Source organism: Anomalospiza imberbis, chromosome 2 (assembly GCF_031753505.1).
Source record: "Anomalospiza imberbis isolate Cuckoo-Finch-1a 21T00152 chromosome 2, ASM3175350v1, whole genome shotgun sequence".
NCBI lineage: Eukaryota > Metazoa > Chordata > Aves > Passeriformes > Viduidae > Anomalospiza > Anomalospiza imberbis.
In genome coordinates this window covers 115,336,283-115,613,625 of record NC_089682.1, presented here as the reverse complement: position 1 = coordinate 115,613,625, position 277,343 = coordinate 115,336,283, and the positions used below count along the sequence as shown (strand labels likewise).

At 40.5% G+C, this 277,343-nt stretch overlaps 1 protein-coding gene and 1 long non-coding RNA gene across 2 annotated transcripts; one reads left to right on the top strand and one right to left on the bottom strand.

The window, feature by feature from the left end:
* Positions 1–41,198: 41,198 nt before the first annotated feature.
* ATP10A (ATPase phospholipid transporting 10A (putative)) lies at positions 41,199–152,456 on the bottom strand. Its single transcript, XM_068182680.1, has 21 exons — positions 151,746–152,456; positions 108,715–108,919; positions 91,155–91,240; positions 84,623–84,729; positions 84,390–84,521; positions 81,989–82,122; positions 80,131–80,383; positions 69,805–70,022; positions 68,127–68,321; positions 66,138–66,699; positions 60,779–60,882; positions 60,481–60,607; positions 58,237–58,421; positions 56,543–56,864; positions 54,121–54,197; positions 50,644–50,769; positions 46,222–46,422; positions 43,991–44,071; positions 43,795–43,899; positions 43,255–43,442; positions 41,199–42,503 (listed from the first exon to the last, which is right to left on the bottom strand). The coding sequence occupies exons 1-21, from the start codon at positions 152,186–152,188 to the stop codon at positions 41,798–41,800; spliced, it is 4,557 nt and encodes a 1,518-aa protein (XP_068038781.1). The 5' UTR covers positions 152,189–152,456; the 3' UTR covers positions 41,199–41,797.
* LOC137469696 (uncharacterized) lies at positions 151,944–194,266 on the top strand. Its single transcript, XR_010996651.1, has 2 exons — positions 151,944–152,055; positions 193,988–194,266. It is a non-coding gene; the product is annotated as an uncharacterized lncRNA (long non-coding RNA).
* Positions 194,267–277,343: the final 83,077 nt, after the last annotated feature.

The following is a 277,343-nucleotide window of genomic DNA, read 5'->3' as shown; positions in this document are numbered from 1 at the left end:
TGGATGCTTTATAATCCTGCTCATACACCTCAGTATTATCTTCACATAATAGTTCTCACTTGTGTTCAGCCTACAATGGATGCATCACAACCCCTACGTCCTTTCCTGCATAACTCTCATTGACTTTTTCCCAACCCAGTAGGTCCCTAGTTTAATATTTTTTTATACCCGAACTTGCACTTATCTTACTGAGTTTTTTGGATTTTCTTCAGCCTACATCTCCTGCTTGTTGAGATAATTTTGAATTCCAACCCTGTCTTTTGATGTACTTTCACATCAAAGTCCCCTCAAAGCTTGGTATTTACAGATTAAATAACCAGGAGGTTATTAAACACTTCCTGATCTCTCCCTCTGTTTCACCTACTTCTTACAAGTGAGCCACAGAGGAAACATGAAAGACCAAAGGAAGATATTATTTTGCTATTAGATACTACTTTTGAGCTACATTTTCACTGAGAAAAATAAAATCCTCTGTTACTGCCACACCTAAATAAAGGGAGTGTCATACCCCAGAGCATGAAACAGTAGAAATCCTACCAGGATGAAGGGTCATATCCTGATCCAAGCCAGCTAACACACTTGAGGCACACATTCTCCTCCTGAAGGGCAAGGTGCAGAAGGAGCAGTGGGGGAATAAGCCTGGCCCTTGCAGCACAGTGCTGAGAATTGTGCATTAGCATCTTCTGTCAAGCTGCTGCCTTCCTTCAGAGAGCTGTGCTGGCACCTCCTCCCACTGCAGGGTGTCTCAGCAGTCTCTGTGTCTCAGGCCCATGGCTTGTTGGCCGAATGCTTTTATTTCACCCACGCAGAAGAGCATCTGCACAGCTGTTTCATATTAACCAACGTGTGGTTCACAGTTGTAGGAGCCATCTGTGCTGCGTACCATTTTGACTGCTGTCCTGATGCTTCTAAGGGTAGCCTTGCTCTCCATCTTTCTCAAATGTTATAGAGCCCCCAAGACTACACAGCACATTTATTAAGAGAACAGAATTTGTTCTCTTAATATTTGTTGATAGCACTCTCTGGGAACATAGCTCTGAAGCTAACTGCTTTTGCCATGCACAGATGTCAAGCCCCATAAGGCTACCAGGAGCCAGACATGGAAATGTCAGCAGTCTGTTAAACGGGAGGTGGAGGGAAGCTTTTATGATTATCTCCAATTAGCTGGAAATGTGAGAAAAAATTCTTGCTAAAGAACTTCCAGACTTTTAATCACTGGCTGATTGATGGCTACAGCTCTTCCTATCTAAACATAACGAGGGCACAAAGTCCTGAAAGCAGATCTGTCACCTTGGCTTTGCAAGGACCCAAAGGCTGGACTGTCTCTGCACAAAGCACTTCTTTGGAGTATGCAAATAAATCTGCCACAGACTTGCATCAAATCGGTGCTGTAGACAGCTTTTTCTGTCCATGCAGTCAGCTCATCACCATCAGGAATGATGGGCCAGAAGGGTAGCAGTGTACTGGCCCTCAGCTGTTTCTCTCAGTGCTGGTCAGGGGGTTCTGCACCAAGCTCCCAGGTTTAGGGTACATCCTTATTGTTGCAGGACCATGTAAGTTCATGAAATTATCTTTGGACAGGTGCAGCATAAAAATAAGAATATATTGCCAGACACGAGAGTGACTGTTGAGGGCAGCAGAATGGGTATTCCTTGGTGTTGTTACCCTGTAAGTGAGATAAGCTGCCTGGGATAACGGAAATCTAGCTGTGCAAATAATGTTTTGTAGTTAAACGATAAAATTTGAGAGAAAATTTTACAATATTTCGGTGCCTATTCTCCTGCCATTTCTTCCTGCAGGCTATGGAAGCAGTTTCTCCCCAAAACACCCTACCTGCAGAGGTCAGAAAGGGCAGCTCACATCAGAGGAGGTCCTGGTATAGATACAGCCACATCTTTTTCTCTGCAGTGATGGCCCTACTGCTTGCCCCATTGTCTTGCCTTCCCTCTGATACTCTGCTAGGTTCTAGCTTTTCCAGCTCCTCTCTTCCACTAAGCACATTCCACTAGAGAATACCAATTGGATCATTCCGGTTCGCACAAACTCTGTTGTATTACTAGTAATAGGCCAAATTTCAAATATCTATGTAACAGAACTAGCACTCCTACTTCTGCATTAGCTCAGTTCAGTGCAGAAATCCAGTTTGTGTATCCAAGTTCAGACTTAGATGTTCAAATAGGAGACCCCACAAAGCCTTAAGTAGAAACCGTGATCCATGAGCCTACATGACTAATGTCAGGTGCATTTTTTACTCAATAATCACGTTTCCTCTCAGAGATGAAAGCTCTTCCAATAATTGCTAAGGTAGGTTTAAGACTCAGCATTTAAATGCTGTCTATCACAACCTGTGTCCATGCCTGTACCCTTACTGAGAACCATTTTGGGGAGATTCAGTTCATCTAACATATTCATAATTGTAGGTGTCTTCATCTGAACTAATCACTCTGGACTCCCTTTTATAATCAATAGAGAGAAATAGGCAATTTTATGCTGTGACTCATCTGACATATCTTAACATCTGTTTTAGGATACAGTGAATCATGCTCTAGAGCTGTTCCTTTTCTTTCTTATTTTTTTTCCTCAAGGCAGCTAGGTTTACTAAATTGAGCAGCAATATGTACACACCTCTCTCCCCTTCTGCCCTAGAATCCATCCAGATCACAACATCTCCTCTTAGGCTCTGAATATATTATTTTTGCTTCTTTTTTCACATATGCAGTTTGTGTTCTGGTCAGTGCTTTGCCATGGCTGACAGTATGTTCACTGGTGAAGTCCTTTGGGAGATATCCCTCAACGCTTTCTTCCTACATCTCCCCTTCATTCTGCAGCTGTTTCCTCACGTACTGCCAGGGCACGAGCAGGCCATCATAACATCTCTGTGCCTTGGGAGTGTCTGCAGCCTGAGTAAAACATTTGTGTTTTCCTAGGGCTGGCTGACTTATACTCCTACTTTGCTTCTGTCTCTATGTTTTCATTGTGTCCAGCTGAAACCCTGTTAGGTGGTAGTTGAACACCCTCCTGTCCTGAAGTTAAAGAGGAAGAATACAACAAATGTAGTTCAGTGAGAAGGAGCCATATTTCAAGGTTACATTCTGCATGAAACCAGTCTCAAGTGAGCTCTGCAGAGTGCAATAGGAGTATTCTTGTGGAGAGCTCTACTGGCACTTGCAAGAGAACATGAGATTGGTCTGCATGTGCCATTAGTGTTCTCAGCACAAGCCGAGAATCCCATTTTCTTGAACCTTGCTAGAATTTCAAATATACCTGCAATGCTGATTACCTGTAGATGCATTAGTTCCATAGTACCGTTGCCAAATTCTCCTAGCATGGCCTCAGATTGGATCTTGCATCACTACACCATTTACCTAGGTACCAGAGGCAAGCTGTGTTCCAGACAGCAGTAATCTTTTGGTTTTTCATTGATACAGTATTGGGATGAGAGCTGCCTGGGGCAAGCTCATGATAGAGATCCATAGGAATTCATTCCCCCCTGCAGAAATTCCAGAGCCAGACCACGACTCCGTTGTGGTGTGTGAGTTTAATTGCTGCTGAAGAGCTGCTTTGCAGGTGGGGTAAAAAGGCAATCACAAGATGCATTACTCTGTGCAAAGATGTGATCATCTCTGCTCCTGGAGATCCCTGAAGATCCCTGCAAGTCCCAAAATGTTTTCCCTTCAGCCGCAACTGGGAAGCTTGGTTGTTTCACCCTGGTATGAGAAGTCTGAGTGGTGCAGAAGGCTGTCAAACCATTATGCTAATGTGAGGCAACCCTTTCCATCTTTCAGAGGTGAAGAGAGGAGAAGGCAGAATCCATTGCTGCTGTGCCAGCTGAGCAAAGAGATCATTGCTCGTGCCTAGAAAGGCTCTGCTTAAATATCCACTGCAGTAGCTCGTTGGGCTGCACAGAGATCCCACAAACTGAGCAACAAATTAACTCACTCTGGGTGGAAAAGGGACAGTCATATAGGCTGATCCAGAGACATCCTGTGCTGACACCCTCTCTTCCCCAGTTGTCAAAATTAGAAGACACAGGAGAGCATGGGGTGGGATGCACCTTCCAAGGGCACTTAAAATCACAAGGCTCATTTACCTTACAGGGCTTTTTTCACTGTAATATCATGTATGAGCTTTTGATATGTGATCTACTTTTCTAATCCTCCAGTCACTTCCCATGTTTCTTAGTGCTTGTTGTTGTTTCTCTCATATCGGGTTCTCTCTCTCTCTTTTTTCTTTTTAATAGAAATTATAGAAGCCACTGTGGTCTAAAAAACTTTTGAACAAAAGGGAAAAAATACAAGCAGAGGGATAGATTGCAACCCATTTCTAGCTTCAGAAAAAAACTGAGCAATTCTATTACTGAAAAGGAATCTGTAGTGCAATATTAAAACATAAATTTCTTTAAGAATGAAATTACTCTAAGAAAGATGAAAATTCTATTGCACATGTAAGGTTGGTGTTCATCCAGGAGAAAAAAAAGGACCTTTTAGAAGGTCATATGAAACATTTGCAGCAGTAGAAAATGTTACTCATTTACATTCCACAGTTTTTTTTTTCTTTTAAATATTTTCTAGCAAAGAAAATGGTTTCAAGCTAAGAGAACCCATTCACTAGATTTACTTTTCTCTTTGGTTAGCCCACTGTGTATAGGCAAAAGTGTAGTTTTGCTATCTGCTAAATCTGAGCAGTATTTAACGACAAGAGCAGCTCAGCTGAAACAAAGAGTCTCCTTTGTGGAGGAAGAGATAATTCAGTGAAAAAGTGGCAGAACTCCAACAAAAGGCTCAGTCCTGAGGGATACTTAGTAGTCTGGCACTGATCCATCATGGCCCCCAGTTTGAAAACTGTAAATCTAACTGTGTCTGTATTGTCGAGCATTTCCTTAGGCACGATGCAAGAGCACAACACCCCAAATCCTGCAGGACAACAGACCCAAACAAGAAGAAGAAATAACCTGAGCACATCTTTTGGGTGTAACAGGGGTCTGTGAAATGCCAGGACAGCTGATGAGGTTATAAAGGTTGACCTGAAGAAGCACCTGATTCATGTACAACTGTTGTGTGAGCCAGATTTTTAATAGATAAGGACTGGTGAGGTAGCTCTATTACGACCAGCTGGTATCCTCTTCTTCAGCTTTGGATATAGGCTGGAAGCAATTAACGTTAATCCTATTATACATGCTACATGGAAGATTTGAAAGCCAAAGAGATTTCTTGGCACCTGCTCTAATGTTTGGGTTTCTTTTTTTTTGGGGGGGGGGGAAGGGCAGGGAGGGCATGTGGAGTGAGTTGGTATATTCCTTTACTTCTTTTAAACATTAGCAGCTCAAAGTTTTCATATTCTTGCAGAATCTTTTTTTTTTGTTTGTTTGTTTTTGTTCTAACTTGGTGCATTAGACACTATATCCCAAATTCCCTGTCAGATTTGAAAATTATGGTGCTGAAAAACAATAGTTTATTTTTTCAAGGATACTTTAAAATTCTATTTCTAGAGCTTTAAAGTTCATTGATTTTAAAAAATGTTTTCTTATCTCAATAAGACTGGAATGATAAATGCAAAAAAAATTGTAAGCCCATTCCATATTCACAGAAGTCTATCTGAATTTTTTAATTCTATTGTCCATTTAAGTAATCCATTTTAGTGACCACTGGCCACTTATTGCTTTATAAACATTAAAAAATGAGTATTTTGTGTCAGACCTTCATGGACTGCAATTATTCCCCGACAGTGGTTAATCCTGGATGACTTGCAAGGAGGACCAGGATATATTGGATATTTTATCTGATCTTTAGGCTTTCATAACTGTGAGGTTTCCTACAGGGATGCTTCCTAGCATTGCTTCTTGATCACCAGCTCTCTGAGGAGAACTGCCCTAGGCTGAACAATCCTCTAAAAAACTCGTACCTGAAGTTTTCTGGAGGACTCTTCCATCTGATTTATCTTTGAAAGGTAGCATCCTTTCCAAAATGAATCCAAGAATCATTGCATGACGTGGATCAGAACAGATGCATCCCTCTTGATTTCTCTGGTGCAGTTGCACTGGAGAAAAATCGAGAGGATCAAACTGGGGGTTTGTTTCTTGCTACACATCTGCCTGTTAGCCACTGAGTCATGAGCTAGTCAAAAGCTGATGGGATGTGGTGGCTGGAGCTGCTTTTGAGATGCTCTTTTCCCATGCTCAGGATTGACAAAAGCAGCAAATGACTGTCCCTGTGCTGAGCCATGTACAGGGTGTCCTGCACCCCTTTCCCCAGGAATCCCCAGGATTCCTGGCGCTGCGTGGGCAAGGGGATGTGTTGGCTGCTGAGGCATTGCTTTCCTCCTGAACATTGTCAGGCTCCTGGGGCAAGGCTGGGGCCACATGGAAATATCCCATGTCTGTGGGCTGCCAGCTGGACCACTATGAATAGAGGCTGATATTGCCCCACGAGCAGAGACAGAAAGAGGCCATCCTTCCTTCTGTGGAAAACAGCAGAATGATAATTCTCTTGTTTCCTAATAAGGAGATTTCACAGAGAATTTTAGTTTAGCCAATTTTTGTCGCACATTGCTGGTTAATTGTTTTTGTCTCTTAATTAAGTTCATCTGCCAGGATTTACCCAGAGAACTGTAGCTAAGAGCTCTTTTGCTGACTGCAAATGTCTGTGGAACATTTTTTTCCTAAATTATTTGGTTTGCTGTGTTTGAATTTGTTGATCAGAGTTTTCAAAGGTTTAGGACAGGACTTTTGGTTCATTTAAGGAAGGCTTCAAAATTTGTAATTGGCAAAGTTTACATTTTGATAATGATGTTAGAAGTTCCCACATATCCTTCCACCTCCAAAACCTGAAGAGCACAACAACAACAGATCAGAGGTGGATAAAGATTTGCTGAGCTTCATAATAGCTACCTTAGAGAACCTGAACCCAAATCACGTAACTTGAGATGATTCATCGTCTCACAACAGAGTCATCCAAAACTTGGCGTTGTGTGGCTGCAAAGGAATATTCCACAGCTTTGACATATCTCTGATTTTGTTGTGCTTGCACAGTTAATTTTTAAAAGGCAAAACAGATGCCACTTTGAGAAATCTAGTAAAGAAATTAAAGGGGGAAAAAAAGAGATGATTGCTGGCTGAACTAGAACAAAAGAAACAGATTTTTTTTTAACTTTATACACTGCAAATATGCAATTGCTAACATTGTGCTTATCAGAGGAAATATAGAAATAAAATTATTCCTTATACCAGTATTTTTTTTCCCTTTTCAGAATAATTTTGAGGTACCACATTGGTAAATTTGATTTCAAATGATTGTTCTTTCTTAGATTTTGGAAAGGTGAAGAAAACCCCCAAGTTTGGCTCCAAATTGTAGTTAGTGTTTAAATATGTACTGTTGAGAGATACAGCACACGTCCTCCTGCCCTTGTATTTAAGTATTCATACTGATGACCTCTCATTTTCTTTTTCCTGGGTCAAGAAGAATTATCTGCACTTGTCTGGCTTCGGAGGAACTGCTGTCATTGTTTATAAAATGTCTGCATCTTCCTTATATTTACCACTACAAATTATAGGTAATGGAAACCAAATGTGATGAACAAGGCAACTGCTACAATGCAATTTCTCAGCCTGTGTCTATTAGGACCTCCCTACTCCTGGAACACTGAGTCCACATTTCCATTTAATGCTTCCAACAAACACATAAATGGTTCCAGACATATGGGGTAGTGAAATATCTCTAATCCTGAACAACTGGGAGACAACTTCCCAGCAATCCTGAATAAATCTTCCCCAAATCATATGAAACAGTCCATCTCCCACTGCAGTCAGGACTTGAAGAACCTAACCAGGAGACTGAAGCTGAAGCTCTCCAAAGTTCACTTTGGCTGTGGAGCAAGAGGATAAGGGAGCAAGGCCAGGAAGATGCATCACTGCATGCATTTTCAGACCATGTTGTGCTGGAGAAGCTTTTTCACCCCCCTGTGCATCTTCTTAGCCTTATAAATCCCATGGAAATAGTGCACATCAGGACTTTCTATCTATTTGTAGAGTGCTTGGTGAAATGGGAAGTAACTTTTGATGTTAAATGCAGTGGGCAACAAAGTCAAGAGAGAATAAAAATAAAAAAAAAAAGCTACCAGTAGGTGATGGCTAAGGATGAGTTTCATTCCTGTCTGGACATTTCCAGCTAACCCATATTAAATGAAATGTTTTTTTAACGTGTACATAAATTCCTAGTCAATCGGTCAAGACGTGGTATCATAAAGACAAAGCGTGAAGTATAATCCTGCAGTAAGCAGGCATGTTGGCACCAGGGGAAAAAAAAAAAGGAGATAAATATAATTATGCAGACTGAATTTGCTCTACAGAATAAAAGGGATTTCTATTCTGTGGCAAATGACACTGTTCTTGTACCTTAAGCAACCAGAGTCACAATAAGTCTCTGAAGAGAACTGCAGAAAATAAAAAAAGTAAGTGTCAGACATGGTCTTTTAAGAAGATTATTTTTTCCAATCAATCTTTAATGTAGAGGGAAACTGATTTTGTCCCATCTCAATCTTAGAGTTTGTTACAAGATTTGCCATTTTTCTAGTCTTCAGTGAACAAAATAATAGTTTGCTTTTTTCCTTCACCTTGGAGCAAAACACTGAAACCTAGAATTATTGCCACAAAACAGATGGGGATATTTCTCATGAAGATGAAAAAGAAAAGACCTAATAAATGAAGAACAGTTGAGAAAAGAAGGTTAAAGCAGGCTCTGCTGCACTGTGTTTGGCATTACTATTTTAGCAATGTAGAGGGTTTTACAAACCAATGCATTTTTATGTTTGAACTGCTGCAATGCGTCTGAAGGGAAGGGTGGATTGTGTTCACTGTTCACTGCAAAGGTGGGTGCAGGCTGGTCACAAATCTGGCCACACTTCAGCATTTCAGATCTCTCATAGCTCGGTTCTGGCCAAAGGGGTGCAGTACTGCCAGGTTTTCTCCGTGGCTTCGGCATCCCCCTTCCTTGGGGCTTTTTCCTGCTAGGGAACCAAGCATTCTGACAACGTGAGACAGGACACAGCCAGGGCAGGGATCTGTTTTCCAGCTTGGCTTTCCCCCTTCTCTCTGTATGCTCAGAGGTGCTGGTGGATAATATCACCCGTGACCTCGTGGTTTTGGTCAAGGGCTGCAGCTGACACAAATGTGTGAAAATGAGGATAAGAGTTAGAGAGCTGAGGTCCCAAGACGGGCTGTGCAGTGTAGCTGCACCCAGATACTCTGGATAATGCCCCATGTGCCTGCCTAGCTCTCCCTACCCAGCTTCCTTGTTTGAGGTATCTTCTCTTCCAGAAAGGAATAGTCTGACTCTCAGTGGTAGTACAGTCTCTGCTACACAAATTAACCATTTTTTGTTCCTCATCTCTTTGACTGAACAGTGGTCTCAAGAGGGGAAACTGAATTGCTGTTTTGTGTGTGTGGTGTTAGATTTTTTTTTTTTAAATTATTCCTTCTATTTCTAGTCAGCTGAAAGTTTTCTTTCAAAATTAATATATGGACAATGTTATCCCCTGAGACTAAACATGAAGAATTTGAGGCCCATCAGGGAGTTTATCATAAAGTTAGCAGCCTGTGAAAACTAATGGTCCTAAAAGAAATTTATAGATTTTAAATCCAGAAAGGACATTGGGAACGCATCATATGACCTCTTGTATAACATAATTCATAGACTTTTACTTCAAAATTTTCACCCACCTTAACTAAACTGAATAATCTTGAAAAGATAAATGGCCTCATTTCAACAATTCGATATTAAAAAACATATCCTGGGATTTTGTTGTTTGCTTTGTTTTGTTTTGTTTTGTTTTGAGTGGGTAATTATACTGTCACAATATTTTGCCCACTTCTGTTGTGAGTTTATCATAATTGTAATACACATCTGTCTGCTCTGGAAAGAGTCTTGTCACATGCAAATTCTTCTTACAACTGATCAGCTCATATGCAGAAACAAATAGTTTCCTCCCCATATCCTGCCAGCTAATCAGAAAGAACTCCTTCATGTTTGGTGAAAGAGCTAAATTTTACATTCTTCTTGTTGTGTAGTGGGTTTTTTTCTTGGGAGGAGTTGGTTTTTTTTAGTTTTTTTTTTAGTATTTAGCCGATGTATCAGGATCTTCTTCACTTACAGAGCAAGTGTTCTTTCTTTTTAGTTCAAATGGTGGAAAAGCAAGTAGAGCATATTTTGTGGGCCAATCCATCCTTGAGATTACTGATGTTGGATAGCAGATCTGCTTCTTTACACCAAGGCCTTTTCTATATTTGCCTGTATAGAAGTAAGTCCTTCAATCAGTGAAAATTTGGGGTGGGTAAATAATAAAGCAAAGATGTGCAGGGCCTCATGCAAGAAAGGGGCCTTTCCTTTATGGTCACTAGTGCTGTCAATAACCCCTATGAGTTACATGGATTTGCAGCACAGTATTGAAAACTTTACGGAAATCCAGAAAGATGACATCAGCTGGCTTCCCTTGATCAGCTAGATGGGTTACCTTGTCATAAAAAGTAATTAGGTTTGACATGAACTCATGCTGGCTGTGACTGATGACTGAAGTGTCCTTCAGGTGTTTTTCAGTAACTCCCAGAATAATCTTCTCCATAATTTTCCCTGGCACTGAAATGAGACTGAGAGGCCCATAGTTTCCAGGGTCATTTGTTTTGCCCTTCTTGAAAACTGGGACAATGTTAGCCAGCTTCCAGTCAACTGGGACCTCTCCAGATTCCCAGGATCCCAATTCCCAAGATTGAAAAGATCACTGAGAGAGGCCTCATGATGATACCAGCCTCCTACTTGCTCCTGGCAAAACAGTATTTAGAATGAATGAGGGCCCTTTGATCTCCAGCATCTCACCCTTGGTAAAACAGTAATGTCACCAAAGATAGCAGGATGAGGGTTTGAACTTTTTTTTGGAGTGTTAAGCAGGCCATTGTTTCGCATTTCCTACTTGGATCCTTAAAAAATTCCATTTGATCTAACTCCACTGCTAGTAGTCCAGAAATAAAGCAATTCCTTGGGGCATGAATGCTATTCAGACAAAATAATACCAAATTTTGTCTGCTTTCCCTTGCTGATATCCAGCATCTTTGCCAGCTCATTTTTCCTTAAAGAGGAAATAACCCACTTCTGGAATTTAGATTTTCCTGACTTCTTGGAAAAAGGGAGTATCAAGTGTTCTGAATAATGTTCCCCTTTGAAACCTTCTCAAAATAGCCTTGAAAATATCTACCGCTTTGAAAGTTTTAAGTTCCCTGGGGGTGTAATTCTGCTGACATTGATGGCATCCGCCAGCAGAAACTCTGTTTCTGCAGTTTCTTCTGTGAGCTGCATTCCCTTTTGCTTGATAAGGAAAGCTGCATGAAGTAGGTCCAAACCCAGCCATGAGTATTTTTGCTGCGCTTTTCTCAGGCTGTGCTCAGCACTCAGGCAGATCTGATGTGGGTCTGACAGGGGCTGAACTGCTCTGGTTAGTGGGGCCACCACTCACAGCTGATGCAGAGGGCACTTCTCCCTTGAAAATATTTGGTGTGGAAATACACAAGTATTTGATCATTTTCCTAGGGAACAAATCCTCCCAAGAAAATGAATATAAGTCAGAAAGCAAAGATCTCTCACATTACCAGAACAGAAGAGTTTCATAATTCTTACTGAATAAATCACATGCAAGTGAGTCATTCATAATTGCTTTATAAAAATAGTGAATAAATGCTGTCTTATTCTATAGTTGATTAAGCACCTGTATAACTTTAATCAAAAGAACCTGTCTTGTGAGCATAAAGTTGCAGGAATAAGGCTCAGTAAGAACAGCACCTTGTGGAAAATATGAATCCCACAGCCAAAAATGTCTTTGGGAGATGCAGTTCACTTTTAAAGCATTTTCTGCTTCAGGAAGACTCGCTTCTGTGCACAGAAAGAGATTGTGCTTGTCTCTCTTTAGGTAAGTGAAACTGTCTCTCAAGTTAGCATGGTAGAAGCAAGAATTTCATCTATCTAAAAATAAATTCCTTCATAAATTTATTGTATATCTACCTAGATAATGGTCAGGAATGATAGTTCAATTGTGTTTCCTCTTTGCTTAGTTACATCTTTGTTCATGGTACTTTTTTTTTCTTCCTGGAGCGAAGATATAGGCTGTACTCTGGATACAAAATAAAACCAAGCCAAACCCTTGGATTCAATACATCAGAAGGAGAAAAGCTGTGCCATGTTGAAGTTAGGCAATCTCCTTCTTTTAATTGAAAGGCTATCAGTTTTCTGCCTGGGCACTTCATCATCTCTAAAGCCAAATTCAGTCATGTAAAAGTCAACATGAATGTTTGATTTTGGCTTGAAAAATAGTTTCTTTGACAGGTATTGCCTGACAGTGCCAAGCAGTCTTCAGTCCACCCACCTACAGCTCTCCTACTGACAGGTGAGCTAAATCAGCGCTCCCCCAATCAATGTTTTGGGAGGTTGCATGTGAAAAGAAAGCCTCAGAAAGCTCTTGCAGAGTGAAGCACAGGGTCTTAACATGGAGGTTTAACAAGTCCACAGGCACTATCCAGATGGAGGCTGCCTTTCAGACCTGCCTAGGAAAAGCTGAGCAGTTCTGTATCGTTTGTGTATCATCCACTTGATGGGTTTGCTCCCGGGACCCTGCAGTTGAAATGTCTGATGAATTTATACACTCCATCCGCATTGGCTGTTGGGGAAAGGTATTGAAGAGTATTGGTCCTAAAATGGAGAATTCTGTGAGAGACAGTATTGAAAGTTTTACTAAGATCCAAAAAGTTTATATCAGCTGGCTTCCCTTGATCAATTAGGTAACCTTGTCAAAAAAGGAAATTGAGTTTGTTAATCAGGACTTTTCCCTTATGAACCTGTGCTGGCTGTTCATGTGGGGAAAGTCCTGATTAACAAACTTAATTTTTGGTGATAGAGTTCTCCTCAAGGCAGTCTGAGGACTGTCCAGCACACCCTAAAAGAGATGCCTCCATCTGGTCAGCGGACCTGCTCTTCAAACCTATATGAAAACCCCTAAATTTAGGTGTCTTTATCTGTGAGGTAAGCAGCTGTGGTGGAAATGGTATGGGGCAAGTTGCTGCCATCACTCCTACTCACAGTTCACCTGGGACACCAGGACTGTTCCTTCACACAAGAACTGGGGCAGGTCCCTTTTTCCCCTGAAGGAAGAAAATTTTTGAGCAGTCCATCCTCTGTGCTGCTGGTGTCTCCCACCTCAAAATGCCTCTGAGTACTTTTCCAGCATAATTATGGCAATACTGAAAGACATTTCAAGCAGAATGATGCACCTGCCTTTGTCATTGCTATTAGGATGTGCAACAAAAGATAAGCAAATGCAATATTCAAAATACTAAGTGTTCATACATTTAAGGGTATTAAATGCATATTCCTGTCAATCCTTTGCTTAAAAACTTCAGACCCAGAGCTATTTCACCAGGACCTTGGTAATATCCTGAATGAGTGAGCATAGTAGGCCAGATCTGGTAAAACAAACTGCTCTTCCAGGCCTGGTAAGTGTTTTTAGGGCCATGACAGTTCTGGTCAGATAGGCTATCAAGTTCCTGGCCAGCGCTGTCTTAACATGGTCTCCCTGGTATTCTGTGTGTCCCTTGGCCTTGTCCTAAAATGATTTGGGCAGTCCCTGTCTGCTCCAAAGCTCAAAGACAAATACAGCTGCTCTGACAGCTCCTTTTGGAGTGGAAGACTTGTGGGGGCTAACTGGAGGAGGAATCAATGGTGTTTGCTGCCAAGGGAAGCACGCATAGCAGCCCCTGAAGAGCTGGGCTGTGCTCGTAGACTGGGATGGCACCCCTCACCTGATTTGCTTCTGCTGACAGCATGAAGCTGAGATCTGGCCCTTCTCCTGACGATGGGTACAATGGCAACTCTGATTAATGCTCTTGCCACATCATGCACTGATCCTTCCAGCTCACCTCCTCCATTTCACCTGCTTAGCCTGCTTCACGAATCAGCTGCTCTGCAATCAAGCCTCCTTCTCTCCCATATGGAAAACGAGACCATGCCCAGCCATGGTTTGCCCCACAGAATGATCTGTGGTAGCTGGAGTCTCATGAAGTGTTTTGCCACATTTTTCACCCCACAACTCATAGGGTCTGGCTTAGTGCTCTGCTGGGCACCACGGGGTGCCAGTGCTCACCTCCAGAAATGCTGCTGACTGCTTTCTGATGATGGTTATTTGCTTAATTACTATGGTCTGAATAGTAGAGCCTCCATGCCCTTTGAGCACAGGGTATAAGAGGGTACACTGCCTTCCCAGTGCAGGGCTGTGCTGCTCTGAGAAGCGGCACAAGAGAGGTGCAGGGTGTGAAAAGGCTGAGAAGTGGGGACTGACCTCCACCCCCTGCCAGTGCCAGAAGCAGGGAAGGTCCCGCTCTGCCTTTTGTCATGGAGGTTACTAAATGGGGATGCAATGGTGTTTTAACTGTTGGAAAACTGCAATATGGATTTGCATGTTGTTAAATCAGTCCAAGACTGATTCCCGACACCGCCTGCTGTTGTGGCAAGGCTGTGAGTGTGGTCAGACAGATAATGGCCTAAGGCAGAGGTGATGCAGGCCCAGCACGTGTCCCCCTTCTTCCCTGTCTGAGGAGAAAACATTTCCATACCTGATATCCTCTCTGTGCTGGGGCCTGTGGCACACATGGTGACAGGACTATGACAGCCCAGGACTGCTCACACAAGGGTTGTAAAGACATGGTACAGAAGCATCCTAAGCTGTGTAACAAGAGAGAACAAAGCCAAGTTATCGACGAGGGTCTGCTTACATTCCCACCAGTTTTACCAGTGTATGTGTACGGCCCTGTAAAATTGTTATCTCAATTGTTTTGTTCTTCCAGGAACGAAAGAAAAAGTTTTTACAGTAGCCCAAACATGTTCATTTTATTAAAGATAGAATATGTTTTTAGTAGAAACTGTGACCTTAAAAGAGCAATTTTTCACCACTGGATGGCAGAATCTTCCTCTGGTCTAACAATCTAATAGCAGAACAATTTGCTAAAATTAAAGAGAAATTGGATCTGTCATAATCAATCCAAAGTGGAAGGATCTACTGGAAATGTAATTCCAGAGGCAGAAGTTATATATTTTAGAAACTCCTTTCTGACTATAACACCTGACCTTTCAATATCTGTCCTGTTCACATGAATTACTGGGCATTTGCTCTTCTGAAGATTTGTCAGTGTCCCACAACATTAGTCACCTTGTCAACATGGTGTTTATATCTACACTGAATATTTTTTCTCTTCAACTCCATTTTGTGTCACAATTAAATGTCTGAATTAGGGAAATCACTACATTCTTGGGAGATGTGTTTAGGAAGATGCTGCAGTTGTTAATATTATATCCTCTTAAAAACACAAACATTAAGGACTGGTGCTGAAGTTCAATTAATATAGTGATTGGACTGTCAGTGGAAATGTTATAAAAGAAAAAAAAAAAAAATGTACATTATCCTTGGGGAGGATGTGGTATTTTTAAGTCTTGAAATTTTTCAGGAGTTACTTTTAAATAGGGAAGAAGAAATGTATTTATTCACCACTGCTTCTTTTACTTATAGTATACACTGAGCAGCTTCATTAGACCATGCCTGAGAAAAAGGATAATATTGAAATGAGTTAAGACTTCACCCTTGCCAAGTGGGAAGACAAACTTCATCCTTAACCTCAGAGGGCTTGGAATTAGTTTCTATTAAGCAGAGACTATTAGTTTCTATTAGCAGAGGCCATTAAGCAATCTTGAGTATTGTTAAGAATCTAAAATTTTGATTCTTTTCTGAGTTCCACTTCCATAGGCATATCCATGTGAAGGTTTTCATAGAGATTTGAATAACCTTCAAAACAAATATCACAACACTTGGCAATCCTTCTTTTGAGAGAACTTTTTAAAATGTTCAAATTAAAAGATTTCCCCAAATGGTTAGCCTTTATAAAGAAAACAAAAAGTATGTGGATTGATAAGAAAGGAGAAAAACCAAGGTGTGTCATAGACTAAGTTGTTTCAGTGCATGAAGCATACACTTTGTATATTTAACTTCTGCAGCATTCTGTAGCAATGAGTTCAACAGCATAATTACATACTTTGTACAGAGTGTATCTTTAGAAGTCTTTGTCCATGGCATTTTTGCCCTTTTCTTTGCAGGTCATTTATGAATTCTAAGCTTTTTGTTGAAGGGATTTTCGCTTAAAAGAGACAAATTAGCATTTAGACTGATAGAAACTGAAATATGCATTTGAGCCACTTTCTCAGCAACAAAATACGTGTGATAACATAGAAAAAGTAAAGGAGAAAGTAAGCAGGGCAGTATGAGTGCAAATAAAACAGAAGTGACATGGACATCTCTGGAGGGGTTGGGGATGCCACTGGCATTGCCGTGAACCATTAATCTCCCTGTGTATTGGCAGGTGCCATGCTGGAGCAGCATTTCAGGAGGCAGCAGTAGCTCATATGGCAAACCCCAGTGAGGGGCTGAGTATTGCTCATTCTCCCCCTGCCTTTGGCGCAGGATCACAGTTTACTTGGTAAAAGTGACCCCCAGGATGACCTAAGATCCATCCCACCCTTCCTCTGTGCGGAGCAGCTCTCCTAGTGTGCTCTCCAAAAAGCTTCTTAACCCTGAAAACTGCAGAACTGCATTTCCTCTGTGAAGCACCTGTCAGGTTGTGCTGGAGGGTAACAGGGCCTTGAGAACATCTGGATTATAATTAAACAGGAATTTCCAGTAACTAGACCTAAGTGGCTTCAACAACAAATTTACTGCTGATAAAGTGAGATGAATTTACCAGTGTAATCCTCTGTGTTTTCTTCTGTCCTGAATAAAATGTAACTTTGTAATTTATAGAGAGGGAACACTGGAAAAGGTTCTTTTTCACTTGAGGGCTAATTGCACGCCAAATAAAAGATTTTATCAATGGCAATACCCAGCAGCATTACAGTTCACTCAAGTGCTAGGCTCATCAGAGAAATGTAGAATTTGAGCTGCTGATTAAGAAGTGCAAAACAAGATTCAGGGCAAACAAGCCATCACACATGATGTTTTTAAGATATCCTATTCAAACTACAAGGAAAGTTTAGAAAGAGTTTGCAGCATGGCCTGTAGTTTGTTTTTCTAAAGACGTCCTCATTCAGCAGAGGCGTGTCAGGATAAATTCCTGATAGACTCAACACAGCAAGTCACTGATATGCATAATGTGATATTCGTAACAGGGCAAAACACTGATGTTACACCTGAATTAAACACACCTAGGGCTGCTTTCTGGCATTGCCCAGCAGGTCTAATCCAGCCTCAACATGTTCTTCAGTCTCTTCCTTTTGGAAGAGGGGACGAGAGGTGCAGCCAGACTGTGCACTCAGAGTGGCTGCTGGAGGTGGCTTTCCCTGACCAGGTGGACATATAAGGGTCTCTGCTACTCTCCCTGTGAGACCCTGCAAAGGGCAGGCCATGCCTCTTCTGTTGCCTGTTTTCTTACAAAAACCACTGTCTACTTAGTCCTTGGCCTTTTATTTTTCTCTCAGCTACCACAGGCATGGTACAGAACATCATCTGCACAGGTGGAAATTCCTTGAGGTCTCCTCCTGCGATTCACATCTATAGTAATATTAATGCTAGCACCTTACCCTTGCCAAATCTCTGCTGTGCTACAGTTAAATGTCATTTTTGATGAACAGCGGGTACGTCTTTTCTCCCTTAATGCACGGGGAACTGCTAAAGAGGGGGTTCCCAATACACTGGTAAGAGAATAGGAGGCTCTGAGTGGCTGATTTTTAGTACAGCTCTTGTCTGACATCACACAGCCCTTAGCTGCTGTGTCCTCATCCCCTGCGTCGCAGATTCTCTTTGGAAGGGGCCAATGGACTAACTCGGCACGTCAAAGCTAATGTTGCAAAATCCTTGGGTATATCAACGTTTCCAAGCACAGTCATAAATGTCAGCAACTTCAGCGACAGAATGAATTACAGCGAAATTATGGTTTAACCTGTCACGGAGGGTAGGCTCTGAAATATTGGTAATCTTGCCTGTGTTTTGCAATGTATGTCTTCGGCTGAGGTCACATTGAGAAGTCACTGATGAATGTTTAACAGAGTAAATGGTACACAGCCTGGTGCTTCAAAACTCTTCCTTAATTTTTGCTTGTGCTTTGAACATTTATTTATTTTTCCCATTTCTTTTTGCAAGGCTATCTCTGCTGTATGAATGTCCCTATAAAATGCTGCTGTCTTTCAGCATTAATGTCACGGGTACAGGGCTTTGTCTCACTGTGACTGATCCTGTATGTAAAACAACCCAGCTAACCTTGGAAGACCACAAAAAAGCTGTTGGTCCTCCCTATATCAGTGTCACCCAATCCATTAATGAGATGCTAATTGAAAGGTCTTCACTTATGGTCTAACTCTGCTCAGTAAGGTCAGGATTAAATGTAAATGCTTCCTTAACTGAACTCCTCAGGGTTCATTCCTTTCCTCTGGCAAAAGGAGTTGTGAGATGGGATTCAAGCTTGATGTCTTAGATGTGAGGAAGAAGTCCCAGCACTTATTTCTGACAGCTTTTTCTTCCAACAACCCGAGTCCTTCTTAAGGCCCTTCCAAAGACTTAAGGGGCCCCTTTGTTCTTGTGCCAGCTCTGTGTGGATGCAAACCATCACCCCAGGACACTAAATTGTTTGGTTTGCCAAGGTGAAAATCTGTTTCTGCTTCAGAAAATGGGGTCTGATTTGTGAGGGCATTTGGGAAAGAATGGGAGGTGCTATCTTTGTGACTCACTCTCACAGGCAAAATGCAAAGTAGGGTAAAGACTGTATAGCAGCAACAGGGAATAAATAGGTTTCTGTTTTGCATAGCTGTTATCCAGGGATACAGGGCTAGAGCAAACATATTCAGTGATAAGGCTCCTTTTTTAGTCTCATCACTGGGTGTAAAAATCACTGCTCTAGGAGTGAGCAGGAAGAATTTGATGTGAAGTGGCCAGAATAAATGAAGATACATGAACATGGACCAGGGTGGCTTTGTGCTGAGAGGAGCACCTGTAGTTCTTGTGAAGAGAACTACAGGGAAGTCTCTGCAAATCAAGGTACTTTATTTTTTATTGCAAGAAAATAGAAAACCTGCATCGCAATGAAATGAAACTCCCCATGTCTCCCTAGAAATGGTGGTTCACACTCATCCAGAGGTTCTTATTCCCTCGATGGTCTTTGAAGGGTAATGAGGTGATCAGTGGAGGACTTCTTCAGCTATTAGTCTTCTCTGGGCTGATTGATACTGCAGAGAATTAAAGCTCCCAGAAGACAACAGCCATTCCCACGATCTTAATACATTTTATTTCTGTAAGTGGAAGAAAGGCTACAACAGAATTATTCACCCTTCCCCCACTCCCCATAACTTCCCTTATTGCTGCTGTATAAATTAAAGCTTGCAAGGGTTTTTCTTCTGAGCAGACTCTTAGGGCAGGTGCAAAACTCATTAAATGAAAACAAAATGTTCAACCCTTCCCTGTTATTTCCCTCTCCATCTGGCCCGTTAAAAAAAAAATCCTAAAACTGAAATAGAAAAAGGTAGGAGTTTCCTGTTTTGCTCCCTAAAGGGAAAGGCCAAGCTGAGCCCTGGTGCAAACAGTGAGACCATCCACTCAGCCTTCAACCAGGACTGACCAAGAAAGGAGAAGCAGTCTCAGAAGTGGGTGCAGGGATGCTGAGCCCTGTGCTGGTGCGCAATAGGAACGAGGTATGTGTCTCCTCTCCACAGCTCAGCCCCAGGCCACTGCTGTGTGCAGACCTATGTGCAGGCAGTGTGTCCACCAGCAGCTTAAGTTGGCCATTTAGTGACAGCAGATGCATTCAGACTGGCACCAGCCATGGTGTGATGGAGTGAAATGCCACAGAGATACATCGGCTTCATGGAAACACACAGTAAGTTTGCCTCTGCAGTGATTAAATGGAATTGTAAACAATGGAACTGCAGAAAGGCTTTGAAGTAGTAAAATGCCTAACAGAGCCCTTTACCATTTCAAGTTATGAAAACCCAGTACCAATGAAAAATACAGCGCAAACCACAGTTTCCTAGAAACTTTAGGTGGACTGTACTGGGGTCCATGGGTGTTGAAAACAGCCATATTTCTGAATGGTAACTTGCCAGCAGTGTTGGTAGGGGTTTGGTAATAACACCAGAGCCCACATGGCAGTTTTACTTTGCCCTGGTGTGAGCTAATGTCTTCATAACTCTCTGTCAGTGAATTGTATTAGCTGCAGTTCAGAGCAATCAGTCTCTTGGGAAGTTACCATTTGACTTTCGCACTTGCCCTTACTAAGTAAGACTATAAATCTCTGAATCGTCTGGCTGCCTTTGATCTAGCTGCAAGTGTCTTGAATACTTGGTGACTGGAGTGGAGGAAGGAGGGAGAAAAATGCCTCATTGCTGTGCCAAAGTCATTCAGAGTGCTGAAAAAAGAGAGATGGATATGGCTTATCTTCCTAATGAAATTATTTTAGTTTGTAAAGTTGCAATTTGTGTTATCACACTTCAGAGCTGGGGAGGAATAATTATTTCTCTAAGTGTATATTTTCTGGGGAAAAAAAAAGTTTAGTTGTATCTTAAAATAGCTTCAAAATAAGATCTTGTCAATAGCAGAACTCACAGGTTGTTTGTAAATAGCACTTTGATACGGAATTGTACAAAATATTTAAACAAGGCAGATTTGAGGAGAGATATGCTGCTTGCAGGTGGAGCACCCATGGTAGAATGTGGGGAACTAGATGATAGTGGAGGGTACACTGAACTTGCAGCATAAAACCCCCGAGTCATGAGCCCAAGTGTTTGCAATACAGAAAAAGCACTGGATTTCCCAAGGGTGGGATTTAATAAGTTCAGATCTTGCACAGTCATCTAGAGTCCCTTTAGCAGATAACAAACAGGCTCAGCTCATTGCATGTCTGCTGGAATGTGGAGCTGACCTTGCTTTTTTTTCCCTAGTTATCCAGATGCTGCTGTTTGCACTGCCCCTTCACACAGGCAAAGGGGCACTTTCTCATCCTCTGAACATTTGTTACCTAGGTTTTTGTGACATTGTGAAGTGGGAGAACAGACCTAAATCCTGTAACTGGCTTAGCATGGGCTGTATCAGCATTTGTAACAGATATCATCTGGTGGGCAGCTCTCTTGGAGTGGATCAGTCATTACCAAGGAGAAGCACAGCAAGGTGTGCTGTTGGAGGTGCTTTACTGAGAGACAACGTGGTCTGTTGAAGCTACACTGGCCTGATTACACCGTGTCAATGTCACAGAGACCACATTGCCATGAAACCTGTTCAGTAAAATGAGAGTGATAGCTGTGCCAAGCAGTATATTAAAAAAAAAAAAAAAAGAAAAAGGAAAAGAAGGGCATTGTACTCAATATTTGCAAGGCCATCAGCCACATCCATCAGCAATCACATCTATTAACATGATTACTATTGATAACATACCCTTCACTTCTGAGCTTCCTTAATTTGAGCATTCATGGAACTCAGGTACCAGCTGAAACATTTCTGCTTTTTTTTCCCCCTGAATATTACTAGATGAGATTATTAGCAGTGATTAATAATCGTTGGAAAATGCCTTCCTCTGAGAATTTAATTTTGGCATCCTTTTTTTGGTAATATTTAATACTCTCTGACTGTCTGCAAACAAGAGCAGAAATGGGAGAGAAATGCATCCTTGAGCACACGTTCAGTGCTCAAATTTAGCTGCAGCACCAGATTTGAATGAGACAGCAAAGCAGGACTATCACCTTTTACTCCTGAATGCTCTTGAGGTCAAAAAGCAGAAAATGCACCATTCAGCTATAGAGATTTCCAGTTTCTGAGGCAATCGCTTCTTTTTTGCTGTTATCAGCTACTTGTGTTACTGTCTGTTATAAAAAAAATTACTCCCACACCCTTTATATCCTTGTATTGTGCTTGTTTATGCAGTTCTGCTGAGGCACTTATGAAACAGAGGAAGCTGGAAACTAATCTTCCTATAACATTACACATAGACAACATGTGTATATATTTTTTTTCTGGAGGCTGGAATAGTCAGGCATCCCTGGATGCATTCATCTATCTCCTAAGAGGAAAAGTGTATCTTACTCTAAAAAAAAGTTTATTTATATCTATACCTGTACCTGTACCTCTGGCATGGAATCATAGAATGACCTTAGAGATCATCTTGTTTCAACCCTTGTTCCATGGGCAGGGACACCTTCCACTAGACCAGAAGCTCCATCCAACCTGGCTTTGAACACTTCCAGGGATGGGGCATCCACAGCTTCTCTGGGCAACCCGTTCCGGTGCCTCACCACTCTTATAGTAAAGAATTTCTTCATAATATCTGATCTAATCCTCCTCCACTTGTTTGAAGCCTGGTACCGTCACTCTTGTAAAAAGCTCCTCTCTCTGTCTTTCTTGTAGGTTCCCTTCTTGTAGGTGCTGGAAGACCTCAATCTTCTCTTTTCCAGGCTGAACAATTCCAAATCTCGCAGCCTTTCTCTGTTGGAGAGGTGCTCCATCGACTTGAGAGGGATGTTCCAATCAACATGGTAGCCCTTCTGTGGACTCACTCTAACAGGCTGATGTCCTTTCTGTGCTGGGTCATATCTCAGATATTCCCAGAGCTGGATGGTATCTATCTATTTCCACAAACACTGAAAAAATATAGAGAAATAAATGTGTGAAATGGACACCCCCCCACACACCATTTATTCTGGGGTTTGAAATTAAATTATATATTAAAGGCTCTGACTTGGCCATGCAAAGCAGCAGCAGGATCCTTGCCTCAGGCAGTCTTACATGGGCTCAAGCCTTCTGCAGCTGAGAAAGGCTCAGAGAGAAATTACAAATCCATTCTATCTCTGCTGTCACAGACATGTCCACAAATGTGAGTTATGCAGTGTGGTTACCGGCTCCTAAAATGTATGTTGTGCATAGGTCTATGAATACCACAGAAGAAAAAGGGAGGTATGCCTTGTGACTAGCTTTCCAGTCCTTATGGGAAATACTATTTTCTGCTTACAATATACCAGGGTTTTGTGCTTTGAATTTCTTATGAAAGAGGAAGGCTTTTGATTTTCAGAAAGGAGGGTTGACTGGAAAACAGGTTTGACTTGAACTTTTTGAGGAAAAATATTGACATTTTATTACACGCCAGGACAAAACTATCCCCTTCCCATTTTTTGTGAGCAGTAGGGAAAGCATATTTTGTGAAACACACTTTAACTGTATTTATGCTTTGGGGCAGGTGAGACCCAGCACACTGAAAAAATGTGCTCGGTGAAAACAACAGGCAGGAAATCCAGGTGCCAGACTAGTGAGAATCAGGCAATGAAAGCCCTTTTCTCTCCTGTAACAGAATCAGAGATGTAAGTTACAAAAACCGCACTGCCTGCTTTCCTCCAGTAAGTGGGACTCACCTCTGGGACTGCTCATCTGGATGCAGCATGGGACATTTGGAGAGGGGAATGGTTGCCTTTCTTTGGGAAGGCAGAGAGCAGGTTTTGCAGTGCACTTTCTATCTGTGTGCTTTGGTTAGTTCCCTCTGCCATTAGGAAGTGGTCCCCACTTCCCACATTTGCAGCAGAGCACTCCCACAATGTAAAACAAGCCAGGGGATGCAACCTTCAGGCCAGCTAGCAGGATCAGCTCACCAGCCCAGTGCCAGTGTCTGAAGATAAAATGACAGGAGGAGGTTGCATGAGAAATACTAATTCCCACTAATGGTTGGAAGCAGAGGCACATGCAACAGTTCCATTTGATGCATTTTCTTTAGTAGCAAAGCAGGTCATCTTGGATCTGCTTCAGACAGCTTATTCTTGTCTTGTAATAGAGTAAATAAATACCACTCCTTGCTTGTAAGGCCAGGTCCAAGCAGGTGGCTTTCCCCCGGGGAAGCTCCGTCAACCCCTCTTCAGCTCTGCCAAGTTCCTTTGATTAGGCTGAGTGCATTATATAGTAATAACCCTCTTCAGTACTTTGGAAAACCTGTATTAGAACTAGGAAATGGGGTGCCTGGCAGTCTGGATGGATGGATGGATAGCCTAGGTCTGATCACAGCAGCAACATCAAAAAGAGCAGCAGGATACCATGCCTTGGCAAATGCAGTGGCAGGACAAAAGTGAGTGTGTTCAAGGAAGCTTAAACATGTCCCTGCAGGTTGTCGCAGCTCAAGCCTCCACATCTGTAGGCACAGACCACATAACTGAGCAGTGGGAGCCATCAATCCCTAAGAGAGAGGCCACCCACCTGCCTGCCTGGTGGGTGCTCCCCTGCACCTGCCCTGGAGCTGCCTCTGCCTCAAAGCACCCTTCCAGGGTATGGCAGCCACTACACTGGGGCACATGCAGCTATCTCAAAGGACCAGGCATTTCTGAGTGTCCTTTTCCCAAGCTTACGCAGAAGTTCAGACACCCCAGGATGGACATGCTGACCCCTGCAGTTCCCATGCACAACCAGATTGCTCTGGGCTGCTGGCCCTCACATCACTAACTTTTTAAATAAAGAGAAAAATCCTCAGAAATACTGTTTTTCCTTTAAGGGTCACTTCATCATTCTACAGGGACAGCAGAGATTTCCTCTACAACAGAGGAATAGAGAAGCAGGTACCTCTTTCCAGTGCCTACACTGCCTGACAACAGCAAACCACAGCTCTGCTGGAAATAGCTGCATGGAGCAATTTGCACATCCAAGAGTAGGTGGGAGCCAAGCCGCTGCTATGGTGGTCTCCTGGGGGTGCCCATTGTCCTTGAAACCCCTTCAAGCACTCTTGATACCCCTCTGAGGCAGATCCTGAAAGCACTTCACAACCAGCCCAAGGGATGTTCTCCAGTCTTGGCACAAAGCCTGTGACGATCTTGTTTCTCTAACAAGGAAGCCCTCGCCAGCAAAGCCTCTGATCTGACAGTGGGGAGTAATACTCACCATTTAGATCCTTTTAAAAAGGGTGAAGAGCTTTGGGACTGGGGTGGGTGCACTTGAAATGAGAAACCTTGGTCCTATTGAGTGCTTACCTTGGGTGTGTTCTTGGTTGCTCAGCTGGGAGGTCCGGCCAGCAGTGTCTTGGAGGCAGGACATTCGCAGCCCTTCAGGGAACTTAGGGCTGAGAACCACTGTGCTGACCAACAGTGCTCATCCCCTCGACAGAGGGCTGCCTTCTCCACCTTAAAGATAGTGAAATGAATTAAAATCTACCTAACTGAGCTTGGTCTGCAAACAAGGCAGGTTGGGGAAGTCTGGATGGTCCCCAGAGAACCAGATGATACGCAGGTCCAGTTTTAATTATTTTTAGAGAAGTATCTTCAGTTTAACCATGTAAAAATCCTCTGAGTTGTGTCCACAAACCAAATAGGTACCAAAAGGAATTCCTGCTATACTTTTACATGAAAGCTTTCTGCTGCTCATGGCTAAAGGCAATCATCTTTACATCTTTGCAGGACTTGTAGCCTCAAAGATCAAGAATCAAATCTCTTAGTCATATTTTTGTCCCTGAAATCCAGTACTCTGCTTTTTACCCTTTACCAGTGAAAGTCTGTAGTTTTAGAATGCAGCTGGCAGCTCCTGTTCCTCTCTAGGCTCAGCTCCTTTCTTCTCCTTACTTTTGTGTGTTTCTTCCAGTTTACCAGCTCCACCAAGCCACTAGATGGTTGCTATGATTATGCTCCATGCTGAGTTAAATGTAGAGAAAAGTATTAAAGGATTGCTATAGAATAAAATGCCCCTCTGGGTAAAAATACAGTAGTTAAATGTGGAAAACCTGTGTCTCTCCATGAAGTCAAAATACAATTTATAGCAGTGAGGTTTCAAAAGTGCTTTAGTTGGGCAAACATAGTGCATACTTTTGTTATCAAAATATACTTGGATCACTATTGCTCTTTGAAATCACACAGGGTCTCTGCTGGAAGATGACTGAAATGAAAATTACTCTGTTTAGGATTGGGCTTTATTTGCTCTCAAACTGAGGGAGAAGTTAGAGAAATGCTGATGCTAAGGGTACTGGGCTACCTCTGAAAGTCCTTCAGCTTTTCTTTGGTGTTTTCTGGCCAAGGGATAGAAGGCAAAGGAAGACAGGCATAGTATTTGCTTCACGTCCTGCTAAGTTGCAAGACACGGGGTTATAAAGATGTTATTGAGCCCTAAATTCAGGTTGTTTTTTGAAAATAGCATTCATTAATTATGATTTTCTTCTCTCCTTGGGATACTTGTACTTGGATTTCTGTTACCATAAACTTTTCAAATTAAAAAATTGAAGTGTTTAATGCTTTAACACTGTAAACTTTTAAGGCCCTAAATTTTTTTTGGGGTTGGGGGGAAAAGTGTTCTTCTGAAAGATGTGCACGGTTTGCAAAAATCTAGTTGGAACATGTGGATCTTGGAAAATCCCCATGTCATTTCCAACTGTTAATGTCCCATCTGCCTCCGTAAGACTCCAGACCCTCTGCAGTTTCTTATCTCATCTCAGTCTTGATGCAGCTTTTTATATTATTGCCCCTGCAGGGATGAAAACAAGCCCCACTGACAAATAACTACATGCACCGCAGACATGCAGCTTCTGGACCAACCTCCCCATCTGTACCTTGGGCTGAGGGCCAGGTGCTGAGAGCAGGGACAAAAAAAAAAAAAAAAAAAAAAAAAGATAAAACTCTGATTTATTTCTTTTCTGTACACCTGCACGCAAGAGGGTGCAGAATATCCTTGCCATGGTGATGCAAGTGCACAGGTTGCCAAATAATTTGAAGGCTGGATAATAACTGCCTAACTGCATTTTTTAAGGAAAGTGCATATGTTTCTCAATGCCTGCTAACAAGCTGTAGAGGAGTAGCATGGAAATCGGCATCCCCCTGCCCCCGCTGAGCCTAGAAAATGCTATTTAGAGCAGTTTGTTTTAATTTTAGTGGAGAGATTTGCTTTAAAAGCTTGTGCTCTCTATAGTATTATGCAACATATGCCCTGAAAGGCATGTTATTTAATCTGTTTTCTTGTTTGTGTTCTATTGAATGCTAAAAGGAAAAAAGGGAATACAGAGGTTTTCTACTGTCCTCCCCTTAGCAGCTTTTTGAGCAGGGTTGAGGAGCAAAAGCAAGTTCTGCTCCAGGTAATATGGCACAGGATGGATGCATTATGGACAAGCAGGAAAGAAACCTGAAGGTATGGAGCCAATCTGTGCCTAGCCCTGCATGCAGGAGTGGAGATTGTGCTGTTTTTAGTGTCAGCAACACAGGGGCTGTGTGGTTTGGCTGCACAGACACCCCAGCCATTTCAGGGCATGGCAGCCACCTGAGGGCAGCTGCTGTGTGGCACCACTGATAGCGGCAGTACAGGTTCAGCTCTGTCTCCTCACATCTGAGTGATGGGCTCAGTCCAAAACTTCAACCAGAAACTGGTGAAACCTGGAAAAAAATCTGCTTTTTTAGCACAAATTGAAGTGCAGGATTGCTTCTGTTGATAACCTCAAGAATAAATGGCTCTATCTGTAGGCCTGTCTGTACTATTTCATGAAGAGAAACTCAGGACAATTCCTGCCATGAATTCCTGTTCATTTTGGGGCAGTGAGGTGCTGCTCCACAGAAAGCAGAGTTTTGTTTCTTGGTTAAGCTGCAGGATTTCTGCCTGGTGTTTGGCTTCTGGCCTCATCCTGCACTTCTCTCATGGACTGAACTGAAATAGTGACATTCTCAGAGGGCTCTGGGGAGCACCCTCAGCCCTGTGTTCAGACACAGCTGCTCAACATCCCCAGGGCGGTGTTTTGGGGTTTAAAAAGCTCTCACTCTCAGTAAGAGCAGCTCTGTTTTCCCACCTTTTGCCAGCAAGAAGAAAGTGATTCCCAGGAAAGAAAATACATTAAAGCCCTATTGGAGATATTTTCCCAAGAAAAGATTGGGAGGGCAGGGGGCTTAGAGAAGGTGAAAAGGGAAAATACTGTATTCAGTTTCTGGGCAAGTATTACACAGAAAAAATTCTTATGCCACTGTTGGTCTCCTCAGCAGCTGACTCTTTGCCAAGACACAGCCCAAATCTTCAGGGCAGGAGCAACCTGGGTGAAGCCCAGAGATCCAGCAAGTTTCTCACCACTGGCCATAACTTCCTCCAAGACAAGTAGTTCTTGCTGGTCACTGCAGGACTTGTCCTTGCAGGTCAGTTCTTGCAGGACTTCCCCTCGGGTGTGGAGCAGACACCCTCCCAGGTTTCTTCATGCAGGTCATGCTTTTGCATGCCACAGCCTGGTGCATCCCCTGCCCTTTCAGCAGCCCTGATACTCAGATTGTGTAAATATATATATATATATTTTTTTTTTTTTTTTGAGGCACTTCATGTTCATGAGAAGGGGAGGAAAGGAAAGAGACTTTTCAGTCTGGATGTGGGAGTCTTGGCATCCTGTAATCTGCATCTGCCCAGGGTGGGCTCAGACGCTGATCATTCCCTTCTAATGCTGTGAAGCTCCTCTGATGTTATGGCCCATGGTGGCTTTGCAGCCTCACTCCCACAGCCCTGACCTAAGCACATCTCACCCTCCTAGCAAGCAGAATTCTTGGCTGTACAGTCACAGCCATTCCTTAAAAAAAAAAAAAAAAAAAAGAAAAAAAAAAAAAAAAAAAAAAGCAGCAAAAAAGCAAAATACAGTGTTTCCCACAGACTTCCCCAGCTGCATGATGTAGTTGTGATCTAAATACCCCAGGCAGCATTTTCAGAGCTTCAAGTAAGCACAGCACCTAATAAAGGGATTTTTATCGGCACAAAGGATCCTTTTCAGTCAGCAGCTGAAGGAAATAGAGAAACGTGGACATAAGGAGGGACAGTGCTTCAGCTCAAGCCCCCTAAATCCTGTATCTTTTCTCAGATGATCCGACTGCCACAAGTGACCACACGTTGAAAAACCCATCTTGTCAAAATTTCTGATAGCAAAATCCCTCTTTAATCTACTCTGAAACAGGCCCTGCTGGGCTTTTTTATGCTGCCATGGTATCCCCAGCAGTGACATTGCCTAGGAGGATAACAGGTTCATAAGAGTAATGGCAGCTCTGGTGAGGGAATACAAAAATGGTCCTAGATTTTGTTATATGCAGAGTGCTGCCCAGAAGGATGGGAATTTTCTCATGGAGCAAGGCTCAGACTATAGTTTCCTACAGTGGGAGGAGGGAATAAAACAGAGCCCTCATTTTTTAAGAGCATGAGGAAGGATCCGCTCCTCAGGCAGAAGTTTTCCTTCAATAATCGAGTATGAATACACGCACCCCAAAAAATAAAAAGTGGAAAGCCAAGGGAGTGGCCAGGCTTCAAAGCAGTATTTGGGGTGGCATGCTTTGTAGTCATGCAGTGCCATGTTCTGGGTTCTGGATCTACCTCATGGGGTTTGTTGTGGCCAGTAACTCTAGAGTTACCTCAGTTAGAAAATAATAATTTAAAAAATGCACATAATTCAGCTGGCACCTTACTAAATCAAAGGAAGCTTACAGCAATCAAAGTAAATAAAAAGTACTTATTTTCTTTTGGATATTTTTTAGGAAAACAAGCACTTGAAAAACCTGATGGTATTTCACTGAGTAGATGAATAAATATGTGGTGGGCTGATCCTGACTGGATACCAGGTACCCACCAAAGCTGCTCTATCACTCTCCTCCTCAGCTGGACACTGGGGAGAAAAACATAAAAAAATAGTTTGTGGGTCAGGATAAGGGCAGGGAGAAGTCACGCACCAGTTACCATCACAAGCAAAGCAGTCTCAGCTTGAGGAAATTAGTTAAATTGATTATAATTTATTAGCAGCCAAATAAGAGTAGGGTAATGAGGAACAAACCCAAATTTTAAAACACCCTCCCCTCACCTCTTTCTTCTTCCCAGGCTCAACCTCAGTCTTTCATGAACTTGTCCAGCACAAGTCCTTCGCACATCAGCTGCTCCAGTGTGGGTCCCTTCCATGGCGTGCAGTCCTTCAGGAACAGGTTACCCCAGGGCAGCTGGACTCAGTTTACTGGCAGGACCTGTGACCCAGTGGGGGACCCACATCACAGGTCCTGCCAGGGGCCTGCTCCAGTGTGGGCTTCCCACAGGATCACAACCTCCTTTGGGCGTCCTGCTCCGGCATGAGGTCCTCCATGGCTGCAGAGGCACGGCCACCCCACCATGGGCTTTGCCACAGGCTGCAGGGGCAGGTCTGCTCCAGCGCCCGGAACACCTCCTCCCCATCCCGCTTCACTGACCTCAGTTTCTGCAGGGCTGTTGTTCTCACATATTCTCAGCGCTGTGTTTCAGCTGCTGTTGAGCAGGGTTTTTTTGTCCATTCTCCAATCTGTTGTCCCACTGTCACAAATGGACTCGGTCTTGGACAGCAGCAGGTCTTTATTGGAGCTGGATGGCGCTGACTTCATTGGACACAGGGGAAGTCCCCAGCACCTTCTCACAGAAGCCACTCCTGTAGTCCCCCATTGACAAAACTTCACCATGCAAAACCCAATATAAAATAAAAAAAAACCCTGACATTCCTAGACAAGCCCAAATTAATCAATTAACTTGAGAGAAAGCAAATTAAAGAGCTGGTAGTTTAATAATTTAAAAAATCTTACAAATTTTTATGAATTGTGGAAAAAAATTCTAGAGTGTTCCCAAGTTAAGGTAGGTTGTGGAGTAACAGGAAAAAAAAGATCAAGCTTTCCCCAGCTAACTATAACTTCATTGTTTAATGAATGTTCCTTCTCAGCTTGGCGGAAAGAGATGGACGATTGTGAACAGGGGTGTAAAAAGGGTGTGTGTGTGTGTGTGTGTCTCCACAGAGGCAGAGGCTGGATGTGGAGCATAAAAACTTCACTTTTAGGGTAGTCTCAGTCTATGTGTCTAGTTCAGCCTTTTTTGTTTTCTTTAGTTGTGCCACATCCCAAGGTGGCAATCAATGGAAGCTTTGATATCAAGCTTGTTACCTTCTTGGAGCAAGCACACGTGGAACAAACAAGAAGGGGTAGCTGTTGTTGCTGTTGGGTGCTTCCCAAAGGAGAATTTCTGTCTGGAGAGGTGGTTGGGACTTTTTGGCCGTGAGGTGGGAGGTGGCATCAGAGTCAGGACAGCTGCTTTGTGCCTGCTGGGTTTCATTTCATGGTTTGAGTGGGAGTCATCAGTCAGTGGCTGAAACAAGCAGGGAGCCTCCATCCTGGTGGTCTGATGGATGATCAGTTCAGTCTATAATTCTTATGTGGGCTTTGAGGAAATTTGCTCTGGCCTGCAAATAAATACAAGATGCAGCCTTGCTGGGTGCCAAAATGAGATGTCAAGTTGCACTGCCCTTTCCAGCGAGATGAGAAATAGGCCTGGGACATGAACGCATTCGTCTCGGCCTGCCTGCAAACCCCTCAGGTTTTTGTACTAGGGAGTGAACCTGGCATCTGTGCACTGAGCTGGCTCAAACAGGTCTGCGTGCCCAGCTCCTCTGCACCTGCACTGGGCTTTTATCCACACATCAGGAATTTACACAGGGATGATGGCAGCTGCCTCCGCAGGGGTGACATTCTGTCCCTGCCAGTAGCCTGGAGAGCCCAGGGCAGCATCTGTGGCACAAGCACATCTTGTACTCCACCAGGTTCTGCTGCATCCCGTGGCACTCCACAGCATCCTGTAGCATCCTGCTGAATCCTGTCATGTCCGTCTACAGCCTGCTGCCCGGTCACTGGAGCAGAATCATTTCCTCTTTCTGGCTGTGCTGGTGCAGGGGAAAGGTGCTGCCTTCCCAACCAGCCCTCCCTGGCTCATCTAGAGATGGCAGCCAAATGTGAGTGGAGTGGTTTATTCCTTTGTGGCCTTCGACTGAATCTATGTACTGGGGTAATTCAGTGCAGGGAGACGGCTCACTCCTCGGCCACTGTATGAATGTGTCTCCTCTTTGGTTACAAAGGACTGCCGACAGGAATGCTGAGTGCCAAGATTTATGGAGCAACGTGTTTATCAAGGAGATGAAAAGACAGAAAACACCTTATTGAAACTCAGCAGCATTGTGGCATCTTTTTTCTTTTTTAACGATAGGAAAAAATAAAAATCTCCCCACTATTACTCTTTTTCTCCTGGCTTTCGGGTTATTTCTTTATTGGGTCTAAAGCCTGTCTGCTTGTCCTGCACTGCCAAGGATAAGCTCCAGAACAGAGCAGCCCTGCATAGGAAACTCTTAGTGACCGGCGTAGGGCAGCCGGTAGACAAGCCTGCCTTTGTGTGGTGGTTTGTTTTGGAGGTTTGTCACAGCCTGGCACAGACAGGCACTCGCTGTGCCCAGGCACCACCCAGCCCCTGGGTGTGCCCCGTGCGGAGCCCAGGGACCCTCGGGGCCTTTTGGGCTGGGGACAGCTCTCCCAGAAAAAACACCCTTAAAAAATGGGGGCGAGGGCGTGGTACAAAAGTAGTCCTGAGGTATAGGGTGAGTTAGCAGTGTGTGTGTGCTATTTTGGGAAGCTCAATTTTCAACGTAGTATGGTCTTTTTCCAGATTAACAGTGGTGTAAAAATATCCAGACCTTTTAAATAGTCTTCACAAACCGGTCTCAAACAAGTCTCTTAATGATAAATCTCCCTTAAATCTGAAGCAAATACAACTGAAAATATTACAGATTTTAGTTAACACTTTCTTTTTTTTTTTTTTTTTACTTTGTAAGCAGCAAAATATGGCTTTCCTGCTTGGAGACCCTTGAAGCTGAGCTTTTGTCTCAAGACACCTAGTTACAAGTTTAAAATCTCCACATTGCTTTCAAATAAATATACAGGGTTTTTTTGTGAACTTTTTTTCCTCCCTCTATGCAGAAGCACTTTCTCTTTGAAGATAACAAGTAGATGGAAATGAAAGGCAGGAGTGGGAATAGAAGGATACAAGAGCTTTTTGGGCTTCAAGCAGGTGATTAAAAAAAAAGGCCATGGTGTGGTAATACAGTCACTTATATTTCTTGGGTTTTTTTTTTCTGCTCCAAACAAACACCAAACAAAGAAAATGTAAATTGGTTCTCTCTTCAGACAACACTGAATTACCTCTAAGTAGTGTTCAAACGTCTATTATTTAAATATGACGAAGTCTGCATAATTCCTTCTGCTTTTTTTTTTGAAAAATGAAAGTGTTCTTCTCTTCAAAACACAGCGGTGGCTGTGACAGCTCCTGAGCACCGTTACCCCTGGCCTGGCCCAGCCAGAGACTGTGAGCTCCAGGCCGTGCTGGAGGTGCCAGCTGTGGACCCGTCCTTGAGGATGGACAAGGATGATGACCTGAATAGCTGTCCCTGGTACAGGGCTGCCAGGCAGGAGAAATTCCACACTCAGAGCAGCGCTGGAGAAGAGAAGGAGATGGGATGAATCCTATTAATTTTTAAAGCAGGTTTTCTCTGCACATTCAACAGAATGGAAAATAGTGGTGGAGCACTTGTACCTGTAAAATCGTTCACATGGTAAAGCACCTCCTGGTGCACACAGATTTAAGACTTGTGTCCCAGAGCTGTCCCTTGTCAGTCGCCCTTCCCAAAAATAGGGTATTTTGTATTTTATTTTTCTAAAGGGCTCGCAGGACAAAGAGCAAACCCTGGCAGCAGTACATGGGATGAAATTGTGGTAATGCTATGTGGAGAAGCAAAATTGGCTGAAGCAAGATCCCAGTGAATGTTTATATCAGACTAGAATGAGAAGAGGGAGCTGCAGGGAGGAGAATGGTCCATGGGTGCTTGTTTGGAAAGGCATTTGGACATGACTTTCCTCTGCTTGTGCTGCTGCCTCTGGAGGAGAATGTGTGGGGCGCTCCATGCAGTGAAGAAGGTGCAGATTTGCCAGGGTGTGGGACAGGGCTGTGACACTCCCCCACTCCCACTGTGACCTCTTCCTGAGGACAGGTAGGGGCAGAGGTATCCACTGAGACCTCTCAGCATTTGGTGTGTCCCCAAAACCTCATGACAGGAGTCACGGCTCGACTTTAGTCCCAGATGAGCAGGAGCCATCTGGCAAGAGGGCGTTTGCTGGTGGGCTACAACGGCAGCCAGCTGAACGCAATGAAACCACATGGGGTATTTTTGGAAAAGCTGACATCTTTCTTTCTCTCTTTAGCACTGAATAATCCAAGAGCCTGGCTTCCTTGCACTGTGGGCCTTGCTGAAAGCAGCACTCAATGGACAGGAAATGCTGCCACCTGTTTTTGATGGTTGCAGAGACCACCAGTACATTTGGACCTAATGAAATAATTCACTCTTAATCTTCAAAACTCAGAAAACTTCTGATGAACTGCAGATCTTGGTGCCTAACACTGACAGGTAATTTCCATGGGCCCCCAGGGGAGAGGAGCCTTTGCCTGCAGTGCCTCCCATGATGTCATCATTTGCCCTCAGTTTCCAGATGATGCCAACTCAAACTTTGTATTTCCATCATCTTACAAGGAGCTTTTAGCTATAATGGTTTTATTGAGCTCTTGAGTATTAAGCAAAACAATCCAGCTATGAAGTTAATTGTGTCTGCAAAATGACAGGGATCTTACAAACTGCAAACACCCAGCCCACTCGGGATAAAAATGGTTCATGCAGCTCTAACAGTACACACGGTTGATTGAGAGTTTGTTGGTAATTTGGGCTCTTTGTAAATATAACCTCCACATTTTCATCAGCAATTTGATTAAAAAAAAAAAAAGTAAGAACTCTGCATTTTCAGGTTTTTAAAGTGAAAAGCTCATTATCCCCCTGCTTGCTCTCAAGCTTTCAAGCATTTGCACATAAAGAATAGGATAAGAAGCAGTGTCAGGCCCTTCAGTGGGCAGCTGTGGGGTGTGTGAAGGATGTGTCAGCCAAAATGCTACTTAAACAGAGGCATCTCTGCTGTTTTCATGAGCACATTTCTGCTTTGTTTCTAGGTGTGCTAATGGTGAGCAATATCTCTGTCGTGGTTTGGGCTTCTGAAAGTCCAAGTAGATTTTTGTGGGCATTGTGTTTTGGGAAGGAAAGTGAGGAAGGGTGAAAAGGTAGGAATTGTATTCAAGCAAGTCTGGTTGCAGGGACAATTCAGTGCCTTCATGCACGTAAAATGGGTGGTCCAGGAATAAACTGGAGACCTAAAAATGTGCAGCTTTTGGGAAATGTGATGAACAAGCACCAGCAATATACCACGGGGAATTTTGGGCCAGGAAATGCTAACTTTAGCTACAGTAGTGCTATGTGAGAGGCCCCTTGGTCCAGCTCTGAATCAACACTGCCTCTGGAAACCTGCACCCTGTCCTGGCTAGGGGAACTGCCCAGATAATGAAGAGGAATTTAAGTTCCAGCATGTCTCCCTTCGGAGGGAATGGGCACTCCACCCGGTTTGAGCAGCTTTTATTCACCTTGGCCAGCTCTTCACTGATGCTTTTCCAAGTCTCTCAGAAGGCTCTTTCAAGCATTTTGTGTTCACTAAGGGACTATTTCCATGCATTGTGTGTTTCCATGCTGCAAAAGCCATGGGCAAGCTAAATGCTGATGCCTTTAACCTGCTTTTAAGAAGGTTCTTGTTTAGTCACACCTTGCACAGGGCCACATCACAGACAGGCGCTATGCAAGATGAGCTGATGAAACAGGACTTTAGAGCTGACCCAACTAAAGTCCTTCCAGCAGCAGAGCTGGCTGCAGGACCCGGCTGTCTGTGCCTGCCCTGGCAGGGATATGCTAAATCTCATCTTGGAAGGATTTATGTAGCACTGCACTTCATGTATCAAGGGAGACATCACTGCACAGAGCAAATATCTGTACTTAAAGTCACATGGAAGCTGCTGCTCAAAATAGACATAATTTCTTATGCAGCTATATAGAAAAACCTTCCTTAAAAGTTAGTATTTTCTTTCAAATGCTCTTCTTCCATGTAAATAAAGCAATAGTCCTCGTGGCAGTGTTGTAATTTTCAACAGTGGCTTCTAATTCTAGATTTTGAGATTTAGGGGTGGCCAGGCCCCCAGGAAACCACAGGAAATTTTAAAGCACCATGATCCCTTTGAGTGTGTGATACACTTCAGGGTTTCACAGCCCAGGACAGCTGGAAAACCCTTGTCTGGATATGGGCGTCCAGACCCAGAGACATTTGTAAATCTTTACCTGTTGAACATCTTAAGCCAGGGTAGAACATTTTGCTGTTGCGTTTTTCAGCTGAAGATACGTGGGCTGTGACCACACAGAGTCTCCTTCCACAGAAAGGACCCTCAGTGAGAGGCACATGGGATGAGCAATGGAGCTGTTGCTACTGGCAAAGGCGCCTCTCACCCCTGGGGCAGTGGCCGCAGTGCAGGTGCTCCAGGGGCCCCTTCAGGAGGCAGCAGAGGACTCCCCATAGCATCTTCCACTGCAGAAAGTGCAACCATCCCAGGGGCTTTCCCATGGCCAGGATCCATATTGGACAGCATGGGAGAGAAACATGGAGGCTTTTATGCAATGGCACAGGAGATTCCTCATGGAGCAGGAAGTTTCTCTGCCATGTTATCTGTTCCTTCCCTTCCTGGTGACTACCAGGGCACTGCAGACAAATCTGTGGTCTCAGCCTAATGAGCAGTGGAGGGCTGCTTGCCCTGGAAGGGCACCGGGATCCCTTTGCTATGGCTCCTGCCCCAGTTTCCAACACAGGGAGGAATTGTGGTACCAGTAGTGGGACCTGCCCTGGTCCCTGGCTTGGGAGAGCTCCTGACCAGGGCACAGCCTGCACGTTCCTAAGCTGGCTAAGCAAGTGCTGACCTACCTGCATCTGAGTCAGCATTAGTTCAGTCCCAACCCCTTATCCATTCTCAGCTGCAAGTAACAAACCAAATTTGCTTGTGGTACAGCTCCAGTAAAATTTAAGCTTAATGGAGTCAAGTCCACCAGCAGGCAGAGAGGGCAATGTGCAGAATCTTTGCAAAGGCAGAAAAAGGCAGTTGGGAAACTCTGAAGATTCCCTTATCTCCACCAGCTGTGCGACTTTTGAATAGCACCCAGCAGTGCCTTTCCTTCCCCACTTTGGTACACCTGCATGACCCTGCTTTTTGTGGTTTCTGCAGTGCCTTTGACACATACCTGTTACTGTGCCATCACAGTGCATGGCTTTATCAGCATCACTTACAAAATGCCATGTGTGCTCCCTTACAAAAGCACATGGCTGCATTTAATGCTGGACTGAAAAATGCCCAAGGCATAGACCAGTCTGGATCAAGAACCAGCTGCTGCAAGAACATGAGACTTTAAAAATGTATTTATTTAGTTCAATTTTTGATGCAGATTTATGTTTATGTTTTATAAATTGTCACTCCCAGATGATTCAAGCACACAGAGTTCTGACAGTTTATTTTAAGCTGAACATCTCCATTTACTGAAACCAGTATTCGTGCAGAACCCTTTTATATGGAAACTTGAACGAGCAAACCTTCTCAAATCCTCCAGATCTTGTATGTGTGTGGATTGGGCAGTCAGTAATGTTTAGGATGTATAAGCCTGGAGTGGAGCAAAAAGTGAGCATGATACTAGAAATGTGGCCCAAGGCACAACAAAGCAGTGCTTGTTGATTAAGTGGGTAGGGCCTTCAGGAGATGTACTGGGAGCAAGCACAGACTGCTGCCCTGAGCAGTGAAATCGGTGTGAATAAATGATAAATCAAAGTTCAATGCAAGGTCATTGAGGAAGTCATGTAATAGAAGCAAGAGCAGTCTCTGAGTAATCTGAAAAGGTCTGAGGAAATTTTATTCAGGGTGTATGGCTGTGATTTCGCAGCCAGAACAGGAGGGTGGTAAGCAGACTCATGACTGGGCACACAGAACAGTGATGTGTAGATTGAGAAGCCTGGAAAAAACCACTGGAATGTTGTTTTTGACAGTTATATACCCAGTTCTAGTGCCCTGGTATATGTCTGAGTTATAATTTCTGAGATTAGAGAGCCATCCTGATAGAACACTTCTGGCTGTTTCTAAAAGATATTTATACATCCAGAAGTAATTTTGGAAATGGATAAATCACTGAGAAGTTGGTTCACATAAATAAGACTAAGAAGTATGGAACTCTGTGATGCTTAATTCACAACTCTCTTCTTCTCGGTCATTAATTTCATCTGGACTACTTCAGCCAGCAACATCAAGCAGACACAGAAGTGCTTGCAGAATTCAGTGCAAATATTTCAAACAGTGTACTAGGGGCTGCTGTTGGTAAAAGACCAAACATGGGTACTGTTTTAATAGCCTTGTGGAATCTTTTCATAAATAGTTGCATGCTTTTTGTCGATTAGCCTCACACATTTAAAGCTTTGTTTTGCCTGATACAACTGCTCAACTGCACCAACAGGAATAACTGTACAAGTTTATTCTATTTTATTAAAATCCAAGTATACAGCTTCAAAAAGCAATTAGTCTTTATTTGGCTAAAATGTTTCAAATATTAATAGCAGCTTCAAAATGTTGACAAGTCCTAAAACCCAGCAAGTAACATGCTTTGATGTGTTTGTCTTCTGGCAGCTGAGGGGAGAATTTATTTAAAATGTAAATAATTAGTTTGCCTAATATTTTCTTTCCAAATGTGAAATCTGTTTGGGCTTTTTTTGCCCTCCAAACTGTGGTTTAAATTACATTTTATTGATTCTATTTATTGATATTATTTTACAGTGTATCTCCCAAAAGAAAATGGAGACAACTTGCTTGCTTGCTGACATCCAGCTGACCTGGTTCTTGCCTTCAGGGAACTCGCTGTGCAGTTTGGCACATGCTGGCCTCAGTGTGGCATATCTTCCTACCTATCTGCAGGCACACCAGCAACCCTGCTGAGGCCACTGCTCCATTCAGGTCAGCAGGATTATTTGGTTCATTTAAGATTAAATTAATAAATTTTTGAAGGATTGCTGCCACAATAAGGATATTTCATCTTTTAGTACAAAGGGATTCATTTACACCTTAGGTATTTCAAAATAAATCTCTATGGATTTTTTAAAAGATTTTATGCTGCAACAAAATAAAGCAGTTATGGAGGCCTGATTCCCATCTGGGGTAAGTCAGCTTGCAGATATTGGAGATGCTATGATGTTACAGCAGCTGAGGATTGAGATCTACAGTTTCCCTAAATATATGATGCAGATGTACAACTCACACCCACAGTGGCAACTGAACACATCTATCCGGCAGTGCATGAGCACCTCTCAGTCCCAAAGGAATCCTTCCATGCCTTACCTACAAAAATAATCTTTGAAACACCGAAAGCACAACAACTAAACCAAATCTTGTACTGCAAAGGCATGGCCAGAGAGGAATTTAGGTTCTTTCTGAAAAGGGTATAATGAAATACAGCTCTGAGCCAAAGCCCAGTGATGCTGCAGCCCTTTCTGCTGCCAGCAAATCCCACAAAGGCCTGTGGGACACCAATCCTGCTGTGAAAAGGAGGTGACTCCTGATGCAGAAGAGTCAATAAGATCAGGAGATACTCACCTGGCTGCTAGGGCTGCTACAGTAGCTGAAAGAGGGCACTCACCTGCAACATCCCTGGCATGCTCCTGCTATGACCCCGTGACACTTTTGACTGAACTTTACATCCTGCAAAACTATGAACTCTGCCCACCTGGTATCTGACACCGTGTCCTTCTGTGAGGTCCTGTTTAACAAGGAGATGAAGGTTTCTAACCAGATGGCAACATTTACACATTTCAAAGTGTCATTTGACTTCTCCTCTGACATTAAAAGACACTGCATCTCCACACAGATGAGTTATTTACAATGGCAATCTCTGCAGGATGTGTAAAATACAGCCAGCTAACCTTGCAAAAAATTAACTGCAAAGGTAGAGCAAGCAGAGATGCCTGAACAGGAGGCTGGCTCTCTCAGCTAGAGACCTTAGCAGAGGAGGTTTCTACAGCTGAGCCGAGTCCTGCAGGCTCCCTCACTGGTGAGTGGAGAGTGCTCTGAGGGCACAGCATCTGCTCTGTTTCAGAGGGGTGTGTCAAGACCCACACTCCTCGTGTTGTCACTGACAGGGCAGATGCCCACCTGCCTTTGTGGAAACTGAGTGGCCACTCAAACTGCCCCATTTCTATCACAATTTATGTAGCAGAGGAGTGCCAGCACATTTTCAGCCAGTAATAAATGAGCCAATAGGTGTGCTTTCCTCCACTAAACCCATACATATAAACCAACATTCCTTTTTATCTCAAGGGTAAAAGGAAGAAGTTCAGCTTCATTTTTTTTCAAATCAATCATATGCTAAAAGCTGTCCACAGGAGACTGCAATAGTGAGTCCCTTAGTGCCTTCTCCCTGTCCCTAGTCAATTCTAATCCCAAAATGCAGTTTAGTTACATGTGGATGTGTCATGTTTCATGAGGGTAACATATTTACAGGCTGACTGCTCTTATTTACATTGCTTTCATCCCTTCCTTTCATTGGTACTTTACAGTATCATATTATCAATTCAGCCTTTGGGAAAGAGGCCAGTGTATATAAATCTTTGAAAAAAAAAAAAGATCCTGAGTGAATTAGCAAGTGACAGATGGTAGGTACTGAGTCTTACCACGCTGAGGCAATCCACATGGCAGGCATCTTGCCAGGCACAGAGCATGGCACGAACAAGTTGTGGCCTTAGAAAAACTGATGGCAAGCAATCCAAAAGCCATGAAAACCTGCAATGAGGAAAAGAACTGGAGCAGATAGTTCACATGTGGTCATAGTGACCAGGTGTGAAAGAACCAAGCAACATTCCAGGCTAAAGCCCCTGAGATCCATCGGGCTGGCACAGGGCAGCTGCACACCCGTGTACCACGGGCAGTCTGGGGTTTACAACCATGTGAGGTCTGCTCAGAGAGAACCTCAGAATGCAGTGCAGCTTCCTGCTTTTGGGACTGGACGTAGCCTGCTTTACACCAGGCTCCAATACCTCTGCTTAGCACGTACCCTCACAGCTGGTCATTCAGCTTCACCATCCCCAAGGACTCGATTTAAGCTGGCTGAAACAACAGCAAAGGTGTCTCACAAAATTCCACCCTGCCAGTCCTTCACCCCACCAGCAAGTAGACCTCTTCAGTAACAGCGGCTGTGGTAGCCCTGCAGCACCCAAGATCACAGGCTTCCCAGCTCAAACTCTACAGCAGACACGAGGCACCAGGTCTTTGCCACCAAATCCTTCCTTACAAACAAGCAGCAAGCTTTTTGTACAGCATGATGTGAGGCCATGCCCAGCCAAACACCAGCCACTCCAAGGGAAGGGCTGAGTTACAATTAATGCCAGACTGGGAAGTCACTTTGCAATATGGATGGTCATTTATTTATTTATTGTTTTATCATGACACATCAAATGCTATGGCTGCAATATCAGAACATGATGTCATTTATAAAATATCAGTATTATTAATGCGGTGGTAAGATATTGTTAACATTTACAGAGAGGTGTATAATAATTCCATAGCTTTGCCTCAGTGACAAAATACACTGGCAAGCAGATGATGGATGGAATATAGTGACTCTTTATTATCATGGTTTTTCCTCCTTGATTACTGAATGGCCTATAATGATATCAATAATTGTTGCTGAATCTAATCCTTTCAAATATGGTAGATATATCCTTTGCTTTTACAGTATGTGTCAGAATAAAAGAGAAGCATCTGAAAAATAAAGAAAAGGCATTTCCTTACAAAATGAGATGAAAAAATAAAACAATATAAATGGAACTTTCAAGTGTTTCTTTTTATATTTAAAGCTCTTAATAAACTGTATTTAAACATTCTTAAATAATCATTCTGTACCTTTGATTTTCTGTTTCACCTTTGGAAACAAATAGAGTAATCTCACTATAAATGTGTGCAAATAGAAAATATATAAATATATTTATGGCCCACGTCATAAAAAGGTGGTCTCAGAATTCTCATTTTTACAATGATCGGTCGGATTTCTTTTCATTTTGTCCTGCAAGTTATTTGAGCTCTCGTCTTTTAAGCCTTTGAAGTCCACATGCAAAGAAGAGCCAAGCACACACATACTGTCCTGTGTTTCATTTTGTAAACTGCTTGATGACACCTGTAAAACAGTCCCAATGTGACTGAACAGTGGAGTTGACGTGATCCACTTCAACAAACTGAAGTCTGCTTGGTCGACTGCTGAGCTCCATGGGAATGTTGTTCCCAGAGGCAACGACTCCACCTCTGAAGTGCCACATTGAACTTCATGAAACCCCATGGACCTTTCCAGACCACTTGCTGATGAGGGGAGCTTGTTTTCCTCATACAACACAGCACCCTGGGGAGAGGCAGCCGCAGTCTGATCTGTTTTATGGTCTGCCTTTGCGTCCTCTCGGAGAAGTGAATCCCTTGTTTGAGGAGAGGCTGGCAAAGGAGTGCTTTGGTTATCAGCCTTATAACAATCACTAGCATTTGAGCCAAGGCTCAGGGAGAAGCTGTCTGCAAAGAGTCGTGTCTGACACATTGTCTCCTTTACATTCAACTTGCTGAGAAGCTGGGCACGAGTCTCTGGGGACAGTTTACTCAGCTGGCGTCCAAGCTGAAGCTGGGTTGGGAATAGTGTTCCCTGAAGGGTTCTGTACAGGAATCTGCAAGATGAGAACGGGCACGTGAGAAGAAATGAAAGGAGGAAATACCCAAAACGTTATTAAGAGAAAATATCCAAGACAAAAGTGCAACACAGAAAAATAAGACATTTCTATGTGCCGTTCCTATGCTCTACACAAGAAAGCTGCAGATGGACAGCTCTGGGTGCTGTGCTAATATTTTGATTAATAACTTAATTAGGCAGTGTAATAAATCTGTATCTCTAGCCAGTGGTCAGTGGATCCCCATTGCCTTTCCTCATCAGGAAAAATGAAAAACTCTATGTAATCACAAGGTGCTGTGATTACACACAGTCTTTCATCTTTCCTGACGAGGAAAGGCAATGGGGATAAGTCTGCAGAGCAAGCTTCCTACATCTACAAATAAGCAAGTATGTTCACAACATACTGTCAGAATTTGGGTACTGTGCATTTTATGTAAGGATGGACTGAATCCGGAAGCATGACAGAAAACCTCACAGGGTAGCAAACCTCTGCATGGCCAGGAGGTTTGACCAACAGTCTACAATTATCCCATTCCTGTGGTCCTTGGCCAGGAGCTGTGGTCTGTTCCTGCAGTCAGGAGCACAGAATAGGTTAGACAACCTGAGTTCAAATAATCAGCTGCTGAAAGAAACTGACTTCACTGTTAGGTAAAACAAAAGACGGGGAGTGGAAAATGTTCTTGCTCTCCCAATCATATGCATGAATTGCCTTTACATACAAAGAAAAGGTGTGAGAGAAGATACAATACCTGGGCAGCAATGCAGCAACTGGTGATATAATACAAGTGAAATAGAACATAGGGTCTCCCATCAGCCTTTCCATTGTCCAGTAGGGATTGGATGGAGGATGGCAGACTGGGCAAGAAGCATTGTAAACCAGAGCCACAAAGAAAAATAAAATGATACTGAAGATGCAAGATGACCAGTGGAGGAAAGTCTAGAACAAAGACCAAAAAAATCAGCAATGTAAGTATAATGGATCTTTATACTCTGATAAGTTTGCTGTGACTTAATTAAATTAAAACTTCTTAATTTCTGGAGTCAAATCCATGCACAGCAGAGTTTAGAGCCTTGTATATTTTAAAATTCTTATTATAAATACAACACTAAAAAGCTGTTTGCAGATCATATTTTAAAACCGTTCCAATGTATTTTAGAATTCCTGCTAAAAACAGAATGTGCTGAGAGAAAGAAGCAACCATCTTATGTTTTTGAAAGGTGGCACTAAGAGAAGAATTATGTCTATGCCAGTGGCTGGTATACATTTATGTAGGCTGTGGGTACCTTACCCAAGTTTTGGTTTCAATAGCCAAATGCAGGATGATGGTGAAAAGAGCTATTGTGGTGATGGGAGTTCCCCAGGAGAAGATATCCACCTCTGAATCATAGTAAGTCTGTAAGAAAAAAAACCAGAATTTAGCCCAAGCTGTGTTGCCAGTTCTTCTCCAAATGCTTGAAATAGAATGGCTTAAACCAGACACTTACAAAATAGGGGATGAAGAAGCAAACCAGGCTTTGATACATAGCATCAATCATGTTCATCCAAAACATGTGTGGTTGGTACTCCTGTGTTATTAAAAAAAAAATTAAGAAAATCAGATCATAATGAAGATCCTATCTGCCAGGATAGGTATTTTGAGGGGGATATTTCAAGGGCAGTCTTAAGGGCTTGGGAAAATAGCTTCATAATGTTGCCAGTCTTTTAGCTACCCTGGGGGATGAAGCATGAACAGTCTACCTCCAAGTCACTCTGTTCTGGGATGAAAGTATTTTGCCTTGCTCAGGCCAGGAAACATTTATGAAGGTGCCCTTTTTTATGCACTACAGTCAGACCACTAATGAACATGAATAAATGGGTTCTACATCACATAAGCATAACCACAAGCACAGGGTATTTATTGTCAGAAGAGAAAACAGAAAATGCACATGTACTTAGAGAACATCCACAAAGAAGGTCTTTAGTGGCAATTCATGCAGCAATATATGCTACAAATATTTATATAAAACACACACACACACACATATATATATATACACATATCTCTTAAGTATGTGCATAAAACTGCTTGCTAAAACCAATACTAAATTAACGTTTTATTTACAGAGATATACAATTGCAGGGATATGGATGGTCATATAAGGGACCTAGATATAAGGAAAAATAGTTTATAAATGTAAAAAATTTTATATAATTTTGGTATATATTCTACATCTCCAACAACTGGGTTGATCAGATCTTCTTCCTTTTGCTGAAAATATCATTGCAGACTAAAAATGGGAATGGAAAGATGCACAGAAAGAATTATGGTGTTACTTGGCCGGCTGAACTAACGTGGTTAATTACTGCATCAGATTGCTCAGAGGATTGTGGAATCTCCAGTGTTGGAGACATTCAGAACTGGATTATTTAAAGACCTGAGAATCCTCATCCCAGTTTGAAGCTGTTTTGACCAGAGGTCTGGATCAGATGGCCTCCAGAGCCATCTAAACTATTCTATTATTCTATATGCCCTTTTGAAAGAGATCCCACCTGAAACAAAATCTTTAAGTTTTTAAAATCCCTTTTTAGGTAACTATAAAGAGAATACAGTCAATAGATAAAAAAAAAAACCAAAAAAAAAAAAAAAAGAAAACAACAACAACAAAAAAAGCCCTTAGAATGATTTCTGGGCTTCTCTATGAGAAATGACTGTTCTGTGAACCTGGGAAACTTCTCAGTTTGCCAGCTGAAGACAGGCAGACATAACCTCCCAACAAGCCTTAAGGCATTACAAGATTTCTATCATCCTAAAAATGTGCAAGAGAGGAAGGTATTAATAGTACAGATCTTTCAAGTGTAATGCACTGAAACAGAAGAAATGTAGAAATCACACAACAACAGATGAAAAGGACAGAGTTTGGACTAATGGACTAAAATAAGTTACACTCAAATTCTCCTTTCATCTTTCCAGGAGAGTATCTAGCAATGCCATTACATGTGTGGGGTACAAAATACAGGTGTACACTTGGAGGGAAAAACCACTTACTGTGTCCTCTCAGAGGACAGCTTTGTAAGACACTTTTAAGAAGGCTTTTGCCTTCAAAACAATGTCCCCATATAGATAGTTTTGCCAAACTGCAAGATTTTCCCACGATACACTGTACCTGTAATTACCAGGAATGGTTTGGCTCAAATTTCTTCTGCAATTCCTTTTGTTTTCATGGTGTTTCCAACATATATTTCAGCTGAATCTGTCATCTGTGGCTACCTCCCTCAGAGACTAAGTTTATCATGCTTACTACCAAGGCCATCTTTCTCTCCTTTTTGTAAAGGGCTGGGAACTGAAGTTTTGAGCAAGTACTGTGAGGTTATTCTGTAAAAGCCTGCACTAGCTACAAGGTGCACTCTGTTTTATTTTTGTGGTTATTTGTGAGCCTGGACCATGAAGGAGGTGTTGAGTTTAGGTTGAATTAAATCATCCAGCCTTTTCTCCTGACACATATTGAAAATATGGCCGGTTGGGGCTTTGGTTTTTTTTTTTTTTTGTTGTTAGTTTGTGTGTTTTTTGTTTAGGTGTACTTTTGGCATTTTGACTCAGATAAGAAATATCACAAAGTAATAACACTGACTTCTCAGACTATATTTACCACTCATCTACCCTTTAGGAGCAGAGCTGATTTTCAGTTGAAACTAAAGATGTTCAGGAAAGAAATTGCAGTAAGCAAGAAGTTTTTACCTCCATATTCTGTCCGCTTTTATAAAGCTGAGGTACAGCAATTAACACTTCAGCTGGCACATCCTTATCCAGCACACCAGTAATAAGTTGTGGAAGAGAAGAGAAGAATAAATTAAAGAAGATCAGATACCACTGATCAATCATTGATGAGCCAGAGAACCCGCAGTAGAACTGGTACCAGAAGAGAAGGGCCACAAACATCTGAAACAGAACAAACAATGCTGGTAAATATAACAAGATAAAGAGGATCACCATCCCACTGTGTTCTGAAAACATTCTGATTCCAGCTCTGCAAGGACTTATCTATGAATGCTGAACACGTGAGCAGTCCTTGTGAGGATGCCTACTCTTTAACTCACTTCCTGATGCATGGACTACTTGGCTAAGCTGCAAACATCTGGCACACCTGCAAGTCTTTGTGCTGCTGCAACCTTAGATCTTGGGCATCACACAAAATTAACGTTGAGCTCAAGAGAAACACAGAGGTGCAATTTAACTAACTGTAAAAAGCTCTCCCAACCACCACCAACCTCCAGGTAAATGAGTACCGATGTCACAGCACTTACACGACTACTGTAAGAACTAGAATTTCCACAATAATATCCTCTGCTGGCTGGAGATGTTTTGGGAGACTTTTGCCATTTACAACAGATAAATGCAGAGCTTTTTTGCAAGACCAGCATGAGACTAGTATCAGTAAGAAAGGTGAAACTGTAAGGTCCAGAAAAGTTGTCTTAACTACTCAGTCTTTTTGCTTCGACATTCAGCAAATTAGCAGTGCTGTAATGATTCCTCAATCTCCCTTCTTCTTCAGCTCGAGGAAGAAATCAGATGCATACACAGATGCAGAGGGTTTGTTCATCTACTTGGGTTAGCATCACCCAAAATGAAACAAATCACACAACTCATTTTTTCTACAATGTCTTCAGCATGGAGAATCCAGAGGGCTCAATAAAGTTGCTGATTTCAGATGATGATGAAGGATTTGAGGCCTAGAAAAAGACAGGCAGCTTCCTAGAGAAGGAAATAAATTCCCAAGCTTGGTTCTCCTAAAACTAGAATTTTTATTATTCTTTGTAAAATGATTAAAACCAGAAAACTTTTGGAAAATGTTGAGGGTTTTGATCCTTTTTAACAATGAAGATGGGAAATGACATGACCTCTTCTTCCACTTCCTCTTCTTTCAGTCAGATGGAGAATGTTAACCCTTTGTGAATTTTAGATATACAGAGAAAATACAGATCTGTTCTATCTGTATGCCCAAATGTGGCTGAAAATTAAACACAGGAGGAAAAAAAGGCTATGTGTGCTTAGTCAGTGAAAGCTGCTTTAAGGGGAGTAAACCTGTCTTGTAAAGGGGAATTGCCATAGAATAAGAGGAGAGTCCTGCAGTACACAAATGTACATACATGTACGTGTGTGTGTGTGCATATACATACACACACACACACACATATACACATAAAGTAGATAAATGCCCAGGGAAAGTTTACATACTACATTGAAGTGGCTTGTATATGAGCAGCAAATACACCTCACTGTTAGTGAGCCCATTCTATAAATTACCCTAGGGAAAGGTAAATGGTAGTATTTTTGTAAGCACAACCTCTAGAAAAGTTTCTGTAAATGTATTTCAAGAAAAATACCTTCCTATGGCCCAAACAAAACTGAGTTACCAAAGCTTACCCTCTTCAGTACAGTTGTCTGGGACATGGCAGTTTCATTCCAAAATGTAACATATTTTGGAAATTATTTCTTCTCCAACCCAAAACAAAACAAAAAAAAAATTCTTGAGTAATTTCTCAAAAAGGAATTACAATAAATATGTGATTTTATGTACTTTTTTCTCACTGTTTTGAAACAAAATGCAACTAATCCTGGACATAGTAAATTTTCTCGCTAGAGCCTTGCTAACTTGTCTTGGAAACAATTTGGCTTTGGCAAAAATAGGCATTTTGATGAAAACACAGTCAGTTGAAAATTTTCCTACCACCTCTACTATGGGTCTTAATAGTGCTGTTGAAGAAAGCTATTCAAATAAATGAGGCTTAAATCAGATTTTGTTTTTCTCCTGAAATTTTATTTTGTATTAAACAAGTTTTTTATTTTACTTCAAATGTTCTCTCTTGCCTCTGCGTATTACCTCTCTGAAAAACACAAAACAAATTTACATAAAGATTTTAAGTAAAAAAGGTTTCCCTTCATCCCCTGCCAGATGAGACTGTTTTATGAATGTGGTCCCAGAGGAATTTCTCAGTGAATGAAGTATATGTCAAAAAATTTTCAGTGCTGCCTTGCAGAGACAATGTATAAACAGGAAGAAGATGTGCATACCTGTGCAGGTAAAAATTTGTTTATATGAAATCCCTTTTCATCAAGCTCAGATATTGCCAGTCATGCTACGTTTTAGTTTCTATTTTACTTGTATTTTTATCATCTCCATGAAGCTAACCATCTTCTTGGATAAGTCGTCTAAGTTTTGAAATGGCTTTTGCAGCAATGTGAAGTTTAAATTTTAAATTAGATAGGTTCTAGTGGAGAACAGAAAATTTCGTAATATGAACAAATGGGGAAAAAAACCCACTCGAGCAAACAGAAAACTTGCAGAACATCTGCAGTGTAGCTATCTTGACTCTCTTTGGAGAATCATCCAGAATAGCCTCCTTGCAGAAGGTTTGGGCACGCCTATTTTTCTATTTTTAACAATCTTTCCTTAAGGGCAGGCACTGTGTCAGACATATTCTTGTCTATATCCTGGATATCTAACTACAGTTTAGAGTAAGAAGCAACAAGTATTTCTCAGAAAGCTTTGAAGGCTGCCAAAATACAGCCAACACAAAGAGATCTCATCAGTTATTTTCTAGCCTTGAGGCAGTAGCTTCTGAAAATGTCTTATTAAAAATGGCACGAGAAATAGTCATCAAGGGCAGTTGTACCATAGAAAATGGAAGATTTTACCCAAGCTGAACAAAAGCATTGATGTACAAGCAGCATCTCGGGCTGCTGATTGCTGGAGTGTCTTATGTGCATTACTTCTGGGTTGTTTTTCTTTTTTTTTTTTTTTTTTTTTTTAATTTTTAATATAAGATGGCTATGCATACACCTCTTGGAAGTTCAGATTTCATACAAACATCCAGCACTGGGGATGGGAGTACAGTTGTTCAGCATCATTCAGGATCAAGCCTTAAAAGTGATGCATCTGAACAGCACCACATGTTTTCACTGCTGGACTTCAACAGGTGGCTCTCCCAGGGCAGCATGACTTAAATCCGCTTGCTATTTCTAACTCAAGCAGCAGCTCAGATCACAAAGTCCCTTCATTATTCTGAAAGGGCACTTGCATGCCGTCCCTGCTCTGACCCCAGAATGTATTTTAACACCCTTGTTTTAGCAAAAAGATACTTCGTTAATCCTTTAATACCCTTAGGTATTCTGGTGATGTTCAAAATTTTGAGCAAATGATGGTTTTATTCTGATAAAAATTGAGGATTAGATTAAAACTGAAAAGCAACTTTTACAAAACTGAAAGACACTTTTTTCCTTATACTGAGGACAAAATCCAGACTCCTGCACACGATTCATACATTGCCCTCTTAAGCAAACAGAGGTATGAGAGCTCTATCTCTCCTCTTTTTCTTGGATCTTCATATGCCTTGCTCCCAAGGTGATTTGTAGCTGTTACAAGTGAGCAAATATATGTGCCTGCCAGTGACTCCCACCCAGCTGGTGGTATTCTTGGTTTCCTTGTTAGGCTGTTTTCAATCAATCATCTTTGTACTCCAAGATCAATGCAACGGGTCTTTGTTGAAGCCAAGGAGTTGAGCTGCTTCTGGCTTGATGCCCAGTACTGGATTGAGCCTTGTTTCATACACCAGGGAGGAAACACGATCCGTCGTCTGTTCTTTACCACCGTGTGCTTCCTTTCTAATGAACTTTTTTGATTAGTTGGAAATAAGATAAATCAAGAAAAAAAAACCTTGCCAGTCTCTGCATCTGAGACACAGAGAGGACACAAATTATCTCAAGTCACTAAGAAATATGTACAGTGATTCATAAACAATGATGAGATACAGTCAGGAAGAGAAAACACACTCAACTGCTACTTGGGACCAATGCTGGATGACTTTGGCATTGAAGACTCCTGTATCCAGCCAGCAAAATTCTGCAAAACTGCTCTGCAAAGAAACTTTTCTTCAGCAGTGCTTGTTATTTGTGTTACCTAATTTGCACATTCAGCAGCACACTGTAGCTGTTATGGAGTGGGTCCCGTATTTCTGCAAATGGCAGCCAGCTGTCTTTCAGCTCTGCAAATTTCTTTGCAGCTTATTTATAAACCATTTGAAGGCTGACCTAATGCTCACTTAGCACAAAATAAACCCTGGAAACATGTGGTGCCATAAAGCTGCCAAGTCAAACACTTACTGCATTTTTGTAGAAGAAATACAGCACCATGTTGGCGAGTCGGGAATAACACCAGTGGCCATGAACAAGCAAAAGCTTCTCCAAATGCCTGAACCTCGGGATTGCAAAGTCGCTTGCCATCACCGCCTTTAATGAAAAGAAGGTTGGAATCATTATTGCAAAGCACCACCTTCAACACTAACAATGAATCTAGTCATCTTCTCGACTCCTACAGGCAGTGGAAGTTGTACTCATGAAGAATGAAATTCATGACAGTGCTTATGAAGTGCAGCTATCGCTGCACGGATTTGAAATACCCATGAGCAAATGTGTCAGCTTGGCAGGACATGCAAGGCAACCTGGTCCTCGCCCAGAGGAGATTACAGCCTACATTTCAGATGGTGACAAGCAACAACAAAAAGCAAGAGGTGGGAGAATAGCTGGCAATTGCAGTTGCATGAGCATGAAGGTCCAGGGTTCATGTGTGAAGACCTTGGTGGATGTATCTTTCTCTGTAAGAATTACAGCGTACTTACAGGGCAAAACGAATTTCCAGGGAATAAGATAAGAACAGCACAATTAAGTGGTTGCATCATAGTGATTTGACTTTAAAAGACAAAACAATAAAAATATTAGTTTTAATTTAATTTTCAGACCTGGTTTATACAGTTTACTTGGCTGTCCTGAGATATCAGTATTTTGAGAGTTTTTTAAAATCACACATTTTCTGTAACTGTGTATGAGAAAAAATCACACTAAATGAGAGTCCTCTGGGACTGTGTAGACTGTCAGATGACATTGACAAAATTAATCACAGTTTCTCTCTAATTCTGACTAAATTTCAGGGTACTGTACATCTAGATGAGACTTACTTGTGATATCATGGCTGTTTCATGATTTTCCTTATCCTTAAGACCACACTAAGATTTAATTTAGTATTATTTTACATGTCATTTTCTTTTTTGGTATCACCTTTCTTCTCATAATTCAGTTCAGCAAAAAAAGGAGGAAAGGTGAAAACCTCCATAGGAGCAGTATCTTCCTTACACTCTGCTGGGTATATTTTGGCTGTATTTTTAAATGAGAGACATATTTAAGTTTTCCTAATTCTCTTTCTTGGTAAAACATCCAAAGGGCTCTGTTTTCCCAAGCAGGTGCTTATAGAAGCTATTAAAATAAACTCTAAACCAGTATGCAAGAGAAGGTGTAAAAATGCATTGCAATTTAAGCAGTAGATGTATATAAGGACTGAGACACTTTTTAATAAGTTGACACATCCTAGGATTTCTCAGGTACTCAGACACACTTGTTATAACCTCCCGGCACAGAAGTCTGATTTGTCTTGCAGACATACAGCTATCTTACAGTTTGAGAAGACAGCTATGCTATGTCTGCTTCCTTGTCCTCCACCACATCTCAGCCTATTCCAATGTCAAAACAAAACCGTTAGTTTCATTTGTGCTTCTAACATAGTGCTTCTCAGCAGACTGCGAGAAGTGTCACGATTTTTTTCTTTTTTTATTCTATTTTTATTATGGTGAGGAACACAGAGAGAAAGATATGTTATCCAATTACATTTGCATGTTTACATAGGCTCAAAATACCCACTTGATTATCACATTTTATTTTTTTTTCTTCCAGCTCCACATGCTTCCACAGAATGTGGAAAGAAAATAAATCAGACAGTATTGCTGTCTTAGGCATCTAAATGCTCAACGCCTTCTGAGTACCTGCATGTGTACAATTCTCACAGTTGTTTATAGTAAAGAGGTCTGTGTGCCTCCTTAGGACTTGCAGTAAGGGAAGGGATCTAGAAACATTTTCCACTCTGCTGAACTTTCATTTAGAAATAAAACCAGGTAGTTTAATGAGTTAATGAGAAAACAGCTTTCAGACCTGGATCTATTGCAAAAGCCAGAGGGATTTGAGGACTGGTTATTTTAAGTGTATGAGCTCAGCTGAAAGTGGCATAAAGGGGCAAAGAGTCAAAAAAAATGCTGTGAACAGTTTATGCCTGCATTAGGAAAAGAAGTATCTGAATTAATACACAGATGATGAAGCTTGGTAAGTTCATAAGAGGTGGTAAGACCCAAGAAATATGTTTGCAGCATATTTTTTTGAATTTATAGGTTTGGAAGGGAGCCCACAAAACCAGCCTTCTCTGAGCTCTCTGGAACTTGGACTGCCTGCAGAGTGATACTGCAGAAGTTATGCAGGATTTGAAGAGGCATATACATTGAAAAGAGTATGATAAATAAGAAAATATCTACTGACTTTTCTCCAGTGACCTATCCTAGCTTCTGCTGATCTGGAGTCAGAAAATGCCTAAAGTTGATACCCAAGTTCATGGCTCACTTAAATTTTTGTTTTATAAGTTTGTGTGTTGACCCAAATGAATTGCAGCATTCATGAAATCCCATGAAGTAAAATTCTATAGCCAACTTGTGCACTGTGTGAGGGAGGCCTCTCTTCCCTTTTGAGCAAAACATCCAGCAATGTTGCAAAAAATGCAATTTGGGTCAGAGAACCACCCACTGGTAACTATGTTAAGGAGCATGCTCATCTGCTCAGGTCGTCAGGATGGAAACACTTCCCACTTTCCTGGTAGAGCTATTTGACATAGACTCAGCTACTCTTCTCTTGCAATCAGCCTGCCCAAATACAAGACAGGTTGTGGAAATAAGGTATCCTCCTCGTTCTCTGTGTCTTACTGCCACGTCTGGTCCTAACACTGCAACTGATGTGCACTAGCAGTAGAGGAGGCTGAGATAAAACATACATCCTACACATATACATCCTCTCTTCTGGGGATGTGAGAAGTGCCTCTTACACAGTAGTAAATGCAGTAATCACAGGTGGAACACATGCAGAAGACTACAAGGCAAGCACCCTCATCCTGCTATTCCCTGTGACTGGAAATGTGGCCAAACCAAGACTTGCTAAAAGGTGTAAGGAGCAGTGGTACTGCAAAGGGCCACAATTTCTACTTTCTTTACTGTTTTGCTGTCTGAATCAGCTGAGTGAGTGAGATGTGTGGGTGGCTGGGCTAAGGGTCACTACCACACCATGCAAATAGCTACATCAGTTGTACTGACTTATGCAACCACTCCATAAAAGAAGTATACCCAAGCAATACAGGAGAGAAGGGAATAAGATGAACCTTTATTTCCTAAACAATGCATAGCTGAGCATTTTTTCTCCTTTAAACAATTATTTAGCTAATTATTTCTTTAATCATATTGCTCAGAGAGATCTGATAAGTTCAATTTTCTGAGAAGGCAGAGTGTGTGTAAACTCATCACAGATCTCAGAGCAAGTGTAAGCTCAAACTCAAGCTGAAAGAGCCCTTATAAGACAAAACTGGCACTCCTCAGCACAACTTGCTGCTTTTCCTTTATTTGTGCTGACTATCCAGAGGCAGTCTGAACAATCTGATCTATAGGAAATGGCTGTTTCATGCCCTCATGGGAGTGCTTTCCACTGGATGAGCAACATTACCTGCATGCCTTCTTGACCAGAGATCCCCACACCAACATCTGCCACTTGGATCATGCTGACATCATTAGCACCATCACCTAAAGATGACAAAATGCAGTTTTGCTATCACTAACAGACCAACAACAGCTGGCAACAACAAAACAAAGTTACAGTTACAGTTACACAATAACAATTGTTATTGAGTGTTGGTTGAGTATAGTAAGAGAGACGTTTACTAAGTGTTGGTTGGGTGTAGTAAGGGAGATGTGCAGTAGGAGAGGATACACCTTTAGAATATAAGGTTCAAAGCTTGCAAAGTTTCCAAGACATTCTGATCTTTTTAGACCTTTTTATCACAGGAAAGTAGCAACAAAACAAATTCATCTCTTTTTAATAATACCTAAAATTCAGGTATGAGGCTTGAACTGAACCAATAGTAAACAGTAGAAAGATGAGAAGCATCCCCAACACTTCTGCTTCCTGGTTAAGAGTCTGACTGTGATCAGGTATGAGTAAGAATTAAATGTGCAAGAAGGCCTAAAGCCAATGAAAATGCCTACCCTGTAAAAATACTAAAAAAAGTTAAAAAGTAGATGAATGAAAGAAAAAGTCAAGAGAGTAGGGTTGACCAGTCTGAGATCTTCAATACACCCAGGACTGGTAGATTTGATTGGAATGGTTGCAGAGCCACCACCCCCTACTCTGCTTCCAGTCACGATCCCACAAGTGATATGGGCCGTAGAAAGGATACCAGAATGAGATATGTATCTAGTTCCTATCCTCTTAAATTTACAGCCAGTGTACTAATGGAAAATGATACTGTTAGCTTATGACAAGACACTTGGTTTTAAACTTCAGTGGCTGAGGTGCACACCACATGTCACCAGTTTCCCTGCTGTTGGCACGTGTAAGGGTGGTATCCACTCACCAGACAAAGCTGACGTCTTTGTGACTGTGTGATACAGAATCACAGAATTCACAGAATCACAAGGGTGGAAGAGACCTTCACAATTATCAAGTCCAACCCGTGCCCTAACACCTCAACTAAACCATGGCACCATGCCATATCCAATCTTTTTTTAAACATATCCAGGGATGGTGACTTTACCACCTCACCAGGCAGACAATTCCAGTACTTTATCACTCTTCCCATAAAAAACTTTTTCCTAATACCCAACCTGTATTTCACTTGGTGCAGCTTAAGACTGTGTCCTCTGATTCTGTCAGTTGCTGCTTGGAGAAAGACCCCCACCTGACTACAAGGAAATAATCCTTCCTTTCAGGAAGCTGTAGAGAGTGATAAGGTCACCCCTGAGTCTCCTTTTCTCCAGGCTACAACCCAAGTTATCTTATGTTGGTTAAAAGGGGGGATGCATACAGCTAGGCTTTAAGCCAGAGCAGGAGCTTAAGCTCAACTCATAGGCTCAAGATGCTCAGAAAGAATGAACATACAAGCTGCCCAGTCTCCACTAGTGTTTTTAAGCATACTGGATAATTCAAGTTAACGAGCCAGATGTTTTTTACAACATATGCAAATTATTATGTTCACAGTCAGTTAGCCAAAGATATAAATTCAGTAGGAGGCAGGCATATTTGAGCAAGATATAGTATATTAAGCATGAAGATTGTGATAATCAGCACATACTTGGTGATGCTGATGTCACACAAGTCTGGCAATTATTATATATACTTAGGGTTTCTCATGGGCAGATCCCACCCATATGTGTTCCAGCTATAATTAACCAATACAGAATACGCTGAAATAATATCTTCTAATGAAACATTAACCTAAACGTGAGATAAGGAAAGAAGAGCTGGTTGACTTGTGTTAAAATCATAGAAACATGGAAGATCCCGTCAAACTTAAGAGAGATGGACTGCCAAAGTCTCCCCTTTGCCAACTGAGTGATCAGGTGGGAAGAAGTGTTAGTGTTATTATGATACCAGTTGTAAATCCACTCTCCATAATGACAAGGCCAAGTCATAGCCTGTGCTGTATGGCTAACTTGTGATGATAAACACAGAACCTTGAATTTAAGCATGATCGGATGAAACAGCACTGAGCACAATTTTTTTGGGGTGTAATACAGTGATTGCAAAATGGTGTTTTGCACAGTATAAGATAACCCAGTTCTTCACATCTGTGTTTAGACATGTCAAAACCTCTTAGCACAACTGGGTCCTGATTACCTAACTTCTGTAGGAAGAAATCCCAAATACTACTGCAGAGTTCTAGTCTGGTTTTGAGTAAGTATGTTAGAATAAATATGTTAGAATTGTCCATCATGTTTTCAGACAAAACTGGAAGGCTGCTTCATTTGTGAGGCAGCTGGGAGGGTCCTGTTGCACGTCAAAAAAATAAAAATTTTCAAGACACAGTATACATCAAGGCAGACTATTATAAACTAGTATTTTAGTATTAACTAAAATAGGAGGTATTTACCTATTGCCAAGGTCATTGCTTTGAGTTTGTCTCTGACTAGTTTCACTACCATGCTCTTTTGGAGTGGGGTAGAGCGACAACACAGGACTGAACGGCATCGCTTGGCTAGTGCAAGAAATTTATCTTCTAATGCGGGTTCCAGGGCATAAGCTAGAGTCCTTCCATCAATGACTAGGCCCAAGCTGGAAAGCACAGAGGAAGAGGGTGGATAGAGAGGGGTGAACCCAACAGTCATGTTTCCAGTAGCTCCGTCTATTGTGTTGTTTGAAAATTTAGACTCTACGCATTGCAGACACTGTTCCAGCAAGACAGCACATGTCTCCTGAAAAGAAATTCAAAATAAAAATGCTTGAGAGAAAAGAACATGTATTCAAAGGCTTGTGTTTTCTGTTTGTTTAGGCATAACTAATATGGGGAATGTATTATTTGCTGTGCTGTTAAAGTTTTAATTTCTAATAATCTTCTACTTGTTCTGAACACAATTCTTGCAGAAGGTATGACAACAGTAAAGAGTAGAAAGGCTTAAAATCTAACTCTTCTTTAACATGCACTTTTGTATGCTAAATTTCTTTTAGCTCCTTCTCAGAATAACAGTGCTGAGAAATGATATATAATTGGTACCAAGTTAAGCATGGTGATGAACACCATTATGGTGATGAAAACCATGTATACGCCCACAACTCACATCAAAGAGTTATGCATTGTTAAAGGCCAATTAAAGGTTATTTAAGCTGAAATCTCTCTCCTAGCCACACTCAACTAGAAGATGTTATTGAGAATATACGAACATTTAAAAGAAATGCTATTGGTCTTACAGAAAAGCATGACTAAAAAGAAAAACCATGGAAAATTAATTTACCAGTTCAGTTGATACACCCAAGAATGGAAAATGCTGTTATCTTTTCTTCCTCTTTGAAAGAAATTGGAGCTCAATACTGATGGCCTACCTCTCCTCTGCTGATCTGAAGTCCAATTTTATCACCCCATAAAAGGACTACAGCACTATCAGTCTGGTTCCTTGTATGTTAGACCGTATCAGTAAACTCTTTGTGACTGCTTGCAAACAAGATGAGCACAGGAAAGATCAGTAATTCAGAAGGATTAGAAAAGGTCTGTTAGGAAGCAAGGCATTACTGTGGATGTGGTTTTCTGCCTCTCACTGTTAGCATCAAAATTTAAATATTGCTTCTATTTCCAGAGAAAAAGCCACCTGAGAAAACATGAATGACTGAGTTATCTAAATACTACATTTCAGTGGCATAAAATAAAGCACAAATTATCAACAGGTTATCAGTTGCTTTCTTTCTCAACATGCACTTAACAGGTTGTTTTTAGACCCATAATAACAGGTTGCTTTTTAGACCCATTAGTGCCAATACACAGAAATAGGGACGTTTTGAGAATGCATACCGAAGAAAGTGATTTATGCTGCTATGGCATATTTTCATTCATGGTGGAGTTCACTACACACATGTTTTCAGTGAGGTTATGATACATGGTGCTATGGTTTAGAAGCACAATTCACTGAAAAGTATTCAAAGAAATGTCCTACCTGAAAATTATAGATGAAGCAGGAAAAGAAGAAAAAAAAAAAAAAACAGGAAAAGGAAAAAAGCCATCAAACTTTTAATTGTACAAGTTGTAAATAAAACAAAACTCTTTAATTAGTCAACTTGTATATTGGATCTGCTTACTGATGATTCAGCATTCAAAGTGATGATTTCTTCATCGTGATCTAGTAGCTTGCAGGCATATGCAATATTAACAGCTGTTTCTTGCTTGTCTCCAGTAAGAACCCAAATCTGCAACCCAGCTTTGCGCAAGCTTGCAATGGTTTCTGGAACACCATCCTGCAAACGGTCCTCTATGCCAGTTGCACCTAAACACATAAAAACCCCCAAATATTCCATATTAAATGAACGTCTAGGGTTGCCCTTCAATTTTAATCTTATATTACAAAACAAAACCCAAAACAACCAGACCAGCAGCCACTTTTACCGGGAGACAGCTAAACTACCAATGGTTGCAAGATCTGGGCAGCATTTTTGGGGTATAGAGGAGGAAGAAAGGAAAGTAGCTGTGGTAAACAGTTGCATGAAGAATAAACAACAAATCCAGAATTCAAAATGTCAAAAGCAACCAGATGCCACTCCCCAGAGGTTCATGAGGCTTGTTGTCTCTATGCTCTATATCTACGTCATTTCTGCTGAATGTTGCTAGAGGAGCTATTGGTTCTTGGAGATCATTTCAGTTCCTAAAGGTCTTAACTGCCTTTTCTCAGCAAGAAGAGAGATGTACTAGAAATTCCTCTTTTGAAGGGGACTAACAGCAGGACTGCAGCTTGGCAACAGCAGATTAGACTGCAAACATAAACCTTTTAGTGCCTTGTTGCTGCTCTTTGCTCTTGCAGAAAGATGCTGGTGATCAAATGAGACACAGCAGGGAATAAATCACAAATCTTTTGACCATGATGTGAGAGTAAAATGTGTATTTTCATGCTTTCAGTGCATCTTTCTACCTGTTATAAGTGACTGGGTATCTGTTTTACACTTACATAAATCAGTTGACAAGATTTTCATATATATGAAAAGTGGCAAAAAGCCACTCAGGACCAAGCTCAGTGTCACCACAGGTACATCAGTGCTCCACTGAGTGTCAGAGAGACTTCAACGTGAGGAAATGCAAGCCCTGCCACTAGCAAATGAGGAAGTGACAGACATGCAAGTTACCTGAAAAATGAAACAAACTTTTCTCAGCTAATTATTTCTTCTATGGTTCTTCCTTGAAAAAAAACATTAACAACAGAAGTCCCCTTAAATCTGAGCACCAGTCATTTACACGAAAACACATTCTTAGGGCAATGTTGGGAAAGGTATCCAAATAAAGGAAAATATATTCCAGACTGAATTTTTATTCTTACAACCTAATGATGATTGATCATTCCAAGCTACAAACTACAGTATGAGGTTCTTGGGGAATGACTGAACTGATAGTTTACTACTGGCCAGAGCTTGTTTGTCGGGCAGCTCAGTTTCACCTTTTCTTCCTTTTCACTTTTTTTTTCAGCTCAGACTGCAGCCAGAGCCAACAGGTACACACATGGTGGGAAATTTATTACGCTGGTCTGAATTAGACAACTCATGCCCCCCTTTAAGTCAGGGAAGAGAACCAGACACTTCAAGGGCATGATTCATCTAATCCTAAATCAGATATCTAAGTCAGACCAAATGAACTACACTTTTTTTGTCTCCCCATTGGTTATATGTCGAGCCTTAGAGATCTGTAGTAGACACATTAAAAGTTGGGTGAGGTGGATCTGTCTCCCAGCGACATGCATGCGGGTAATTAGTGAAGGTCTTTCAACATCTCAACTCAAAAGAGTATGATTTAGCTCTTGCAATACTTTTTACATACACTCATTTTAACTGCAACCCCTTGCCACAGAATACACAGGCCCCAAGTGCATGAGCTGAACCTGATGTATATGAAAGTTGATGCCTCTCACAGATGCAGTTTGTGAGCTTTGCTGTGTGTGTCTCTGGTGCCCCTGGAGTCAGGGAAGTCTCTGACACGTTGAAGCAGCACTGAACTAATGAAATTCTGTAGACACTGAACTAATGAAATTCTGTAGCTTGGGCCAAGTCCTCCTCTTCTTTAGAGCAGCACTTCACATTTAGGATATTGCGTAAAATTCATCCCTGGTATTACTCCACTTATTTCACTAGTGATAAAATGTTGGCAGAAGCAAGGAAAACAGGGTATGTTTTTTATGTTAATTATATCCTATTCCTTTGTGGTGCTGCACATGACAGCCATGATAAAGTCCCACAAAAGCCAATTTCTATACTGTCAGAAACAATTTAAGGGAAAGATTTCATAGCCAAGCTTTCAGATTTGTTATCACATTTTAATTTCATGTCCAGCTCTCACTTCATTACCTAGCAGATGCAGATTCTTCTCTATCCTCAGTGCTGACTGAAACAGAAGTTCTTCGCGATTTTCAATAGAGGATTCTGCTTCTAAATGAGTTTTTAACCAACAGCCATACTCTTCCTTGCTGAGAACCTATTACAAAGAGTATGTGAGGGCACAGTCAATATGATGCAAAGGCATTCATACTTTACTGAATAAAATGAAAAAGAAGTTATGAATCAAGAACAATAAAATAATAAATACCTTCAGTAATCTTTGTAAAGACTCTCCTTAAAAGCAAACTAAAAGCCTGCATTTACTTACTCTTTTTGCAATACAGAGGGTCCGCAGCCCATCTACAGCATAAAGATTAAGGTAATTCTGGGTTTTGCTTCGGATTTTTTTTTGATGTTTGCCCCGAGGGTCATCTAGACAAGAATAAAACCATAAATTACTTGTTGAAAAATAACAGCAGCTGAATTGCCTCAGGGAATAAAAACTTGTATACAGTGTTCACTGTACCAGTACTTTAATACTTTTAAAGAGGTGTTGATATTTCCTGGGAAACTCAAGTAAAACATTCAGTTAAAAAAAAAAAAAAAGTATTTTCGTTCTTTTTTCTGTCTTCCTTCTTCAAAAAAGTCACTGTGAATGTATGTGAGAAAGACTTTTTTTTTTACTTAAGAATTTATTTCACCTGAGTATTTTAAGATACCATGATATTATTCACAGCAAACAATACTGTCAGAAAGTATAATTTCAAATACACTACCAGCAAATGTTTTCTGCTTCTCCACAGCTCCTCATGTGCAGAAAAACAACACTTAAAAATAGCACTCAGTCTTCCACCAAGGCTACTATCTCGAAAGAAGTGGAAACAGTGCTCTGTTTTGTATATGTAAGGGCATGAAGGTCCTTTTGTCTGTTATTGCTGTACTGATACGTCCTATCAGCCTGAATCAAGGCAAGAAGTTCTGGGTGTGACTGTGCTTTCATTCAGAGGAGAATTTGCACTTGCAGACCTCACAGCTAGCTTCTACCTCGGATGCCTCAGCAAAATTTCCACTTAGCTTTAAGTGGAACCTTCACTTAAAGCCATGTGTAACTCCTCAAAATGAGGACTGAGCATCTGTTTCTTTTCTCTCTTTAGCTGGGACTGGTGCAGTGTGCTCACTCTGTGATCAGCACAGAGTACTAAATATGATGGCGGCACATTTTGTTCCATCTTATAACGTGAAATGATGTCTCCAAAAATTAAAAACAAGTGATAATTCATCTTTCTTATCATCTAGGATCGTGACAAGTTCATGAAAAAGGTACTGTAGTAGCAATCTTTAATAATATGAACTTCAAGGTTAGCACTTAAGGAAACATACAAGAGGGTAAATTTTTAGATCGAACCATTGAGTGAGAATGACTGGTACCTTCTGGCAGGTTTTCCTACTCCCTGATGTGATACACTTTTTTTTACTAAAGTCTGAATATTTTTGGGGGATGCAGAATGATAGAATTCTGTGACTGGAGCTGTTCGTAAGTTCAGTATTTGAGTTACTGGTACTTGCACAGTAGCCAGTCACTGAGTCGGGTGACCCGAAGTCCTCACCCAAAGCCTGGGCACCTCGAGAGACCTACTATATACAGCACTGAATGAATGAATGTGCTCACCTCATACTGAGAGCCTACGGGCACTATGCCATTATATTAAGCACTTAATACAGGTATATAAATTAGATGGCATAAGTATCTTACTGTTTATACTTTTCAGTGCCCATGTAGCCAGTGTGCACTCATACTGAGTTTGATCTTGCTCTATACTGACTGCATACATATATCAGTCTGTCTATAAAGTTACATAGCATTCAGCACTTTCATATTTATACTGTAGCAGAGTGCATAACTGGGCCTTCAGATGCTCCAGCAGAAACACATACATGTACTGATTTTGTAGAAATAAGGGAACTGTGAGTTTGGAATCCAAATATTCTGGGTTTTGTTCCATTTATCTCAACCATATATCAGAACATTTAACTCACTGTACAGATATTTTCTCACCTTTTTCTGTCCTCTCTAGGTCTGCAAAGCTGGGAGTATATGTACACAGTTGTTCCTAAGGGACTCTGTGAAGATTGTGGTATTTCCTGCATATGTTCATTTCAGCTCCATCTGATTAAGGTCATGTGGTGAATACTGACTGGTAGGAATATTCTCATGGGCCTGTCCATCTACCTATTAATACTACCTATGCTATCACTGTTGATTGTCCCAAAGGGACAATACAGATATATTATTCCAGAAGGACATCCCTACAAGTATTATTTGCAATTGGAAAGCCCTTTCTTACACTATATATGGAATTATGCATATAAGGAATCAGCAGCCTAACACAGTTTCATTTTGCTACTTTTCCATTAGTGCATTATAACCTTTTTGGCACATGTGACTTTGCTGTATAATATAAGAATTTTTTTTTCTGGGAGAAGTACTGCAGCAAACCTTCTTCTAGGCTTCTTGTATTAGTGAGTTTTTTTTTTAACTTTAGAACAATAAAGCAGGCAAGAATTCTTCCCAATTTATTGTGATACATTAACACTCTAGAGAAAAATGCCATATTTTTTGCATATCCCACATGAAATCATCTTATGGGAGTGGCTATTTCAGTGGCTCACTGACTTCAAATGATGCAAACTTCAATAGGTGCTTAAACAGATCAAAAGCTGTTTCTATCCCTTTAAGGTTAAGTGGTGTTAATCACTTCAGAGCTGTCTGAATACCACAGATGCTAATGCAGTGATCATAATGTTAAATGCTCATACCTCCTTCAATGAACAAGACAGCAACTCTCTACAAGTAGAGATGTGTATACTATTTTCTGTGCAAGTTCTCATTTCCAGCATACCAATGACAGCTAAAGTCCCTTACAGCTGTTCATGTGCCTCATCAGTCCTACTCTCAGATTTCTGTGCTCAGAAGTTAGAAGGAGGGAAGGAATCTCTTGCAGACAAAACCCAGTTGTGGAGATTTTTTGTTTTTTAGCTGGGATGCAGTGTCTGCTCTGAGCAGTGTGACCACATGTGAGTGAAAAACAGCAAGGATGTCTCCTCCAGAAGAATGATAGAGAGCTAGTGGCCTTCTGCTTCTTCATTTCCTTCCATAATCTCAAGCTGCAGAAAGCCAATGCAGTCATTGTTTTCTCAATGATTTATGTTCACAGCTCCTGTACGAGTTGGGTATTGACTCAAACAGTAGCTTTCTTATTTATGAACATGGTGACTGTTGAGATAAAGTAAAAACAATACACTCTTGGGAATAATTTCAAGGCTTTTGGAAATATCTGTTTGCTGTCAGAATACACTAGGTTCCACAGTCTTAACTAGATATACAGGCAGAGCAAATAGAATCAATTCATAATATTTTAAAATTTTGAGGCTCATGACAATTTATACTTTCCTATAAGACACAAGGAAGCTAAAACATAATACTTCTGCTTCTAATTTCAGGTTGTTCTTCTCATCATATTCTAAAATACTTCTTTCCAAACAGGAATCTTTGTTTCATGGCATGTAGTGTTTGAGCTGGGAGTTTACAGACATGGTGCTGCCTTGGTCCTTCAGTCTAAGGGCACAAGTCTAAAGACACACACTTGACCAGTGCACAGTTCACATGTCCCTGAAGCACCAAAACAACATAGACCAAATTGTGGGATTAGCTGTTGTGTCCATTCACTTTTTAGTAATTTCCTTAAATTATAAGTGACTGAATTCTTGTAGCATTACATCTCCTCTCACACACATGTTCCACCATCACCAGTGAACTGGATAAAAGCAAAAACAGATCCCACAGTATAGATAACAGCCACAGCATAAATCTTTTGAGGTTCCCTTTACATCCATTGACATGAGGATACTTCGAGCAGAGACAGCTAATCCAGTTCCAGGCGTGAAAGATACTCAAAAGAAATGTCAAATGCTTTTCAGACAGATCTGCTGAAACATACAAATTACTGAAGCCAGCAGGGGCTTAAGAGGACTAGAAAAACCAAGGGGAACTGCTTATGGTGTTCTAGTGGCTGCACTTCACATTGCTTGCAAAAGCAAAGCACACCAGAACTCATAGTTCAATATGGGCTAAAGAAACCCCAAACAAACAAAAAACCCAAATCAAAACAAAAAACTTCCCGCACAATTTCAGAACCACTTTCAATTTGCTTGCCTGTAATGATGGTGGATTTGCTCAGCTACAGACACTGCTCATTCCCACAGTGGCCTTCAGGAACTCTGCTTCTTCGTCTCTGACATATATCACCTTTGATAATGTCGCCATTATTTAATTTTCTAACTGGCCTTACTGTTTTTACCTAGGTGGGCCCTAGACCTGCCTGAAATTTCCCTGAAAATTCCTTAATCCATTGAGTCTATGGACATTGCAGCTTTGAACACAGTCTGTTACATGGTGGTAAAAAATTTAAGACCAGGCATAAAATATTTTTTTCTTTTCTAAATGCTCAGTTCTCATTCTGAGAACTCATTTCCAATCATTATTTTTCTTGGCATTAGAAATTTTCAGTGCTAAAAATTCTCTATTAGTAGGTTGGAAGGAAAGAAGTTTCCATAGATGCTCTACGTGCCTTCTGTGAGATCAGAACTTTGCTAGAAAATTATTCGTGAATACTTTGTTGTTAGTTAAGGACAAGTTGTTCTTAATTTTTTTGGCTCAGCTTTGATTTATATGGCTGAAACCAGAAAACTAATGCCAACATTTTTTCTGTGTTTCGTTAAACTAAAATTACACAGTATAATCCTTTCACATTTGTTTACTCCAACTAATGTCAAAGTAACCACAAAGTCAATGCTTTAGTGAAACATGGGAAGTACCTCTAGCACTTTGGGGTTCTGTCCATTCATATTGGGGTAATCTTTAAACACTTAAATTAGATGCAAACTGATTAATGCAAACTAAAACCCATGAGTCTCCTCTAACTTCTGAAAACTTACAGGATTCTTCTTGAAATCAACTGATTACAATTAGTTATTTAAAGTTGTCCCTGCTCCCTAGGACATTTGGGTACTGGATAATTCTCCATGCTTTATGGAAATTCCAAGTTCACAGCTACATGTCTACTGCTTGCTAGTCAATGATGGATTTGAAGCCAAGATTTCTTGTCGGAACAGCATCTCTCCGCCTTGCCACAACCCTTCTGTTTGGATGGCTGATTGATTCACATTGCCCTTTAGCATCATAGTTAAACACAAAAAAAATGTGCTGCTTCATGCAACATATTTCAGCAAAAGGATGTAAGGACTTACAAATGAAACAGAGGGAAGCAGCAATAAAAAGTACTTCAGTTTCATATAAAATACTCAACTGTCCAAGCACTGCCAGGCAGGTTTTTATAAAGAAATGTAAATTGCGTTGGCTGAGTTGTAAGAAATTCCTTTAAAATAAACCTGGCTGGTAGAAGATCTTCTACGGAAATGATCTTCACTCATCCTTGTGAGGTAAGGAACCAGTAATTCGTTACAGAAAATTAACAATAATTACAAAGTATTATAAAAGAAGGGTAATGGTCGCCATTCTACAAAATGAGAAGCAGGCAAGTCTACCTGCTAGACAAGGCAGTAAGATATGATGAGATCTTCAGCAACTAACTCCTTCCCAACCCCCCAAAGGTAAGGAAGAGCTGTACCTGAAGAGCAGGGGAGAAGAAGATCCATAACAACTGAATCTGCTCCTTTAGTGTAAACATTAATTTCATCTGTGAGAGGATGCCTGACCACTACTGACATCCTCTTCCTGACGGAATCAAAGCCCAATGTATGTAGTACTTCAAAGCTTAAGGTTCCCAGGTGAGGTAGCTCCACTGATACCTGGTCAGACAGCCTTCCAACCAGAGAACAGTTATATGCCCTTGCTGCATAGACGAGAGCAGCTTCATCTGGACTCTCTGCTTCATAACGGAGTTCTCCTTCCTCAGGTGCACCCCCCACAGCCGTCCTGCCTTGCTGGGAGCTGTAGCCATTGTTATTCATCTGTGCAGAGTATGCCAGCTTCTCTTCCAGTTTTAATAAAGTGCTATCCGTAGATGTAGACGAAAGCGTGCTTAGACCAAATCTGTGCATTGATTTGCTTGTAGCTAGACTAGAGGAACTGCTGCTGTTAGATCCAGAGGTCAAGCGACTTGGAGTGAATCTTCGTATGAAGTCTTCAATGGTTTTTACTGGAGATTTTAGTTCAAATCGGTCTCTAACCTTGAGATGAAGAAAACCCACCAATAAACAAATGTCAAAGAAAAGCCATACAAGAATTCTGACACTGATAGTCATTCTAAGCATCTGCAACTAAAGAGTAAAATTTCTTTGAGGGCAAAAAGTAATGGTATTTGTATTTTGAGAAAGGAATGTAAATGGACAACACTGACTCCAGAACAACAAAATAATTCACTAGAATTTCAGAATTATACCTGTGTATGAAAGCACATATATTTGTATTAAAACAGTTTTTTCTTCTTTCACCGCCTCAGATATAACTAATGGATAGTCTATCAGTGTTGCACCACCACCATCAGCCGTGCATACTAAAGGCTACCATTAGTATGAACTTGTCATGCCTTGTGCATAATCAGCGAAGGTAGTGAAAAAAAAGTTAATGCAGTATTTTTCTATTGAGAAGGGTGGTATCTCATAGAAATGAAGTTTAATGAGAATATGCCAGTGTTGAAAATATTCTCAAAAGACATGTTGCAATAAGTAATTTCCCCCGTTGCTTTCAGCATTCAAGCATTTTGCTTCAGAATTATCATTCATCTCAGTTCACACAAATCTGTTCTAAAGATACAGTAGCAATACTAGTAATAGCATATTCATAGTAATATATATTATATTATTGTGTAAGTGTAGCATTCCTGAAACAGCAGAACTGAACATTCTCCAAATGTTTCTTTGGCACAAAACCACATAATTTTGCAGACTAGTTCACTTTTTATTCCAATCTGGAACAGAAGCAAATTGCAGAATTTTCTCCAGAATGGAAATTCCAGCTGTTGGCAACCTTTAATATTACATTCCATTATAGTTTTGTCTTACAGATCATCTTGGGAATGCGTTCTTGAAATTCTCATTCATCAATGACACTAGTTAAAGGCCAATTTAAGCACTAACGATCATTATTTCTCATAATGAGCTTAAGATGCATCTTTTACATAATTTGAAAGTTTTAAATGATTTTTTTCAAATGCATTTCTCTTTTTAAACTTTAAAAAATATATCTCACCCTTTTTTAAATTTAATCCACATATATGAAATATTTATTCACTGACAGCTTATATCCCTTTCTGGTAAGTTTTGCACATTTACACATTAGTTTCCACAAATACTTACATATTTATGCTTATTAAATGAATAAATTACAGTGCAAGAAATCAGGAGAGTTTCAGAAGTATCTTGAAATTGTCAATGAAAGCATATCTTGCCATGGAGGCAAGTGAAATAGCTGACGTGCTACATTCAGCTAATGCATTATTAAACTCACTCAGTCACATAGTGGTTCTACAAGTCATCACAACTTGCTCTAGCTGTTTTTCACTAGAACAGGAGGTTTTCATTTCCCTAGCTTTCCAGACAATTTAGTATCAAGGCAAAAGAAGCCTGAACCCTCTTCTCCTTTTTCTTTAACTTACCTTCTGTCGGGGCTGATTAGGTGCAGTAACCACGACTGTGTTACATATAGTCAAAGCTATGAAGAAGTCGAAAACGTCGCATAGCTCTGGACTCAGATGGGATAACGGCTGTTCGTGGCTCCTCATGACCTCCAGATGCTTTGCACATTCATTCACCTTTTCTAACAACCTTGGGTCAGGTGTGATGTCCTTCTCCTAGTAACAAATACCAGTGATTAATATCTGTGCTTCTACATTTCCAAAACAGCAACATGCAATTAAACCATCCAAAGCAGTGTCAATATCAAGAGTTTTGGGGTGGCCTTACACCACAGAGTAGATGTGGAGAGAACTGCAACACACCCATTCTATACAATAAACAGTTAACAATGAGCCTACTGGTAGAAATGATGTGAAATATTTATAGCAGCAATATTTATCTACTTTGGAGGTAGTGGAAAGGAGAAGAGTTAGATCCTAATTTTCCTCCCTCTTTCCTGTTTATTTCAAGACATTTATTATCTAATACTAAAGTATGGTACACTGCAGAGACCAGAGGTGTGGAAAAAAGTAGACAGCAATGACATTTAAAATTTGGCTTTACATCAGCACAAGAAAATGAAACCATCTTCAATTGTTTCTTACAGAACAACAACCATCCACACATTTGAAGTTAATTCATGAGGCTTTTTTACACTGAAACATTGAGCCCTTTCAACTCTATTTCATCAGTATTTTCCACTTATTTAATATAATTCTTGTCAGAGTAAACTCCAGTATTTTGTAACACAGAGGGAGGTAAGGATACAAAAGATTAAAAATAAACTGATCTAAGCCTCTTTTCTCAGAAGAATTTTATCTCTTGATGCTCAGCAGCTGATGAATACAAGCAACCAAAGAACTCTATGTATAAAAACTGCAGCTTGGAATTTTATCAAAAGAGCTTACTCTTCTTGACTGAAATCAAGGAATTCCACCAGTGCAAACAGCATCTTTCTTTGTCTATATTTGTAATTTGCTTTAAGGGTGAATTTGTGTCAACAGTGGAACAACGCAAAGCCCCTGAATAGACACAACTTGGCTCTTCTCTCCTCTTATTACCATTTAGCTGATGTAAAACTTACACAGAGTTACAACAGTATAAAATAAACCAAATGAAGTTGTAAAGTCACCAACATTTTGAAATGTAAAGATGTTTAGTTTTTAAAATACAACACATGCAGGCAACTGATAACCACTGAAACACACTAAAAACTATGCTATGGTGTATGGTAACAGTGTCTAAGAATTGTAATACATGGTGTCCACACCAGCACTTAATAGTTTTAAAATCCTCTGACAAAAGAGAAAAGAATTTGCATATGCAGAACTATTTGAATCCTTGACCTCAATGTTATTCTCAGCTTCTGTACATAAAAGGAACACATATATTTTTTTTACAAAATGAAACTATAACTAAAACCAACGTTTCAGATTGTCTTTACCTTCAGCTTGTTGGCACAGACAAGGCATTTAGATAAGCTCTATGTCAACACTTCATTGTTTTTGTACAAAAAGCTGTGACTACAGAAGTAAAAACACCAAAATGAAATCTATAAAGAGTCACTCAATGTGCTACAGATTTCTTTACCTTTTCCTTTCCAGGACATGGTTCTATTACAAGGTACAGGACACTGTGCTTTTAGTTCTCATGACTTACCATTGGGCTACTGAATGCAGTGTGCTTCGAGAGTATGCTTGCTCTTTTTGCTTCAGCTCTGCTACCCGTGCGCCGGTGGGTTTTGGTGCTCTGGCTCCGGTGTATCACTTTGATGCTCTGATGGCTGCAGATACTGTCACGCTGGGACAGAGTTCCTCCTTTTGGGGCTGCCTCTTCTTCTTCTGAGTCAGGTTCTTGGTACATTGCTAAGCGTTTGGCTATTGAGTAAAAACAAAGAGGGACAAATGTTGCGTATGTTAAAAGTGGCTTAGAAAGAGGGAGAGGGACATGGTGACTTTTTATCAGGTGATCTGATTTTAATATTATGCTGTGCTTTCTCAGTAATAATGAATGATTCCATTACCAGGAGATATAGTGTAGTCTTAACTGAATGGTAGTATCTAATGGAGGATGCAGATAACATAATTAGAAATGTAACACAATGCACTGCCTCCCTTATCAGCACATTCTCTCTGAAAGGCAGTTAAACTCTGCAGTAATTCAGTGCAACCCTGAAGACTATTCTCCAGCTCTGCCTGATGAAATCAACCAAACAATTTGGTCTTCACTTGAAATCTGAGGAGGAAATAAACAATCCAGATATTTTTCCTGTCATTTCCAACACAAATTTCAAATAAAATATTTTCCAGCAAAAATGTCACATCTACTGAGTACCAGTTACTGACACCAGAAATGTACCCAGAACAGCATGACTACAGAGCACTACTGCCTTTGTTTTACACACAGAGATGAGGTATAGATGGCATTAAAGCCTTGCTTAAGGTCAGGGCCATTTGCTGCAGAGTGGAGACATGAACCCAGATCCTTGACTCTTAGCCTAGTGTGAAAACCACTGTGGAGCTTGTCCCTTCTGTGCATGACAGACAGGACAATGCAGCATGCAGTATGAAAAGCAGGGGACCCTCACCTACTGCAACACTTGTTCCTATCACCATCTGCTGCAGTGACCAATTCCTGGTTTACACAGAATGAAAGAGTTTTTCCAAATGATATATTTTAGATGAATACTTCCTCAGTGAAGAATCCAACCAAGCCAATTAATGCTAGAAAACAATCCTGGCAGTTGGATATACAGAAATCAAAAAGGAAACAGAAAGCAGAAGTGTGAAACCGCTGTGGAATCCTGCCCCTCTAATGACAGGCTGTTTAGCTCTAACTCATGTACAACATATTTTTTCATTCCTAAAGACCATGGACATTTAGTAATCTGGGTGATTCATTAGACAGGCAAATGCCACTCTAACAGGTATCTATTTATTCCTTCATTATGTATTCATTGAAAAGCTTTTCATTATGCTTTCCAAATAATCCACATTATACAGTAGAAGTTACATACTTGTGGCTCAGTTTGCCTCGATTCTCCAGAGTAACAAATTAGATTTTCCTAATAGTAAATGATAAATCACTAGCATGTAAGTTAATTATTCAGGCCTTTAACAAATAAACAAATTTTTTCAAAATACTTCCTGAGAAAAATATTGCATTATATAGGGTGAGTTTGGCACACGATCGCTTTCAATGTAGCAAGCTTTACAAACAGAGAAAAAACAAACAAACAGAAAAGAAAAAACAAAGAAAAAACAAAAGAGGAAGGGAAGGGAGGGGGGAACGGGGGAGGGAGGGAGGGAAGTTCGGAAGGAAGTTCAGAAGGAAGTTTGGAAATTCGGAAGTTCGGAAGTTCAGGAGGAAGGAAGTTTGTAAGGAAGAAAGGAAGGAAGTTTGGAAGGAAGTTTGGAAATTTGGAAGCTAGGAAGGAAGGAAGTTTGGAAGGAAGGAAGTTTGGAAGGAAGAAAGTTTGGAAGGAAGGAAGTTTGGAAGGAAGTTTGGAAGGAAGTTTGGAAATTTGGAAACTAGGAAGGAAGGAAGGAAGGAAGGAAGGAAGGAAGGAAGTTTGGAAGAAAGGAAGGAAGTTTGGAAGGAAGGAGGTTTGGAAGGAAGGAAGTTTGGAAGTTTGAAAGTTTGGAAGGAAGGAAGTTTGGAAGGAAGTTTGGAAGGAAGTTTGGAAGGAAGTTTGGAAGGAAGTTTGGAAATTTGGAAGCTAGGAAGGAAGGAAGTTTGGAAGGAAGTTTGGAAGGAAGTTTGGAAGGAAGTTTGGAAGGAAGTAAGTTTGGAAGGAAGGAAGGAAGGAAGTTTGGAAGGAAGTTTGGAAGGAAGTTTGGAAGTTAAGGAGGAAGGAAGGAAGTTTGGAAGGAAGGAAGTTTGGAAGGAAGGAAGGAAGGAAGTTTGGAAGGAAGTAAGTTTGGAAGGAAGTTTGGAAGGAAGTTTGGAAGGAAGGAAGTTTGGAAGGAAGGAAGGAAGGAAGTTTGGAAGGAAGTTTGGAAGGAAGTTTGGAAGTTAAGGAGGAAGGAAGGAAGTTTGGAAGGAAGGAAGTTTGGAAGGAAGGAAGTTTGGAAGGAAGTTTGGAAGGAAGGAAGTTTGGAAGGAAGTTTGGAAGGAAGTAAGTTTGGAAGGAAGGAAGGAAGGAAGTTTGGAAGGAAGTTTGGAAGGAAGTAAGTTTGGAAGTTTGGAAGTTTGGAAGTTTGGAAGTTTGGAAGTTTGGAAGTTTGGAAGGAAGGAAGGAAGGAAGGAAGGAAGGAAGGAAGGAAGGAAGGAAGGAGCCATGTGGATATCACAGTATGTTAATTTAAGATGATGCCTCCAGAAGCAGAATGGACAGCACACTGAAGGGGTTTTGTCCTTCTCTCCACTGGGGAGGTACGATGGAGTGCACACCCTGGGATGAGACCTGTGTGAGGGCAGTGCCGTCAGACAGTGCAACCTCTGCCTTCATGATCTTCTGCAGGCTCCTTGCTACACGCTGCTAACCCCAGGCTGAAAAAACATTGCTCAAGATGACACAGCAGTAAGGTTTTCCACACTTTACCAACATTTAAGATTTAAATCAATTGTAAGAAAAACATTTTTGTGGCCCATTTTCTCTAGGGCCCTCAGCAGCAAAACCAGTCTCAAGCAGAGCTGGTGCTGCATATGGACATGGCCACTCTCAGGAAAAGCATAAGAAAAGTTTGGATTTGCCATAGGGATGATATTTTCACCATAGATGCTGGCCATTTGAATGCTAGGCTGACAGAAATCTGTGCTTCTTCTTCTCATAACAGGTAACATCCCTTGACAGGGAAAGGGATGTTAAAATTATGTCAGCCTCGCAAAATGTGCCACTCAGTTGGTCCAACTCTCTTCCAAGCAGAGGTTTTTTTAAAAGGCTATATTTTCTTTAATAATCACACATACTTTAGGTTTCTGCTCTGAAAATATGTCTTGAGATATAAGACCTCAAAGATCCCTAACTGAATATCATTTTATTCCCTGTATAAAAACTCTATGGTTAAGCAGAGAATGCATTTCATGTACAATACGCAGTTATGCCTGCATACCATATCTCTGGATTCCTCATTACTTTCTTCTTTCTTGCATTACATCTAAACATATTTTGTTTATTCAACATAACAAAAGCTGTTTCCTAATGCAGCACTCAGTTTATTTATTAGCATTACACTGATAGCGTGGTTCTTTTTAGTCTATATAATAATAGCCATCTCTTGCTCCCTATACAGGTTTTATTGTAACACATCCATTTAATTGTCCTTGCCCCTGAGAAAAAGGAGGAAAAGGGAAAGTAAGAACAAGACTAGAATTTAATTTAACCAAATCAAATGCTATTTTTTTGATACAAATGGTGTTGTTTCAGTTTATACCAAGGGAAACCTGACAGCAACAACAAAAAACAAGCCTGAGCACATTTCAGTGTTTTCTCAAGTGCAGTCTTACACATTATGCAGCAAGAATTAAGGAGTTTAAAGAAATTCTGAAACCCTGTTCAATCGTTATGCTATGGCTATGGTTCACATTGCTTCAGCTGTGCAGTGCGTGCTTCTCTGGGAACATGCTGTTCTCTCCACCCACTCAGCTCCCTCCAATTGAGAATCGTTTCCTGTGAACATTATAACCTGAGAGACATTGTTGTGGGATACTTTTCAATTTCAGCACTGAAAATTGATGGCCTTGATCTTTTTTTCTATCCAGTTTCTTATTAAGGGCATAGACACAAACAACTTTGGTAACACAGCAATGCAATTTACGAAAGTCAAATTTCACTATCCTGCACTTCACTTTATATTTATGGCACAAATAAGAAACAACAGTTAGTACTTATTCCATTAACCCTTTTTATCTTTCATAAGACAGCAGGAAGCTATAAATAAAACTCCTGTAATAGCTGCCAAGTATTGAGAAGATAAATTCTTTATTTTCTTGGAGAGAAATTATTTTATTTTAAAAATCCTTTAATTTAATTTTTATTTTGGTTTTTTTTTTCTGTTTTTCCTTGCATGCCATATATGCTCTATGACAAGAAGTCCATTCTGCAGGCTGACAGAGACACTGTTGCCACACAGCCAGATGTTCCACTAACTTGAAATGTGAGATTGGGAACCTGTAAAGAATTTCTCTTCAAGCAGCATAAAACTGCAGGCCCCTTAGCCAGAATACTTAAGCTGTCATTGTGTGGGCACTATTTCAACATGGGAAATTCAATTTTGCCTCAAACCAGTCAATAAGGCTGCTACTGAACTGTCACTAAGTAAATCTGTATGTGCAGCACTTACACCATCACACCACCTTGTTTCCTTATTTTTTTATAAGTGCAAGTTTATTTCACTTTGAAGTGCACTCTAGTGTCTACATAAAGACCGAGACAAGCAGCTAGAATGCTATAAATTTGCACAAGTTGGCTAAAATAACCTTAATTTACTTTGCAAGAGCTTGCCCATAAGAGCAAACCTTGAGATAACAAATCACCAAGATTTCCCTTCCTCTAACCTTTTGACATCCCCAGGGGCTTAATAACCTTACGTTCTTTATTAAGAACCCTTTACTCAGAAACTGAGGTAAATCCTTTTTTCTTGAGATTTTTCAAAGAAGTTGTCAGTGTAGGTATATGGTTAGAGAGGAGCAGTACTTGTCTGAAGGGATGAGTTATTCTGTCTTTTATAGGATTTAAAATGGGACACTCTCTATGTACTGAGTTCTGCATCTGCTCATACTGGCTCTCTCCTTAGTTCCAATTAGAAATTTTCAAAAAGCAGTAAGAAAGGTAAAGAGAAATTACAAAAAAGCTACACAGAATGCCTGAAGCACCCAGTTCTGCTAAAGATTTGCAGCTTTCCAGGAAAGGCTAGATGGACTATCCTGATTTCTGAAGCCCATCAAATTTTAAAAGTGGCAGATGAGAAATCCCTTTGGAAGCAACCACTGCATTAATGGAAAAGGTTTTTCAATTTCTATGCCTTAAAAAAAAATTCTCTAATATGACTGGACTATGCAGGCTATGTTCTCATGACGGCACGCAAAAAGAGCAAGAGAATTCCACTACAAAACAGCCCCCTGAAGTAGGAAAGATTTTTTTTAATATAATGTATTTTCCTGTAAAAACTAGTTGCTAGCCAACCTTCATCAAGAAAAACTGGACAGCAGAAAGAAACATTCTCTCTCATTAATTTAGTGATTAAGAAACTTTGTTAAAAAAGAGAAAATCACTGAGGTTTTTATCATCTATCTTCACTTCCATAAACTTCTCTTATTCTTATGTTGTCTATAGTTTTTTTCAGTCATTGGAAGGAAGAGGGAGCAATTCAAAGAATGAAAAATTCAGATTTTTGCAGACTTGTGTGGTTGTATTCATGGAGATTTGTGTTTTGTCAACAGCTTCATACAATGGGTAGCTAAAACTAGAAAAACAGAGATTGTATCACATAGGCAAGAGGGTGATTAATGCAGCATTTGGAAAACAACTACGACAAATGTCAGGCCAAGACCATCTGGTTGTATCTAAATCATGTAAGGACTTTCAGAAGCACCGTGGGCTTTGGGGCACCTACTGTCTCTGGGATTAGCTGGCAGACTTGGGGCATGGCCAGTTCTCAGAATTATTAGGAGCTGTCTCCTAGCCTGAATGAAGAGTGCTGGTATGGCCATGCAGTTTGACATATAGGGAAACAACACATTTTCTCTTTTTTTTTTTTTTTTTTGTGCTAAAATTCTTTTGGGCTAGAAGGTAGTACTGATTGGAAGAGTAATTCTGGGATTTAAACAGAGTATAGTGCCACTGGGTATTCTGTAAATACCCAGGACACTTATGGATGGGACAATCATTTTTTTACATGGAGTGGTCCGTGACATACCCTGCTCCTGAATTAACACTCTGCCAAGTCAAAAAGGACCTTGGGAGAAGATATTAGTCATACAGACGTGAGGTGGGAATTCTCTTTGTCTGTACAGAGAATTCTACACCACAGAGAAATAGGCACGTATTCAGAGAACCATCATAGATGTCTAAAAAAATCTGATAAATTACATCCCACAAATGTTTAATTTTCTCCAGTAACTGTAAACTTATCAGATTACTATCCTCCATGCAAATATCAGCAATTAGGTAACTAGTCAATATAGTCAATCCTCGTCAATATAGTCTCCACAGGAACTAAATGTGCAGTGCAAATTCCCATAGTTTGATCCAAAAATCAGTGCATAACCCACCACCAAAATACTGTAAGTGACTTCAACAGTGATGAGTATTTCATAGCACTTCCATCATGGAACTATGATTACGTATGCTACATTCCTGGATTCCTCTTCAGCCCAAAGCTCTTGCATAGCAGAACCTATGAGCAATACTTTGTACTACCTCCAGCTAATTCTGTCCCACACTAGTGCAATTTATTGCCCTCTATTATTTATGTTTTTGTCACCTCTTGTCTAGACTAAAACAATGCAATACTCCTGGGCGCAGCACCATCCACCAGTCATAAGAAACTTAGAGCTTATAAAGAATTCTGGAGGAAAATGTTTTCTCCAGAACATTCATGAAAACTTGCTTCCCATACCTAAAAATGTATTAAGTCTCACACAGGGCTTCTGTTTTTATGTTAAAGCACATAATAATTGCTTCAACCCTGCATAAGGTCTGCATAAAACTCTGTGATGAAAATCATAATTAACATGTCCATGTCTGATGCAAAACAGAACTCTCCCTCATAATCATAAATCTCACCTTTCACATGTGGAATTTATACAACTTTGTGGTATGAATTTCCAAGCAAAAAAAGGATATTCCCATCACTCAAGAAAAAGACATGCCACCTCAAATACACCAAACTGAGCACAGCCTAGCATGCACGTTTAAAGTAGCCCCCAACACTCCAGAATTGAGTACTGCATGTATAGGGAGAGGAAGAAGGGGAGAGATAAATCTACATGTCAGGGAACTCGTGTGCATTGTTTAATGCACTCCCTGAGTGCAAGGAACTGAGATATGACAATGTCAAATGCAGTGCAGTAATAAGTAGAACAGAAAAGAATGGGATCATTTCTCATAACTGTGAATAAATTTTAGGGAGAAGAGCTTATAAAGCAGCATAGAGAAAATTTATGATGGCTATTCACAATCTGTTGTTTGAGTAATTAACAGATATGCAGTAGTCCTAGATTATGCAGCAAAAATGCTTTAAAAGAGACTAAAAGTTCAAAAGTTCAGGAATTTCAGACCTCAATTTTCCAGTGTAGACACAACTCTCCTGCTCTGTGTGTGTGCCTGGCTTAGCCCAAGAATAGAGGGCCTCCAACTGACTTCAGTGGAAAACTTGCCAGAAAATCTTGCCATGGGATGAAAAGTCTGCTGCATCTTAGCCTTGTTCTTGGATATGGCTGAATGGTGCTGTTATAACTAAAATTTTCTCTCCTAAAATTTATGCCTGAGGCAAACATCTGGCATGAAAAATTTGAAAGACTAGTTAAAAGTTTTGTACAGCTATCCAAAACTGAAAAAAGGATCTTATCATGAGCAGGGTCAAGCAACTGGAATGACAGGAACTGCTACCCCACTGTAGCAGAATAACAAACTTAAACCAAAGCACTCAGAGGAAGGTTATTTCCATCCTTAGACATCTACTTTTACAGTGAAAAATGACCTTTTATTGGCAGCTTTTGCATCCTGACCCTTGTACAATAATTTTAAATTAATTTCTTCACATAAATTGTTACTCAAAGTTTGATTCCAAGAAATAAACCACTGTTCATGAAAAAAAAATACTTGGATATGTGAAGATGTAGTGTCATCTTTGAAACGGATCAAAAAAGGCAAATGCATTTTACTTGATTTTGTAGCATATATGCCAGACTCAGATCACTGCCTAAGTGAAAGATTTTAGAATTTTCTATTCCATTAAAACTTCAGCAAAACCTGAGGTGCAGAGCAGGGTGGCATCAGTTATAACATATGCAGGAAATTCAGATACTCTGGTATAAGACACAGAAAAGTGGCTGACAAATCATTTACAAGTAAGCACACAGCAATGAAATGTTGTTGATGCACACCCTAAAACCAGAAAGAGCTGTGATAGACATTTTATCATATCTAAACAAGAAGGCTTCAGCAGCAGAAAAGATAACAGATGGTTACAAAATCAAACTGTAGAATAGAGCTAACAAAATACTTGAAAGAAGAATAGTATTTATTATGGTATTTATACTGATTATAGAGAACAAAATAAATAGAAAGTATCACAATTTATATAAAGAATTATAGAGAAAGACCTATTTTCCTTAGAGGGGAAAAAACCAAAAGAATAAAATGCTGTGTAAATATTCTGTGTCAATTTAAAAGTTGTATTTGTCAGAAATTTTATACTGACTAGAGTTACAGTGAAGCCCAAACAAAGCCATAGTTGAAAAGAATGAATGAAAAAATCAATCAGTTTCTGTATCTGACACTTTTGTTTGTAGTGACATTCACTCTGTTTTCATTAACTTTTATACTGTAATATGAAATCATAAGAGGAAAGCGTGCACAAACATAGATTTCTGTTAAATTCACTGCATCTGAAGAAAAAAGATCTGAATATTCAACACTCAAACTTAAGGGCCTGAGTTAGGCGACATACCATCAGGTGATACAAAGCTCATAAAAATACCTTTTATGTACTGTTTTAATTGGCAACAACATCATTCCTGAGAGGAACAGAATACACTCTGAAATCAGTATAAACAAGCAAACAATCAATGGCAGAGAAGAAGCAAAAAAGAATGAATAATCAGAGTGTCACAAGCAGATTTAGGAATCCAGTGACATACTGTAATTCTTTTCTCTTTCTTACCTACTGTACAGAGATAGAAAGTCACAGCTTCTCCCTAAGTCCTTTCTGTAACACTTGTAACACTACCCAAAGGTCTAGTTTCTTGAAAAAAAGTGCCTTAAATTTAAAGTCTCAGTACTACTTTAAAGTAGGAGAAAAAAAAGAACAATCCACTACTTCAAAATATCTTTTTCCAGTTTAAGATCTTGTCATCTTTCTAAAGCATGTTTTAGAGTTCCCAGTCTATTTTGATTCTCTATCTTATTCTTTATCTTATTTGTAAGCTGAAATTCTGTAGTGTTCTTTGAGAAAACTTCCTAATCAGAGATCTTGATGTGCTGTGTACAATAAGAAATTTTTTGCAAACATCAATATTGTAGCTATCAATATTTTCCTGCATACAGAATATGATTTGAAGAGTTAAGATCTGTTCTTTCAAAAATTATAATGATAGCATATTAAAGAAAAATAACACCAACTACAAACATCATAAAATAGGAAATTATAATTTTAAAAGGATGAAGAAATAATACAGGGATGACAACACTCACATTGCCTTGTGAAAAACAGTAATCTTACTGTTTTAAGAGGCTGATACTTGAATGTGGATATTCTCTCAACTGCAATGCTCACAGAGCAAACATACCTGACACAGACACTTTTCACACAGGAGCACTGAAAAGAATCTGACGAAAGTAACATAAAAGATGCAATTCTATCAGATTATGTTTCTTGTTAATATGAAAACTGGCATCTTTGTCTGCATTTATTTCTCAGTACAAAAGGATAATCTCATTGCAAATATTCAATCAGACTCTAACCTGGCTGTATGCTTAAAAGGGTTATTTTACACTGTATACTTCAAACACACCAAAGAAGTGGGACACCAGCAGCACCACTCAATTTTCTTACATCAGCCATGTGCTCAAGTGCTTTATTACATCAGGAGCTAAAGCCAAAAGCTTTCAATGTCTCGACAACATACTGCAGATATTACAGAACACTCTGGTAAGATTGTCATTGCTAGCGGAATACAGCCATTGAATTACACTGATCTGACAACAGCTGTTACATTTCTTTTGTTTTTCTTTTTGATTTAAGATTACAGCAACTTTTATGACTACTTCAGTTTGCCCAAAGTACAGCTGCTAGATAGAAAACGTGACCATGAGCTCACCGTTATCATCATGGGAATACTCTATTCCAGAAACAGTGCATCTTCGGAAAACCATCTTGTTTTCAGTAAGTGTCCCAGTCTTGTCTGAAAAGATAAACTGCACCTGACCCAAGTCTTCTGTGATATTTAAAGCTCGGCACTGCAGTTGAGAGTCTGTTTCTTCATCATATAAATCTTTATCTTGATGAATAAAGTATACTTGGCAGATTTTAACTATTTCAATAGATACATACAAAGAGATTGGAATCAGAACCTAGAGTACACAAAAGGAAGGAGAATTAGGGAAAAAAGAAGCAAAGACACAATCAGTTATTATAAAGGTAGTTAAATTGGTACTAGACTGGAACATAAAGAAGCTATGTACTTTAAACATCTACTCTAAAGTTATTATCATGTTTAAAGAGTTTATTTGCTGTGTTAAATGAGGAAAACCTATGGTGAATGGAATGCATTATTATGTCTAGAAAACTGATTATCAAAACATGGACAGAAGCAAATATTTCTGAGGCTAATAAGCTGAGCTTTAAACTAGTTGGGGAAGGAAAAGAAAAAAAAAATCCCAACCCAAATCAGACCATACAATCAGAATACTGTAGATGTGAAAGGATTGAATAAATTTATTCTACATAAATAATATACTGTTTACTAATTCACTTTGCAGGAACACAAGAAAAAAAAAAAGAGAAATGTTAATCACTCCCCAGGAACAATATATTTGGCCTTGACTTTTGTACTGCAAATTATATGAATAAAGATCACATTTTATAAGTGCTGAAGAAGGAGAGATGAAAAGATTTTCAACTGTTTCTTGAGGATTGTCAAAACTACATAAAATACCTAATTTGTACCAGAGTTTTTCACTGCAAATTTTTTTTCAGGATAGACATTCGTGACTGCACACTTTGTTTAGTTTTCTCAATTAGATACGAGGGAGAAATTATAGCATGGCTATAAGTGGAGAATGTGGTCATTTAAACAAAAACTACAGTGAAATGTAGGTGTTTAAAGAATTCAGCGGTGAATTTTCTTAACCAATATCTTAACCCAATCCCTCAGGGTAAAAATTATTTTTACAGTCTTTTTCATTCCCTTTTATAAACAAGTTGCTGCCTCTAGTAAAGCAACCTCCTCCGGTGTCCCACTAGGCAAACTTCCATATAGCTCAGTGACATGAGGTTCTTTTATTTCTCTGAACTCAACCACCTTCACCATTCAAGATACTTCTCTTCAGGACCAAGAAAGTTTTAACATAGTTTGCTACCTGGCTGACAGATGGTTTTGCTAAGAGAAGTATATCTGAAAAGCCGTTAAAAAGTACAAAATTATTAAGTAAAAAGTACAAAATTTATTTTCATACCAGAACACAGTACCCTAAGTGGCATCCTCAGTCTTTGAGGTGTTGTTCTACAGTGGGTAGATAGGAAGAGTGAAGCTTGTTTTCTGGCTCATGGGGTTGTTCCTCCCCAAGTGCAGGACCCTGCAACTTGCCTTTGTTGAATTTCAGGCAGTCCTCCTCTGAGCATCTCTCCAACCTTCCAAGGTTCTTCTGAAGGGCTGCACAGCCCTCTGGGGTATGGGCCACTCCTCCCAGCTTGGTGTCAGTGAACTTGCTGAGGAGGTATCTGCCCTTCATACACGTTATTGGTGAGTAAGTTAAACAACACTGGGCCCCGTACTGAACCTTGGGGGACATCACTAGTGACACTGTGCTACTGATTACAACCCTCTGGGATCTTTTTAGTGCTTGATTAGCTTCTTATATGCCCTAGTGGTAAAATGAGTACTACACATATTGCACATATATAATTTTATTGCAGCCAGCTAGGAACAGAGGTGACAGCATGTACAACTTGATTACCTGGAACACTATGATCATCGTCAGAAATAAATATACTGAAGCTAAAACAGGTGACAAATATTTGCCATCGGGCCCTGGAACATCAAAAATTGGTTTCTTCTTCTCACCATATTGCCATACCCATAGACCATGACCTGCAAAAAAATTGGAAGAGAGAAAAAAGCAAATTAACTCCAAGTAAAAATGCTTATGGTATGACCTTGTTCTGAAGAGTTATGTGGGAAATTGTTATTTGTTTTCAAATATTCTGCATGACTTCTGAAAAATGCCCCAAACCCATGTTTTTTTCTGCCTTGGGATTTGGAGTTTGAGAAAGGGCTTTGGCTGTCCTTAAGCCATGCAAGACTCATTTCACATAACTTTACCTAAAAAAAGTGAGCTGCCTAGTCTAAGTCAGTAGTTTGGACTGTTTCTGTAATCACCAAAGAAAATTACACTTCTTCAGAAAATGATTAATTCCTATGACATATATCATCAGTCAGCTATTAGAAGAAACTTTAATTTTACTGTGTGAATTATATCCACCACAGGCACAAAACTAATGAAATAACAGGATCAATGGAGTCAACAGCATGGAAGCTGAGGTATGAAGAGCAAAGAAAAAATTCTAGGTCTTGCTCAAAATGTTTTTTTTTTTAAATTGATTGTGCTGATAACTAAATAAAGGTAAGATTTTTATTGTTTTGGGAAAATTACATTCTTACAAAAGAGACAGAATATTGTCTTTTTAAGTACAGCAATAAGATTTTAAATCCTAAAATCCCTAAAATGGTATGCCTGATGTTTTTAAGGCATAAAAAACAAGGAAGAATTCTTCTGCAACAAAAAGCATTCAAGCTATGACTCTATAGTGAAAATTTTTCTGATTCTGAAAATCAGAAATAAAGGAGAAAGGTTTACTTTAAAAGTAATCTTCTGTAAATCATCCTTTGACAAGATCCTTTATATCTTGATACATAAACCCAGGGCTGAATTCTTGAAAAGTAAAAACACGTAAGTTAGCGCATTATTTTGTCCCTATACTCCCAATATGAGATCACACGCATGATGTGTTTATTGAGGTAAAAATAGAAAGCTCCACACTGAGAATGACCTACATCGGTTTGTTTTATAAATACCCCTAGATTGTCAGAATAATTTTATCTCCAGTTATACTTTATTGATGGAAGGTGCGAAAATGGCCTGGCTTCTACGGAGCGCCAGGCAACTCAAAGGGCTCCAGCAAATTTCTTTCCAGCTGTTTGCGGCTGTCAGCTCCTCGAGCGCTTGGCTCCAGCCCTCTGCTGGCGGCTTCCAGCCTTGTAGCAGACGGGACAGAGGGAAGGCCACCTGTCACCCACTGAGGGCTCCTTGGGGAGCCCCAGCTAGGCTGGAGCCACTCGCAGGGCGCACCCGCTGCTGCTGCTCTGGGGACACCACGGGGCCAGCGGCAGAGGGGACAGCTGCAGGCAGTAGCTCCCTGCTCTGAAGCCTCACCGCGACACTTCAGTCCTGAGGACTGGGCTCCCCAACACTGAAACACTACAAAAGCATGTCATGAACTCAGTGGAAGCAAATAAGCTGGCTGGTTCACAACTGGAAATGCTCGTATTTAAGCATTTAACAATACCTGGAAAAAGACACAGAGAGATGTATTAAAGTGGCATAAGATTGTTGTTAAACTACACCATGGTTGTTAAGAAACATTCTGGTGTTTATGCCATATGACTCACATGCAAACATTACAGAACACACAAATATTAAGGAAATGGAATTCACATGCCATATATAAAAAATATTTTTTTGTGCCAAATGTAAAACAATTCTTTCTCACAAATGAACAGAAAAAAGGCCTGAGGAGACATAACCTGAACGGCAGCACTTCCTTAAACACTCCAGTAGTTTAGAGAGTATTCTGCTTGGATTTATGCAGACTTTTGCTTATTTCTTCTATGTTATGGCTGCAGCCTTAGGGACAGTGAGTCTGTGTTGTGCACTGTGCCCTCAATTTAATAAGTAGTACTGGGGAACACCAGTGTGCTGATTATGTTTACTCTCTGCTCATAAATTACTCTACTGCCTAATTAATGACAAGTTACATTCTACCACCTGTAATTTTGGGGGGACTACATATAAACTGGGGGCTTTTCTGGGCTTGACATTGTTGGATGCTATCAAGGATAGTATAATCTAAGCCTTCGGATCTATGGTACTAATTGCATATATTTCACTGAGATTAAGAAGGTATTTAGATCAGCTTGTGTATCAAGACATTTTGATTTTTGACAAAAATAAGTATGGAGACAGCTTTATGGATTTTTTGTTTTGGCTGACACGTATGTTTTTGATAAAGCCAAGCGCATGAATCCCAAGACAGTGTAATACTTAAATAGTGGTGTTTCTACTAATAAAGAGCACTTACCGATGGCAGAAAACAGACACATGATTAGAAGTATGAGGACACACCAAAGGACATCAGCATTCATCTGTCTTTCAAGCTTACTGCGCTTGTAACGTGGTCCATTGTTATTTAACAAAGCTTTGGTCTCATGCCCTGCAGAAAGAATTGCACCAAACATGTCATGTGGAACTTGGCTGCTATTTTATAGCTATAAAAAGGTGGTATGCCCTGTAAGACAGAAAAGCAGCTCTCACCTGCATAGATTACTATTCCTGCAACTTCTTCTGTGTTTCTAATGGTACATCCACGTAACAAAAGATTCTCTTTGAATAGTCCATCCTTTTTTCCACTTTTATGAATACTACAAAAAATTTAAAAACAACAAAACACAGCATGTCAAAACATTAAGCTTGTTACATCATACTTGTAATATAACAAGCCCAGGAAACATCTTCAGCGTTTAAGAAGTTTTTTTTTTTCAATTTGATGGCAAAATATTTCATTGGATCTTCCTCCTGGGAAGGTTCTCTGTTGGACTTTGAAAACTGAGATTACTTACCCTAACATGCAGCAGCCCAGCTGGAGCAGTACCAGTTGCTGTTGGATATACAAATGTTCTGGACAAATGCTCACTGGTGATACGTGGGCCAAATCGACAGCATGTGTGCAGCCTAGCTAATGCTTGGAAAATGCACTGGACTTCGTGTGCATGTGTAAAGTGACTGAGCAATCACAGTTAATACAGTCCACCTAAAAGCAGCTGTGTACTGGATATAATTAACCCACTATCCACATGAGCTTACTAAAGAAATCCTAGAAAGAGATGGGGGAAATGGGGAAATGACTGTGCTTCAGAAGCAGTGATACTAAGGAAGATGTGCAAGGGATAAGACACATCAGTTCAGTGAAAAAAAAAAAAAGGAAAAATATTTCAAGTTTTTATTCCATGTATCTGTGAGAACAAAAGAAATTATTTTCAGAACTGTCTCAGCAACCATCTAAGGATGGCCTGCATGCTGAGGATTCTTGTTGACTAACACCAAAACACAGGAGAAAGATGGAATGAAGTCACATTTCTAATACAACTTACTATCTGCTGGGCATGGGCTGACTGAAATTTCAGCTGACAGAGAAATACAGAAAATAGCCTTATGAGAATTAACAGGGAAATGCTAAACAATAATAGCAATTTAAAAATGGTATTAGAATTTTTACTAGTAAAAAAGACAAACCAAATAATAGTTTAAAACTACTTTCAAATGAAAAAAAAAATTCATTTTATCAACTGAAGTACCCCAATGCCTCAGAGAAGACTAAAGCAAGTCTGGATTGTTTAAATGTTGTCCTCACTTTCAGACCATCAAAACCATCATGCTTTTAATATGCTACACTAAAATTAACATTGTGCTGCTGCAACACCAAATCTTATTGTCTACCTGGATTTAAGCACTTAAAATCCTTTGTCCCCTGATATCTGCAAACTGGCTTAAAACTGTCCTTTTTAGGTAAAGGTGGAGTTCTTTTTATTTGCTTCCTATTTTCTAAGCCTTCACATCTGGGTTATATATACATGCTTTTCCCTGTTAGATTCTTCTCTTTTTCTAGATGAGGACCAAAATTGTAATTTAACTATATACTTCTAGGATCTCAGACCTAGGAACTATATCAAATACCTTGAGATTTGTAAGAAGAAAAGGTTCACATTGGTGAGTTCTTTGTACTTGTCCCAGTCTAGTAGGACTACTTGCAGAATATTCTGTAATGCTGGTTATGCTCCATAACCTCAACAGTCAATGCTTTTGGTGAGCAGAATATACCTGTGTGTATATATACACACATATATACAGCCTTTTTTAGTTCAGCACAATATATTATAACCCCCTCTCCTCAAAATATATACATATATATTAAAAGTATTGGTGCTTCAACAAGTATGCTTAGCTTTTCTCTGCAGGGATGGAGAAAAAGCATTGGGTTTGTCTGCTGAGATAGCAGCAGCACTGATAATATCTCACTATCAGCCAGAAACAGAGAAAGAAAGAAGTGGATAACACCAAATTTGCAATTCTGACTCGAAAGTCAAAGGTGATTTTTTAGTCAGGAGACAACTTCCCCTGCTCAGCTCATCCTCCCTGCCAGTCTCAGACAGAAGAACAGAGCTTTTACTTCTGTTCTTTTGAGCAAACCTCCTTAACCCACTGTCTCACCTTTTGCCAAAGCAGCATCAGTTGGGGGGCTGCCCAATATCCCTCTGGCAGAATGTTAGTAGGTGTCAATTTGTCTGTGCTTAAACTATGGGAAATAATTTCTTAATGATCCCATACTGTCAAAATTAAACTGCTACCAAGATTCTGTCATTCCTCTGATTTTTAAGGCTAAATTCTGCATTAGGCTTTCTTATAAATCATGAAAATGTTTGAATTTCTAATAAAATCTCCAAATGATAGTTATGATTCTTGTTAATAAATGGGACTTTTTAGAGATAAACCTACTTACGTGGTACTTGCTCTGGCTTATGGTTTTATAACCTTCGTTCATTTTTTACACTTCACAGTAACAGTGGACAGTGCCAGGTATTTTGCACATGGCAAACTTCATATACAATTATATATTTGTTCTTACTATCTTAGCTTACAAAACAACTCCAAAACAATTGTGCAACATCTGAAGTTAACCTGTAGGTGTTTAAACCCCAATCTACTGCCCTCACCCACAGGCTGAGTCTTCTTAGCACATCTCATCCTTACATGCATTTGGTACTGCTTTTTACTTTTCCATATCCAGATGAAGTCAGGGAACTCAACTGTTGCTCACCAGATTTTTAGAAAACATGGATGAAATCAAAATCTGGAAGAGAGAAGCCAGCAGAGGCTGGAGGAAACTCATCATATGCCTCTTGTCTAAAGTCACTCCCAGTGACTCAGTAACTCAACATACACATAAAACAGTTGGGCACTGATGATAAAAGGAAGAAAAAATTGCAGACAGAAAGGTCTGAATTAAAAAACGATGAAAACTAGAGTTAGATAAAACTGCTCACTTTGATAACAAACCTGCCAATTGAAAACTTTGAGTCTGGGTTGAGAGACAGCCTAGTTCCCATTTCTAGCCCTGCAAACTTAAGCTTGTTACAAAGGCTGAAGAGGGGCTGTCTTTCCCCTTTCTGGATTCTGGCCAGTGTAAGTTACAGGCAAAGAAGGAAAATTTTCTCTGTCATTCTTTAGAACAGTGTCTGGCTGAAGCCACTCAGATGTCTGGAATGCAAAGGCTAAGCCGTGAGGAAACGCAATGTGTGGGTGCAATGCTCTTTTTCTCTGCAATTTCTCACATGGATGACACTGCAAAAATGTGGTATCTTCACATCTAAAGTACAAATGTACCACAAATTAGGAGAAGTGGGCAGATCATTTGCAATTGACTTCTACTATGCTACAGCACTCTGAAAGTCTTTATACAGAAGTAAGCCTCTGGTTTAATACAGCAAAGCAAAAATTACCCTGATGGTAGCTCACTTCAGCTTTCTATTATGTTTTAACTTGTTATGTGTTTACCAGCATTAAATAACAAGGTAACCAATGATAACTGTATTCAAAAGAGAGTATTTTCTTTCACTTTTTCGTTTATTAAGTGTCTTTCAAAGTGGTTTATCAAGTCTCTTACAAAGGAAATGGTAGAGCTGGCATATCTTTCCAAGGCTTGACACTCCCAAAGAAAATATTCAACAATCTTAAACATGATATCAGTGAACATTACCAGTCAGAAATTTCCTGACTCTCAACTGATGAAAATTAGTCTAGGTTGTTTTGGTCTTTTATTCCAGGAGTGGAGCTGTTACTATAGCACATTAAAGAGACATCACTATAGATTTATATCTGTTTTTTTCTTTAAAAAAATGGTAACATGTTTTTATATTAATTTGGGTTTGCTACCTTATGGTACCTTACCTTCTTATATTAATTTGGGTTTCTTACCTGTATTTCAAAGGTTGCTTTGAAATATAAATACACACATGTATTCATCTCCTTCTTCTTCTTACAATGCCAAGCTATACTTATTTTGGTATGATCAGATAAAATTTTATGTTCTTGTCTAAGAATAAAATTATTCTTTTCAAAAAAGCTGAAAAGTCAAAATCTCAATTACAACTTCTCTTTTTCCCCTGCCCGTATACACACAAAAAGGTATAAACAAGATTTTAAAGCAAATATTGCTATTTTTGGAACCTGGAATTGGATTTTTGAATGTTTGCCATGCATACTGTACATAATCTGGCTAGATACATAGGGGTAGGGGGCATGTTAGGTTTTGTTCTATTCTTACACAGAATATGTTTATAGGGGAAATAAAAGGAGGGAATATGCTTGGGTTATTTGGGGGTGCAGAAACTGCAAAAGAGAATTAAAGCAAGCACCTGAATAGAACTGGTAGTCTGCCAGTGCATCTGCACACCCCAAGTGTGTTCAAGGCAGATTGTGGCAACACGACTGAAGAATTCAAATGCAGTAATGTGCATTTACACTTTTTTAGATATAGGATAGGGCTAGGCACATCTCAATGCATTTTGCAGTATTTTTTTTTTTTTTTTTTTAAATATCATGTCTCCTTTTACCCTGGCCTGCCTGTGCTACAATGCCTACCTGTAGTGATTTTGTTTCAGGAAAACTGTGGGGAACAGAATTTTTTACACGTTTACAACATATACACACGAATATTTCTATTTCCTGAAAGACTTGTCAGCACAGACATTAAAACCAAAGACCACATTTCATACAGGAAAAAAAAAAATCTGAATCAAAACTGGAAACCCACTAAGTGGTCAAAATGTCTAGGACACTTTGGTAGTAATGTTTCAGCACAGCTTTTACATATGGATCCGTTGAAAGTCTATTATTTCATGGGATTCCTATTTAAATATTTTGGTATAATTTCTTTTCAGTCGAGCTATTTTTGGCTGGTAGCTATCTGATCCATTATTTCAAGCAGCCACTACTGGTAAAATTTTGAAAGAATTAAGAATTAAGATCTGAGTTTGACATGACAATGACATGTTTCAATTTAGATGTGTTAATTGCTATTCATCTTGTTAATATATGATTTGAAATAGACTCCTGATTCCATTATACTAATGAAGGAACTCAAAAAAGTGGGGGAAAAAAGATTTCTTCTGTGATAAATTAGGGGATTGAGAATTTATTTGTTGAGGGGGTGCTCCCCACTCTCTAATTCTAATGGCCCATGGTCCTTTAGCTGTAAATATTTTGGAACATAGCTAATGAGAGCTGGAAATCACCTGATGCTTTCTGCCAGATTCAAAATTTGTGTCAAAACATATTCACATCATTTGTGAAACTATAACTATAAAGAAGATTAAATATAATCAATATTAAACAACAGTCATCAAAAAGATAATGCCATGTTTTCTGCTATGTAATTCAAACGGTTCTGTAACTTACATGCCACAGGCCTTTTCCACATGGAGTAATTAAGTAAATATATAATGGAAGAAAAATTTATGCATATTTTCTACAGTATTCTGCTCAATATTTTGGGGACTAAGATTCACACATAAAGTGTACTAGAAAAGCTGCCAAACTTTCCATTTCCATATCTGGAAATGGCATGTCTACAGTAGAGCAGGCTCTCTATTACACACCCTCATGCTGTAATGTCTAATACTAAACTTTTTTCTTCACATGAACTGTAGAGCTTTGTGCTGCTAAATAAAGGAACACATTTTCCCACACTACAACTTGATGTAGTTTAAAGAAACTGTCCTGATTTACACCAGTTGACAGTACATCCTACACAACCTGTGACATCTGAGAGTAGTAACTATGGTGGTAAATGGCATCACTATAAAAAAACTCCCCGAGCTCCAGCAATTCACCTTGTGACATTTACACAATTTAATACTGCTTATCACTCCTAATCAACATGGGTGGTAAATCATTGTATTTGAAATGGAATTACTGTCAGTTTAGCTCTCGTCATTAAAATTTGGGCAGTAATTATGTGTCCTGGGCTCTCACTCTCCATGTGGTTAACAGAATGTAGAAAAATAAATCATGCAAGAGTGCATCTCCTAAGCCACCACAATCAACATACCTTTACAGTACAGACCAGGCTATGTAAGAAAGAAAGTGCTTTGCATATCCTAAAACATTGTTCCTGAGCAGGACTGATTGGCCAGAGATGAGCACCCTGTTAGTGTAGTTCTGTTTGTTTAGAATTAGCTCAAGTGAGCATAGGTGATGTGGTAATGCACAAGCATACCAATCGTGTGAGCCAATATTTTCATTTTATCTGAATGAGAAGAAAGGAACAGTGCCATAGCTGGAGAAATATCAGTTTTGCCTTCTGATTTTCCTCAGTGACACATATATTAAAAGAAACATCCAATAGATCCATCTTCACGAAAGTGTACAACAGATTGTGCTCGTTTGTTGCCGTTCTTGGACTTGTTTTCTATTTCTTCCCATTTCCAGATGTGCTTTTTTGATCGATGGAGGAAAAGAAGAATGCCCACAAATGCAGTGCTTCATACATTCATTTATGTAGTGTAAGCTGATTGAAGGTAGCAAATAAATCCATCCTAAGAAATGAAAACATGAGGTTCCCATCTCACCTTGAAGTGGGGAATCTCTAAAAGAGCCTTAAATATGCAGCCCTATTTAGATGTGATGATGATGCAACTTACAGAAGACAGCCCAAAGCAAACAAGCATCTATTTTATTCCATATTAGAGAAAAGGAGTGTATACTGAAAGATACTATATGAAATACTCACATGTAACCTCGAAACCTACTTAAGTCATTGTTTGGCTTCTCACATTCAATCACACTGGTGAACTTCAAGGGGTCAAATTCTGAGTCCTAGAATAAAAAGAATGTTCATTATTTAGAGCAAAGACTTGAAAATTATATCCAAAATCACTTTAATTTCTAGTTTTTGTAATATAATAAAATCAATTTTTTTTTTTCCAAAGGCAATGAAAGCAAGGTGCAGACCACTGGAACTGAAAATCAAAGGGACTGGGGAAAAAAAAATCCTAAGATGCCTCCTGAAATCTCCCTAACAAGGATCACTTCTGTTCTGCAACTGGAAGATGCCAAATGATTTTGGTCTGCAGTGGAAAAATCAAATTTACCTGAAAAATCTCAAAGTCTTAAATACTATCATCATCCTTCATTTTCAATGAAGCCAGTGAAAATTTAGGACAATGTAAGTCAACACACTGCCAATTATTAAAAAGCTAACATGAGCTTTCGAAATATTGGCAGGCCTTCTTAATTGCTTTATGCCAACAGAGATGAATTAGTCTACTATAGTAAATTACACATATAGCAGAATAACTTTTTCTTAATTATCACTTAAAAACCTTCTTGATTGTCTAGCTCATTACTCCGAAGCTGGTATTGTTGCTGACTATTTAAGTTTACCTGTAATTAGCACCTTGTTGTGTTTGAGGAAAAACATAGTGCCACAGCAGAATTACTTTGTTAAATGAAAATCAAGGTTCTCCTTTTTTTGCTAGCTCAAACTACACATTGAAAGCAGACATATCTGATCCTGGTGCTGCAGAGAAGGCTGTTTATCTCCATCAATGAGGACAACTTTTAAAAAACTGCTTTGCATAGCATTTGAAGCAAAGAACTAATTGTAAATTATCATATTATTAAGCTTTCAATAGTGACAGCACTTTATATGTTATGTTTTATAATTGTTTTGCTGAGCTGCTGGAGACCCCAACCACTAATTTTTAGAGTAAACTTGTGAGAATAGTTGACTGAGAACCAGTAATCACAGGACAAAAACAGTCTTACTGCCAGTTTCTCTGAAACACACAGGTGTCTCTGGGATTTTTTGATGTTGACTCTACTCAGGTGAAAGAAACCAGACTTTGAGTAAGAGATAAAAGAAACTAGAGGATATGTCAGGATCAAAACCAACACTCTCCATTTTTCTGCTGGTTACACCTGGAAGAAAGACAGACTTACAGTATATATGTGACAATTCAAACCACCCACACCTGAGACTTTTGAAAACCTTTTCTGTATTTTCAAGAAACACGGGATGATAAAGAGAACTGTGAAAATGGGCTGTCACTTAGACACAGCTACAGCCCACTGGAGGAATGAAAAATTTTGACGTGCAGAATTCAGCTTGTAAACAAGGGCAAAAAAAAAAAAAAATAGAAACAAAGGACAGCTCTGAGTTGAGACTGCTTTGCTGACAATCAGACTCCCCAAATTACATCAAGGTTGGCAGTCAAGAACCTGAGCCTTAGCAAGAAATAACACCTGCCTGTTGTCCCAGATGATTTTTTCTTTCCTTGCCCCAGTATGTTCCTTGTCAGAAGAAAAAAAATAAAAGGTATAGGAAAAATAATCTACAAATATCCACTACTGTAGCTTAAACTGCATTTATAAATTGGATGGAATGGGAAACATTTCTTTTCTCCTTATTATAACATAATAGATATATATATAATACATTTAATTTAGCACAAATTTTCATTCAATGGTCTTCAAAATGAAAAGAAATAAATCCTAACATCTTTGATGAATGTCTGTGAGGGAATCCTAGAAACACCTAATAATAAAGCCCAGTGTAATCAAATACAGGTTTTGCATGGCTGCTGAACTCGGCAGACACAGTGTGGTTGGACACATTACCTTCTAGAACAGCTGGACAGCTGAATTCCCTTTCTGCTAAGAAAGCCTGCCACTAAGGTTTATATTCCACAAATAAAGATTAAAAAAAGGTACTTAAATCTAGAGCCTCCTAAAGTCTTCCCAAGAAAAGACAGATCTTGTCAAGATCAGAGAGAACTAAATGTACTCAACCTCCCTATCAGTACCATGCAATATTGTCTCTCTCCCTCCTTTGTTTGTTGATTTCATTTATGACTCAGTTTTGGAACTAAAAGTCCTTTATCATTAAATCTGTCTGTATATTTGTGTTCTGTTACAATTAACTTGAAATATGTGATTATGGTCTTTACCCAGATAATATCTGGGAGTGAAAATCCAATTAGAATGGTAGTTTACATAAGGAAAAAAAGCTGATGAATTCTGATTTATGGCAAAAGCTCTTTGGTTTATTAATAAATCAAACTGCTCCATCTCTTCCCTATGAAATGGAAGGGCAAATATACACTGTATATTACTGCTGATGACACTGTTTTGATGTGAAAATACCTTTTGGTAAATGAAAGAACAAATATGTTAAACACAGCCTGTGTGTGACTGCTTTCAGTGGTTACAAAGAAGCACAAATTTAATGTAGGATTTCAAAATGATCAAAGTTTTGCTCTTTTTAATGCTGATACTCACACTTCGGCAGAAATTGAAACACAAACTGTGATGATATTCTCATGTATTAGCAGCTAAGACAATCTGCAGTTTGACAGAAGTTAAAGCCAGAAGCGTTGCTTTTATAGTGCACAGATTTGCTGTTTTTTCTTGGTAAAAGTCCATGAAAAAAAATTCTCCACCACTACCTTTATTTTTCTCTTACACTGAACTTCTGCATCACTATTAAGACACAAGAAACAAGCTCAAAATATGGTCAAACATCTAACTGGCCCAGACCTTTGTGTCGTAGTCACCCGATGTGCCTGACTTTGTGTATCTTACTTCCCGCTTGGAGAACTGCTGGGCATTAAAGCTGTCCCAGTACCAAGAGGGATGAAAAGCTCCATGCCTAGACAGACTGCAATCTCAGATGAGGCTTTCCAGTGCCTAATCTCCCTGAAATCTTGACTTCTGCGGTGTTCTCATCATCCCCCTGTGCACATCAGCAAGGCTGGGTCATACACAAAAAGCAGCTGGGGGCATTTTTTTAATTTTCTGAAGGCATGGATCATTTTTTATCTGGTACCTCAGCAGCTGTCCCAAACTTTTGCCTTGTGCACCACTGGCCTGCACAACTGACTCTGGCTGATAAAAACTGGGGAGAGATTCACTGATTGCACAGAAGTTCCCCAGAGTATTTTACAAAACTGTAGGGCAGCAAAGGCCAGGGCTAAAGTCCGTTAATGTCAGTCATATTATTTCTGTTGAACAACCAGTTCTACATTAGCTACAATGTACATTTTACTTGCTATGACTATTTCTAAGGATAAGCCCCATAAAATAAAGTAAAGCAAAACTTACTGCTTTCACTCAAGGCAGATGTTTTGCCACTAGGCAGTGCTTAACCTGGAGCCCAGACCCATGCTCTAATAATTTACTATGCTTCAGAAGAGTATTAAATTAAATTATGCTTGAGATATATTGGAGGAGTAAAATCCACTTCTTGCTCAACTCTTCTGCCATATTATGTCATATCAAAATGAAAAAAAAACAGGAAAAGAAAAGAAAAAAAAAAAAAAAGAAGGACTTTGATTCAATAAAAAACTGACTTCCATCAAACCCCTGACTTCACTTTTTGATTTTGCCAAGATAGCTTTAGTCCACTGCTTTTCTTGGAAAAAAAAAATGCTGACTTCTTAGGAAGTCAGAATACCTTCATAGGTATTTCTGAAAGTTTGAAATTTGTCAAGAGGACACATGGTGATACTTACATTGGGTATTTTATATACGCAGGGATTCCATGGAATGTATTTCATTTCTTCAGGACTCCTATTGCTAGAAAAATGTTTAACATCCTATACATATATCCCATTTCTTCCACCTTCTTAAAGCCTCAGGAAATTCATTCTTAGTCTAAATGCAGCAATGGAAAAGCTCGTTTTCCTTACATAAGCAGACCTAATCAAACTGCAAAAACCTGCTAAATATTGATTCCTTCGAAGTTGAATTTCAAATTAAAGTTAAATTGCAGATGCAAAGGGTTTTGTGACTAGCCTTTTAACAATGCACTAGCTATTAAATCTGACAAAAGGTTCCACTTAAAACAGTATCTTAGGTCTCCAATGATTGGGCTGTGTCTTAAACCCTAAAAAGACAAAGTGTTGAGGGGAAGAAAATGTTACAATGTCTTTATAGAGTGGGAAACCAACAGGTAGACAGATGAAGACAGTATAAAGATTTGTCACAAAAAAGCAGACTGTATTTAGCTGTCTCCAATATGACTTTGTAGCTTCAGCTGTAAGATGATTCTGAATCTCCACAGTGAAATGCCAACCTTTTCTGTTCTGCTGGCAACCTCACGAAACTGTCATAGCTCAAGAAGCAAAGCATGCCAGATGAGTCAGTTTGACAATTACACAATGTTCAAACAACATATTTCCCTTCATTAAATGCCTGTTGTATGGGTGATTTAATAGCCTGCTAGTGATATTAATAATGCATAGTTATTAAAATGTTTTCCTTTTTTCATCTGCCCTACTTTACTGCTGCAGAAACCTGACTTTGATGGTCAGTCCTTCCCTGCAATAGGACAGCAGTGGGTACCCAGGATGCCCTTGGGTGACAGCGACAGCGACCCGCTTATCACATTGTGTTTACTGGCTATGCTGGGGATCTTTTCCAGACTTCTCCCTGCAGTGCAGGTCTGATGAGGGCTCTGGGATTTGTTTTGGCGTGTATGTCTGGAGGAAACAGAAAAAGGAGAAATGGAGTCATGGGGACAACTCAAAGAAAATATTGAATAGACAATAATCTGCCTCAGCCAGAAAAATAGCTTTTCCAGTTTAAAAGCTTTTAAGTGCACTAAGAACTCGTCCTGTTAATGCATTGGTCCACCCTGTTACTGCTTTATATAGAAAAGCAGTCTGTCTTTACCATATAAAACCTGTCTTTTACCCTGTCTTTACCATATAAAATTAATCTGACCTTTTATTAGTGTGCAACTGGAATTACATACTGATGGTATCTATCCAAAGCATATGAATTGTTTATATACTGAAAGAGTGAAATGTTTTCATATCTAAACTGCATAAGTCTCTATGGTACAATTTATCTGTGCCACTAATTCACAAGAAAAGGAAGAAACAGTTGGATCTACGCTGTTTAGGAACTAAGAAGATTCAGCTGCACAACATAATTTAACTATTCTGTTTTTCACACTTAATACTACTACTATAATTTGATTTTTTTTCAGTATTGTTTGTTTAAAAGTAACACATGTTCATTATCCAGAAACACTGGAACAACTGAGCAAGTCAAATACATTTTAGGGAGCTGATCTTCCTCTGGCTGACCAGAGTTTTCCTCTTTGTAGAAAATAATATGAGGGAACAGGGCAATATCCTGGCTGCAGGAAAGAAAATGTATTGCTTGCAAGGCCTAGGAAGATCCCAATAATTCTGTAACAGCCAGGTGAAGAAACTGCTGTTAGTCAATCACAGAACAAAAATACCAAAAAAATATGTCAACAACACTGAAAATACACACATGCAAGCTTTAATGTCCCTCAGGATGATGGCGACCCTTAGCAATGCACTGAAAATTATGGTGGTGTGAATAAATTAATTTATGGACCATAGTAGTGCTGGAGAGTGGTAAGGGAACAGTGTATGTCAAGGCTGAAATACAGACCTTAATCTAGACAATTAAGAAAGTGGTATCTGCCTGTTCCAAAAGCCAGTCACTGAAATAAATGAATGGGTGCATAGTCTTTAAGAGCCAACCTCAGTATTAGCTCAGTGCTTCAACTAAACCACAAACCAAGCCTCTCAAGGATTCCCAAAACTCTGTGTACAACCCACACTGCTACTGCAGAGGCTTCTCGCTTCATGCTCATAGACAGATGTAACTCTCCCCACTCTCCAGAGCTTTCTCCTTTCTGGAAAGATTTCTAGCAGTCTTTCTGCTCCATTTCTACATGCTGGAAGAAAACTTCAGTTGATTAGTGGCAATAACATTGCATAGTCATTTTAAAGTAGTAGCACAACAGTTTAGATCAGCTTCTGAATATACCTCTCCTGCTCCTGCTCTAGTCCAGACTGCTGGACAGTCTGACTTCTCGTGGGATGAAGTTCTGCCAGAAGAAGTGGCTATGGAAGGACTAAGATCCTTCACCCAGAAGACAGAAATGCCAAGCACTGCTTTTACATCATTCCACAAATAAAACCCAAAACATCGGAGTCCTGACAGGAAAGAGAGTGGTTAGTAATGCAAGGGTTTTCTTGTGAACAGTAAAACCCAATAATAGCAGCTGCAGTGTCAGGATGCAGTTAAACACACCGAAGTTTGATGAGCCTTCCTCAGCCTGAAGACAGGGAATCTGGATAAAAGCAGCTTTACCTTATGAAGTATCATGTTTAAGAAATGTCTCTAGGATGTGAGGGAAACCTGTAACATACACCAATTGCCTAAGGAACTGAGAAACTGAGCACCCGGCAACTGCAGGGGAGCACAGAGGGAAAGAAGCAGTACTAATGAAAAGACACCTTTTATTCCAAATACTACAGGGCTGCATGTATATCAGCACTATCACAGTTTTGTTAGCCTTTCCACAAGCATCTCCAGCACGAGAAGGCGTTACTATTGATCAAGTAAAAGGTGTTTTAAACAAGGCGGTGTTACTTTTAATCAACTAAAAACTCCCCAGGCTGGACAGGGGCATGCTGTCTTCTCTTGGGTTCTTATTTTTATCAACATTTATCATCACATGCCTGTCCTACTGCAAACATGGCATTCAGAGTGAACTTTCTCCGCTTAATCCCAGCTGTTTCTGTTCTTGTCTCTTAGCTCTGTGGACAGGGTGGAGGTGCAGCTGTGAACATTAACAGTCACTCTGAGGCCAGCAGGCTGTGGTTGGCATACACAGAACAGGGGGGAAGTTGGGATGGCTGCAGAACACTTTGGTTAGCAGCTTCCCCTGTGGTCTATTTTCATTTGCTATTTGTTCTACCGAACAAGCTCCTTTGCAATCAACATGTTAAAGTTACCTCTAGCAAAATGAAGAACACCTTCTCAAGGAATTAAAGGGTGCTTAATTTTTCAGACACCAGCTGATTGCATGAATCTTATGAAAGGAAACTCACAATGGCCTTGTCAGTTCCAAAATTAGCAAATTATCTGGGGGGAACGAAAATGTATTGTTATGGCAGAGACTGAGGTTTGCTTCCCTTTTTAGCTCTCTAGATAGCCTCATACTTCAGGCAAGCACAATGACTACAAAGTTCCTGCATAGTCTTGGCTTCAACAGTCTGTATGCTTTGTTCAGATAAGTGTGGAAATCAAACATACATGAATATGTATATGAATATGACCTGCTGAATTGGATCACAGCAGCATAGCAGAGCCTATTACTCCTGTGCAGGCTTTCCTCACCACCTCTGCACAGAAGTGAACTACTTGGGACTTCTGCTTTGATACAGTCTTCTGCCTTGATTTGGCCTGTTAGACGGGTAAGGAATTGGCTGGATGGCCACGTCCAAAGAGTTGTAGTCAGTGGTTTGGTATCCAGATGGAAACCAGCAAATGGTGATCCTCAAGGGTTTGTATTGGGGACCAGTACTATTCATCAGTGACACAGAAAGTGGGATGGAATGCACTCTCAGAAGTTTGCAGATGACACCAAGCTGTGTGGTGTGTTTGGCATGTAGGAGGGAAGGGTCTATACAAACCTCATGAATAAGGCCATGTGCATATGGGCTGGGGCAAATACCATGATCAGGTACAGACTGGGGGATGAACAGATTGACAGCAGCCCTGGGGAGTAGCACTGGAGATACCAATGCATGAAAAATTGGACATGAGCTGGAATTGTGTGCTGGCAACCCAGAAAGCCAGCTGGCATCAAAAAAGCATGGCCAGCAAGTTGAGAAAGGTGATTGTTCCCTTCTACACCACTCTCATGAGACCCCCACCTGGAGTGCTGTGTCCAGCTCTGGTGTAAGTAAGACATGTAACAGATAAGACTGGTTTCAGAGGAGAGACACAAAAAGGATCCGAGGGTTGGAACACTTCTCCTCTGAAGAAAGGTTGAGAGAGTTGTGGTTGAGCCTGGAGAAGGCTCCAGAGAGACCTCATTGAGACCTTTCAATATATAAAAGCAGCTTTTAAGAAAGACCAAGAGAGACTTTTACCAAGGCTTGCAGTGACAGGACAAGGGGAAACATTTTTGAACTGAGAGTAGATTTAGATTAGACAAAAATATACATTTTTTACTAAAAGGATGGTAAATTACTGAAACAGTTTGCCTAGAGAAGCTGTGGATATCCCATCTCTGAGGTTTCAGATTCAAGTTAAACAGGGCTTTGAGAACACTGATCTAATGAAAGATGTCCCTGTCTTTGGCAGGAGCGTTGGATTAAATGGTCTTTAAAGGTTCCCTTAGAACCCAAATTACTCCATGATTATATGATTCTTATGCATATATTCATTATTATAAGCATTCAAAAAATGTGAGATGTTGAAGGGCAACCAATGAGAACAAATGTCATACAAAAAACCAACAGGGATAACATCAATTGATGAAACAGCTAGTTTCATTTTTCTTCCATGTCATTATCAGTTATCTAACCTAAAGATCACAAACTTCCTGCGAAGTACCAGGAGACAGATTTTTGTTTCTTAGTAGCTGACATGACCCACCTCCATGCAGCTACTAGCAGGGCAGTCATTTTTAGCCCTTCCTATTATACTGCAGCAGCCTGTAAGTCAGATCCCCATGATCTCAGCCATACAGGCCACATTGCTGTACAGGTAGATGAGGCCATTTGGGGTGTACTTTTCAATCTGTTTTTAAATCAAGTCATACCAAAAATATAATATGCAGAGAAGCTTGGAAAAGTTAATGAGAGGAAGGGAAAATGCTTAAGACAACTAATATGCATTTTTAATCAAATTCTCTTTCTCTTGGAAGCCAAAAGGTTGTGTTCCCTGCTTTGATGTACCATTAAGAAAGCTGAATTAGGGTATTAGCACTGCTGTCTATAAATCTCCATGCACAACTGATATTTTTAATTCAACACCAAACAGAAGTGTAAGCACTATAGTGCTGTGTGGAGAACAGTATCTTGTCCAGTCACGTACCTGCAGGACAACCACAGCTCTCTCTCTCCCATGAGCACACACTCGTAATGGGAAGTATCTGACCATCACAAAGTCATAGCAGAGCTTGAAAGTATGAACCCAAGTATAATCAAGGAACAGAAATGTTTATGGTTTCATTGAAATATCAGTTTTGAGACATACAGCCAGCCACTTCCCATGTTAAGTAATATTTCTATGCAAATTTCTAATGACCACCATGGCTTATCACTACTAAACTGTGTAAAAGACTTGGAGGGTAGCAGCAGGTGGAGAAAAGAGAAGTGGGATGAGAGTTCACATCCTTGATGCTGAAATAAATACAGGAGTTCCTTACACTGTTCCTCTGCCACTTCTGGCAGAAAAGCAGACCCCTTCTCCACCTCAGTACTCTCAAAGGACAGTGAGACCCCACCAATGTAATTGGGGTTATATATGGTTCGATACTGTGAACCCTTCTGCTCTGGAAAAGGTCTTTCCATCCTCTCCTAACCACCGATACTGCCATCTGGGGTTCTGGTTTCAGAGACCAGTGTAACATGATGTGTTTCCAGCTCGAAAATCCTGGCCCTAAAATCATGAGTTCTCAGTGCTACATTACAAAAACTCATTTCCAAGAACATATATTCCAGGTATTTCCTGTTTTCAGGCCAATGAATGGCTAAGGAGTAAACAGTTCTAGAAATAAACATTTATTCAGTAAAATTGAATTAGGCTATATCAGAAAAGTCAAGAGAGGAAAAAAAAAGGAAAATCTCTTCTTAACTTGCTTTAAATGTAAATGTTTACTTTTCTATAACAGGAAAGCAGTACAGCAATTTATTTTCTCCATGGACCTGAAATGCTCTTTTGTTTTCTAATACTTTTTCAGAGAAAAAGCAAAATGGAGAAATCCTGGGTTATTGATACAGAGAATGAAATTTCCTGCCTCTACAGAGCTTTGATGCAGCACAAGCACTGGCATAATACATTTCCTTACATGGATTTGCCAGTGTTCCACCAGTGCTGGAAGGATTACCCTAGGGATGAGAGGTCCTTCACAGCCATGACAGTCAAACTTAGATTCATCAATTTAGCCCTTTTAACCTACATTTAAACACAAAACCAAACAACTAATGCTAATGGCAAAAGTCAAATACTCAGCACTCTTCAAACTCTCAGGACTCTCTTCTACTCACCCCCTCCCTGCTATTGCTTAGATTACTATAGCCAAAATTTTCTCTTACAGTTATTCAAATTCTTTGTCTCTCTAATGAAGCTCTCTCAAAATGCAAACTTGTGGCCTGGACACCTGTGCAATGGAAACTAGAAGGAGATGATAACGGTGCCCAAAGCTGACCAAAGAGGAAGTGAACCATCATTCTTGAGTTTTTTTATTTCCCCATGCCTCCCAGTGTGGGACTGCTGACTAAGTGCCATGGTTATGTGTGGAGTGAAACATTATTCTCAGCCTTCCTTTAGCACGTTTAGCTCAGACAGAGTTTGCCAGAGCACCGATTTGGGTCATTCTCTGCACCAGGCTGTTCTGCACGCATCTGTTAAATGTTTGTTTCTCTGTTAGAGAGACAGCAGTTGCTTCCTCTTCAACTAGACTTGCCCACAGTTTCCACACAAGTCATCTCTGAACAAGACACTATCCAAAAAAAGATACAACAATATAGGTGTAGAGATTTTCATAACAATTCACCCCTATCAAATGAATAGTTCATTTGAACTGAATGTTCAAGGCATTACCTCAGACAAAAGTCTTTCTCAGGGTGTGACATGCTTGAATCTTGCACTGATAGAAACAAGTCTTTTTACAGGACTTTTTCTCTAAAATCTTCAGCTAAACTCTAAAACTAAAAAAAAAATAGGTTTTCATTTAATATTATGGTAGTGCATAGCAAAAACTACTGTTTACTTTTCCTTGTTTGGTTCATTTTTTTAAACTTTCTTTTCCCTTGGGAAAATTAATTTTGGCAACACCTGCGGGATGGAGCACTAATCTGATGTTTTAACACGTGCATGTCTGGAATTTTCAAGCCAGTTTTCATCACCTTCTGAACCTTCTCAAAATACTGCAAAAAAAGAACTGCACAAGGGATAACTCCCAAAAGATGCTAGAGAGGCAGCTGCTGTTTTTGTGGCCTGATTCTATCTTATTAAAATACTCACAGTCAAAACAACACTGAGTCAAAGAGTATGCTGATTAATTCCCATCTACTAGATTATAATAGTGTACTATTCCCACTAATTGCAGGTGGATGGTCACCTGAGGGTAATAGTCAGACAAGAAGTAACAGGGAGAATATAGCTATACCTCTCTTGTTTGCTTATAGAAGACTCATCCAGACGCTTTGAGATAAGAAGCTAATATCAACAGGTAAGTTGAAAACTAGTCTGCCTAGAAGTTTAGCTGGTCTAACTTCAACTGTTCCCTCAAACTGGGCTAGTTTAGACAATACAGATTGCTGCACAATGAGTCTTAGCTCAGTTTAGGCTAAACTAACATTTGAAAATTGCTTTATTTTCTCTTTTTTTAAAAATTTTTCATTGCGTGTGTAAAAAACTGAATGCAAAAGCAACATCTACACTGAGATGCCAAGGCTGCCCTGTGAGCTGTTTACACACAACCAGGATGAGTTGCCCTTGCCAAAGTACCTCACACACACAGCAGCCTGGAGCAACCAAGTCAGGCTTACAGTGCAGCCCTTCTAGAAACCAATCTTCTCTTCTGGGCCAGCTTCTGCCTGGGACTCACAGGGAAAAAAAGAAATTGTATAAATGGCTTACTGCTTGGAACAGGGAGCTGTGGGACTGTTTCTCTAAGTCCAGCTGTAGCCAATGTATTTCCAGCACAGTGCAGGACCAGGAAGGGCTGGAATGAAAGCTGGATCTGTCAATTTAGCCCAACTTCCAGGCTAGGACTGATGAAAAAATATGACTGCAGTAAGCATAGGCTCTGCATTTATACATATTCCAGAAGAGTTCACAAACTGACTTGTGAGGAAATCAGATTCATCAGTTATTTTGGTGCTAGTCTGCATGCAAATGAACCTCCCAAACAGGCAGACACCAAATTCAGATGTGCTTTTCAGACAAAGTAAATAAGCAGTCACAAAGTAATTTGCAAGGCTTATCTAAAACCTGTTTAATCATGATAGTAATAAGTTTGTTTTGAATGAAGTTCTACTTTTAGGAGAAAATGAGAAGGAAAAAATGCATCTCCTACCCCCACCAGCCCCCACAGGGATACATGCACCTTCTCACAGGGGATGGCAGCTGCTACATTTAGCTTAGCTTTCAGCTGAACTGAAGCTTTCCACATAAACATCCAGGACAGGGGCAGTGGTTAATAAACCATAAGCTGCTCCAGAATCCACAGTGAGTCTTTGTGGATTTTGTTAAAAGGCATACTGAGTAAAAACACTGGAGCACGGAAATGTAAATGTTTTTCATGAGTCTAGATTCATACTATCAAAATATCCTAAATCAAGTTTATGAAATCTGAAAGGGAGTTTTGAGCTCTCACAGCCTGAGCTGTATCTGCTTATCCACTCTCTGAAGAGCGGCTGACATGACGTCTCAGATGGATGGAAAACATTCCATAAGCAACTGCAGAGGGTGTGGTGGCACGGCAGCTTGCAGAGTAGCACAGAAAACGCATTGATTCCTCCTGCCTACTGTCTCCTGTTGGATCCAGTGCACCAGAAATGGCTGCTGTGACTTGGCAGCAGCGAGGGTGGGTTTGAAATCAGAAGGAAATGGGCAGAATACCTACAAAGAGTTGATTTGTTTTGATTTTTTTTTTTTTCCCCAAGAGATGTTTACTGGTCATGGCTAACACTGTTAGATCACAAACAGTGGGGTTTAGCACAGTGCTTTCTCCTAGCTGCACTTGCCAGTGAGTCATGCAGCACACATGAACCTGATCTGTATTTCAGGGTGAAGACAGTCCACTATCCTGTTTGTTTTAAAGACATAGCATGCAGAAGTATGTTTACGGCTATTTTAAACATTTCTAACACATCCTGTTGCTGTAGTAGCAGAATAACAAGAACACAGTATTTAAAGTCTTGGAGGAAAAAAATGTCAAGGCCTTTGTAAAATCTCCTGTTTTTGTTTTTCTTTTTTTAATCTACCCACTGAGTGATTTTCTTTTCTCTTGTCTATTTTGAGTCTACAACAACAAGGTATAATTCAAGCTGGTGTCTTCAGACATGGAAGCCAGAGGAGTGTATCAGTGACTCTTCTCACAGCTTGTGCATCGATAAGGTGTAGAATCACATACACAAAGTACAGGTTTATGTCTGACAGACTGCATTCATTAACAAACATGCAAAAGCTAACAAGCAGTATGTTCCCAGTCTACTATAAATTACTCAGACAACTCAAAGCAGCACTAAAATAAGCAGTATTTATGGTCACTTGCACTATAAAGGAAAATAGTTTCCTGGAATTCACAAGTGGGGAGATGCAATCCAAGCCCACAAATGCTGATCCTGGACCTTCTGAGCATATGTTCAGCATAAAATAATGCCTACAAAGCACTGGAGACAAGGATAAAGAAAAGCTTCTATAATTTCTTATTGCTTCTGTAAGAATCAGGCTAAAAAGGTATCAGAATGCTACCTTTCTGAACAAGGGTTTGGAAGAGGGAAACTGTAAGGCCTTTTCTTCTCTCAGATTATGGACCTTATATGCTGTTCCTGCTTTGAAGAAACACACCAAGACCCTTCAGAGGATGCTGGAGGAACAGTGGCCTTTCCAGAGGGCAGTTGTACCCAACATGACAGTGCTGGCCTTGCTGGCCTTTGGAGAAAACGTAGTGGCTGCAGGAGAACTGCTCAGTGCACACGCAACTTCAGTGACCCCAAATTGGCAACCAGGCTGCCTGAGAGCTCAGCACAGACCTGCGGGGCTGTAAACTGTGTGGGTGCACACAAGGCAGGAACAGAATCAAGAAAGCACAGCATTAGCTTAAAACAACAGTTCCTGCTGCCACCCCCACTCCATTCCCATGCCCAGCTGAGTGACAGGTATAGAAATAGCTATCCTTCATTGACCTGCTTCACAGGCATGTGCTCCAAAGTTATCAGTTAGCTCATATATGAAGCACAGACAAGCCAACCTTTGTAAAAGTTTCTTTTAAAAACTTGAGATACTGATACAGAGACATTATTCAAAGACAGCTATTAACAGCTGATACTTTGAAAAGAAAATTCCAAAAAATCTGGGTTTTGTCCTGTCATAAGCCACATGACAAGGCACGTCATTCTGTAAGGGAGGTGGGGAAAGTGTTTAGCAGTGTGGGAAAGAGAGGGTCAGGACTACATAATTTATTTGTTTTCCTGCTTGAACAACAGGGCTGCAGAATGACACAGAACCAAACATCTATAAAGAAAACTGAGAGTTGTTCTCCTGAGTAGAGTGTTAATACAAAAATGCAAAAGCATTCTCAGCCAATGCATGAACTGGTTGGGATGCAGGTCTTGTAAGAGACTTGGGAATAAGCTTCTCTGAGGCTTGGCAAAAGAAGGGTTAGCATTAGGTGCAAGAAAATTTTGATCATCCGAAGTATTTTAGGAGATCTAGCACTAAGTTCTCTCCAGCTGTGACAACTTAAGACATATCCAGATAGGAAGTGAACTTCAGCCCGACAGACAGGCACCACCTTCTTATTCCATGCTACTTGGCTGTCCTCCTACTATTCATCCAACATTTTCCAAGCACCTCCCTCCATCCCATTGCTGAGTGCAAGGCAATACCTTCAAGAATCAGTAAGAGCCTATCCTGACTAGTATGGAGTGTGAAAGCTAATGCTGCTGCATGAATTAAATTAACAGTATGCTTAGAGAGGTTTTGGCCAGGATTTTTATGAGAATGGCAAGTATTCTGCTGGATAATGTATGGGGTGCTGTTACAGAGAGGTTTTGTGATGCTGCAGCTGCTGAAGACTTCTTACTTGCAAGTGTGCACTTTACCTACAACTTAGTTGACGTAGGAACCCAGGCTTGGATTATTTCCTGCTTTCTCAGCTATTTTAAGAGAGGGGAGGTAATCACATGTGGTTTTCTTACAAGTTCTCTTTCAATACTTGCCTCCTTGAGGACCAATCCTGTTTTCATTGGAATGAATGAAGTTTTTGTCACTGACCTCAGTTTAACCCTGACAATTTACTATGGACCTCACAGCTACTGTAGCTTGGCACCTTGTGATCTGAAATTTATTTTTTAAAAATATTTATCCACATTTTTATGAGCCCACTTCTGAGATAGAAAAGTTCCATAATCATCCTATGATACAGAGAACTAAGATATGGAAGGAGGATGGGCTGGAAATCCAAAGTGTGCTAGGTGTCTACAAGGCTGAGTGCAAGTATCTACATGACAACTGATTTCCTCAGTAAAGCAGGGTATGCTGAGCTAGCCATGCCCCATTTACTGTGATGTGCTTGGCACATAGAGCTAGCTATGCTTCCCTAGGCAGGAACTATTTCCTCAGCTTTCTTCCTCAATGAGGCCCAATTCAGTCTTTAATTATATTTAACCTGTTTGAGGAGGAAATGGTCACTCACTTCCACACAGCAGCCTAAAGTCTGCAGGTCTTGCCAAACTGTACAAACTCCAGAGCTGAAGTCTTTAGCAGCCTGGTTTGGATCAGCAATTTAAACCTCATTGAGTATGCCAAACATAATGTGGCTGGGGTACTCCCTCCTGGTTTTCCTGCTGTGTTAATGCATGCATGGGATTGCTGGTTGAAGACACAGAAGTGACTCCACAACTGATAGGCTCAGGCACACATCTGGGTGCTACAGCTCACAGGAGCAGGGCAGTTTGTAGGGTTGGCAGGTGTCCTCTCAGCCCGACAGCTTCCAGGAATACTGAATCAATACTCTGCAGCCATGGAGCTGGGGATCCCAAGGTAGTATAAGGGACTCCTTTGGGCAGCAAGGGTCTTCAAAGCCAGTTTTCTCATTATTTGTAGTTGGACATATTGATTCCTTTCACCATGTTTACCAACACCTAATGGTGTGTGTCCGGTGGTCTCAGATCACAGAAATCCAACCAGCTGCTGTAGATGAGTGGAGGACCTGGTGCCTTCCCTTTGAGACAGAGCTGGAATATGCTCTTAGCTTATAACTGTACCCACAAATGCAAAAACACACCTGTGTTCAGTTACCTAAATGAAATCTACAGTTTTTGTCCTACATAGTGTATCTGAAGGCATATAAGAAGTCTGCGCTAGCAGAAAACTGTGATACATCATCTGAGCACCTCCCTGAAGCTCTATCCAATAGGAGAGATTTCCCCTCAGCAGGAACAGGATGGGAGGTTTGAGCAGCAATTCAATTAACTTTGAAACAATAGGAGTTTTTGAAACACTTGGCCTGTAGCTGATTGAGCTTGTTGCCACAGTGGTAGGTGCCATGTCATGGCTAAATTCTGTGTGGAAATCACTGATCATTAAACAGATCCTTATCTCACATTTTTACAAGCTATTTAGAGGAAAGCTCTACCTACCATAAACAATTATTTGGAAGGCACATTGACTTTTATCCTGTTGGTTGGATAATAACTTCATTAATGCTGATCTTTCTCAGTACAACCACAGCCTTCTGTGGTTACTTTTGATGACAGTGGTATGGGTAACAGCTCCCATTGTTTGCAAAATCCCTCAAATTAGAAGTGCTCCTAGGAGAACCAATGTAGCTGAGTTCTAAAAAAAAATAATTTTTTCCTGACAAATACAGGAAGCTGGAGTTAGCTGGCAAGAGGGATGGGAGAGGAGGGCACACAAATAAATACTATTTCAATAAGATCATTAAAGCAAGTAAAACTTCAGGTAATTTCCTCTAATTCTGCTGACAGAACTGATCTGGATTATGTTTTGTTTCAAAATAGTGCTGTTGGGGAGAGATAAGCACAGTGAGAGAGCAGTACAACAGTTTTTGAGCACAGATACCTCCAGAACAAATGCTAGCTGTCCCTTTAAATCTCACAAGCATTCATGCTCCAAGTGCTGGAGGGATATTCTCCAATACAGAGTTTGAGGCAGATTCCTAATTAAAACTGATCTGGTTTGCAGGCAAGAAAAGTACATGTTTATATTTAAGTATCTTCTTGGGCATTTAAAATGTCTTTTCAAGAATCAAGCTACAATAGAAGCCATTAAAATCCTCCAGCATTTTCCAACCACACACAATTGCCCCGAATAATTCCTATTCAGATTCAGGGAAAAAATGATGGTAAAACTTCTGATACTATCATGAGGTCAGTTGTTGGCAAGTGCTAGCATTTTTAATGACAACCATAACAGTAGTTCATCAGCACTATTAGATCAAGCAGATTTAGCTGGTGTGGAGAGTATTGGTAACCAGCTACTTTCTTAAAATAAATTCTTATCTTAAATGTGAGTTAAGAATGGAGACTTACCAGCTCTAAGAACCTCCTCACCACCTGTCTTTGTTTTAAGTTAGTTTCACCATCCAGGTTGGCTGTTTCTATGTGGCACAGCCCATCGGGATCACTTGAGGAGAGCAGCAATATGTCAGCAGGTATAATTTCATTACAGCGAAGCTGCACAAAGTCTCCGACTTTCACTTCTTTCCAGTATCTGCTTATATATTTCTTCTCAGTTCTGAAAAAAAAACCAAAAAAACCATACAAGCCTTTTAAAGCAAAAAATTGCACAGATTGAGATGCTTCTGATAAATCTGTTTTGTTTGTACTGTTACAAATTGTAATTGTTGCTCCTGCTACAGGAGTGCCTTTGGAAGGTCCTCAGGAACTCTCAAGTTACTCTGGGGAAAGTCAATGCAGAGTGCCAAGAGACCATTTTCCAGTGACTCAGCAACAGGTCTGAGTTACCAAGACCTGCTTTTAAGATCCAGAGTAAAACATGATGATTTCAGACTTGACTAAGCAGAGTAAACAGGAGCTTCACACATTCTCCTTTCTCTCCATGTATGCTCTGAGTCACCCATATGACCCCAAGAAGGACAGGCGTGCCCATACTATGTGAAAAGGAGTCATGTTTAGGGCAAGGGAGAAAATGAGAACAGGTGTGGGCCCAGGACATCTGCTTGGAATGGCTCCTGAATGTTCTCCCTTCACGTGCCACCCTCTGATGCATCCTCACATAGCTTCCCCTGGTTCCCTTTTTCCACCAGGGACAAACTGTATACTGCTGTACATCATAGCCGGACAAAGATCCCTAACTGAGAGGAATTTCATCACTAAATCTAGAACTACAAGGACGTGTTGTGTGTTAAAGTGTAATCCTAACTACTCTACTGGGAAAGGACACTCTAATTTCTTTTAAGTATTTCTACACTATTCCCATTCTAGCCAGAGTGCTGTCTGTTACATGGCTGAGTCCTGCTTTATCTTGTTTAAAGTATATTATTTTAAAAGACATCACTTTCAGCAGTAATGTGAATAGATTTGTAACAAAGTGGAAACAGGGAAGTCCTGACAATGTTGTTACTTTGGAGTTACGGACAGTTATGCCTTCAGTGGTGTTAGAGGCATTAGTAACTAAATTGGCATTTATTAACGTACTTAGGCAAAATCCTGAACAATAAAGGGTCAGGTATCAAATGAGGTTTTATCCCCCAGAATTTCTTCACTGTCCTTTCATTAACATCCAGTTTATAAAGGGAAGAATTAAAATTATGGCTGTGATTTCTATTTTGATAAAATCTGAAAAGTGGTATTAGAAGCATTAGTAACTAAATTGGCATTTATTAACGTACTTAGGCAAAATCCTGAACAATAAAGGGTCAGGTATCAAATGAAGTTTTATCCCCTAGAATTTCTTCACTGTCTTTTCATTAACATCCAGTTTATAAAGGGAAGAATTAAAATTATGGCTGTGATTTCTATGTTGATAAAATCTGAAAAGGATTGGTATGAACCAAGTGTAAAACATGATAATGTAACAAAGGCAAGTAATACACTTACTAGGTGCTGAAATTACACATTTTCTTCATAATCAGGCTGAAACAAACATTTAACTTAACTCTGCTAATGAGTATAAATTGCTTTGAAACCCAGTGTGCCATAATACAGTACAAATTAGTGCACTGCAGATCTGAAGGGTTTGTTAGCTTTGCAATCTGTAATTCCAAATCCCTTTAAATATGTCTGTTGTTTTTCATCCTTTTTAATTTAACTGTGAAACTGGGTGATGTACAAATGCATGTACAAGGAGCAGCAGCGTAAAAGCACGATCAGGATAAAAATAGCTAGTCCCATAGTATGCTATAAGCACTACAATTTTTTTATTTAATTCCTATTGTTTGAAATAGCATTGCTATTTTAGCATTTCCTCATCCCTCATATGCTTAGCAACTGTCACAACTATATACACGGTGGCAGGAAGGGTGGATATTAAGCAACACAAGGCCAAATGGCTCTGCTGGAATAAATGAAGTTGTTCAGCCTGGAAAAGAAGGCTGCAGGGAGACCTTATTGTGGTCTATCAATATAGAAAGAGGACTTGTAAAAAAGACAATTATTACCAGCGCTGATAGCCACAGGACAAGAAGTAATGGTTTTAACCTGAAAACGGATAGGTTTAGATGGAACATAAGGGAGAAATTTCTTATGGTGAGGCTGCTGGGACACTGGAACAGGCTGCCCAGTGAAGATGCGGATGGCCCGTCCCTGGAAGTGTTCAAAACGGGGCTTTGAGCAACCTGATGTATTGAAGAGTTCCCTGCTCCTGGCAGGAGTATTGGACTAAGAGATCTTTAAAGGTCCTTACCAAGCCAAACTATTCTATGATTCAATAAATCTGTGAATGTAAGACCTCTTGGATATGCACCAGGGCCCAATGGCACAGCCCCCTTCATTAGGCACACGGGAACAATTTGGCCCCATATTCCACTTGATCAGCTCTTTGCTAATAAGGGTCAATAGTGGATGGAAAATTACTGTCTTCATGGAAAATTACTTCCTAATCCTCTTTAGACTGAGTTGCTCTGTGTCCTCTAGCAGAGCTCTGAACTGAGACTTGTCTCACTGCAGCCAGTGAGTGGTCACTGCAAGCCTTCTCTGCAGAGTATGGCATGATACTGTCTTCACACGGGATGGTTCAGAAACTGTCTGGACCATGACTACATGAAGCTCTCCTTTAACATGCTCAGCCTAGTCCTCTGAACATGCAGGTTAGCTCAGCTCGAGACAGCCATCATATTCTGCAGCCAGTACAAACACATCAAGTGACCCCACTGATGTGGTTACGCTTTTTCCATTGATTCTGCAGAGACAGGACTTTGTTGTCCAAATTTTATATTACCTACTAAATATTTATTCTTGCTGTTATATTGTGCCAGTAAAATTATATAATATACAGAGTTAGAAAAGACAGACTTTCTATAAGAGAAGGAGCCCAAAAGGATGGCAGTCCTCTGCAGTCTCAGTACAGGGCTTCTGTGGTGATGCATTCCCTACCCCCCTGGGGTCTGCTCTACCTCCTCAAGCCTGTTCTACAATTTCAGTAATTCTCATTAGGCCTTGGCTTTTGAGTAATGAGTTGTGTAATGTGTAAATGTCCCTTGACCACACCAGGAACCCTTGCATGGCTAAGGTGGAGCGGCGCTGTTCATGTCAGGGACAGGTGCTGTCTGACCGAGGAGGGCAATGAGAAATAATCAGTCATCTCCTAATACCCTTGGAACATTACCCACCTGAATCATAACTCCAGTGAAACTGAGCTTTTGAATAATTTCAGTAATTATCAACTTGGGTTACAGTCAGGATGGAAATGGACTAATGAAAATAATGCCATCTTGTGACCTTATAGACAGTGGTCCTACGTGAGGCCCTTTGAGTTCTACCAGACCACAGCAGGCTGTACCAGCACGTCCCTAAAGTGGGATGCCACTTAGAGCTTGCAAACTATCAAGTCTCAGAGGACTGTCACCAAAAGTTGATGAATTGGCCTGGGCTGACACCCCCATCCTTGACACTCAAGCCTCTCCCATTGAGAAATGCCAAGACATTCAATGTGAGCAATTCACTGACACTGCAGTGAAACAAAGTGGAACTTTTAAGAAGCACCTTTGTGCATATATATAAATATATACACACACGTGCACACACACATCTTTGTGTCTGTGTCCGTGCATGTATGAATTGATTTAAACACTCTATAGATAACTGAGTTACTATTTTGATTAAGGTTAGTCCTATATAATCACTTTGTAAATATTTAATTAGTCAATTACTGAGTGCTGCTAAATCCTTCAGACAGAAACCATTTCCCAGGTCTGATGCTAAGACTGGACTCAGCCACACCCAGGCTGCGTCTGAAGTTTAGAAAGCAAGGGAGTCCATTCTGAATCTTGTGACCCAACAGCATGATTTCCCCATTAAATCCTTTAGATTTCCCACGGATGAAGACTGAGATGAAGTTTGGATTGAGTTGCACTTAGACTCCTCAGAAGTTTAAAAAGCAAGGGAGCCCATTCCATAATTCATGACTCAGTGGGGAAATCTCCCTTACCCCATGCACTCTTACCCTGGCCCTTGTGTAAATCATGCAAAATTCATTATAATTCTACTGTCCCTGTATGCTTCATCTCTGTAATAATAGAGTGAACTTTGTCATAAAACTTTTAAGTCATGCTTTCAAAAATTTATATTAAAACCTGCTTTTGGTAATACCTTTGACTGTTACTCTTGAAGTGGCCTAAACCACTCATTTGTGGCAGCTGCAGGCACTGTTTGCAGGAACTCGTAACAAAAGCTTTTGGCAAGTTTACTTCAACATCACCAAACCTCCTGGAATATTTTGCTGAAAGGCTCAAATAATTCTGGCAGGAACACAGGAATGGGAGGCAGCATCTCAGTGAGTCCAGCCCCCTACAATGGTCACTGGAAACTGTGACCACCTAGCCCAGAAGCTGGCACCCCACAACTCTAGTTCTACCTGCCCTCATTCATCATGAGCCTGAAGATACATTTCATTACCTACAATATACTTAAGGCTGATGCTACAAGAGATGAATGCTGCAAACCATGATGAACCACAAGAAGAGGTCAGAGACACTAAATCTTTCAAGCTTGGAGAGTTAGATAAAAGTCCTACAAATCAATATGCTGCCATGAACAAAAGCCATTCTGCAGAAGGAATAGATATTTGTTGCTATTCTCTAGTTAAATCACAATGATGAGCTATTAATTTCAGACAGCTATGCCCAGCTACTGTAACGTGTTCTGGTGAAATCAGATATTAAAAATGTGCATCCTCTTGCACACAACTTAATCTTTATCAATATGCTTGCATGCAAAGAATGTATCTGTCAGCTGTGGTTTAAACCCACAGTCATGTAAATCTTCATGCTCGTCTCTGCCACAATTCGAAGTAGAAATTTCCAATGCTTTCACTTTTCTGAGCATGTTGTTACAGGTAAATATTGACAAAAATCTAAAGATGAATAGCTGAAAAGTCAGCTGATACCACTGCATTGGCATCAACACTTTTGTTAGCCAACAGCAAATGTAGCCCTGACAAATTGCAATGATAAAGTGCCATTAGCCTAGCATATCTGCTCTTGAATATACACACAAAAAGTCTGAAACATCCTTTCAAGTGTATGAACACAGAGAAAAATACTTTCTTTTCTATTAAAATTTTGTATTAGTCTACCATTAGTCTATTGCATGTATTTGGCCAATACTCTGTTTTGAAGCAGAACAGCCTGTAGGCGAGTGCCAAATTTGAGACTGACTTTGGTTAGCAGCAAAACTGCTATTTTGTTCAGCAAAAACTGAACAAACCAAAACTATTGATGATTTTTTTTTTTTAAATGACAGTTTTGAATTTAGAAACACAGAAACTCATAAATGACATTTTCTTTTCATATTAGTCGTGCTTTTTCTTCTTCTGGTCTATTTTGCAACATGAGCTGATAAAGATCATGCTCATAATTTTGCTTTCTGGACATGTAGACTGTCCAGAAGACAGACTATCAAGTGGTGACTTGATATCTACAAAAGGCTGAAGATTTTCAAACTGTCGCCATTCAGAAATCACAAAAATAATTGCTTACTTCTTTTGAATATATTTTAACTTTTTTGGCATAATAAGGAATTATTAAAAATTACTTAAGATAACATATATATATGTATATAATAATAAATTAAGATAAAATATGTCTTGATTTTTCTCTAGAATTTATTTTTTTAAGTTTGGGAAAATTATCATAAGCAATACTTGGCAAAGAAATATGAAGGCCATGCAACTGTAATCTGTTCCACTTGTGCAAGGTCTGCATGCTAGAAATTTTATACATTAAATTGAGAGGATGGGGACTACTAGGTAATCATTTCTTACTTCACGGACTTCTCCACTGACAAAAAATACAGTTAATGAGTGGGAATGGCTGATGCAGATTTGCTCATCAGATCCAGAGGCTGGGCTGAGGCACCCATGCTTCTACGTGGTGCTGCCCGAGCTTAGTCCCAGCACAGGCTTCTCCATTCACCTTAGCAGGGCTTGTAAAACACACGTACCAGAAGTTTGGAAGATGTTCTCTTGTACTTTTTGGGGGTTCAGCCTGTTTGACCTGGCTTATAGAGCAGACCCCTTCCTGCATACATTCTAGCTGCAACCCAAAAGTTTTCGAGCCTCTCAAAACATCCAGATAAAATGTCATTTCCCAGTCCAAGCCCATCCGCTGACCTGCTTTTGAAGTAACAATCCTCTTTACTTCAAAAGAAATCTGACTCCTTTGCCTTCCCTGCCAGCTGAGGTTGGCCAGTAGGATTTTAAAGAAACAGCAAGAAATGAAGTCTGTGGAAGAGGAGAAACCCTCCACAAAAGGCAATCAAAGAGCTGTTGTGCATGTACAAAGCATACTTTGTATCTGTTCTTGATATCAGCCAGGTCCTTCCTTTTAATCTCAGGAGGTAGAAATAGATTGGGTTAGCACAAAAGAATGCTTCAGGTACATCTCTGATCCCAGTGATTTAAAATATGTCCCAATCAATTGCCTACAAGTGCTGTGACAAATCTTCTGGTTAGGTAGGAGCTAACTAAAAAAACTTAGGAGCTAATTAGCAGGGCCCAAACAGAGCAGCAACTTCTGAAGGAGAACGTCAAACTAATGCAAACACAAAAGTGTCACATCAGGCCAGACTACCTTTAGGGAGGCTCCAGCATCTAGCTGTTTCTCCATAGGTCCTTTATGCTCATACAGTTTTCCCAAATCATCTGTTCTTTCTCTTTCCTGGTCTGGAGCCTTCACCTTCGGTCCCTAGACCTGCTGGGGAGTAGAGGGTTCCCACTAAGGGAGCCCATAGCACTCTATGAACACTTCAGTGGCAAGCAGAGATGTTGCAAAATTCATCAAAAGCTAAAAAATAAGAGCTGGTGGACAGCACTGAAATTTGTGAACAAAACTGCTGTGTTATAACCAGTATCAATTATGATTTGAAAACTATGGGTGTAGCAGATCTCAGAGTTTAAAAACAAGTGCTGTCTGTGAGACCAAGTCATACATTGCACAAAGTCTGAACATGTCAAGTATCTATGGAAACATGCTGAGAACCATTTGGGTACAATTACAATGTTATGGCAAAATGAAGGAAAAACATGTAGCATAAGTTAATGCCAAAGGAGGTTACATAATGCCCAGAGTATGTCTCCATTCCACCACAAATGATAACATCTGTTTCTATGAAAATAAATCATGAAGTGACTCTGAATCTGATATTAATCAGACAAAACAGATTTGTAGAGTGTGTTTTTGAGAAACACTGAAGAGAATGAAATCTCTCCATAACTGAAGTTTCTAAAGTGACTCTATAATCTTCACTTTATTTTAGGGGCATTATTTTCATGCGCTTCAAATAGAGTTTTTCTTTTTAGGAGGATGAGCATGTGCAAATGTATGTTACAGTTGCTAGAAGCAAATCTGCATACATAGTGCAGATGAGGTATAAAGGCGCCTTTTATCCAATTCATACTTTCTGGAAACTGGTAATTTTTCTGCTACTAGTGAAACTTGCTATGAAAAGGTACCCAGGATACCTCAATGATTCAGGCTTATAATGTGGAAGCAGTAATTTAACTTCTCTTGGCAGTGTTATCTCCATTATACCTCATGTTGAAAGAAACCTCACTATTGTTAACTATAATGAAACATTTCTACCCTGAATAAATGATTTTTCAGCCAAGAAACTTGTGATAAGAACATGAAACTCAAAAGCAGAACATGTAATGAAACTTTACACAAACTGAAGAAAGCAAAGCTGTCTTCTAGAACTTGATTTTAAAACAAGACTGCTCCAGAGAGACATCTAGTATTAGGGTTTCTGTAAGTGGCATGATTCTCAACCTCTTATGTTTGCCGCCAAAAATGCTAAAAAAGTCGTACCACTCTTCCAGTAAACACATACACTGGAAGAGAAGAATATCAGTTACTTTATATATAGCAGGACGGATAAGTCATGGCTAGCACTGAGGCTTTCTAAACAGTATCACACAAGGAGGTGAAAGTGGAAGAACAGCCTGGATGTGAGCTCGCTCACAGACAGGTAAGATTCTCATCCTGATTTTCAGAGCCATCACAGATAGTAACATTGAATATTTCCATTGAAGTGCTGCTCCAAGCCACTGCAAAAAGATTCAGCAGAGTTCGGTGTTCTGAAAACACAGAAGAAGAAATAACACTCTGCTGAAGAAGAAATAACACCCTGCTGGAGGGAACCCACTGAAATAGTAGTTATCTAATGACACAAACCTCCTGAATCTGCGCCTGCTGCCTAAACAATTAAAGAAAAAGTACGAACTCTTCCTAGGGAGAACTTAGGTGCCAAATTTTGGTAATACTTTGAGCTCCGTGTAGGAGCTTTCCAGGGTCATTGTTCTCTAAATGAATAATTAATGGCTTGAGGAGACTTAGAAATACTGTCTGAGTGCCTAAAATTCAGGTTCAAGATAGTTTAACAAATCTGGTGGACTACATCCTCCTTTTGGTGCATCCCCACTACATTTAAGGCAGTGCAATCAGCTGACCATTCCAAAGGGATCTCTTCATATTTTAAAGGTACATTTTAAAATTAAATTAAGCATGTCTCTGTACAGTTACTGAGGAAAATCCCATTCTTGAAGAGTTTCAGACACTTCAGTGGAAATTTTATTCCTTATCATTCCCCTTGTTCTGCACATCTGCCTCATTTGATCTCAGCACAGCCTGACCCAGGACATAAAAAAGCATTAATACATTCACTAGGTATACACAAAAAGGCATTTACAAAGTCCTTCTAAAGACAAGTACTTCTTAAGAAGTGCAGCTGGTTTTATTTGAAAAAAAAAATATTCCAGTTCTTTTAAATAAACATGTAAAAACAGAAATAATTTTTATCAGGAAAGGTATTCATTGCTAAGTACATTCACAGTCCTGACGGAGTTGTTCAGTGATACTCAGCTTGGGAGGCTAATTTTCTGTATGCAACTGTGCCATGCATCTCCTTTAAAACTCTGAAGGCCACATTTTACCTAATCACTGCAGTAAAGCACTCTAAAAGTTAATAGTTAAGCTATTTAATGTTAACCAGAACATTAATAATTCATCACTTTCACATTTAACAGGCAAAACCAACATCTCAGACCAAATATAAGTGTTCAACCTTCTCCAGGTCCTCCTAAAACTATTAAGTTCTACATTTTCCTTCCAGTTCTGTTATTGTCAGGACAACATCCATCCATGACATAGATCTCATTGGGATGTTCTCATCTGTGTTCATCTGGACAATCTAAAGTACAGGTTGAGGACCGGAAAAATACTGAGTACCAGCTGAGATCTCAGTGGGTTTCAAGGGAAAAGGAAGAGGGAAAGGAAAGAAAAAGGAAAGAAAAAGAAAGAAAAAGGAAAGAAAAAGGAAAGAAAGGAAAGGGAAGGGAAAGGGAAGGGAAAGGGAAGGGAAGGAAAGGAAAAGGAAAAGGAAAAGGAAAAGGAAAAGGAAAAGGAAAAGGAAAAGGAAAAGGAAAAGGAAAAGGAAAAGGAAAAGGAAAAGGAAAAGGAAAAGGAAAAGGAAAAGGAAAAGGAAAAGGAAAAGGAAAAGGAAAGGAAGAAAGAAACTCTTGGCTGTAATATTATTGGAAGAATCTTGCAGAAGAAAATCTGGATGCTACTATACATTTGCAAAACAGTTTTTTCTGTTATGAGGTGAGACTCATAGCAGAAAGGTGTAATGTGTGGGTTACTGATTTTCAAGGATATTGGAAGCATGTATTGGTGCACGTATTTCTCAATTCATATGAATTATATTTAACTGCAGAGCTACTAAGGAATTCCTTTCCTCTGTCCAATGAGGATGTGCATTCAATGGAGACTGAAAAAACAGGCAAACCTCGAACTCAGGCACACCCAGGCACACTTAGGCACACTTATGTTGACTTCAAGGTGTACAAAGGGAGATTTAAGGTGCTATCCTGGATAAAATTGTGGTCTATCTCCACATCCATTCAGTGAGAGACCTGCACCCAACACCCCCAGGCAGGTACAACAAAAGGGGCAGTTTAACCTGGCCATTGTGCATGTCTTGGCTATCAGGCAAAGCAAACTGGGACACTTCTGTGTGCTTCTAATGGTGATGGAAGAAAGGTTTGGCAGTATTTGTAGGTAAACGTTGACCTTACCTTGAATGCCAACTTGCAAAAGGAAGAGGCCCCAGAATAGTCAGCCAAAATGTGTATCACAATAGCATCTGGCAAACTTTTGTTGATTGGATGCTGCATGCTGCTTTTAGAACTCTGCCACTGGTGTGACTGGCTGTCCTATGCCCTGAGATGAATTCCCAGTGGGATGAGATAAAACTTCACTTGTGAGCCACAGCTCTTGCCCTATCATACTAATGTCCTCCTAACTGGCTGCGGCTCAGCAGAAAGGAGGGCAACAAGTCTGTGGTAACTGAGTTCTCAGAAGTCTCTTCCTAATCTGGAGGAACAGAACAGATGGCTAAGGACCTGAAATATGAACATGAAGATCTTTCTTTGAAAGCTTTATTTTTTTATTATTTACTATTACTATCTCTTCTTTGCTGCTATTTTTTCCATGCAGTTTCTTACACACAAGAGCTATGAGACTTCTCAGATGAGACATCTCTAACACGCTGACTGAACCAAATGTGGAAGAGCAGCAGGTTCCTGCAGCGCTCTCACTAGTGCTTGCACTGCTAGCCAAAGAGCTGCCTGACATTTTACATTTAGCTCTAGGAAGTCACTGTGTGAGAAGAAAGACACTGAGGTGCTGGAATGTGTCCAGAGAAGTACAGTGGAGCTGGTGAGGGCTCTGGAGCACAGGAAGCATGAGAAGAGGATGAGAGAGCTGGGGTTGTTGAGTCTCCAGAAAACAAGACTCAGGGGGAACTAATTGCTCTCTACAACCTCCTGAAAGGAAGCTGTAGCCAGGTGGAGGTTGTCCTCTTCTCCCAGGCAGCCAGAGACAGGACAAGAGGAAATGACTTCAAGCTGTGCCAGGGAAGTCTTAGGTTGGCTGTTCAAGATTGGTTCAATGAAAGGGTGGTTAGGCACTGGAACAGGCTGCTCAGGGAAGTGAGGAGTCACCATCCCTGGAGGTATTTAAGACATGCAGATGTGGCACTTGGGGACATGGTTTAGTGATGGACTTGGCAGCGCTACAGTTGGACTCAACAATCTTAGAGGTCTTTTCCAACCTCAATGATTCTGTGACGAATCCCTGATCTGATGCATAAACACTGTAACCCCCTGATCTGAAGCAGAAACATCTCCAGCATCAGTACATTTGCAAGAGGGAAGGAGCAGTAAAAGGCACTACAACTCAGAAGTATCCTAATTTGTCCATGTAGCTGGCAGAGAATAAGCCTTAACATGTACTTCAGGCTGATCTGAGAAGCACAGTTGAAGTTTTAAATGTAGTGACTTATCTTAGGCTGTATCTGGCCAATTTTTCTGTGTTCAGATGCTCTCATAGGTTACACAGCCTGTCTTTACATTTCTGGATCACTGCTTGCCCCAACAAGACAAGAATATAAATGCAAGGAAAAGCAAACAGCCTCAGGCTCTATCTTAGTACTAAGACGTTTAAATTAGCATATTGTTCTCAAAACAAAATGTAAAAATCTGAAAATCTCTAAAATTCTGGTTTAAAATAATAACAATGAATTCCCCAAAAATGCTTTCTTAATGATGATCGTTAAAGTCCCACCTCAACTGGGTCCTGGGAGCTCTTCCCAACAGTCCTACCTGAGTACACAGACTGGGTTAGATCCTACATTAGATTGAAATCTGGGTGTGTGTAAGCCTCAATTTGCTATGCTCTAAGTCCTAATGCAATTTGAATTCAGCCTTATATAAGGCCATCTTACAGAAATTCACAGAATATAAAAATGTTCCTCACTTCCATGAAAGAAGAATTAGACGACCAAACTCCATGCAAATCATATGCAGTGATATGAATCTTTGAGGGTTTGAGTCAAAACAAGTATGCCTAGAGATGCAAATTTTATATTCAAAATTCTTGGTGAAAGTAAATAATGGAGATATTGAAGAAGTGAGAACCAGGAAATGTAAAATCCTACTATTTAAAGGAAATGTAGGTTGCCTTTAGTAACATTTGAGTAGTTCAGATTCAAAACTAGACTGATACTGCAGGTAACTACATTAAAAAAAATCAGGATAAAAATTCATTTTAAGCTTTTAATGTCAACTTGACTGTTTACACACTACTTGCTGCTTCCTCTGAATTAAGAATGATGATCTTCATTAATAATCCAAACTTACTGTAGCCAGTCAATGAGTATAGTTGAATATGAAATACCAAGCTAGAATAATACTTTTCTCAATAATGTTTTCACAGAGAGAAATGCAGTCCTTTCCTGTCCCATTGATTTACAATCAAATGACTATGAATTGTGTATCTCATAATTCCAATGGCATTTTGAGATACAGTCAGCTCAAGCAGACAGTACATCTCAGCCTGTTAACACAGTTCTTCAGAGACCTTGTAATTATAGAGTTCTGCAGGGAAGCACGTCGTCTTTGCCACTTGTCCACAATGACTGAACTATCATCAATAAAAAAGCTAATTTATAAAGAACAACACACCATCAGTACAAATTTTGATAGCCTGTTTCTATCACCTTACCAGACAACACATTTTCAAAATGAAGTATGTTACCATAATAATTCCCACAGTAATGATACACACTTCTAAAAAATCATTTTCAGCTACAACTCAGATGTTTTCAAGAGCTTGTTAGCTGACAGATTTGTACATATTTAAACAAAAAGCTTGTAAATATAAACTCTTCTTCACTATTGCCCTATTATAAAAGAAATAGTGTCATCTGTGAACACTGTTTCACAGGAACTCTTTTAAAATTAATTTTGAAGAATTGAAAATCTAAGAAGGCCAACTATTAGGAATGGATATTGTCCTTTGTTTCTTTTTACATGAAGGGTTACCTCACCAAGCTCAGTCTTTCTTGGAAATGACTGAATAATTTATTGGCAAATATTGTTCTCACATTTAGGAAAACATTTAAAACATCAATTTCCATGCATGATTTTCACTCATTGTTCACTGAACTCCAAAACCAGGCTACAAATTTTGGCCCAAATTCAGAAACGTATCTAAACAGATGTCTAAACTAGGGCAGAAAAGTACTCTTTCTGGCCAAACTCCATAATTACTTCTCTGTAGTTCACATTCATACTTTCCTTGTGGGAAAAATGATAAAACACTGAAATTCAATATCCTAGGAAAAAAAAAAATCAAGATATTTTTTGTAGCCAGAAGAAGAAAGTGACTAATTTTTGAAACATCCAGAAACTGAGCTTGGAGCAAGCAATTTCAAATAGACTGTTTATTGAAAGGGTTTGAATCATGGAAGAGGAACAAGCAGCCTAAAGAGGTGCTAAAAGATCTCCAGAAATCTGAAGCACCTCAGCAAGTGGCAGCCACCCTGTTCATAGACATAAAAAACCAGTATTAAGCAGCCTGGCAGACACAGACCAAAACGCTTGTGTCTCAACCTCTAAGCAGAAGCTAGTTTAATGGTGAGAGTATTAGTTTTAAAACTGAACTTCGATCTGATCTCACAATAGAGTATTCCAAATTAAACCAGTCTAGTCCTGCAGATAAAAGTTGTGGACCTAATGCAAACAATTTTTACCCAGAACCTTTCCCCACAAGCCTGAAAGAAATGAAAAAGACATTAAAATATTTGAATCTCAGCTTTTTAGAGCTGGCACATGACCTTTTTCAACTCTGTTACCCAAAGCTCTAACTGAGGGTTATTTTTCACTCCTAACCCCATCCTAAAAAAAACACATCCTAAACCTCAAATGTGTTGGTTTCTTTCTCTCCCTAAAGAAGACTCTTATCAAGACATTAATTTCCAGTCTTTTCTCCATCCTTCTTCCATAATTGTTTTGCTACATGTTCCTTCTTTATCTGCAGCAATTAATGGCTTTGAACACAATGGCTCCTCATTGCTACATCCAGTTGAGTGCTAAATCCTCTCCAAAACACCTTTCTCCTCCTTATCTAGTGTTTCCTATATCTCTGTAGACAGTGATCTTTCTTGCTAGCACCTCCTGATTGATTATGTATCTTTTTTAGGACTCCTCTAGTGGATAAAACACTTTTCCAGACATTAAGTGTATTGCATTTAGCTCCATATCTGTGAGGTTAACTAAGGAGAAGCCTTTGTAAGGAAGACACCCCAGCTTGTAAAATTCCTAAAACTGAAAGTCATGGTTACAATCCCCTTGTGACATGAATCTTACTCATCAGAGGAAAATAATTTTTCATCTGCAGGCACTAATTCAGACTAAGCTGCTTTGTAAACGCACAGTACAAATTCTGTAAATGCTTTCCTAACTACCCTCGACACAATCCATTTCTTGTGTAAACATATGTCAAGAGTTACTTCTGCCACCAGGATAGAAATCCAGTCTAGACACGTTCCAAAATACACCAGGTCACACTGTCAGCATGCTACTGGCTTGTGTGCTGCCTACAGCTTGGTCTGTCTATGGAGACAAAAGCCATACACCACTGGCACTTTCAGAAACCCGACTTACATATAAGCTGTGACATCAGAGCAAGAGTGTGGTATGAGAAAGAGGCATAAATTCTTCAGGGTTAAGCTAAGTTTTTTTTTAATGTAATCAAAACAAGCATGTTTCCTTGACATTTTTAGACTTATATTCATTTATTATGCATAAAAATAAGTCATATGTTTTAAAAACCACACAAAAGAAACTTAAATAATTTTTTGTTTAAGATGAGTAAAAAAAATTGCTGCTGGCTCAAAACCTTGTTTGAGAACTCTACATACAGAGCATCATTTTCCTTCATCTTTTCAAACAAGACACAGCAGAAACAGTGACATGATCTTAATCTGGGTGGAAAATGCTCCTAATCCCTAATCTGGGTAGGCAGCTCCTAATTCCTCCTGTGACTACAGAGAATGCCTTCATAAAATCCAACCTGATAAATTCTAAGAACAAAAGCAAACCACTGAGTTCTGAAAGGGTTAAAGGGCTTGTGGCATACATATTCATTTCTAACATACAGTTTTTGTTAGAACATTTCCATGACAGGAATATTTCAATTCTGAAGACTATCAAACGGACCACTAGAAAGGGAGGCACTCTCTAGCAAACAGGTTTTACAGCCTGTGCTACTGCCCATAAGCTGCTCCACTGCAGCAGGCAGCCCACTGGAGAAGACTGGAATATTGTTTGTAATGCAGAGTTAGTCTGAGGCAGCACCAAATGGGAGTCCTTCAAGAAACTCCATTTGATACTTTGGATACATTTGGGAAAGGTATCTGTGGAATCAAACCAGTAGTTAAAATGCGACTACATTTTGGAAAGGTATCTGTGGAATCAAACCAGCAGTTAAAATGCAACTACATTTCAATTCAGACTAAAAGAGGGCTTCTAAATCTTTTAATCCTTAGCCCTTGACTAGGAAGAATGAAGAAAAATGTGAAGTATACATGGAGGAAAGTGTAAAGAAGGTTAAAAGCAGAGAAAGGGAACTACTGGCCACTTGAAAACATGGAGGAAGGGTTATTAAGGAAATAATTTAACTGAAGCAGGATCACAGTTGTTTTGGTTTAGGAAAAATTCAGTCCAGTTTGAAAATGTGGAGAAACTAAGGCTGGTTAGTAATAAAAGATTATCTCTGTGACTCTACTTTTGCTGGGGACTTCTGAGCTTTATTGCTTAGCCTGCAAAACAGGGCAGTACTGTGCAGCTCTGTCTTCTGGATCTGTTGTTAGTTTTTGAGACCCTACCAACTTGTGGGCCACAATGGTCTTTGGAGATATAGACTGTGAAATAAACTTACATGCTGAATATATGTTGAGAGCTGCACTTCTGAAGTGACTTTCATCCAAGCTGACAGGAGACATTAAAGATAATCTCAATGGACTATTCACATTCAGTTTCATACAGAGGGCATACTAGTTTTCAGAGAGAGACTAAAGCAAAATGTACTTCACTGTCAATGTTGAAAAGATCCACCTCAGAGCAGAGAGACTTGTGCAGTTACTTCCAAGAAACACAAGAAGGTAAAAGAGATTTCTCTATTTGTGTCTTTCACAGCCAGCCTTAGTTCACTTGGGAAAGCATCTTTAGTTCTGTACATTTAATGATATATAAAAGTAAAGGATACAGGAATAATTTTATGCCCAATATGTACAATAAATCCTATTAGACTTTGTTATCAATCATACTTTACTTCCACATCAGTTCAATTGGGAAACATTACAGAAAATTTATAAATCCATTTTTCCTGCTTTGATTTAGAATTAATTTAAATGCATTTTTAATCAATCTGGAAACTGAGGGTGGTGAGACTAAAAAGTCTTACCAAAGGATAGAGGTAAAATGATATAATGATAGATTGGGATTTTAAAATTAATATGGTTTATCAGTAGACTATTTCTTATTAGAGTGAATTTTATATAAAGAAATCCAGCAATCAAAACCAAGATAAGGCTGTATCATTCTAGCTGGTCAGCCCAGATACAGCAGTCTCTGTGTCTCCTTCAATTCTTAACAGAGACCCAAGTAAATAATGGCAGCATATGGGAAAGCAGGAATCCAGCAGGATCCCATTTTCCTATGAAAATGTTTTGTCTTTTCACATGTACATACTTATAGCTGTCTTTGAGTTAGAAAGCCTCAAATGATTTAACCTTGCAGTGGAGTGAATGTTCTGCACTCAGCTTAACCACCTCAAACTTCAGTGCTGAGCTCAGCAGAGCTCTATCAGCTGACCCAGAAAGTTACCCAGTATTTAGCTGGACTCAGGTACTTGGCACTCAGTAATTCCCCAGCAAAGCATTACAAGACATTTCAAGCCCAGACTGGATGGCAAAACCTATTTGTATCGTGATAATTTATTTGAGCTAGCATGCACTTTAACTGCTTAAAAATGAAAGGTTTTAAATATGGGACTCTGGCAGTCTTATGTTTATCACAGACTGTGAATCTGTCCAGCAAAGCACTAAAACTGAGAGCCTTAGCCAGACTCCAGCATCTACCAGCTACAGAAGTGTCAAAGCAGTGACAGGCTGTGCTTAGAACTGACTGGTTAGCCTAAACCAAAACAAGTTGTGTTTGGCACAAGGCTAAAACCATCATCATCTGAAATACAGAGAAAATGAACAAAGATGACACCTCGTTTTCTAAAACCAAGAAATGTATGAAATAGTAGAAAACAATCAAAGTTGCCAGATCATAAAACACTGGAAGAAAGTATTTTAAAATCATGTAATCTCACTTTAAACAAATCTGCATAAGTAGGTTTGCATATTCTCCTCAGGTGGCAGATCTCCCTGTCCAAAAAAAACCTAGGACATTTTAACGATCTTGCTGTCATTTTGCTTTTAATGGAAACTTGTCTTAAAGGCTTCCTGATAGACAGGATGTCTGTATCTCAACAGAGGATGGAATACCAGCTCTAGGTATCACTAGATCTATTATTCCTAGTCTAACAAAACCTATTGCATATAGCTCAGAAAATACAAAAAGATGCTCCTCTGAGATTAATTACTTTGACCAAATGTAAGAAATTAGCCAAAATTCAATAATAATGTGTATAATCTATGGAGGTAAATATAAATTCTCTGATTTCTTTACACTAGAAACCTATGGCTCTTTTTTATACAAAGATATTCAATCCTTCCTTCAAGCAGAATCATATGCTATTTTTTTTAATAGCTTAGTGGAAAAATGAGACAAGATATAATTGTCTACAGACTGTTTACAGACTATTTTAACTGTTAACACATCTCATTCAGCTCTGTGCCTAAAGTAGATGACTTAGCGAAGTTACCACGTATGTCCTTGGCTAGACTAATAAATCCCTGTGAGTAGAATTACTGAATATATTGTACTGATTATTATTTGATAGTGTCTGGATAATTTTTAACTAAAAAAAAAATTGTTGCAGTCTCTGAGAAACTGGAGTTTTTGTAAAGATGTGAACTATTATGGTGGTCAAAATGACATATGTTAACTGAAGTGGCATTATGAGAGATGTGAGTCTAGATTTTGTTACCAGTAATAGAGTATACAGATACACTCAAAATCTTCACTTCTTTCATTTTGGGTCTGGTTGGGGTTTTTTTAGTTTAAAAAAAGACTTGGGTACTGTGAGTTTCAAAACTTGTAATCATATTTTTAGGGTGATGGTATAACACATGAAATATATTAAATGTCAGAATGAATAACAGCATCAAAAGAATCACAGACTTCTCAAAGAGTTGCATGTCAAAATTCTCACTGATGACAACTGCAGATTTTTGGCTGACCTTTCTGGCATTAAACAACCGCAGAAAAACACCTACAAGGATGTAATTCTAAATGTGATTACATTTCCAAAAGCTTTAAAGTACAAAAAGAAAAGACATAAAAGTCTGACTAAGTGCTGTCATCAATATAGTATTTCACAAAAGCTTTCTCAAAATGTTACTTTTAATAGCATCAGGTGTAAAGAGCAGTGTAATATGGCTTATAAATTACTGGAAGGGCTGTTGACACAGGTTAACAATAAACGACAGCATATGCAGTAGAAAGAAAGAGCCACAGAGGAATGCTTGTTAACTCCAGTTTTAGTCACCATTAAAGCTAATGATCTGTAGGCTGTGCATGCATCATGGTAAACTAGACCTATCAAATACAAAGTACAGGACCTACTGAGGTAAGTTATCTTCTATCTGCTTTACTACACAGGCATAGCCATGTTAAATTAAACTGATGGTTTTATTAGCACTAGGCTGTATTGAGTCCAGTTTTAAGACAGCTCCTTCATTTCAGCTCTCTCATTTCAGAACGGGGTTCTTAGTTCAGTGCTTGCAGAAAGATGCAACTGGTCTCCTGAAAACCCTCTGAAAATTATGCATATGAAGAAGAAATTAAATAAGCTCCTAAATACAACACATGAGCATGGACTTGCAGACTGTGTGAGGAAGAGGGCTGTGATATCCGCTGGTTATGTCACACGTGTAGATGACACAGGGATTAGGATATGAGAACACACCAAAGCACGAGTCCCACTCACACAAGATGAGGGTGTGAATGGCAATGCTACCTTTAAACACAGCAGTTGAAGGTCAGCAAAATTTGCAGCTAAACACAGAGATTATTCCATCATAGCAGGGATTTCTATTCCTCTGACTGCTTTGCAGTTTGAAATATTGCCAGGGACCTCAGCAGCCCCTGGAATGAAAGGGATGAGAATCTGGGCAGAGTTCAGAGAACACAAACATGGCAAGATCTTTATTAGGAAATATAAAAATAACTCAGTATGTTGCACAGTGCATTCAAATCATTTGCAGAGGTGTGATAACCTTACAAATACTGGAGCTGTCAAGTGAAAGAGGGAAGGCATTTTAAGTGTGGTATAAAGAGACACAGACAGAGCACAAGAATGAAAACCCATTCAGACGACCATCTGCTGCATCTGGGCAGCAAATATACAAATATAGACCGTTAGACTGGGGCTACAAGACCAGGACTGCTATTGTGCCCAAGCAGCACAACGCCCACACCTGTTGATAGAAACTTACTTTATGTTACTTCATGTTTGCCTTGTGCTGCTTTAGAAATACAAGGCTTTGCCTGCTCTGAGTACAGCTGGGGCAAGTTCAATGGTTACCCTCTGCAGCTCACCACAGACAGCTCACCACTGCCTTCCTGTAAGATGTGACTGATCATCACTACAGTTGCTGGAACAACTGCTGCTTCTTAGGTCAGGTCAGTTAGAAACAAAAAATAATTCCACTGTTAGAATTGCTGGAGTTCTTCTGGATCATTTTGACTGAGCTATGCTAGGAAGAAACCTTAAGAGCAGCTAAATTCTGCAGCTGAGGGAGTGGAAGGGGGGTCCTGGGGGCAGCCAGAACTGCAGGGTTCAGCTGTAACTAGAACAGGATGTGTAACCACATTGCTGTCCCCTGCTTTCTGTCACAGAGGATGTTTCTGCTGGAGGTAAGCAATTCTTTCTTCCAGCCTGTGCAAGCCCTTTCGGCTGAGAAAGCATCAGTGTTTCCAGTAATTGTGGTGGCCTGTCCACTGCTCACTTAGCTAGGACTACAAACTATCCAACACCACAATTTCTACCAGCAAGTAAGGAATATTCCTCATTGTTGATAGTCTGCACAGGATTAAAAAAAACCCTACAAACAAAACCAAACAATCTGCCTCAAATAAGAAACTCTACCATGTTTATGATACCATGCCTCATCTATTATTTTACCTTAACTGAGTATGACATGAGGAAAACAAAAACAACCTCTCTGACCCCTCCACATCCTCCAAGACTTATTTTTCTGGAGGTTTACTTGGCTCGTAGCTCAAAAATGAGGTGTTGAACAGAACTGCTAAAGGAAGACTTCTGTCATGGGCAAACATCTCTGAAACTGCTAGTACAAACCCAACCTAACCAGAGTGACTTCCACTACAGCTACTGGCTTTGAGAGCTGTGACCTTTCAGTGATCCAGCTTTGTCCACAATGCACTGCAACACACTCAGAATGCTCTGTTAGGAGGATAAATTAGTTTAATGAGTAGTTCCATTCTGGGAGACTGCCCCTGCCAGTATATTCTGGGTTGTGTGGCTCATTTCTTAAACTAAAATATTCCCTAGAGAAAAAAAAAAAAAAAAAGGACAATTCTTGGCTGCAGGGTGGATACAGAAAGGTGGTTTTCCTAAATAATAAATTAGGTCAGTCTTTAAATAAGTCATCTCCTTCTGCCTGGATAAATATTTACTCCTTCCAAACTAATATTAGGTTTATGTGTCTCCCAAAAACTTCTTTTCTTTTCTGGTTTTCATTAGGAGTTCTGGAGTCAGCCACAACAGAAATTAACTAGATAGCTTCGGGGATTAAAAAAAGGAACACCAAAATAACAAAAAACCCACTTGGGCTTCTAGTTTTCAATAAAACCAGCCACTGTTCATTCAGCACACAGATAAGTTATTTCCCCAACAAAAATGAGGACTGGATCAAATTAAACACAAAATTCTCCAAATGGAACTTAAACACTGGAAGGCAGGAGTATGCATTTTCAAAACCAGCTGATAATTTACTACAAATTGAATATTAGAGAGGCCTTATCCTTCCAAAGCCCAGTGCTCCAAAAGCTGTAGTGTCAAAGACAGGTAGAGAAGCAATATTTGAGGGTACAAGTCTCTGCTGTATATACACAGGGCCTAGGGGGCAGGGGGAGAAAGGAGGTCAGCAAAAAATTAGCATTAGAGTCCAGAGGAGAGGCATGAAATTACTAGAGAGGAAGAACAGTGATTACCTAAGAAGGAAAAATTCAAGAGAAGGCTATTTCACTGTACACTGTGAATCTTAAAGATGCCTGATGGCAGACAAATTGTCATTTTCATAAATTGGATGCTTTTCTGGTTTACAATAATTTTTGTTTCAAATTGCTGTTCCCTAATGATTTTAGTTCCTCATAGAATCACAGAATGATTGGGGTTGGAAGGGACCTTAAAGATCATCTCGTTCCAAGCCCCCTGCCATGGGCAGAGATGCCATTCATTAAATCAGGTTGCTCAGGACCCCATCCAACCTGGCCTTGAATGAACCTGGCCTTCATCCAGAATGAAGAACAACTTCAGTATTTTTAGTGATCATTTTGTGTTCATTAGAAAACTTCTGGTTTCATTTTGACCTTTTAAAATTATCTAAAAGTAAACCAAAGAAACATTTCTTTTCCACTATGTTTGATTTTCTTGGGGAACAAAACAAAGCCAAGTGAGCTGCTTGATTGCTCCCATCAGAGTAAATTTGAGAGGAAGCAAATGGGTGTTTAATCATGAGGGGGGTAAATCCTTGGATAAGACCAAGAAGTGTCCATGAAAAAACTAAGGCTGGAAAGAATGGGATTTCTGAGGACCAGGGGATGGTAGAGGAGGGCACCCTTCTCATAGCAGTGGGTGCACAGGCACTTCAAGGCAGAGTGTGGTGCACTCATGGAGGAGGTGGTTTGACAGGCAGCATAGACAGGGTGCCATAAGCCACACGACACGACATGACATCATTTCAATCACACCACATGACATGACATCATCTCAGCCACATGACACGACATGACATCATCTCAGCCACATGACACGACATGACATGACATCATCTCAGCCACACCACATGACATGATCTCAGCCACACGACATGACATGACATCATCTCAGCCACATGACACGACATGACATCATCTCAGCCACACGACATGACATCATCTCAGCCACACGACATGACATCATCTCAGCCACACGACATGACATGACATCATCTCAGCCACACGACATGACATCATCTCAGCCACACCACATGACATCATCTCAGCCACACCACATGACATCATCTCAGCCACACGACACAACATGACATCATCTCAGCCACACGACATGACATCATCTCAGCCACACCACATGACATCATCTCAGCCACACGACATGACATGACATCATCTCAGCCACACCACATGACATCATCTCAGTCACATGACATGACATCATCTCAGCCACACGACATGACATAATCTCAGCCACATGACATGACATGACATCATCTCAGCCACACGACACGACATGACATCATCTCAGCCACATGACACGACATCATCTCAGCCACACGACATGACATGACATCATCTCAGCCACACGACATGACATCATCTCAGCCACATGACACGACATCATCTCAGCCACACGACATGACATGACATCATCTCAGCCACACGACACGACATGACATCATCTCAGCTACACCACATGACATCATCTCAGCCACATGACACGACATGACATCATCTCAGCCACACGACATGACATCATCTCAGCCACATGACACGACATGACATCATCTCAGCCACACGACATGACATTACATCATCTCAGCCACACGACATGACATTACATCATCTCAGCCACACGACATGACATCTCAGCCACACGGTACCAGTTGCTGAAAATGAAGAGCCTAACATTACAGGGAACTCTAGACAGCCCTGGGCTTCTAATGGCAGGCAAGTTTCTGTCCTTACTGAGCTCAGTAAGGCATTGACACCTATGTATTTCCAGTACCTTATTTTCTGGTGTGTTGAGCACCAGCAATTTTAAAATGCTCAGCTAAAAGAGCACATAGGAGCTTATCATCAGGCACTGCTGCAATTCACAGCTCCTCCCTCTACAGACAAAAGCCTAACAAAAACCTGAGAAATGTAAATTTGATCACTTACCCTTGAATTTCAGGATAAACAAGAGAATTTACTAATCTCTATATATTCTTCCTTAAAACTGGGAACTGTAAAAGCAAATAGGCCTGGTATCAGAAAGCTTTACATGCAAGAAAAGCCAAGCAAGAGCAACTTAAGACAGGTCAGTGGCTTTTATGAAAACAGTTTTGAATGTAGGTTTTCTTGTTCTGGAACAAGTACAAAGCTGTACTTGTTTACCCCTTCTGCTATAGAGTATGTGCATAGCTGAAGCAGAACAATCAGCTTGAGGAAACATTCCTAAAAAAAAAAAGAAGGTCTGATTTTTTTATTTTTCAAAAGAGGGGAGAAAAACAAACATGTAATTTCAGTATACGCCCAAGAGCTTTTTTTCCAAAAACATTTGTATTTGTTATTAGATCAGTAAGTATGCTTTGCTGGCCACATCAAAGCTCTTGAATTTATCTGTGATCAATCAGGAGTAAGCTTGTAAGAGATTTTTTTTTCCATTAACTACAAAGAGTAAGCAGGAAAAAAAATATCCTAGACATCAAACTAATCAAATTATACATGTTATTGGTTGCTAGCAGCTCCTTAAAAGTGATTTTGGAGAACAAAGTGGTCTGCTTTAAAATTACTTACAATTAGAAATATTTGGGAATTATTTTCCTTTCAGGAAATTCCAGTGCTTTATCCCAAACTCACTGATGTCACTGAGGTTTTTCACAGTGCTTTCTGTGTGCTTTGGAGCAGATCTCTGCTGCATTCAGACTTCTGTCAAGCAAAAGTCTCTGAACTAACCCCTATGCTAGGATGGGTGGGAACGTGCTCAGAATATCTCACACGATGTCTGACAGTGCAAATTTCCCCCTGCATTAATAGATGACTGGCTATTAGGCAAAATATAGTAGTGAAAAACAGAACATGTGCAAAGTAATGTGTAATCTACGGTTTTAAAACATGACAAATACAATAATTTACTTTAACTGCTTGCACTACTCCTGATGCTTACGATTTTACAATGCAAAAAGAGGAAACTAATCCTGCATCCATTAGGAATACTGAGACTTGTGCTATCCAGTCCAAGCAGCACAAGCCTCTAGATTCTTTTGGTACTATTCATAATCTGGGTTGTCAAGAATAGACTGACAGTTAAGTGAAGAACTTTGCTTTGTAATCTCAACAGATAACATGTAGCTAGGAGGAAAATCTAAATACACCTTGACCTTGTGAATAATGGGGATAATGCCAAGTTTCTATACCATGTGTCAATTCAATTAATTAATTAAGGACAAGAATTGACCTAATCAAAACTTGATCAGCACAGGTCCTACTCAGGGCAGGACTTTCTGAGGGAAGTGATGAGGCAAGGAAAGAACAAGGCACACTGGTTAAGACCTAATCTAAACAAAGTTCAGACAGAAAACAATGTGCAAGTTTTTCATTGTACTATCAGGATGATTTCAAAAGGATTTTCATTCAGTTGTAATCTTTAAAACAAAATTTTCCACATCAAACAGCAAATGATGCAAAAATATTTTTAAAAGTTGCATCCCATGTCTTGAAGACAACATAATTATCAGACAATTATCTTGATATCACTAACTGTAATCTGTTTTCCATGGTGCACTGCCTTTATATTTTTTTGACTTTGATCAAAACATAGGTTTTTGTACCTGGTGTGCCCATCAATGCTAGCAACATGCTATGCTCCAGCATGGAGGTCTTGAAACTACATGTAAATGACTATTTCTAGTGACAGATCAGAAATAGGAAGCTGCTAATTTGTAGGAGAATGCCTTTAAAACTCAGGTTCCTTACACCATTTTCCCTCCTAATTAGGAAAACAGTAGTGAAATTAGGCATTTGTTGATTGTGATTCTTAGAATTACTGGGATGCCTCTGCAATCTGAAAGGTTAAAGCAGCTTTCTTTCAAAACACCTGCTGTGTTATAACTGGAAATAGTGCTTCTCTACAGCAATTCACACTCTAATCACTTCCCATCCGAGGAATGTCTGACTACTAATATTACTCCTCAAAAATTGTAATGAGATTGAAGCACAGTGTGAAACCAAAACTTTTACAGATAGTTGGAACACTTCCATTTTCTGTTTATTTGTTTGGCAATTTTTTTTCCCCAAGAGAGAGCAATTACGTACTCTCTGGAGTAAAGAGGCTTAACTCATCACCCCTACCTGTTGAGTAAAGATCTCTCTATTGGAGGCATGCCACACAGCCCTCCTTAAAGAAGATGTGCAAGTCAGCTTAGGCTGTATTTATAGAATAAACTTACAGCTTCTCACCCCGAAGAAACAAAAAAACCCTCTTTTGTTCAACACTGCCCTATCTGGAAATAAACAATGGCATGACAGCAGTAGGTGTGATAACAGAAATGATTGAGTACACTTCTTTTTTTTTCCAGTAGAATGCACTAAATTAGATTCTATCCACTTGTTATATTTGCAATGTTCCAAAATTGCACAAAAGGGTGCTGGGGCAGCAACTTAGCTGAGATGAATCAAAATAGCTGAACTGGATAGGATCAAATTAGGTGACTGTCTCGTAGTCTTTGCAGTGTTCAGTCCCCAAAATGGAAGCAGTTGCAGTCCCAAATGCAAGACAGCAGGAAATTTACTCTCTTACTTGGCATAAGCGACAGCAGAGGTTTTTGTGATTTCTCTTATTTTTTATGCGCAAGCATTTTTCTTGTGAAGTACAGATGCAGCACTTCAAGCCTACTGATAATAAGCTTGTTTTTATCTTTCACGGAACCCGTGTGTAATGCCTCCCGCATCTCCTGGGATTTGTGTAGATGCAGGTGGAAAATTACTGCTGGGTGCATTTCAGGAGATGTCCAAGAGCACACAGGCCGACTGTCAGAGCTGGGAAAAGGAACAGACTCTAAGACTGCTGAGTCCCAGCATTTGAGTACTGCTATAACTGCACTGCTATAGTCCAAAGCCCTTCTATAGGCATGTAGGACTTCAGATATGCTCACAGCTTTTGAAAGCCTGTGTTTCTTCAGTGAGAATGGTGGCAGGGGTACGCAGGAAGAAAGGCTCCATCCACTAGTAACACGAGGCTGACACTGGAGGGCTCCTTTGGCACCACGCTGATGCAGGCTGGGTCTGGATGTGCTGCTCAGTTTGCTAGTGTCAATCACACGTGATAGAAAAAGTAAGGTCTCTCCAGCGAAAAATGAAGCATGACAACTGCTAGAAAAACAGCAGATACACTAACAAACATACAGGAGTTTTGACAAAATTTGGCCTATAATGGAGCACAGGATTTAGTACTAAAAAGCATCTTAGTGATACTTGCAGCTACTTGAGAAGACCTGTACATTCTAACTTGTATAAAGCAACAGAACAGCACTAATTTGCTAATATTTAGGTTAAAACTGGCAAAAAAGTTCAATATTTACAACAAACAGGGCATGGGTCTGTTAGTAGGATTCAATTTTCTAATCATCAGTATAAAGGTAAAATATTATCCTGTTAAGACCACCTTTATGCACATCCATATTTAGCCCCCTGGTGTCCAGTTGTGGACAGCTTAAATAAGGTGGAATGTGTTGTTCCTTGCGTCTAAGCAAGTAGCTCATCTGTCCTACTTGCTTAGATATCTCCATAGCAAATGGCAAGAGCAGGGAGGACACCTTTGGTGGGTGATTCTTCTTAGCAGAAGATGGATATGACCAGCATCTCTCTGGAGATGCCCAGCTTTCTGCCCAGGACAGTGTGAAGGACTACAAGTTTAGTGGGACTGGATGCCTAATGTCCAAATGGCTTAAGACTTGCAAGAGAAATCTCATGTTGCTCTAGGTGGTTTCCGAAAACATCAAGCAACTCCAATGGTATAAAAAAAGTTTGGCTGGTGGATACAGAGGCTAATTTATGCCTTAGTCTCACCCTTTCTGGGAATCCCAGCTTTCCCTCTGAGCAGATATTCACGTTCAAGTAATTTATTTTGCTGCATATAATTAGAGAATGCTTTAGACTGGAAGGGATCTTCAAAGATCTAGTCCAACCTCTCAGCTGTGGGTAGGGATGTCTTCAACAGAACCAGGTTGCTCAAAGCCTCCTCCAACCTGGCCTTGAACACATCCAGGGATGGGGCACCCACAGCTTCTGTGGGCAACCACAGTGACTCACCACCCTTAAAGACTCTCTTCTTAATGTCCAGTCTAATCTTTGAGTTTAAAACTGTTGCATAGTCCAACCCTAGGGAAAGTAAGCAAACACAGAATTTGGCTTAGCGTTTCCCTCGCTTATCAGCACTTTCTTCAAACAGGTTTTCCAAAACCACTCCCCCTTGTTTTCAGTCTGATGGCATAAGTGATCCTCTTGCCTGGGTGTTTGCAGAACTCCCCATTACCTAGAGTTAAAACCTGCAAGACTATTGCATGAGAAAAGTTTCTCAACTCCTGAAATATTTTCAGAATAAACATTCTAGAGACAGTTTCAGTATTACCCTTTTTCCTTTGAAGTCTTTTTTAATTTGACCTTTGGAACAAATATTTCACAGGATTATTTGTAGCTAAGGAACATGATGGAGAACTTTAAATATTCTCTCTTTCTGCCTATAATTTGTTACTGTACATACGTTTTTATTCTGAATTGCACCTCTACTTCCAAAGTGTTCCATCTCTACCAGCTGGCAACTGTTATTGTGCAGTAACATTTCTTCAGTAAAGAGGCATTTTTGAAGTGGTTATTTCTGCACATGGCACCTCCAAATATTTTGCTTTGTCTTAACTAAATGCCCACCTTTTTTTCTGGTGTGCCTGACAATGCCCTTTTAATTTATTTTTTTTTTTATTTCAGAGTTTCCCTGAGGATTGTGGGAGAAGTACAATAATAATAATCCATTTACCACAGTAGTGTTAGGACTCATCTGGCCCTTACAGATGGTAGATACAGATTTCTTTATAACTAAAACTGCAATTTTCCCATAATCTATTTGCTACTCCATTTGAAAAGGTTGTGAAATCAGATCACAACCCAAAAATCCAAGGAAAAAAAAATCAGACATTTTCACATAAGATAGAAGATTTGAATATTGATGAAATGAGAAAATCAAAACTCTGAACTCTCATTCAGCTTTAAGGGGAATCAAATCACAACAAAGACCTCTTTCAAAAGCCCTGTCTCAAACTGCAAAAACTCTATGAAATACATCACAGTTTTCCCATTTTGAGGACTATGACTTTGACACACAGAAAGGGTCATGTAACTTGCCTTTTGAAGACCCAAGTGGAGACCTGTTGACTCCCTGTGTCTTTAAGATGCAACACTATCCTCTTTCCAAAAATTATTGCCAAATCCTTTCAGCAATTCAGCAAGACACTAGACCAAATAAGAAAAGGAAAAATGGGGCAGGAGGGAACACATTTCTTGCACAAATGGGTTACTTAAAGGTGTTCTGGGTGAACAGGAAGGAAACAGTAAGCACATCTTCATTCACTGATGCCCTTGAAGCTCTGACTTGGGGGAAGGATATAGCTTGCCTTGGGACTGCTGATTTTCACATACAGGTGATGTTCCCACCTTGCTGCAAGGAGAGTTCATGTGCTTGTGAGGTGAAATTAATTTGTCATGATATAGAAAAACGTCAAAAAAGAAATCAAGGGTTGGATGTAAATCAAAACCCCAGAGCCCTAGCTTAGTCCCAGGGCTCATTTCAAGACCCAGCTATAAAGCACTAAGAATTAATTTTACTGATATTAGAGGCTAGAACCACATTTATCTTTTCCTTAGCTTTTAGCTTATCTTAACATCAGTCTTAAGGGGCCTTGTAATAATCAAATTATGCATATTTTTCTTCAACTTCCATAGGTGATCTCTACAGTACTAACTAAAAAGCCACTGGTTTTTCGATCTTGCAGATACAATGTCTTGTTCTTCCCACAGCAGCTGGGAAGAAGCATTCTGTTTGTGAAAACATGCAAGCAGAAAATAAACTCAAGTATTCTGATGCAAAAAATAACTTGTTTTGGCAAGTTAAAGTATTTTGTGTGTGTGTATCTGCAAGGTGTTGGTAGCAAAGCTAATTTCTAGTTCATCCAAAATATTGTAAAAGAATAACCAAAACAAAATACAAAACCCCCCAAATATCAGTGTTTGCCAAGTGTTGGAAAAACAAAACAAACCTACTGGTAGCAAAAAATATTTACTTCCCAGCATCTAAAGCTGTTATGGGCATTAGAGAACATTTAGGAAAATGCCTTTTAAAAAAACACTGAAGTGTTATTTTAATAACTTGAAACAGGAGACAGTCAGTGCTACTGATGCATGAAGTTTGGCTCTGTTCTTCTTCTCCTAGCAGGTTGAATTAAGGACTGCCTGTACCAACCTGGCAGACTGATCTCTTTGTTAAGCATCAGCCCTCTCTGTGCCAAGAGAGTTCAACCATCAGTTTCTGAAGGTCTGTGGAAAAAGACCTACCTCTGCTATTTCATCATGGCTTCCCAAAAGTGCCTGTTTGCTGTCTGTTGTTCAGAGATTTCTTGATACAGCACAGCTATGCAAAAAGACAGCTGTCCTAGCATACAAACTGCTAACTTGCTATGTGTGAAGCCACACTTTCTCTTGACAAGACAGCAAAACTGTCACCCTGGCCATTTTCTCTTGTACCTACCCTGTTGTAAAGCACCTGACTCATGTTTAAAAAACAACCTCTGCTTCCTTACAGAGAAACAACTATGACTCCACTTATATCCATTTAAAGACTTACTAAACTCCAAATCATATTTTTAATACTTTCTAAGGACTGTTGATTTCACGGTGCTATATACAGCTGTAAACATTGTCACCTCAGTATTTCTACTTAATTGGTGTGTGTAAACCAGACTCAGAGAGTCTTCTGAGGTGCAAAATAATTCTGAAACTCCAGTTGGAGACTTTTGAACCAAGTGCTGTACAGCAAGCTTTCCTCTCCCAGCAGTGTGACCGTGCCAAGGCGTTCTGTGCCTCACACTGGCTGTCAATGCTTACCGAGCAGCTCAGAGATGCTCATCAGAGGCATTCTGTGCAGGGCTGCGCCCACACCAGAACACCTGCAGGGTGGAATGCATGTGCCTCTGAGTTCCCCACGCAAATCACCAGGGACTGCCCCTACAACAGAGACAGATGCACACAGATGTCAAGTATGAAAGCCAGCGACGTTTAAGGCCATGGGAGGTGATCCCATAAATCGTAAGGAAAATCTGACTTGCTAAAAGTGTCTCACTTCTGAAAGTCAGGTGAAAACTCATGGCTCAAATAGAGTTCTCCTGCAGACTTCTTGCAAGGTAAACATTACTCTGGAACATGAGCTGCCTACGCTGCTGTGACACCAACAGGCAACTTTTTTGAAGCTTCATAAAACTCCTAAGAATGTTGTGCTGAGTTCCTAAGAATTTAACAGCCGCTTTTCCACTTAAGTTTTCAGTAAAAATTAATTAAGATGGCAGAAATATGATATAAGGATAACAACTTGCAGCAGCACTTGCTTACATCTGCTTCACTTGAATATCTTGAGCTTATAGCCAGCTTGTTTCATTTGCTTTTCAACTCTTAATCATCAGTCTCCTGGTAATTTGCTATGTGCTGATGTAGCAAATCACACTTATTATCTGTGTGTGTCTTAAAAAAGAAAAGGGGTGTTTGACAGGAATGTATTTCATAAAATTTACTTTCTCATCCAAAGTTATTAAGGAAACAGCGCTGCATTAACTGCCAGATAAGTGGTTTACTATCCATTTGGTCACAGTTAGACTGAAATAACCCCCCCCAAATTGAGCACAGTCATGTAATTTGTATATGCACTTACTGAACATTTTTTTCTTACTGGGTTTTATCAGTCTAAGGACAATAAATTAGAGGAGGGTGCAGGGCTGTCCCCACCAGCTGTGCCCCATCCACACACAGAAAATGTGAGTGGTGAACTTGGCCATTTTTGAGCTGACAAACCCTGCTAAGAGACAGGACAGCAGTAATGACCCAAATTGCTTCCAGAACAGCAGGCACCTCTGCATGGGGCTCTGAGGGTGTTGAGACACACCAGCTGGGACAGCCGTGACTTGTGCTTAATGTGTGCTGCATAAACACAGCTTCCACAGCTGACAGTTTTAAGAACTGGCATTCATGTAACCAACTGCATAAGAAAACACACTTAAAAGAACTTTACAAAGCTCTTTTTCTGGGTTTTGCCTCTTATTTGAGTTAGACTTGGGCAAAGAGACGCAAAGACTAAGGTTTCTAAATACCTGGTGCATATTGCATACCACCTTAGAGGTCCCATTAACCATGTACAAGTGTGTAGCACAGTAATAAAAGTTACAGAAAACACTGACTGGGAACCTCTCCTTCACAGACTGTGTTTTCATATTGTCTACGCTCTCGGTGGAATGAACTGCTGTGGAATCTAACTGGAGCTCATGAGTTACAAGAACAGGTCAGAAAGGAGCTAGACATCAGTGAGGACACATCCCAAAGATGTCTTGGGCATCTGGGATGTATATTCAGTAACTGGAAAAATAAAAACTGTGCTCCCAAGTGCTCAACAATCAGTTTTGCATCTAATTTGAATACTGCTCAGCTAGTGGGGATGATGGATCACAGGTCTTAACCACTTCTGTGTCTACATCTGGCTGTCTTTCTATACTTCCTATCAATGGTAAAGAGTATGCCTTGTCGTTTTCTTGCTTGAAACTTTTTGCTAGGGTGCAGCACCATCAACTGAGGCATGCTTTCTGCAAATGCAAACAGTGGTTAAAAAAACAAAACAAACCAAAAAAAAACAACCTAAATTTGAAAACCTTTCTAGAAGTTGCCAGATAGGATAGCTGAAGGGAATGTTATTATGACTAAGAGGCTGGATTCCATGCACAAAACAGCTATTTCTAGTGATAAAGCATAAAGGTTAAACGACCGAGGACAAGACTGCCAGATGTAAAATGGAAAGTTTCCAATTTAGGAGCAGCAGAGGAAGAACATGAATTAATATGGAAGGACCAAATTAGCATTATAAAAATCCTCTGAGCCAAACCAAATGCCATTGAAAATAAACTCAGGAACTCTCCCCCTTCTCTGCTCCCTGCATTCCAAGGAGGATTGAATTTAGAATAACCATAGGGAATTTTAGAGAAATCTTACACTTAAATGCAGAGCAAAGGCTTTAAAAGTTAGAGACTGTATGTGCTTCAAAAACACTATTAATAATTCTTGATTCTTCTTCACTACTGCTGTTTAAAAGGAAATAAGTCTTTTGGACATAGGTTTTCTCATTAGTTTTTTCTTTAGTGAAATTGGTAAAGAGCAGGCTGATTCTTCAACAGTTTTGAAACTGGGGTATTAAATGACAATTTCTACCTTTTTATTAACTGGAAGAAAAAACAAATACACACACAAAAACAACAAAATAAAAACCACATTAATAACCAAACACTTTGCAAATACAAAAAAATCCACAGATTGTTTGATTTCCAACCTAGACTACACTTCAGTACTAGCTTCATTAGCTCTACATGCAGAGATACACTGTCAGTCTGGGGGTCCTATACTGCAATATTCTTTGCACATGGCTCTTACTGGTCTCACACACATTTTTGTGGCACTACCTGGCAGATATCAGTCCACTGTGGTATTCCTCAAACTGAAGATACATTATGGATTGTTCAGTCCATAAAAGTCTATTACAGACTTTAAACTGGACTCCTGGAACCTGGGTGTAGCAGATTAAACATCAGCAGTACTAGACTGATGGCTGGCTCGGATGTGGTGCACCTTTTCTGTTGAGCCTGAATTTAAGAAAGCTCCCACAGGATCTGACAGCAAGAGGAGCTTCCACACAGCCAGGATCCACAAAAAGCAGACATGCAGGTAACTAGACTGAAAAGGAATGAGAGATATATGTAAGAAAAACCTGACAGGATTCAGTACATTTAAGCCTAAAAGGATCAGGAAGAGCAGTGTGTCAAATGCTGCAATTAGATGAACAGATTTCAGAACTCTGAAGATAACAAACAGTGGCATGAGGTCTTATGCCACTGCACCTCTTATGCGGCTGCATGGTGTATCTGCAAGAGCCTATGCTCCCATATAGATGGACACTGAAATTCCAGCATAGAAATTGGTAACCACAGGTAAATCAGTAGTACTCAAAATCAGCAGAGTAATTTTGCCACTGATCCCACTGATTCAATCCCTGATCACCTAGAATATCACCTGTAAGTCTGAACATCTGAACCTGCTGGGCAAAACCCAGAAGCCCTATCTGATATTTATGAGACACCTGACAGTGAAGCCCCACTTTCGTTCTTGTAACATCCATGATTATGTCAAACACACAACCACCCTCTGCATTTTATACACACAGTTTGCAAAGCGTTTTAGTTGAACTAATATTTAGGTACATCCAAGCAAACAGAAGAAAGACCGAGGAACCTCTTACCTCATGTTTCAATACCCATCTCCAAAAGCTGCATCTGAAGTTAAAGAACAAATAAGATCCCCAAAATACCAAGATTCCCTACATTATAAGGACAGTATGAAAAACTCCAAACATTGCAGAAATGCAAATATAATCAGTCATTCAAAGAAGAAGATTGTTTATTGACAACAACTAATCTCTTATACTGTTTCTCAACACTGTGATAGATGATATAAATACATTTCACAAGAATGAACAATAAGGTAATGGCTATTGCTAAAGGCAGAACATGCCAGGAGATGAAACAGTGAGTATTTGGTTATCCCCTTCACCTACCAGGTGAACTTACTCATATCTGTGACTCTCAAATAATGGTTCTTAAATAAATAATTAAGTATATTGAGCAGGATAAGCTACTTACTCTTCTACAGTCAAAAATCATATAGAGTGTTAATTGACAGGAAGTAAAATCTATCCCCTCTACGTTTAATAATGGGATTCATCTCACCTGAACTTAGCTGTGATGGTGTAAGTGACCATCACATTCATCTTCACCTGTATCACCACTGGAGAGTGGTAAGAGCCTCTTGATTCAAACTTACCTAAGGTGTCTCAAATAAGCTGGAAATATTTCCCCTTCCTCCCCCAAACCATTCAATGCTCTCCACTGATTTTGGCACAAGTGTAGATTATTTGGTCAGACTGGACATGTACATTTTAGCTAAAAGACACGTGAAATTAATCATCTCATGTTCTAGAAAGAATATTACCTTTAGGAAAGACCCTTATCAGGTAAGTGAGAACCTAATTAGCACACAAGAGGGCTTCTTGCAAGGGAGCTACAATCACTGTCTCACTACTGTTTACAGGGAAAGCAACTACTGGCATTTGCAGAAGAGTCAAGATGCAAATCAGTGGCTCTTTTGGGAGATAGGTATGCCAGTCCATGCTTCTCTGATAAAACTGGAACCTAGGACTGTGAAGGAAGGAACATCTATATGCTCTCAAACATGCAGATAAAACCAATATATGTCTTTATTCTGGTAAATAGTGTAAGATCAAGGTTTAGCTTCACGGCTCTGCAGTTATAGAGCAGAGGGAATTATAGCAAGGAGAAGCTGACAATGAAAACATAGGAACCCTAAAAAGGGAGAAAAGGAAAAGACAAGAACCATCCAAACCTCCAAATATAAGTGTAGGCCAATTCAAAAATAATGCACTACAGCTGCAGGATCAAACTTAGGAGGATTATACTTGATTTCTTATAATCTACTTTCACCCAAAACAGGTTACATCTTTCTAACATAGTTAATGACCTTTCTGTATCTCTAAGGGTTTGGCTGCTGATCTGCCTGCTAAAATTTCAAAACTTGTTCACTGGCAAATTTTCTGAGGCATCTTATTCCATGTCTAGATATTGAGAACATACTCACAGATGTGTTAAGGTGACTGCTGTTCTGACCTTCCTGTGTTGGCATCAATATTTTGGGAGATTTCATAACAAATTTCCCAGTGACTTGCTAATGAACACACAAAATCAGCTAACATGGCCAAAACAGGCATATTCAGGTTGCTACTGGAAGGTGGGAAGGTGAACAGACAGGAGCTGAGGATATAGGTATATGGCTGTGAGACCCAGAAAAAGCCCAGGAAGCATAAGATAATACACAAAGACAAAAGACCTCTACTTACAAAAGCTGTCATTTCATAGTGGACTTTCTCTTTTTATCCAAAAAGTCAAACCTAAAACCTCCATGAAAAATATAGAAATACCAAATATTCTGCAATAGTGTTCACACACTCGGTGTGGCAGCACAAACATGTAAGAACTGAAGTCAGTTATCAGTCAAGGAGTTAAACTCTTCCTTGAAGTAGGTCACTATTTCTAGACAACCAGAACACAAAAACAAAACAAGCGACCTCCATGCCTGTTAAAATAAATCTCCAGCAAAATCTGGGTTTATGAAATGACTGGGCATGATGCAAATGTTGGCCACTGAACTGAAGACTGAACTGAAGAGTGGCCTACTTGTCGTCCTTGAGAAATCGTGGTCAGACAAGAATAAAATTGTAAAAAAATAGCACTGGAGATGGAAGATGTTTCCTACTCTTGAAAACATGTGCCTTGCCAGTTCAGGACTGTCCTTTAACCATGTGGCCTGACCATGGCAGAGATGTTCACCTGCAACTGCTCCGAAACAGAGTTAAAATATTGCTCCTGTTGGAGCAAAGAACTAGATGGTAGTTTGACAGCTCCAAAGGGTTAGATTAGGATAGATTAGGGTGGATTACCCCAGCAGCCCACAGGACAGAACACCCTATTTGCTGGGTGTCTAGCCTGTTATGGACAGGCTGTGTATCTGTATGCTTGAAAGAGTAAAAAAGAGAAAGATGTTCTTCTCACCTCACATCTGACAGGCTCTGTAAGCTCTTACTTTGAAGCCCCCTCACTCCCACTTCCTGTACACACAGCAAAGATTAAATCAATTTGCTCAGAAACATGCAGGTCATCTCCAACTAAATCTGAGGTTTGCTTTATCTAATTTTTCAGAATCAAAGATACATTTGGAAATGTACATTTTCTCAGTTGAACTCAATGTTAGAGCTATTCAAGCTCCTCCTCTGCATTTCTTCTCCCCTGCACACCACCACTAGCACCTGCTTAGGAGAAGCTATAAACTAGCATCTTTCACAAGTATACATTGTGGCTGAATTTTGGCAGTGAGTCAACTTTTGTGCTTGATGTGCAACAGAGGAAGCTGCTGCCCATAACTACCAAATTTACCTATGAGAGGCATAGGGTCCGCTCTTTATGCCATTCACTGAAATGCACTCTCCCTGGTCCACTGCATGGAGAATCTGTCTTGCTTCCACATTCTGGTGAGACAAAGTGAGGCAGTGCTGGTGGGTACAAATCCAGTTTCTGCTGTGGATCTCTTCTGGGTACAAACATGACTGGCTGCTGCCACAGCCACTTTAGTGACAACTCCCAAAGTAAGAACACTAAGGCTGAAGGTAAGCCACGGAAACTGGTTCCCCTCCACAATTATGTGAAGGGTAAAGAAATTGTTCTGCTTTTCATGAACTTAATTGCTTTCAATATATGCAATTGCTAAAACCAAGCCTGCACAGCATAAATCCTGCAAACTGGATGTAATCCTGAAGCTGTACATTTGGCTTCTCAGTTGCATTGACCTTACTGTGTCCATACACAAAAGCACCACATTCCCAAAAGGCCCGGTGCTGCAGGGAAACAGGAGAGGTACCCCTGAGAGTGCTCTTGCACAGAGTAACTACCCCACAAATTGAAAGCATGCTGGATTACACAGCAGGGAGATGTGGCACTTGGACTTCTCCTGGTGCTGTGTCAAGGTAAGCAACTTGCCCCTCCATGAGGGTTGTGTAAGCCTGGAGAAGGTACCTGCAAAAGTCCGGCCCAGTGACAGGGACCTTTCTTTCTCTAATTAGTACTTCTGGAGGACTGATCTGCTTGTGAGAGCAATGTCCTGGCTAGGTTATGCCATACTACCTAGTAAGCAGCTCCATAAATATTGATTTTTGCCTGGCTGTCATGGGTTTCAATTCTGGTTTTCAGTTCTGCTGACTACATGACACATGGAAGGTGGACTCACAATACCAGGCAGTGTTTAGCAGTACATGCAGTTCTTTTCTTTTGTGTGTTTTCTTTGAAAAAGCACTCTGTCAGAATCAAATAGAGCTGTTACTCTTCCGGCCACCTCTAACAGTAATCATGGTCTCAAGTTAATAAAGACACACAAAAGCAAGGAGATCTGCACACAAGGTGGCCACCTATAATTCTGGGCTGTAGTCTGCTTAGCAGAGGAGATTATGGTGTCTCTCTGGAGGGGCAGCGTGTAACAACAAAAATTTATTTGGGAACATCACCAGGTCATTCAGTGGAGATTAACAGCATCTTCTTTGGCAGTCAGCCAGAGGCATGTGAATCAGCCTACAACGGCTCTCATGACATTCAATACAAATGAAAGAGCTTAGTAACAAGAGTCAAGCATTTTTCTTTTCCAATAAAGAAGCTCAGGCACTTAGAAAATTTACCCTACACCGAACAGCAAATAAACTGCATACATACAGTTGGACAGAGACTTGGGTTCTCCTGTGCATTCCAGCTGGCTACGTCTCAGAAGATTAGCACAAACATCCCTTGCTACTTGGATAAACTCTACTGCAGAATAAAACTGCTCCCTATCAGTCTAACAGAGGAGCCTCTACTACATCACTCACTGAGTTTACTCACTGCCATCCTGGCTCAAACTGAAGCACAAAGACACAGTAAGATGAACAGAGATGCATCTTTCTGAAACTCAAGGAAGGAACACTGACTGCATCAGATTCAGGCCACTACTTCCTGCTTTCAGCTCTTTGTGCACCAAATTCACTCACAGAGGAAACTGAGCAATCCCAAGTAGTTTCCTTTTGAATCACATCTAGTGACATTTGTGTTTTGGAAGGGGGACAAGCTTGTTTCTTCTACTGAGAAATGTCTTATCTGCCAGCACATTTTGGGACAAGAAGCTGCTCTTGACTATGGTAATAGTGGGAGATACAACCTAATTTGACTGGTGTTGCAAACAAAATAAGTCCCCTAAGAGGTGAAGTGGTTGCAAGCAGGTCATCATCTGGCTATTTTTGAGGCCATGAGTGGGATCTACTGTGCCTTTGTGAGGATTTGTTAATACTACTGTATCTTGTTCCTCCAAGGCTGGAATTGCTTTCACAGGTGAGCTGGCCAAGGGAAGAAGGGACTGTATTTTTGAATTTACAGGAAATGCTGCCCACATCAAACTCTCTTCTCTCCACTCCTTCAGTTTTGCAGAAAGAAATTAACATTTCATGTAAAACAGCCTGCTTTGATAGCTGCCTGAATGCCCCATTAAACATTTTCCACACCTCAGGGGTGACAAGTATCCGGTCATAAATTGCAATTTTTCATGGATTTTCTAAGTCATAGGTTGACACAAGAAGAGGTTATCACCCTCTGATCAGTATGTAGAGGAATCACACTCTTTAGCAGTACACTTCAATGGATACAGCAAGAGTTAAAGAATAGACTTAAAAGCAAAGCCCTTTGATTTTGAACATATGGCTCCTAGAAAAATGTTAGCAGATATTATTTCACCAGCATAGCCCTGAGACAGCAATAAAATATAATTCCATGATGGACAAGTGCCATTATTTGTTGTGATTGTAGTTATCACTATTCATCTTCTATTTACATGTCATGTAAACACGTACCATATTTTGTAACGGCACACTGAAATCAAAGCTTCTGCCCCAGTGACAAATTTAATTCTATCAAATATTTAACAGCAGACATTTACATGGGCCATCCACAACTCCAATGAGAGCCGGGGAGGACTGGAGGACAGTAACTGCAAAGAAAAACGTCACCCTTCCATCCTCCCAAGTCCAAGACAGTAAAGCAAATTTCACTGTTAGGATTGCAAATTTGTAATCTCTAGTCTTCAATCTCAATCCCTGGGTGACAGAAATGAGGAAAAGGAACAAAGACAGGATCACAGGTTTGCAAAAACAAATTTCTGTAGGCGAGGCTGTAATATCTTTGTAATTTCCCTCCATTTAAAACAACTAAGTTTTGGCTGTCATCCAGCATTCCTAGCTTAAGCACCTGTACAGAATTGAAATTCTAGGTGACCTGTGAAGCCATCCTCCTAAAGTAAGTGCCTCATTTCCTCTGTATTGCCAAATGGGAGAGGTGCCCTAAAGGCCTCTGGAGAGAGGACCTATTAGCTCCTCTTGGTTAAGAAATCTTCCTCAAAACCCTGCCTGCTCTTATAGACAGACCTGCAAAGCCCATCACAGAGCAACACAAGTCTGCAGTTCTCCTGTGTATTTCACTCCTCAACATAAGCTGCCAACTCAAACTCAAAAGCTTCTTTCAATTTATCCAAATAATCAGGTCTTTTCCCTTTCCCTCTCACTCTAGAAAGAAATAATCTCCTGACGTATTTTCCACTCTCCACAACATCCAGGATTCCTAAATGAAAACTGTCTTCTTACTGTCAAAACAAGCTGCATTGCTCATCAACTTCTTACTTTAGGTTGCATCATCCTTTGCTGTTTTGTTGTCTCATAAGTGTTGCCAGCTGAGCCACAGAATCATTGATTCTGCAGTGGCTGTAAGAGAACGGGTCATCTGAGTCCACTGGGCAGGCAGGAGGAAGAAGGCCAGCTGTCAAGCAGTCAGCAGAGCAGAGAACAGTATTTTCCCTCAGTCCAGTTCTTGACATGATCTGCCTGTGTAGGCTGTGCCAGAGCACCAGACAGTGGACACTGCTGGAGTCGTGTAGAACCTCCTCCTGATGAGCTGCCCTAGGCTCTGCCTATCCCTGCATTCTCTCTGTCCCGTAGCTTTTGCATCACTAAATGCTGCCTGTATCTAACAGAGGACAGGTACTTCAGCAGCCAGGAAAGCATGTATGCATTATACACAGAAAGGATACATGGCAGAACACACAGTATCCAACTTGAATCTTGGTGACTGAACATGAGACAGAGGGCTTTTCTCTACTACTAAACCAAAAGTCCCTGTCTCCATTTGCTGACTTACAATTCAATGTTATTTTGCTGCAGTGTGGTTGAATGCTGTAGTCTGTATTTGAGGTGGCTCTAGCAGCTGTATGGAAGGCTGGCAGGAAAGGGAGCCCATCACAGCACAGAGTCCTGGAACTCAGATACATCCCATCTTGCAGAAGGCCTCTTTCCAAGCTATGAACAACCGACCAGCAAGAGTTACTGCTCCCTGACAATCCTAGGGCAACCCAGAACTGCAGCAATGCTCATTAACCTTCAGCAGCATTTCTATCGAGGACAGCATTTGCATCAAAGTCTGCCCCTACCACAAGGAAGTGGCAAGTAGGGGAGGGAGAGACAGCCTGGCTTGCTCGAAAGGTAGTAAAACTGATAAGGGATCAGCATTAATCCATGTGAGGAGAAAGCTGTCATTTATTACTTCCTTATGTGACACGCTTCAACATTTTTCCAGAAACAAAGAGACTAAGGAAACAAAGTAAAAGTCAGGATCAATCCCTTGTGTTTCTCCTGGCATGACACCTCTCTAAGAAAACAGCTTTTCTGAACTCACGCCCAGCAACTTCAATGACCTTGATACAAATCTCTCAATCTCGGTACCCCGTCACAGGAGTTAGCAAGAATCTTAGCTCTTATCTGCAGAAGTAGCAAGTTTCTTGTTCCATCTCGCTCACTGGAGCTGGAGGGTGTTTAAAAAGGTGACTTGGTGAAGCTTATAAAAAGCTACAAAAGAAGAAAAAGTGGGCAGATTAAAAACATGCGAGCAAATTACTTTAACCGCATGTTTTGATTGTATTTTTTAACTGTGGGAGGGAAGCTTTCCCTAGGGACTGCTGGAAGGTGAAAATAGGTGAGCTGCTGCTGGGGACCATGCTTCTGTTGCGGGCTGTAGGCACACAGCGTTCAGCTCTGCATCCAGCCAGAAAGCTGTGTCTGAATAAGTGACAGAGCTCTCACACTTCCATGTTTGCTGCCCCACAGGGATTTGGCCAGCATGTGCCTTTGATGCCAATGCAAAGGAAAACCACTCCCAAATTAATCTGTGTAAGTGTCACTCAGCAGCAATTTGAACTCTGCAGTAAAAGGAACAATTCTGACTTTGTAAAAGCACAAGCATGAAAAAGGGTAGTGCACTTAGCTGGGACTCACAAAAGACCATAAGTGATATTAACATCAAAGGTACACCTTTTATCATAGTCACGTCTACTTTTTTGGCAGCAGAGAGGGATATGGAAAATTGCTGGGGGAAAACATTCCAGAATTAATAACCTAGTACTGGTATTTGTTAATATTTTGGACATGTTCTGCACTGGGCACTTAGTGCTTTTCAACCTAGGAGACACAAGAGCTTATTTCTAAACTGATTTTTTTTTTTAAAGGTTAGATTAGCCATCCTTATTATCACTGTTTTACTTTCTGCATGAATAGCCCCTTACAAGACCTTCTGCAATCAATCTTCCTCAACACCAGAAGTGTTCAGAGTTCTACAGACCAGCAAGGCACTAGGCACAGGCACAGTTTAGCAGTAACTATCTGTGTGACTTGACTGGGTTGGTTTTGGTTTAGTTTACACAAATAAGGCCATGTTACTTATGTTTTCATGCATGCATATCTACTGGCGGAGGAATATCCCTGGGTGAGATTTCTTACATGATATCAGTTTGGGAGATAACAAGCTGAGTCTGCTGATGTTGGAAATGCAGCCTTTCCCGAGTTCTTTTTCAGTGTACATTTCTTCTCATGCCTTTCTTGCAATAGGAGAGTTGCTCTCTGTCTCATGCTTACGTCAGCCCAGAAGACCCTCCCAGACAGTCTGTGGAATCCGACTGCAAGTTTCTTGGCACGTGTTTCATTTTACACTTAGAAGCATCAGAAATGAAACTAAATCTGCTTTCTCAGAAAATATATTCTTCTCTCATTCCCCAGGAAACCTTAGCCTTAGACTACTAGGAGATGACTGGCACTTGGAGAAAAGCAAAATAAAATTTAGTGAAGCTGGCTTCCATGCACATAAATGTTGATGCAAAAGTAATTTCAGTCTGATTTACAAATACCAAGGCAGTGCTCTAAATGTATTGCCCAGATCATTAGAAAAACTACTTCTGAGAGATGTAAATGACCTAATGCTCCATCAAAAGCACTGGGAAATAGTAAAGTCGAAGAGAATGATGACACTTGAGATGATATATAAAAAACCACTTGCTTAAATGTTCAATGGAAAGACTGGCTCAAAGGCAAAGTTTAGGTTCACTAATTTCATGTCATGAAATCTCACACACTTGACTGAAATTCAGAAGCCTCGGGCCTCTATCCTTCCTTCACTCATTGAAGATTTAATAGCAGACTGTGCGAGTTCTCATGTTATTATAATGAAATCAATGCCTGAAACCGCACATGAGTGTAATTTACTGCACACACCGGTAAGTGTTTGTCTAATGTGATTTACTGCCGGACCCCAGCGGTCAGGGCGGATTTCACTCTCACCTGTAGGTACAGGACTGTATGAACTCGCGCAGTTCTGAGCTGGGAGACATCAGTTCCACGAGAACTGGAAGTTTCTTGGGACTGAAGGTAGAAACGAAAGCCCCCACAATGGACCTGCTCAGTGCCTCACCTCCGCTCGCCGGAGTGCTGGCGCCAGGCGGGACCCCAGCGCTGTGTGCCACCAGGGCGCTGCCGTCCCCTGCCCTCACCCGCCCTGCTCACCTGCTGTACACCAGGCACTCCATGTGGTTGATCTCCTTGTCGGAGCGGTAGCGGCTGTAATCCTCCCAGAGGTCCTTGATGGCGGTGACCGCCAAGATGAAGAGCACGGGGGCCAAGGCCAGCTCCGGCTGGAAGGCATTGACGGCTGGCACGAAGTTGAGGAGGGCGATGAACACAAAGTAGACATTGGCCAGGCGGTGGAACTGCTCGAAGAGGTTCTTGGGCAGGAAGGACAATGCCGTGTACTTGGTGGTCTTGAGCCGGTTGCAGGCCAGGACTGTCCTCTTGGATTTCTCCGGCTCGGCCTCAGGTAACAGCAGGCTGGAACGCACCAGCCGCGTCTTACTCTCCTTCTTCTTCCTCCGCCTCCTCTTCCTCTGCCTCTCCTTCCCCTCCGGCAGCACCTGGGGCGCTCCCTCTCCTCCTGCCGAGCCCTGGGACATCGCTGCCGCCCCGGTGTCCTCGCCCGGGCAGCGCGGGCAGCTCCCACGGGCAGGCACGGCCCTAAGTTATCATCCTGCGCCGCCCGCCACGGCTCTCCTTCCCTCTTCCCCTCCGGGGGCGGGCAGGGGGAGGAGGGCTCTTTCGAACTCGCTCCTAGCCGCTCTGCCGGGACCTCTCTCGCTTTCTCCTCCTCCTCCTGGCCGGGGAGGGGACGTGGGCAGGCGGGGAGCCGAGCCCTCCTGCCGCGGGCCTCTCCCCGTCCCGGGCGCGGGGGATGCAGGCAGGGCCGGGGGAGCGGGAAGCGGGAGCGGCCCTTCCGCGCACAGCCTGCCCCGAGCGCCGTCCCGTCCCGTCCCGGCCCGGCGTACGCACCCGGCAGGACACTTTGGCGGCGGCTTTTGACTTGGAGTTACGTGTGGAATGGGGAAAGAAGTTCGAGCGGGGAAAGAGAAAATTCCCACTGAAGCGTCGGCGCTGCGCACCGGCCTTTATCCACGGTGCCCCAGCAGCAGCAGCTGGTGGGAGTTTTCACCAGCTGACTCTCGGCGAAACACTCTACTTTCTGCCTGAGTCCGTGTGCCACGTCGATAGACATCCCCGTGCTTAGCCTGGGAGCTAAAGCACAACATCTCCCGGCTCCTCACGTCTGTCTGGTACACCGGCTCTGTTGGTGGCGTCCGTGGTGCCTGGGACAACCCCACAGGTGGGAACAAGAAAAATGAGGTTTCCGATGGAAAGCATTAGGCGCTGCCACCTCCGCACACGCCCTGGCTGTGCTGTGTTGTAACGCACGTTCGACTCTGTGAATTTTCCTATTCCCTTGTGGTAGGGTAGGTCTTTCCAGCAAGGATTGGAAAATGCCTATCTCTTGCTCGGTGGTTTACACTCTGTACTTTCTGGAGAAAAATACAGTTACGGGTCATGATGGATAGACAAGAAATAAAGAAGAGAAGATAATTTAGATTGAAAGATTTAATCTAAAATCACAAGTATACAAATGTAGTGAATAAATGCAGAGATTTAAAGAACAAAGAATAAGAGAATAATTAAATTACTGCTATTAGGTGTGACATGAATCTTTACTGCATCGTTTTAGGTTGGGATTTAAGAGCAGACCCTTTGGATATGGGATTCCGCAAGCAGCGTGAGAGGCTGACACAGGTCACTCCAGGCTGTGTCTAACCTGTGGCACAGATGCATTTTAGCGGGGGACTCTTGGTCCTGATCCTGTGATATCCCAAGGTGGGATCATACTGAGTACAAAAGTACTTCATTCCTGTCAACATGTTTCTTGTTGTCACAGAAAATAGGCATAGAGTATAAACATCTAGTCTTGATACCAGGTCAGGTGAGGACAGTACTGGGGCATTTTCTGAGAAAGTACTTAGTCCCACAGCTCAGATGCTGCCATGGCAAATTCCATGAAGACCAAGAAGTGAAAGCCATTACCCGAGCCTCGCAGATTGTATGTGCTGCTGTGTTTTCATCCTTCCTTCTCCCATTTGCAGTATGTTTGTAATTGCTCTTTAAAGTGTCTGGCTAATTAGGAGCCCTTTTCTGGCCCTGAGGCACTATGTGAGTGCTAGTTCAGCCCATGACCTGGTACTGGTGCTGTGAGAAGCCACAACTCTTTACCAATCCTGCTGTCCACTCTTCTGATGCTACTTCAAACTTAGCAGGGATTTCCTGGGTTTCTCAGCTCTTGGAATATAGACACAGCAATGTTTTAATTAGTGCAAGGAGAAGAGGGAAAATCGGGCTGTTCTGTTTTTGGTTTTGATGGTCTCGTTGGGGTTTATTTTGTTTTTGTTTTTTTCTCTTTTTTTTTTTTTTTTTTTTTTTTTGCAAAGTCTGCTCCTTTGTTAATAAGGAAAAAGTACAAAATGTTAAGAGAAAAAGAGAAACCAAAACAAATTCAAAAATCCCTCCTTATTTCAATTTTCTGTGGGTCTTTTTTTTTTTTTTTTTTTTTTTTGTTTCTTTGTTTGTTTACACTTGTGTTAACTTAAAGGGGGAAAGCTGGAATGAACAAACATCCTTTTTCTGTGCTCTGGAAATGCTGAAATGGGATGAGGAGGACATTTTATCATTGTGCAATATTCCCATAAACTGAGCTTCATCCCTCCAAGGGCTCCTTGCAGGCAGCAGCGGATACTCCAAAAAGTGAATTGCTGGAATTTCTGCCACTGGCCTGCCAGCCACTGCAACTCACTATTTTGTAGGTCTCTGGTTCATCCCAGGCCTCCAGGAGCTGAAGCACTGTTCAAGCTGCATTTTTCCTCTAGATGGCCCTCCACCTTGTTTACACAGATTAGAGGAGAAGCAACAGTACTATTTGTTCCTTTCTCCTGCCAAAGCTCATCACTTCTTAGAATAAACTGTTCATATCTTTATCAGTGTCAGGTGACTTACCTGGAATTCCAGGTATACTCAAATGGCTTGAGTATAGCACATCTGAGTGGAAAGATGGTGCACACACAAGTGTTAAGGAGTAGTGAGAGCCTGTGCTGGCAGGAGAAGTTAGCCAGTTGCTCAGTCACTGTGTCCACCACATTAAAATGATGTGTAAATCATCAAAAAATGGTGTCTAGATCAGGTTTAGCACTGCATATTCAGCAAACTTTCAGTAACTGAAAATAAATTAAGGGTTAGATATGTAGTAATGTTAAACTTTCAAACAGAGAGCTCAAGGCAAGGTAAGAAAAGACAATTCTCACATTCCCCTGAAGCTACTTGTTTAAGGAAAACACCTGTGCAAGTTTGGAGAGCCTAACCTGGGATGAATTGTGGTTATACCTAGCAGTATTGGCCAAACCTGTGACACCAGATATCCCAAAATTGTCAGTTACAAATCCCACAGTTATAAGAAATGCTCTATAAGTCAGTGGGCTAGACTTTAAAACCTGTTTTACTTGCATAATTTTGGAGTGCTCAGGATTCACATTAACAAGATTTCTTCTGGAATGGAGTAAAAGGCGAGAAACTTTAAGATACTGAACAGAAGCTGAAAGTTTTTATGCAATTCCCATGAGCTGAATTTTGCAAACAGATACAGCATCAGAAAGATAACAAACAGTTGGGCGGGAGCCTCTGAAGAATTATGTCTTTGTTTGCTAAATTGTTTATTAAAAGCAATTTAAAGCCTTTGTATTTGAGTATGTATTGGCAGAGTTAAGTGCCGCCCTTGGAAAGTTTCACTATACAAAAAAAAAAAAAAAAAAGTAGAAAGTATTGCCACACAGCTTTTTAGCTTTTTAGCTCTTGACCACACCCCACTGGTTAAGAGCAAAAAAGCTCTTCCCATATCGTTGACCAGGACTTTCTCTGTTGCTAGTAAATGGCTTTTTAACTGATACAGGCAAGCTAAAGTATTGCAAGGCAGTGCCATGAGGAAAGGATGTGGCACCCCTCTGCTTTCTGTGCAGTCACATGAGGAATCCAAAATTCTGGAAATTTATTCTAAAACCTGACAAAATGTAATCCATGATAAATAAAAACAAGAGTTAACCTTACTTCAAAAAGCCTTTAAAAACTAATGTTTGTTAGGCTTTTCTAGCCAAAAATTTTGTCAATGTAGACACTGCCAAGAATTTAGTCCTTCCTTTCCATTTGCAAATAAAATTGTTCAAAGGGGGTTTGAGAAAACATGAATATTTGTATCTAAACTCATATCTGACCTCTCCCTGCCCACACAGTTCAAGTATGTGAGGTTGGAAATAAGAGGCAGGCAGGCAGCAAAATCAGCTTTCAACTGGTACAAAATACACATGGACAAGTCTGGCTTTAGCTTTTGCATACAAAAAGACAAGTATGTTGCTTTTGTTGTCAACTGCAGTACACCTGCATCTCCTTTTTATGGAGTCTTCTGGAGGAAAGGAGGTGAAAAGAAATTGGCTTTAAATCATTCTGGATGATGCATGGATCCTACAAAGTATCACCTTCAAGAAACAGAAGTAAACTGTTTTGAAAAGCCAGAGGAGCCAAGAGCCAAAGACTAGATTTACAGGATAACCTGAACTAAAATGTAGGCTCTAGTAAACTAAAATATGGACTCTTTGCTGTTTTTCAGGGTCATTGCCACTAAACCCAGGTGATGTCTACAGATTGCTCTGTGCTCTAATTGCTCCCTGCACTCATTGATGTCTCCTTCCCGTCCAGAGCTCTTCCTTTGTTGTCACAAAGCTTTTTCTCAGTGTTCTTAATCTCACTGCATTTTGCTTGGTATCTACTCTCTTATTTCTCCTGCCATTAACCTGAATCCAGCCTCTGATGCCCAATATCTCTTGAATTTCCAGCTCTCTCCAGAGCCTTTTCCAGTGCCCGACTCTTTTTCTCAACTGTGCACATTTTCTTCAGAAAATGAAAAAGGAGAGATGTTCTAAGCATCACTTATGCTGATACTATACCTAATGAGCTCTTTGATAGCTTGGGCCACTAAATGCTGAACCTTAAGGTATGGCACTGCCTTTACAGCTAGAAGGAACTACAGGATTTTCTGGCCCAAGATACTGTATTAACTTGGCCTTTTAGATGCCACACGTGCTAGAGCTTAAAATCATTATTAAACTGTTATGTGGACAGGCTGGTTGCTCAGAGATCAGATAATCAGTTTTATTCCTCTTCTCAGGGTCTTCAGCCCTGATTACATTTGAACTATTTTTTATGGCATGGGTTTTTGTCAGTATGCAAGGATCATAACATCAACCAAAAAATGCCTTTAGCCTGATGGTTTTGTGAAATAGTTGGAAATTGGCATCCACCTGAATGATAAGGATGAAAACACCGTAGACATGGAGATAAGATCACATATACATTACTGATCTAATAACTCCTAATTTGACTTGTCATGGTTTTTGAAAGCTTAGTTACCATAATTCCGTTTTAACAATTAGCTTGTTCCTATCATAAGAAAGTGAAGTAAACCTAATTTTAACATAGTCTAATTTACTAGGCCACTTTTGCAATATTTATATATTACATATATATTGTAATATTTATATGATCCTAAAATAAAGATTTTCCATGTTGGATATTGCCAGAAACATCTGTCAAATTACTCGTGATTCTCCTTTGGTCCAGAGAAGTTATTTTAATATTAACATGCTTAATATTATGGAACCACCCAGAGGCCTTAGTTGGAATCTAGGACTTAAAGAACTACAAAAATAACTGTAAAGACATGGTACCACACATCAGACAAAATCTGTTCTGCCCTTTGCAGATGAGATGTATCCCATCTGGCTTCCTGTAAAGGGGACAGGCATACATGTTTTGAACAAGCAGAAAAAAGGCAAGAGGCTTTTAGTGTGAACAGCCTGCTGAAAATGCCAGAATTTGATGAGGCAAGACAGCAGCCAAAATGGCATTATTCCTCATTTCCTTCTAGTCTGCAGGAGATACGTAGATATACACAGACGCACACATGCACATACAGAAGCTGTATATGTGTGTGTGTTTATGTATATATACACCACATGCAGTCTCATAGAATCATAGAATGGCTTGGGCTGGAAGGGACTTTAAAGATCATCTAGTTCTAATCTCACCATCATAGGCAGGGATGCCACCCACAAGAAGAGGTTCCTCAGGGCCCCATTCAAATTATCTTGAGTATCCTGCCAGGGATGGGGCATCCACAGCTTCTCTGGGCAACCTGTCCCAGCCCCTCTGTAAAGAATTTCTTCCTAACACCCAATCTCTTGTGTTTTTTTAACTTTTGGACCATTACCCCATGTTCTTTCAGTATTTGCCCATGTAAAAAGTTACTGTCCCTCTTTTTTATAAACCCCCTTTAAGTAGTGGAAGAATCCAATGAGGTGTCCCCAGAGCATTCTTTTCTCCAGACTGATCAACCCCAACTGTCTCATCCTGACTTTTTAGAAGAGGTGTTCCAGCCCTCTGATCATCTTCATGCCCCTTCTCTGGTCCTGTTCAAACAGGTCCCTGTCCTTCTTGTGCTGAGGACTCACTCCAGAGCTGGACACAGTCCTCCAGGTGGGATCTCACAAGAGTGCAGCAGAGGGGCAGAATCACCTCCCTTGACTTGCTGGCCATACCTCCTTTGGTTCAGCCCAGAATGTGACTTTCTGGGCTGCAGGTGCATATTGACAGGTCATGTCCGTTTTTCCTCCAGCAGAATCCCCAAGTCATTCACTGCAGGGCTGCTTTCAATAAGTTCTCCCAGTCTGTACTCAGCTCTGGGATTGCTCTGACCCTGATGCAGGGTTACCGGTCTTGTTGAACCTCATGAGGTTCTTGTGGGCCCACTTCTCAAGGTTTTCCAGGTCTCTCAGGATGGCATCCCCTCCTTCAGTCGTGTCAACTGTACCACGCAACTTTGTGTCACCTTGGTGACTCAATCTCACTATCCATGTAATTGATGAAGATATTGAAGAACACTGGTCCCAAGACAGAGCCCTGGGGGACACCACCCATCACTGACCTCCATTTGGACATAGTGCCATTGAGCACAACTCTGTCTACATCCAGAGAAATCCCACTCCTTTGTTTCTCAACAGGCAGAGAGGGGAGATTTGTGTCCCAGGGTGTGTAGGAACCATGTGACAAAGAGGCGTGTTCAGTACTGCAGCACTAAGGGAAGTCAATCTTGTTCAGGGCCTGATCAGCCCTGCTGGACCTTTTCAGTGCAATGTTAAGACATTACTGAGGAACAGCTTCTACCTTTTGGAAGAGAGAGCAGTGCTACCTAGCAAGCCTCTCACATTCTGCATACATTTCTCTGAAATGTTTTGCCCATTTACCATGCCCCAAGGGCACCTGTATCTCCTGTCCTGCCAGGTACATGTTGCAGGATCTGCTCCACCACACCCAGCTGTTCAATCTGATGAAGGATTCATAGAGGCTGTCTGGTGTGTAAGGGGCTGGAGGGGGAAGGAGGCTACAACACTGTGGAATGCATACCTTTGATTGGTGTCTTGTGTGGAAAGAAGCCTGTTCAGAGAGTAGAGGGCTGACATGTCCTTTCCTCCACCACCTGAACAGACATGTCCATTCCACGACCCTGTTCGCATGCAGACCCCTGACAAATGAGCCAACTGACCCGTTAAGCCTCAGGAATGGCAGATTTGGAAATTGGTAGTACTGTTTAATAAACTAGATAAAAAAACTACTCAATGTGTACTGTATAATAAACTAGATAAGAAATGAGTCAAGGTGTGGGACAGCTGTAAATTAAAGACATAAAGCATTCAGGTATCTGCAGTTAACTTATAGGCATGGTACTAGGGAAACATACCACTTTGCAAATGCTTAATGACTAGTAATATTTGAGATGTAAGGAACAGCCATAAAGAGCCATTGACCAGCATTTAGAGCTTTCAGATCTGGAAGTTTCCTCTAGTAATCTCAAATAACTGAAAAATGCTGCCACAGTTGGTAGAGAAAGACTGCCCCTTCTAGGACACCAAGAACATGCCAAAATGTGTCAGTAGGTAAATGGATTAGTGAAGCCCATGCTCAAAAAAGCACCTCATTTTCCACTGACTGTAGAAGTCACAAGTGATTAGTGCAGAGGAAGGTGTTTCCTTGGTGGTATCCAAAGCCAGGCAAAGTAAACTTGCTCCTTAATATCTTGCCCAAGCCAGTCCACAGCAGAACAACCAACACTCCACTGTAAAAGATAAGGCTGAATGGATGGGGCACTCACAATAGGAGTGCAGGAGAAACCCCAGCCATGTAAGAATCCTGTGGCCACTCAGCTGTGCCTGGCACACCAACCAAAAATTATAACATACAGTGGCAAGGGGTCCCCTTAGGCAGTGGGAAATCAGAGACAGCTCTTCACCTACTTAACCTCCCCACTCGAAGAAATGCTTTTTTTTTAATGTCCAAGGCATTTACAGGGGGAAATCCATAAGCATTGCTTCAGTCCATCAACTAACATACTCATACACAGGGACACTGAATAAGAGGAAATGCAGGAAAACCTTTGTAATTAACTGCAGTAGTCAAAGCAGACATTCTATTTCTAGAAACTGCAGTTTGTGAGGAAATGAAAGTTAATATCCTTAATGTGGAGCTGCCAACTCTTGCTATTTCATGGTGAGTCTCACAGTGTTTGTTGCTTTTCTTAAAGCTGAATATCCTTGCATAATGAGATCTTGCAACAATCTCAGCTTGCTAAGGCAAAAAAGCATGTTTGGAAAAAAGAAGCAGAAAATAAAGAAGAGAATATAAAAAGACTTAATGTTTTACTTTTAAAAATCCTGGTAAATTTTAACACCAAGCACTTGGAAGTGATTCTCTGTATAGGAGCTGCTGTGGGAATTCCTGTATGCATGGAGTCAAAACATATTTCACATCTCTCTAGAAAGAAAATACTGACTCATTATATTGTTCCTGAATACCACATTGGGTGTCTCTTCTAATTAAGAGATATTTAAAAACTCTTCATGCTTATATTTTTTAACCTCTAGATTTCTTAAATAAACTTTGCCTAAAAAAGCTAAATAAAGATGCTTGAATGAGTTTTTACAAGAATTTGTCTGAGGGGAGCTTGCTATGCGTTCGCTGGAGAATTAACAAAGGGAAGCTGGGCTCTTTTGCCATTTGGTTGTTAGGATTGCTTTAAGAGAAAGTTGTGCAAGCCAATGTTTTTTTGCTGGCTAGTCACTAGAGTCAGATTTACCTCTGGATTTTGTGACTCTGCACGGCCAAACAAGACTTCCATTCAGCTCAGATGCAAAGAAGTAGCTGCAGGCTCTTACTCCTTCTGGGAAGGCCAATGCTGCTTTCAGTCTGTTGAAGGTCTAGGGCAGGACTGATTGATTGTCTCTTGCCTAGAGCTGACTCAGAATGGCCAGGCCTAGTACAAAATGGTGTAAATGGGCTGTAAACAACCAGATTTGAAAAGAAAAGGAAGAAAAAAACCTCAACAGCAGGAGAGTGAAAGGGTGAGTTTCCCGCCTTTGGGGAACTCATCTATAAGTAGAACTGATTGGGAAAAAATCTGGTTCATTGAGCCTGACTGCTTTGTTGGAAATTGAGTAGCCTGGAGAGCTTTTGTGGAAATTAAGGCAACATTTTCAGTGGTACCTGCTGGGTTTGACAGGAGTCTTGTGATGTTGCTTAAGGTGGGGTTTGCCCAGTCTTCTTTTCCACTTGCACTGGCAGCAAGGGATGCCCTAATGTATGGGATCCCTGACTTTGCAGCACTCGTCTTGATAGCTGGGGCCATTCTAGCTGGTCTGGAAGCTTGCAGGATTCTTAATGTGTCTGCTAGTATCACCAGAGAAACTGGCAAATGCAGTATTTTAGTAATTTACATCCTGAAAAATATTTCAAGTAAAGCAGTGCTTTGGGACTAGTTCAGACTATCTATAAAACAATATAGTCCAGAGTAGAAAATTACTTGTAGTAGAGCAACACAAGCTTCTGACTAGTCCTGTTTTTAATCCTTGTGTCCAAATTCATGTCGGAATGGCAAGATCCAAACATACATTTGTTTGCTACATACTTTAAGAACACTGTGGTATATATCAAACTTACTGTCTCTGTTTATATTATATGCCACTGACCATACGAATAACTCATACTTTTGGCCTACTAAAACGAATGAATTTCAGTGGAGACTTGCTTTTAACAACTATCTAACCAGGTGTTTCTACAGTGGTAGAATAGGTCTGATCTGACTTCTACTGAAGTGGGAAGAGAGACCAATTCTAACTTACAAATTCCCTATAGTTTCCCAACAGATTAAAAATCTATAAAGATTCAGAGAGATTCATTATATGGTTTGTGGTGGTTTGTTTGGGTCTTTTTCCTGGTGTAATCCTCTGTGTGTACTGACTGTTCTGTAGACCTCTCTGTGATGGAGAGGTCTACAGAATATGTAGGCTCTATGACATGCATACAGAATATGTAGGCTGTATGTCATACAGCCTTGACTGGCTGTATGACAGTAGAGTGTATGTAAGCATCAGTTATATCAGGGAATGTATATCACAGAAAGAGCTGAAAGATGACTTCTAATTCAACATTCACTAATGCAGTAAATATTAAGATTGTATAAGACTTGTATATAAGACAGTATATTAAAATGGGAGGGGAGGCTTTTTTATAATCAACTAGCTTTTGCTGTGTTTGGAAAAACAGAGGATTAGTGCTGGCTCTCTTCTGATCTGGAAGTAACTCTCAGTGGTGGAAAAAACTGACATTCCTTCCACCCTGTTGTCCAGAAGCTGAAAGTTCCAACCACTTTCCCAGAACAGTGCTTCCATGGTGCTGTGCTGGTTTATTGACTCGGGAAATTGCTGCTTCTGCTTTGTCAGCTGTGTCAGTGATCCATGTTGCTTTCCTTTCCCTGCTTACTCTTCCTTGCTGGCCTTAATTTAAATAGGTTTTTATTGTCTGCGTTTTTATATTATCAGGTAACGCTACTAATCCCTATCTGAATGAGAGTGACCATAAATAGGCTTTATATATAATATACAGCTCCCACCATATGTGCACCATATGAACACATACACATGCACCCATTGTGTGCATACACCGTTTGTGTGGACACACACTCGAGCGATCTCTGCAAAGTGTACAGGGGGACTTTTGTTGTTGTACAGAGAGGTAGTAATCTGCTGTGTGTAGTAATGATATTGTAATCTGAGAGATTTCTGTAGGCCATTGCTTTCTTCTAGTAATTTAGTTATATTCATTAAGCAAAGGCTATTATTTCATACTGCAACTCAAGCTCCTGTATGCCTTGCTTGCAAGAAAAGAGGTGGACTTGAGATAACTAATGTTTTAAATAAATAAGATGTGGGAAACCAGAAGCAATGCCAGTGAAAGGGTGGTGTATCAACAGTAGTTAGGAGAAATCTGAAGAGCAGCCAGCATAATAAACTTAAAGGGTGGAGGAGAACTGCAATGGCAACACAATGTTTTGATCAAAATAAAGCAATTTTTATGTGTTACGAAGCACTAGCCCACAATTTTTGAAGACCCATGCATTCAACAGCCACAGGCTGCCTTTCAAGTTTACAGGCTACTATGTCTTCATATTAAGAAAGGATATAGTTTATAATTCTCTTTCAACAAAGCACCAGACAGCTAACACAGCAATGAAAACCAGACTTTTTTAAATAAAAAACAAACCCTGGTGAGTACTGTTTATTCTGTTTGTTCTTGATTTGTTGATTTTTATCCACTATTACTCACTCTCTGCTTGGTTACAACATGAAAATCTCTCTGCTCTTCTGCTTTCTGACCCTCCTTTCCTGCTCCTCTAACTCTCTTTTTCCTAACACAGACCTTGGCTTCAGCATGACAAACTGTTGCAAGGTATGTGCATAAATCAGGGGAGTGCTGAAGTGTGATCTGCAGCCAGCACAGCTGTGCCAGCAGAACCCTCTAGTATGGATTAAGACATATCAGCAGAAGTGCTCTTTTACAAAATGATTTTTTTTTCTTGTAAGGTCTGCAACAAATTCTAGCAGCAGAAGTGGAGCTCTCCAGTCTAATGTGCAACTGGAGTATGAACACTGTGCCCAAATGTAGCCTGTCAACACCAAGCTACCTCATATAGCTCTTGGCATAAATTTGGCTTTCTGCACTTCAGAAGTTAATAAGAATATCTCTTAAACTCATATCATGGCCACGGCTCTCTTCCCTCTTCCTCACTCACCCTCCTGCTTTGGCCTCTATAATTTCTTTCAAACTTATCCATGGTTTTGAATTTCACTTCACCACCATTTATTCTGTGTACTCTGATCTTTTTTGTCACATTCTCCACACACTTTTTGGTACCTCCTGCCTGCCCTTAGAAAATTATTTTCCTATTTCCTAGATATGAGCATTTTTGTATCAGACTGCTAATGCAAGGCATAGAAAAGTGAATATTTTTGTTCCCTAAGCTTCAATAATGTACAGAAGAAAAATAGCACATTTGTGTCTTTTTTTATTTGTCATCTAGTATTAGGAATGTTGGAACTAATTTTCATGCAATCAGTTCTAAATTCCTGCTTTAGTATTTATATTAGAATTGATATTCTTAAATAATAACATAATCTGACTATTTGGGGGCTTAAGGATTATTAATTTTCATCACCTGTCATTTACAGAACAAACTGGTTCAAATCCTACAGCGCTTATTTGTTCTCTGCCTAAAACCAGTGAAAGCCACCAAATCCCTCTTCAGATTCTAAAGCTATGTCAGTGGTGGAGAGAGTGGCAAGAGAAGGCACCCAGACTCGAGCTGCGGTTCCACTGCTGCTGCCTGTTTACACTGAGATGATCAACAATTGACAGTGCCACTGGAGCTAAAGGGTTACCCTCCAGCTTCAGTGCTAAGAAACCATTCACCACAAGGGAGCTGATTTGGGATGGAAAAGATGTCTCACTCTGTCAGAGGGACAGAGAGACTTCTAGTTCTGCTGTGCATGCAGAGTGAGCCTGAGGGGTTACACTTGTGCTGCTGCACTGAGGATTTAACATCTCGGTGAGGATCGAAGAACCCAGGAAGTAAAGAGTGCTTCATAAAAGTGGGTTCATCTTTTGTCGTGACATAGTGGTCACTGACTGCCAGGCCTGAAATCCTACCTTTTAGCAGGTATGCATGAAGCAATGAGGTTTTTCTGGGAAGCTGGGAAGTAAATATCACATGACTCAGTTTGACTGATGCAGTCCCTGGTGCAGAAGTCTGTCTTCCTTGACTCCTCCACACTTAAAAACAAAGCAGAAATAAACCGTGGGCATATGATCACCTGAAATGCTTAATTTTTAGCTCAGTTTTTGGTCCCAAATATTGTTTTGGTTGATGCCACCTACCAGTCTTTCAGGCTATATTTGGCCAATGGTTTGGACCATAATGTGTACCAGATTTTTGGGAGGGGATTATGAAAGAGACAGTTTAGCTCTTCAAAAGTGAATACTACTCTCCTAATAGCCTGCAGAGGTTGGGCCCTGGCATGTTTTATTGATTATTACACAAGTAGCCTCTGAGGCTGAATTTCTGTCCTTTCACACTTCTGTTTAACCCATGAGTTTTATGTCTTTCATTTATGTTCTCTTCTTCACCTAATTTTCTTTGTCCACACAGTGAACAAAGAAACTAATTTTTCTTACCTGCAGACAACTTTCACCCTAATTTTCAAATCTATGCAACACTCAGCAGAATTAGGTAGTGCACTAACTCCTAGCAGATACCTGGCTCTCAAAGAACAAAGAAAGCTCAGGAAGCATTTGCTGATCTTTTGTTGGACAAACCAGTCCTTGAATCTCTTTGCAGATAGAATATTCTTTGCAGGTCGTTGACCATCACACAAAAAAGCCACTGCTGTACTACATTTTCACATCCTCAACAAATTGTGGCACAGCTGGGAACTCCTCTCTCTGCTCCAGATGTTTCTCTCCACTTTCTTCCCACTATATAAAACTCTCTCCTTTTTTTTTCCTCTAGTGGTGGTTTTATTCACCTTACAGAAAACTTTAGGTGAGATTTGTTGTTTGCCCTGCAAATTAAAGAGTCCAAAAGACCCCAGGAGAAGGTCAAAATAAAGCTTTGAGCTGGTGTTTAATTAGCATTTATCAACAAACAGATTTTAAAGCAAATATTAGTACAGGCTTACTAATAAAAGGGAAGTGTTTGTGTAGTGTCACTCCCACTCATTTTCACCTTGAGGTATTTTAGGAATTGATGACCTGGAAAAGTGAGCAAGCGGTAAGTACTGTACAGACTGTGGGCAGTAGGAAAAACTGTTTGTCTAAATTCAGTGTTGTGACAACTTTGTGATAGAGACATCAGGCCCTGGTGTCCTTGGAATGTAGGTGGGTGAGTGAGTCACTTACTGCTGTCCTGACATGCCATAAGTAGGTGGCTGTTCTCCGTTGTCAGAGTGTAGTCCTTCAGTTTTTATTCAGTGAGAGACATCACCATTTAAAAATGGATTTATTTTGGCTCACACTTGAATAACTGGTGTCATTTTTCATTCTGAGCAAGGAGCTTCTTAAAAACAATACACTTTAGACCTGTCTACGGCCATTTACCAGTTCCATAGTCTTGAACCATTTTGTCTGGTTTAACAGTGCCAGGTGTCTGAATGCAGATAATATGTTTGGAAGCAAAATTGCAGTCAAAAACTACCTTGGACAGATGCTGTGCTATAACTGTCTTTTACCACTGGTCATGCTTCCCATGACAGAAGCCATGCATAGGAAAAGATGCAGGAAAAATGAGTAAGTAGCGCTATGGTTAGTGTGGTTATCTTATTCCAGACATAATTTCCTCAAAAGACTAGAAAAATGTGCAGATGAAAGAAACCTGGGATCTCTGCTATCTAAATGGGTGTTTAATACTGGGTTCCCTGAAATGGTTTTAGTTAATTGGGAAAACCTGTCAGAATTATTAGCATATTATATTGAAAGAAACATCAGCATTTCTAGTTGCCTCCAGTGAACTGCTGCAGAGTTTGTCATCGTTTTCCAAAGGAGCAAATAACTAAATGATTTCCAGGGGTCCCTTCCAACCCCAAGCATTTTGTGACTCTGTGGAATACTGCCCACTAACAAACATATGGCTGAGGGGGGCTGTTGCAGGGCTGTTCCTGGCTGAAGGTCTTCTGTTACCTTTATTAAAAATGAAATACTCATCCACACTAACAGATATTTCTGCTACAAACCCAAATTCTTAATTTTGTGGCAGGCTGGAAAAAGCTGCTGAAAATTTAGGACAAAGTTCTATAAATGTCTGAATCATTAGCATCCAAACCAGCCAGTCACAGCATGACAGGTTGAAGGACCTGTAGTCAAGCTGAAAGATACTTGCTCAAAACCATCATTCCTCTTTCTGAGAGTCCTCCCTCCCGACTCTGCTGTTAGGAAGGTGGGTGCAGACCCCAAAAGCAGCACCCATTCTGCAGCCTTAGCAAGTTTCAAATTCGGTAACTGGTTATCTGGCTTTGGGGTAATTTTTCTTCTCAGGGAAGGAAGATCTCATATTATGCTTACTTTATCCTCCCTATTGTGCTCAATACAGAACTTTCCTTGGATATGCCCAGTTGCAGACCCATTTCTATATTTCAGCCAGCACAGCCTGGGCTAGGAGCTGCTTGGCCTTGTTCCAAAGTGGAAGGGCCTTTCCCTGTTCCTTAGATATGCATCTCTGCTGCACTGGCATCCTGGTCCTCAAGGGCTGTAGGCATGGCTACTACCTCTGAACACATTCAGCCTTCCCTGAGCAGTCTTTTTTGTCTTTCATTTTCTCTTTCCAGCTGCCTTGTTGTACTTTCCATGTACCGTAGTCACTTCACTCATCCTCATCAATTCAACCCTAGCCATGGGCAGTTTGCTTCTCGCTGAAGGCTTCAAGCATCTGGCCTCTGCTTTCTCATGGTTCCTGTTTTTCTTGCACTCAAGAGAGTTCACTTTGTTCCTCCTTTTCAAAAGAAAAAAACCCTGACAACTTGTAGTTACACACCTATTCTTCCTAATGCTTCTAGCTCAGCTTAGAGTTTTAAAAACCATAGTTAAATGGTTTTGTCTTTGAAAGATGTGGGCAAATTTGAGTTTTGTACAAGAAGTCAAAACACCATTAATGCAAATTGATTTTTACCATGGAAAAATTAGTCTAAATTGTCTGTTTCACATTTAATATAACCATCCAGAATAGATGTGCACTCTGTCCAGCTACACAGCTCATTCATCCTCATTGCCTGTGTCTCATGTGGCAGAATGTTCTTTTTAAAGATTTCAGTAATAAAAAAAATGTTTCAATTTCTAGTAATACTCCATTGTTAGCAAGTTTGGACAATTCAGCATACTTTTGCTAGGCTTCTAAGGATTGGTTCCTGCATTCTGCATGCTTATTTTAGTACAAAAAGACTGCTTATGCATATTTCCTAAGATATTGTTGAATTTGCTGTTAGATATAAATCCCTATAAATACACCATTATTTTGAAACTAGTAATGTAGAGAATAGTATGTGTAATGAATATTTAAAATTTTGCTCCAGTTTTTTGTCAAAAACTAAGAGTGAACATAAATGGCATTTGGAATAGGATTAGCAAATGATATTATATTTAGAATTGAAAGTACAGCTTTCTTATCTTTCTAGGATCCAGTGTGGCAAATCTGATAGCAAAACTGCCTCAATTTCTGATACTTCTTTTTAAACATTTCCTTCACTTCAAAAAATGCATGTGATTATAAAATATTAGTTTAGTGACCAAGTGAATTATGTACATGCAGAATTTAAAAAGAGAAATCTTTGTTCAATTTATTGGTTGCCCCATCAAGATCAACAAGATCAAGCTTTGCAAGCAACTTCTTTCTCTCAAGGACAGCAGGATATTGCATGGTCTTCACCAAAAAAGGGAATATTCTGGATCATGGTTGAATACTTCTGGTCAAGGAAGTTTGCTTTTAACCTGTGCTGCTCTCTAGGTGGTACTCTGGTGGTGGTACTCTGCCTTTCATGTTCTGAACTTAATCCTACCCACACACCATAGTGGACAAGGTTTTATAGAACAGTTCATAAGAGGTTTTTTCCATGTTTTCATTATGGGTCTCTCTGAGGATGGATGTCCTTAATCTGTCACTAGTGACAGGGTCTACCAGGGCTGTGTCATCTTCCTGTCCCACCAGTTCCTGACTTCATCTGTTTCATAATTAGTTCCTTAGGTGTTTCCTGGCATGGGGACCACCTCTCACCGTGGATGAATGTAACAGCATATTGCACAAAGGGTCCTTCATCTTCTTCAGTGTGTTTGTATTCACCAGTTTGTATTTGAGTACCACCAGCCTGAGAGTTTAAGACAAAAACACAGTTACTGCTGGAGCCCGTGGGCACTCATGTTCATACATGGCACTCATCTGTGACATTTGTGCTGCGTCTTCCTTCCTTCCCCAGCCCCTTGTCCCTGTTCCTTTGCTGTAGGTCACCTGCCCCAAAACCCAGATGGCTGAGCAGTGCATGTGAGCTTCAGCAGAAGCCTGGTCATGTAACTCAGCTCCTTATGCAGCAGCTGCCTTTTTCTTGATTTATCAGGGAAGATTTTGGTGCTTTCTTCTGCTAACTAGCCTCAGCAGAGAGGTGGTGACAAGCACTGGGGACAAGATGAGGTGGGAGTACCTCAGGGAGCTACATCTGTCTGCTGCCTAAGCTCTATGAAATAGTTTTCATCAGTGTTTGTTCTGCATCTACTCTGGAGGCAGCACATGGAGCAGCAGAGCTTCAGAGCTTCATGCAGCTGCAGCAGCAGATCTAATTCTGGCTCATGCAAACCAGTGGTTTGTCACCTGAAAACATAAGAAGAAAACTGACAGGAGAGAACAGAGCCAGCTGAGAACCCAGGAGAAATCCAGGGAGAATCACAACTTACACAGTTGTCCAGAGAAACCACTACAGCTACTTAAGGCAAAATGGTTCTGCTTTTTCTCCTATTTGACACCTCTTGGGTGCACATGGACCACTGGCTTCAAAGTAGTACTGATAGTTCTACAAGTAGTACATTACTGATAGTAATGGACATGGTGATTCAGTGAACAGCAGTGGGAGAACAGAGAAACATACAGAAGCAGTGGTTGAAAGGTAGGGGAAAAAACATTCAGAAAACTACATTTATAGAGAAATGCTACCAAGAGACGTGTGTATGAACCTAATCCATTGACAAGAGTGGACAAAGCTAACTATTCCTAACACATCACTCAGGATCTGCTTGGTAATGCAGAAATATAGCTGGCTTTGTGCAAGGTGTTGGCTGCAATGTGGAAGAATACAAAGGAGAATAAAGCATTTAAAATTCAAAGCTGTCCATGTAAGAGGCAGTGTAGCATGAATGGCCTCATTTGGAGCAGATTCCCATTAATGAGGTTTGGGAGGAAAAGCTGTTAGACTTGTGTTGATTTGAATTCCTTTAGATAAACAAGAGGGTATTGACCACATTGGTTTTAATACAGGTCTGACAGGACATTATTAGAATTCCCACTTCATTCAAATATTTTATGTCCACATTTGAGACACTAGAAAGTAAAAAGTGCCATTCAAGGAACAAACTATTGCACTTGGGAAGCCCTCAAGCTCTCGTAGTCTTGCAGGGGGTGACTAGGGTGAAGATATCTCTATTCTGTATCAGTATCTGTCTTTTTTTCTACCATGCTTGTAAATTTTCCTGCCTGCATCTCCACTTTTGTCAGACACCTCTACCAAAGTGAAGGGATGCTGACACATACTGTTTTGTTATCACTGAAGTCCATGTAGCTTTGCCAGCTTGGCAGTAGTCTGTGATTTAGAATAAGAAGCTGACCCGTGTGCCTTGATATTTACAACAGGAGCAAATTTTCTATTTTCTATTAAATGCCAGATGCTTCTTGTTACCTTCCGGTTTCAGTTCAGGTAATACCTTGACTAGCACATCTTGACTGAAACCTCCTTTTCTCTGTGCCCTTTCTTTTTCTAGCTTAAGTATTTCCTTGCACTGGTCATCTCTCGCAATCCAGAGCAATGCAAAACAAACAAACAGGAATGGAGGGACAGAGGGCTTCAATATAAGGAGCATTGTTTTTTTCATGGAAAAATTCCCTATCCTTCTCTTAATAGCTGTCATCTGCTGGGAGGCAGGCACTCACTTCAGTACATTCACAGTCTTATCAAGCTGTAGTTTTTTAAACTTTGGAGTATAGTTATAGTAAGCATGTGATCAGAGGTTAAAAGCAGGAGGATAGGTCAGCTGCTGTGTTCTTCTTGCCCTTCCATGCTTCTTGGTGGATACTAAGGATTGTAAACATAGACTACTCGGACAACTTCTGGAAAACAAACAAACCTCAAAACCACCCTTAGAGCAACCAAACAACAAAAAAAGCCACAACAGAAAGTATATACTCTAAGTCAGTGCAAACTAATTATGGCAACTCTATGCCAAGCTGTCATAAACCCCAAACTGAGCATGCATGGCTTTGGGGAGATGGACCTCTGTTGAGTGTTTCTGTCCTGCAGATATCTCCCCGGTTCTCTAGGCCATAGTTGTGTGCTATTGTGATTGAAGCCACGAATAAAAATCTCATTGCTCCCCAGGTTTTGCATTATGTAAAGCTCAGTGGCAACCCAGAGCTAACCTTGTGGGCCTTTAGGGAGGTCAGGCTGACAAGGTCAGATAATGATGAGAATTCATGTTTGCTGTAATTGTGATTTATTTCTTGTGTAAAATTCACTCATCTTAATAAAGATGCATGGCTATTGTTGAACCTACATAAACTGTTTCATGCTCATCAGTAAAATGGTTTGGGGGGCATGTGTTGAATGTAGCTTCCCTGGAACTAGTTCAGTATTTAATTCCTGCTAATGTACACCATGAGACTGTGTCAAATTCAATTTGCAAAAATGTAAAGTGCCATTTAAGGGGAAGTCATATATGGTTAGATAAATGTGTAACCCAGATGCCTCTGTAATTCCTTTCAATGTCATTAATTTGATATTCTGAATTATTTACAGACTCTAGTTCCATACAAAAGAGAATAAACCTCAGAAAAGTAACCACAGTAAGTGCTTTTAGGAGTTTGGTTTTCTCTCTGCAATAGCACTGAAGAATGCTGATGTCTCTTCATATCTTGTCTTCACCATTGTAACTTCATTAATATCATTGCACAGGAATATCACACACTGGCAAATAATAAAAAACACCACATCCAAGAATACCCAGAGAAATTACTGAGATTTATTTTATTTCCTTCATAGTTCTTCTTAGTAGTTTCCTTCCAGTGTGCTTCTATGACTGTCAGAATCAGTAATAGTGAAGTCAAGACAATTTAGTTCTCAATGTATCACAAGTGTTACAGTAACGTAGTGTATGGGTGTCACAGCTTGGCCTCTGACAGTCCCTTTTAAATTTTTTTGTGTAACTTTATGCATGTGTGATCATCCAAATTCCTTCAAGATCAAGCAGACTAAAAACCCAGACCAACCTTTTTGTTTTTTGCAACCAGACAATTTGATACAGGGAACAAAGGTACCATTTTTACATTCCCAAGCCGCAGAACTAACCTCAGTTTTGAAATCTTTATCTATATTTTGCTTTCTACATTTTATTTCCCTGGAGGTAATATAGCTTTAACCCTCCCAGACTGACTGCATCCCATTCAGCTGGATTAAAATCTGACTATTATTAATGAACTTGAACTTGGAGACTGATGTAGTCACAAAATGGGCTCAGGCAGTAGCAAACTCACCCTCATGTACAGCAAACAAGTCAAATGAACAGTGAAAATATACTGAGGGTGTACCTGGGTTAGTTATAAACACGGATGTCTTAAAATTACATAAATGCTCCTTGGAAATTCTAGGACAATTTCTCCTGTTGCATCCAGTGCAGTGTACTATCACTGGAAGAGGTTATGTTAAAATGCATTTGTAGAACAAAACAACTGGTCCTCAGGAAATGCCACCCACACAGGATGCATTGCTGGGAATTCATACTTTGGACTAGTTCTACCTTTGTCCCACGGTCTAGGTGCCCATTGGAGGTCACAGTGGTATGACAGGGAAAGCATGGGTGGAGGAGATAGCCAGGAGATCAGCACCAAAAGCACACTTTGGATCTGGACTGCCAGCGTAGGTACACTCCTGAGGCCCAGTGAGCCAGGAGCTGCCCAGAAATGACATCTTTGCATGGGAAGCTCATCTGTGTCACTGGAGCTTCTCAGGAATTAAGAGCGGGACAGATTGGTTGGTTGGTTTGAAGTCAAAATGTAAATAACAGGCATGAAAAGCAGCCAAAGAATGTGCAAGAGAATAGAAGATAGTAACAAAACAAGTCTTAGGTAAGGTTCTCAGAAATAATGAAAAATGTATGGGGGAAAGCTAAAGGCAAAGAAAATACTTTCCTTAGCATTTAATTATGTTATTGTCCTCAGAAAAGCATGCTCATTTAGAAAAATCCTGTAAAAAAATCTAAACTATTAAATGGGAAAGGCTCCACCTACCCATAAAAAACATATAACAATTTTTCTTTACGGAGGATATCTGAGTGCAGAACTTGTGAACATAGGTTCTGTTGATATTTTTGTCTGGTTTGTCCCTCATAAGTGGTAAGCGCTGGGGAAAGAAATGAGCCTTATCTGCTTTGCTACCCGCCTAACCATTATCAGCTGGCATCAGGTAAAGAAATGAGCCTGAAAGAGTGAAGGATAGGCGCAGATGCTGGAATTCAGTCAGGTCAAAGAAGTCACATGGATGGATGAAAGGACTGAGAAATTTTCTTAATGCTTGTTTTCAAATAAGCAGCTCTCACAGCAGGACGAGCAGCAAAGCGTGCTTTGGCAGAGGACTTGTGTCTCATGGCTGGATTCTCAGGTGTCTAATAAAGTAGAAGTAGTGATCTGAGTTTTTTCTCTGAGGTGAGCAATTCATAATATTTATCAGGTGCAATTCCCCTATAATTGATGGGCTGTGCTAATGCCAGGGGCCTCTCCTTAGTTAGTGTGCTTTTAACAATCTCTCCCTTTACTTGTTAGGTTAGTCCCATAAAAACTGTTTGGGTCTTAGTATTACTGCAGTTTTGATCTTCATATCAAATTTGATTGAAATAACTCAATGATTTAAGATTTAGTGATTTGGAGGGTGGTGTAGTGGAGGTGAGGAACAAGGGGATACACAGGACCAAACAGTGTAATACAATAAAATTGCAGAATTTTTTTTTCCTTTAGAAACCAGGCTGAAAAAAATAGATAGCAGCAAGCTCTGAAAGAACATGGTTTCTAGATTCTTGGCATTTTTGATTTTGATTCAGTTACTAGAGATTGAATGAAAAATTAAGAGTACCATCCAAAAAATGTGCAGCTGCTGCATGTCACTATTTGAGTATTTTGCATTAAGATTTTTTCTGGAGTTTGGTAAAGAGAGTGAGTTTAACTGCCTCCTCCTTTGCATTCCTCATAGAAATCTGAAAGTGCATCTTTAAATGATATGTTTTGAACAACAGGAGGAGGCTGCTGCCATGGCACTGGGAACTGAAGAAGAAAATACCTGCTTGACTGAGCTGCCCTTTTCATCCAGAGTAGTGTGAGACAAACTCACTGAATCAAAGCCTGAGCTCCAGATGCCTTGTACAGTTGGAGATGGCTTCCTGCCAACGAGTTTCCAAAGCAAACAAGGAAGAGCAAATTTGCGTAGCATGAAGTGCAGCCACACAGGGAGGCAGTGAACAGGGTGGTTCCCTTCAGCATGGAAGGGAATGTTAAGTGCTTTTAATACAATGTTGTTTTAGAACAGAACAGAGCCTGAAAGAAAAAAATACAATTTTCCACTCTGATCTTAAGCTCTCTGAACTTAACCAAGTTAGTCAATGACATTTTGACTCAGAGTGGTGTAATACAGTGTCTGTGGCTTGCTTTAAGATATGTCTCCATGACTTAGAGTGGTTTCTGATATAATAGAATCAGAGAATCATAGAATGGTTTGAGTTGAAAGGGCCTTTAAAGATTATGTAGTTCTAGTGCCTCTGCCATGGGCAGGGATGCCTTCCACTTCAGAACCCCATCCAACCTGGCCTTGAACTCTTCCAGGAGAGGGGTATTCAGAACTTCTCTGAGTAACCTGTTCAAGTGCCTCATCACCTTCACAGTAAAGAATGTTTTCCTCATATCTGATCTAAACTTACTCTCAGTTTAAAAACATTCCCCCTTCTCCTCTCACTGCACTATTGTAAATAGGCTCTCATCAATAACCAAGAACTGAAGTAGATTGGAAGTAAACTCTGGGTCAGACTAGCTGGAGCCAAACAGACTCAAATGTCTTTGTCAATAAACCTTGATTGGCAAGATCTGCAGATCCATGCAGTTGGCCATATCAACTAATAAGATAACTTCTAATCTCCAGCTAATTGTACAGAGATTCCATGTAGGCAAACTCTGGATATACCCATTGGTGTAAGATGCTTTCCATGTCTAGTATAGTGAAGGAAGTATAGTGTTGAAAATAAGCATGATCTAAGAGAAGATTTTTGTGTTGTTCTGCCTTCTTGCCATATGTGCTTATCAACTTTAGGAGTGGTCTTTTCTAAATGCTGAAAACAGTTCCTACCTTGTTGCCTTCTTTGATGATACCTTTGGATTCAATGATCTTAAAGGTCTTTTCCAATGTAACAATTCTATGATTCTATGCTGAGAGAGCTGACTGACCTTTTCATCTGTCTGCCACAGAAGCACCTGGCTCTAGTTCACAGTTTAGAAACCTCAGTTCTTGTTATTTGTGAATTTACTGCCGAAGGGCCTGTTAAAAAAGAAAAATAAATGAATACATCAGTTCTACAGCAGCCCATCTGGGAATTTTATAACGGTATTCCATCTTCACAGAAATAACTGTGGAGGATTGCAAATTGAAAACAATGGCTTCAGTTTGTTACAGCTGAGGTCTGGGTAGCAGGAGACTTAGTACAGGATAACAATTTGATATCTGAGACTGTGATTCATTCAGAGACTACAGTTCCCTTCTGTACCCTCCTCCGCCTGGTTATCCATTGAGCTAAGAAAAATAAACCACAGAAACTTAATGAGAAACAAATGTTGTTGCTGAGTTGGTCTGCAGTAGGAAGCCAAACTGTAAAAATTACTTCGTTACTGTTTCAGTCACTTTGTTTTTTAAAGGTAGTTAAATAATTCTGAGTTCTCTTTGAGGCATGAACTTTGGGAACCTCATCATAGACCTGTTTCCTACATGCAGGGTTGGTCAAGAAAACATGAAATTGAAGGCAACAGCATAGTCTCTGGGATCAGAGTGAGAGTCTACCAGTGACAAACACAAGCATCTTTGAACAAGTAGTGGAAAGGATGTTTGCTACTTATGGCACACAGCAGCACTGTTCCTGCTAACTGGGTACATGAGGCCCTCCTGTAATTTTTTACTGTGATTGCATGGGAAAAGGAGAATCCAGAGAAGTGCTGAAGCAGCGTATTCTGCCTCCCTGTGTTGGATAGGTGTGCTCTCTACAGAAGTGTGCTGGAATCTTGGGCATTGAAACAACTACCACATGATATGAGATGCCTCAAAATTGGACAATAAGGTGCAACTTCTCTGAGATTTTTGCAACTCTTTTGGATCCCTAAAAGGGTTCGAGTGTCAGTTGCTGGGTGGAAGAGCAAATGTCATTTCAGAGGGACCTGCAGGGGGATTACTGAGCTGCCCAACATGGCTTTAAATAAAAGGGTCTGAATGGTTTAAATTGTGTTGGGCCCTGGCTTTCAGTCCATGTTCTTTTTATTGTCTTGGATAGTGCCAAAACAGCAAAACCACTCCAAATTAATGTTTTAATATTTTTTTCTTTTGTTTTGGCAAGACTTGCCATAGAGGTTCTAATCATATACATGGTAAAATCAATGCCCACTAGTTTCTGTAGCATACAGATAAATATGTGCATTACCAGAACTTATATATTTAAGTCTTTAGTGCTCTTTGGGAAAACAATTATTTTGGAAACAAAAGGCTAGTACATCAATATGCCATCCTGCCCACGTGGGCACTGTTTATTTACCTTGATAAAAATCAAAAAATAACTCACCAATATGTTTAAACTACAGATTTCTCTCATATTTTAATTCCCACTCTTCTCCTAATGCTGCATAGTACATAAAGTTTTAACTTGCTCACATTGGTGCCACCTGATCCCAAAGTGTCTGTAGTTTTTTTCCTACAGCTCTGTCTGCTTAGTGGTTCCTTTTTTATGGTGCAGCATTTTAGAGCTGGTTGGATTAAAAAAATCAGGGTGAACCCACTTTAGACAGGGTATATATATATATATATATATATAAATATTATTTGTATGTGTGTGTAATTCATGCACAACCATATTTTAAACAGCATTGTTTCAAAGAGTGGAAAAACCCCTTAACCACTGCAAGTATGGATTCAGTGTACTTCTTGCAACACAATGATATGAAAATGCAGGGACCTGTTATAGTAAAAAAAACCCAGCCACATTCCATTTTAGGAGCCTAGTATGTTAAAGTATATTTTGGAATAATTTGTTACTTAAACAGCCCTGATGGTTCAGTGTGAATTGGGATTTTAATAGCAGCTCCCAGCTGAAATGAATGGTGTTTGCTTGACTGAGCAGCTTTGTATACTTTGAAAATTTTATATCGGGTTGTAACCCTCATGGCCTTTTGGGTTCTCTGAGGAACAAACCCAACTGTCTTTGCAAGGCATCCCTGCTCAGGGGAAGGCAGACAGGTGATGGCACCTGGTGATCAAAGATGCCAAAGTCATCAGAGAGCTCTACAGATACCACTTTGGGAGCTCATTCACAGATACAGCCTGGAGCAGATTGCAAGCCAGAGCCATCTGTGTAATCTCAGGGATGTAAGCAAAGCTGAAGCCAACTAAATGAGAACATCAAGCTTTTCTAATACATCACAGCCTTAATCACAATATGGAAGTTTGTGCAAGTCTGTCTTTGCCAGATTGTCAACCTCAAGTGACAGCTGTCCAAGCAAAGGCTTGCAGCACTGTCTGACGTGCTGCGAAGAATCCCATACTTCTTCATCCACCTTCATCAGCCAACAAAGAGGCAGAAGTCCAAAAACCTGATTTCTTTAAAAATGTGAAGTAAAATCCCAGCAGATCCAGAACCTCAATGTCTGGGTACAGAGTAACAGCAGGCAGAATGAGAGGGTAGGAGAAAAAAAAATGGATCTGACGCTATGGTTCTCCCAAACTCCATGGTCAGCTACTGCAGGTAGCAGTCCTCACTTGGTTGTCACTTGTCATTCAGCAGCTGCAGACTGCATTGGACTGAAGCCTTCCCGAAAATTCTTGTTCAGTGCTGCAGTGGCATTGCTTCTGGGAGGAAATGGTTGTGGATGAGCTGTGTCAGAAGCAGCACTGAGACCCTCGTGTTGCTCTTCCTTGTGTACTGCCTTAGATATGGCACACAAAACCTAAACTAAGCAGTCTTTCCCAAAACCGGTAAGATGCTTTTTAGAGGGATCACCAGAGTGATCTCTCTCCCTAAACAGAGGTAGCACATTAACATCTTGATCTTGGAGAAGGCTATTCACAAGTATGTAAGAAAGAGTTTTGCTAAAAATGATGAGCATCTGTGTTTCACTGACAACTTACTGAGCAGAGAGAAGCTTGCTTGTGACCTGTGTGTTGTACTCTGGCTGATAAAGCCATGGACAGAACCCAGACACCTCCCTTCATGACCCAAACCTGTGCTTCACCCTCTGAAGTCCCCACTGTCTCCATGTAGTTATGGTCCACTCTGGGCAGTGGGGAATCGGTTATCCTGGAAAACACATGCATTTTTCAGTGTTTTGTGCTCCTAAAAAAATAACACATGGTTTCCACAGTTCTGTAGTGTAAGTACTGTAGCTGATACTGCAGGTATTTTTTACTCAATTAACCTCTGTGTTTCTCCAGCCTTTTCTTTAGATTCTGGCTGGTGAAGTTGCTGCGAGAAGGAACATTACACAACCCAGAAATGTATAAAAAAATCAGTTCAATCCTGCAGTGTGAGCATCTGGGGTAGGCAGAAATGTGAAGGCATGCCTGACATCAAGTGTACACACTGTATAGTGCCACACGGGGAAGAGCAGCCAAGATTACCCCAAGTGATGTCTCTCTGACACAGCACAGCACCATGAAAAAAACTTACTCCCTTCACGCTGGCTGTGTTGTGCCTAAGGATCCCGAACTTCACCATGCAACGTAAGTGTGCACAGAGCTACCCGCAGTCCCTGGCATGCCGGCAGCACCATCCACATCCACGCTTACTTGCCGCTAAAAGTATCATCAATTCATCTTAGCCAAACTGTGTCTGCCTCTGGGAGTGCAGGCCTAAGTCCAGGCACTGCTGGCACTCAGCGCTGGGGTGAGGACAAAGGAAGCCCTTGGAGCATGTCTAGTTTTGCTCAGAAAGAGAGGAAATTCACACTGCATTCCACTGGGAAAAAGTCTCTCTGCTGGTGCAGGAAAGTAGGATGCAACCCCTTGAGTCTTAATAATTCCTTGGGAAATGAAGTGCCAGTGATATCATAGGCAGTACAGGAACACTATAGTAATTTCTGGATTATTTCTGCATTCAACCTCACTTTCAAGTCTCCAGAGCTCCATTGTTGTTGTCTCCAGAGCTCTGGGGTCCCCTAATCTTTAGTACAATTTAGTTGCAAGGCACCAGATCCTTTCTTCCTTCAAATGTTTATGAGCTGCAACCTCTTATGAATAAATAGGTTATTCACAGAAGGGTTTTAGTGGAGATGTTTTGCAGTCTTACTTTGATCATTGCATGGCCCATCAGGATGACTGATTAAAAGCTTCAATGTTTCCTGAGAAAACTTGGTGCTGAGAAAGTCAGACCATATTTCTTCTTTGTTTACAGTGATGGTACTGGCTTTCACAGAGGAGCAGTTAATTTGAGGAGAACTTTGCTTTTATGGGACAATAGGTCAGGATGTCATACAACACTCTTCCTCTGCAGCCCCATGACAACAACTGGATAGGAGATATCTCTGCCTGACAGCCTTCCAGCCTCCAAATGGTTAGATGGCGAAGTGTGATTCCTTTTCAGCCTTAGAGATTTGAAGACAAATTTCAGGCTTTTCCTTCTGCCCATACTGAATGCAAATATCTGGACAACAAGCAGTGTCCTTCTGAAGAAGGAGCTGCAGAAGCAGTTGGGCACCATGGTTAGGATGGCTCAGGGTGTCTTTGAAAGTCCTGTACCCTGAGCTGAGCTCTCTGTGCCCTGCTGGCAATTATCAGAACACTGAGACGAGGGTTTCCTGCTCCACTGGGGAAGTGCCCAAGACCCTTGATGACATGTGCAGCCATGAGGTGATGCCAGGGTGGCTGGCCTGCTCAAAGTGCTGCAGCTGAAATGCTGGCAGGAGCCACAGCCTTCCCTCCCAGTGCTCAGCGTGGCCTCTTTCTGTTTACACCTGGTTTGGGTTGATAGCATTTCTCAAGGACAGACAAGACCCCTGGGTGTGCCAGTCCACTCTCCAGGCTGGTGGGGTTTAACCAGTGGGGTTGGATAGGGGCAGCTTGGAGAAGCCTTACAGGCAGTTGCCCAGCAGGCAGAGGGAGCTTCTTCTTTGCTAAGAGAATGTTTGGAGGCTAAGCTGCAGCTGGACTGTCCTCCAGCACATGGGCAGGCAGTGTAGAGGTGACAGAATGCTGCCAAGCCCATGTCCCAGGGAGCAGGGTGGAGATGACCACCTCTGACAGGTGACCTCCACCTGTTTTGCAGGGGACTGGGGGCATGAGGAGACCACAGCAGTATGGCTGTGTGCCCACTGGATTCCTTGAAGTGGGTCTTGAAGTGGGATACAGACAATGTGATTTTTGCAATCTGCATGGGTACAAAGGGCAGTGCTGCTGTATGCTGTTTTAATGTCCACCCTTCCTGCTCACTCTGTTGTTTTACTACCCTCTGAGGAGGATGGTTGGACCTGTCCTACAACCATACATCAGGGACACTGGAAGGGAACTTCACCCAACATGACAACAGAGACGCCCTGAGCTTTGTGTCCACAGTCAAACCCTGGGCCTCCTAAAACAAGACTTCTTCTAAATCAGTGGGGAGAGATAAATACACTTGGAAGTGGGGAATCTTTCCACCAGTCTCAGATGCTGATTGCAGAGGAATCCTTCTCCAGCTATGCCTTGTCTCTCCTTGTTGGCTGCAGACAGATGCCAGTTGACTGTTTTAGAGCAGGCAGAAACTTCTGAAAGGATAAATTTAGATGAAGCCAATTCCCTCCTGAGAGCATAAGCTTGCATAGCTGTTGTCTGGCCCTTATATTTTAGTAATGTCCCATTCCTCTCTCTGAAGGCTAAAGAGCACTCTACTCTTTTTCAGTTATTGCTCAAAGACTTTCCTCACTCTTGGTGACTGCTTGAAAAAAAAAAACAAAACATCCAGCTGAAGGCAAGAAGAGGAAGTGCAAGGCTGACTGAAAGGAGAGGGAAGGACATGGAACTTCGAAGAGTGTCACAGAAAAGTAGAACAAGAGTCACTGTCCACAGAAATATTTACTTATTCTAGGTCACTATGCAAACACAAGACAGCTGTTGGCTTTAATTGTGAAGACTGTGATTGGTAACAGTCTCCATCTGTAACCTGTGAAGGAATTATTTTACAACTTTTTGCAGATTTTTTAAGGATTTTATTCCAGGGAAACTGGCAGGCTTTAATCACAGGCACTTTTTACATTTTGAACTGAACAGAGTCAATGCAAATATCCTACTAAGAAAAAAATTTGAGTCCCCATAGTATTGATACCCAAGTGGAAATGAAATTAGTAGTAAGTATAATGTAGACTTTATCTGTGTCTAAAGACTGCATTTAATTCATTTCAGTAAATAACAGATTGGATAAAATTATTTACAGGTCCATGAACAGTTTCAGTAGAAATGAAACAAAACCCCAATAAAATAATCACACGGTAGAGTGATTCAGTGTGAGCTGCTTATTGTCAAGTGTTTTAGTTAGGATTTTAGAGCCTGAACATTTGCAATTCTCAGCTCCATTACAGCTTCTGCTTTTATTATTTTTTTAAAAAGCAACAAGGGAATTATTCTGGCCTACCAGGCACCTGGTAGGGATTGTTTATACATAGACACTGATGTTTTATTTAAAAGCGCATGTGAAAAGCCTCTGTGTATTGAAATAAAAGTTGAAGAGGAACTAGAAGGTGCCTGCATAGGGGAGGGCTCAGTCAGGCAGGGGACTGCTTTTTGAAGAGGCCTGATCTAGGAGCAGGCCTGCTCAGAGATGCTCTTGTTCTCTATTACACGGGGCTAGTGCAGCCTCACTTCTTAACTGATGCCTTTAGCTCTCTTGGCAGATCTCAGCTTGCCTGTGCCCTGTGCTTTGCCTTAGAGCATGGAAACAGCCTGAGACCTCCACTTATCACAAGTGGGGAGCAGAGAGTGCTCAGGAGTGAATGTGGTGGCTGAGCAGTTTCTCACATGGATGTAGCAGCACATCTTCTAAGTAGTACCCCCAACCCTCCCTGCCTCTCACTGCTGCGCCTCAACAGGAATGAGGAACTGCCCTGCCTTTCTGCCTTACCACTTACTTCACTTCACTGATTTTTTTGAGATTTCCAAATAAAACCTCTTTTTCCTTATAAAGCCTCTTTGCCTAAATTAGGAGCAGTGCTGCAATAAAAAGGCAAGAAATAAAGAATCTTATCCAGAAACTGGGACCCAATGCAGAGCACAGCAGACAAGCAAATTTTCTGCCAAATGTTTTCTTGGTACTGGCCAAGCTCTTGCAAACCCTGACAAAATAAGCCTATGCCAGCCAGCTTATGGTTTGGTTTGTGAACAGGAGTAGGGCTCTGATTCCGCACATGTTCCCATATGTGAGCGACTCCTTGCTCTGTGGAAGGCTGCTGAAAACGCTTGCAGTTGTAAACTGCCTTTAATGTGTAGGAACTGTACCTTTTTATGGCCAGATTGCCTTTGTTATCTGTTGGGAAAATCTTCCTACATTAGTTTCTCCCTGTTTCGGAACTCAGAATGTCCCTTGGACACTCTTGGATGTTCCAGGCCCAGGTCAGAAGCATTTGAGACCCTGGAATGCAGCCACAGACCCCTGTGGCTTTGAACCTGATCCATGGAACAATTTACCAACCTTGCAGGAAGAACAAGAAATCACAAAAGTTTAGATATTATAGTAGAAGTAGTCACAAAGTGAGAGGAAGAGTTTTTGAGTGCTGTACAGGGGGGTTTTAGGCCTTGTACAGAGGGGTCTGAGTTTTGTACATGGGGGTCAGAAGTTCTAAGATGGAGGGACTTGGGCGTGCCCTGTCCTTTTTCCTTCTTCTTCCTAACCTCCATGTTCTTGGTGATGTTGGCACTCACAGACTGGTTTAAAGTCACTGTTCAATATAGGTGATGGGCATTGGGGGAAAACTGTAAACATCTAACACGTAATGTATGATATAAAAGAGGGCACCAGCCCCCTGGGTGTGGGAGTGTGCCCTTGCCTGACTGCTGAACGGACCGCAGCAGCTCAGGGAGAAATCTTTTAGATAACACACAATAAACTACCTTGAGACCAGACGGCTGAAGACTACTGAGCCTTTCTTTGGAGACACGGGTTGGAGAGACTTTTCCACCTTTATGGGCTCACTCCAACCAGAGATGAGTTCCGACATCCCTGCTGTCTCAGGAAAGGCTGCATAACTGTTCAAGCAGTCTCTGCTGGCTTTCCGGCAGCTCTCCTTCCCTCTGCTTTCACGTGCTAATGTGCTGTGGGGGATTATGGCAGGGGCTGAGGAGTAAAGTTGCTCTTCATCACATTTCACATCTGAATTAAAATAAGCCTGCAGATCCTCACCATGACACAGGTTCCAGCCCTCTGTGGCAGAAGGAGTGTGGAGAGCTCTCCCCTCTCTCTGGGCAAGCACCTATATTCTTCTTTCCTCACCAAACACCCTCCAGACCAAAGCCTGTCTCTCACCATCACTGAACCTCTCTATCCCTGCCATCCTCAGCTGTCCTTGCAGCACAGATCCACTTGCCTTACCCAGAGGTCTGCGGACATACAAAGGTAGCTTGGGTACAGACAGGGCAGGTGCCCACAGCGTGGCAAAGATGATGGGAATGGGGAGAGAGGTACTCAGTGCATTATTGGCAAGAGTTTATTGGTAAGACTGGTGTCACCTACCTGCAAAAGAGAGAGTCTGCAACCAGGGCAGAGCTGGGCTCCACTATGGTTTTTACATGAGCAAACACAGATGTTGCAAGTACCTTGCAAGGCTCATGGTGATAGAAAATGCTTTTAAGGTGTGATTTGGCACTCCATAGCGTTTGACAACCCATAAACCTCAAGTGCCTGTTGCCTGTAAAGTGTGCCTGTGGTGAGTGGGCATAAGGGGCACTGCTCAGCCTCCACTTCTGACCTTGGGGCTGGAATGGCTCCTCCCTGGCCATATGCATTCACCAAAGTATGAGTTGGGTATGAGTTGGGTGGGGCCCAGCCCAGCCTGGGGATGGGGACTGCAGGGACACCTCACCTTCCTGGAGAGGCACCAGTGTGGACGGGAGGGATGTTTTTGCTGCTGCTCTCTCCTCTTTCACACCTCTTGCTTTTTACTTTGCAAATGGATTTTTTGTTTTTACTTTTCAAAATTACTCTTGCATTCATGCCCCATTGCAGGCAACTGCAAGCCATGCATTTTGTTGCCATGGGCAGAACTGGGCTCTCCTGTGGTGCTAACCAGGCTATTCAAGTCTGTATGTAAGTCAACTTTTATAGCTGGGTCCACCCCAGATGTTCAGACCAAGCTGTAGCATTCACTCTGGGTGGTTGGATTAAATTAGTGGAGAATTTAATAGGTGTGCTAAATCCTTATGATAACAAGTAATGCACAGCTTTATTTTGTAATACTTCTATAGGAAGTTTAGAGCTCCTAAAATTAGTTATTTCCACACCACACCACTGCAATAAAATTCCTGTTCCCCATTACTCTTACAGGGCGAAATAGGATATTTTTCCTAGGTTTATCTCTGGGTTTGTTATGTTTCAACAAGTTAGTTACAAGGGGTAGATTTACCAGAAAACCTATTGGCTGAGTGATAGTATGATCTGAGCATCTGGAGGTGAACAAGGAAACACCGAGTCCTGGGACTGGGAGAATCAGTGTACCACCTGTGGTGAAGGATGAAATACCTGGAAATGGATGTTAATTTTTCTCTGAGGTGAAAAGAAAAAACACCACCCCTACTTTGAAACACTCTTCTAAGTGCCTTGAGGATGACAGAGAGAAATTCTCATACAGACTCCCTTTCCTTCTCTGCCAGCAGCTTCCTTTAGGGGCTGCCCCTGATATATCTGTCTATTCTAATCAGGTACTTACAGGCTAAGTAGTGAAATTTTTTACACTTCAGACTTCTAATGCATCCAGAAATGTAATAGAAAATTATTCTTTTTGATGACCTATCTCAGGTGGAATTGGAGAAAACTTGAAATTAATTCTTAAACTCTAATTTTATGTCTTAGCTTAGCCCAGATGAACCATCCATCTCTGACCAGATTAAAAAAAAAATTTAGGTCTCCTGTTGCAACCTGCTCAAGTCCACACAACCCGTCAGTTTTCATGTGCAGAACAAATACTTTAAATGGAATGTTTCACTGATATTTGTGACATATGTACCTCTACACATCAAACTCTGTGAGTGTATGGGTGATGTCATATATTGATTCATAAATGCTAAAGTAACTATTCTCCAGTTATCTCTTACCCTGGATAATCTTCATTGGCTCTTCTCTTGTGTAGAATCAGTGAAACTCATGTTTTTTTCTGTACTTTTTTCATGGCTGTAAGTGTGGAAATTTACTTTTATATGTTTGTTTCTTACATTCATAGAAGAGCAGAGTGAGACTGTGTGAAATCAACTACATGTCTACTTGTTCAAAATCCTTAATCTGAAAAGAACCATGTAGTCCTAGATATTTACATTTGTAGTAGGTCATACCCTAATATTTTACCTGAGCAATATCTTTAAGGCAACACTGCCCTTATGGCTAGGATACAAGCAACTTGATCTGTTTGATCTAGAAATCGAGGATGTTTTGTGCAGGGAAGTGTTGTGTGCAAATCATGTTCTTTTTTTCCAGAGATGATAGATATTCTCTCATTGTCCATAGATATACTAACAACATAGAACTGAAACAATATGGATTGGTGCTTTCTCTAAAAATACAGAGGAGCCATTAGCAGTGATGTGGCTGTTTTATAACATGTACTCTCATATTTATTTCCAGGATTAGGTGTGGTCACTGCTTGGAAATCTGCATATCTTTATGCTGTGCTATGACATGATGACAAAGCACCAACATTTCCAGGAACTTAGGAGAACAACTAAATCCTGGAAAGAGGCTTACTATCTTCATGCATGCTTGCCTTGCTTAGAGAATTATATGGGTTATTTGCCTCATGCAGTGAGAACCAAATCTTCATTCTGCAACTGTCTGCGTCAGTGGGAGTCTTGGTTGGGGAAAGACTTCTGAGCTTTTCTGGTCAGAAGGAAGTTACTTTTTTTATAGGATCAGAGAAGCATGCAGTTCTGTGTGCAGCAATTAAATATCCCTCTCACTGTGCAAGAGGCAAGCCATCACTTTAGATTAGTTCTCTTTTAGATGTTTTTCCCTTTGCCATTAGAGTATTTAACCTTATCCCTTCTTGAGAATCCTGATTTGCTTTATGCCAGAGGGGCAGATATGTGTGTGTTTGTTGAATATGTGTCATATGTTATCCTGCCATGGAGCATTAGTGAGCAATGCTCTTACACAGACTGCAGGGCCCATTTTGCTATCAAAAAGGTAAAACGTGTCTATGTAGGAGGAGGGAAAAGATATATGAATTACAAAAAATTTGTATCTCAGAAATGTGGCTTTACAGCTGTCAGAGTACATGTAATGTTTGCAGTCTATTATTGCCATATACGAAGTGGTTCCATAGCCTGAGGAAGAACAGATTTGAGCTGCAGAAAAGGCACCCATGTGTGTCTTCATGCCCTTCCTACACCAGCACTGCATTTCAGAGAGCAGAGAAATACATTTCAGAGGATGAGTAGGAAAGGATGAAGACAGCTTCCCAGCAAGTGGTGGAAAAAAGGTGAATGGTGCCAGTCAAATTAACCACACCCAAACTACCTTAGATTCAGAAAAATCACATCCAGATTTATCACTCTGTATTTTGAAAGCCTTCTAAAGGAGAAGGTCCATTAGTCCATTGATCTTTTTGTGGATGCTGACAATCACAATCTGGTTTTCCCTTGTTAGACATTCGCATGAGGGTGAGTTTGGAGAGAAGAGAATGTGTCAATTTCAAAACAATTTTTTGCCCAGCAGCTCTTCTGTCGAAATAAAGTTGTCTTTACCAAATGTCTTGAAAAATGTTGGGATATTCTCATTAACTGTTCACCTGTTGACATCCTTACATATAATGTTCTAGTGAACTTTCCCAATTTCTATTTTAAGTCACCATATATGAATGTGGAATTTTGGATTTCAGATTAAGAGTTTCCATTGGGAATGTTTGTTAAGAACTAAAGGTCATTTTATCAGTGACCTAGACAGGAAAATAATCCTTCTGTTTCGGAACACTTCTGGTTCCACTGGTTTTCCCATTTTGAGGCAGAATAATCTTGTTACATCTGGAATTGATGGCAAGCCATAGAAAGTCTCTCAAACCAGCAGCAAAATGCACAGAAAAAAAAAAAAAGCCCTCTAGAAGCCTAACTGCTGTATTTCAGTAAGTGCCAACCTCACAGTGCATGTTCTGACACTTCTTGACCACTCTCAAGTGGTCAAGGAATAAATTGCTACAAAAATTGTTGACAATTTGAGCTAATGAATACATTTAGGGTCATGATCCCTTCAGTGGAACTACTTGGGAAATTAATTTTTTTGAATGTATAATTTTTTCAGCTTCACTGAAGAAGCAACATAAAAATTGGATTGTCATCTAGTCCCAGAAGAGAAGAGGAACAGAGGCTACATGAAACCACAATCACTGGTGTCAAAGAGACCTAGAAAAGTTTCATCCCAGTCTCTCAGTAAGTTTCTGGTTAAAGAAAATGTGAAACAGAGGATAGGCAATGACAGTAAGAGCCTTAAAATACAGTTTATTCCAAGCATTTAGAGTTCATTTCAGTGTTGAATCTCACCCAAATTCCATCCTATCTGCAGACCAAAGCTCCTTTCTTGGGTCAAATTATGCTTCAACCTTCAGCATGCATGTCTGTCAGGGAGAGACACTCAACTTCCAGTCTTGCAGCTAACCCAGCTGCCTTGCAATTGGGCATATAGCAACTTGAGCTGGGCTTTGCACTGTGCAGTTTTGTCCCACTTGGACATAATGAAATCATACTGTAAAGTAGAAGTTTTCCATTTGTGGTCAAGGTATCTCTGTAAACCTGCAGACTGCTCCTTAGAGGATCTACCAAGGCAGATTAAGCCAGCCTGCTGTCACTACACTTGCATTCAATTTACAAGACTCATAAGCCTCCAAGCTGAAATTTTTTTCTCTGTGGTGACCAGTGACAGGACCTTAGGGAATGGCCTGAAGTTGTGTCAGGGGAGGTTTAGGTTGGATATTAGAAAAAAGCTGTTCACTCAGAGGGTGGTTGGGCACTGGAACAGCTGCCCAGGGCAGTGGTCACAGCACCAGCCTGACAGAGTTCAAGAAGTGCTTGGACAATGCTCTCAGGTACATGGTGTGACTCTTGGAGATGTTGCTGTAAAGGGCCAGGAGTTGGACTTGATGATCCTGGTAGGTCCCTTCCAATTCAGCTTATTCGGTGATTCTGTGATTCATTTAAGTGTCCACAAATCAAACTTGAAAGTTTTAATTATAAGAAAAGTGCCATATTTTTTCCCTTGTGTTCCCTCGGCCATTTTTAGTAGCTCCCTTAGCCACTCCACCTGCTCCTTATTTTTTCTATCCTAGAATGGCATGAAATCTAACTCAAACTGTAGTGCACACATTGCACATCAGGATCACAGCAAGAGGCAGAAGTGGACACAAAAATGTTTGTCAGTGCAAAAATAAGTGACACATCTACATGGAGGCAGAGAATCCTGGCAGATCAAATAAATCCTTTCTCCTAACAGTCTTGAAATCCATCAAAATAGGATGAATACAGTAAGGATAAAATCAAACACTTTATTTCTTCCTGTTGTGTTTGCCTTTCTCCAGTTCAAAGTTAGCCTCCAAACTACAGAAAGTTGCTTTTGGTTCTCCAGGGGCATAATTGCTTGTGCTCTCCACATTCCCTTACAGTAACTAGTTGAAAACCATGTATCTGGGGCTTTCTAATGAAGCCTCTAGGTATTTCACTGGAGCTTAAAATGCTTTTATTACAAAAAAATCCTTTCAAATTGATTCATACAATTGCTCCTTTTCCTTACAGAGTGTAGGTTTGCTTCTTTTCTTTTTTTTTTTTTTTTTTGGGTTTTTTTTTTGGTTGTTTGTTTTGTTTGTTTTGTTTTGTTTTTTTTTTTTTTTCTGGGAGGGAATATTTCCATCTGCTGATGATAATTGTCAGACATTACTGGAGAGCTGCAATATCTGCCTTCACTGACTTCTGGACTGGGGGTCCCTCCCATTTTATTATATGTGTACATACATATGTATGTATATATGCATATTGCATATCCTTCAATGTAAGGGTGTAGTTTGATGATGTGTTAAAGCCAAACATGTCTAGCACTTGTTAAAAAATGCCTTGAACCTCTAATATGAAATGTCAGGTGTTTATAAACTCCTTCTGCCTGATTCAAATGTGTTCAAAGCAGTTTGATGGATTAACTTTCTGTTAGTAGACTCTATACTTGGTCAGTATTGCCTGTCCAAATCCAACCATCCACAGTTATTGCAACGATTTTCACTGTTCTTTCTAAATCCTGCTTATTGCCACCCAAGATCATGCCCTTCAGTTGCTGTAAGTTTTGAGCCCTGTGAATCCACCTTTTTTTTTGCTATTTGCCTCCACTGGGCTTTCATTAACTGTGTCTCCACTGAGCTTTCTTTTGCAGCTGAGGCCTGCAATGCACCTTTCCTTGGTTACTTTTCTTTGAATGAGACCTCCTGTCTTGTATTAGAATTCTGAACCTCTGAAAGACTTTGGATTTTCCAAAATACTACCTGCAGCAGCCAATGCAATAACCATATTCTTATCTTCCTGACCCAGCCTTACCAATGCAGTCCTGACTGGAGGTTTTAGTTCTGCTGAGCATCAGGCTAGGAAGGCTGTTTTGCAGCAAGATGCCACTTTCTGAACCCCAGTTGCAGAGATGCTTCAGCAATAGCAGCGAGGCAAAGGCAGGCAGGCAAGGCCAGCTGTCCTTAGAGGACAAGTAGTGGCCAAGAGGACTTGTAGTGGCCAATCTGGCATCAGGGCAGGGAAACCTTACTTGTACTACAGCATGTCTGACTGCAGGCTGGAAGGTGAGGAGCAGCTGTTTCCTGAGGTCAGGAACAGACCCAGTTTCCCTGATCCCCACAAAAGGGGAAATCCAAAGATAAGGAACAGAGTCCTGAGGGAGATAAGGGAAATGGTTGGGAATCTCCTTAGTCCTCAGGTATCCACAGAAAGGTGACAGAGCCACCAGCCAAGGTAAGAGTCTTATTCCCCATATTTTCTCCTCCATCTTTTGAACATTTTGTATCAGGAACAGCATAGCACTGATATCTCTTTAACTTCTCGTGCCTACACAGCTTCTGATCTCTGACCAGAGCCAGGAATTCACAACAATGCTCTTCTGATCCCAAACACACACACCTGTACCTCTTTACCTGTCTGAAGGGTTCTCCCAGGCCCATTACAGCAGCTGATCCACAACATCTCCTGGGAAAGTCTGCCTGACCCTCTAGAATCAGCTTTCTGTGAAAACCAGCTACTCTCTGGCCCCAGAGACGTTCCTTTGGCTGTGTTGTGAAACATAGTAGCCATAAAAACACTTGAATGCGCGTGTGTACGCAGATGTATGTGTACATACAGTACACATACAGAGAGCGTACAGAGCAGAGCAAAGAGGAGAGCTCTTGCAGAGCTCTTTGCAGAGCAAAGAGGATGGTTTGGCCGGAAAAGGGATTTGATGAAGTAAAACTACCCTGTGCCTCTATTTAACCCTTCCTGATCCTCACCAATCAGTCACCCAGCATCAGCTTATGTAGCACAACTCACACCATTGCACTGCAACTCAGCACAGAGCTACACTGGTCCCTGTACTGGCCCTGGGATGGAATGATTTCACTGCTAAGATCTCCTCCTGCCAGCTGTCTAGAGACTTGAGCCAGTCTGGAGACCAGCTCTGCCTCTGCTGGGAACATGACTACCCTCAACACATCGGGAGCTATCTGGTCTGTGCCATGCCCACCTGCCTCCCCGGTGAATCTGTGGCACAGTGCAGTGACAATTTTGCAGAAGGACAGCTGCCCACAGAGTTAGCCCAGGCAGCTGAGAGGTGCTGGCAGCAATCGTCCCAAAACAGTACAGGGTGGGAATCCAGCTGGGGTGTGGATGGCAGCTGCTTTCATTCTTGCTTGAGAAGAACAGAAACCTGTTGTTGAAACCAGGCTGCAAGGCCCAGGTGTGCCCTTCATCCTGAAGACTGGCTGCTCTGGGGTCACCCAGCACTGAGTTTACTGTGGGAGGCAGGAGCTCCCTGGCTGTCCATGGGGAGCATGTTCTGGTGAATGCTATTCACAGTTTGGAGCAGAGGTTTCTGCTCTTGCTGCTGTATTCCATACTTGTGAAGTGGGATTAGCATTGGGAGATACTTCAGGTGGTGGAGGCATAACAGTGTGCACAAGAAACTTAGACTGTCTCTTCAGCATCCGCCATCCCTTGTGCTTTTAATCACCCTCTCCAGCATTATATTCTAGGCCAAGTTAGTAGAGCAGCACTAAGTCTGCCACAGGCCCTCTCTTGGAGTTGTGGAGGTGAGATGATTCTAAAAGTGCTGTAAGATATCCATAAGAATTTCTAGTCCTACCTGCTAAACTGCCTTCATCCCTTCTCTACCAGGGTTCTCTGTTTCCCATGTTTTCCAGGTGGAAAGTTCTTTCCCCCCCCCCCTATGGTTGGACTTTCATAAAATCCCTTTGATCTCTGTATTCAAACAGTGTTGATATTATTATTTATGAGAATGGGACATCAAGAACTGCAGAAAGTCTGTAACAAAAAAGGTGCATTTGAACATTGCAAGAAAAGCAGAATATGCAGAAAGACTGTCATTGATTCCTTCTTGTTTCTGCACAGTTCAGAGCTATAACCAGCACCCCCAACAAGTGTCTGATGCAGTAGTCATCAGCCAGGACTTCCCCAAATCTCAGTGTTGTATGCTGGTACAGAGACAGTTGGTTCCACCTGTCAAAGTCCCACCAGCTGCCTTCTCTTCCTCATGCCATAAATATTGTTCTGAATTATTACTTAGGTGAAGGGGAACCAGGTGAGACAATGGGGATTAATTCCTGTCTGACCCTCCATTGTGTCAAATGCAAACCATTTTAATCTTGTCAGCATCAAAAAAAAGATACTAATAGGTTTTGCTTTCCATCACTTGCCTTCCTTTCTCTGAATGGCTCTGCTCTTTTCCTGAGATCTGCTTGTTCTCTGTAGCAGTTCTTCTTTCAGATTGGGTTATAATACTAAATGGGCAATGACTTTCAGCTGGGTCATAAAACAAGGATATTTAATGGGTCACGCCCAGTGTCCAATAGAGAAAACTATTGGACATTTTTAGACCCATTGGACATATTAGACCCAACTGAAAATGAGAGAAACAAAGTATAGTCATAGCTGGCACAGTTTGTTCATCAGGTTAAAAAACCTGGTCCATAATTTACCAAACAGTCCTGAGAAATTTCATGAAGATGAAAACAATATAATTATAGAGAAAACACTCAAAGGACACAAAATGTGATAAATGGGATTTTCCTACACAGAAGTTAAATGTAATGAGTTTGAATCGGGACAATTTGTATTTCAGAATGACATATAATTCTGCATCAGAAACCCATTGCCTGTCTTGTGAGGTCAACGGAAACATTTTTTTTTGAACCTGTATCCCTTGGGGTCTATCTGAAGTCTCCAGCTGAACATGGCAGAACTGCCCCTCATGGTCTGGAGGGTTTGTGCCACAGCATGATACATTTCAAATACACCTCAGCTGAATCTCCTTGGCTCAGAAGTGCTCTCAGTAATATTTCTATTAAGAGGAAACAACAAAATTAGGCTCAGACTCCTATACCTGTAGCTCAATTTCTTATCTTTCAACTCTGACTCAAGAGGGGACAGTTAACCATGTGAATTTTGTGAGGGTGGGGTGAAGAAGATAACTATGAAAATATTCAAAGCCGCTTTGATGGGGATGTAAAGTGGTGGGGGAAAAGAGCCAGAGAAACACCAGGCTGAGAGGATGAGAATTATTTAATAGGCATAGTAGCTTTTCTGCAGCAGCATGAACTTTTATGAAAATCTCAAACCCCTTATGACTTCCTTACCTCATAAACTAGACCTCATAGATGAAGTGCTTGAGGTGATCCTCTCCTCCCTCTACATATATCTAAAACCACAACAGGATGTTTCTAATTATGGAAATCTAATATTACTCACACACACACAAAATAAAAAAAGAATAAGTAGAAAAGTAGAAGAAAGATGGACAGAGAAAAATAGTTCAGATTATTCAGAAGAGTAATCCAGGTTGCAGAGACAAAGGTGATATTTTTAACATTTTATTCTTATACCCTATCCCTTCTACACATTCTTATCCTGGCTATAACTTGTAGTTGTCTAGAGATCTCTTGGGATGTAGTCACAGTATTATTTTGCTGTAATATACCCCTGGGATATGCAATACTTGCTGAGGTTGTGGGAAGATTTCTTTCAGAAATTGAGGTATATCCCACCTAACTGCAGCTATAAAGTACTTTTAACCATGCAAGGTTGCATTGGTATTGGTCATGTTGCTTTTTAAATCTCTTTTCTTGCTTTCACCCTTTAGAGAGGGAAACCCAGGGACTAGCTTCGCTTATTTCCTTTCCTAAAATTATCTAGAGTAAAGTATCTTTGGATCCTCTGTTATTGCTTCAATGGTAAATCAGTTTTTCTGGGTTTTATTTGTTTTCCTCCTCCAGGACCAAGCCCTTTGTTACTGCCTTTGCCCTTTTGCTGCTCTGTGAACCCTTCATGGTTATAGGTGTGCATGTTTTATTCATAGCCTGGGGTTATCTTTCTGCCAGTATCATTCCTCACATTTGGGTTTTTTTCCTCCTGCCCTAAAGTCAGTATACAATATCAAGTGCATCTGTTGTTTATTGATTTATGCAGTGCTCCGAGACTGTGCTCAAGAAGCCTTTTACAAGCAGAGGAGACTTCATTTATAACTGAAATACTGGGACCTCTCGGCCGGAATGAAAGAGCCGGATAACAGCACCAGTAACACAGCTCAGCAGCTCTCTGAGAGAAACTGAAGAATACCATATCTAATTGAAGCTACAAGGGAAAGTTAACTACTGCAGCAAGAACATAATTGCTTATGCTGGAGACTGGCCAAGACGCTAGGGTTAACATTTCTTCTCTAACAAAACACATGCTGGGACCTTTAAATGGCTCCGCTAGTTATAATTACCCCAAATAACACTGTCTAAACCACATTTTACTATCACATCACAGTATCAACTCTATTATTATTAATGCATCCTTCAGAATGGTCTTTTTGCAGTCTGCCACACAACAAAGTAATTCACAGAATGCTAATAAAGCTGTATGCAAACTGCTTCAAATCAGTGGCTTGAGCATGAAAAAAGTCCAAAATAAATATAACTCCTACTTTCAGATGAGTTTTATTTTTAGCAAAATCTAAAAATGTCAGAAAACATAACTTGAGTAGAAAAATAGTGCAAATGGGTAGGTGGAATTGGCTGGTGAATTTAATTTAGATCTACTGTCCCGAGTCTGTAAAGAAAGGAAACAGATTGTAATTTCTCCTCTACTATGTTTTACAGTGGCTGGAAAGATTTCTATAAACTCTGGGGAATAAGGTAGCATAACTTCAGTCCATCTTACTTTTGTCCATCAATTCCATCCTACTGACATTTGAAGAAATATAACTGTGTTGGTGTCAGGGCCACTCAGAGTCAAAGAAAACTTTGCAGTTTAACACTTGAGCTTCATGAATGCATTTACAATTACATGACCAAAATGGTCGCAGTTCCATCAACTAGTAGTCAGGATCAGCTGAGGAAAATTTCACTCATAATGTCTAGGCTTGAATAATAATCACTAATGGCACTCAGCAGATGCCTTTAAATGTGTTTTCTTTTTCTACTTGTCCATTAACTATCATTTAATGATGTATTGCACATCTTTATGTTTAAGTAAAAAAATACATCTCTTTAGGACTAAAACCTCTATTAGTTGTTTTAAATAACAGCCTATGCAGGATGTAGTTGTCCAGAAGCATGGGAAATGCAGATACATGTTCAAGCCTGTACCATTCAAATCCTCATTCAGTTCCCACACATTTCACCCAATGGTTCAGTGGCTGATACCTTTGGTAGTGGCCTCCAGAGCTGTTGAAGTTGGGCTTCTGTCAGAGGGATGGAAGGGCAAATCCCACCATCTTGTTGTGTTACAGAGCCCTCACTGCCCCTTGCACAATGCAATTCTGGCTTTTAAAGTTTTCCCAATGCTTGGGAAGGGAGCACCTCAAGGAACACCATTCTGGCCAGGGGTAGTGCTTCAGAGCCTGCCAGTGGATCTCATGGCCACTGGCACTGAGCAGAGGGACAACAGTAGATGTCCATAGTAGTGACACTACTCTGGGTATGACCTTCTTAACTTGGATTTAATGTCTAGGCTGGTGTGGGGCTTCTTTGAAGAAGATGTTGAATGTGAAGCATGCATGTATGCATATTGGCTGTAATGGGACCACTCCCATGCCTGTGGTTTAGTGACTGTAACTACTTGTAAGAATGAAGCTGGAACTTTTATTTTCACAAGGATATCAGTAAAGGCTTGTGCCTTTAAGTAATTTTCCAAACAGCCTGGTCTCTGTCCATGGAATCATAACAGAGGTTCACGCTCTCACATTTGGAAGCAATGCTTGGAAAGAGTTACCAGTTTGTTTTCCTGAGGACACTGCCACAGGGGATACAGTGATCCAATAGAAAGATTTTTAAATAATTAGATTATCTCTCCCTGTCAAGAGTTGCCTCTTTCATGTATTTAACTGATCATGTCTATAACAGTATTAGAAATACTGAAAGGAAACTATCCTGAGATGCAAGGAAAGTTTAGCCCCTATCCCATCCTCTTGTTTTTTTGTTCTCTACATACCAGAAATATGTGCCAGTATGTGCCAATAGCATCTTCTCTCTAAACAGATTTAAGTCCATGATATTATCATAGATTCTCACAGACTTCTTAAATTATGGGTTTGTGTGGGTTATGTGTGGCTTTATAAAATATTTCTTTAATTTCTGCCAAGCTAAGAGAGTTCTGTGATGAATAATAGTTCTGTGTTTGCAGAATTTATATTACTAGTAGTTAGAAGGATGAATGTTCCAGTCTGATGAAGATTTTAAAAACTGATTTTCTTCTGAAGAAGAATAAACTTGAATGTTTTAAGGCTTCACAAAGAAGGACTTTAAAAAATACATTAGATAAATACAGAGTTCAACAGAGGGCAGTGTTTTATAGCAGTGCTTACTTGTTTTTCTATATTGAAATAAAAAGTGACTATAATTGGAGAGGAAATTCATTTGTGCAGTTAATGAGGCATTTTTATTTATGAATACAATAAACAAATAGAATAAAATGTTGCGTAGTCTGAGAATGTATGGGCCCATCAAAGTTTCTGTATCCAAGTTCACTTGGGAAGGTGCTTAAGGCAATAGAACTGAACTTGACTTAGAATTCCCCGAGGTGCCACAAACATGCAAACCCTATTTTTCAGGCTGGGTTTCAGGCCATGCAGAGGGCTGGTGGCTCTGCCAGCACTGGCACACAGGCTGCAGGGGCATGCAGGCTGCTGGGGGCAGGGGGGCAGCAGCAGTGCCTGGCTGAGAGTGACAGTGGGAGAGGCTCTTCGTGTCCCTGGAGGTTGTTGTCACGCCTACAGCAGAACACCCAAGTTCTGAATGAAAGAGAGGTCCTGTGGCTGACATTTCGAAGTGCATGTAATGGATCCTGGAAAAGGGAGAGGTTTTGGGGGAATACAGGTGTTTGGCCACCAATTTGTCCTGCTGCATGCAAATAAAGCACTTTTGTAAGGAACTGCAAAATTTGGTCCTCTGCATGAGGTGGAGCTCCCCAGGGAAGAGCTGAAGTTCCTCTGGTGCTGACTCACACTGCCCATAGTGTGAACTGGCTGATAGAGCTTGTTCTTTGACTGACATGATAGTAATTTCATATTTTTCACTTGGATTTGTTGGGTTTTAGGAACTTTCATAAAAAATGTCTTTAAAAACATGCTGCAAAGCTACTTCTTACTGTGCCACTTGGGATTAGATTCCTTTAAAGGCTGCTTGCTGAGAAGAATAGAATAGGAAACCTCAGCTGGGTGCATGAAGTCCCTGGGAAGGAGGTTGTGAGTTTAGTAAAAGTTAGCCACTTCATGCTAAGTTAATCCTGAGAGATTAATTCCTTACTGTACAGTATACATTTTATGTTATTGAAATAACTATCTAGGAAATATCAGAAATCATTTTCCCCATAATACAACATTAGAAGGTGATGGGCAATCCTGAAACACCTATTGCAACTAGAAAAAGGCATAAGAAACAAAATTAAGACAATCAATACAGTGTAAGTCACACAATACCAAGAATACAATGTCTCTGTGTATAAATTAAGATATTTCATTACTGACTGAGTGGATTACACTCAACTACAAAAATGATGAATACTTGTGGAAATAAATCCTGGATTAGTTCTGTGCAATAACAGCTACAAAAATAAGGGGATGAAAATTTTTCATCTGAGGTGACTTTTAATTATTCTAAATTAATCATTAAACTGACACCTTCCACCAACAGAAAATGTAAACTTTCAGAGGAATCTTATTTTTAAAAAGGTGTTAATTAAAATATTTTTCATCTCAGGGAAGGGTGTGGGGAGATTTTCATCATTATGGAGTGCTGGACAGAGGGTAGATACTCAAGAAGTGTGCAGAACCAGGAACAGCATTACAGATACCTTTCCTTCCAGAGAGACATTGCTTCAAGCTGAGGAATCCCAATAACCAAATTAATATAACCCAACCCTTCCAAACCCACAAGAGTTGCAGGGATTTCACCTCCACTGCCTCATTTTTATGTTTCAAGTATTGCAGGCAGGATCATGACATATGCAGCTAATTTCTGCCTTGAAAGAATTTTGGGTAGTGGGATAAATGATTTGTCAGCATAAAAGGGTGTGTGTCTTACAGACCTAACTACCTCCCCAGCAAAGGCTCACACAGAAGAAATTTCTTTACTGTAAAGGAAAATAGATTTTGAGTAGATAGATTTGTTACTGCACATCCGTGAGGGGGACAAGGCATTGTAGGTCTATATGACGTGTAGTGGAACTCAGTCCCAAGGGCTGGGGAAGGAGCTCTGCTCCATCAACTCCCTGAAGTGAATTCTCATCTGTATCTTTGTCTCGCGAATAAGCTGATATTTTAAGGAAACCCATACGTCTGTGTCATCAGTTTCTTATCCATGCAGGAATCTTATTTTAAATTCTGCTACTGTTGTGTTTACATAGCAATAATATGGATCATATTTGTATTTTTGTAACTGAGGGTAAGGTAGAGCATGACAATTAGCTCATGCTATGTTTGGGTTTGTTTGGAATATGAAAACATCTCTCTGGCAAAAATTCTGCTAAGTTCCTTAGCACTGAAATTCTAGTGCTCTCTGTGAAACATAGGTGCCAATTAGAGTGGGTCTTGCTTTCTTCAGACGGCCAGAAAAGGCAGATACAAACATTCAGATCTCTAAGACCATTTAGTTTCAGCTATGTCAAGAATGACTTCTGTTTTTCACAGCAGTTTTATTCTACAGCAGCTTTACTCTAGCTGGTGTCTGGCTCCAATAAGGGACAGAGATTTTTGCCTTAATTGCTATATCGCTAATTGCTAAAATGGTTACATAGACTTAATTACAGCTGCATATGTAAGAATTTTTTTTTTTTTTTCATAAATCTAGCAGGAAGTCTTCTCACTTACACTTTAGAGACACTGACAATGTCTTTTTCATCAAATCATAGATTCAAGATTAGAAGGCACCAGTAAAATAGACTGGCTTTTTGTGTGAGAATGTCGAAGAAACCCAGATACTCTTTTCTGATAAGCCCCAAGCACCTGTTGTATTCACAAGATACTGAAAAAGAAATTAAAGGTGATGAAGAATCCACCAGAGCACTTCTTAATTTGCTCCATAGTAATTTCTCCTAATGCTTAAAAACATCCTTATTTACAGCTTGAATTTATCTAGATCCTGGATATCAGCATGTTTTTAACTCCCGGAGTATGGGGTAGTAAGATGCAGGAAATATTTTTTCTATATGGGTTCTTGTAGATCACTTTCACACCTTTTGATCCCTTAAATAACATTAATAAATACAGCTCTTTGAGCATCTCACTAAGTTTTATAGGCAACAAATCGTTTTTGTGACCCTCTTCTGAGCCTTTTCCCATTTTTCACCATCGTCCTCTCAATGCATCTATCAAGCCTAGACACACTGGCTACATCTAGAATAGTAAATTAAACTGAGAACTGTTTGAGTGCTTGAACTTGACTGCCCCTGGCGTTAAATTGTTAGCACAGGCCCTTGTGTGGTTTTTCCCTGGATCAATGAGACAGATCCACTCATCCCAGAGAATGTCTGAGCACAGTCTGGGCTCAGCACAAGCCAGCAGTCACTCCCTGCAGTCACAGTGATTTAGAAATTAGGATAGTTTGCAGGCACGGATATGGACCAATTCACACCAGCCTTGCTCCGTTCTAGTGGGTAGCACAGGGTGCTGGTAATGTACTGCAGAGGTGCAGGCAGTGCTCTGGGGTAGCCTCACAATGCTGCTTTCGGAGAGGGGAGCACTACCTTCTTGTTCCCTATTCTTATCTATTGTTCATGCCTTCAGATCTACACTGATTGTCCTTGGCGCTTGTAGTGATATTATTATCTACTGCATTCCCAAACACTGCCATTCTCCAAGGATCCCTGGATTTTTTTTTTCCTTTTCCTTTTTATTTTTTTTATTTTTACAATAGGAAGGTAGCAGGGATAAAACTTGTATTACTAAAAGCATATTTTTAAATTTGATGGTGTGTGTTATTTATTCAAGCACCCCTTCTGAAAGCTCATGCACCCCTTTATGAATGTGAGTGAGCTTTCACATATAAACATTCTGCTTGCTCTCATCATGATATATCACTTCACCATTTTTACTATAAATTATTTTACAATTCCTTCCAGAAAGTAGTACTAATGAAAAGATAACGAATAGTGTTGTGCCAAGAATGTCTGGGAACTAGGAATTCTAAAGGTTCAGTAGGGGAATGTTCTGCCCTTTGCCATTAGTGTTTGGGATGTATCAGGTACCTTACTGGTAACCCATTCATTTCTCTACACTGATTTCACATAGCCTCATTGTTTTAGACTGGGGCGCTGTACACTTCCTCCCCAGAGGCCTCAAAAAAGTATTTTTGGTCAATGTAGCAGTGGGAAGGAGAAAAAACAAAACCTTTCCCAGAGGTCAGTAAGCAAGGGTGATAGGTAGAATCCAGTCAGCTCTGGATTTCAGCCCTCTGGAGATTTATTCCATTTCTGAGAGAAAAATATGTGAACTGAAAGTCCTCCTACATTTGTAAAAAGGCATTTTTAGTGATAATGCAAGCATATTTGGCTTCCTCCCATCTGCAGAAAGATTGAATTCCTGAACTGAAGTGGAACTACTCTTTTCTCTGGTAATTTGAAGAGCTAAGATACATTTTCATCATTCATCATCATGTGGAAGGTGCTTGTATGTCAGCTTCACACTGTCACATAACTGGTTAGTCAATGCATATTTCACATCATCTCCTGATAGTTTTGAAAGAAGGAGTTAGAATATTCTGAGGTTCCTAAAAGTCACCTCGATGACAAATTAACTCAGCACCGGGTTTCTGCATCTCTGCTAATGGCAGACCACAGAATGATCTGTGGCACCAAGATCAAAAGGGATATGTTTGGGGACAAAGTTGGCAGCTTAAATTCAACTTTTTTACTTCACATTTAGATTACTATAAGCTTTGATCACTTTACAGGTGGCAATTTCTTAAGATGCTCTAAATTTGATTGATCACAAACTTATCATACTATATCAGTGCAATGTCTCAGTCCATGTCTAATCTGGATTGTTGCCTACTTCAAAGATAGTCATGACTTAATCAAGATTTTGGTGAGGTTTAAAATAAATACATTTTTGCTATAGCATTAATGCTGTTGTTGTACTACTCAGTTGTTTCTCAGATATTGAATAATTACCACTTGGGGTATATATAGGGGAGAAGGGCAAGGCAGCAAAGAGTTGAAAAGAGGATGGTTAAGTGACAGTCATGCAGCAGCTCCAGTGCAAGAGTTCACAGATCCTTAAATTCCTTTTGCTGATTGTAAAATGCCCCATTCCTCCAGGATGGGAAGACATTACACTTTATTCAGTGAGAAGGAATGTTCTGCTGGGCTGATGTACGCACCAGGGACATTGTAGGAAATATCAAGGAGACCTCTAAAGTGGAGAGACTGTGATGCTAGACCTCTAAAGTGGAGAGACTGTGATGCTAGACTGAGAGGTCATGAGCTCAACTGGCTTTGAGAAGTCTTGTCAGAGATACCAAATAAGACTTTATGCTTAGAAAATTATTTCCTCCAGAGGTCCCAAAAAGAAAGGATGAAACCATGTCTGCAAATAAGATTAACAAAGGTCAGAAAGCACTTAAAAATTTGACACGCCTTCATCCAAATTTACCTCTAAGTTTCCTTATCTCACCACACAGAACTTTCGAACTTTTCTATCCTTATCCTCTTTTCACTTCTTCCCCCCACTCTCCCCTGCCTCCAGTCCTTTCCCAGCCAGGCAGGTTTTTGATACAAAAGGTTGCTGGGATTTTTTTTTTTTTTTTTTTTTTTTTTGCTTTCTTTTCCCTGGTTATTCTTTCTGCTCTCTCCTCTTCCCTTCTCCCTGAAAGGCCACAGAAAAGCACTGCAGAAGAGGCAGTGTGGTTTACAGGTGCAGAGCCCGAGTGAAAGAGGCTGGAAATTTATGCTCTGATATTTGTGAGAATCCTTTGCTCATCATTCCCTTTGCAGCTCTGGTAAATGATAGGTGTTTTGTACGGCTACATGGTCTGGCTGTGTCCCAAGGACAGAACAAGGAACCAAGTTGCAGTTCTTTACCAGATCACGTTTTGGCTGCTGGAGTTGTCCTTCAGAAGGAATCGAAGGTCAGGTGTTAAAGTTACTTTTGGGTGACTAGGAGTCAGGCAGACTCCTGTAAATTTGCACAAGGAATTGGCACGGTGTAGGTGTGCTGAGCTTTTACACATCTGGAAGCTTTATCTTAAACTAATTGATCACAGGACCACAGGATAGTTTGGGTCGGAACGGACTTTAAAGATCACCTGGTTCCAGACCCTCTGCCGTGAGCATGGAAAACTTCCACCAGACCGCGTTTCTCTTCTGCTGCTGTGGCCATATGTGTGCGTGGTCCCCTGGCACTGCCTATCAAGAATGGAGTGTCTCGGGATTTAAGGTGGTGTCTTCCAGCATGCGGGGAGGCGCTCAAAGCCCTGTCTTCTGAACCACGGCCGGACCTTCCCTGCCTGCCGAGGGGCAGCCCTCTCCCGCTGAACCGCAGGCAGCTGCGCTCACACCACGTCGGCAGCTGATGGCATTCCCCTGCTCTTCCTGGAGGATTTAGTTCTCCTTTAGGGGAAGCTGCATTGTCAGAGCTCAGGGTATTTTACGGCTCCGGAGCGCTTCCCGGAGCGGGCCCAGCGGCGCTCCCGGGCGGGCCGCGGCGGTGTGAGGGCAGCCTTTCCACAGTGAAACAGCAGCCTTTCCACAGTGAAACAAACAGCACCCTTTCCACAGTGAAACAAACAGCACCCTTTCCACAGTGAAACAGCAGCCTTTCCGCAGTGAAACAGCACCCTTTCCGCAGTGAAACAGCAGCCTTTCCACAGTGAAACAGCAGCCTTTCCACAGTGAAACAGCAGCCTTTCCACAGTGAAACAGCACCCTTTCCACAGTGAAACAAACAGCACCCTTTCCACAGTGAAACAGCACCCTTTCCACAGTGAAACAGCACCCTTTCCACAGTGAAACAAACAGCACCCTTTCCACAGTGAAACAGCACCCTTTCCACAGTGAAACAGCACCCTTTCCGCAGTGAAACAGCAGCCTTTCCACAGTGAAACAGCAGCCTTTCCACAGTGAAACAGCACCCTTTCCACAGTGAAACAAACAGCACCCTTTCCACAGTGAAACAGCAGCCTTTCCACAGTGAAACAGCAGCCTTTCCACAGTGAAACAAACAGCAGCCTTTCCACAGTGAAACAGCAGCCTTTCCACAGTGAAACAGCACCCTTTCCACAGTGAAACAGCACCCTTTCCACAGTGAAACAGCATCCTTTCCACAGTGAAACAAACAGCACCCTTTCCACAGTGAAACAGCACCCTTTCCACAGTGAAACAGCACCACCTGCAGCCCCGCGGCGCCCGGGGCCGCCCCGCGGGGCCGCTCCGGCGAGCTCACACCCGCTCGGGGCACGCCTCAGCTGCGGCTCGCTCGGCTGGCTTTGCCGAGAGGGACAGACGGGAGCACCCGGCTGTGCTGTCACAGAGCGAAGGGCATCGGCCCTGCCCCTTCCAGGGTAACTGCCAGCAGGAGAGGTGTGAGAGCAGGGGCTGTTCACCCTGCAGAAAAGAAGCCTTGGGGGAGACCTTATTGCAGCCTTTCAGCATGTAAAGAAGGCTTGAAAAGGAGGGGGAGGGATGTTTTACGTGGGCGGAGAGTGACAGGACTCTAGAGGGAAGAATGGAAAACCGAAAGAGGAGACATTTACCTCAGATGTTAGAAAGAAATTCCTAACTATGAGGGTGTTGAGGCACGAGCACAGGTTGCCCAGAGAAGTTGTGGATGCCCCATCCCTGGAAGTCTTCAAGGACAGGTTGAATGAGGCTTTGACAAACCCGATCTAGTGGAAGGTATCCCTGCCCATGGCAGGGCAGGTGGAACTAGATGATCTTTAAGGTCCTTTCCAACCCAAAACATTCTATGTGTCTAGTGGGAGATAAAATTCAGCCTGACTGTGAATGTGCTTGCTCTTAGATGCACTTTTCTATTAAAAGAGTAAAAAAAAAAAGACAAAACCCCCACCCTTACTCCTGCTCCTGGACTTCCCAGGTGAGAGATAGAGACAACAAAATAGACAGAAGGTGAGTGAGACACAAAAGGATGTTTTAACATTGATAACTTCCCCTTTAAATCACAAACTTTTTTTCTTTTGGTAGTTTTGAGGCTTTTTTTTTTTTTTTTTTTTTTTTTTTTTTTTTTTGAGGCTTTTTTTTTTCTTTTGGTAGTTTTGAGGCACGAGCACAGGTTGCCCAGAGAAGTTGTGGATGCCCCATCCCTGGAAGTCTTCAAGGACAGGTTGAATGAGGCTTTGACAAACCCGATCTAGTGGAAGGTATCCCTGCCCATGGCAGGGCAGGTGGAACTAGATGATCTTTAAGGTCCATTCCAACCCAAAACATTCTATGTGTCTAGTGGGAGATAAAATTCAGCCTGACTGTGAATGTGCTTGCTCTTAGATGCACTTTTCTATTAAAAGAGTAAAAAAAAAAAAGACAAAACCCCCACGCTTACTCCTGCTCCTGGACTTCCCAGGTGAGAGATAGAGACAACAAAATAGACAGAAGGTGAGTGAGACACAACAGGATGTTTTAACATTGATAACTTCCCCTTTAAATCACAAACTTTTTTTCTTTTGGTAGTTTTCAGGCTTTTTTTTTTCTTTTTTCTTTTTTTTTGTTTTTTTTTGAGGCTTTTTTTTTCTTTTGGTAGTTTTGAGGCACGAGCACAGGTTGCCCAGAGAAGTTGTGGATGCCCCATCCCTGGAAGTCTTCAAGGACAGGTTGAATGAGGCTTTGACAAACCCGATCTAGTGGAAGGTATCCCTGCCCATGGCAGGGCAGGTGGAACTAGATGATCTTTAAGGTCCTTTCCAACCCAAAACATTCTATGTGTCTAGTGGGAGATAAAATTCAGCCTGAGTGTGAATGTGCTTGCTCTTAGATGCACTTTTCTATTAAAAGAGTAAAAAAAAAAAAGACAAAACCCCCACGCTTACTCCTGCTCCTGGACTTCCCAGGTGAGAGATAGAGACAACAAAATAGACAGAAGGTGAGTGAGACACAACAGGATGTTTTAACATTGATAACTTCCCCTTTAAATCACAAACTTTTTTTCTTTTGGTAGTTTTCAGGCTTTTTTTTTTCTTTTTTCTTTTTTTTTGTTTTTTTTTGAGGCTTTTTTTTTCTTTTGGTAGTTTTGAGGCACGAGCACAGGTTGCCCAGAGAAGTTGTGGATGCCCCATCCCTGGAAGTCTTCAAGGACAGGTTGAATGAGGCTTTGACAAACCCGATCTAGTGGAAGGTATCCCTGCCCATGGCAGGGCAGGTGGAACTAGATGATCTTTAAGGTCCTTTCCAACCCAAAACATTCTATGTGTCTAGTGGGAGATAAAATTCAGCCTGACTGTGAATGTGCTTGCTCTTAGATGCACTTTTCTATTAAAAGAGTAAAAAAAAAAAAAAAAAAAGACAAAACCCCCACCCTTACTCCTGCTCCTGGACTTCCCAGGTGAGAGATAGAGACAACAAAATAGACAGAAGGTGAGTGAGACACAAAAGGATGTTTTAACATTGATAACTTCCCCTTTAAATCACAAACTTTTTTTCTTTTGGTAGTTTTGAGGCTTCTTTTTCTTTTTTTTTTTTTTGAGGCTTTTTTTTTCTTTTGGTAGTTTTGAGGCACGAGCACAGGTTGCCCAGAGAAGTTGTGGATGCCCCATCCCTGGAAGTCTTCAAGGACAGGTTGAATGAGGCTTTGACAAACCCGATCTAGTGGAAGGTATCCCTGCCCATGGCAGGGCAGGTGGAACTAGATGATCTTTAAGGTCCTTTCCAACCCAAAACATTCTATGTGTCTAGTGGGAGATAAAATTCAGCCTGACTGTGAATGTGCTTGCTCTTAGATGCACTTTTCTATTAAAAGAGTAAAAAAAAAAAAAGACAAAACCCCCACCCTTACTCCTGCTCCTGGACTTCCCAGGTGAGAGATAGAGACAAGAAAATAGACAGAAGGTGAGTGAGACACAAAAGGATGTTTTAACATTGATAACTTCCCCTTTAAATCACAAACTTTTTTTCTTTTGGTAGTTTTGAGCCCCCTTCTGCTGGTGCATTAAAATGTCTTCTGAATCCCTGACTACTCTTAAATCACCAGCACTAGGTTGTGAACCCTTTTCTGCTGATACTGTTTTTTTTGTTTATTTGTTTGTTTTTTACTAATATCTCTGCTGTTATATGAATTGTTCTAAAAGAATCATGACTGATTTTTTTTCCCTTCTTTTTTAATGCTGATGGTCTTTGTCTTTATTGTCAAGAATGCATTGAAGTCTACACGGGGAACTTTTTCCTGCTGCCCAGCTGCACCTTTCCAACAAACTTGCAGAAAGAAGGCAAGTTCACTACATCCTCCAGGTATACTATCAATAGTTCTACAAAAAAGAAGCCCCACAAACCGAACAAATCCAAACATTTTAAAGAAGTTGAGTACTTCAGAATGGATGAAACGAGCCTCTGTGGAAGAAGACAATCACCTGTTACTCAAGGTGGAAGATGGTTTGCACTTGGCCACTGCTGTGCTATTGTACCTTGGCTTGTACCCAGAGCACTGACCAACATCTCCCATGTTTCGGGGTGTTTTGTCCCAACCACAGCTGTAGTTCACTGTTGTTGCTGTGAGCCTTATCCAGATTTTCCTGGCACGCTGGCAGCAGAGGTGGCAGTGTGATCTTTGTCTCTTGTAAGCTGGCCCAGGGGCCACCATCCTTCAGCCTGCCCTCCTGCCCACTCCAGGCACCGAGGACTCCCACAAGGAACCCAGGATTGCAACATTGCTGCTCCCTGTAGCTCTGCTGTTCTGTGCCCATCTCAGCACTGTCATGATTCCTGTGACACCACCCTGTGACCATGATCACAACAGTCTGGATCTACAAGGACTGTAACAATGCCTCCTTCAAGGGATGTGTAAATAGTGTGATGTATAGTGGCTGTTTTGTTGCCAGGAGAGATAACTGAACATTAGCTGCTGTCTTGGGAGTGCCCTGTGGCTTCAGGCACTCCCAGGATTTCCCAGCTCAGCTATGTGTGACTGTAACCCTTTTGTTCAGATCAATATCTAAGCCACAAATTCATCCTTCTCTAGTACAGTGGGAGTTGTATGCTCTCAGGATGCATTACCATCCAAGCCATGATTTTGTACAGTCAGGGACAGGAGAAGTATTATGTATGTAATGAAGATATCTGAGAGCAAGCTCTGTCTCTGATGACCTTCTTGCATGAAAACTAAATGAAGGATTTGTAGAAAAAAACTGAAAAATAATTTAAACAGTGTTGGCATCCCAGTTTGGCTGAAGAGCAAAGGAAGTATTAAAGCATTGTACAGGGCTCTGGCATAACCTTATGTGGGACAGAGGTTGCAGCTATGTTGCAGCCAAGGATCAAGAAAAAGGAACTGCAACAGAAAGAGAGATACCATGCTGATGCTGGAAAAGCTGTTATGCTGGTAAGGGGAGTCTTAAAAGGACTTCTTCTGTTCTGATGATGTGCTTTCACCATACAAAAAGGAGGAGAGAGGACCAAAACCTCTTAACACTGTGAGTTCTGGCAGGAGTTGCATGAGAGATATCTGAGAGAGCAGGTGTTAGATTTGATATTTTGTCTATTCTGTTTATGTCCAGTCATTGCACTGGCCAATGTAATGCAGCCAATGCTCTTCAGAAAGGGCTGGACTAAATGCTGCATAACTACATTGCTGGTGTCCAGGCGTAAATGCCCTGATCCTGCTTGCCATGGGAACTTTGTCACAAGTGAATGCCAAAAAGTGGCAAAGCTTGCCCAGAACACAGTGGTCATGTCCTCCTCCAGGGATGGCTGTTTGCTTCAGAGCCTGGTGGAAGCACAGCACTGTTTCTAGGAGCCCTGTGGGGCTGCAGGCAACCCTCACCCTCAGCTGCCTGTGGTCTGTGATCGTGAGTGTGATGGCAGGTGTAGATCAGCATGCTGGGTACAGTCACCTGGTAGCAGTCTCCTCCACAGGATTTACGGCTTAAATGTACTAGGCAAGAGGGAATGACCTGGATTTTACTCTGCTGGATGTGGTACAATTACACTGGGGATTCAAATGTTTAGTTAATATCTAGCAGCTCCTGCAGAAATTGCTGTTCTCCCCTGGGCAGCTGCCTACCCTTATTGGCAGGCAGACATTCCTCCAGCCTCATATCCCCCCTCACATCAAGCTCACCCGCCTTTGTTGTTTGAAATCTGGATGGATTCATTGGAAACTGTCCTTCTGGAGACCATGACCAGCCTGGCAGGGCTGGAGGGGGTCACTGCAGCAATCTCTGTGCCAGCAAGGCTCTTTCCCTGGGAAAACTGCTGCAGCTCCTTCCTGGATGCTGCAGCTCAGGCCAAATGTGGCATGACCTGCTGGTACCCTGTCCCTTGCATTTGTGCTGCTAATAGGAAGACACAGCGGGAGCACGGTGACCTTTTCCTCCTTCTCCTGCCTGGGACTCCTGTATTCACTGTGCTGGGCTAAAAACTTCCAACTCATTTCCCAGGGCAGTACAAGCCTGCAAGATCTGCACTGGGAATTGTGAGATGTGTTCTCACTGTGCAGTCTGGGTACACGAATAAGCCATTTCTGTTTCCTTATTAGTTTGTCAGAAATTAAGATTTGCCTTCTGCTCACAGCATTGCATGAACTCTGCAGCAGATTCTTCTAGCCCATAAAGAATTATGGTCTTTTCCCTAGAAGGAGTGAGAGACATCCAAGACTTGGACACTTCTGCTCATGAACCAGGGTAGGCAGACAGAAGCAAACTCAGATCCCGAATGTGACAGAAATAGTGAAGCTCCCAGGAGGTTTTATTGGCTTGGTTGTAATTTCACTTTAACCTGGCTTTCCATGTTCTGGAGCAGAGCTGGCTCAGGCCCAAACAGTTTGCAGACCACACAGTCTCGGTCCGTCTGCACAGTCTGTGTCTACATATAGCCACAGAACAGAAACCTTTGTCTGTGGGGAGTCACCACCCTCTCTGTAATGAACATTTCTTATGGAAAGGTCTCACTCTGTGAAGGAACCTCACTAGTGAATCTACTCAACACTTCAAGTCAACAAAGTATGCTTTGGTTCTCAAAATCTGCATAACACTCACTCTGGTTTTCGGTTAGGATCCTCCATGGCATGTCCTAAATAACTGAAAAGGCTTACTCATCAAAAAAGTAATGTTTTGTTGCTTCATTAAATGCTGTTAGAAAAGATGTTGCCTATTTTGAAGTAAAAAAAAAAAAAAATGAACAGAATGTGGTAGAAATGGAAACAGTTCTGGGTTGCAGGAGGGTTAAACCAAGATGAGATAATAGTGCAATATGCTGTTGTTGAAAACCAGCAAACTTTACTTTTTATTCTAGTTTGCCAAATGATTAGAAGTGAATGGAGCAGAGATTTTTGTAAAATGGACCTCAATTTATGCTGAATTTTCAAAAGGCAGAGCTGTGAAATTTAAGCACCTCCAAAATGTGGTGTTGGCTTCTGCTTTCAGAAATGTTTAATCACAAATTCTTTTTCTTTTTTAGTTTATGGGCTGTGATGGTGCTTTAGACCTTGCCAAATATAATATTGCGGGAGTGTAGAATTACATGTTCTAGGACTTGAAAGACCAAAAAGGCTGAAAATATTGGCATTTATTTCCTGTTGCATCTGAAGGAATACAAGCCTCTGCATTCATGAGGCTAGAAAAGGATCAAGGAGGAAATCAAACCCCTAAACCAAATAGAAGTTTTGGGAAGAAAAAAAAAACTAAGAAGAGGCACCATTTCAGTGCCACTTTTTTGTGTCTATGAGTCTGAAAACTCACTGAAAACATGCAGTTTTAAGCAGTCAGCGAGAGAGAGAAAATTCTGGTGTCACTGTCTGAGGTGCAGTTTACAAAGAGGTCATGGAGCCATCAGTTCCCTTTTGACAGCTTTGCTTACACTGGTGCCCATGTTGCTGTACACTGTCTTCAGCCTGCAGGGCCAAGACTGATGGATCAGAAGGGGAGGCTCTCATTATGAACACTATAGTGTTTCTGGTGTGATGAAGGACAGCTTTTCCTTCCTTGCAAGGACTCAGGTGCAAATTTTCACGCTTTCCATTCAAAGAGCAAAATGGAAGTATTGGACTTGAAAAGTTCCTGTATGAGGAGGTTAAGATAGGAGCACAACACAGAGAGATACACCATTTTGGGGAAGGAAGCTAGAACTAATGGACTGTGGCTGGTGTTTCTAGCTGCTCCCTAAAGGAACATTGAAGATGAGGATGAAGGACAGCAAGCCGGTAAAGATACCAAAATCTGAGAGACACAGTCTGGAAGCTGGCAAGGTAGCAACTGCTTCTGAAAAGTGACTCCAAATTAGGCAGGACTGACTGTATTAAAAAGAAAAAAAAAAGAAAAAAAAAGAAAAAAAAAAGGCATGGCTATCTGGATGGACAGTTTGAATTTAGAATAGACAGTCTGAATTCCACCTAGGGAAAATTGCTTTTCTTTATCTGCCCCTGGTGACACAATTAGCAGCCTCACAGGAAGAGTAAGACTGGATGAGAAGGCTGCAGCTGATTTTCTTACAAGTCCTGTAAATACTAAATGCAAATAAGGACCAAACAGGATTTTGAAAACAAGATTTTGGCAGAAGAAATGTTAGATTCATGAGATGTGAGATGTCTCTGGAAGAGGAGCTGGTGTGGACTAGAGACAGTCCATCCAGAGGGGAAATAACCTTCTGCTAGCAGGATCAGAGGGAAGGAGGAGGAAGATCATCAAAGGACAAAGGAGAATAGGACAATAGAATACCAGAGCTAGTGTTACACACAGAAATAGAGGAATGTTGTTCTTGTAAAGAATCTGTTTAGGGTCTCAGCTGTTCTCCTTCCAGAGATGCTCAAGGGGATGAAGAGTCTGATAAGCAGATTACTTCACAGAAGCAAGCCTTTTAGATCCAACCGATGGTTCTGATGTTTCCCTGGGTGGTCCTGACAAAAAGCTTTTTTCACTCAGTAAGTGCAATTTAGAAATCATTCCTATAGATTTCTTATAACACAGTTTATTTGGTTTGCTCCCTGTTCAGGGACTTGGGAGCTGTGGATGCACATTTCATGCCAAGGTTAAGACACTCCCTGGTCAGACCTCTGGCACGGTGTTAGGTTCATCTTGAGAACGTGGACTTCTGCAACATGGACCTTAGACAGAAGACCTCAGTCTCTTGGAAAATTTTGTTTTCAGAAAATTTTCTCCAAATCTGAATTTCTCAAACAAAATTTTATTTTCTGCCAACTTTTTTTTTTAAGGTGCAGACATCTGCCTTACTGAAGAGAGGCTGAAAAATATCTCACAAAGAGCTGAATGACAATACTTCAAATCAGATTAAAATAAGTCCCAGCTAGATCTCTAGCTCCCCTTAATTTCTTAGGGGCTTCCTTATGCATTGCTGCACCTGCTGCTCATGGATGGTCTTTGGAAAAGAAGCTCAGTCTGGGGCATTTCCTGTCCCATGTTGTGATCCAGGAGGCAATCCTGATATCCTCCAAGATATCAAGTATGCTGGAGATGTTGTTTGAAGCCCAGATCAGTCTTATTTGCCCAATCAGGTGAAGTCAATTTATTTGATACAGAGTCTTTCATGGTTAGCTCTGTTTCATAATGAGGAAATCTGTGGAATAACAGGGCAAGTATACCAAACTGGGTTTATTCTGGCAATGCTGTTGTTGCCAAGAAGAGGAGAAAACAGGAAAATATTTGGGCAGTGTTGGCCTGCTGCTCTGAGGCTGTTTCTGTAGCTCTTGTGCTACATGTCAGCACAATTTGAAAAACCAAGCACCAAAGGAATGTGACGCAAAGTGCCCTGCACACCAAAGTCATGAATAGTTAATGCAGCTGGATGGAAATGATGTTTCTGATTCATGGAGGAGTTTGATATTTGCTTTCTTTCCCATTTGTAATCAAAACTAAACATCCTGCAATCCTCCATACAGTGTTGCAAGGAGACTGGGTTCTGGATGGATTTTATGGCAAGCTATTTGGGAAACACAGACCTTGATAATCCTGCTGCCGGGATAGACTTCATGTTCTGAGGACAGTCAACTTCCTTTTTGCCTGGCTACTTGCACATTAAAATGGCCACAAGAGTGGCCCATCTAGCTAAATATTCTGCCTTTTCTTGTGGTCCACAGCAGATGCCTAGGAAAGTAAGAACAAGGCAAATGTATCCTCATTACTCTGCTGGTTTCCAATGGTCAAAGAATTAGGAAGTCTTTGAGCCAGAAGTGTCATTTTTGCTCCAAGTATTCCTCAGTGAATTTGTCCTGAGACATTTAGCATCTGTGGCATTATATGGCATGGCCTTCTGTAGCTGGTGTGACCAGTCATTGCCTCTGCTCATCTTGAACCTAATACTCCCAGAAATGCAGGAACAGCTGCTGTGCTGACTGGAGAGGAGAAGATCTTTTGGTATCTGAAATTCATGCTGCCTAGGCCACCTTTGAGTCAGGTGTGTGTCCTTCTCCTGTTGACATAGTTCAGGTCATCTACAGTTTGTTTCTGAACAGGAAAGGAGTGCTTTCCTTTCAATCTACAAGCCATTGTTTGATGAAAATTCAGAACATGTATTGTTTCTACTGCTTTTACAGTCTTATGGTTCAAGCAACAGAAGTAAAACCATACTGAGGTGAAAGAGAAGAAAAGAATTAAAAAGGAGAGCAAATAAAGGAAAAGAGAAAGGGAAGAGAAGGGAAAGGAAGGGAAAAAACCAGCCTATAGCAATCTAATTCAAAAGTATTGAATCAACATTTTACATAAATATCCTGTTTATGGTATACATAGAGCATTGAAGAGTTACCTGAATCTTTCAGTTGATGTTCTATTTTTGTTAAGCATGCCACTGGTCAGTTTCTATGCCACTAAAAGCTACACCAAAGATTTATCTTTCCTAAATGTGAACTTGTGCACTTTAGTTAAAGCACAGAGAAGATTCCACAGGGAAGCACTGGGGGAGGTGGGTGAAATACTGGCTTCACTGGAAGCACAGGGAATAGTCCAGGCTATGCTAGTGCAGGGTGGGGAGGTCAAGAGTCCATTTCTTCCCTGAACAGGAGTTCAATGTTTTTCTCTTGAGGCATTCCAAAATCATGATCTGCCCCTTCTAAAATAATGGGAGTGGCACAATAAGGCTTTAAAAATCGTTTTTGTTCTGTTTTTTCTCATGAGCAAGTGCTTTCTGGACTTTGGGGGTTGCTTGCTTCGCATTTTTGAGCTTTAATCTGCAGTTCCAAAACCTAGAAAGGGACATCCTGCCAAAACAGCACCCAAGAGCCTCCACCTCCCTCTGGGAGATCAGACCTTAAGATAAGCAGAGACTATTAAAATGATAAAGCTGAATTTTCTTTCTGGTGTGGGCTCTGTGTGTGCTGTGGGAGCAGATATACATTCCCTTGAGCACGTGGTCCATAAGGGATGTTGGTTGTCCTCTGATTCACTGGACCCAGTGTCCTGCAGCCAGGACTGTGCCATAGGCAGAGGGAAGGAGAGGCTCCAGTGCACCCAGGGATCAGACATATGGAAGTCTCTTTCATGCAACGTGCAGAATCTGGCTTTCGGGCAGAGTGCATGCATGATTTCAGAACAATTACACTTCACCAGCACATCTCCACAAATAAGATGCTGCAGCAATTTCTAATCCCCATTGTGCTCTTTTGAGAGATATCAGGAAGCAATTTTAACCACATGGAAAATGTGTATCTTACTGCAAAGTCCCATTACAAATCAGTAATCCACATCAGAAACTGCGGGGACGTGCCAAAACCTTTCTCAAGAACACAAGCAGAAAATTAGAATCAACGCTCTACCATGTTTTATTTTACTTCTTTCCAACTGGTCCCTTTTCCCACAGTGACTGGGTGCAGAAAAATAAGGAGTTTGATTGCAAGAAAAGCTTAGTGGAATGGAGAGAGAGGTTATTGAGCTTCTTGTTAGTTGTTATTTTTTTTTTTGCTGAAGTGGATGTAAAAGTTGATCTGCAGCAAAAGGTCTCACAACTGGAGTATATTTCTGAAAATCACTTGTACCATTTAATTACTTAAATTCTTGTTGCAGCATAATTTTTTTTCTGCTCTTAGTGAAGGATGGAAAACAGTTCCTGCATTTACCACACTCATACGTATTTAGGAATGGGCTAGATTTGGTTGTTTAAAGTTAAAACTAAAATCAGCTCACTGCTGCAAAATAGAAAAAAATGCAATTACAAAAAAAAAAAAAAAAAAAAAGGGAAGTAATGCAAGAAAATGTATTCCAAGGAAAAACAAAAAACACACCAAAAAATGATTCATTACTTTACTTCTGAGCTGACAGGGAAATCTTGGTTAAAAGACAATTTCCTATTTAAGCAAGGAAAGGAATAAATCTATTCCATTGACTAAAATACACTTTCTTTAACAGAAAAGAAAAATTGTGTCAGATGTTATCTCTAAGTACACTGCATACAATGCCCATGCAGGCAGAGCAATAACCACAGCTGAAAAGGAGACATCTCTTTTGCAATGAGTTATTTTTCTGGGTGCTGATTGCTGTCTCTTTGAAGAGGCTCGATACTTACACACCCTGATTTAGGAGAGTTCATTAACGTACTGCCCTCTTCTTTTCCTCTTGTTGGATTCTCCCCCATCATCATCCTCTTTAAACTGAATGATACTCAAATGAGCTCTGCAGTGCTGTGGTAGACATCTGTAATCTGAGTACATAGCCAAGGGGAATATCCTGGTGGGCTGAAAAGCCCTGCCGTGCTGTCCTTTTGATGAATGCTTCAGTAGTGTTGGCTTAGGATACAGATATGAAGGCGTAAGTCATTACTACGTGTGAAGCTGGGGAAAACATACTTTCAAGGACAGTTTTAGAGCTACAAAATCTGGGGATTTGCTTTTGCTTTGTCTTGGTTTTGGATATGAAAACCGATGATGTAACTGCTTTTGTGTGAAAAAGAAAAAAAAAAGATGGAAAATAAGGCTTAGCTACAACAGCTCTGCCATGTAGGCTGACAGAGAGATGGGAACAAGGGAGGCCCCCGTAGGCAAGTGCCCAGGTGGGTCACCCAGCCAGGGAACTCTGGCTCCTCATCATGGCAAGATGGACAGGAGACAATAGGACAAGCAAATCATCTGCCAGAACTCAGCTCTCTGCCTTTCTGCTTGGCAAGAAATTTGCCAGCAGAGTCCTTGCTGGACTTTCTCAGGCTTCAGCCATCTTCATGAAATGCTTTGGGTGTTCAACAGCCTCAGTTGTTCCCTGCTCACCGGTGGGAGTCTAGGTTTCTTTCAGCTATGTGACATCAGCTGTCCTAAATGGGGAGCAGGAATAGTGCAGCTGAGGAGGCACATACTAGAGATACATTAATGACATCATATAAATCAGAGGTGGAAAAGATGGTTTGCTGTGTGTTAGAAAAAATACTGGGAGTGCATCTGAGATTTAAAAATAAAATAATCTGAAAGAAAGCAATTAATGGATGATTTAACAGTGGCCTCTCACCTAAGAAACTATAAAGAGAAATACTGAAAGGGGAATGGCAACAGGAGGTGGTGGAGCTAGCACAAGTTCAACAATCACTGGTGCTGTGGAAGGGCAAATATTCTTCACAAAAGCTCTCAGGTAATACCTGTGGGCTCCATGAAAGACAATAGGATTTAGAAAATGTCAGTGAGATTAAAAGGAAATGTTCAGCCACTTTCCTAAATAGAAGAGGGTGCTCAAGGTTAAGGGTACACTTGCAAGGTTTTGCTCATCTGAGGTTTTATATCTCTCAAAAGCCTGTTCCCTCTCAAAAGCCTATAAACGTTAGAGATTAGGAGAGCGTTCACCAGTTCCTTTGGATGGATTAACTCAGGCTAAACTCCTTCATGGTGACACAGGGATCTCTAGAGACCCTTGAATGCTTACAAGGTAACAAACTAGCAGTGACTATATTTTTTCTTTGTTATCCCCTTTGAATTTAGCAAATCAAAGACTTGCCTCTTCTCCTCATCTCTTCCCTGACAGGGTGATCCTCAAATGAAGAGGCAGTTATAGGCAAAAGAGAGGCAGGTAATTATCAGAAGTCATTTGACCTCCTGTTGGGTCCTTACCTCAGCTTTGTGTCTGTATGTTGTTTATAAATTCAGTATTTTAATAAAACAATTAAAATAAATTATTGGTTACTTTATTGAAATCTTCATTGATAATTTTTTTTCTGATAATCTCAGAGCAGAGATGCTTTAGGTGGAAAATGATCCTGCTTCCATGGAAATCAGTGGCAAACGCACAGAGAGTTGCTGGTCTGCTTGGTGGAAACTGGATCTTACATGTTTTAGGAGCAAGTGTAGCACTTTTATCAGGGTACCTTCTGCAGACAGGAAAGCCTGATTCAAGTGTCAGATCTCCACCAAGAACGTAGATAAACTGCTTGTTTTTGTCTGTTGGCAGAAGGAGTGAATGAGGAAATATTTGTCCCAACTCCTTGTGTCATACATCCTCCTGGTTTTACTGCTTAGATTCTGGGGGGACAAAACCAGCTTGCTACATCTCACTCATCTGTTGAGGTGAGGCTGGGGAAAATTCCTGATTCCAATAGGAGAAACTGCCTAAATAAGAAATGAGCTCCAGAGGTACATATCCAGCACAGCACTGTAAATCCTGCCTTCTTTGGAAACCTGTGTCAATTTATGCTCCTTCCTCTTCTTCTGCTGTGTATGGTGCTTCTGCTAAAAGAAAATCCTTTCAGGGAGGAGCAACACAGTGACCAGTATTAGCTGATATGTTGAACTGAATTTATTTAAACTGAATGAGCAAAGGTGACAAGAGTTAAGATCACACACTCTCCATATCTAAAAGCTGTGTTTCATGTGGTGGTTTGGTAATGCATTTTTTACATGTCTAATAGAAACAATTGTTCTATTAATTTCTGGTTTTAGGTGAAGAGGCTTGAACTAGCCCAAGATTACCAGAGGAAAAGACAGCTACAGCAGCTTAGAAAGGTATGCATCATACTTATCAGAAATATGGATCAAAGAAATAGTTAATCTCTTGGTTCTCATCACATTATGCTTAATTATTTAAATATGAAAAATATGAATTATGGTTCATATTTTTTCTTGTTGGTACACAATTTTTAGCTTGAATTTTTTTTTTTTTTCTGTGGGAGAATATGTCTATATTTTTAGGAAAAGTAGCCTCTGTTTCTGACATAAAAACCCACCAGCTTTCCTCACCTTAATACTAATATTGAGAAAAGAAACAACTCTGAAAGCAGCACACTGCAGCCACTTACAAGTTTACTTAAAGGCATATTTTTGTTTAAAAAGCAAATATGTTATATAGGGGCCTGACAGAGCCCCTTTTAAAAAAAATCTTATTTTTCAAGAAAAGCTGATCAGCCTCTTCATCTCTGTAAACAAAAAAGAGGTCTCTTGGAAGCCTTTTTAGGCTTTTTAAATTCATTAGGCAGTTACCTAATAGCAGTAGTGACATGCTAAGAGCCAGTGCTGAGGCACATAATTTGAAAGGCATGAAAGGAGAAAATAAAAAAAAAAAAAGCAAGTGTAAATTACATTAAAATTTATCAAGCAAAGTTCTAGGTAGGAGGTAGTAGATTCACACTGAGTGGAGCTCCAAGGTACAGCCCTTGTGGATTCTTCCCTGTGGCAGGTTTACAGGAAGGGAGGTGGTGACCAACCTCCTGACTGGACTGTTGGGGTGGTCACTTGAGTCTCTCGTGCTCAAGGGCAGAGCCCGTGGGATGGGCCATTATCCTGGCCTGTAGCCTGTGGCAGTGGCCATAAATTGGAGAGTGCATGACCTGCTGTGGCATGTGCTCCTGGTGTCCTCCTCCCCAGAAGCCCTCGAGAGGTGGCTCTGTGGACAGGTGCAGACTGAAGACACAAACACCTGTGAGCTGATGTCAGGTGACATGGTGGTGAGGAATCTGTAGTTAAGGCTTCTAAAGGCAGAAAATGTATGCCACAGTCACACCATCACAAGCAGAGCTTTTAGCCCTTCCTTTGGCCTCCTCCAAAATCCAAAGGGGGAGCAGCACACACCCCTGGAAGGAGTCACAGGTCTGGAGAAAGATGCCAAGAACAGAACAGATGAAGCCCACTCTGAAAACACCTGCTTTGCTGAGAGCATCTGATGTGGCTGTCTGGGAAACACCCATCACCTGGAACAAGGTTTGCCCTGGAGCTGATCTAATTGAGTATTTTTCCGTCTTCTTCTAAAGGTGTGAGAGCAAAATCGAAGCTGGAAAACACAACCCCTCTGCAGGGTGGCAGGGGGTAGGGAAAGTGAGGTAGTGAACATTCTGGAAGCTGGGTCTGTACCTCAGAACACTCACGATGAACTGAGCAATGCAACAAACTGGTGTGAAATTCATGGGGTGCTACTTGGTAAGGAAAATTTAAAAGTTCTGCACCTCCATAGACAAAATCAACTCACTGCCAAAACAGACCAGGGAAGTTGTGGATCCCATCCCTGGAGGTGTTCAAGATCAGACTGACTGGGTCTTCTAGCAACATTGTCTAGTGGAAGCTGTCCCTGCACTTGGCAGAGGGGTTGGAAGAATAAGATGACCTTTAAGGTCTCTTCGAAGCCAAACCCTTCAATGGTTCTGTGAAAAAGCACAACTGGCTACAGGAAAGAAAATGAGAGAGGGTTAAACACCAGCAGAGGAGACTGATTTTTTTTCCCAAGTATTATAACAGTCAGGCTAAATAGGATGCTTTTGTAGGGAGATATATTGTCCATCAAAGGATGCCTTGAAAATAAAATTAAATAAAAATCTGTCAGGAGTAGTATGGGATCTCAGCATGAGATTAGGACAATGTTAGCATTAACATGTTAGATGTGAGCAACTAGGTCATCAACTTCCATGGCTTTTCTGTATGATCTGCAGAAAGATATAGGTTTGTCAGGACACCTAATTTGTAACTCTAGCTCTCTGTTTACTATGTAAACCACTGAGACTGTGTTCCTTTCTCTGTCAGTTGTATTGTATTTAAATTTGGGCACCAAAGTACCACCAACAACAGCATAAAATCAAGAGAAATTTTCAGATAGTATTTTGCACTCCAGGCTCGGTACTGCCTGGATGGCTGTCTCAGGAAATCCTGCAGCATTAGCCTATTTCTTTAATCTGGTGTAATAAGCAGAAGAAATATTAAAGAGTGATGTTCAGGAAAGGGAATGACAGTCAGATTCCCACAGCTGGAGAGGGCTCTGGTGCTGGGAAGCAAAGTGCACATGAAGCCAGGCTGACATGCTGCATCCTTTGCAAAAGGGAATCCAAGACAATCTCTGAATTTGTAGAAGAATCAGATTAACTGAAGCCACCAAAAAATGTCTCCAGTGCAGCAGATCTGCAGCCTCAGAGAACTCAGTCACCTGTAAACCTTCATGCTTAATTGCTTTCTCACATATGAAATTAAATTCCATTTTTCTTAATTTTCTACAAAAGGGAGGAATTATGATCTGCTTCTAGGAAAGTCTTACCTGTATTTAGACATCAAAGCATTTTCTACCAAGGGGATCCCCCTTAGCTTCACCAGCCTTAAGCCACCAGTGAATGGACACAAACCTGAACAGAAACCTGATGGTAGAAATCAGCAATTTGCCTTGATGGGGCTCCTTCCTTGCTCAGCAAGAAGAACATGCAGCAGTGTAAATCAGGTTCTCCCAACCTCTTCCCTGATAAAATCCTGATGAGGTCAAAGAACGGTTTCTCGTTCAAGGACCACATTTTTTTCATGAACCTTTCTCATGACCAAGTCAGGGTACAGCCAAGGGAGGACACAGTGGGAAGGCATTTTAAATATGTTGAGGATTGACTGTGGACTGAGCTTCAGGTGTGTTCAGCTCAGCTCATGCCTGTGCATGGCTGTCTTTCCTCTATGTCAGCAGTTTCTCTCCACTGTGTTCACTGGCTGCTAAAGTCAGTGATCTCCACCCTAGCCCTGTTAGCACTCACTATAGGAGCCAGTATTTTATTAAAGATTTCCTTTCTGGATAGTCTTTCTGCAGTTGCTTTTGCTACTGATCTAATCTAAGAGATGAGATCAAAAATGAATGAAAGGACACACGGTGCTTCAGTTTTTAAGAAATTTTATTTTTGTAATTTCAAAAATTAATTTTATCAATCATCTGCTGAATTTGATGTGAGAGCTCTGTCTCCTTTCTTTGATCTGAAAGTTCAATTTGAAATGAGAAGGGAGGGGAAAATATACTAAATTTTCTTTGTAGACGTTATAAAATTCTTTGGAAAAAGTGTCTGCCACAGGGGACTGTGTGTTGTGACAGTGTGAAGTATGTGTAGCAGCATGGTTTACATTGGTGATTTTGGGTAATCACCACCAGATGTTTCACCTTCGGCCAGAGATGATCCCAACTTGGCACCTGACCCACCCAAAGCCGTGCACTGTGACTGTGGGGTGTCACAGGCACTGTGGTGAGCCACAGCACTGTGCACTCAGGCTGGCAGCTCCTGCCCTCCACACCTCCACCTGAACACAGCAGAGCTGCTTGTCTCCTGGCTAGGCCAAGAGGCTTTGGGACTTAATTTGTGCCCCAGAGCCAGCCCTCCTGATGTGACATTATTTCTGTTGCAAAACACTTCTTACAGCCTGGCTGATGTATTTCCAAGGACCACTTGCTCCCAACAAGGCTCAGGTTTGACCAATGTTTCCTTAAAAACATAGCGTGACATCCGCAACAAATGACCACAGGCTGGATAAACAAGAAAGATGTGATCAGGTGGTTCCTAAGCTAAGAAGTGCTATAGATTATGTCAGCATTGACATTCACCATAGTATATATATTATTCCCTGCTTTTTTTTGGTGGGGGGAAAAGGCAAGGGAGAGTGACTAATAAGGGCATCTGTTCCTTCAGGAGAGATCTTAACGTGTAAGGTTTTCCTGCAGTTTGTTATTTCTGAATGATGAGAAAATGTGCAGTAATCTTATGCTTGTTATGAGAACTTAATTTCTTTTTCCATTTTAATTTCTACCATTTTCTGCTATTTAATTCTGCTTCTTCTAGTCAGGTCAGTCTAACAACGTGTAATGCAACAGTAGCTCACTAATTTGCAGTAATGATTAGAAACTCTTTGGAAAATAATTAAATTTGCAAACTAACAAGTAGATAAGCAAATGGAAATCTGCAATTAGTCAAAAGGTGTTTTCAGCTCATTTATGTTGTCGTCCCTGATTTGCTGTTTATGACAATGGCATGTTTTTGAGCCGCTGTGCTAAGGCAATTCCTCGTGTTATGCTCAGTAGCCCATGTGCTGTAGCTAGGAGAAATGATGCTATTAATAGGAGACTGCAGTTCCTTCCATTAAATCTTAGATGAGAGGTGGAGAGGCTGCCAACTTCTGTTGCAGATTATAAAGTGTGCAGTCTAGCAAGTGCATATTAGCTAGATGCAAGTGCAAATATATTGCCATCTATGCCAGGTACATTAAAATGTCCAGACATCTACTTTTTGCCATTTCGACTGCCATAGGGGAGAAATAAACATGAGTCATTTGGTGAAACCATAACAGTGGTAAGGACTTCTATCCACTTTCACCATGATCTGAGGTAATAATTGTTCTTAAAGAAACATAAATGCAGGTTTCCATCTTTGAGCAAAGTGGCATCTTAAATACGCTTCAACTACCATTATAAATGGAGGTGGAGCATGACCAAAATGGGCTGTCCATACAGAAGGAAATCTCCTCTCTTGCAGAGAGATGGGTGGCACTGACAGGTGCCCAAGTGGTGACAAGGCCAGACACATCTGCTCAGGAGGTCACGGCGTGGTGGGGTGGTGCAGCATCTCCATCACCTCTCTGCCACCAAGCTACAGGTAGTCTCCTGCCATGTGGGCTGCACAAGCTGCCTTTGTGTGTGCTTGTGTTCCTGGAGTCAGTTTTTCCAGATCTATTTGTATGGCTGTGGGGGTATTGCACCAAATGGGACATGAATGGCAGCAGCTGCAGGGCTGGTCTTGTTCATCACAGCTGCTTCTGGAAATGCCCAAAGACTCAGTGGTGCCCTGGCGACTCACCTTGCCATCATCTCCTTAGAGATAGCCTAGAGTAGCTACTTTTTCCTGAAACTCAGAGTTTAAAGAGTACATGGGACAAAAGGTCTGTGAAAACACCAGAATAAATAACTCAATATAATAAATAACTTTATATTTCTGCATTTTTTGAGCATCTCTGATGTGTTAGGTGCTGCACAAGCTCGTGGAAGACCCAAAGCCACTTTTGCAAACAGCTTCTATTTTCATGCCAAAAAGGTCAATTCAGGTAATCCATTAAATGCAGGTGCATATTATCTATATATTTCTTTTAACCTGACTAAAATATTAGCCCTACCATTCAAACTACAACCACAGTATTAGTTTATGAGTTGATCCAATGTCAGGGTTGAAATTCTTTCTTGTTTTTAAATTCATCCCTTAGCAACCGGGCATATTCTACTCCTGAAACAGTGAAGTTGACCTCCCATGGCAACATGCCAAAAAAGTTTGCTTGTGTTTAAAGAAAATGCAAATAAAATATTTCTAGCTGTCTTCTAGGGTTGGAAGATGGAAACAGACTGCCAAACAGTGGAGCATATAGAAATTTAGGACCATGCTTCATGGCCATCCTCTGCTCTTATTCTCAGTGTCACTTTCCTACTGTCACACTACTCATCTCCATGTGCCATTCACTGCCAAGCTCTCACAGAAGCTACAGGTACTGGGCAACCTGCTCTGGTTCTGAACTTCTGTCTTATTTGAGCAGGGGTTAGATTCGATGACCTCCAGAAATCCATTTTAACCTAAATTATTCTATGACCCCGTGATTAATGACCTCCCCTCTGCCTGGAAGCAGTAAGTCTGTAATCACACATGCAGACATCCAAGCTACTGCACTGAGCACTGGAGCAGGATTTTGCAGTGCACCTGTTGACTGCATTTATTTTTCACTGAGATCTTGAAGAGTTGAAAAGTCCACACCAATGTAGCTCTCCAAAGTCCTCCATCAGGAAGCAGATAGGTCTCACTAATGAGAAGACATCGCTGTTGGGAAACTTCTAGCTGTTAACATCATAAAATCTGGCATGACCACTCCTCCCTTAGGACCAGCCAAGAGAGGATCTCTCTGCTACTGGCACTGCTGGGAGGTTCAGTCACAGCTGTAGGATGAGTCTCACCTGAGTTCTTGGTGAAAGGGTCTGCCGAAGAGCCCACTCAGAGGAACTTCCCAACCCCTCTTCACTCTTGTAGTCAGGATAGGATTCAAATTAACAGAGATGAAAAAACTTTCCATTTTTAATTGAGTTTGCTTCATTGAACTGCTGATTGCAGCATGGTTTTAACACATTAACAAAACCTGTGAGACTTTGGGCTTGATCACTTTGCAGAGGAAGCTTTAAACTTTTGCACCTATGCAAAAAGAAAAAAAAAGTTGGGTACTTACAGCTCTGCAATTTTAAATAAGGTTAGTATTTTGCTAGCTACTTATGCCTAATCCTTGCGTACGAGAAAGGTTAATGGGATCATTGCAAGATCAAATGTTTATATGGCAGTGGATTAACCTTTATTTCTAGCTCAGTTTTTTGCAAATGTAAACTCTGTTCAGTATGGATACCTGCTAGCTACACTATAGCAATATGAGCAACAGTTCAAGCCTTCATTAACTGTTGAATTACAGTGATAATCATGTAATTTTTAAGCATTTCAATCTTTCTATATTGCCCATTACAACACAAGCACAAATGGCACATTCAAACTTCAAAAAACTTGAGTGAGAAATAAAACTACCTTTTAAACCCACTCTGAGAAGCTGGCCTTGATATATTTTTATTCTGCTTTGTGGTAGAATTTTGTATCTCCCTGGGGAGGGAAAGATTTTTAGTTTAAAAATACGATTTAGATGTGGCATATTTATTTCTCATCTAGACTGATCTTTTTCTTCAAGTTGTCTCCAAAATATATGCTACAAGAAAAACTTGTAATTGGTGGGGATTTTTCTACCTTTTTCATGTTTCTGAAGGATATTCTGAAGGAGTGTTGCATGATCCTGAAAGACAAAGTGGAGGCTTTGTGCTTTATCCTCTAAAATGTAGCTTTAGATTGGGATCAGCCACAAAAAGAAACACCATCTGACATCTGAAGAGTACTCAGCATGGGTGGGAAGCCCCTCGTGCTGCATTGGCCTTTGCAGGGTCACACAAACAGAACTCAGATGCAGTCAGCTCTCATTTGTGCTTTGCTACACTCCAATGACTGCACTCACATCCTGCAGTCACTAAGATGCAAGAAGCCTGTGTGTGCTGATCAAGGCTTGAAGTTCCTCTTAGCTATGTCAGGTTTGTAAGATTACATTCTTTTCATTCCTTGCACATGTGCAAAATCATTATGGATTATTCTTTCATAGAAAGATCCCAAAGTCAGTGGTTTTCTACAGTTTTGCCTTATTCTGGAATGTCAGCCTATTGTTTTTTTTATATTTTCATTGTCATGTACTTGCTGTAAAGCTGAGGAGGAGAAGAGGGCAGGCTCACATGAGAAATATTTAAACAATAACCTTTCCAAGGGCTTTTTTCCACAGTGCCTCCACCTGGGTTCCATTTTGTGCAGCCATACCCAAAGTATCACCCCAAAGTATCAACTGGAGACCCATTGCTGAAGATGAGGTGGAACTAGATGGGAAGAATCTGTCTACTTATCTGTTTGAAAGGAGTATCTGGTGAGGCTAAATTGAAATGTACGAGTCACTAATTGCTAAATAACACTATGCTGGGGAGAGGGTGGATTTATTGGTTAGTGTCTGTTTACAGACATTGGATTATCAGTATTAAGATTCTAACTATTTCATATTGCAGTAAAAATATTTTTTCTTCCTTTGTATGTGGAGCATGAAGGAGAACACAAAAACAAAACCAAATACCAGAACAGGCATTTGTTCAGTTCTGAAAAAAATTACATGAGAAAGAACAGAATGGAATAATAGTACTGAAAAAAGATGCTCATGAACATCAGGAACACCATGTGTATTAACTCTGTCAATCTCTTTGGCAAAAGAACAGAAAAATAAGTGCAATACGAACTTTTTAAAAGTTTTTATGCAACATTAGTCAGGTACTATATTCTACCACTTCCAAACTTATTCAAGAAGTCTCATTTGAACTACATTTCTTAATTTCCAAGTGTTAGGACAGATCTTTAGCAGATGAAAACTGACACAGCGTGAAGCACCTAGGGAGCATACTCAGGAGGGTAAAGTGAAGAAACTACATGTATATTTATATAGTTCATTATTTTCAGCTTTGCATCTGATGTTTTTGGCTGTAGACTAGTGACAACCTTGAAAAGGTTGAATTTTCACAGCAGAAGGTTGAGGTTTTTTTCATGCTGTTTAGGGGTAATACATGCCTCATTAGCCCATAATAAACCAAGAAATGTTGCAAATGCTCTAAAGAACACATTTTCAGTCCTCCAAGCAGAAGCTGGTAAGAAAGGTCATATTCCTTAGCTCTTAAAACTATTTTGATCCCTGCAAAAGTATTGTCCTCTATATGGCCTTCTTAATTATGTGAGTTCCATCAAGAAAAAAAAAGAGATGTTTAAGGACAAGATTGTGTAATTCTGTTGCTTGAACTAGCCTTGAACGTAACTTAGGCCTAAGTTATGGATTGTGTCCAAGGTGCTGCTACTCATTTTAAATATGACTCCATGTCCTTTGAGAAGCTCTGAAGTACTTGAGGTGGCTGAGGAGATGCACTTGTTATGTGTCCAACTCCCTGATGAGCAAGGCTGTACACCTAAATGTATTTCATTGCTAGCAGGGGGCAGGTCATCGCCTGCTGTGCCCTCAGCCAACATCTGGTGATGGGTGAGGTCACAGCATTGTGGGGCTGAAATAAGGGGGTGAAATAAAGGACTACTCCAGGCCTCAGCAGATGTCTGAGGGGACATTTGCTGTGGGATCATCCAGCACTGGGGAACCACCCAGGACACTCAAGGAGTACATACAACATGACCTTGCAACGGGTCGTGTGCACTTAAAAGAAGAAGCCTGCACTGGACTTGGGAGAGTCCTTCAATAAATATTCTTCCATGCACCAGTCTTAGTCAGGCGTGGCTCAGGCAGCTGTTCTTTATCCATCCTTCTTGTTGCCCAGATACATCATTAGCTTTAGACTGTTGTATTTGTATCATTTGATAAAGATAAACCTCCAAATCATCATCATATTAGAGAGAGACCAATCCATATTATTACTATTGTTGCTTTTAAGACTTCAAGAATAATCAGAGAGATAACAAGTCTGGCTATTCCCTATCATCTACTAAGAAAGGTTTACAATCCTTCATTTAATATAGGTCTAGACCAGGAAGGCTGCACAAAGAAAGAAAAAAAAAATCTTGAATGGTTTCCAAAGGATAGCCATGGGCACTTGAGCATAGAAAAAATCTTGGACAGCAAGATATTCCCTCACCTTGGTTTAAAAACTTATGTCAAATATCACTTCAGATTTCATTAAATGTTGTAGATATTAAATTACTGTGTAGATAAGGAGATCTGCAGTGGGATAGCCATCTATTTTAGCTGACTTTCTGATGTTGGAACATTGATTATATAATTCCTTCTTTCTTAATATGACCCCAAAAGAAAGCTGGAAAAAGCAGAAGATACCAATATTGTAAGAAGAAATATTCCTATCATATCCCTCTTCTTCTCTCCCCTTACCTACAAGACCCTCTCACTAATTATGATGATATCCAGAACAGAGATATACTTGATTTTTCTATAGGTCTAAGATGGGTAAAATCTGGTTTAGTCTGTCCTCTTTTGCAATTCTTGTCACCCTTTGATTTGGAAGAAGCAGTTTGCAATGGTTGCAAACATTCTGCAAGAGAGATAGCAGGATTTATAAATATTAAGATACCAGCTGAGGATTTATTCAGATATTTCCATGTTCTTTTTATTATCTACATCTTGAGCTTGACTTTTTTTGCAGGAAAATTGCTGAAGATCTTCCTCTAGCATATTTTCCAGAAACGTATTTATTTATTTATTTATAATTTTTCTTTTATTTTTGCAAATGTATGTGTTCCTTCCCCAAGATCTGCTGCAAACATTTTTAGTGGACTTATGACTAGATATAGAAAGCGTAAGTATTTAAGAGGATATAAATCTCTAGAGATGTTGTAAGTAAGAACAGCCACTCCAGAGCTGCTGAATCTCATCTGATGTCTCTCTTTCACTTCAAAGTCAAAGTACCCCAGGTCTGAGTATTTTGGGTTTGAATGTGCTCCTGTAGCTGGAGTTCATGTGTTCATCTCTCCTGCCTGAACCCTACTGGGGGCCAGGCACTGGGCAGAACAGAAGTTCTCAGTGGGACCTTGGTAGCATGCATGTACACACAAAACCTGGTCCCTCACAGAAAGGCAGAGTAAGAGCAGTCATGGCTTGCCTTGCATGTGAGATATCACCATTTCCCATTACATCCCTTGCCCATTCCCAGCCTACAGGAGTCGAATTCCTGACACAATGCCCCAGCCAGGATGGCTATAGGGTTTGATAACCATGACCATTTCTAGTTTCTAGGTAGACCCTTACAGAGGTGCTCATGCCTGCAGACAGTTCTGATACATGAGAGACTTTAAAGTGGGATGTTTTTAGAATTACCATGGAGCTCAGTGCTTAGCCCACAGGAGTGAGACCTTTGTGCATGAATCTTTTGGGTAACTGAAAATAGCCTGTATTTGTGCATCCATTGTAATGAGGGGCCATATAGTATGAAAAGACATTCTGGATTCATATAGACCGATTTCCTTCACTCTCTTACAAATGGTGCATGTTCCTGCCAAAGTATTCATCAATATAAAAGTATATATTAGAGGTCACACACAGTTTCATATGGTGATGTGCATAATCCTTTTATCATGGCGTTTTACTGGGAAAACTGAAGAAAACAAGATGGCTGATGAAGTAAACTGAATCTATTCTTAGACAGAAAGATCTGTTGAATAAATTTCTGTTGTTTCACTGTTGATGTGATATACCAGGAGTGTAGTATAGATACTGAATGAAGTAGTGATACCAGTAACTCATGATAAGTGCTTGTGATTATGGAAGGAACAAGGCTGCCTGGTAGTATGCAGGTTTGGGGAATTTCATGAGAAAGATAAAACTGTTTCTGTTTCTGGGGAAATGTGGGAATAAAGGAGTAATTTCTTCCCTAATTAAAGCCAATTCAACATTTACATGGTTTAAGCAACAGTAGGTGATTTGTGGGATGGTGGGGTTGGTTAAAATGAGCTAGGGGAGGTGACCTGGTTCACAACCCTGCTCAAAGCAGGGTAAGCTATGGCATCAGACAAGACTGCTCAGGGATTTGTCCAGTTGGATCTTGAAAACTTCCAAGGAGGGGTACTGTACAACCACTCTGTACCACCACCTGCCCCATTTTCAGACTGTCCTCATGGGGAAAAAGCTTTTCTTTAAATCAAGTCTGAAACTCTCTATTTCCATGTATGGGCATTTGTGTCTCATTCTCCCATCCTGTACCACTATGAGGAATCTAGTTCTGTCTCCCTGATGACCCCTTGTAGGTACTGAGAGGCTGTTAGATGCCCCTAAAGTGATCTCTTCTCCAGGCTGAAGCAGCCCAGCTCCTCCTGCCCCTGCTCATACACCAAGGACTTCAGCCCCTACTGCCTTAGAACATTCTAAAAGCTCCCTCCAGTTTTCCCATGTGTTTCCTGCATTGCAGGTCCCTAAACTCAATGCCCTTTCTAGAGCGGTGAGTGCCACAGGGAGGATCCTGTTTCCTTGGTCTGTGTACCATGCCCCTGTTCACACACATAGGAGCTGTTGGCTGCCTTTCCTTCAGGGCACATCATGTGCTCATGTTCAGCTTGCTGCCTCCCACCTCCCAGGGCCTTTCCCACGGAGCTGCTCCCCAATACTTTCATCTTTCTCTGGAGAAAAGCTTAGATGATACACTTATATTAGGCCCCTGCCTTGCAGATGTTTATCTTTTCCACTGTGCTGGGTGGAATACAAAGTGTCATCCTAGCATGCATTCCTCATAAAAGGGTAATTTAGTACCCTTGACTTTACTGGGATGAGTCATGAGCCACGAGTTACTCATGTGCATAAATGTTTTCAAGATCACGCCTGGAGCATGTACCTGGGTTTGGAGGTCTTTTGATTGACAAATTCATTCTGTTCTTTTTTCTTTAAATATTCATTTGTTAACTTAAAAATCCACTTATTCATACATTACTCATTAAAATATGAATAAAGTTAGTTATAAAAGGTCTAACCTATAAAAAACCCACTCGTTTTTTTCTTAATTCTTTTGCAAGCTCTTAGGAAAAGTATTATTCCCATTATATTTGAGGGATGCTAATGATTAACAAGGTTCCTTATTACTGGTGTATGCTGATATTTCAGCACTTTGAAGATGAAAAATCTTGGCTTTTCATCATAATGATTAAACTGTTATCTCTGTCCACTTCAAAATCCTTTAAATAAAAGATCATTTATTAGTAATAAAGGATTAAACTGCCTAGGAATGATGCAAGGACATCTTAATTTTCATTGCTTAATAAAGCAAATGTGAATTCTCAGATTTATATTTATCTTTTTTTTTTTTTTTTTTTTTTTTTTTTGCTTGAATTTCTCTCAAGGTCTCTTTATAAGTAATTTCAGCTGGTAGCTAATTCACCTTATTATTGCACCTTCACAAGTGCATCCTCCAACCAAAAACTGCAAAAACTTAATGTGCTGCATCATCTTTATGAAAAACATTCCAAGTTTGATGATTTCTTAATTTATTGAAGCAAGATTTGCTTGCAGAGAATGATTCTAGGTTTGAGATGAATTTACTCATCTTTTGCATTAGTAGAGAAAAGTGATGGTACTTGGTTTCTTTTTTGCCAGGTAGCTGCCTTTGACTGGAGATATATTTTACCTCTGAGAATGAAGTCCAAAGACAGGATGAACCTCATTCTTGTTTGATAGCAAAAAAAGGAGGACCATTTTCTTCCTCTTCTCCCTTCCTCTTCTCCAAGAGTTTAACTTGTAATCTTGACCATGAGTCTGAGACATAGATACCTCAGTGGACAGGTATGTTTCTTCTGCTCTGTGTGAGCTAAAGACAGTGGGATGGAGCACCCATGGCTGTGGAAGCACCAGAAAACTGGCTTTGCCTTCCTGTAGAAAAGCAAAGTCTTGGGGTTTATGACTTGGGGACAGTAACAGTGCTATGTATTATTTGAGGCTCCCTCCTCCCCCTTGGACTCCTTCCTTCTGCTTGGTGCTGTGGAAGGAAAGCTGAAACATGTGGAATTTCAGATGGACCTTGCTGCTATTTGAGGTTTTCCTGTTGGAATTAAAAGCATGGTGATTAAAATTTAAAGATGCATATCCAAGAAAAATGCTCCCTGTTTAGTAAAATAATTAAAAGCCTCCACGGTCTCTGCAGTAAGTGGCTATGGAGGGATGAATGGGAGTGCTGTAGAAGAAGTGTTACTTGCTTTAATCAGCATTACATTAACCAAGTGGGATCCAGGCAGGAGAACTGCTAAAAATCTATCATTCAGTATGCTGTGCCATTTCCAGACTCTTGGGGAGTGCTTCATGATAATTTTGCATTTCAGACACACTGTGGTTGGGTCAGAGCAGAGTAAATCTAAGCCATATTCCTCCCCAGAGTGCTTATATAATTTGAAATAAATAAAAACTTCCTACAACAGAGTATACTACATCAGAATACCACCCCTCTGTCAGCCTTCAAGGTATTTCTGTCAGCCTCTGTGCTACTTTAAGCTCCTATATAGGTGGCAAATGCTTATCTTGGCACTAAACCTCAGTGACACAAATGCTGCATTTCAGCAGCAAATGATGTTGAAAGGGAGAGCAAGAGAGCTATGGCACTCACTCCTCTGTACAGAGAAAGGGTGTATTTTCAGATTTTTTTTTTTATCCATCCAACCCTACAGCCTTCTCTGCTCCTTCAAATGCATACAGGCTACTCTGAGCATCGAATTGTATGTGGTGGCCACTAAAATTACACTGATGGCTTCTAGGAGGCTCAAGTCAGCAACAGGTGCCACCATGAGCAGCAACTTAAAAGTGTTTAAAAATGTGTGGAAGTGGGAGAGGTTGGTCATTCAACCCAAAGGCTCCCAGTATCTCCTGCATATAGTGCTGAGGCTACCTAGATTATATCTTGCCAAACTGCAGTATTCAGCTGCCTGTATTCTAACTTTCCATACTGCTGTATTCAAATTAATGGCACACAGTATGTTCCAGGGCTTGTGCACTGAACTGCTTGTAACTGCAGTTGTTCACCACAAAAGCTTCTTCCCCATTAGAACTGCTTCCAAACATCCTACAGCAAACAGAACAATGAATTTCTTGTGCACAAACCTTATAATATGGATCTCTAGAAGAGAAATACAGAAGGAGCCATATTCCCAACTATAGCTTCTGGAAGCTGTTGTAAGATGCACCCGATTCATTTAACTTGTAGAAACTCTACACCTTCTTTCTGCAGCTGAAAAACATTCAGCTGTTTTTATAAGCATGCCCTGCTTGGTCTACAAATTAGACACAAACCTTCAAAGATCTTTGCATTTGATCTAGCAATTTCTCTTAAGCAATCTAATTATTTAATTTTGGTTGCATGTATGGGGAGTCCCATTGAAGTAATCTCTATAAAGTATAACAAATCCTTAAGTGTAGCAATGAACAACAGTGTCAGAACCAGGCCCAGGAAGGTGATATTTCAGATGCCAGGTCTGAAACCATTGGGTGAGGGATTTGGTGTGTGTTTTCCTGTGTGGTGGTCTCTTCCTATTTATTATTTTGGGTGACAAGGCATGTTCTCCTCTGGACTTTCCTCAGTACTTGGCAAGGTTTACATTTCCTCAGGGATTTTTTCCTAGCCATGTTCTCCTGTCACAACCTACAATTTTTGTTTTGAGCTTAGTAGTAAAATGCACAGTAATTGGACTGCAGCAGCATATGATGAAGATTTTAGGTCTGCTTCACTTCTCTGTCACCAAGACCTCTGCATGACCCTGCTTCCACAATCTCTGCCTTCCCTGCTTTTACCGGCTCTTGTGGGCTGTTAATCACATATTGTTTCCCTGACTCTAATTAGGGGGAATCTAAAATGTGTTACTTATTCCAACAGTTTCTGGAAACTGTGGGCATTATATGCCCAGTACAATAACAGAAATATTACTCTGAAAGCAAGGTCCATAGACAGATTTGGAGAGGGGACTTTCCTTACAGATATTATACGAAGGTCTATAATATTTATTCCTGGAATATTTTTGTGCAGTTTGACTGAAAGGGGAGGGAAGACATTTTCCAGAAAGAACATTTGTGTAATATATGGAGCAGTTATTTATTATAAGGTATGGAGAATTTTGAATTCGGCAACTATTTTCCCTGCTGCCCCTGGCTAAGTTCCCACTACTGGCATAGTCATGATAGCAAAATGCCACCTCTCTTAGCTATAGAGGAGAGTTGCTTGCTTGCTTGCTTGTTTGGGAAGAATTCACCAGCTTTGGATGGAAAGTTCTTTATCTTTTCTTTCAGTAGTGCCACTTCTAATAGCTTTGCAGCTCTCCAAATAAATTAAGCTGTAAGTCTCACTTCTAAACTCAAGAGTACACATGCATTTTTCAAAACTGAGGTCTTAAGTGGGAATTTTACGATTTTGTCGAACATCCCCAATTGGTAGTATTGTACCTGTGACCCAGGGTAGGTGCTTTTCTGCCTCCCCTAAGGCATCTCCAGGCCAGGCTGTGTGTCTTTATTGTACCTGGGATATTCACATGATGTTACTCTGAGCTGCAGAGCAGTGCAGGCATTAGCCATGCTCACCTGGAAGGTGAGCCACTGGAAAGAGAAGGATTTTAGATGGTGACAAGGTATATGATTGTACATATATGAAACTAGAGAACTGATAAACATCCAAAGATTTTACAAACATCAATTAATTTTCTGGAGCATGAACAAGTATCTTTCTTCACCTAGTTTGCCTGAACAATTTCCTTTATCTTTCAACCTTTACTGCTCATAGTAGAGCTCCTTCCCTTACAGTGAATTTGCAAAATGTGGTCTTTCTGGAGAAACTGTTACTATAGCCTGTTCTTTGAGGAAACAAAGATTTTAAAGTCAGTTATTTGAAAGCCCACAAACATTCACTGGATTTATCTCTTCTTACCATTCTCCTTATCTCACCACTTGTTTCTCCTGACTACCCTCTTGTACTCTTGCAATGAACATTTATTTATGTAGATCAAAATACAGTATTCATAAATTACTCCAGAACAGCTCCATTTCCGTATGTGTTCTCTGTCTAATGCAGCCAAAAGCTTTAAGATACACTCAAGACTGTGTCATTCATGGCAGGAGCCTGGCTTAATATTCAGCCAGTGCACTCCAGTCACAAGGTATTTTTTCAGCCAGTGTTCTTAATCAGTTCAAACTCTGAAATAGATTAACAGATCTAAAGTCATTAAAGACATCAGTACGAACCTTAAGAATATTTATGAATTCTTCAGATCATCTTTTTAATTCCAGATTAAATATTTGTTATTTTCAAGCGCTTTCTAAAATTATCTTCATCATAGATATTTGGTTGCTTTCAGTATGACCACCATTTTCTTTTGCCATCAAAGATAATCATGCAGGGAAAAAAATATGTTCACTAATAATAGCTTGTTATTCCTTTTTATTGCTAATCAACATTTTTTTACTTTTTGAGAAATATCCCAGTGTAGAGTCAATGAGGGATTTATACCATGTTGTCCCCATTTCAGTGTGTGGAAAAAGAATAAAGTGAACAGTGTGCAAAGACACCACATGCTGATTGATTTTGCATAAATAATTTGGTGAAGGTTTGTGGAAATGGAGATGATCAGCAAAAATCAGCCTAATTTGCCAGGTCCTATCACTGCAGAACAAGGCTACTCTTACTGGGAAAAAGTATTCACAAAATTTCTCACTAGCTAAATTCTGTTTCTCACACTCTGACTTAAATGGATTTACACTGGAAGATGTCTGTGCTAGAATAAAATTGCCTCCGGTTCTTTACAAAAAATACAAAAGGCCATGTAATTTTTATGTCAAATTTATCACCTTTCAGCTGTCCTGCCCCATTGATATGGCACGTCAAAAATGCTCATCACTGAGGGGTTTCAGTGGCAAAGCATTTTATAATTGCTAATGAATCCCAAATAAAATGTGCATCGAGGCTGATCATTCTTTCTTGCTCTGATCCTTTAGACTTTCATATTTGTCTTAACTCCTTATCAGAAAACCAGTAAACACTCAAAGTGTTTTCAAAACATGACTGGTCTTTTTTTTTTTTAGATCATATAAGTCAGATTCATAGGTTTAACACAGAGTTTTCTGTCTTGCTGTATCTCAGAATCTTCCCACTGAACACTTTTCAAATTAGGGTCTCTCTACAAAAGTTTTAGTTTACCTGAAACAAGCACTTTTTAAGAAATGTCCTATGTGTTTACTAAAATACTTGTGTAAAAAGGTTTGTAGGTGAGACAGATACAATGTTGTATCTATGTTAAGATATGAAAATGAAAACTCAGAAGTCTGTTGGTTTTCTTTCTGTAGCATACCTTGGGATACACTTTAATAGTACTTTTAAAATACAATAATTTTTTTACAGGAAATGTTATAGGAAGCTAAGAAAATTTCCCTTTTTTCTTTGTGTCCACTGTTTATATGCATAACAACTTACAACATTCTCTTTCTCCTTCTCCCAGAAAAAATCCCCCTGCTTCAGAAATCCATTTATACTTGGACAGGAAGAGTAGTTTAAAGCATAGGAGAAAACAAATTAGGTGTTTTGAAACATTTAGAGTAAAAAGGTATTTCCAGAGCATACCTGTGTTTTTAAAAAGTTTCTTTAGGTATTATGGAGAAGAATAAATATTTTGCTTTGTTTTCCTTCAGAATATAGATCATATTAATGCTGCTCTTCTTTACAGACACAAACAAAAATCCATTATGTGCAAGTGTATGATTAGAGTCAAATAGTTCATTGGTCTGAACATTAAAAATATCTACGTGCACATTAACTTGACAACTGATTGGGGGTGTAACCCTGGCACACAAATCCCTCAGTTCCAGATGGTGTATAGCCATAGCTTCATCTCATTGACTCAAACTACATTATTACATGAATGCATTACTCCCATTCAAGTGAAATATTGATCCACATAATTTCTGTCCTTTGTTACTCATTCTTAAACTAGGTCATTGAAGTGCTGTGATTACAGAATATTATTGTTCTAGACTGATCTGTGCTTGCTCTTATAAACTACTGGTCTGATTTTCTGAAGTTGATTTTTTCCCCTTTTTTGGTGAATTCCATTTTCAACCTTATTTTGTTTCGAGTTATTGGGTTTATGTAATTTTGTCATCGTAGCAACATCGTACGTGATTAGAGAGATGTAGTGTTTCTAAAGGACCAAGAGAAAACACTTAAAAAAGAACCACTTTCCCTTTGATCAGCAACCCATAGAAACCTGCTGGCTTCTTGCAGACTTTATAGCTCTTTTAATTAACTTAGTACTGGCTTTGCTATTATACAGAACTAAACCACTGTAAGAATGTTAAGGCGATAATAAACATCTCATTTAAATCCACTAAAGAGAGAGAAAAGTAATTTACAGCAAGATCTCTGTCCTTAGTTTACCCTTTTGTGTCAAACATTTGGAGAACATCTGGGAACTGACACAGTTTTTCTTAGGACATAAAGGAGTCCCTCTGGAGGAAGCAGCCTCACTTAGTGAGTGAGATGAGAAACATCCATTCTGAGCTGCCTAAAATATGTCTGAGAAGCTGGGATCAGTATCAGCTTGCAAAATTTTCTTCATTTCCATTTCCTTCTTTTAGTGACTGCAACCCCCAGTTTTAGAATTATAGCAATCTAATAATTTTTTATTATTTTTTAAAAATCTTTTTCAGCTTAAGCCTCAATGCATTGATGACTTTTAATCCATGGATTTCCAAAAAGGAGGAAAATTTGACTCAACTAAATTCCTTCTGACTGAAAAAATGGTATTATGTCTATTTTATTGAAGAAAAAGAGATCTCATTATTTTAACAAGTTTCATGGTTACCTTTAGGCAAAGAAGGGAGGAGTTTAGAGAGGGCTTAGGAAAGAATATTGAAAAAAATCTAGAAATCTAGACAGCCCATTTCCCACAGCAAGAGATTTAAGAAGTTCAATTTATTTATTTTTTAAATAGTAATTTGAGAGATTTTTTGATCAAGTGTGGCAAGAATCTCCATAAATAAACAATTGCAGGTGCTGTAGAGATTGTTCATCCACTGATGATCAGCAAGAGGCTGAAACTGATCATGTTCCAAATGGAAAAAAAAATGGGAATTTCTGGCAATGATTGTACCAAAACTCAAATGGAGGGGATAGAATCTGGGTTGCTTAATACCCATAAATCCTGAATAGATATATTTATCAAAATTAATCTCTAACTTTGTCAGATTTTGCAGACATAATGCAGGCAAGTGGACTATTTGATAAGCCCTTCATGTCCTGACAATGCCTGCTACCACAGAACTGGCCTGAACTAAATTTTTCATCTCAGATGATAATACTTAAGTTTAAAATGCACATTCTGAATGAATTTGATAAGCAATGATCTTTAAAGTTCATTAGATGCTTTTTCCTTTAATGACTTAATTTTGATTTTTCAGTGGCTAAGTTAAGCTTAATATTCTATCTTTATACTCAGATTTGTAACAAGGAAGTTGTACAGGGCGCACCTAGGCTTAGCTGCAGGTCTGCACATTCAGCAGTGTCCATCCCAAATCCTGCATTCCATACATCCCAATCTGGGACCCTTTCATTTCCCAACACTTCACTTTCTCTGGCTAGTCTTGTCCAAGGAACTTGGAAACATTCTCAATGTTCTAGCTAGGGCATAGTCATTGTAATTAGAAAGTGGAAAATTGCTCTGTAATTGCACAGGAACACTTACATGGTATCTGCTGTGAGAAGCTGAGAACTTCCCGAAAAGCATGTGTTTTCCTCTGAGGGACAAAGATCCTTTGGCAGGCACTAGGCAGTGCCCCTTTGGGGAAGCAGCACGAGGGATAAGAAAGCACCTTAGGACATGGCATTCACTACACAGCTCCTTGAAAGCATGAACCTCTTCAAGATTTCCCGTGAACCCTGCGAAACCTTCTCTTAATTATGAATTGTGCTAATCCACTCAGGAACAACAGCAATCCTGTAGGATTTGTCACTATTATCAGCTAACCAAAGCAGTTTCAATAACTGAATCAATCCAGAGGACTGAAAAGACTTGCAAAAAGATGTGTAAATTACAACAATGGATATATTAGAGGTAACTGTGAGCTGTTTCTAGATATTCTGTGAACAGGAGAAATAGCTAAACTCATTAAGACCACAATTCCTTGCAAAATAACTGTTTCAGTCTTAGTCATGAAACATCATACACAGACAGACAAATTGTCTGCTATTAAACCTGGTCCCTAATGCACACAGTTTTTCAGGAATGGGGCAGGATGTCACTTTACCTTCACCCCTCTGTCACTTGCCCCAGTAGTCTCATTGCAGAAATGTTTTTCTGCAGTGCTTTTCTGTGCTGTGTTAATAGCTGTCACAATTGCTAACCCAAAAGTACTGCTGTATTTGGCACTTTCATCTCTTCCATCTTGCTTGCCAATAGCCCCAAACTGCTTGCTGAGGTGGAGAAAGAATTGAATTAATCCAAGCTCCATGATGAGACACATACCTGGATTCTATTACTAAATTTATTTGGAGTTCTTGCTCTTGCTGCTTGCTATTGTTTCAAGAAAGGTTGAAATTCTGATGCTGATGGAGATTATGGGCTGTTGTCTGAACAACATTTTACTGTTCAGACCTTAAAAGGAAAATCGCTCTTTTCAAAATGCAATGTGGGTGCCATGATTATTTCACTCCAGCAGCTTCATTCCATTGAAACAGTGATGAAATTATCAAAACATTGACTCAGAGTTCTTGCTTGTATATGTTCTCTCACAATATGCAGGAATTCAATGCACAAGAGAGTAAAATAATGAGATTAACCACATATCTTTTTATGTCTTTTGCTATTTACAATTATGAGAAAAATAGAGCAAAAATAGATTAAATTCTGTGTGCTTTGTAGGAATTTGGTATCTCACAGGACACCTTTTAATGTCTTCAGTTCTGTGACTTTGGACTAATACAGTGGCTTTCAAATTCAAGTACACCCTGTGCTTCCAAACTGTCATTGAATGAATTGGCAGTCTTCCTCTTTTTTATTTCAATGGATCATTTGATCAAAATAAACAAGTTACAAATCCAAAAGTTTTTAGCGTATATATTTGTTAGGAGGCAAAAATTTTACATGTCCTATTTCTGCATAGGCAACATGATTTGTACAAATCTCCAGAATGCTTCATTGACTCCAATCCACTTCATAGTCCATTGGGTATGAAATAAAACCAGAAGAAAATTGGCATTTACTGTCACCTTTTCACTTCAAGGGCCTATTGTGCATCCCAAATATCTCTGAAGACACAGTAATGCATTACAAGGCCATCTATCACAAGCATGAAATCGCTGATGGTGTTACATAGAAGATTTTAATACCACAGAGATTGTCTCTGAAGTATGAACTTTGTGCTCTTGGTGATAAGAAAGAGCACTGAAATGACTGTGGATTTCATCTGAGGAAAACAAGAACAGAAAGGAATGGTAGTTTGCTGCTCCTGCAACATTTGATGCTTGGTCTTGGTGGCTCAGCCATGTAGGTTCATGGGAGAGGATTTCAGAGTTGGGACTGTTTTGACATCCTGAGAACAACAGGAATATTCTCTCGCTGTTGACACAGATTAAAGCGGGAGAGGAAGAAAAAGAGTTTTACTGAGAAGATGCAGTCAATGACAGGGAGGCCATTTCCACTCCATACACCTTGTTAGTAAGAGCTTTACATCCAACTTCCTTCTGGAAACTACAAAATACATAATAAAATTAATAACAGTTCATTGCCTCCAGCTGCTCACAAGAAACAGATGCAGTTCTGGACCTATTTAGTCAGCATTTCTTCCTTCCCAGTTATACCTCATCTTGAGCAGGGAATGTTTGAATAATGAATTGTGTATTTGACTATGAAGTAGGGCAGATATATATAAAATTATTCTACTTAACTGCTGCATTTTACTAAGAAGCAGTTTTACAGTTAAGCACAGGATTGTGAGGAATGTGCAGTTTTGGCTTCATTTGGGACATTTCCTCTCAGTTGCATCCAGTGTGAGATAAATGTGCAGAGCAAGGAGAGTTCTTTGCCCTGACATGAAATGGCTGATCTTACCCTCCATCCTGGGCATACTCTTGGACTTTTTTACCTGCCTGAATCTTTCTTTTCCCTTTACAGATGAGAGACAACAACATACCCATACCTGTGACCCCTCTGCCAAGGCATCTCTCTGGAAATTTTTGTTTGAAATGTTGCAGATCCCCTTTTCTGAAATGTGTTGTGACCCAGGCGCATATCCACTGCAGAAACATTTCAAGGGAAATCATATGAGTTTCTAAGCCTATTAAAAATATGACTTACATGTCCTATATGATTCAGGGTAAAATATTTCCCCTTGCTCAAAAGTATCTAATTATGTCTGAAAATAGGAGCCAGAAAAAGAGGAATTTTTCCATTTACCATTGACCTTCATATAAGGATAGCCAAATCAGCTTTGTAAATGAAGCCTTGGATAAACACTTTGCAAGACTTTAGAACTCCTATATAACTCAACTGACAGAAAATTGAGAGGTTATTCAGATAGTCAATTACATGTTAAATGAAAAACAGGCTGGAAGCATTCATAATTTAGAAGAAACTTGTAAGTCCCAAAAGAAAGAAAAGAGAAACTATTTTAGGTACATTTCTACTTCAAATTAAACAGTCATATAATGGCTAGAGCTATGCCTGCAGCTTACATCGCAAAAAAAAAAAAATTAAATTAAATAATAATAGCAAAAAAATGACAGTAATACATTTAGACAGCCTTATTTAAAGAACCAGGGGACTGGAAACAAATGGTTACAGCTAGAGCTATAAATAGTCCAGGTAAAAGATAATGATAATAATGACATATGAAACACCAGGTTAGGAAGAATTTTAAGTGGCAGCACCAAAGGCTTTTATTCTGCAGCCCCCCATGTCCTGACTGTCCATAGAGGTGCCTGAGAAGGTTGCCATCATGGTGCTCTCACCAAGGAATCCCCTGAAGTTAAGCACTGGCTGGCTCCTCCCCTGCCCTGCCATTTTCTGCTATCCGTCTCCTTTGGGAAGGACCTCAGGGAGTCCATCTTGGCCATCTTCTTTCATGGAGATTTTGGGAATTTTTAATCAGATGTGATTTCTTTGAAACTGACCGAAAGGTTCAGAAAATGTTTTGGAGGCAGGAGAGACACAGGCGCTCAGGCAGTAATCAAATACATCTAATTACCTCAGGAATGCAGGTAAAAAGTAATGCCCAATGAAGAATTTAATTTAAAAGCTGTTTTTCTTTCACATGCTCTGTGATTCTTTGAGCTTCTCAGTCTTGGTTATGAGATGGAACCTCATCAGTGTATATAAATATTCAGAGAGGGAGTGCCAAAAGGAGGGATACAGGCTCTTCCCAGTGATGCTGAGCAATAGGACAAGAGGCAATGGGCAGAAACTGAAGTTCCACAGGAAATGGATGGGCACAGGAAGTTCCACCTGAATATGAGGAAGAACTTCTTTAATGTGTGGGTGATTGCACATGAGAACAGATTGAACAGAGAAGTTGTGGAGTCTCCCTCACTGGGGATATTCAAGAGCTATCTGGACACAATCCTGTGAAATGTGCTTTGGGATGACCCTGCTTGAGCAGGAGGTTGGACCAGTTGCCCCACTGACATCCCTTCCAACCTGACTGGTTCTGTGATTCTGTGAGTATTATAAACAATCCAGAGCTAGGAAAGTAAGAATTTTGAGGCTGCAGAGATTCACAGATTCATCTTACTGTGACTCATACGTTTAATTCTTTCATTACCTTGCCTTTTTCTTAAGATACTCAAGCTGACTTCTGCTGAGAAGGACGCTTTTTCCAAATTTTCTAACATCTGCATTTCAGCGTTAGTAAGTAGTTGAGAATCTTGCTGTTTAGTGTGCCAGAGACAATGTTTTCCACGCTGGAAAAATTATTCCAAAAATGGGGAGAGCGTGTTACATCAAGCCAGTGTTATACTAGTCACAGATTTAGCATTGAGCAAGACTGAGAGATAAAATGATTCTTGCTAATAAGAAAACACACATTTGCTATTATGAAATAAAGTTTAAAAAATATAACAAAATTATTGAGTTCATGCTTACTATAAAAAACTTTCTGTGCTACTCCAATGTTGTCATGGTTTTGCAGGTCAGCCCGCACTGGTCTCTGCACCCTGCCCTGGGTTTCTTAGGTGCTGGGAAGGTCCCAGAACTGTGTCTTTCCCACTCCCAGCTGAGGCTGAAAAGTCAGGCTAGAATGTAATTTCCCTCTGAAGTTTTTTCTTTTCTCATGACCAGCCATACTTCTGAGTTCATGTCATCCCCACTTTTGAAGGCTGCAGTTTAGATTCACATTTCCATTTTAACTAGAAGCAACAGAGACCTGGCTTTAGGTATCAGTGTGTTCTGTTCTGTTTACTGTGCCCTTAGAGCAATCCATAGATAGGGCAATCTGTTTTGTCATGAGATATGAAATGTACAAGATTTATTGCATTTTTTTTGCTATAGTCATGACTCTACATATGACAGTAAATCTAAAAGATGACAGATATGTTGTTTGGATGGCACAGCACACCGATATGCTTTGTGTAATTGAATAACAGAGGTTTACCACCCTGCAGCTGAAGTTGTTTTAGGTCTTTCCTTAGAATGTAAATACTCAAACTTTTAAGGGTTACAGATACTTTTCTACTGTGAGCTCTAGCAGATACAGAGCTCTGATCCTTTGCATAATAATATGAAATCTGCTTGAGCATTAATTCTGCTCCTAACTGTAGTTTGAACAAGAGAGTATGGCCAGACTGTTATTTAATTGGATTTTAGATATATCATTTAGCCACAGTAGATTACATTTTTCTTGGAAAATTCACTGTAGTGGTTTAAACTGTAAAATGTTTGAAAAACATAGATTTTGCAAATTATATCCCTTGTATAACCATATAAGGGATATCTATAAATGCAGGTCATTACTAAATCCCTTAAGGAAATATAAACAATGGCCACTGAGTATGTTTGGAGAGGACTGGGTAGTTTGGGTGAAATAGCTTTCTGGGACAGGATATGCTGTGGCATGTCTTATTAGTTGTTGACTCCCTTGGTTGATTACGACAGCTTTCATGTCACTGCTGAGCTCTTCTGAAGGAGAAGAGTTTGGGTGCATGCATAAATATTAGGATGTCACAGTATAATTCATTTAAGTAATCAGTCAGCTAGCTGATAGCAGACTGATGATATATTTAAATTAGAGAGAAACAGTTTCAGGGTAACTCCTGTCTTGTTAGCTGGAGTGCTGTTATGGTTTGACACTGGCGCAATGCCAGCACCCCCATGAAAATGCACCTTCCTAAATAATTGCTGTGAGATGTGATCAGGAACAGAGTAGAGCAGGCCCAAGCTTAATAACAAAGAAAAGAAATTTATTAAATTACTACTACTACTATAAAAACTACAAACACTAAATCCTGGATGAAGACCTTCCAAAACACCCCTCCTCCTCCCACCTAATTTGCAAACAAACTCAACAGTGAGACACCACCCAGGATCCTGATTAAGTTGCCACCCTTCAGATATTCAAATACTCAATCTTGCAAGGGAGACAGGAGTCTCTCCTGTGCCACAGACCCCCCAGGAAACACAACTGCCACCCTTGTGTTTCCATGTCACACATGGCAACCGCCCGGAGAAAATCTGCCATGGTGACACTCTCCTTTCCATGTCACAGTGCTCTCACCACCGTGCATGGACAGACTGCTCATAGGGCTCCTTTAAGGATGCTTTGCCATGGACCAAAAGAGACAACAGTTCAGTTTCTCATCTTGGGACTACAGTCCCCCCCATTTTCCCCTGGGGCTGAGGGTCCAAGAACAGAGGTCTTCTTCTCCTCTTCTTCTTCCTCGAAGATAGAGGGCTTTTCCACACCTTCTCCAACTCTCCTCTGTTCTCTCTACTCCTCTGTTGGTAATCACTGAAACAGGTCTCTTGACACACCAATGCACCCCCCTAAGTGCAGCTTCTGTCAGGAGAATTTGGTTCAGTCTATGGCTAACAAGAAAAGTCCAGCCACAAGCCACTCCATCATCTCCTTCCACTCAAAAATTTCCTCTTCTATCAACTCGGATCCCAGACTGTCTCTCTTCTACTTCAAATCAAGGAGGAGTAATATTTTACAAAGCCTTCATTTCTCAGGAAAGAGTTAAAAGTTCAGACTCCCTTGATGGCTGATATCTCTGCCCAGCAGCCGATTCCCAAGGCCAAGGCTGGACACCTTCCCCCCTCTCCCTTCTCCTCCGCCGGCAAACTTACAGGTGCCGTCCAGACTCTCTGTCTCTTCCCTCTGGGAGGTGGGGGGAAATGACAAAGACATCTCCGCTTCTCTCCACCCTTCCGTCCACAGGAGCTGGCTCGGTTCCAGTCCTTCTACCCCTCGGCTCACCTTGACCAGGCCTCATGGCTTCCCCTCCCCCAGGGGCAAGGGAGATCTGCACAGCACCCTGACCAGAACCAAAGAGAGCGAGCTCTTGGGAGCTCCTGCTTTTAACCCCCTGTGTTCTCAGAGGCGTATCAACACCTTCAGTGGTCACTCCAGGTGCCAATATCCAAACCTGACCACTGATTGGTATGACCCAACTTCCTGAAAAAATTCACTTCCATGTCAAACCACGACAAGTGCTCACCAGTTAATGTAAGTGTCTGAATGTTGCATTATTGAATGGGTCTCTCAGGGCATATAGGCACTAGGAGGTTAAAGCATGTATCCCATGTAGGCTTCAGTTTCAAGCTGGTCTTGAGACTGATGCTCAGTTCTACTACAACGTCTCAAGCTATGTTTAAATTAACTTATTACTTAAGTAGTAGGTTTAAATAAACCTATTATTTAAGTAGTATTTTTATAAATGACACTCTTAAATATAGTGTCCAACATTTAGACCACTGTAAATGCTAATTACTTTGTTGCTGTCCCTTAGCACCTAAATAAAAAACTATAGGATGTACATGGCATTGAAAGTAATGGAAAAGGTGGGCTGGAATGAGTGGACCCACAGAAATATGGAGTAACAGAATTTCAAGAAGTCTGCAATGAAATACTGAGCTCTCTGAATAATGAGTAATTGTACCATTATAAATATCCACTGGCCAACGCATTGGCTTGGAGAAGTGTTGCTGCATGATGAAATATGCCAGCAGATTGAAACCCTGCTGCTTGCAGGGACATCATGCAGAGATAGATGGGGACAGAACACAGCTTTCTTTGTCATGATGGAACAGTTTCAACCACTCTAGCAGCCTATCATTAGGCTGGTGGAAACAAAAACTTGAGACACACCTGGGTCTTACAGTGAGCTGTAAAAGACACAGCACTAACTGGGGGCCCAGCTCCTTTGTCCCCTTCTCACAGCACCTATCCTCAACTTGCTGCCTGACCCCAAGCACCTCTGAAGAAGCAATGTGAGCCAGCACAGCTGTTTGTTAGTGCTCAGGTGGAGCTAAAAGACCCAAATCAGCAGTTACTTTCTAAAAATGACAATTTCAGCCCTCTTTTGAAAGAAGGCAGCCAGGTAAACTGTTACTGTGAAATGTGCTATAGCTATGCTTAGCACAGTGCGCTACAGTGAATATTTTGATTTAACTTTCACAGCCCTGAAAACACAGGCAGCGTCTGGCGGTGCAAGAGCCATGCAAATTTCATGAGTAGGGAAACAGCAGATTCCTGCACTTCTCACTGACACTGGCTCAGTGCAGGCTCTTGCTTGAAAAACAGCCTGAGAGAGGGGTCGTAAATCCAGATGCAGCACAAAAAAGAAGCAGCAAGAATAAGCAGACCAGAAACTGGCATTTTCTGAAGGATAGGGAATGAAAAGATCTTCTTACACCTTTTCCAGTGACACATGGCACGTAGTTACATAGAGTGCTCTGTGGTGTATCACCCCCAGTAGTTTATCTGGGGGTGCTCCAGGGGATGCTCCAGGGATGCCTGCAGGTTCCTGAGGTTGTTGCTTTGGGTCCACATGCATGAGCCCCCATCTTGAATCTAGATCTGTTTCTAAACAGTAGCAGATCTGTCTTTCTCCAGCTGATTCTGGAAGTAATGGTGGTATGGCAGAGGGATTTACTTAGCCAAACTCATTAAAAAATAAAAGAGCCTGTGAGAACGTGGTATTACATAGTATAGTGTATCTGTAAATATGGGCCATGATCAAGGAGTGTATTAATGTAATTATCTTGTTTTGGTAATATTTTTCCTTATTTGCTGATTGGTATTTATATTCATGGGAAATTTGCAAGGACCTTTTATCTAAGTGCTCATAATACCCTTCCTAAAAACTTCAGATAACATAAGAAAAGAGAAACTGGCTATTGCCAGGGCAGAACTATTCCATTTATTTTACAGCTGAGCAGGTGAGGAGAGAATTGATCAGGCAGCCTGCTGAAGGCCAGACACCAATTCTATGTCTGTGAGTTTTTCTAACAGAGGTCTTATGAAATCCTATCTGATGCAGCCACATCCTAGACAGTCAGAAATAATGTACAGATATATACAGCAATTCCAAGTATCTCCTGGGGCAGAGTGTGCACACAGGAATAGCAACACTATGCAGCCTGTGGTGATCCCAATGATAAAACCAAATTTAGAAAAAAAGAGAACCCTTTGCTTTTTGTTTGGTCAGGTTTTATTTGCTTTCTTATTTTTCTTAGTTTCTGTTTCCCCTGGAGTACTGTCTTTTCATTTTTATCTTTGTAACAGAACATTTAGTTTTCAGTAGTCCCCGGCATGTAATTCCATCAATAAATCCTTTCACACTTGATGACTGAAAAGTGCCCAATATCAACCTGTTGATCCTGTTTGTGCATGAGAAACATCAGAATCCTGATCTTTCAGGGCACATGTAGTTACTGTGAAAAGTAAATATGGCTCCTAATTTGGCCTTACCTTTTGCAGCATCTATGCCCAGTTACAATTTCTGGAAAATATTGATACTTACAGATTAAAACATAGTGATTTCAGGGAAATTTAGACAGGAAGCTGATAGAATTCTTAAAAGCTTAAGCTCTGTATAGAATCAGCAGCTTTTAGCTCTACATTTCCATTGTTATGTCTGTCATAGAAATACCATTTAGCTTTTTTCTTCTCTTGCCTCTCACTTATTTCCCAGCATTTTTAGTGATGCAAGACTTGTTGATACATGTGAGAGAAAAATTATGTGAATACTGGTGCAGAAAGTATGGTTGTATATGATGTTCATGCTTTCCATCAGGTTGCTTTTAGTTCTGTCAGTAAGACTCAGTAATGGAGGAAGATAACATGCTTTCAAAAATACACAAAAAATCTGCATCAAAATTGCACCCTACCATGTGATTCAAGCAGCAAAGAGTATTGTCAGTAGGGACTGCTAGCTATGCAGATGGATTTAGCTCCTTAGAAACATCAGAAATTATGTTCTGCAAAACTGTAGGACTGTGAGCTCCCTTCTATTTATGCTGTCTCTGGGGCCTTAGCACATACTACAAAACAGTTATAATAATAAGTAACTTGAGTCCCAGTGTGCCTCATAGAGAAGCATAAGGAAGCTGGCTGTTCAAAAGCTTGTCTAGCTTTTAATTAGCTCCTCCACAGAGCCAAGCACACCCTGCACTGTGCAGGAAAGAACAGTCCTGTACGTGTTTGGACCACATGGCTTTCCACCCCTCTGGCTGCTGGTCTGGGGGCTGCTTGCTTACACATCCCCCTGTACATCCTCCGTGATTCGGCTTAGCTCCCCAGGGAAACACAGGAAGGCTGCACTGAAGTTGGCACCAAGAAGGACAGCACAGCTCCCCTCAGGAATATGGTCAGGATCTTCTCCGATCATCTCTGACTCAGTAGCTGAACCCTGGGCACATCTTTTACTTAAGGGTTTCAGGGAATGATTTCCAAAATGTCCTTGTACTGAGAAAACCAAACACCTGTAGAGGTCTCTCTTCACTTGGTCAGAGGAGATTTATCTCCCTTCCACCAAGGCTCTTCCCTTGTGCTCTGCAAATCCTCTCCAGCAAAAGCTGATAACATGATAAAGCTTTCAGAAATTATAATTTCACAGCTTGAGGTAATTCATACAGAATCCTTACTATTCAATTTATTCTGCCATTTTTTGGAGTGATGAATTCACAACATACAGCAGTAATCGTCAGGCAGCTATATCTAAACCATGTAATACCTGGATGTTCTAATGGGAATTGACAGCTGACATGTACAAAAGCATTACTTACCATGGCCTGAAATTGAAGGAATTATGTTATAAAATTAAATACTTGCATGCATGCAGGCAGCAGCTCTGGTTTTAGTAAGGAACAAAGAAATACAATTACTGCACAAAAATTTCCTCTCTGTTAAGTTTGATCAGGGTTTTATATCTACAATATACCACTTCAAAGCATGCCACCAGGTATGCACATAAACACAATCATCTTGATGGATGTCCCAACTTGCTTTACCCAAGAAGCAACACAATTTCCTGCAACAGCAATATCTTTGAGGAGGAAAAAAATCCCAAAACAACTACCCAGCTTTCTTATTCTTTTAAAAGGCAGCCATTTAAAAATACTTCTTTGTAAAATTTAGTTTAGCATACAGCAGTCATTTGACAAGATTTTTCTCCGATCCTAAAGATTTTGAAGGCAATTTTATCACCTTAATTTGGTAGCTCTGATTTTTACCTTTTTTACTCTGTAAAGATTTAAGTTTGTCAAATCCTACTAAAAAAATCTGCAGCAATCTTGTGCTCTGCTTTTAGACAAGTGTATTTTGTAAGTAAAAATGGCAAGTTTCACCAAAAGGGATTCCCATAGGTGGCCTCTGCAGTTGCTGAGGTGAGAAAGTGAAGGAACTCAAGAGGTATCAGCCTGTTTTGCTTTCCAAAACTTCCAAACTTTCCAGGTTAGCAAGGATCAGGTGGTGGTGTAATGCCTTACACATACTCAAAATATCTTTCCAGCAGGGGGATGTAGAATTCCAGTTTTTTTATGTTTTGCAAGACTGGTGGGATGATTATTTTTCTATGTCATGAATACCAGAATGGATCTATTTCAACAGAGAACAAATTATGAGCAAAAAACCCATGCAAATTTGTTTGAAGAAATCCCAAATCTGAGCAAATGTTAAATTGTTTCTTTTTTCATAATCTGAATAAATGATGACCAAGAAGGCATTTTAATCACTTATGAGATCACTGCCTGGGAAATTATTTGGCCAAGGATTCCTGAACCTGGTCAGAAGAAATTATGGATGAAAAGTGAGATAGCATATTGATGATTCAGAAACTATTTGGCCTGTATGCGGCTTGCTTAAGACAATGCAAACTGGATCTCACATTGCTCTGGAGCATGTTTTTCCATGGTAAAATCAAGTTAAAAATAGGCAGTATTTAATAAAATAAATAACAGTTGGCTAGACACTCTAGAATCTTCAGGCCAACAAATAGCATTTCCCTTGCTAACACAGTTCAAAGCTAGGGAAAAACCTGAGCCCAGGAGCCCAGTCCAAAGCAGTTTATTTGAATTTTGACAGGTGGATTAAACATTAGCACCTACCACTGAATCTCATGTGGTCATTGACAGCCTGCTCTTGTGGAGCCAGTCTGGATCTTCTCTTTCCAAGACAGACACTTCCTCCTTAGGAAGTTGCAGTTATGTCATAGTGAGGGCAACCTCCTGCCTGTTCCTCTGTTCTCATGAGAGACATGAAGCCTGGCTTGATTTTTAGGACAGTGCACCAAAATCTGATTAACTTAATGATCAGCCAGAGCTATTCAAGGTAGGTAGGAGCTGAGCCAAGTGCTATCCCAAAACATGCAAGTGGAAGTGTCTCACCTGCTGCCTTATGAGGGACCAGAACTTCAGCTCAGGCAGCAAATGTGTGAGAATCAGAATGTATTCTGAGTTGAAAGGGACCCACCAGGCTCATCAAGTCAAACTCCTGGCCCTGGGTAGGACACCCTAAGGGTCACAACATGTGCCTGAGAGTGTTGTCCAAATACTTCTTGAACTCTGTCAGGCTGCTGCTGTGACCACTTCCCTGGGGAGCCTGTTGCAGTGCACAACCACCCTCTGGGTGAAAAACTTTTTCCTGACAGCCAACTTAAACATTCCCTGACACAGCTTCATGCTGTCTTCTGTTCACCAGCCTTCCTTTGTCCACCACTGGCTGGTGTAAACCAACAACACTACAATGAAGCACACAGGATTCAAGAGGACACACCTGTGAAGCTGGCATCTGCCCAGAGCAGGGTGCGTAGGTGCAGCCTTTGGAATCATTTTCATCTCTGCCTGAGACACAAACCTGAAAGAGAAATAGATTGGGTTAATTCTTCTTGCACTCTCTGTTGCCAGACTGAATTCCTTCTTCCTCACACCAACCCTGTTTCCTTTTTCACCCAAAGATTCCTGGTGCATGAAGAGATGCAAGCTGGAATTTATACTTTTGACTGAAAACTACTTACTGTTCTTGTTGATGTCAATTGAAGAAGGAAACATTTCTTATTTAATCATAACAAATTACATTCAGAGATATAAAATCATTACACAAAACAAAGGGACTGGTTAATCCAATTAAGATATCCTAAACCAAAAAAAAAGAAACTGTTGTCAATATACCAGTGTCAATTCTCACCAAAGCTTTGAGTTATCCAATAACATGGCTCTTTCAGGGGGTCTAGTCCTGCTTTTATTGAAGAAAATGGCAGAACTCCCAATGACACCAGGAGGAGCAGAATCCACTTAATAATCTGCAAGCTGCTGGGTCAGTAAGAGTCATAGTAATTACACATATGACCATATAAAGAAATTCAGCTGAAAGTAATTAAAAATATGGAATATTCTGTTGTAATAGAAAATTACTGAAGTATTACATTGAAGAGATAGAAGGTGATAAATCATTTGACATTATAAAATGTGGACAAATTGTAAGAGACATATTAGGGATATCAAGATGGGCATAAAGAACAGATCTGTATGAATGAAATCTTTGAAACCTTTTTTTCAGCATTAAGATAGAATTTTACAGGTTTAATTACATGCTGAGTTTTGCACTGTTGGAAGAATAATTTCAGCAGGGCTGTGAAGAGTATAAATTAGTATATTACTGACTTAATCAGATTTGTGTTCCTTGAAATAGGGAGCTGGCTTCAAAAGAAGGGGAATAAAAAGAGGGGAATGTGTGTAGATCTTACTGCTAGAAGGAACCATTTAAAATTGCTTCAGGGGAATTTCAAGTTAAATTTGGAAATAGTTTGTCTCCAGAGGTTGTGAAATCTTTATTAGGAGCAGTCTTTGAGAGTAGGTGTTAGATAAACTTTTTTTAGGAATGTCAAAAAAAGAGCAGATCCTGACTTGGGAAGGGAAGGTAGGCTAGAGAATGTCTTGAAACCCTTCCAGGCATATTTTCTTTCATTTCTATTTTTATTTTTTCAAAGTGATGATTTCTTCTAATTTATAGGTCTCATAATTTTACTCACTGCTGCTTTACAGAATGTAAAGACTCCTATTTGGCATCTGGTCTGGTTTTAAGAGCATTATAAAGTAAAGATTGCCTTCATCACATTTCTGACAGCAGTGTCTAATGACCAACAAAGAATAGTGCCACTGCACTAAGTGTTGTACTCAGCAAGCATTAGAGGGCCGGCTCCTCTGAGGCTTTTGGGCTGAAAACCTGTTGTTCCTTTGTGCACGTGGCGAATCAGCCTCATGCCACACAGTCCATGCGGTGTCGTTCCGCTCCATTTGGAGAACTCTGTTGCACGTCCCATTTTCTTCCTCTGAAAGTACTTACACTGTAATAAAATCATTCTTTTGGTCAGTGATGCAGATTTAATTCTGTTCCCTGATCATATCCCAGTGGAACTGAGATGCCTGTGTTGAAAGGTTCCTTACCTCTCCTCAAGATAAGATGAAAGGGGGAGGCACCTTCCAGGCATGTGAGGTCAGTGCTGCCTTGCAGTGATGATTCTCCTCCCTCTGACCACACAACTCCCTAACCTAGGAATTTCAACCTGGTTGAAGGCTTTTAGATGGATTCAGTCTTTAAATTTCATCAGTAGGATGCTTTCTCTGTTTTTTTTCAACAGATTCAGTGGCTTCTTTCTTCACAGCCAATGTTTCTATTCTCTGTCTTTTACCAGCAATGTCAAGTGCAGACCTTGTTTTTAACATATCTATCATGAAGATCCTACCAACACATGCTATAAGTTTTAATTATAATCTTTCCACTCACTGCCCTTTACTTCACTCTTTGTTGGGTCTGGTAAAATGACCCTGCAGACAGGAGCATGGTCACTACCGCCATGCAGTTATAAGATGCCAAGAAGTGATTTTGCTGCCAGTGGGGCCTTATATCCATGTTAAGGCCAGCCATCTGCCATCATTTAGGCATTTTACCAGACTTCAAGAAGTTGTGTTGGTCTTTCACTATTGTTTTGATATTCAGAATTTGATTTTAAGGACTGAACTCACTGTGGGAGGCATTTCGGTTCTAGCCAAGTACCTCTATCAAATTTAATTCTGTGCTTTAGTGTTTCCTTTCAACATCCAATGTTTTGAAGTAGGATTCCCAATCTAGATTCACTTTTTTTTCTGAAACAATACAATTTTCCTCTTGTGGTGTACTGTAGTGACACTACACAGACTCACAAAAGTTAGTCTACCATGAAACATGACAGAATCTATTTCATCTTATTGTTTTGTCATCTTCTTACTAGTTCTGTTTCTGTTGGAGGCATGGGCTGGGGGAAAGGAAACCTGTACTAACCACTGTAAAGAAAATTAACTCTAGCCCAGCTGAAAAAAAGCACATTAATACACACACTGAGCAGTACAGCACTAGTCAGGCACCTGCCAGTTGATTCTGAATCAACTTGAAAAATTCTGGATAAGTGCTTGGAAACCATAGTATTCACCATTAGCCATAGCAGCTGTAAGAGGGAACTGTGAAACGTCATGGCCTCAAAAAAAAAAAAATAAAATTAAACCCATACTGCAAGGGAAGTGATGGAGAAAAATACAGCAGATCAGCTCATTTTGATCAATATCAGCAAAACTGTAGTGGCCTTCTGCTGTTACTAATGGACATCCAGTCAAAGCTCAGTAAATGCAGCCTGTGTCAAGATGGCTTCACTGCTCTTAATGCCTGATCTTGCAGTAAAGATGTTGCAGCAGTACCTATCCATGTAGAAATCACACCCTCAAGTGCTCCAAAGACCCTTCTAATGATAAAGATAACGAACCATTGAAATGAAGTTGCTGGAAACTGTGAAACCTCTTTGTTGAAGGTCTTTAAATGGAAGCAGAATAAAAAGCTGTCTAGAATGATGTAGTTAGAGATGATCCTGCCTTTGGGCAAATAGAAAAAGTGATTGACCTCTTGATGTTCTGGCCAGGTGCATTTTTAACTTTATAACCTTACATTTTCATTTGATAGTAAGCCTTGCTAATCTATTTTTCTGAGGCTCTTGTACAGCCTCAGTGCAATGTTGGTGCATTAATCTTCAGAGTGACATCTGAGCACTATGCCTGCTATTGAGTTTGCTTGCAAAATTACATTCCAAAATGACATTGTTCTAAGATTGCTCTGAATGTAACAAGTCACCTCCCTTCCTGCTGCTAGGTTTTTCAGGTCTTTGAGTCTCCCTGCACCCAGAGAAAGCCTTCAAATGTGAGCAGCTATTTATTGTCAAGGATGGCAGCTCCATACTTTTTAAATTGAGTGAGGGAAAATATATATCTAATGTATAGAAGTTTGCAGGTTGGTTAGTTTTGTGGACTGCATGTAAAGAATTCCTTGCCTTTTAAATTCTGCATATCCCTCTCTCCAGCTTACCTACAGAATTTGCCTGGTGGCATAATTTGGTTTTGTTAGAGGAATGGGTGTTAAAATTATCATTAGTGTATGTGTCTACCAGATTTATCTCTACCAAGTTCCAAAGCACTTGTTCAACTGGGTTTCTGATTGCTATTGTAATTAATTAAAATGTTATTTGGTTGGTAGTCTGGAAAATGCTCCTATAGAACAATCCAGAAAGAATAGACCCACATTTTCTTCCTGGACTCTGCTTTGTTTGGGTGTAGTGATCCACTCACTGACTATGACCTGCCAACAAATTCCCATGATTTCCTTGAAGAGAGGGACAAGTCTGAGAATATTTTGTTATGATGCCTTTGAAATGAGTTTCATGTAAATAAACATGGTTGTAAAATAAATAAAGGTTTAACTACAGGGGTTCCTGCTCTAGATAGTAAGATACAGGACACTCTAAAGCATTTTTTCTGTGAGAATGTATATCTTCTGTTTAGCCAAACAAGTATGAATTTACCTTCATTATATTTTCTTATTACACAAGTTATTGATTATATTATATGATTTAGAGGTAGCCTCTGAACAGAGAGAATATATTCCTATCTGATATTTAGCCTTTTCTTGGGCTTTTAAAAACCTGTTAGGATACAGATTTAAAATTTAGTTAATATGGTATTTAAGATGTAACACTCATGTTTAACCTGTCATTATGTCTGATTATTCTACTGCGTTATGAGCTTATTCAGAGTAGAAGAGAAAAACATCTTGTCTTCCTGACAAGGCAAAGCAGCAGAAGAAAATGGTAACACAAAGAGATACTGGGTCACATTCCGCCCCATTAGATTGTATTTGCACCACTGTTTTTCCAGGCATTTTAGCAAAGTTGTTTTGAATTTACATCTGTGTCACCATGGACAGGATTTGGCCCACTCTGTGTGAAGGCTACATCCAGTTGTTATGGCAACAAGATTTCTAAAAGTTGGGAGAGAAGAGTACCAGGTTGTTGTGATAAATGATGCATTAAAAGTGACTGCTTTCTTATGGATTGATAGTTTTAATTGATGCTTTTTTTTGTGTAGAATCCATCTTTATTGATGGATGCAATTAGTCAAGATCCTGTTATAACAACATTATCATTCCAATGACCAGATATTACACAGAAGATGACTGGGTTAGGTTTTATAGCAAGATGAGAGATTGGTTAGCTTAAATTTATATAACAAACTTATGTTCTGTGCATTCCAACTGATGTCTGTAACAGCTGTCACACAGCAGCAGGAAGCAACCTAAAGCTAATGTTATCACAGTGACAAGAAAGAAACTACATTTTTAACATCTGAAGCGTTCTATATTCTGAAACAGGCTTGTGGGAGAAAAAAAAAACCTGTTTTTGTGACTTCCTTTACTTGTTTCTTTCAAAATCCTTGCCTGGAGATGTAACGCGTATAATGCTGCCTGATTAACTTCTCCCTGGTTTGTGCTGAGTTGAGGTTTGAAGACCATAAATCTATTTTTCCAGCCCTCTGAATTTACAAAATATTGGGCTGAATTTGCTTGAATGACTCCACCAGCCTCCCCTCTTACAAATTAGCCTGCAGCTGTCATGTCCTTGGGAAGAGAGACCTGGCTCACACCCTCCTCCTCCAGAGTCATGGGCAGCACTGACTAGGAAGCAAACTCAGAAATGAAACCTTGGGAGGCTGAAGGCAGAAGTGAAATAAAGGTGAAGTTAATGATGCAGCATATTTCTGTACATGTACAATCAGATGCAGATCTGTTCCAGGTTGCAGACATGGAAGTTCAGATGTTTGCACGTGGGTGTCCATAGTGCCTAAGCTTGCAGCACAGCCAATGGTGTCCAAGTCAATGGCATGTGGTTTCTTTCCCTCAGTGTGCCATCTGTTGTCCCATGAGATGTTTTGGGGTGTCAGAGATATCAAGGACTTCTGGGAGGTCCAACCATATTTGAAGCAGAAACTGGATATAGTTAAAATGGCATCAATATTTAGGCAATTGAATCTTCCCATTATTTAGGCTGGACAATTACATAGCTTGGATATTCAGCTGACACCAAAGATAGCCTTGTTTTGCTTAATCTGTATTAATCTGAAGTCTAACTGTAACAACGTCTTAAACACCAACAAACATGCAGATACCTATATTAAAGACACCTTATTGTCTAAAGATGGCTAATGAATTTTGCACTAGATTGCTGTTTTCCAGCCATAGCCCTAACAGCAAATGAAACAAAGAGACAAAAGTGCTTGGGGCTTGTTTTTAGTTAATTTCCCATTAGTTCAATTGAACTCAGAACAAAATTGCTACTATTTTCAGAAGGGGGAAGACAGAATGCATGATTTAGAAATATAAAAACTTAGTGATTTAGAAATATAGCTCACTAATGATACTCTCTGGGGGAGTGGGGCTCTAGGTCTCCATAGTCTTGTTTGTTTAAGGTGTTTAAACATAAAGTATCTAAAATGGCATCTAGACTCTTTCCACTGTCGTTATAGAGAGAGACACTTCCACAGGGTTTGACTGGTGAGCCTGACTCATGGGGCATTATGTTCAGAAAAGCTTCTAGCTGACCAGAGTTTGATGAGAAAAATTATCATAAATGATTGCAAATAACTGGTACCACAGGGATTTGGTTGCTCCAGTCTGTAGGTAAGTGAGAGTGCATGAGATGAAATCTATGTTTTCATTTAATCAAACAGATTTAGAATATTGACAATGACTTACATTGAGAACTTTTTTTTTTACAGATATATAAATCTAGAAATTAATTGATAAACTAAGTTTTCAGATAAAATCACTGCTATGGCCCCGACACACACTGGATGATTAGAAAAGGAAGAGCAATCTTCTGTGAGCTGGATTAAGGTTCTGTGTTTGTGTCCCACAGTGTGAACAGAAGATTTCAGGGTACATATCAATCAATAGGAAGAAAATAGTCACCAAGACTCAAATTCAGCAGGGTACTTGAGCATACAGACTGGTTTTTGCTGGAATTTCTCCTTTGCTTGAGATTAGGCACTTGCTAATCAGACCCTAGGTTGCTACAAGCTGTAATTTGCAGCATTATCCAAAATGTTGTTCTGTCTTTCAATTGCCCCGCTTACCTCATTCCTGGGAGTTCATGGCAAAAATTTGCTGAGATAAAAGGAAAGTTAGGTCCAGTAAATTCTCAGTGCACCTCATGCACTGTTTTGATTAAAGTTTCTTCTCAGAAGCCAGGATTTAAGCACCTCTCAAAAGGCTATTGTGTGTCAGTGGCCAAGCTCTGAGTGTTAATGGGTGAAGCTGCCACCCTCCTTTGGCCTTGCTCTTTGCCAGAAATTACTGCCCCATTGGAGGAACTGCAAAATCCAACATGCCCTGACTCCTCAGCCCCTGCAGCTCCCTGCTGTGGTCAGGGAGAGTAGCCTGCAGGTTGCCTCCTCCCATCACAACATGGTCTCTAAATGGCCAGGAAAAACCCAAGCATCTCAGGTAGGAACGTGAGGGTGATCAATGCATGGGACAGGGGCCACAGAAACTGGTTGTTAATAAATCAGCCAACACCTTTTAGTAAAACTGCTGGATCTGAGCAGTTGGTTGGGTTTTTTCTTCCTCTGAGAAAACGTGCGCATGCACATACATTCAGAGAAATAGCTCATATCTTAGAAGGCAGCAAAAATGAAAACCACATTCCACTGCAAATAATAATGGCTAGAGGCTGCTATAGCTTTGTCATTTTTAGCTCTTAAGCAGTGACAGTGCTTTCTGTGTTGTAGAAAATTGAAGGTAAAATATAAGTCCTGTTCAGATACTGTTGCTGGGAAGAAAGTACATAAATATGCAGCTTTAATGAACAGGAAAAACAGCAGTGGTTACAGTCAGAAAAACACATCTTTTTTATTTATTCTGGGGATACTATAGGGATGCACATTGAAAAATACGTTAAATATTGCAGGATATTCATACATTATAGCCCTGACCTTGAGTATGCTAAAGGTGCTTTCGGATGTGCACAGCAGGTGATGATTCAGCTTATTTTTAACCTGTGGAACTCCAAAATAGGATAAAATTAACAAACATACATAAAGCAACAGAACCAACTCTGGCAGATCCCTCTTGCCCTCACGCTCAGTTGTGCACATTCTGATAAAATCTAAGGCAGCATATTTGACTACTGATTTATTAGTGGGAAGCTGCAGATGTAGCTCAAGAGAGGAGAGAGAGAAAAATGAGCAAGATGGGACTTATCTAAAGCTGTGACTTGTGAGCCCCTCAGCAGCAGCAGTTCAGCTGAAGTTTTGTTTTTCAAGGATCTTTTCTCTCAAGGCAACAAGGAATCCAGGTAGTTTGGAGTCGTTAGAAAAGTTATAATGTTCCCTTCTCCTCTGGCAAACAGTCAGAAAGGAAAAATTGATCTGGAACAGAGAGCAGACATCAACCTTTCTTCTGTTCTCTGTGAGGCATTGACCAGGGCAGGAGCATGAAATACTGCCTTGGCACACAGAGCAAATATCTGAGCTGATGTAAGATTCCTCTGTTGGGAGCACAGGGACAACTTCCCTTGTCAAATTGCTTAGAAAATAATAAAATGAATATACATTATTTTCCTTCATATTTGCAGAGTTGTTAAAAATTCATGGCTCCATTCTTCAAGAAATTCATCAGGCATGAATTGAATGAACTGAAAAGTGTGGTTTATGTTGCCCCAGTACATTTGGAGTGGAATTGAAAAAGGGACCTAGCTCACGAACCAAAACTGACTTTGGTGTGGCCATCGTACCCAATGCTGCATCCATTTCCTTAGAAGTTCATGTGAAGATGAAACAGGCAGAAGAGTCTTTTTAAAAGCCCTTGATTTTCCCTGAGGGATGTTTTTGACAAACTCACCTGTTGCTGCACAAGCTGGGTTGGCGCCACAGATCAGTCTGGGGGTTAGAGGATGAGAGATGGGGAGCAACTATTTGTTGTTCTTTGTCTGCTGTCTGCAAAGACACACAAATAGCAATTTGAGCTGGATGATTACTGAGACCCTCAAAGCATGTCCAGTTATACCAGCTGATGGATTTTCTCTCTCTGCAATGAAAATAGTTGAGTCAGAACAAAGCAGAATGAGGATAGAAGCTGATGTAACTTCCTCTTTTTTGCTGAGAACATGTATTATGGTACAAAACCTGGGAATTAACAGTACATTAAAAAGTACTTTCCATATGGCCATTTAGCAAATTTAATAATTGAAACAAGTAAACTACATAAAAATGCACCTTGAACTATACTAAATTGTTGCTGTTTCAAATCAGATTTCAAGAGGACATAATGGGACCAAATATTTTGCTGAAAAAAAAATTATAACAATTATTATTAAAGCAGCTGGAAATTTACTATCTTACTACTTTATGACTTCTCCAGTAAATTTTGTCAATTAAAATATTATGAACATTAAATATTTAAAGTGTCAAACTCCATAAAAGCCTGAAATTGATACTATGAATTTAAATATGGAAGCGCAAATTATTCTGAAAATTAATAAGCAGTAAGATGCTACTTTCCTGTCAATGAAAACATCTCATCTAATAACAGATAATTTTGCTGTTTGTTAGTTACCAATCCCATAATAATCAAAAACTTGTTTGGAATTTGATTGCTTATTTTTTGACTTTTGACTATACTTTTTATTTGTGTTATATATATGATCTCTTTAGAATTATCCTCGTTGTGTTCTCTCATTTATAGCAAAGGGTTTCCTGCATCAGAAACTACTTCACAATAGATATCTTCTAAATTTCACTTAACTATCTTTTTATTCCACACTGATAACCTCCCCTTATCAGTTCTCTTAATCCATGTAGTGGTTGATTTGCTAATCTGAAAAGACATCCAATTCCAATCTTCTAGAAAATAATCTTAAAATCTGATTTCACCTAGAGGAAAGTGGAGTTTTGAAGCAATCGTGACTGACTCTTCTTTGCTCAATACTCATGTTGCTGAAAGATTTTAATCATCAGCTGTTTGGCCCCAGGTATCAGGATGAGAAATCTGATAGTTGGCATATATCGTCTCTTCTTGAAGGAGAAAACATAGGATTTTTCTGAGAATGGTTGTGTAGACCCTGGAAGTCAAGAACGGCAGTACTCTGTACTAAAATGATCTGTGGTCATATGAAAAGTTAAGAAAAATCTCTGAATAAAATGCTGATTATAATATTAAGGAGGCTCATCTTCCTTGGTGATTTTTTTTTTTTTTGGTAGGTTTACTTGTATGTTTAAACAGGACAATTGCAGAATTGGACTCCACATTTTCACCAGGAAAGTCTATTCCCCTGTAGCATAGCAGTGGCCTGAAATCTACATCACCTTATTCTTCCTTCACTGCAAATTGTCTCTGCTTTTTCTCCCCCACAACTGATTTCATCATTCCCAAATGGCAGATACTGACCATTGGATCCATCATCTCCCGAACAATGAAATCCTGAAACAGGATTTCAATAATCCAGTTTGGTTTATTTAATTTATTCTGAGACATTTTTAGAGAGTTCCATCCAAGTTTTAGTTTTGTGCTATTTCCTTTAGACGTGATGGAAAACATTATCCCTCCTAGGCTCTGGATTAGACAAAAATATCCAGGGAGAAAATGTTATAAGGTAGACAAGCAGTAGAGGCTGCAGACAGGTATCCCCATTGCTTCATAGGAAAAATAATAACGGCTTTCTGTCTTGCAGTGGGACTTCTAGAAGAGAAAAACATGGGGTTCTGGGAATGCAAACTGCTGGGAGGAGCTGGTCCAGGTGTCCAAGGGCAGCTCAGATCCCAAAGGGAGCCCTGGCCTCACTGCCTGGGTTGTGAGAAGCCAAGACCTCTGGGCAGCTTAATTGAGAGGGTCCTCTGCAGAGAGGCAAATTGTGTTCCTTGTCCTGTTTCCATGGGGATGGGAAATGTGCCTCTGCAGAGATGGCAGCACAAGGGGAATCGGGGGAAGAAAGATCTGAGGCTGGTCCTGTTTCCCAGACACAGCACGTGCTCCTCCAAAAGGAAATAAGAAATTTGTTTTCTGCCTATTCTGTAAACACTAGGAAAAGAAAACATCCTGAGAGCTGTATGTTTCTCCTCCCAGATACCCATCCTGCTGATCAATAAATTCTACAGCTGGGGATGGGAGGGTGATTTATGGAACAGTGAAGTATCAGACTTACACTCCTTTGTTGATGTATTGATGCAGTATATTATGGAGGCAATATCCTGCAGTGAAACATTGATTCAAAACATGGTTTTAACCAGCATCAGCATCATGGAATAACTCTGTCTACCTTAATACATTCTCTTTTTCTCTGTCCATGGGATTAAAACATTTGGGGTGATGCCATTATGACATTGCTGGCCTCCTCAAAAAGATCCTCATGTCTATGAGAGTCACACTTGACAAGCTGCCCCTTTCAGCTGGTACACGGAAGGTGTTGGATGTTGTCTCCACTGAGGGCAACTAAACGGTGTAGACACGGCTGGATGGGCCAGGTAGCATTTCCAGCCTGGCCAATGGGGGCTGCCAATGCCTCTGAAAGAGAAGAGGCTGCCTGATCCCTCCTATCACAATGCCAGCACAGTCTTTGTTTACTCTCTTCTTCTCCCCATCGAGGATGAGCAGTGTTTGTTTTCAAGTGGCTTTGCTTTGCCACCTCCCCAGTGAGCTACGAGCAATGCAGCCACCAGAGGATATCGAGCAGAAAGACTGCATTAAGAAACCTCCTAGGGAAGCCGGCGTACCACAGTGTTGAAATTAGACAACATATTGTACAACACAGCCTCAGATATTTGGATGCACATTTTCCTCGAGGTCCTGTAGGCACATTCAAGTCTGAGCAGTGAAGAGTAGAAACAGCTGCAGTCCTCGGGAGCTGGTGGGCACGCTGCTGTCACCAGCCACTGAGCTGCAAGTCAGTGACTTTGGCACACCTTGAGGAAAAAAGTCTGCTATCCAAACAAAATGTAATTCCTCATCAGGGAGTAGAGCAGGGGCTTGGAGGAGAAGCAGAATCTGACTGCAGAGCTCCACAAGGAGATTTGCAGAAGGGAATTAAGTGTTTGGGTATTATTCTTTGAAATTTTTTTGTCTGGCTAGAATCACATATCAACACAGATGTGCTATTATCCTCTGATGTAGAGTATTGCCTGCTAAAAAATTATAACAGCTTCTTTTTGGGAAGAAAATAGCAATGGGTTATATGCAATAACAGTGCAAATCTTGTTATAAATTCAGTGATCCAACAGACTACTCATACATCTAAATCTTCAGTGTGCCTCAGATACAGTGGTTGTTTTGGAGCAGATGGAGAACTGAGAAGACACCCAAAGCTCAAGGGAGCACCTGGCATCCTTTTTGAGGACTACGTAACTATGTATCTTTGGATCATATACTTGTTAGCTTGTCAGGGAGCCTTATAGGATGCAGCTAATGCATTAATGAATTCCTTTTCTGGTAAGGATCACCATACAAAAGAAGAAGCCAAGAAGAAGGATCTGTTGAAAACTTTTTTTCTTGAGTAAGATAAAAAGACAAAAATTAAATCTGTGGTCTAGACCAGAGCATGTTCAGGCTGCTTACCATATGCACTCTTGCAACGCTCCCAGTTTTGAGGGAGTGGTAAGAAAGTTATATGGTTCTCAGCTGAGGCATCTCCACACACAGACAAGGAGGAAAAAAAAGCACCCATTGCCTTTTCTCCATAAGGTATATCAAGGAGCTGAATACTTCTCTAGAGAGTGATACAAACATCCTTAGTAGCCTGGATTACTAAGGAAACACAAAACAGAGCAAAGGAAATGAATTAGTTGTTCTTAAGCACCTGAAATTTTCTTTAGGCAAAAGTAGTCTAGCATTCAGCTACCAAGCAGGGAATCACTTACAGTACTAAGCACTTGTTAGAAATTTTCAAGCTAGCTGAGAAATTCTGGTGCAGATGTCACTGTCTGTGTCTATTTCTGGCTGTGTTGCTGTGCAATTAAACTAGAACTCTTTTCTGCTCATCTGAAGGGTAGGGTAGCAATAAGTGAAGATAACTTTACAGCATTTCTTCCATGGGGACATTAGCATTTACAAAATATTTCCTTGCATGAGTCTCAAAATATTTGATGTTAGTTATCATCCTCTCAAATAAGACAAAGTTTAACATTGAGAAACTGATTTATGGCAGAAATTTTCATTCAGTAGTGATAGAATTAAAAAAAAAAGTGATAGAATCTGGCGCCTAATAGTGTATATCCTTTGCAGCATGCCTTGATAAAAGTTTCATGTTGATTAGTTACTTGGGCAGCTGGCCCAAGTGTTCTCCGCTAATTGTAGAAGACAGAACATTTATTTTGTAATAGACTTTGGAAAAAAACTACCTCCAGATTAAATTAGAAGATGCTAAATGAGAGTAGGTCTGACTTGTATTTTGAAAGAAGAGAAAAAAAAAGACGAAGCAATACTGACACTTCAACCTCAGCAGATGTATCTCTTCCAATGAAGCTTTCTTGGATTTCTTTGTATTTTCAAATCAGAGATCAGGGAAAGAGATTATTGCTTTTCTGAATTATTCCATTTTGAAAAGCAGCCTTTAGAGTCAGAGCACAGAAAAGAAATAATGTGCTGCCAATATATGCTGAAAATTATTTGTAACTGGACAAGAAACCATTAAAAGTTTTTTTTGTGTGCCAAAAAAACCCTGAAGGTACAGCTTCTCATGCTGCATCTGTGTGAAGTAGGTTTTTGCTTGTACATTTGTGCTTGTTTTGAATTGCAGCTCTCTGGAGGCCTCCATACTGTTCCTTTTCTATAGTAAATCCTCCCTAAAGTGGAGCAAAAAGATCTTCAGCTATTAGAATTAAAGGATCTTCTTTGTTTGCTAGAGATTTTTTCCTGGAGTTTTTGCTTCCTTCAAGCAAAACTTGAAGAACAGACTGTGAGTGTACATGAACCATTGTAAACCCTTTCAAAAGTCTCACCGAGCAAGTTGATTGGGGCCTTACATTACTCCATTAAACACTGTTAAAGGGAAAACTGCTCACATTCTTCATGAAGTGGTGTGCTGGAATGTGGTGCTGAAGAGCAGCGTCTTCTTCTGGGAAGGCAGAAAATTGCTCACCAAGGAGGATTTTCCCTTGACTATGGCTGCTTCCACCAAGAGAATCAGCTTAAAGAGGACATAAGAGAATCCTGATTATGCTTCAATCACTGACAGACACAACAACTTGTATACACTATTAATCAGTTTGTCACACATCACAGTATGCACTGAAAATATTGTGATAGATGTAGCTCCCTCTGTACACAGAGCTGACAGCAAATGGAAGATGCAGGAATTTTGCCTTCAAAAATACAGAAGTTCCCTACCCTATTCAACCAGCATGTTACTCTTCCATTGAGAAGAAGTGTAACTCTTACAAAATTGTTCTGTATTCTTCATCTTGTGGATACCTTCACCTGGCTTTTCCCATATCTTAAACATAGTGAGATAACTTGGGTCAATACATTCATGTCAGGTGTAATTGAAATAGATTGCTTGTGCACAAGTGGTCTTCACAAAGTGAGGATTTAAGCAAGAAAAAAATTGCAAGGAGCAGAACCATGTTAAGAAAGCTTGGGATGTTGCAGAAGACAACCAGTGGGAGGTGGAGTACAAGATAGGACTTGGATTCAGAACAGCAGTCCTCAGTGACAGCATGATCAATTGACAGGCCCTAGAGCAAATAATTTGTGTCTCAATTTGTGTTGACAAAGATATTGGAAAAAGAGTATAGCTTTCACAGGTAGGTTATAAGGAAGAATTGAAATATGAGCAAATGAAGTGCAGTTAGATAGAAGTACAATATGAGGATACTTAATGACCTGCTGCAAATACCTGTGCTGAAACACTTTTGGAAAAGCTTGACTGAGAAAAAAGAAAACTTAGCTTGTGGAATTCAAATGGGTGTAAGCAGAAAGGTAGAGGACAATACCATAAAATGATTTACTGAGGGATGTAGATATATTCTCAGTCTTTTGGAGGTAGTTTCTAATTCCAACACGGATTCTCAGGCTCTGCATGGGACCTGTGAGATTCTTTTGGCAGAATAATGAGGGCATCAGGTTTGGTGTCCTGAAACTATCCTCTTTGCTGGCCCCATTTTAATTGATCTGTCTTCATTTTTTTGCCTGGCTTTAGTCTGTTGGTACAACTCTAAACAGTGAAAATAACTAAATTTTCAGGCCTAGTGTAGTAACACTTCTGAATAGTCTTTCTTGCAGAGACTATAATTTTATCAGTGTCTATTTCACTCTGAGATTTACAAGATTTAATAGGAAAGATGAGTTATACGGACAACTATTCCCACAGTGAAATCAATTTGTTCTAAAAGCTCGGCAGAGTCAGGAATAATTATGAAAAACAGCAGAAGAAAGTATACTTCAGACTTTTTCTAAGACATAAGCAGAAGATAGGTGGTGTGTGACTGCCAGAGGAAACATGGATGGTCATGTAAACTGTTGTACAGTAGCTAACAGGAATATAGGACAGGAATTAAACAGCCCTGCAGACACCAAGGTGAGAGAAGAAGGGTCGGATAAGGTCCCCCAGGCAGAGGTGCAGAGATTCCCTTGCAGCCCACGGAGAGCCATGCTGGAGCAGATGTACTCAGAGCAGCCTGTGCAGGACCCCACACTGCAGCAGACGTGTGAGTGCCCTTCACATCACCCCGGGCTCTTGGACAGGGGGATTGGAAGAGTGGCTGTGTGAGCGTCCAGCAGCCAGACAAGGTCAAACCTAGACACTGATCTACCACTTTCAAGTTCTGCATACTGGTGCCTTCTTTGCAACATATATAATTTACACAAGTATAGTCAAAATAATTGCAATTATTAATTCTTTCATACATTTTTGAAGTGCTGTTAGTTCAGTGCACTAAGCCAAGTAACAACAGGGAGACCTTTAGTAAAATGCTTAGAAGGATAAATTCATTCTTGAAGTCTATCTCTAAATTTTAGTCAACTTCCCAATCCCCTCACATTGTGCTAGACAGTTTTGTTTAATTACACACATTAATACATTTCTCAGTATGAAGCATACTTGTGACTTTTACCTTAGACAGTAATAAGTTGAGTTTGATAGCAGGAAAAAGAAAGCCTCAAACATTGACATCATTAAGGTTAATAATGCAGTAGCTTACCAAAGAAGTTCCATGCCCTAATTTGAATTGATTATCTAAATAGTTTCATTACATGCTAACTAAATCAAGGCCATTGTTTCACAGAGAAATTACTTTGCTATCTTAATTATTAAGGTAAAACATCTGTGCACTTTGAATTTTGCTTATGACTCCTATCACTTTGTTAGGTAAATTATAAATGTAAAAAATATTTAAAATAAAGTTGGCTACGGAGTGAAGACCCCATGGATATCAATGAATCTTTACAATTAAGAGGAACAGAGCTTACAGTTAGTTAATTCCTTCAAATGAATGCAATTTAGACTTAAGTGTAGCCCCCCCCCCCTTTAAAGCAAAATTCTTGTATCCTTGCATTCAACACAGAATTAATTTTGCAGTGGCATGGGAAACCAAGTAAATGTAGGGATTTTTGGAAAGTTGCGATCCTTACACTGAAAAGTTACAAAAAATGTTTCAAATACCTTTAAGATTTTTTTTACTTTTTTTTTTTTCCATTGAAATACACACAGACCTGTCCCACATGCTGCTGTCAGGTCAGAGTCCCTGCTCAACACTCAGTGTGCAATCTCCAGCCCAGGCTAATGCAGCAGGGAACAGGGGCACCCAAAAAGCATGGAAGGAAACGTGAGGCTCGTGGCACAAGGGGCTTCATGGAGACAATGTCTGTATCCAACAGCTTTTATAAAGTTCAGGGTTAGCACATGGGGGGACGTTACTCACCTGTAGCGGTCAGACCAAAAGTAGATTTGCATGGGAGAGAAGTCAGTGGGACGGTTTAGGGGAAGATAAGAAGGGCAAAAGAAGATGGAAATAACACGGGCTGAGATGTGGGGATGCAGCACTCTCTTTGTAAAAGTTAGGCAAGTCCTGTGCAAGGGAAACATCTGGTGGGAGTGAGGTTAGTGGAGAAGGGGAGGCAGTGACATCCCCAGCAGGACAGAATCTTTGTCAGTGTGCTGCCCAGGTGCTTCTAGAGACGATGCAAGGAAATGTCCTTCTGTTTTCTTGTTACTGTGCCCCGTCCTTTCCCTCAGAAACCAGTTCTCAGGTGGCCCAAACAGATGTTACATACTGACTGGAGTCTCAGTGTCTCTGAAAGTGCAAAGCCACATGTGCTAAAATTCAGTGCTGGAGCTACTGTCAGAAAAACCCCAGTGCTTAAGTTCACCAGCACTCAAATATACAGTCTCCTTAAACCATCCTTGCACACAATAGGTCTTAATTATACTCCTTTCTCCTACTTTTTACAAGAGACTCCTCCAGTAGCCCTTGTACCAGACTGCAACAACTTCAACTGTGTTTATGGAAACATTTCCTGCTGGTGGGGCATATGAAAACAAAGGCATTTAATGAAGGGTCTACAACAACCTTGAAGACCAGCACTTTTGTCTGCTTTAGATCACATTACACAATCTTTATATCGTTTTCATTTGCATCAGGGATATACAGCCTGAAGAATGACCTACTTTTCCTGCAATATTTGCCTTGCTTTTAATTATAGCAATTATCATGCCCTGATCGCTGGCATAGTCCCCAGAATGTTGACTTTTTTTTTAATGTTATTGTTATATAGATTACACAGACTCCTTGCCAGCATGTTGCCCTCTAATTATCCAGCTGAAGATGTTGCCTATGCCTCAGACAAGCAGGAGGGTTTTGTGTGGAGGATCTTTGAATATTTCTCTGGAGGCTGCTGTACAGCAATCATTATACGTAGGCTCCTTTGTGGGGCAGGTACAGCTCCATGTTTCTCCTAAATACACTCTTATTTTTCATATTTCTTTTTTTTTTTTTCCTATTGTTCTTACCTCACTTTCAGTGCAGCCTTTTTAACAAAGTGTATAACACAGAAAGAGCAGCCTGGAAACCATTGAATGGCTGGCACAACTCTCAGTCTACATATAACAGTAGCACTTTTTATAATTTTTAGACACACTAAAGTGTTCACTTAGTTTTCACTTCACAAAGGTATTTCATGTCTTTTTATTAGCTAGATTATTGGATTTCTTTTTCTGTCCTTATTAACTCATTTAACCTGAAAATTAATCTAGGTTAATTATATTAACATTCAACAACCAAAGAATTTGTATGTGGTTCAAATGATTAGGAGAGTGAACCAAACTGGTTGTCATACAAGAGAGGACAGGACTAATACTCTTCTGCTTTATGAGGCAAACCAATATTTCCTGGTTTCAGAGTAACAAATATTTGGGTTTAAAAAACCCAGATACTAGTAAAGATTGATTTTGCCAGAAACATAGTAAAGAGGGCAAATATTCTTACATCACGAATATAATAGGAGTAATTGCATGACTCGATTAATGGAAAACTGCTTCAAGAATTTCCCTCTGGTAGAAAATGCCATTGTTACTGCCTCAGAGTTCTCCTTCTTCCCCAGTCTCAATCCTTGCTTGCAACTTATTCTGCCCTGAATCCTTATTAATGAATCTCAGTTAAGGAGTGAAGTTATTTTGCTGAATGAGATCTATGTTGCGTCCTGATCTGGACAATCAGAAAGTCATTGACTAGCCTAGACAAGGAGAGTACAGCTGGTCATCATCTGATTTTACAGCTGTCTTTCCTTATTGTCCTTCTTTGAAGGAGACTCTACATTTACGTGTGAAAAGCCTTGGTCTCATACACCAACAAGTTCCTTACTGGGCAAGGAACAGTTAACTGACAATGTTTTTATATTCATGAAAGTAACTGAAAGATGTAGTAGATGTATTATTGAAGCCATATCAGAATAGCTGCTACTTCTACACTGTCTAATAATTTAGTTTCCCATTTCATCCCTCGGTGAACTGATCATATAATTGCCCATGCTGCAGAAATGTTAATTTTCTTATGGCGACTTTCTTGTGGAACAAGCTGATGTGCTCAAATTAATAAAAACAAATGAAAACAAAATCCTGGGTTTGCTTCTGAGGAAAGTCCAGCTCAGGAACTACTCCCAGTGGGCAGTATGGAGGATTTAGTCCATCTGCACAACCTACTTCAACTCTATCATAGCAATTTTTGCACCTCCTGGTCTGCAGCTGCCCCCACACCATGTTCCAGGACCAACACTGCATACCCAGGTTTCATGCCAAAACAACGCCCACATCACTCTAGAAATTTGCATCTTCAATAAGCTTTACATAAAAACCACTGGTTCGTGATATGTAAACAGCTACCCCACGCGCCCTGGCTGTGTGCTGTATAACCTGGAGTCAGCTGCTCTGCTCTGGAGGGGCCTCCAAGGCACTCTGCTCTGAGTTGCTCCACACCATTCAGTGAGGAGCTGAAGACCATTTCTGAGAGCAAACAAAATTTTGTAGTGTAGGTGCAGCCAGCAAGAAGTCCCAGCTGTAAGTAACCCTGCCCCAGTGTCAGCTCTAATTCTTATGCCAGATGAGCAGGCCCTGTTCCTACAATGTTATTCTTGTTCTGGCAACTCCTGGGACAGACCTGAGGTATACCAAAATATCTTGCCTGGGGAAGGCAGGTGGCCTAAAACTGCCAGTTCAAGTGGGACTTGATACTTACCGACAAAACTCTCCAGGTCCTTGCTTAAGGGATGTCCATAGCCATGCTCATCCCTTGCCCACCAGGGACATGAAGAGACAACTGTAGACAGTAAGAGCTGTCCCTCCAAACAATTTGGGTTTGTGGCTTGAAAAACTTCTCCCCGTTCTCCCTTCCTTTCATATTCAATTGTTTTTATTGCTTTAAATTCATTCACATTTCTTTATGTCTGCATGCCATACTACATGTTTCCGCTCATTTCTTCATTGGCAAGCCAGTGCCTCGGTTTTTTTGTGATGTTCTATAATAAACATCTAACCTCATGAACACAGCAGAAGGCTTCTGCCAGTTTAATTTTATTCCACAAGGCATGAAGTTCTCATTGTGCCCCATTTGTGATTATTTTTTTTTAACCTGAAAAGGCAAATTTTTTGGTTGATTTCATCTGTTTACAAGCTAAGGAGTTGTATTCCTTTGGGGTGCTGTAAAAGGCTGACCACTTATGCAGACATAAACAAGGTGTGGGAATTAACAGGGGATTGAGAGGATATGGCTTTCTGTAAATATAGCAGGAAAACATCCATTTTAAATAATGCTTTTCTTCACAAGGTGCTTGCGTAGGGTCATGGCACACATGCAAAAAATGGAGATAAACTCCATCATATCTTTCTTGCCAGAAGGGAAAACAGAGCCTTTGCAGATACAGACCCCGCTGTTAGCTCTGCACAGTAAGTAACTGTAAAAATGCAATGAAAGCAATCAGCATAGAAGTTGCTTTTTCCAGAGTTAAATGTTAAAATGTGTCAGAAATCTGAATTATTAAGTCTTCATCTATACATAGAAATTTGGTCTAATTTAAATAGTGTGAATATGTGTATTATCTTTCAATTTAATGGTGATTTGCCTTTCCTTATTAACCTGTTTGAGAGATATTTAAGTACCACTGAAGTAAATAAGTCTAAAAACAATTAAAATATCTTACTTGAGTCTCATTAATCCATTCAAAATTTAGCCCAGATTTGAAATACCATGGTTCTCATTCTGGACAAATTTTATGTATTTCAATGAGATACACCAATCTCTCCATTATTTATGGTTATGATTTCATTTGCTACTAAAATAATGCATCTTTAAACAAGCATAGAAAACCAGACATAATTGACAATGTTATTTAAGATGGGGACAATTCAAAGGACTTTTCAATAGGAAAAGTCTGAATTATGATTCTGACCCTTTCGTTCCAGGAACACTCTTTTATGGAAGATCTTGTTATTTCTGTGTCTTGACGGGAAACTTCTCTGCTGCTGGAACCTTCATTCATCTGCCTTACCCCTATGGGCTCACCTGGGCTCAGCAGGTTCTCATCATGGGGAGCCAAAACAACTGATTTTGAAGCAGTGCATTATTTATTCAAAGGCAGAGGGAGGGAGTTAAACAGCGTCACTTCTATATTTCTTTTCAGGTCAGGGAGATCTCCTCAGTTCAAATCCGAGTTCCGTAACCCCAGATGGGAAAAGGTAGAAAACCCCTGGAGTGCTTCTTCTTCAGTGATGCCTCTGACTGCTGCTACCTACACCCTGCTCTTGTTTAACAGACAAGAAAATCTGATAGACTGGTTGCACTCTGACTTCAGGCACTTGAGTAGAGAGAACACTTTGCTAGCCATGGCTGATTAGCTGATGATCTTCCATTAAAAAGCTATATTGTAACATTCTCCCTGATTGTACTTCACCTCAGATATTACTTTAATTAATTTTTTCCTCTCTCTCAAACTCTAAAAGCCTCTTTTCATTTCAATCTACCCCTTATACTTTTATAAAAGTAGTAAGTTGCTCTCAGTCAGCAACAGAGTTCCAGAAGAAGTAGTAGATAAAAGAGAAAAAGACTAGATCTGGGAGAGTCCCAAACACAGCCTGCCAGTTCTGGGAAGTTCTCGATCATCAAGTAGTTCAGAAAATACAGAACTTGAGTGATATGGCACTCAAAAAACAGAGAATAGTGTAGGTTCTGAAGTGTCTTTCAAATGAAAAAGGTATCTGTTGAAAAGCTTTGAGGATTCAGCCCTAAGAATTGCTTTCTACACCTTTGTTTAAGTTGATTTTGACAACAGAGCAGCTCAAGACTATTCAAAGAGGTTTATAACATCTTGTTCCTTCCTCACTTCCTCTGAAGTTTTAATGGGTTCTCTGAAAGAGAATGAAACTATGGAAAGGAGACACAGAAGGTTAGTTTCCAAATTACCTAGACAGCATGTTCCCATCCACATGTTTCTTGGCCCTCTCCTGCCTTGTGGCTGTTCTGCAGGAAATGCCCTGAGGGCTATTAGACACTCACGGGCTCTGTTAGTTCTGTGTTGAAAGCTATCCTCAAGTGTGCTTTCCAACCTGAACAAAAGATGAACTTCCTTTGCAGCAAGATTCTATTTCAGTGGAGCAGTAATTTGCATTTGGCAAATGATCCTGTTGCTCGTTTTGCACGGCAGAGACACAGAAAAGGGAGGTTAAGAGTTCTGGCAGGGATGGTGGTGATTTGAGTTGAACCTCCCAAGTTCCAGTGTTTTTTAGAGACCAGCCATATATCAAAGCAGGATTTTGCCCAGCTGCCTCCCCACTGAGTGCAATATTTTTTTCCATTCAGTAGCTGCTGGCATAAGATTGCTAAATGGCACCCAATTTCCATAAGACCACTTTTTCTAAAGCCTCAGTGTTAGCAGATGGTTAAAGTACTACAGGAAATATGTAGCCAAAAAGAACCTATAATGGTATAGGTTACTACAAAAAATTTATTACAAGTCTGAGACAGCTGCATTAGTCATCACTAACATTTCTTGGGCTAGTAGCAGGAAAACTTTTACAGCCCTTCACATTGTCATATAATACCTGTCCCCACAGGTTTTTAAAACAGGCATAAAAATCCAGTAAGGCCAGAATTTTTGTAATTCTTTTCTGTCATTCATTGCTTAAATATTTAGTACCCCTTAGTAATACTAGGCAAGAGATGGCCACCACTGTAATATGAAGTTACTTCTGAAAATGATGAATGCAATGGCCATTTTCTGGGAAATAAAGATGTTCCTCATGTTTTTGATAGGAATATAGAGTCTAACACAAGTAAATCTTGACTAAAAATAAGAACTTCTCTGTTCCTGTGCAGAGTCTGAAATAAGTCAAGGAAAGTACATTTTTATGTGCGCCTTTCTTCTCCCCATTCAAATTAATAGAAAGACCATCAACAATGGTCAATTTTCACACTCTTCATACTCCCTCATCACCTCTCACAGTAAATAAAGGGGCAGGATGGCTGTTCAGGGAAAACATTAACAATTCAAAAGATTTGCAATGTGGATATCATGAAAGGAGGAGACTTCTCTCTAGCAGAGTGATAAATATTAAGATTAGATTAGGAAGGCAGAGTGGTAGCCTTTCAGTTCACACCTCCAGCAGCCCACAGCACTTTATCTAATTTGATCTCATCACCAACCCTGTTTATAGATGAAGAAGCCACATACCTCAGTATTTATAGGTCAGAGCTACAGATCTATTTAGTGGCATTATGAATTCTGTAAATCAAGTCACATCATAAACTATGAAAGGGTTCAACAGCATCACAATAAAAGGAGGGAGAATTTATTGCCAGGTAGCAAAAAATACTATAGATTAGTTTTTTCTCTTGCCGAAAATGGATGTGTTGAGAGGGCAGGAGAACTACGATTAACACCCTCATATGAAGCAGCCAGGAGTGGGCATATGTGGGCATATGTGGGCAGCCAGGAGTGATGGGATGAACCATTGGTAGGATTCATTTTGATCATTTTTTACTCCTGCCTGTCTGGTAAACCTGCCCTGAAAATAAATGGTGAAATTCCATCCAGTTCTGCTGGAGGACATGGAAGGGAAAACAGAGACAAAAGAGCAGTGTCAAGCACTTGTATGCTGCAGTGCCCCACTTTTGGAACAGTTTCTTACAAGTCCTTTAGCAGCTGATGATGGGCTCCTGTTTTAGGACATTCAGTTGGGCTCCAGCACTCCTCAGGTTCAGCCCCTCGGCTGCAGCACCAGGGATAGTGTCGTACAGTGTTTCCCTGCCTCTGAACTGGGTGTATCCACATGGCCTGAGACACAGTTACCGACAGGAGCGCGAAGTGATGGATTTGAAGGAAAACCTAAAAAGCCAAAATGGTCCGATTGACATCTCCCTTTCCAGACAGGAGTTTCTGGAGAAAAGGTAACCAGCTGACTTCAGGCATCTTCCGAAAATTCATTTCTAAACGCTTTAGGAGGAAACAACTCCGTGCAGCAACAAGTTCAATGCTTGAAGGACCAAATGCTGTTGTTTTTTGCCTTGCAGGAGCTTTTGTCATGTTGACATTAACATGTGTAAGGCATGCACTTGGCCCAGGTGTTTTCATCTGAGGTAAAATGCTACTGTAATGATCTTGTTTGTAATTTGTGCTGCCTGGATTTCTGGGCAACTTTTATTGCTGGGGGTCCTTTGGATTCAGTATTGTTCTTGACCCTGATTCCATGTTTGGCTTCTGGTGTCAGCATTCCCTGTTGGTAACAGGTGTGAAATATAAGTAGGAGCAGCCATATGTGATCCAGACATGTATTTACCCCAGATATAGCATTATCCTCAGACCTCTCTATCAATTCTTGAACCTTCATGGATATCCATGTATTACCATACCTGTGTTTTGCTGGCAAATGAACAAAAATTAGTGCCTTGGAAATCCCACTGTTTTTGCATGAGTATTTTATGTTTTTAGAACTGAGCCTGCTTCTAATTTTTTGTATGCCCTTTATAGAGTGGGATGTAATTACAAAGAGCAAGGTAGTCCCCATATCACCCCAGAGAATATTTGTTGTAGTCAGAAATCTACCATGCCTGGAAAGTGTAAAACCAGAAACTTTGCTTCTGCATTATTTGTCCAATTTTGGTGAGTTTGGACTCTACGTTTTTCAATACAAATGTAGTAGTCTTGGCCATGGTTAGTTTCAGAGAATGTTTATGTCTGGGAACACTTCAACATCAGATTCCTATTGAATGACAAAGCCAAACTGGAGGCTGTCATCCAAATTGGTCACAGTGGAATCACAAGACACTGTATTTTTCAGAAGGAACCTCAAAGCTGATGAAATTAAGCTAAATGTGTACAAGTAGGCTGTGTTATATCTTTGTTTAAATAAGCAATGTACTGAGCATTGAATATGTGGTACTGAGTAGCCTTTAAGGAAATGAACCTTCTGTTTCCAAAGTGGAGCATAATTTTTATAGCAAATTAATTGTTATTTAAAGAAAGATTCTTTAAATTTAAATTCATGTCTGGCTAAAAGTGGAAATTGTTTGGGAAATGCAAGTCTGCAGTAAGAGCTGCTGTGTGATTATAACAGAACTTTGAGTACTTAGCTAGCACATTTGAAAGATTTTTGAACTTTGTTGCAGACCTTGTCAGCAATGAGAGAAAAAAATATCTCAGAAGCTATTGAAAGTGTCATTCTCTTTCATAGTTTATTCTTGTGTTCCCTGAGCATAGAGATGTATTTTCAATACAATAGGCTTTGAGGATCTATGTAGCTGAATGGAAACTTGAAGATGCAAACAAAAGGGAAAACTAAATGTTCAGGATAAGACAAGGTGAAACAAACAAGCATTAAGCAAAAGATGAGGCAAGAAAATCATTATTTTCAATAGTGAGTTCTCCTAAATCACAGAAAATTCTCCTAAATGAACTTGGGGGGACAAACACTCTGCTGGGAAGCATCCAACACCAGTCTGGACCTGCATATATCAATGCCATGGTGTTTCAAATGTACCTGAATGAGCAGTCAAGATATTTGTCATGTGCGCACATCGTTAATTTTCAAAGGAGGAATTGTCTGAATATTAGAAGTCTGATATCAAACCTGTAAGGTATTTCTGGCAGGAACTGGAAGATATTATGCATCAGTTAATGGCAGTTGATATTGAGACTGAGTTCTGATGGTCTCCATAAGAATTCTGTACCCTCAAAAGGAGAGAGCACTCACTGAGTTAGCAGATGGCACTAGGCTGGAAAGAGATCTTTACATGCTGGTGGGTAGAGTTGCCATTCACAAAAACCACAACTAAAAATCAGATGAAAGAAGCAATGGAATGCAACAAATTAAAATACAGATTCCTGCATCTAGGACAGGAATACTCCATATAACCGTGCAGGGAGTGAGCAAGGTACTAAGGAGCAGCTTTGCCCAAAAAGACCAGGAGAACCTGGCATACAGCAGGATGAACATGATTCAGCATCATGATGAAGACTAGCAGAGGCTGGGCTATATTAACAAGAATATAGCCAGGAAGTGTTTGTTCACTTTTACCTGGCATTTGCAAGGGTTTGGGGGAGATTCTGTGTCAGCTTTTGTCTTCCTCATTCAGGAAGGACACCAATAAGCAGAAGAGAGTGTGTGGAAGGACCACTGGGAAACACACGATGAGTGGAAGGACTCTGAGAGGCCTTGACTTGGTAAGGCTGCGAAAGAGAAGGCAAAAAGAGGAATTTAACTGTTTTCCAAGGGACCTTGTAGGAAAGAAGATTTGGATGCTTTCCAAAGGTGCAAGGACAAGAGGTGGTGGTTGCAAGCTTGGCAAGGGAAACTTCATGTGGATAGAGGGGGGGAAAAGATTCTTCTCCTAAGTCTTGGTCAGCACAATGTCGTCTCAGGATGTCATGGAACGGTTTGGAGACATTCAGCATCTGGTGGGAGAAGGCACTGAGTCACCACATTTAAGTTTGATGCCAATCAAAGAAAGGAATTATAAATATATTCAAAATGATGATAATCAAAGGAAGATGGGTGAGGAGCTTTTAGAACATTCTAAGCAAGCTTAGAATGAGGACTGCCAGTGAAATAAAGGGGGGTAAACTCTAAAGTAATAACAGCAAAATTTTTTCTTGAATTATGAAAAAATTGGATAAATCACCAAAGTTACAGTTTTAAAAGATTGATACAAGTATCTGGAGAATTACAGGGATAAGTAGAGTAAGAAGAGCTTTGTTAGTCACAGTGCCTAAAAAGGCAGATAAGAGAGATAGAACTCCACATTTTGGTTTTAAAGAAGTTCTAGACATCTGAAACTCACATGAGGTCTGTGTCAGGGCAACTTAGGCCTTGTCCCTGTGCTGCAGAATGTTTTCAACAGTCTCAGACAAGAATTTGTGTTTTAGGATATCCCAAACAATAGCTTCCAAAGCAATAGAAAAGTGCACACAAACTTTTACAAAACAGCATCAAGCTTTTCCTATATAAAGACATGAGATTCAATTTTATATGATATATAAGAGCCAAAAAATATTAATTGAGGCATCAAGTAACAATTGAAGAAGTTTTCTTTCTTTACAGCCAACAGCGTAGGTCAGAAAATTTGCTTTATTCATTAAATAATTGATCAAAGTACTAAAACCTTTCTATTTCCCATAAAGTTATGCTAAGATCATAAAACTTTTCTAGGAAGTATGAGCACAGGTCTTGCCAGACTTCATCAAAATATCATGTACTACTTGCAAACATGGCCAGCAGCAATGTTTGAGTCTTTGTCAGAATAAACTTTGTCTTTCCTGATGTGAACTGAGAAATGCTTCTGTTGACTCCACTGGAGCTCTGGGGTTCAGGAGTGCTTCCTTGTCCTGGGTGAGGTTTCCTGGCCCCAGGACATGTAGATGAGATCTGTGCCCTCAAAGTTGCCCTGTCTCTTGAGGCTGACTTTTCATCAGGTGGAGCCCAGGGGTGGGGATGAGGAAGAACAAGGGCATGACCCTGCAGGCTGCCCAGCCTGCCGGGCCCCCCAAGACCACCACCAAGGGAGCACCCCTGGAGCTCAAATTAAAGTTAAGAGCAGCCACTGGGATTTATTCCTTCCTATAATAATAAAAAAATGGCTCTATCATTTCCCAGTTTAGCAGAGAATTTAAACACACCAAATTTACCTATGCATGTATATCTGAAGATATCATGAGAGGCATTTAGATGTTGACTAGGGCCACCTGGACAATTGAAGCATCATTGAATACACAGACATTTCTTCTTTGTTGTTGTTTTGTTGTTGTTGTTTTCATGGAATTGTATGAAAGATGTGGCAATCCAGAATTAAAGAGTAATTAAAAAGTAATTTTATTAAAAATTACAGGCCATTAAAGATATATCTGAGCAAGAAGACAGAGAGTTTTGTTCTACTGATTTTTCACTACTACAAAAAGCAAACTGAAAAAATGAAGTCAGGTAGGCTTTAGATGTGCAGCACTATATTCATAACTGGAATCATGATGAAAGACCACAAAGTCTTATTGAATTTCACAATACTTTCAAAAATTCTATCATTATTTATATATGAGACTCATTTAAAGGCCTCAGCAGAACTCAGCAACTGCATATTATATAAAGAATGAAGTTTTAAGGGGCAGTAA

Excerpts from the sequence above, each read along its gene's own strand:
- ATP10A (XM_068182680.1), bottom strand. The coding sequence starts at position 152,188 with ATGTCCCAGGGCTCGGCAGGAGGAGAGGGAGCGCCCCAGGTGCTGCCG. Across the intron at positions 108,920-151,745 it reads GAGTGCCTGGTGTACAGCAG|AACTGAGAAGAAATATATAA; the intron begins GTGAGCAGGGCG and ends TTTTTTTTTCAG. Across the intron at positions 60,608-60,778 it reads CCCTCTGTATTGCAAAAAGA|GTTCTCAGCAAGGAAGAGTA; the intron begins GTAAGTAAATGC and ends TCTTTGTAATAG.